Source organism: Jaculus jaculus, chromosome 1 (genome assembly GCF_020740685.1).
Source record: "Jaculus jaculus isolate mJacJac1 chromosome 1, mJacJac1.mat.Y.cur, whole genome shotgun sequence".
NCBI classification, from domain to species: Eukaryota; Metazoa; Chordata; class Mammalia; order Rodentia; family Dipodidae; genus Jaculus; species Jaculus jaculus.
The window spans coordinates 310985007-311273364 of record NC_059102.1 but is presented as its reverse complement, the minus strand read 5'-3'; the positions used below and the strand labels follow the sequence as shown (position 1 = coordinate 311273364).

General features: G+C 45.3%; 1 protein-coding gene across 1 annotated transcript; it reads right to left on the bottom strand.

Annotated features, from left to right (window-relative positions):
• Nucleotides 1-85708: 85708 nt before the first annotated feature.
• On the bottom strand, nt 85709-242883 carry Lmx1a (LIM homeobox transcription factor 1 alpha). Its single transcript, XM_045131549.1, has 9 exons — nt 242756-242883; nt 242327-242424; nt 240011-240197; nt 133227-133459; nt 96039-96211; nt 92199-92276; nt 90214-90283; nt 89512-89682; nt 85709-88057 (listed from the first exon to the last, which is right to left on the bottom strand). Exons 2-9 carry the CDS (start codon nt 242400-242402, stop codon nt 87897-87899), a joined length of 1149 nt encoding a protein of 382 aa, XP_044987484.1. The 5' UTR covers nt 242403-242424; nt 242756-242883; the 3' UTR covers nt 85709-87896.
• Nucleotides 242884-288358: the final 45475 nt, after the last annotated feature.

Below are 288358 nucleotides of genomic sequence, written 5' to 3'. Positions count from 1 at the left end.
TGTGCCCACCCACACCTCTTCTACTTTACCTCGCCAATCCCCCACGCTACTTGCTGGAACTAGATGGTCCCCCAAATTCTGTTTCCCAGACTCCCCAGGAGGTGGTCACGTGACAGCTCTAGTCAGTAAGGACTATTGAAGAGGCATGTGGAAACCTTCACTTTCTTTTTCTGAACCCAGGCCCTTGAGGGGTTTGTCTCTTTCCCCTTCACACTCCCTCGAGGGTAGACGCAAGACTAAATAGGAAACCAGCCTGACGCAGCAGCATCCGGGAAGAGCCGCAAGCTCAGCATGGTACAGCAGCGGGGGGCGAGGAGCCTGGCACACTGGGAGCCCATCCCGACCCTGGGCTGCCCGCTGCCCTCTTCCTATTGAAGTGAAAGGACATTTGACTAAGCCATTGTAGCTCGATTTCTCTGGAGAAAGCTGAACAGTGTCTCCAGGTGGACAGACCCTGGAATGCAGAGAGTTCTGTCTCTACGTCACATTGCATCTGGATGCCACTGTGAGAGGGCTGAGTTCTTACTACTGCCACTGTCCACTCACAGTAGGGAGTTCTATTTCCCAAAGGACTCAAGCTTTTCCTATCACTCTTGATTGTCATAAGCTGTGCGGCAAGACTGTGTCTTCATGATACGAGATGGCTGCATTCCACACAACACTACGTCCTCACATAACATTTCCACATTTAATAGGATGAGAGCCTGAGCTCCCTACTGATTAGGTTGAAAATTCTTTTCCAGAAGTTTCCCAGTAGACTTCCTCCCGAGCCCCATTTGGCATAGTTGGGTCATCTACAGCCCTCAATCACGTGTTTGCAAAGGAGTATGGGATTGCTTTGATCAGCTCAGGTCTAGCATGGTTCTATGGGCTGCAGTAGCAAGAGTGCACGTTGGACCCAAACTAAGGTAGGGTCTGTTAGTGAGGAATAAGGGTTTGGCTGTTTGGTAGACAAGCAGCAAAGTCTGTCTCAAGAGCTCAGCCTGAAAATGAAGACAAAAAAAGGTTTAAGAACCAGTGGGAAAGCATGTCACATTGCATTAAAAGTTGCTTATGGGCCAGGGAGTTTTCTAATGCCCTTCTCATTTCATTGCATTTCTTTTCCCTCTCTCTCACTCCTGTTTTTTGTTTTGTTTTGTTTGGTTTGGTTTGGTTTGGTTTGGTTTTTCAAGGTAGGGTCTCACTCTAGCCCAGGCTGACCTGGAATTCACTATGCAGTCTCAGGGTGGCCTTGAGCTCACGGCGATCCTCCTACCTCTGCCTCCCGAGTGCTGGGATTAAAGGCGTGTGCCACCACACCTGGCTTCTCCTGGTTTCCTATATGAGTAAGCTTTTTTTGCCTTAAAAAAATTATTAGAAACTTTGCTCAATAGATAAATCATGTTGGTCCCATTTCCCTCTTCTCTGGGCCCATTCCACTAAGGGCCCTCCTCAGTGGGGATACTAGTATTCACCATGGGCTTAAGGGCTTTGAGTTGTGAGAGAGAAAATAGTCATTGTGTGTGTGTGGGGGGGGGATGCCTCTGGTTACTCCTTAACACATGGCGGTTCTTATAACCTCTCTTCCACTTCTTCTGCAAGGACTTAACTCACCACGGTTCTATATGGTGCTTCTCTGGTTTTTCATCTCCTTACACCAGTCCATTTCTACTAAATTAAGCCCTGCTCAGGTTCTCAGAACATGGACAGGAAGCAACCAGCCTTTCATACGAGCTGCCTGTAGCCCATTCTAGATCAGGCTGTTTTTTTTTTCAGCCAAGCCTTTGCACTACCTTCAGCCTTTCCATCTTTCATACTCGTATACGATTCCATCAAGCTCTACTTGCAGCACTGCAAGGCGTCTAGCCCAAAGTTTCAAGTGCTTCTATGTTCCTTTCATAAATCAGTTCCAAGAGGCCCAAGCCACACAGTCAGGTTTCTAACAGCAGTGACCGCACTCCTGCAATGTTCTGTTGTGGTTTCCTTCAAATTGCTGGACCAAAACACCCAGTCAAAGGCAGCTGATAGGAGGAAAGGATTTACTTGATAGATTATAATAGAGTCTTGGCAGGGAGAAGCATGACATGAGCAGAAACTAGATATCATTCCTTGTCAGAGCAAATGAAAGACCACAGCAAGAGAGTGAGTTGAGTTCTGACAAAGGGGAGCTGATGATAACACTCCCAAGCCTGCCCCTAGAAGGTTAAAACATACTTCCTGCCCCCCAAATTCTGATATAAGAAGTAGCCACTACAATTAAGTCACAAAGCGTTGCAAGAGTGGTCTGCCATAGGTACCCCTGGGCAAGGAGAGACTCATGACTAAGGGAAGACCCTTACATTCATTCCCAAATTTACTAACTGTGACTATGCAGAGGCCCTTGAGGGACAGGCTGGAAGGTACTCCCACGTTGAGAAAGCCATTGGTTTCCTAGGAGTCCACCCAGTGGCCCTTTGGAACAGTCACTCTTAACTTGTCTCAGTATTGGCCTAATCCATAGATCTGAGGCTCTTCAACTGCCGTTCAGCCAGAACACCCTGGAACCAAGTTTGTGATGACCACAAGCCAAGTGCTCAGCCTAAGACTAATGTTAGAGAGCCCCCAAGGGAGGCATGGCCTGCCATCTTGTGCATCAGGGTCACTGAATGGTTTAAGTATAGCAGAGAGGAGAAGCTTCTCTAACCATAGTGTTCACCCCATCAGCAAAGTGAAGAACCACTTTGATGTCTTATTGAGAATGTAGCTACAGAAATGTAACCCAATTTGCTCCCATTAACCCCTGGTGGCTGTGACAATCAACCCTGGAGGATTTTCCACAGTATAGACCAACCTCAGGATCATGAGTAAGTAGGTCAGGTCTTGTTACAGGGTTCCTATGGGTGTACCATTAGGAAGCTCCTTAAAATCAGTTTCAATGGAGTTCAAGTTCAAGATACAATGCTGTGAGCAGGGTCACTCAACCTCAGCACTGTTGATATTCTGGGTCTGATAATTCTTTATTCTGTGCACTGTTCAGTGGATTTCTGGACCTCTGCCCAGGTACAACTTGAGTTTTAACAATAAACATCTCTAAATATTTCTGTGTCTCCCAAGATTACCCCCATTTGAAAATCAATGAGCTGTGGTGAGTGACAGAATGTTTATCATAAGAGCATCTGAAGCCAAGTCTGGAAGTCAGTAGCCAGCTACCCTGGAAGCACCACGATACTCAAAGCCTGAATTCCTTCCTTTCATCTATACGATGTGTGACTTCCTTCCCCTGGTCCAACACATGCCAGTGTCAACCACAGAGTGAAGCTCCTAGTCCCCTCATGCTCCACCTTTAAACACACTTCACAAAGTGACAGAGCAGGTATATCTACTGGGCCTTAATCGTTCACCAGGCCACATCTGGCTGCAGCCTGAGCTGAAAAATGAAGTTGGCATTCTATGTGGCCATGAACCAGGTGGAAGCTACCATAAAGAAAGTTTTTGCCAAATACTAGGACAATCAGTCATCTCTATTGCAGGGTGTTCAGCAAGCCATTCCTCATTTTCCCCTGATGCTCCTGTTGGGGACTATGGAAGTGAGTTTCTCTGAACTTCTGTAATGATGCAAGGAAAAGGCTCATCTGGAATCCGAATCCTAGAAAAGGCTCCAAGGTCCTTGTTTTGAAGCCCTTCTTCCCGCATCTGCATTTATCTGATTATTATATCTTTTCCGTTCTTTTTGCATGATGGAACTGCATGATGTAGTTATTTGTAAGCCTTTCCCTTTCATGCAACAATATAGTATAAGCATCTTTCCATGTCTATGTTTTCTTGAAAATAGCTTCGCCTACTGCTGAGAGCCTGATTTTTAGAGCCAGACAATCTGGGCTTGAAGAATCGAGTTAACTGCAGTGCATCCCGGCTGCTCACTTCTCAAGGACTTACCTTACTGTCCTCACGTGTGAGAACTAGTTTCCTTTCCTGGAGTTCTTATGGAGATAGCATGAACTTTAAACATGATCTTCAGGGCTGGAGAGATGGCTTAGTGGTTAAGGCGTTTGCATGCAAAGCCAAAGGATCCTGGTTCAACTCTAGAGGACCCACGTAAGCCAGACACACAAGGGGACGCATGTATCTGGAGTTCATTTGCAGTGGCTGGAAGCCCTGGCACACCCATTCTCTCTTTCTCTTTCTTTGCCTCTTTCTCTCTTTCAAGTAAATGAATAAATAAATAAAATTTATTTAAAAATTAAAAAAAAAAAGATCTTCTGTGGGCTGGAGAGATGGCTTAGTAGTTAATGCATTTGCCTGCAAATCCAAAGGACCCTGGTTCAATTCTTCAGGATCCATGCAAGCCAGATGCACAAGTTGGCGCATGCGTCTGGAGTTCATTTGCAGAGGTTGATGGCCTTGGCGTGCCCGTTCTCTCTCTCTTTCTCTCTCTCTCTCTCAAATAAATAAATAAATAAATAAATAATTTATTTATTTATTTAAAAAATATCTTCTGGGTAATCGTAGTGAAGTAGCTGCTAGGTACCATTAAGGCATCTCAACATGTTATCATTATTCTCTTCCCATAATGTCACTTCAAATGTGACTGTATTTTATTCTATTATATTCTGTGGAGAACAACACGCATTGTAGTTTTTTTCCTGGTGTGTTGCATGTGTTCATGTGATGTGTGTGCTTACATCTGTGAGTGTAGGCTCACACGCGTGAAGGTCAAACTTGTCAGGATCGCTCCGCGCCTTCCCCCGTGTCTGAGACAGGCTCTCGTTCTTGCTCGCTGTGCAGTGGTTGCTGGGACAATTTGCTTGTGAACTTCTGGACAATTCTCCTGTCTCCACCTCCCATCTTGTAAGTGATGTACTGGGATTACAGAGGCCGTCCACAGCTTCTGGCTTTTATAAGGGATCTGAGGATCCAAACTTAGGTACTCAGGCTTGCGTATCAAGTGCTGTATTAACTGATCCATTTTACTAGCCTTTGCATTCTAGTGTATACACCCCTGAGTTAGGTCTCAGATAGGCACCACGGCTCACCTGGTATCTTTGCGGCTCTCTAGGTTCTCAGTTTTCACGGCTACAAGAGAGGCTGCAAGTAGCTTCCCCATAAGCCCATAGAGGTAGCCCCAATAATGGCAGCAGCTCAACAGATGACGTGGCCTCAACAATCATAACCTGCTGTCGTTCATAAGTCCATGTTTCCTGACCTAGGCTGACGGGCTGGCCTGTGTGCACCTGCGCCCAGGACCACATCTGCAGTGGTGTGCCTGCTGGCAAACAGCTTTTATGAATTGAGGATTGACCACTCACGCTTTGCCCTGTTTTCAGCTAAACTCAACTCTCATCTTTTGGACATTATTACCCAGAAATCAGACACATGACATCTTCTAGTCTTGACTTCTTTTTCTCCTTTGCATAGTGGCCTTATTGCCCAAACAGGGAAAGAGATGCAGAATGAGTGGTGGATGTTTAGCTTGTTTTGGTGGTTGGGATGGTGGGGAAAAGGGGCCTTTGATGGGAGGAGGAGGTTTTCAAGGGAGGAAAGGCAGGGGCTGCAGAAAGGAGACACATTTCACAACTTCACGGACTCGAGTTTGCCACGAGGCCCTGTTAAGTTCTTGGCTTGCGTAGCATTTTGTTTTCAAATTGCATGAGGATGTTGCAATTTTACATTTATCCACAAGATGGAGACTTTGCCTTTTAAAAAGGAAAGTACACCTAGAGATGAGGGAAGTTACTAAAAGTCTAGGGAGAAAAGCTCTGGAAGGTTCCTTGGTTTTTGTAGACCACTAAAAGAGCTAAAGCGCTCCATGACCCTCTGCTGAGCAGCTGAAGCAGGTTGGTTTTAATTAGTTTCCCACTATTCATGCCTCTTGGGTTCTGTTTTCTGGATTTTTTAGTGCAGTTTTTTTTTTTTTCAGACCAATTCTACCTATAACTATATTGAAACCATTTCTTCAAACCTTATTTTATTCTATATTTAAAGTCTAAAGAGGAGGCATTTCTAGATACATGGAGAAAAAAGTTTTGCAAGAGCCCTTTTGGTCAGTTTTTGACTACAATTTCTTGCTCTTCAGAGCATAAGATTGACTTTAGAACTATCTAGTAAGACAGGCATCATGATGTCTTCAGAGAAACCTAAGAGCAGGCAACTTCATACATAAACACACTCACAGACATTCACCATTCTTTGTACACATAAACACAGATGCACATGGATGCTAATACATCCCATACTTGCTCTCCCCTATTCGATGCCACACGCATGTGCACACACAGTTACATATACAAACATCTTGTACATATAGTACAACATATAGTTTCACAATAGGAAACACATAGTTTCACAATCACCAACACACTTCCAACTCCTACTTACATATACAGCCTGAATTTGTTTTTTTAAAAAGAAAGTTTTGAACCTCCATTTATACCTACATTCATTCCATTCCTATCTACAGCATGCTGGACACCAAACAAGAGAGAAGAGACAAAAACAACAAAAACTTTGCATTGCCACCTTGCAGGAGGGTGCAGACGAGTGTCTGCATGTGTGTTAGTGTGTGCGTGGTGAACATTGAGTGTCTGCATGTGTGTTAGTGTGTGCGTGGTGAACATTGAGTGTCTGCATGTGTGTTAGTGTGTGCGTGGTGAACATTGAGTGTCTGCATGTGTGTTAGTGTGTGCGTGGTGAGCATTGAGTGTCTGCATGTGTGTTAGTGTGTGCGTGGTGAACATTGAGTGTCTGCATGTGTGTTAGTGTGTGCGTGGTGAGCATTGAGTGTCTGCATGTGTGTTAGTGTGTGCGTGGTGAGCATTGAGTGTCTGCATGTGTGTTAGTGTGTGCGTGGTGAGCATTGAGTGTCTGCATGTGTGTTAGTGTGTGCATGGTGAACATTGAGTGTCTGCATGTGTGTTAGTGTGTGCGTGGTGAACATTGAGTGTCTGCATGTGTGTTAGTGTGTGCGTGGTGAGGATTGAGTGTCTGCATGTGTGTTAGTGTGTGCGTGGTGAACATTGAGTGTCTGCATGTGTGTTAGTGTGTGCGTGGTGAACATTGAGTGTCTGCATGTGTGTTAGTGTGTGCGTGGTGAACATTGAGTGTCTGCATGTGTGTTAGTGTGTGCATGGTGAGCATTGAGTGTCTGCATGTGTGTTAGTGTGTGCAGCATGGTGAACATTGAATGTCTGCATGTGTGTTAGTGTGTACATGGTAAACATTGAGTCTGTAAAGGAGGATAGCTTAAAGTCATGCAAGTGAAAAAACAACAGTGGACCTAATTTCAACTCGTGCCCACACTGAGCATTTGGGGATTTGATCCAGTATGCCTGAGTAGGTGATAGCTCTCAACCTTAGAGCAAACTTATTTTTTTATTTGACAGAAAGAAAGAAAGAAAGAAAGAAAGAAAGAAAGAAAGAAAGAAAGAAAGAGAGAAGGAAAGAAAGAAAGAAGGAAAGAGGGAGGGAGGAAGGGAGGGAGAGAGGGAGGGAGGGAGGGAGGGAGAATGGGCCCGCCAGGGCCTCCAGCCACTGCAAACAAACTCCAGACACATGTGCCACCCTGTGCATCTTGCTAACATGGGTCCTGGGGAATGGAGCCTGGGTCCTTTGGCTTTGCAGACAAATACCTTAACTACTAAGCCATCTCTCCAGCCCCTTAGAGCGAACTTTTAATGATCTGTGTCCACATGGGTGCACATGCCTGGTTCCAATACTGTCTCATGTCATCCTAGGCAAGAGCCTTGCCTACATTTAGTGTGTGAGACGCTGGAGGAAGCTTTATCTGCAAGGAGAGAAGAGGTTTGGCCTACGAATAAGAGGTAGTGACTAACCTGACTGCTTTAGCTATGATTTTGAGCTTGAATAGAAACAAGTATAATTCCAAAATTCCCCCTCACCCCCCCCCCCCAAAAAAAAAGCCAAACAGCTGCGGGCCAAGGAGAGTCACTTGCTTGCTCTATACTTGAAGCCAAGGCTGCTGGTCCTCCTCTCTGCCCTCACCTCTCCCCCTGTGTCCTGCTGTATACCTCAGATAGGAAGGCTGCCGCGCAGTGAATGGCCTGGTCCGTGTCTACCTCCCACACAGGCCAGGAACATCTTGAATTTAAAGGACATGCCTTATGCATGCTTTAAATTTTTATGGTGTAAAGTTGATAATGTGCACTACGCTAGGACTGCGATGACTAAGTTGAGTCACACTCACAGGGTCCTTGTTCCCAGTATTTCAACAATTCCCACCCAGTGTTTGAGTGCCCTAATCGGGGTGGGGTCTACAGCGGTGCAGTAAGTTCACGGTGGACTTTGGGAGGTTGAGCAGGTTTCCTGGAGGCGGTGAAGTCTAAGTGAGCTCCAAGTGTGAGCCTTGAAAGAAGCGCGCGCTGGCGTTTAGACCAGCACGTGGCCATTGCCCACATGCCTGGTGAAGAGCGCTGGCAGAGAAACAGGTGGAAGGCAGGAGAGGGCGCGATCTGATTGAAGATCAGCTGGTCGAATGCTCCTTCCCACGCAAATGGCGAGCATCCCGCTGCCTGTCCACGCAGGCCAGCGTTAAGAGAGAGCAGCATCCTTGGTTCAGTCCTTAGGGTCCCCCTCCTCAGTGCCCAGCTCGCGAGCCCCACCAGCCTGTGCTGTGTGTAATTACTTCTGACTCTTTGCAAGAGTCTTCCTCGTTTCCAACCTTTCCTTTTAACGCCACAGTTTCAATGAGCTCTTGCCGAGACAGGCTGGAAGGCAAGGCTGAGAGAGGGGATGGCCAGCGCATCAGCGCACCTCGGCAGGCGCCCGGCCAGGCTCTGCGCGCGCCCCGCGCCTCGCAAAGCGCTGTCACGACTCGGGTGGCGGAGGTGATTAATTAGCGGCCGTGGCCGGGCTGGGGACGCGTGCTGGCCTGCACATCTGCCCCGTGACAGCGGGGGGCCAGGACGCGGTGTCACTCCTTTCTCTTTCGCTCCCTCCAAAGCCTAATTGGCTGTGACACTCGAGCCAGCTGTTGGGAGAGGTGGCGCTCGGCGGGGCATTTTCCAGGATGTAGGGCTGCGGGCACACTTTGATGCGCTGGAGGGAACTGGCCACTTCCAGCCCAAGTCCACGTCTTTGTTCCAACGTGGACACCACACCGGCTGCAGGTTGTGGGCATCAGCATCTTGTTCTTCCCCCCACCCCGCCCCACCACCACCTCGAGCAAGTTTTCCTGGACACAGCCAGAGATGACTGGAGAAACTGGGAAGGTTCTGGGATCGATTCCGGGAATAGTGAGGTGCTGCGATTCGATTCCCCAATAACCCCAGTAACTCACCCCACCCCCACATTTGTTTACCGAAGTCATTGTGCACCATGATTGCTTTTATCATGAAACAATCGCTTTCTGGTTTATTCCTGCCTAGGAAAATATGGGTGGAGGATGGGCCGCGATTCCAGGTTAGAAGAATCTGCTTGACTCCGGGAGAAAGACAAGGTCAAAGGACAGAGACAGGGCTGGAGAGATGGCTTAGCGGTTAAGCGCTTGCCTGTGAAGCCTAAGGACCCCGGTTCCAGGCTCGATTCCCCAGGACCCATGTTAGCTAGATGCACAAGGGGGCGCACACATCTGGCTGGAGTTCCTTTGCAGTGGCTGGAGGACCTGGCGTGCCCATTCTCTCTCTCTGTCACTCTCAAATAAATCAATAATAAACATTTTTTTATATAAAAAGGACAGACACAGCAGGCCTGGTGGTGGCAAGGTGCAAAAGACTTACTGTGTGTGCATGTGTTTTGCACAAATGTGCACACACACACACACACACACACACACTTGGAGAGAGGGATTCATGGGGGAGGAGGCAGGCCTAGAGACTCAGGAGGTGAGCAGGTTGAGCTCTCCTGCACAGGAGAGAGAGATGCCAGCTCCCCCCCAGGGCAACACAGACATTAAGGCTTGGGGTCCACTGCAGCAATCATTTTCCCTTTTCTTCTCAGTCAGGAACCCAGCAGAGAACAGAAGTGTCAGCTTGGCCATGTGGGCATTTGTCCTCTCTTACCATGTGGACCAGACCTTAAGACTGCCTCCTAGAAAACCTGAGGACGGCAGGGGCGGGACAAGTGGAGAGGCCTGCAGGTCCCATCAGCCAGCGGGGCAGGAATCACCTCATGAGGAGGTGGAGGCCTTGCAGGGGGGTGGGGGGGAGCCGCAGCCACTGCTGTCAGCAGCTTGAGGGGGCATAATTGCCTGTTTCACAGAAACTCCTGCCTCAGGCCTTACATCTCATTAGCCCCCTGCTGGGCTGCCACCCCAGCATATGATGACCTGCTGCTGGGAGCCCAACTCCACCTCCTGGTCCATCAGCAGGTGGCTCATGGCCCTCCCCTAGCCACCAAGACTGTCATTTAGTGCTCTCCGTCCCTCCCTCCCTCTCTTTTCCTCTCCTTCTCCATCTCCCTCTCCTCCTACCCTCCTCCAGTCTTTGAAGCAGGTAGCTATAGGTGACCAAAGGAAAAGTTGGCTTTTTCCTTAACTCCCTTGGGCGCAAACATCCCAACGTCCCTGTTGGATGCAAAAGAGCCTTTCGGCGCTGATCTCCATGCTCACGGCACAGTGGCAGGCATACCTTTCCTCTGGGTTAAGTGGCCACCATTGCTCACGTGGCTCAATTAACTACTGCAGGCCAAGGAAGCAAGATGGACTGGACACTGCACCTCACCTGGCCCGTAACTGGTCTCTTTGCTCGTCTCTCCTACTGTGCATGGTGGAGTTTGCACTGGGGCTCTTCTGAACGTCCTCAGGCTCTCTGTGAGGCCTCTCCAATTCCGTGTACCTATTCCAGTGGCTTCCCCTCATTTCCTTCTCCACAATCATGCAAAAAGTTTTCATTTAGCTGTGTTGTGTAATGGGGCACTCCTTTTAAAGTGAGCAGTCCACTTTATCTGAGAGTTCACATAGAAAGCCAGCTAGACTGAGGAGAAATGGCTCAGTGTTATAGGTTCTTGTTTGCAAAGCCTGTTGGTCCCGGTTCAGTTCCCCAGTACCTACTTAAAGCTAGATGTTCAAAATGGTGCATCCATTCGGTGATTGTTTGCAGTGGTCAGAGGCCCAGCACACCCAGTCCCTCTCTCCCTCTCCTGTTCAAATAAAGAGATATTTAAAAAAAGAGATCCGGGAAACTTGTGAAATGACAGGAAGAAATAACCAATTACTTGTTTGTTGTTTTCATGTTCTCTGTGTGTGTGTGTGAACATGTGCAGGTCAGGGAACAGTCTGGAGGCATCTGTGCTCCACTTTCTGTGAGACAGGGTCTCTCACCACCGCAAACCGAGCTGAAGACTTCAGATTCTCCTGGCAACATTCCTGTTATTGTAGTTCACTGGGATTGTGGACGCGTGTGCCATTTTGCCCCTGGCATTATGTGGGTCCTAGAGACTTGAACTCAAACTGGCAAGATTTGCAAGCAACTTTCTTTAGTCACCAAACTATTTCTCCAAGCTCTGATTATTTACTTTTAACCTTGTATTATCAAGAAATGGGTTCTGATTTCCAATTGTATCTCCCCCCACCCCACACTCTTAATTTTAACACTACCTCCTGGAGCAATCTCAGATTCTGACTTTAGATTGAGTTAAGCAATATCTTTAGCATCTGATTAGCATAGCTTTCTAAAGTCCTTGGGCCATAGTCACCAAGGGCAGAGCTTAGCATCCAGCAATTGTGCTGGGGAATTGACCTGCTTTCTCGGGTCCCTCAAGGTCACCCTGGGTAAGTGTGAGGACAGACCAGTGAAGCTGACTCAGGTGAAACTTGATGGCCGCGGCTCAGGCAGCGCCGGGATCTCCACCACTTGCTGGGCTCCTCCACCTACCAGCAACAGTGGACCGTCTCACATGTGTCCTTCCCTGCACTGGGGGCTGGCTTGGCTCTCTGGATCTAGTATTTGCATAGCTTTCATATTCCTCTACTGCAGAGCTTCCTGTGAAAATCTAGACCCTTGGGGTTCTTAATAACTTAATAGTAATCAATCACAAATGTTGGGAGGGTTCTAGTTCCATAGTGGTGCAATTTTTAGAGATGGCCTCTGCGGGCCTCTGTCTTGTGGGTCAGCTAGGTACATTGGCCTCTTCCAGGGTCTGAGAAGTCCTGCTCCGGCTCAGCTTCATTTTCTTTTCATGTGTGCTTGCCTGTTCATGTGTGTGCAGGTGCACCCGTGGGCAAGGGGTATATGTGCAGGTGTGTGTGTGCATTTTTGCACACGTAGAGGCCAGAGGACAACTTCAAACATCACCTCTCAGGCCCTGTGCGCTTTTCTCACTGTCATGGAGCTCGGAATGTAGGCTAGACAGGCAGGCCAGTGAGCCCCGGGGTCTTCCTGTGTCCACCTCTCTAGTGCTGAGGATGAAGCCACACATCACCACCATACATGGCTTTCTTTCTTAACATTTTATTTTTATTTATTTATTTGAGAGAGAGAATGAGAATTGACATGCCAGGGTCTCCAGCCACGGCAAACATACTCCAGACGCATGCACTACCTTGTGCATCTGGCTTACATGGGTCTTGGGGAATCAAGCCTGCGTTCTTTGGCTTGGCAGGCAAGCACCTTAACTGCTAAGCCATTTCTCCAGCCTTTTCTTTTAAACATAGGTTCTGAAGATCAAACTTGAGACCTCATGCTTTCAAGGCAAGCACTTTACTGCCTGAGCTGTCTCCCCAGCCCCAGCTTCATTCCTTGTACCTTTCAGACTTATTTCACAACAGAAACTCCACTTTTATGCTACACCTGTTAGCATCTCATGGAACTTGAGTTGTACAGAATGTACTTGGGACAAGCAAAGGATCAGCAGTGCTAGTTCAAAGCATACTGTTTTACCTGGGAACTCTGGACCATGCAAAGCCTCCTGAAACCAACAAGTAATTATTTGATCACAAGCAAGTGGTAGGAGGCAGATGGCAGCCACAACAGTAGAGCAGAAATCACATCACATGGATGAGCACCTACTGCATGCAGCCAGCTCGTCCATGGAGCTATGGTGGCTGCAGGATTAGGAAGACACAGTAAGCTCCTCCCGAGCCATTCAAGGCATGCTTCTTTGTGGCAGAACGATGAAGCCCATTCACTTACACACCATTACTCGTCTTACACAGTTTATCCACCAAAACAAAATATCCACATACATACAGGAAAAGACTTGAGGACCCCTTTCCTTTAATGCAAGTTGGTTCCATGCACATAACTGTTTAGCTAAAGAAAACACTCTGTGTGAACACAGAGCATTCATAAATAGCTCTTAAGTAAATTGGGCACTTTTTTCCATATCATGTCTGGAAAAAAAAAATGTGAGAGATCCAATAGTGGCATGAGATTTGGTCTCGTTCATTCTTTCACTCCACGAGAATTTGGTTAGTGCCTAAGTTTGTTCTAGAGACTCGTACCAAAAAGAAAACGTGAAAATTCAGGTGGATAAGGTATCAATATGACCCTAAAGTAAGCAGGTTTGTAGGAGAGGCAACATGTAGGCTCTGAAGGGATAATCACAGAATCATTGCGCTTCAACAGGAGGCCTCTTAGATGCTACATAATGCAAAGCTATTCCACTGACACATGAGGAAACTGAGTGAGGCTCAAGGCATGGCATGGTTAAGGCTCCTTTTTTTTTCAGTTATAAAGCTGAAGCAGAGAGTCCTCTAACCCCAGACTTCCATCAAGTCTCCTCTTCTTCTTCCACATTGAATGCAAACAGAGTTCTAAAGAATGTCAAGGAAAGGACTAAGGAGGTTCAGATCAGAGGCCCCTCAAAACACGAAGAGTGTAGAGAATGTCCTTAAACATGAATGTACGCGAGTTGAAGGCACCTTGAAGATAGAAGGACATTCTAGGAGAATCAAATAGAAAATGAAGGTTTAGAAATGAAAACAACTTACAGGATGGGTTTGGATTATAGGGAAAACAGTTCAGTCGTAGGTCAGATACCTAGAATTTTTGTAATGAAATTGCCCCTGGAAAGAAGGGCAAAGGCAAGATACCGTACAACTCAGAAGTCACCAAGGACTAGATCATCCCAGTGTGACATGGTCTGAGCCACATAGAACAGAAGTGAGGCCATGATGTTGCTCAGCCCAAAGCCGGCCACACAGAAGAAGGGTGGCACAGGGAGCAGGAGAGGCCCGAGGGCTTCAGGAGCTTAGGCAGAGGAGACCCTGCGAGGACGCCCAGAAGAAAGCCCACCTACGCGGTGAGTAGGACGGCAGTGCGAGTGGCGAAGGAAGTTTTCTCTGCTTCAAATATGTTAGTGGCAGCCTAAGTGTCACCTGTCCATCTTTGTAATGTGACTCTGGTCTTGTGGCTTGTGAAAACCACCTTCAAAAGGGCAAGTTACAAACTCTCACCACTCTTCTGACCTTTGGGATGATGGGAACGTTGGGCAGAGACTCAGCACACGCATGTGCGCATGCACACACACGTGAGCACATACACACCCACACCTATACGCCCAAGCCCGGAATTACCAGAGCACATCAAGGCGTGCTAAGGGCTGTCCTCACTTTGGCCACAGAGGCATCGCAATGATCATTTCAGATGACACATACTTTTCCCTTTACATCCAACAGGTTTCCATGTGTCTGCCTCGACGGCGTGCCTCACTAACGACTAGTCCAGTGCTCGAACCAGGTCTCGTCGACAGTTGTGTTTCCTAAAACTTTTCTTTTCTTGCTGTCTTTTCCAACATTGTGCTGCTTCCAGGTGTGGGTGTGTATAAATGGATGTTTCAAAGACTCTTTTAAAGTGCCAATATCTACCATCTTGTATTTAAATATAAACAAGCATCCCGAAGCAGATATCCTGGTGCTTCCAAATATTCAGACATTTGTGCCAGTGTGCTAACATACATGCATACACATACACCTACATACATATACATACACACACACACATATATATATGTATGTATATACATATACATACATATATATGTATGTGTATATATATATATATATATATATATATATATATATATATATATACACACACACACACACACACACATGGTGAATGATACAGATGGTGCTATAACTAACACAGACTCAGTACAGGGCCACAATTAAATTCCTCAGCTGAAAGAAACTGCGATCCATGTGCTTCCACCCAACTGCCAAGTTCATTCTTGCAATGCCTGCCATTCCCGAACAATGCTCTTCCATCCCAGCACATCCACACGCTCCCAGGGGGTCTTCATCGGAGTGGCAGCAGGGCTGTGAAAACACCTCCTTCCCTGTGACTACCGGCTCTCTGCTGCCGCTGAGAGAGGGAAGGAGAGCTGAAGGACCCAGCCTTATGTTCAAAGAACAGCATCAACAAGTCCTCGTTTCTCGTAAATCCAGCAGAAATGAAAGGAAGCAAAAGGGTAAAGATGGAGACAAGCTGAGCAGGGGTCAGCTCTCTCTGTGCCGACCGATGCTCCGCACAGTCCGAAGGACCCACATGGAAGCCCCGGCTGTTTGTGTGTATGAAGAAATCAGGTGTGTATCTCACAGTAGTAATTAAAACCTCTCCGTCAGATGCTATAGAGAGATTAGTTGTCACATTGTGTTAAAGGAATCCTTGCCTTATTCCCTAGAAGGGGACAGACTGCCTGCCGTCCTGTCATCTGTTCCTGCGCTACAGCGACCCTCAGCCAGAATGCCTCATGATAGATTGTACACAGAGAAGCCCGATGCAACTGGGAGGGCCGCCTGCTAAATCAGAGGAAGAGTAGACCATGACCACGCGCCCAGCCCTTCCCACCCTGGACTCTAACAATAACCCCAGTTTGCTTCAGCTAAGACGAAACGTGGCTTAGACATGCTTGCTCTTCAATCATGCTCTTCTCTAGGGCAAGCAGGAGACTTCCACGGGCAACCAGGAAGGGCAGGCAATAGGGTAATCATGGAATTGTACAGAGGACAAAAAAATGAATGCTGGTCTATAAGTCAGGGATGGAATTCCTGATCCTTAGCAAGTACCAGGCAGCAGAAAAGCTTCAGATAAACCCCTGAATTCCTCATCTATAAGCTGAGGGGATCTTTTGGTTCCAAGCCAACTATGACTCTACCATTTAAACCAAATAGAACAGGATATGTGCTGAGTAAGCTAAACGGGCAATTTTTTTCATTACAAATGTATTGATTCAAACATTCTGACAGCCTACTTAAAAAGAAAATCTAAGCAGATCAGTGTACTTCCTGCCTCCCTGCTGAACTTACTGCTATTTTGATTCATTTCATGGGCCAAATCATTGGTCCTTACCCAAAAGGATGCACACAGACTATGTGAGAAGCCCATAGGCCCCTGCTTTTCATTTGGGGTGAAATTTTTTAATTGTAATCAAATTCATCTTTGTATTTATATAATGCCTTTGCCTGGAAGCTACATGAAGGCAAGAGATTGTCTTTGAAAGGAGGGACAAGTGCCAGTATTGGGATAATGACTGTAATGTCACAGAACTATGAAGTAAATAGTTATAAATCATATATTTGAAAAGGGACTATATGCAGAATATAAGAATAATTGGAAAGATGTGTGTGGTGGCACATACCTTTAATCCCAGCACTTGGGAGGCAGAGGTAGGAGGATTGCCATGAGTTCAAGGCCACCCTGAAACTACATAGAAAGTTCTAGGTCAGCATGAACTAGAGTGAGACCCTACCTCCAATAAACAAAACAAACACAAAAACAGAATAATTGACCAATTTTAAAATAAGAGTCTACCACTGGGCATAGTGGCACACGCCTTTAATCCCAACACTTGGGAGGCAGAGGTAGGAGGATCTCTGTGAGTTCGAGGCCACCCTGAGACTACATAGTGAATTCCAGGTCGGCCTGAGCAAGTGAGACCCTACCTCGAAAAAACAAAAATAAATAAAGAAAGAAAGAAAGAAAAAAGAAAAAGAAAAAGAAAAAAAAGAATCTAAATGGAAATTTGATTTATGAATGGTCAACAATAAAGTGAAGAAATGGTCAATATCATTAGCTAACATGAAAAGTCAAAGCAAAACCAGTGAGACACCACCACACACATGCGCGTTAGAATGGCTGGAGTAAAAGGGAAACGTAGTAAGTAAAGCTTGCAGAGAAATTCAAACTTGTACACGTGGCTGGTGGGATTACACAAGGGCATGGCCGCTGTAATAAGCAATCTGACAGCTCTTCAGAGGGTTCAAAGTTGCCATATGACTCAGAAATTCTGTTACTACATATCCAAGAGAAATGAAAACATACACCCATGTAACAACTGGCATGGGAATGTTCACAGAGCATCATTCACAGTGACCCACAGTGACGACATCTCAGCTATCTATCAATCTATGAGCTGACAAAAAAGTAAGACAATCCCCACAAAGGAGCATCACGGTGCTAAGAAGGATGGAGCAATGAGAATACTGTGCCATGGGTGAGCCCTAAAAATGTGCTGAGTGAAAGAAATCTGTCGCCAAAGGTCACAGATTGGATGACTTGTATGACATTCAAAGTAAGCAAAGACATGGAGTCAGAAAGTAATATTTTCCAAGAGATAAGGGGACGGGAGTTGAGGGGACACTCTTAATAACATGAGGATTAGGTGGATAATGGAAATGTTCTGAAAATGGTGCACAACTCTGAGTATACTGATCAGTAGATTGTTACACTTTAGATAGAAAAACTATATGCTATTTATTGCACTCAGGTTCGCATTGCTGGTGGTAATCACCCAACCAAGAGCAGCTTGTGGGACATAGAGGTTTATTTTGGCTTACAGTCTTGAGGGGAAGCTCCACGGTGGCAGGGAAATGATGACATGAGCAGAGGAGGGTGGACATCACTCCCTGGCCACCAACATAAGGTAGCCAACAGGAACAGGAGAGTGTGCCCAACACTAGCAAGGGGAAACTGGCTATAACACCCATAAGCCCGCCCCCAATAATACACTCCCTCCAGGAGGTGTTAATTCCCAAATCTCCATCAGCTGGGAACCTGGCATTCAGAACACCTAAGTTAATTGGGGACATCTGAATCAAACACCACACTATATTAGTTATATCTCAATAAAGCTGCATTTGGGAAAAAAGGAAAGAGATTAAAGAGGGAAAAGATGAAGAGAATAAAGGCAGTAAGGAGGAAGGAAGGAAGGAAGGAAGAAAGGAAGGAAGGAAGGAAGGAAGGAAGGAAGGAAGGAAGGAAGGAAGGAAGGAAGGAAGGGGGGAGGAAGAGCTTCATCTGCTCTTTTCTTGGGACCTGCACCAGTTCCTTATTCACCAGAAAACATTATCAGATGCAAATTGATTTTATGATCATGATTTTTTTTTTACCTTGATGAAGATTTTTGTTCCTTTTAATTCAAACTTTTCTCTCAGGAAGCATTTAGATGTAAGTACACCGTGAGTGAAAAGTTGAATATTAAGTGGACTCATTGAAATATTAGGCCTGCAGGACACCAAAGTCAGTCACCTGCTCCAACATGAATACGGAGGGGAGCTTGGAATGACATGGGCACGTGTGGAACCCCCCCCCCACGGGGTGTTCGTCTCGTCATCGCTTTGTTAAAACCAATGGCTTCACTTGCCCTTCACCGTCCCACTGTTCACACTTATCCACATATTGGCTAGTTTCTCATATTCCAAGGTTTGTTCCCAAAACCTACATGTTCAAAAACAAGATCACCACCCCCATCATCCCCAGTTGATTAGACTCAATAGAAAAAAGTCCTGCAACAGACCTCTAGTTGATCCACAACACCTGTCCTTGTCTGCCAAAGAAATTAAGTTCCACCTGTGATCCAGCCATTGGTGTGGCCATGTGACAATATTCTGGCCAGTGGGATGTGAAAGGACTGATGTACGCTGCTTCTGGGGGCTGTCAAGAGGATCTAGTGTATGGTCCCTGGCTCTTTGTAAGACTCTTCCCATGAATGCCAGAGTTAAGCATTCCAGAAAACTTTGACTCATAAGGAAATAGCACCTTTTAAGAGGAAAAGCTGGAAACACAGTTCAAGGAGCAAAGTGCCTGCCATAAGTATGAGACCTGAATTTGGTCCCTAGATCCTACATAAAAATTATCAAGTCTGGTAGCATGCACCCACAATCCCATCCCTAGGGCGGCAGACACAGGAAGAGTCCCAGGGCTCAGTGGCCAGCTAGTATAGCCTCAGTGGTGAGCTCCAGGCCAATGAGAGACTGCCTCAGTAAGAGGCAGATGGCGTTCCTGAGGATGACACCCAGAAGGGTCTTCTTGCCTCCACATGCATGTTAACACATATGCAGGTGCACCCACACATGTGGCTGCTCACACACCAACATGCGTGCGCTCACATCATTGAGCTGTTCTGCCAACCCTGGGCCACATAACCACAATGGGACTATTACATGGAAAAAAAAAAAAGAATTTCTAATTTAAGGGAGTTCATTTTGAGATCTCTTTGTTATAGCAACTTAGACTAGACTTTAATATAATTAGGCTGAAATGTGTGCACAAGACTGATGTGTGAACTAAGTCCTAATTTTCATTCCCACCATCTACATTTCCCCAGTAGAAATATCTAGTTCATTCTACAGAGCATCCTCTTCCTATTGTATCCAGAACTTTGGGAAACAGATGATCTCTGATCAGATATTACAGTGTTGGTAGTTGGCTAAGAATAACTAAAAGGTGATGCAAGCAGACATCAAGAAATAAAACATTTTGGTATCTACAAGATGCTTCCCAGAAGTCTTCTGAAAAGAAAGGTGTAGGTGTTTCTTCCCACTGGTGCCTGATGGCAGTTATGGGGCCCACACTGGATCATGAGGATGGTGGGCACTTGACAGGACAGCAAAACAGAAGTGTGGAGGGTGTCACAGCCTGTGGAACTGCTCTACCCGATGCCAACCTCTGCTCCTTTGAAAACACTATGTACAAGTTCTATGGAAGGAATGGAGAGTGTTGATCAGTCCCTCACATTGATTAAAGGGACACCAATGAGTTGTGTCTACATCAGATTCTATGGGGAGTAGAGGTTTAGCACAAAGCAAAGGTGACAGCTTTCCTTCAAGTCCCAGAAAGGCTTACTGAGTGCCTCTGCCCACAGTAAAACACAGAATTCATGCAACCGTTGAATTTAATGTTTCATATTCCATTTGGTGGTACTGAGCATTGCTGGCTAATTGATTGTTTTTAATCCCCGATGGCCCAATGTATAATATAAAGGAAATTACCATAAAAATTGAATGACTTGTGACTCAATTGGTCTATTTAGATAATTTTCTAATGTGTTGGTGACCATGTTCACCTTGGCTTCTTTATCCAGTTCCTACAATTAGCTGAACTATACTTATTGCAACAAACTATACCACTTCCTATATTTGTTATGGACAATGCTAATGTGGAGTTTGGAGTTTGCCTAGTTTACTAAGGTCCAAGGCTGAAGGAATCTGACATTGACTTAAAAAAGCTGTATGTTACTTCCTAGGAAAAATTCTATGTAAACTATCCTGAACCATAGTATAGAATAATTTCTGGAGAGGTTCCAGGGAAGACAGCATAATGTATTAGAGAAAAATAGATTGATTTTGCCAAGGTTTAGGGTTATTTTGCTATGTCATTTAACCTTCCCTGACTAATACTAACAACATAGGATTGGGGGTTATACATTTCTCACTTACTACAGGTAACTGATACCATTATTAGTATAACCTTAGTCCACAGCTGTCTAAGTGTTAGAAAACATTGGGAGTTTGTGAAACCCTCTGGTGCTCTTACAATCCTTTATGCACAAACTCTCCAGAAACAATGAGAACGCCCTTCACATTAGTTGCATTTTGGCAAGTACTTCCTCCATACATTTGCAGGTTAAAGTCTCCTGTGGACAACTTCCTAGTTTACACTGTGGGATGTTGGAGAAGATAACAAATGAGACCCCCAAGGTGGAAAGACTTTTTTCTGTTTTTTTTGTTTTTTGTTTTTTAGGTTTTTTGTTTTTTTTTGTTTTTGTTTTACAGGAATAGTATTCAGTCTCTGGAAAATTTAGTATCTGTTATTTGGCTGTTCATTTCGTTCCTGTTACCCATTTAGTTCCTCTGAGGTCCCGAGATCTTCAGGTATGCCTGATCCATGAAAACTGATGCCACCAGGCCAGCTGTGACACAGTACAAGAACCTGATACATTGGATGCCCACCAATTCACAGATCGTGGCCTGGGACTGTAGAATGCACCACATGACCTGTCCATCTCATACAGGAACATCTCACCTGCTTCATCACATCTAGACTTACACACTAGAAGGTAAAAACGGCTCATGTAGACAACCAAAAGAAACATCTCACAACACACTGTTTATCAAGACGACATGAAACACAGCCAAGTGTTTTCTGTTCTATTTCATTTTTATGACATGTTGATTGAAAGCTGATAAATGGCTTTCACAACCCACTTTGGCATTGAAATTCAGCTCAAAACTGTCACATCTGCTTTCCCTTTTTGCTGTCTTCTTAAATAAAGCCAACACTTGAGAAGACATCTCTGTCATTCCCAGAACTCTAATTGTTACTCTCACAAGAAATATTTAAATTCCTATGTGTAGGGCTGAAAGAATTCTCAGATCTCTTTTTCCTTTAATAGATGAATGAGGAGAAGACCAGCTCAGGAAGGTCGAGTTCTTGGCACACTTGGCTGGAGAAGTGGGGATCAGAACCCAGGTTCATCACATTTCACATTTGATTTTTCACTGTTTTCTAAGTGAGTGGACTGTATCCTTGCATAATCTATTTCAAGATTGATGAGATGTGAAGAAAGTTTTCCAGAGGTAGAATATTGCTTACCTGGAAGATCCTCAAAGTGCATTGACTTATTGGTTTAATCATTGATTTAACTAGTGATTTTAATCATTGAATAAAAATAATTTAACTCTTTCATTCATTTCTCTATATGGATTTTCATTACTTTAAAACACATCCTAAAATTTGCCATCTTGGGCTGAGACAATGGCTCGGCAGTTAAAGGCTCACAAAGCCTTCTGGCCAGTTTCAACTCCCCAGTGCCCACATAAAGCCAGAGGTACAAAAAGTGGTGCATGCATCTGGAGTTCGGTTGCAGTGGCAAGAGGCCTTGGTTGTCCATATTCTCTCTCTCCTCACAAATAAATACATAAAAATATATTTTATAAGATTACTATTTAACCATTTTAAATGTATAGACTGTGGTATTAAACACATCGGTATTGGTGTGTATCCATCATCACGCCAGTCACAGAACCTTCTATCTTTCAAACCTGAAATTCTTTATTCATTAAAATGTAATTTCTTGGGCTGGAGAGATAGCTTAGTGGTTAAGGAACTTGCTTGCAAAGCTAAAGGACCCAGGTTCAATTTCCCAGGACCCACATAAGCCAGATGCACAAGGTGACACATGCATCTGGAGTTCATTGGCAGTGGCTGGTGGCCTTGGCACGCCCATTCTCTCCCTTCCTCCCTTCCCCCCCCCCAGCCCCTGTCTCTCACTTTTGCTCTCTCCTTTCCTTCTCTCAGATAAAAATTTAAAAAAATAAATAAAGTAACTTCTCAATAACCGCCCCCACCACCACAATGTCAAGAAGCCATCATTCTGTTGTCTATTTCAACTGAAACTCAAATTGTTTTGTTTGTTTGTTGTCTTACTGTAGCTTTTTGTACATGGGCCACCCTGGGCAGAGTTGATGTCTTAAAGTATTCAAATATCTGGCCCAAACTCAGCAGGTGGCGCTGTCTGACATAGGTGGTTTCAAATGCAGCTCACGGAATTAAGCAAGCTGGTCATCCCCAGAAGCCAGCTCCTGCTGGAAGATAGGAAAGGGCAGGGAGGAGGCAAACAGCGATGGGCAGCGCTGCACCCTGACCGCGGAGGCCGCATCTTTGCAGACTGGTAGAGGCATACACTGTGACTGACAGCAATAAAAACTGAGCAGCTGGTGCCCCATTAATAACCACAGGCTCCAGGGGATTTGTCACCCCCACTCCTTCCCACACAGATGAGGACAAAAGGTGCAATCTATGGGTCAGAGTGTGCTAGAAACATCCTCAGTTACCCAAGAGGCGTGACTTCATGCCCCTCACCTTTTCAACTCGTCTTTCAAGGTGCCTGTGACATTTATTTCCTGACCCCAAGGTGACATCTCATAAAGTCAAAATTATCACAACCCAGTACCTTTAAAGCTATCAGGCCTAACCCATGTAAATCATGATGGTAAATAACACCAGCCTTCATGGACAGAGCCAGCTGCAGAGGGACTTCAAGTGCTCATTTCATTATTTTTTAATCGTGCCTCCACACAGGATGCAGGTCTATTACACACTAATCCCTTTGGTACATGGTAGACTCACTTATGTAGATGACATGAACAGTTTACAAGTCATTGTACCAGCCAGAGAGAGCCATCACCAATTGGGAGTAGAGAGCGAGAGACCACAGAAATGGCCACAGGGAGAAAGACACGTCAAAGCGCTAATTATAAACCAAGTACACAGCCACCTGCAAAACCTACATGGAACATTCAAGGGGAAACTAGCAGGACTGGTCCTGAGTATGCCCTCCATGCTAAGGAAAGGTAAGTCCATCTAAGAAATAGTCTGCCTTTTCAAGGGGTTTGGGAGTACAAACGGCCAAAGAATGCACCAATTCACCTCAGAGGCACATATGAGAGAGCCTTGGGCTTGGGCTGGAAACTTTAATTTAAATTCAAGCTCTTCTTAGTCGCTGTGAAACTTGAATAAGGAACACACTGAACCTGTTATTCTCTTTTTGGTAAAATGGATATAATACCACTTACCCCTGCTTTCTTTTGGCTTTATGAAAGTGAGATTAAACAAAAAAGCCCCATATAATGATAAATAGTAACATATGGGCTGCATGGACAGATACTGACCTGTGTGCACGTAGTCACACGTGTTCCTACTCCTCCTATAGATACACACAGAGGCGAAGCGCTGCTGCTTACAGTGCCATTAGGAATTCTTCACAGTGCTTAGGGGACCTGCTGCTCCTGGGGGATAGTCCCCAAATTTACATGACGGAAGCTCAAGCTGCATTTTCTGCAGTGTCATTTGCATCCCCCTCAACACATCCCAAACAAAGGACCCACAAGGCGGTGGCTGGGCAGTCTGCGAAGTGGGTAGGCAATGAGCACACATGCCACAAACGAAACCCAGGTTTCTCTGACATGTGCAATGAGTGCTGTGAATCCCCAGAGTACTGTAAACATCTGGCCGCACATTCAGTAATGATCATGAAAAATATCCTGTTCTTGTGGGTGACACCAGTCCTGCCTGCCTAAGCGCCACCGGCTGTCGAGTCTCCTGTCTTCCTTGTGGGCCTCAACGTGCACAAAGTCCAGGAGCATTTTGGCAGCTGTCGTGTTTATTCACAATCACGTACCCCAGAAAAATCTTTAAACACAAAAAGTCCACCGGATTTACAGACTGCAGCCTGAAAGCCGACAATGATGCAGTTGCAACGTATCTGTGCGTGCATGGCATGGACCCAAGCACATGCCTGTGGTCACACACGCCATATGCACATGCATGTGTCTTCTCTGACACCCACTGTGTGTGACTTTTCCTGGGGAGGTATATACAAACATCCGTGCACCTCAGACAAGGCATGGAAGGCATTGTAAACGAATGGATGTGTTGGGGTTACTTACAGTAATCTGGGTGAGGAGTTACTTACAGGAGTAGGCGGGACTCAAAGGAGGTTGCATGACTATAGGTGACAAGTTAACAGAATGCTGCACCCATGGAGCTTCCTGAACACTTGCAGTCAGCACCACCAAAGATGGCCTCCTCTTCCCCCCAGTTGTTGACTCCTTGTCCAACCTTGGGCAGAGCCTCGCAAGTCATGTAACCTTCTGAGCTTCTTACCTCGTAACTTTCCTTAGCTTCTGGAGCCTACTTCCCTTCCTCAAGGAGGGAGTGTTTCACTTCTTTAGAAATGGCTACCAACCATTCACCTATCTGATAATCTGCCTAAATATTCTAATTCATGTGTTTGCTCTTATAGCACCTCCTACAACACTCTACCTATTTACTGATTTCCTGTTACAAGCCGAGTACCAAGAAGTCAGGACCACATCTTACCTATCATCATATTCCTAGTGGCTAGCAAGCTGCTGAGCTTAGTAAATATTAGTAAAATGAAAAAATAATGATCATAGATAGTCTCACCTCTCCTAAAACAGGATTTGTTAAATCTAAAAACTGAGCTGTTTGTTTTTATGAGAAAATTGAGTGAATTGAAGAGATAGTTGGAACATTTTCTTGTGGAGGTATGGTTGTGTTAAACTTTTTCTCCAAGGAGAAATAAACATGTCTACTAACCCTAGATAAGGCTTGGACAAAGTGACTTTATTGCAAAGTAACAATTGCATCAAAATCCGGTTTTGGTGAGCCAGTGAGTATATAGGGTTAGTTACAGAACCAAGGTGAGGGTCACTTACGGGAGTGGACGGAACTCAAAGGCAGCTGCATCCCCACCAGGTCCCACCCGTCTCAGATGGTGACCTCATGGAAACTGCATCATGGGGTGCCCTCACCCCTACCTCCCCATCCTTAATGTCAGTCGTTCACTTCTTATGTAATCTAGTACCTACCAAGATCCTGTGCAGCTGGGGTGACAGCAAGAGGTAACAATAGTGGGATTCCAGGAGGGTCTTGTGACCTTCCCTGCCTCCTTCTACTAGGGATAGGAATGAGGAGTACTGTAGCCCCGTTTTGTAGGCAGTTAATTCAGGATACAGGCCCAAAGGGAATAAACAAATAACCTGTTTGTCCTGACAGAGTTGATAAACATAGAGTCTTAAGAGAATTATTAATCTACAATTCAAAAATCCTGGCTAGGGCTGGAGAGATGGTTTAGCAGTTAAGCACTTGCCTGTGAAGCCTGAGGACCCCAGTTCGAGGCTCAATTCCTCAGGACCCATGTGAGCCAGATGTACAAGGGGGTGCACGTGTCTAGAGTTCGTTTGCAGTGGCTGGAAGCCCTGGCGCACCCATTCTCTCTGTTTACTTGCCTATTTCTGTATCTCTCTCTCTCTCCCAAATAAATAAATAAAACTGGAATATTTAAAAAAAAAAGATCCTGGCTAATATTGCCCAACTAAACAGCCAAAAGCACTAGCTCACCAGAAGGCTAGCTGGCCCATATGTAAAGTAACCAATCTTTGTGTAACCAAGAGCCTATCAGGAGTCTTTCACATACATTCAAAGTAACCAGTCCAATCCACTCTGACTTGATACTTACTTTACATCCCCAAGGGTATAACCCTACCTGCATCTAAGTCACTATGCGGCTACCCAGTTGGTACTCTGCTTTTTTGTTTTACTTTCACTTTTTTTTTCCATAATAAACCCCTATTCAACTTGTCCTTCTTCCATGTCTGCACGGTGCATTCTTGGTGGGTTACAAAACAATGAACTCGAGAGCCACTGGCTCGGAGAGCCTAGTGATTATTGAGTGTCTGGCATTTTAACCCCAAGCTAAGGCTGTCTAAAGCCAAGAAAGCCTCATTAACTTTCAAAATTCTAATGCAAGTCAGAGAGACAGCTCGGTGGTTAAGAGCTCCTCCTGTGCAAGCACAAGAGCTGGAAGAGGTCAGAGAGTGCTGAGTTCAATCCCCAGGACCCACGTAAACAGCTGGGCATGGCCACACACAGCTGTAATCTTAGGCTCATGAGGTGCAGAGAGTAAAGAATCACTAGAGCTTACAAAACATTCAGAAAGTTTTCAGACCTGTAAGAGACTCAGGCTCAAGCAAGAACAGGCAGAAAAGTGACAGGGTAGGATTCTCAAAAGTACTTCCCCTTTCACTGCAGGAGGCAAGCTCATGGGGCGCTGCATGGATGCACACACACACACACACACACATGCACACATGCATGTACGAGCAAAAATAATAATAAAAGAAATCCTGCAATACTAGGGTTTGTCAGTAGCTGCATTACCATTGTCACAGATGTGACTATCACTATATTCTCTTCCTCAGTTGACATGGCTTGTAGGGCTAAAGCTTCTATGCAGGACAGCATCATGTTATGCCCTGAGGAAATCACCACACAAAGAGGTACCTTAAAATAGGAAATGTACTGCAAATATAGATGCAATCTTATTAGAAGGAAGTCCACGGAGCATCTAAGTTATAATCAATGAGGCATTAGAAAGCATAGATTCCTAGACTCTATTCTGACAACTTTCTGTCTCTGGATATTTGGGATGTTGGCTCTGGAGATTATACTCACAAAAAGTCCCATAGGCAACTCTAGAGAATCTCCAGTTTTAGGACCTACCAGACAAAGGGATCTTACTCATCTTCATGTAGTCCTGAGTTGAAAATAAGTCCTTACCTGCATGAGCTCAGGTCAGAAAAGCCTACCTGGCTAAGCCTATGGTGAATAAGATGATGAGCAACTGGCTTGATTCCTCTGGTTTTAAACACCTGAGATTATAAGGAGGGCTTCAGACTCTGGAGGATCATGAGTTCATTTTCTCTCTGAGGCTCACAGATGTAAAAGCCCTGTGTAGGGCCCAGACCAGGTGCTGGATTGGAAGATAAGAGGATGGGATTCGAATTTAACATGAAAATAGTAAGGAGAAATAAAAGGCTTAGAGAAATTTGAGAACAGCAAGTAGCAGCATTTTCTTATAGCTATTTATAGGGAACCAATACAGAACTCACCTAACACTTAGATAGTCCATAGCCCAAGTTTGCCCTTCTGCATGCATTAAGGGAAAGAAAGTTACTCAAAGTGCCGCACAGGAAGAAGCCTGGGCTGGGAGGACGTGACTTCCTGTAAGGAAACAGGCACCTGTCTTCTTAGCTGCCCCCAAGCCACACCCAGCAGTGGAGGGACTATCCAAGTCCAGTTTGTGCACACTGCCCCTCTACTCACTGAACGATGCCATCAACATTCACTGGACAGGTACTCTGCAAAGCTCTCGGCTAGGCAGTCTGGAGATTTCAATGTGAATTAGCGTGATTCTCGACCCCTGTAATTCATACATTTATACCGCACACCACCAACAAGTTAAACTCTGGACATTACAAAGTCCTCTCCTCAGGTCTCTAATCCAGTGCACTGTTGAAATGGCCAGTTCTTTCCCCAGGTTCTTGTCTCTCCACATGAGGAATGGAGAAGACAAGTGGCAAAGGGTGAGCATGAGGATGTATTCATGTGGAAGGAGAGCAACTCTAACAGAAATTGCATTCTTGGTGACAACAGAGTGGCCAAGCAAGAGGGCGCAAGGGTGGAGATGACATTTCAGCCTCAAGGCAGCAGTGGAGAGGTCGTCAACCAAGAGGAAGCAAACGCAGAGGTTACAAGTCTGACTTTTAAAAAAAAATTTTTTTTAATGTTTTATTTATATATTTTATCTTAAATTATTTATTTATGTGTGTGTGTGAGAGAGAGAGAGAATGGGTGTGTCTCTAGACACTGCAAACAAACTCCAGACACATATATCACCTTGTGATCTGGCTTATGTGGGCTCTGGGGAGTTGAACCCAGGTTGTTAGACTTTGGAAGACAAGTGCCTTAACTACTAAGTCATCTCTTCAACCCCAAATCTGACTCTTGACAGGACAGTAGATGTCCTTCAAGAAAAGTCTTGTGGAAGCAGGAGCCAGAGTCAGCATTGGTAGGTCTACAACCTGCCCCTAAGGGAGGTGCAGAACCCTTCTTCCAGTACTGTGGGGTGAGGCTCTCCCAAGGACAGAGCAGGAGCTCATTCTCTGCTGACCTCCGAAGCACATCCTCCTTCCTCAGGCAGGTCTTCTTTCTTCACTTAGCCTGATGACTGAAGAGCTGAGCATTGGGTTTATATTGACCCTGGAGGGCACCAATTGGTTGGGCTCATAAAAATGAAGTGAAAATCCATGGGAATCAACCAGGAGAGCTGGCCAACCTGGAAAGGAAAACATGGACCCACCAGAAGATGACTCCTTCCAGTCCCCTTGTTACCATGGTGATCATCAGAGAAACCCAATTTTTGGATTTCAAAGAGCATGGCAAAAATATGAAAGAGAATGGCAACAGAACAGGCAAGGGTACCTGCCAGCCCCCCAATCACCACCTGGAGAAGGGACCTCTCACTCCCAGACAGTCATGACAATAAACACTTAGAAGTCAGTATTCAGCTGTCCTAGGGAGCACATGGGACTAGGGACTGTGGCTCTGGATTAGAGTGTTTGCCTAGCATGCTCAAGGCCTTGAGTTCAAATCCCAGGACTGCAAGAACAAAACAAAACAAAAGGGGTGAATCCTACAAGTTTCAGTCCAAATCTTACTGTTAAACGATGTCTGCCCAAGGGCTCCACTTGAGGTCTCCACCTGCAGTCCCTCCCACATACTGCTCTCCTCTTTGCTGCGCGTTATTTTTCCTGTAGCTCTTAAGTTCTTCCAGCCAGTCATGGAACTCGCACGTTTGTTATGTGTGCTGTCCATTGTTTTCTGCTCCCTAGTGGGATGCAAGCCCCTTGATGTCAGTACTGCAGGCACTTACAGCGGTGCTGACTCTAAACATGGGCTCCAAAGCCATCTCGGAAGGAGTGAACAGACTTCAATACACACTTGAACATTCCTGAAGGATCTGGGCTGTGGTGGTTTGACTCAGGTGTCCCCCATAAACTTACGTGTTCTGAATGTGAGGTGCCCAGCTGATGGAAGTTTTGGAATTAACACCTCCTGGAGGCAGTGTATTACTGGAGATGGGCTTATGGATATTATAGCCAGTTTCCCTGTGCCAGTGTTTGGCACACTCTCCCGTTGCTGTGCTCCACCTTATGTTGTCCAGGGGGTGATGTCCACCCTCTGATCATGCCATCGCTTTCCCATGCCATCGTGGAGCTTCCCTTCAAGTCTGTAAGCCAAAAAACACTTTTTCTCTAAAAGCTGCTCTTAGTCAGGTGATTTCTGCCAGCATTGTGAACCTGACTGCAGCAGTAATGTTGGTACAGAGGAGTGGTGTCATCTGACTATGTGGCTTTGTCCTTTTGGATCTGATTATCAGGAGGAATGGGGAAGGATTTGAAATTTGGCCTAAGAAATGCCTTCCAGTGCTGTAACTACAGCTTAATGGACTCTTGTGGTCAGAGTTGAAACACCTGAATGCAGTAAGAGCTATGGACTGTGAGGTTTGGCTTGTGAGGGTGAGAAAGAGCTTTGCCTGGACTCAGCAAGAAGCTATTTGTGTGAGAGACTTGTTGTTATACTCATGTCCTGAGAAGTTATGCAGTGTTGGTTTGCATAGAAATGGACTGATTTGAGCAGAGGGATATGATGCAGAAATGAAATCTTTGGGCTGAAACTTCTGCCTGTTCAGCTGCAATTATATGAGAGATTATAAACTTTGAGATTGGGCCAGCTGACCTGAATTGGAGCAACAGGAAGAATGTATACTCTTGAAGGAGCCAGAATGCTGACAGAGTGTCTTGTTCTTCAAAATCTGCTTTATTACCCCTGGATTAACAAGTTGGCACCCCACTTGGTATTATGGAGCATATGCAGGAAAGAGAGGGTCATTGAATTTACAACAGGGTCTTGTGTTTTGGAAATTGCCATGGGCAGTGTGGAGCAGGTTTGCTGGATGCCTGTATAGAGACCCAATGGAGCCATGAGGATGGACTGTGGGTTGCAATAGAGACCCAGAGGAGATGCTGGGGCTATAAGATGGCTGCTAAGGAGAGCTGTTGGCCCTGAATGAGGTTTTCCAGGACTGTAAGTAGCCTAGATGGAGGGGTGGAATTAGAACTCCAGAGATTTGTTTCTGGTTAAAATTATTGGATTTGGAGATTTGTTACTGAATAGAGTTGTTGGACTTGGAGCTACAGAGCTTGATGTTTTCCCTGATTGTTTTAAATCTTGTATGGGTTGAATATTTCTTTGCTATGCCCAATGTCATCTTTTGCAGTGTGTCTATTCTGTACCATTATGGGTTTTAGGGGGATTTTCTGGTATTATGGCTTAGTTAAAAGACCTTGGATTATGGGGATGTTTGAACATCATTAATATTTATGAAAACTATGGGGACTTTCAAAGTTGGACTGAGTGCATTGCGTTTTATATCATGGATAGTTATCAGTTTATGAGGGCCAGGGAAGGAATGTGGAGTTTGATTCAGGTGTCTCCCATAAACTTAGGTGTTCTGAATGCTAGAGCCTCCTGGAGGCAGTGTATTGTTGAGGTAGGCTTATGGGTATGATAGCTAGTTTCCCCTTGCCAGTGTTTGGCATACTCTCCTGTTGCTTTTATTCACCTTATGTTTGTCAGGGGGTGATGTCTACCCTCTGATCATGTCATCACTTTCTCCTGCCATCATGAAGTTTCCCCTCGAGTCTGTAAGCCAAAATAAGCCTTTTTTTTCCCAAAAGCTACTCTTGGGTGTTTTCTACCAGCAATGCGAACCTGACTGCAACATGAGCTATTTATCACACTGCCTCGACTGGGTTGACTTTGATAACAGGGCATGGTAACACCAAAAGACACCTAAAGGATCTCCTGCACTCTAGAAATACTCTTCCTTACCTCCATTATGAAGGAGCAGTCTAATTTTTCCCTAGTAGTCTGGATCAATCACCCCTGCTAACACTGTAATTCCTTTCTTAGCCTGTTGACTATAAGGTATCAGGAGCCCAAAGTGGCCAGGAGGAAGTCTTAGCTTCCAGTTCAATGGTGTTCTTTGTGCCTCCTGGTAAATGCACTCTCCCCTTGGGCACCAAGATCTTTAGGACAGCAGATCGTAAGGTTGTGGGAACAAGAAGCAAACATTTGGTTAATGGGTCACTTGGGGTGATGGTAAGTTGTACTCTTACCATGTAAAAGCCGAACTCAAGTAGCACATGAATCTGCCATTCCAATGAGTCTTCAGCAGGGTCTGGAGAATCTTGAAGCTCACAGGCCAGTGAGGGGTTGGCAGTGGCAAAATAACAAGAGAGACCTTGTCTCAAAACATAATAGAAAGCAAGAACCAATACCCAGAGGTTATCCTCTGACATCCATGGGGCACTGTGATGCTCATGCATCCATGCGTACACATAACTATGTCTGCACTTACACATGCGTGCACTACTAATCTTAATGCAAAGAAGTACTGAGGAGCTCTGCTTACTCTGTGGCCATTTCAGTATTGAGCTTTGGCAGAGGAATTACTCACCCTGTTGTGTTTTTGTGGGTGTATTTTTGCTTTCTTGCTCAAAACCTGAATTTTAAATATCCACTCTTTTGTTGCCTGACACCTTTTGCTGTAGTTGCAATGAGTTTACCCACCCTATCAGTACTTTTCCTCTCTTTTATCTGAACTTATCCTTGCCACAACTTTTAAAATTAGATTCTGGGGCTGGAGGGATGGTTTAGCACTTAAGGCACTTGCCTGCAAAGCCAAAGGATGCAGGCTTAATTTCCCAGGACCCATGTATGCCAGATGCACAAGGTGGTGCTTGTTTCTGGAGCTCATTTGCAGTGGCCAGAAGCCCTGATGTATCCATTCCCCCCCCCCATCTTTCTCTCTCTTTCAAATAAATAAAAATAAAATTAGATTCTGTTGTGGTTTGAATGAAACATGCCCCCAATAGGCTTGTGTGTTTGAACACCTGGTTTTCAGCTGGTGGTGCTATTTAGGAAGAATTGCAGTTAACCTTCTCATATTTAGGACAAACACCTAACCAGAAGCAGCTTGTGGGAAGGCTTAACGATTCCAGCGGAAGCTTCCTCCTGGTAGAAAAAGATGGCTCACTTCATCATACACTCAGGGCAGAGAGAGAACAAACATCTAGAGCTCCAGCTGGCTCTTGACACACAGCGAGCACCAGCAAGCAAGATCTGGCTCTGAACACACCTGAGGGCTGGACTCAAGTTCTGCCCCCAGTGACATACCTTCTCCAGCAGGACTCCGCCTGCTAGAGATTACATAGGAAGATTAATCAAAAAGTACCTGAGATGGGCTGGAGGGATGGCTTAGCCATCGTTTTCTCCTGCCATCATGGAGCTTCTCCTCAAGTCTATAAGCCAAAACAAACCCTTTTTATCTCACAAGCTGCTCTTAGATGTTTTCTGATGGCAATGCAAATCTGACTGCAACATCAGATTTTGGTCATAGCAACAAGAACTTAGCCAATACAGATCCGTAACATATTGTGCCTATATCCAGCCAACCCTCCAACAGAGATCACAAAAGGTAAGTGCTAATAAAACAGATCAGATAGAATTGAGTTTGTTCCCAGTTTTTTAAGCATAATATTGGATTATCACTGCCCCATCCTCTGTCACCTAATGTAGTGATATAATTTCTTTTTATCCTACTGGGTGAGATGGGCAAGTTGCCTCTAACTCAGAGGGAAGACAGACCCCGGGTTGTGGGACTGGGATTGAAAACCAAAAAGTAATGACTCATTACCTCTGTTGCAGATGTCTATCCTCTGATGCTCAGAGAAGTCATGATCAAAAAAAAACCAAAATAGTCCCCACTTTTCCCTTCTCTGCCATTCCCTTTCCTCCAAAGTTACCTGTAGGAGGGCCTTGGGAAGCAGTAAAACATTGACAAATGGACACGAAGCCTCTGAGCTTTTATTTTCTCATCTTTATAATGTGGTAATGACAAAGCTGGAGATAAGGTCATTAAACCTGAATTATTCTCTCTCTCTCATAAATAAGTAAATAAACTTTAAAGGTTTTTTAGGGGACTGGAGATATTGCTCAGTGGTGAAAAGTGCTTGTTTGCCAAGCCTGATGGCCCAGGTTCAATTCTCCAGTGCCCATGGAAGCCAGGTGCCCAATATGATACACACATCTGAAGTTCATTTGTGACTTCAAAAGGCCCTAGCATGTCCATTCTGCCCTCTCTCTCTCTCTCTCTTTCTCCTTCTGTCTCTCAAATAAATGAATAAATAAACAATTATTTTTTATAAACCTGGATGAGAATTAAATGAGTAAACACACATAAACCACTTAGTTTTGTGCTAGAATCTAACACATCATAATTGACTCACTAGAAGATGTCCAATTAAGACTCACTGGAAGTATGTCCTTCAAGGAAAAGACAGAGATGGTATCTGGCAATTCATCTTACCTGAAAGACTGATCAAAGGACTATAAGGTTCAGGCAACCCATGATGTAGCATCCAACCCATAAGGTGCCAACAGAATACAAAACAACAAGCCCAGAGTGGTGGCATCTGTCATCTACTTATACTTGTAAGTCTAAATGACATGAGGACCAGAGCTCAAGTTGGCTTTGTACATGGAACTGAGAGAAAAGCCACTAGCAAACCTCAGTGATCTAGTTATTTGACTCTAGGACCCAGTTGTGCCTGAGCAGAACATTGTAGATCCTGGGGGATATTTTTCAGTTAAGTCCATTAGCACAGAGAACAGGGGATCCTGAGAGATGTTTCTTTGTTGATCTTTTTTTTTTTTTTTTTTTTGTTAATCTCAACACAAGGATGGGTTTGAGAAAAAGAATATAATTGAGGACAACAGAAAACACAGCTTCCCTTTGTCCATCTGTCAGACCTGGCACCAGCTTTTGGCAACCTTTGGGGGACCTCTGCGCCTGGGCTAGGTTAACTTGGCCCAGTCCGTTTAAGAATATTTGATTTGATTGCAGAGCAAAATGCTTTTGAAAAGCTGGGCTATTATCCCTGAAATAGAAAAATTAAAAAAATGTGAAAAGCACCTTTGAAGTCAGCTATCCAAATGAAACCTGTGACATCAGAGAGATGGCAGATAAATGGGGGGACAGAACAAGGCAGCCATTGACCACCAGGCAGGCCAGGCTGATGCCACACTTTACACCCTACCAATATAAGTCGAAGATGAAAGATGCTCTGGGCAGCCCGCCTGACCTCTGTGCCTCCTTTATCTTCAACTGATTGCACAGTGTTTTGCTCCGAACAATCCCTCACTGTCTACCTAACACAGGTGAATCTCAGCAGAACAGGGGCTTGGATGGCTTGGCCAGGTTACGGGAATGCCATGCATAGCACAGGGGGCCAGGAGAGGGCTGGCTTGCATGAAGTGCTGTCCTTATTATTCCTCGTGTCCCTTGGATGCTGGGGAGGGACAGTGCAGCTAAGTGCAAACTGAGGGCAGCAGAGGAGCACAGGGCATGTGAGCTGACTGACAGGCAGCTCTCTCCCCTGTCGAAGGAACATCGGAGATCAGAGACTGAAGGTGAGTTCCCACTGCCACCCTGTCCGTGAGTATTTACATACAATGTATGGTTGCGCTGTTACAGTTACAGCAAAAAAGGATGGACAAGCCAGGATTGAGTTCTTACAGCCCTCCACATATAGGAACTGATTACTCCAAGAGTTCAACTGCTCAGCAAGTCCCGTTAGTAGTCCTCAAACCCTAGCAGGCATCAGAAACACCTAAGGCAGTTGTTAAAATATCTTTGGGTCCACTCTGTGTGCTTGATTCACCAATTCCTCTTTCCTCACAATCTTCCACATGGACTTGGTACTTCTAGCTCACCGTTGCCGGGCTCACACTAAAGGGTCTCCTAAGGGTAAAGGTCACCCCACCATCACAAGAGAGATTCAGCTGAGCTCAGTATATGCCAGTGGAAGTTAGGGGCTTCATGCTGGGAGCTGAGGGAGTGTCCAAAGATGAGTACCAGATTGCAGCCAAGTAGCTTGACATGATTTCAGCTCCATCTGGAACAAATGGGTCCGAATAAAGCCTGCTGCTCCCAAATAAACCCCTCCAATTGCATATTCATTAATAAACCAAGTTGATTTGTTAATTTTTAACGAGAAGAGGTGAAGATTCCTTCAGAGGTCATCAAGAACAGGTGAGATACACAATTTATAAAGAAAGTAGTTTACTTTGTTTAAAATTATTTTCAGGACAGAGCAGAACAGCAGCACTTCTAGAAGACTTCTAGAAATCCATGAAGATGAGGCCCAAGACGTGGCTGAAGATGAAGGTGCGGAGGAAAATCCACACACTGTCAACAAAGTGCCCCTGGGCCAGGCTCTGTTGCAGCCTGGCGTGGGCACCTGTGCATGGTGGGTCTTGGGGAGTCCCCAGGCCTTGCTCTTAGGCACTGTTTCACCTTACTTCACTTTGCCTAACATTTATCAGTGTGGCCTTGTGGCTCTCCTCAGGTATCTAGGGCAACTGAAGAGAAGAAGAAAAGCCACCCTCAAATTGCCAGTGGTTTGGCTGTTCACAGTCTGCTTTATCTGAACTGGCCTCTGTGCATTCATTCATCCATCCATCCATCCATGCATCCATCCATCCAATCATTCATACAGAAGACAGCATTGAGAACCTCCTATGTTCCCAGTAAGATGCTGATTGTAAGGAGGCTGTTTGTGACACCATCCTTAGCTTGCTTCATTTACAAGAGATAAGAAAGGCACTCTCAATAAATTGTTTATCACAAAGCAGGAAATTCAGGACCATTGTAAAAGATGATACAAGAGGTCCACAGAGGATGATAAGTCAAACTTGATGGCTTAGCCTGAGCCCACATGGACTGATCTGCCTACAACTGTGAGGTAACCACAAAAAGATGAGGACCACATTTCATAGACTTCATTTTGTTCTTCACACTGTATATACTGTTACATCTGTCTGGTTCTCTCTGTCCAGGGACAAATGTCCCCAGGTTTGGGGGCTCCCATGAGTCCTCATAACCAGCATCACTCATAGGTTCAAGAACAAGCAGGGCCACAGGAGAGAGGTGTAAACACCAACACAAAAGCAGTTGGTTACCCTTCCTCCATAGCATCCAGTCAGGCACTACATGGTAAAAGGGAAGGAGATGTGAGAAGCAAGTATCACAGGAAAAATGTGTCCCACTTTGAAAGCGCTGTTCTTGACCACTGTGTTAGTGGGAAGAACTAGGATCTTAGTGCCCAGCACTGTGTCTATTTGCATAGATTGTCTCTGTGAAGGGAATCTTTCAAGTTAATTAGATCAATTGCATTACAGAATGATTCCAGTTCAAAGTAGATTTCAACTTTCTTTCTTCATTGGTGTAATCCATTGTCCTTCCATCTCTTACCACTTGCTCTTCCTGCTCTAAGCATATGCTCAACCCGAGAAGATCTGCCATGGCTGGGACTCTAAGTGATGTTGCCTGAAGGGTGATGAGACCTAAGCATCTTCCACATGCAATCTTTTCTATCAGTCAGTTTCTTCTTATTACAAACGAGACCTCCAGTAGAGCTGCTCTTGTGGTTGGATTCCGGGTCATTGCTGTGCCCTGTGTAATTTAGGAACCTCTTTGATTCTACAGGTGAATAGCTTTGCTTGTTTCCCCAGCAGATGTTGGGTTGAAATCCCTTTCCTGTGATTATGACTTTATTTGGTCAAAAGGAAAGTAACCTGAGAAAGGTGGTCTAAGGATGGAGAACAGAGAGGCAGCCACAAGTTGAATTTTTGAACTTTCCAGACTGCATTTCTGGCTACACAGTCTCTGAACCAACCTTGTTATTAAGCATAATTATGAGCCCTGGGCACAAGCAGTAGGGCCCCAAGAGAGGATCTGAGCCGGCTAGTGCAGATGCCACCAAATTAAGTTAAAGTTTCTCACTTTGGCAATTTGGAGGATTATAAATGCCTGTGTGATCATTGGGCCAAGGTGATTCCAAATGCCAAAAGACTTTGATAACATCCTGAAGAATGCAAATTATTCCTCAGTAGAAACTTTAAAACAATGAAGATGTGTTAACGCAACATGTTCTTAGTCTAGTGTTGATTGTTAGAACATAATAAAAGCTTCCTCTCATCCACAAAGATGTGTGTTAGCCTCAGATAAGTTAACATAATGATGATCTTGGGATGCAAGAATGGGCACACGTTCTGCTGTTTCATATAAACTGTTGGCAATAGGTTGTTCTCATCTAATCATGAAAAACATGCAAATCTCTATACTACCAGACAGTGTCTCAGCAACACACTTGAACTTGTACCATCACAGCATGCCAAGAGCATAGAAGAGTAGGAACATGTGGATCGAGGGATAAGGAGAATGTAAGGGGCTAGAAAGCTGACTGAACAAATGAGACGCTCCCTTAAAGATTGTTTTATCTTAATCATTTGTGAAGATATTACACTCCAAGCCTGTGTTTTAAATAGTGGCTTCAAGTACCCCGAGAACTGTAGCTTCTTAGAGTCTTGCTATATGCATTCTGGAGATGCTCTTGTGTTTCTCAGAGGACAGATATCTCACACAGGACACAGGGTTTTGATGAAGGGGACAAGCTATCAGCCTCACTCAAAAAGAGATAAACCCAGGAAACTGTCCTAGTGAGAACTTACCTTAGATATTTGGAAACTCTGTCACTATCTACCTGGGTCAAACCATATACTCCACACTAACTGAAGGTCCAGATAAAAGGTAATGAACTTATTTCATTGACAATCACAGACTTACTGGTTCTGAAGGGTGCTGAGAAGTGTGTGTGTCACAAATATGAAACCAATCACTCACTGATGTACAATGTGGTAAGAAATCAGGTTACAGCCTGGAGGAACTATGACCTACTCATGACCAGAGCAGTGAAGAAATAAGACATGACTGGCTATATATATATATATATATATCACCATTTAGAGACCAGAGTAGATGATTCAGGCTGGGAGGCAAGTAGTAGGGAAAATGGCAGATAAGGTACCTGCCTCCAAAGCCAAAGGACCCAAATTCAATTCCCCAGCACCAATATGAGCCAGATGCAGAAGATGGCACATGCATCTGGGGTTCATCTGGATCCACTGAAGGCCCTGCTATGCCCATTCCCTTTCTCTACCTGCTTCTTTCTCTCTCTCTCAAATAAGCAAAATAAATTTTAAAACAGTTTTTCTAAAAAAAAAAAATTGAGTCTCCTGTGTCAGTCTAGTCCACAGTCCCACACGCTTTCCCACGCCTCCTGCGAGCCACTTTTGAGGCTCCACAAGCATATAGTGTGCAACCGCGCCACTCCCAGTACCAGTCTTCTTTATTAGTTACTTTTCTTGTCACTGTGACAACATAGAGAAACAACTTATAAAAGAAAGATTAATTTTGGCTTATGGTTTCAGGGGATATAAGCTCATCATGAGAATATATGGCAGTTGGGATGGCTCAGGTTATGACACCAGGAACTTGCAGCACAACTCTTTTACATCTGAGTGTATTAGGATGTAGAGAACACCAGCAGCTATGAGTCTAGTCTATAGCCTTCAAGACTCGCCTCTAAAAGGCAGTATCAGTCAGCCAAGCTCAACATCCCAAAGATTCTACAAGCGCCCAAGTAACATCACAGGCTGAGAACCAAGTGTTCACACAGTTGAGCTTGTGTGAGGCATTCCACATTCAAACCATAACGTCGACTTTTACTGGAGCAGAGCAGAGAAAGGAGAATGACAGAAGAGGTTCATATAATAGAGTACATTGGGGTAGGGTGTTGGCAGCTATAGCAATGATCTTAGATTTCATCTGTGATGAGACTAGATCAGTCTGCTGGGGAAGAGTCAGCAATGGTGGAAGCAGATGGAGCAGGGAATTGTGAAAAGAAAGATGATGATTTGGAGAGAAAGCTGTGGCACAATCTAGGCTCAGGCACAAGTGATAATGACAGAGATAGTTAACATTGGCTTGACGCAGCATATTATCTGAAGGAAAGGCCAACAGGATTTAGTTTAGGACATAATGAAGTCCACATTTAAACAGCGGAAGTGTAGAAGCAGCCCCAATCACTTTCTGGCCAGTGCAGCACACAGTGCATTTAACCTCAGGCAGCCCTTTTCTCTGTGTGTCCTCATGCTCTCTGCTGCCACCTAATGCCCATGAATGGCCCTAAAATTGTCCCTGCCCATGTCAAGAGATGTGCTTATGAAGTATTTATGAAGCAAACTTCACCCTCTTCTATTAGGTTTCCTCTAAACCCAATTTCAATATTCTGCAACCTATTCTTTATAACCTAGTAAAAGTTAAAGATTTTATATATATATATATATATATATATATATATATATATATATATATATGTGTGTGTGTGTGTGTGTGTGTGTGTGTGTGTGTGTGTGTATGTATATGTATATTTGAACAAGAGAGAGGGTGAGAAAATGGAGACATCAGGCCCTCTCTTTACAAACAAACTCCAGGTGCATCTGCCACTTTGTATCACTGGCTTTATGTGTGCACTGGAGAATGACACCCAGGCCTGCAGATTTTGCAAGCAAGTGTTCTTAACATCTGAACCATATCCCTAGCTCTGGATATCTATTTTTTTTTCTAGGACAATAAATTATTTAAAAGTAGCCTTAAAAGTTCTAAGCACTCTGATTTAGCGACCAGATAGAATCAAGGTACTTTTGAATCATCATGTTCAGTTGCAAAGTTGGCATTCTATGGTTAAATGGTGGAGGCTAAAAATTCAGTTTCTCAGAAAAAAGTTAAGTGATTCCTCATAATGTTAAACACAGTTGCTAGCAAGAACAGTTCAAGGTGAATAGCAAACATAATAGACAACAGGTGTTTGAACAAATCTATATATACAGATGTTCGTAGTAGCACTATAAGACCTAGCAATATCAGTTCACACTATGTAGTAAAGAAGATAGACAACAGATGCTTGAACAAATATATCTACACAGATGTGCATAGTAGCCAAAAGTGAGAACAATCCAAAACTCCATCAACAAATGAAAGACAGACAAAGTTTCTATAGCCACAGAATGAAATATTATGTAGCCACAAGAGAAATGAAGTCCTGATACTTGCCACCATGTAGATGGAGTGTGAAAGTGCTATGCTAAATAAAACAGGAATGTAAGGCACATACTGTATGATTCCATTGAGGTAGGTTGTCCAAAATAGACAACTCAGAGGCAGAACACAGATTGCCAGTTTCCAGAGATTAATAACAGGATGAATGTGAGAAGTGACTGTTTAATAGGTATAGGATTTTCTTTAGGAGTGGGGGTGATGAACACAGTTATGAAATTGATAAAGAATCCAGTTGCATAGCAATATGAATGCACTAAACACTACTTTTATATCATGTGAATTTCACTCCCATCACTTCCAAGTGCTTATAACCTAGTAGCTAACGTTTTGGGTGGCGTAGAGATAGACCGTTCCTGTCGTTGTAGAAAGCTCTACTGGACAGCACTGACTTACCAGAGTGGAGGCCAAACAGAACAGTGGAATCTGTTCATATGGACCCCTGCTCTTCACCTAGCCTCCATGTCTCCATGGGGCATTGCCATGTGTCCGGATCTCCATTAGGGATCCAGGAACATTTTCAGCTTTACTTTGCCGCAGATGTCCACAAGAGGGCACTCTACACCCCCTGAAAACGGGAAACTGGCGAGCAGTGAGAGGCTAGGGCTCCAGAGCTGGGCTGGTGCTCAGAGTTCACGGAAGGCCAGCATGAATATCAGACCTCCGCATGATGGGATCATCCTCATGCGTGAAATTGGTCAGACGTGGGGAAAAGTTTTCCCTTTAGCTATATGGAGTCTCCGGACCAATAGGAACTGTTGGGTGTGCCGAAAGTTTGAACTAAAGTAGCACAGTCTATTCCGTGCCCTTGAGAGAAGTGTTTTCACAGAGGGATGTGTGCATGGGCACAGACGCCCATGAAGCAGAGCCACGTGGATGTGGACGGAAACACACAGAAATGAGAGGGCAGAAGGTGAAAGCCCCGTGGCCTGGAGGTTTCTGTCTCTGTTAGAATCTTTTATCTAAAGCAGTTGTTGATGGCTGATGGGCTAGGTCACCATCAGATACCCAGGGCCAGCTCCAACTCTGCACATCATAAGCAGTTCCGAGTGGTCACGCTCACATGAAGTCAGCAAGCCCTTCCAAACAAATTGTCTGCTTCCGAGAGAGGAACTAATTCCAAAACACAATAAAAACATTTGAAAATCATCATCTTCTGGGACTTCAGCCAGTGTAAGCATGCACATCGTTTGAATTTTCAGAATCACTTCAAAAGGTTGTTGTAACCATAGAGATGACCAGGAGTACAGTTGGCTCCAGCATCACTGTCCTTTTGCAAATCTGAGTAGGAAAACACAATCTGTCAATTTACATCTGTAAGTGCCTTTGTACACCACAGAACTATTGCCTCTACCAAATATAGATGTTTTTCCTACACTCATGAATTTGGAAATGCTGTGGGCTAAAATTATGAGCTCACAGGGTCAGGCAGAGTGGCACAGGCCAGTCGTTCCAGCTACTCAGGAGGCCGAGGCCGGATGAACACAAGATCGAGGTCTGCCTATGCTGAACAGTAAGTTTAAGGCTAGCCTAGGCAACATAATGAGACCCTTTCTAAAGCTAGGAAGAAAAAAAAAAGAGGGCTAGGGATATAGCTCAATGGTAAAGCACTTTCCCAGCATGCATGTGGTTCAGTCCTCAGAACTAGAAAGAAGAAAGAAAGAAAGAAAGAAAGAAAGAAAGAAAGAAAGAAAGAAAGAAAGAAAGAAAGAGAAAGAAGGGAGGGAGGGAGGGAGGGAGGGAAGGAAGGAAGGAAGGAAGGAAGGAAGGGAGGAAAGAAAGAAAGGGAGGGAAGGGGAAGGAAGGAAGGAAAGAATATGAAGGAAGGAAGAAAGAAGGAAGGGAGGAAGGAGAGAAAGAAAGTTCACAGGGCTCAGATTGGGAGGAGTTATTCCTTCTGGCCCTCAGGACAGGAGCACAAATGCAGTTGTCCCAGGGATAGCCAATTGGTCTGTCCCGGGGACTTCAGTGGTGGGGTTCCCTCCTTCCTTCTCCATAGTCCTTCCCTTCCTTCATCTTCTTATTGCCTTTCCTGGAGTGATTCAGTACATCTGGAACATCCTTCCATCATTCTCAGTTCTCTGGAAAAAGCAGTCAGAGCTCAGCCCAAGCCTTAGGCGAATGACTGGATTTCAAGGAACGGCCTTTAGGAAGCGCTGACATGTAGAATTAGATTTGCCACACACAGCCTAGCTCCCATGCCACGCCTACAGTCCTCAAGACAGAGGTGTCAGGAGCATGACTTTGTACTGGTGTTAGCGTTGCTCACCACCGAGGTGTACCCTGAGTACATAGCTCAAGAAATTGTGATGGCAAATGCCCTAGATGTAGATTCAGAGCCAAGGGATCTTATTGACCATTGTGAAGTGAGAAGAGACTGGAGAGAGGCACCTGGTGATTAAGACATGACATTGGTAAACATGGGAGGCCCGAGTCAGTTTGGTGGGATGAACACAAGGTTGGCCACCTGGCAATTCCAGAAAAGATTTGCAGAAGAGTATTGGGTAATGATTTCTCCAAAGGAGCTCAAAGTTCATTCCCAGATGTGGTATAATCCATGTCCAAACATCCCTATGAAGCAGAGAGCATTTAAGAAGCTCTCTGTGATTTTTTTTTTAAGGTATGTCTGCCCAGTATCCAAACACTTGATCAATTCATGTAACTTAACAGTCAATTCTGATGTTTGTCACTATAGGGGAGAAAGATCCACGTCTTTGGAGGCTGGGCTGACAGGTGAAGAAAGTCAATCTGAATGTGAAAGTTGAGGCAGGAGACATGTCTTCCGTCCCACTTCTTAGCTGCCAAATTTCTCAAGTGCATACACTTCATGTATCATTCTTCAGAGAAGTCTAGTGGGATGGGATTATAGCTTAAAGATAGGATCAGGGAGATATAAAAGAGGAGGTCTCCTGGCTGCTATTCAGGTGGACACAGTGTCAACACTCTTACTTTTATCTAATGCCAAGCATTTGAACTCTGTGCTTCAGCAAGTAAGATGGTTTAACAAATGGAAACCTCCACAAAAACAAATGTTGGATTGCTAATAGTCCTGAGAGAATTGAGGACAAAGAATGATTGAAATTTTAGGTAAAACGGTATGTGTGTATACATGTCTGCAGTTTGTTCATGTCCTTAGAGGCTGGGAAGGCCTGCTGTGGGTCAGTGGAGAAGTTTATTCAAGAGGAGATCTCTCTGGGGCTAAGCACCAGCGGAGAGCTGTTTCGAGAGCCAATCAGGTACTTCAATTCCTGCTGAAGGCCAGTGTGATGGGTGTGTACAAAGCTGGAGCCACTCCAGATAGTTCAAAGTGTGAAGAGAATCACAATTTAGCAGCAAAAAAAAAAAAAAAGTAGGATTCAGATCAAGTAAAACACCATGGAAAGAACAATGCCACCAAAGTTCAGAAAGAAACACCAAAGCTCTCAAAGGGCCTGGGGGTAACTGAGGGGCACTGGGGTAATCCAGGGAGTTCCCAACTAGACTGTTCTCAGAAGAGGCCTCTGAAGAACCCTAGCCCTGACTTTTCTGAGAGGAGCAGCCTGAACAGCAGTGTGCACACTTCCAACATTGCAGCTCAGACCAGTCTGTCGACCTTGCCATCTCCTGTCCGTCCCATACCCTCCTGTTGCTTGTTCGTGACTCTCCCTTCATGGTTAAATTCCATTGCTGTCACATAACTGGGAAGAAAGGAGCTACAACAACTTAAGATGCTAAATGTATCTTAATGACCACATTACTGTTTTAAAATTCAATTCAATTAAGTGTCTTATAAAGAATATAAATTTATTTCCCACCATTCCAGAAGCTGGGAAACTAAAGATCAAGATGTGGTGTCTGGTGGGTGTCTCATTTCTTATGTCATAAGTGGTCCTTTCTCACTGTATCATTATGAGGCAGAGGGTGCAAGGCTGTTCTCTTAGACTCCCCTTTCAAAGGGTGCTAATTCCATCTAGTAGGCAGAGCCTTCATTACCTAATCACCTCTTAAACACCTGCTTCCTCATACCTTCAGCTTGGGAGTTAGGATTTCAACATACAAGTCAAGATAAGCAAATAGTTGCAGCATGTGTGAAGGGAAAGGGACCCAGATGTGCATGCACTGTTACTGGTAGGACAACCTTCCACGTGACAGTCATTAGTAGCCCAGCAGCAACATCTTTCTAGAAGTGTACATTACAAGAGAAAATAGGTATAAGCCAAGACAGGTGCAGTCATGCTGAAGCCATTAGACAATACCCTAACACCACCCAGTAGTCAGCGTCCTCAACCCCTGATGGGGAGGGAGCACACACTGAAGACATCAAAGGTATGACCTGATGCATTTGGAAAAGCCAGGTTTAAGTCCTGACCTCACCAATGTTTAGTTATGTATTTTTGATATAACTCTGAGGAAGGTACTTTAGGTGTCTAATCTTTTTTTTTTTCATTTTTATTTATTTATTTGAGAGTAACAGAGAGAGAGAGAGAAAGAGAAAGAGGCAGTTAGATAGAGAATGGGTGTGCCAGGGCTTCCAGCCACTGCAAACGAAGTCCAGACGCTTGCGCCCCCTTGTGCATCTGGCTAACGTGGGTCCTGGGGAACCGAGCCTCAAACCAGGGTCCTTAGTCTTCATAGGTAAGCTCTTAACCGCTAAGCCATCTCTCCAGCCCCAGGTGTCTAATCTTGAGCGTAATTTTTTTTATATAAAATTAGGTCAACGAGACACATTCTTTGCATATGTTAAAATGCTATGGCGAGGTTGGGGACATGGCTCCGTGTTAAAGCCACACAACTGTGAGTAGCTGAATTCAGACACCCAGACCCCATGCAAAGCTGGGTGTTTGAGTGCTGGATCTGTAGAGCTTTTAGAGTAAAAAGGGAGATGGAGATGGGAGAACTGACTGAAAGCTTGTGGGCAAGCCATCCTGGAAAATGCAGCAGTGAAGAATGTGAACAAGATGCCTCAGCAAAGGAGGAAGATGAGGATCAACACAAAAGTGATTCTCAGGCCTCTACATGCAGGCCTTGGTACACACACACCTGGACACACACACACACACACACACACACACACACACACACACATATGCAGCTATTATAAAGATCAAATAATGAATGTGAAAGCATGGAAGCATGTTACATGTTTTACAATAGAACAGAAATGGATGTTCCACCATAATTAATATTTATTTCTCCCCAAAACATTATAGGGTAAGGCAAGAGTAATCATCACAGCAGCGGTGTTTTCTGTCTTTTTATTTTTTGTATTTTTCAGTTTTTTGAGCTGAAAAAAATTTTAAGTGAATATCATGTCAAACTACAGAAAAGTTATAAGTACAAAGAAAATCAGTAAGCTCTTTAATGCATACCTTGATAATAATTTGCCCCTATATGCTTAATCATTCTCTCTCTCCCTCTCTCTCATCACGTTTCTCCAATAACATTCTTTTATAACATCCCAGGACAATGATCAAAAACAGCAAATTTCACATTCGATTTAAGCAGATTCTGTAACGTAACCAAATGTCTACAGTCAGATTTTACCAATGGTCCCAACCCCCACCTCCCACTCCAGAGTCCAATCCTGGACGGTAAGTCACGTCTGAGTGTGACTCAGTCTCCTTGAGTCTGATAGTGTTCTTCAGCCTTCCAGTGCCCTTCATGACCTGGGCATCTCTGAGGAGTACCAGCCAGTTATTCTATAGGAGGCTGTGGAGTCTGGATATCTTTCAGGGTGAAATTGAAGTTGAGGGGTTTGAAGGAAGTATCTCAGAGGTGCTAGATCCCTGTGCACTGGACCTGGCGTCACGCTCCGGATGTCTACACATGGGTATAGTTAACTCTTACTGTTTGGCTAAAGTGATGCCTGCCATATTGGGCCTAAGAAGTTGCAAAGTTTTTTTTTGTCCTTTAAAATTAATAAAATAGGGCTGGAGAGATGGCTTAGTGGTTAAGCGCTTGCCTGTGAAGCCTAAGGACCCCGGTTCGAGGCTCGATTCCCCAGGACCCACGTTAGCCAGATGCACAAGGGGGTGCACGCGTCTGGAGTTCATTTGCAGTGGCTGGAAGCCCTGGCATGCCCATTCTCTCTCTCTCTCTCTCTCTCTCTCTCTCTCTCTCTCTCTCTCTCTCTGCCTCTTTCTCTGTCTGTCCCTCTCCAATAAATAAATAAAAATAAACCAAAAAATTTTTTAAATTAATAAAATAACCATGGGAAGATACTTTAATATGATATAAGTACCCTATTCCTCACAAGACTAACAACCAGTAAATTATTGACTAAAGAAGTTATGATCTCATGATCACACATGGTGATTTGTTAACTCCATCTTTTTTCCCCTATCTTTTCTTCGTAATTCATCTTTTTCTCTTAGTCTAGAATGGTACTGTCCCTTATCACCACTGCCCCTTCTTTGTTTCACACACACATATGGTTTGTTTGTATGTTTATCTGTATCAGTTTGGGTTTAAGTATCATCATATGTAACATGTTCAACAGTCCATTCCATTGGTTACCTTGGTTTCCAGGTGTCTCAGTTTGGCCTGTGGTGCCATGTCAATCTGATGTCTGTCTCTGGGACTCAGTTCCCATTATTTAGAGATTTCTTTTCTGGTTTTTAGCACTCTCTTATTTCCTAGCACCACAGTCCAGGTTCTTTGTGCATCTTCTCTGGCCTTTAATGCTCTGTTTCTCTAAAGATCCTGGTCAAGACCTTTGAGTGTAAAATGGCCTGGAGGCCAAGTCTGGCTCGAGGTGTGCTCCCCGTGGGAGCTTCTGGGCTCTCCGGGAATAGTTGTCACCCTAAAAGGCTTTTTCATAACTGATGAACTCCTAAGACCTGCTCGTATGTATTTATGTAGAACCTAAGCTACCAGGTTGGATATACTGAGCGACAGACACTTAAGGAAAGCATGAGTTCGTGCTGGCACTTGCATCAAGCGAACGCCCCCAGCGCATTGCAGCCCTTCCCTCTGCTGAGCCTGTCCTCCCTTCTCTGGTAGGGCCAAACCTGCTTCTCATTCGCAAGGTATTGCTTATTAACTTGCCCAATCCTAGAACACTCATACAGTACTTTTAGGGTTATTCATCTTTGCCAAGGTGAAAAGCAAATGACTTATTGAGTTTAATATTTGTTTACAGTTCTCTGGTTTTTCAGACTTAAATATAGTATGAAAATAATGTGTTCAAAAGTGTCATCACCATCAGCATCTTTAAGATTTTCATATAAAATGCAAATAGATACAATTGTCTCTGTTTGCATTTCATTTCCTTTTTTCCCCCAGCATGATTGATGTGACTGGTTTTTTTTTTTGAAAAAAAAAAACATTACTAGGGTGTTGGGGAGATGGCTCAGCAGGTAAGAACACTTGCTGCCTAAGCAAGAGGGTCTGAGAGAACCTGGGTTCAATCCCCAGCACAGACATAAAAAACCAGCCATGGCCATGCGTGCCTGGAGCTTCTGTCTTTACGGGGGAGGCAGAGATAGGAGAATCGCTGGGGTTTGCTTCTTAGCCAGGCTGACCGGAAAAAAAGCTCCAGCTCTGTCTCAGGGAAACAAAAGCCCAAGAGCTATAGAGGAGGATACACTACTTTCTCTCCTGGCCTCTGCATGTGTGTACCTCAGGGGAGCATCTGCACACACATACACCCTGTACGTACACTATCCATGTACACACACCACACCATATCCACACATAGTACATCACATACAAAAAACAAAACAAAACAAAACAAAAACAGGTTTCCAAAAGTTAAGATTGTACCAAAAGGTATTTTTGAAGATGTGTCACTACCCCCTTCCACGATTCCTTATACTACATTCCCAACATATTTTACAGATATCTTTGGCTTATGTTTCCCAAGGTGTTTCTTTTACAAAAATGAGCAGATGCATAGATTTTCTTCTTAATAGTTATTATGGGATTTTTAGTGGCTTACAGAAAAGGCCCATTCTGTACACACCACATAGTCAAGGGGATCAGGTTGCATTTCCTAGTGACTCAGAGGAGCCTGTAGGGGTCAGCAGGGGACGCTGAGCCAGCTCTCCTGAGCAGAGTGGATATTACAAGTTCACTGCAGCCTGAACCCACATCCATCAACTGGCTGCTAATCCTTCTTGACAGACATCCCAGAAGCAACTTGATGTGTTAACTAGTTCCAGAGTGTAACGAGTGTGAAAGCCAAGGCTTGCATTTGGGAGGCTGGAAGTGAGGTGTTTTACTCTACCTTTGACTGACTGAGAACTCACCAAGGAGGCGGCCTGGCTCAATTGCCCCATTTTTTTTTTTCTTTAAAACCTAGAGGAAAAGCTCTCACTTTTTTTTTTCTTGCCTTTTCCATTCCTCACTCCTTTCCCATAAGTCTGTACTTAAGGGGAACCAAAAGCCTCAAGCCTGAAGCCCTTAAGAAGCATTTGATATGCCACCACCGCATGCAGGGCCACAATAGCAGGTCTGTCTGCCCACCTGTCACCAGGGCCTCTCAGCAGCACCGGTGAAGAGAAAGGAGGCGGCTCCACCTGAGTGCACCTGTGCTCACCTGAGCAGTCAGGAATGTGAACAATTCCATCATTCTCTGCCATGGCCAGAAGCCGTGTGCGCTTTTCCTCTTGCTATTTCTCCTTTGTGTCGGCTGCTCTCCTGACAGAAGCGCAGTGGATGGCAGGCACACGGGCTCAGTGGCAGCTTGGCTCAGCCGAGCAGGGCAGCAAAGGCGGCTGCTTCTGCTCTGCTATCCAGTCACAACCAGGCTGAGCCCCCCCCCCAACTCACCCAAATGCACAGGGAAACAGAGCCTTTCCCCGTCCCGGACACTCAATGTTGTCTCCTCCTGTATTTCCTTCACTACGCTCAGTTGAGACATGTAAAGAGATATCTACCCTTAGGCAGAGAAAAGATAAATTATCCCCCTTCCTGATCCCAAAATAAACCCTGTTTGGGTTGACAGCAGCCCCCCCACCCTTTGCACTATGAGGAGCAGAACTAGAGATAACATGTTGATGGATGGTAATATATATGCCAGTTCAATAATGTCCCAGTCCTGTGGCTCTGAGAATCTTGGGTTTGGAAGGGCGGCAGAGGTCACCAAAGTGGCTAGTCCTCTGCCTCCACACCAGTACTTCTGCAACACCTCTGACAGGTGGCCATTCAGTCTCTGTCTGAGCATTTCCAGTGATAAAGAACTCCACACTGCTGAACGGCAGACTCCTACCCGTCCTTCAAGACTGTGATCAAATGTCATCTGCTCTAGGAAGCTTCTCCCAATTCGCTCAGGCGGATCAGTTACTCTGGGCTTGGTGATCTCTCAGCACTTTCCTCTCTCTATCTCAGCTCATTGCCCTGGGATCTATCTTTCTACATCCACATCTGCCTCTCCTATTGGTCTCTGGGCATCTCTAAGCTGTATGTCATTCATCTTTATATCCACAACTGCCTAGTGCAGCGTCTGACACTTGGACAATGCTTCAATAACAGTTGTTAAGCATGCAGATGACAGTATCCTCCTGAGACAGCTCATCCTGGATTTAAACAAAGGTGCTTGTTAGAAAAGCCATGCTTCCTTTCTGTAGTTTCCACGCAGTTTTTATTCTGCCCTTGACGAAAGGGGCAAAAGGACACAAGTTCACTAAATGTCCAGTATTTACTACACACTGTGCTTGACAATTTTATGTAATGCCCATTTCTGGTTCCACTGACCACTCTTCTAGTAGTCACTATTCTCCCATAATCCTTTGCCAAGCAGGCTCACTCCCTCTAACCCCTGATGTGATTCCTCAGCTGGTGTGGCTCCTAAACCTTAACATTCCTGTTCTGGGTGAGTTCTGCTTAAGTTGCTAAGGAAACCCAGGACCCAATGTTTCATTCTACCCTTTGCCCTGGGAATGGCACCTTCTGTTTCAGATGAACACACACACAGGCTGAGGGGAAAGCTGGACACTCTCCCTCAGGGTCAGTTATATAGCAATCAGTTGGCTAACTTCTTTTATCCCTCCAAACCACTTGTAGGGAGCTTGCCCTCAGCATCCCAGCTAGGGAAACATGGTACCTGAGAGCAAAGAGCCGCATGCCCACTCTCAGAAGATTGCTGAGAGTAGTGATGGAACATCGAGTCAGGTTCTAATTTGTAAGTCAATTAGTAATATTCAACTCTCATCTTACTCAGACTTGTGTTCTAATATAAATCAACCTACTTTCAAGTAGAAAAAAAATTTATGCAAATTGCCATCAGTATATGAATAGATCCACACCTTCATATCACACATGTGTCTAAGCCACATTGTTAATTTCCACCACCCTCTGGATTTAGGGCAACTTGCCATTACACATTCATAAAACTTACCTTGGTAAATCAGTGGCAAATCATATAGTATATTTGACTCAGCATAGCAAATGAAAAAGCCTTTCTAGGAGGTAGGCATAACTACACAGGTATTATTCATTTGTGGCGTCACACACTTGGGGTGCAGAGGTACAAGGATCACTGCAAATTCAAGGACAGCCTGAGCTGTAGAGCAAGATGGGACCACAAGAAGAAAAAATAATCAAATATGAAAGGAAAAGAAAACACATCCTTAATGGTTGAACACTATCAGCCAGGACAAAAGCGAACGCACAAGCACAATCACACGATCCCAGAGATTCACTGTGACACGTGTACTTCTCATCCAGCGGACGCGGCAGGACTCAGCGTATGTGCAGCCACTCAGGAAAGTGACGATACTGTATCAACACAAATCAATCAGAACACCTCTAGGGTATTCTGGCAAGGAGAAAAGAATGTGGCAAGTCATGCATTAGTCCCACTGCTTTGACTGGGAGTGACCCATGTTCACATTTCATTAACTAAGTCAAATCTTATGACCACACCCAAACCAAAAGTGAAAGTATGATCCCACCACATGTCTCATTGGAACAGAGGGCCTGAGTATGAATGAATATAATAATGAGACTTCCAAACGCCCCTAGTATAAAATGGGAGCAAGGCAACACAGAACCAGGCACAAAGCAGATGCTCAGGAAATGTGTTTCAGATAAACAAAATGAGAAAACATGGTTCCTAAGCTGAGAATCCACTATGACACTTTTTCCGCCAGCAACGTTAGTATATTTTGCTTCAATGTGGTAAATGTGTGCTATATGTTACTGAATGGAAGAAACAGATTACAGAACATCTGTTTGGTATGGTTATGATCTCATTTACCCAAAATTATGGATGCATGCATATGCACAAAGAATGGTGATATGTTACACAAAGAAAAGTGAATGTCTACAAAACTGCTCCATTGAAAGTTATCAGTGAATTATTTCATTCCCGTAGGATTCTGTTAACTACTCCAATTCTCTTTCCCATTTTACTTGACATCTTCAGTAAGCATGGTAGTCAACAATAAATAAATAAATAATAAATTTAACTTCTGTTTCAAGGAAAAAAAGTACAGATCCCTATCACAAAAGAAAGATGCAGGGCTGGAGAGATGGCTTAGCAGTTAAGCGCTTGCCTGTGAAGCCTAAGGACCCCGGTTCGAGGCTCGGTTCCCCAGGTCCCACGTTAGCCAGATGCACAAGGGGGTGCACGCGTCTGGAGTTAGTTGGCAGAGGCTGGAAGCCCTGGCGCGCCCATTCTCTCTCTCTCTCTCTAACTGTCTTTCGCTCTGTGTCTGTCGCTCTCAAACAAATAAATAAATAAAATTTTTTTAAAAAAGAAAGAAAGATGCAGACAATGCTAATAAAAAAAATGTATGGGAGAAAACTAGAAGGTATTAGTACATATTCTGAACTAAGCAAATTTAGAAAGGTACTTAAATAGTAAGCTATTTGGCAAGGATATTCAGTGGAGACAGTGGAAAGTTTGAAATATGTATTAGAAAACAAGAACTCCAAAGCCCACGAGCAGCAGTGAAAAAGTACACAAGGGCTAGCTGCTTCTGGTGGCCACAGGTAGGACAACTTCCTGACTAAAGTTCCATGACTAAATTCATACTGGTGATAATGGGTTTTACTGAAGAATCAGAGAAGCTGTTACAGGTGTTTCATCCTCAACACTCACTAGAATCACCCGATAAGTTCTCACGGCTCTTGTTCCTTGGTTTAGCAGCATTCTCCGACCTTCCATCTACCCCATTAGGTCCTGCTCTCAGTCTTCATTACTGTTTCATCGTCCTTTCCTTAAACCATAATCGGCATCCCTGTGTCGTTATTCCACCTGTAGTCCCCTTCATTACTCACATGCTTTCCTGTCATGATTACATAAAGGTTACAACTATAAATAAATGATGCGTTGTGAAGTCTCAAATTATATCTACCACCTGAACATCTCACCTGTTCTATAGATTCATCAATAAAGTAGAGAACAGGTTAAAGACAGGATTTCATTTTTAACAGCATGGTCTAGCTAACCCTTAATGAGGAGTTGTGCAAAGATCTGGAGAAGGTGAGGAGACTTGAAGGAAGAGGAGAAGCTTGGAGACAGAGGAGACTTGCCAAAGGGAGACATTGAACATCTGCAGCTGTCTGCCTAGTGGATGTTTCATATTCAGTACCCCAAGTCTTTCCAAACACTTACTAAATCTGTTCCCATTTTAGTTGAAGTATCTCTTCCCCCTCCAGCCAAAACTCTGGAATCTTCCATAGCTTCTCTTTTTCTCTTACATTTTCCCATCCAAATCTACTAGAAATTTCTCTTGTCATTTTCTTCATTATTTCCACTGGCTGTTTTCTATGCTTGGGACACTCAGACAGCAACAGGTCTGCACCCCTTACCTCTGTCAGATCTTTTTAAAGAAGCTATCTTCTCAATTAGACCTAGCTGGACACTTCTATAAGGTGTAACCCCTTCTTTTTCCCACTCCACTCTTTTTGGATGGCACCCTCACCTCCTTTGGGACTATATTACTTGGTTTTCATTATGCTTGTTATTAATTAGCTTGCAAAGCACAGGGTGAACTCTACTCAAAGTGGGATCCTGTGCTTAGTTCCATCATAAGTACCATACAGTACAAAGTCAATAAAATCCATTTGCACTGACATTAGAAGTTTTCCAGCCTAAGATGCATATTGTGACGTAAGTGCACAATGTCACACATTTGCACAAGGGGGCACATGCATCTGGAGTCGGTCTGCAGTGGCTGTAGGCCCCGGTGTGTGCACACGCTCTCTCTTTCTCCTTCAAATAAGTAAAAATAAACAAATAAATGACTAAATAGTTATCCAGGCTATATTGCTCTATTAGTTAAGATTATCTGGAGAAGCAAGACCAATAGACTCTGTGTCTATACTCTTACCTGTGGGCATTGCCTCATATAAACACAGGGCCCCAGAGTTCTAACATAGCCCAGAAGCTTCAGGCTGAGGAAGGCTAATGACACAGCCCTGAGATGCCCCTTTGTACAAGTTCCAGAGTCCAAAAGCTAAAGATCTGTAGATCTCATTTCCAAGAACAGTGACAGGGGAAACATACCACTGGGAAAAGAGGCACCAACAAGAAGCTTTTTGTCCAAGTCCCAGATGACCAGACGGTGCCACTCCATTGAGGGTCGATCTTTTCCTCCTGCTTGCTGACTTGAGTGTCAGTATTCTCTGGAAACATCCTCGCACACAGACATACTCAGAAGTTTTCTGTATCCAGTAGGCATCTCTCAACATTTAAAACTAACAGTCATCATTCGCATGGGGGAAGCCAGTTACAAAATCATAAAAACAAAATGATGAGGATTAAGGGGGACAATCACAGGTATATAATAGGACACATAGAACATTCTAGAAGGACACACAACAAAATGTTTATAATGGATATTCTGGGTCAGACTCCCAAATAACTTCTATTTTCTTCTTTTGTCCTTTCAGCTTTTTATAAAACATCTATGTATGCACATGTTACTTTTGTGGCCAGAAATAAATGTCTTTATTGCTTCCCAATTTGTTAATAAAATTAAATTAAATATCAACTAGGAACCTGTGAAGGTTAACAAATCTAGTATCTAAGCATGACAAGTTCTTAGGGATAAAGGCTAGGGGCTGACACATGTGGTTATGAATTTGAGATCTGGATCCAGGTAGAGCTGTGCAAAGCTCTGATTCTTCCATTTGTCCTAACCATCAATTGTTTTCTCACCTACAAAATCTATAATTTACAAGCTAAAATGAGAGAGCATGAAGAGTTCAGCCTGATACAATAAGTACTACTGTTACTATTTAATCCTCCCCAAAAGCTTAGCAGAAAGGCACCATTATGTTCATCTTCCAGACAAGAAAGGCAAGTGTAGGGCTGGCAAGTTTCATGTCCCTAATAAGGAATAACTCCAGGATTCCTCCTGTGCTGCAAGCGGAAAGCCGATGCTCATGGCACTCCCCTCTGTACACATGTTGAGTGTACCATCACTTGTCCATGGGCACACTTGAAGAAGCCTCAATAGCAGAGCACCTCTTCTATGCTTTTATTTTTGAGGCAGACAAGGGAGATTAAAAGGATGTCTAGAGCTACAGAGAGAACAGTAGGTGTTTAGAAACCTTAAAAATAAGAGATCAAGGTGCCAAACACTTTATGACTTTGCTAAGGTTGCATGGCTGGAACTAGGCATTGGTATTTCTACCCCACTTACTGAATCCCAGCCTCAGTGCCCATATGCCCTGTCCACAGGTGGCCTTGTGGGATCACTTTCTCTCAGCTCTCCTGTCCTGGGGCAAAGAGCACCAGCTTTTCAATTTTCTTGTGAGGTGGGGTGCTCGTCCAAGTCTTTAGCCATTTCCAAACCTCTATCTCAACTTTATATTTCTGAAGTGCAACAAAGAAGTGGTTTCATGTAAAGCGTGATTATTGAATTAGGAAGTAATACACTCTTGTTCATGGGCAGCTTTGATGTGGTAAGAGGAACAAGAAGGATGACAGGAAGGTCATCTTGCCTGGTTGGAGTCAGTGGGCACAAGGGCATTAAGAGCCAGGAGTGGAAGAAAAATAAAAAAAGCTTTTTACAGATACTTGGGAATAAAGCTGCTTGAAAAAAAAAAAAAACATGGTCCATGTAAAGATAAAATGGGAAGGAGGGTTAAATACAACTACAAGCTTACTATGAAAAGGTGTGAACACTCTTTTCCTAGTTTCCTCCCAACACACATTGATGTGTTTGTTCTCCCCTCCCCCCATGTGTGTGTGCGTGTTTCTTTCTCCTTCCCCATCTCCTCTTTCTCACACACACATACAATCAGTGGTCACTATCATGATGCCAAATTATTTCCATTCAAGATACTTGCACATTCCTACCAGCACTGAGTTTACCTGGACCCTATTCTGTCTGAAGAACACTCCCATTGCATTTCTTCTCACTCCTTCAGCCTTCCTCATCTCATTATCTTATTTTCCTGTGGAAGCCATATAATAATGAAAGTGAGGAGTAGGATTAACTCAGGAGAAATTAATGGTACCATTCAGCAGTTAGAAGTGAGGTTCTAACCTGAAAACTCGTGAGATTCAAGCTTTCTTTCCTCACCTCCTAAACTGTTATGACTTCAAACTATTATCTCCCCATACTTCAGCCAGCCAAATCTCACCCGCCTGTGTCAAATAAGCATCATAATAAATCTTTGCCTACCTGAAGGCAGGTGTTTTGGTCAAAGAGATTGCTTTATGTACCCCTGTCAGTTCCACAATTCATTTATTTAGCCAAAAATATTTACAGGCTCTACTAGGTGCCAGGAATGATAAGACAGGTGAGTGAAAGATTCAGACAAAGCCCTGTGTTAAGGCAAGTGGTGAGTACTATAAGGAAATCTTGAGTCAGAAAAAGAGAATAAAGTGCAATGAGGGAATATTGTTGTCAACAGGTGGTCAGAGAAGGCCACCCTGCAACAAGGCTACTCTTGAGCTAGTCCAGTGCTTGGAGGAAAAGCATTCCAAAGGGTTGGAGAAACAAGTACATCTCTGAGTTTGTAGGGTCCATTCCACGAGCATGTCCAATGAGCCATGGGGTATCCTGGAAGCCTATTCCAAATAGAAGCCCTAGAAATGGGACGATACAGCTAGTTCTGTCCTGGAAAGGCCGTGCACTCAGAACTATTGAAAGAGACATTTCACTTTCTTACTAGTGGCAACAAAGCCATCTGGGGGCAGGGACCTCCCCAGATCTCAGCTCTCTTTGTTCCTATGACTTTCTTGTGCAGAGCCCCAGAAACGGGTGCATTATTGGCCCCTTTGGCTCTTTGAAGGCTAATACTTCTTCCAACAGAGCTCTGACAGCATCTCACATATCCTGACCCAGGAGTCACGCCTCTCATTTTCTTGACCTTATGACTGTCATCTGCTGGGTTACACAAGTAGTACGCTAGATGGGAGTGAAAGAAATAAATAAAAACAGTAAAATATGTCCAGGGCCATAACTCAGTGGCTCAAGTGTTTGCTGCACAAGTGTGAGTATCTGAGTTCAGATCCCAGTGACCGTGGAAAAGCTGAATGTCATGCTGGGCATTTGCAATCCCAGAGCCGCTGTAGTGAGGAGGGAGGCAAACAAGAGAGTCTACTGGAAGCTCGCAGGCCACCTATCCAGGCAAACAAAGTTGTGAACGCTGTCATCTGACCTCCACACGCTCATTGTGTCACTCACACAATCACACTCTCACACATGACCGCACACACTTGCACACCCCCAAAAGTAAGAGATCTTGCTTCATAGGTTTGCCCACAAGGGTGCCCCAAATTTCTACTATGTATTATGTTTTTTAATTGAATCAATTACGTTCTATTATTGAAAATCAAAATATGGGGTTGGGGAGACAGTTCAATAGCTAAAATGCTTTTCCCTCAACCATGGGAACCTTCGTTTGATCCCCAGAGCCTTTTTTATGTTAAAGCCAGGCATGGTAGCTGTAACCCCACTGAGGGAGAGGCAGAGGCAGAGGCAGGCAGATGCTACTTGGCCAGTTCCAGTCCAATGGGAGATCCCATCTCAAAGTAAACAATGGTGGATGCCACTTAGAAATGACACTTGAGGTTGTCCTATGGCCTCCATATTCACATGTTTGTGCACACACACACACACACACACACACACAGAAAAAGAATATAGAGTGCCATGTTGATGCTACATTAGAATCTCATCTACCCTTAACAACTGTAGAGGGTTGGCTTATAGCTCTCCAAAGATATGTCAGTGTCTAAATCCCTGAAATCTGGAAATGTGTGCAAATGCCTTTATAAGAAAGAAAAGAGTCCACCCTCACACACACTCAAGAAAGAAAGCGTGGAAAGATGGGCCCCTAGGTTGACGCTGCATCCCTGGCCCTCCATGCTCTGGGCCTGAGAACAGGGAACAGGGAAGGGAAGGAGCAGCAGGGAATGCTGGAAAAGGGCATTCAGGGTATCAGATGGGCTGTGCCAGAACATGCAGGCCACGGGAGAATGGAAACACCAAGGAAGTGTGGCTGTCAGAGACAAGCGCTGGAAGGTGTCCATTGGCTGCACCTTGCCTTGCGTTCTATCAGTTTTACACCACCGCAGTTTTCTCACCCGCGGCTCCAAGAATGGATTCCCTCCTAGAAAAGACTCCCACTTTCTCCAAAGGGACAACAAATCCAACTCTCTCCAAAACTGTCTCTGGGCTGAGAACAAAGATCAGTTAGGAGCTTTAGCAGGTCACGTTTCTCTGAAGTGCAAGCTTGAGGAACTCTCTGACTCCCAGGCGCCTTCACCGCTATTGGCCTCAGATGAAGAAGCTGTGGACGCCCTGGTTTAGAAGGCAGTCCGCCTGTGATTTTTCACACACAGAGAAAGCCCCAGGGACAAGGAAGCAGTGTTTGAACCGACCAACTGGCACATACCCAGCTGTGAGTAGGAACACACACATTGTAAGCAGAGGCCTGCCCAAACCCCTTTGCTGAATCCAAGGCAGTGATCAAGCACCCTCCTTAGGAAGTACCTTGAGGATATGGGGGAGAAGAAAGCTTCCTTGGGGGTTTCCAAAACATTCTCCTTTCATGCTTGTTTTTACTCAGTCACTGCCTCCCTCCTGGCCTCGGGCACCGAAGCCTGAATCCTGCCTGCCCCAGGTAACTGGAGCCCTGAATGTACACAAAGCACCACTATGCCTCGGTGATGTTATCAGGCAGGCAGTCCTGCTCCATGCGCTAAGACAGCAGCCGAGCCAGGGTGGCCAGACCTCGAGCTGAAACAGGACCCCCAGGCTGCCGACCACGGACAGAGTGGCCTTTGTGAGGGGCACATCACACTGAGGCTCATTCCTTATTAACACTGCAGTCATCGGGGCATTTTCTTTCTTGGCTTCCAGCTCCAAAGGCCTGTGCAGACTTCTGTAGGATGTGGCTCAGGCCTGGAGTTGACATTGGATGGGGAGGACTGTGAGGTGCTTCTTAGCTTCGGTCTTTGGGGCCCATCAAAACACTGGATGCACTATAATATCCAAAGAATGACAAATGTCACAGCCAAACCACAAAATCTGATTGGGAGATTGTTATCAGTCTCATAGAAGGAACTAGTGTCTTTTTCTTTTTGGCAAGAGAGAAACAGAAAATTTGGGAACATAAATAACCTTAGATATGTGTTTGCACCCTACCACAAACCACCTGTGTGGCTTTGGGCAAGTCTCGTGCCCTTTCTGAGCCTCAGTGTCTTCATCTGTGTAATTCAGATAATAGAACCGACCTACCAGAATTAGGATGACGTTTGAAGACAATACAAGTTCACAGCAGATGCTCAAAAATTCGCAGTCTTAATGGTAAATAGGCTGGGTACTTTCTCTGCCCCGCATCTGGACCTATTCAAGTAGATCTGCAGCCTGTTAAACAGATGGAATACACCTTCTGACTTTGAGAATGTATAGTATAGATTTTGGTACAAGGGGAGATAAGCAAATAAAAGTGCTGGTATTAAAAGCCACGTGTATGTGTGTGTGTGTGTGTGTGTGTGTGTGTTGCATGCTCACTCATGTGCAAGTGTGTGCACCCATGTGTTTGTGGCAGGGTCTTATGTAGCCTAGGCTGCCCTTGAACTCACAAGTAGCCAAAGATGACAATGAACTCCCTTGTCTTCCTGCCTCTGCCTCCCCGGAGCTTGGATGGCAGGCATGCACCACTACACCAAGTTAAAGGCCACAGTTTTTGTTCTATTGCATTTTTAATTATTCTGCACCACATCCATGTTTTACAAGCAGGGTCACTCCCAGGAGCAATGGTGCTATTTAAAGGCAAGAGAATCAGGTCTATGTGGTTTCTAGTCTCTCACCTGAAACTCACATGATGGTCACCTTATTGTGCATCTTCTGAGGCAAAGCCTAGTAGGCCTTACTGAAGAAGTAGCCATCAGGGGGCCTAACTCACCAAGGAGTGAAACTAAGGCAGGACGGCCAGCTGGGGAAGAACTCAGCCTAGGAAAGCCGGTGGCCTCCTGTCAATCTCGACTTTACCATGTTTACCTGCCATTTTGGACACTTCATGTTTCCTCTCTTCAACTCAAATTCCTTATCAATAAAATAACAAGAGCAAAACTACCTATCTCATGGGTTTTGTCCACTTGCAAAGGAAGCCATAGATTCCACCAGTATTTATTGAGTTGCTGACTTCTAGACATTTTAGGAATAGAAGAGAGGAGGAGATCATGGGGGCAAGAGGCAGTCTGTGACATCCTCTGGTCTCACTGGGTAATTCAGAGGAAGAGTGCTCCCCATAATCAACCTCTTGTCCACATAGGAAAATAAATCAAGGTCAGCTCAAAGGTCAAATAAGTAGTGAGAGCCCCATTGCTTTGGATAAGAGGAGACATTTACTTATTGCCTACTTGTTTCAGGCAAGTGCTGGGGCTTCAGCCAGACTATCATGTTTAATTTTCACAGCAACCCTGTTAGCCTATTAAATCCCTACTGAAGACAGGAAAAATGAGTTGCAGGAGTATTAAATAACACAATTATTCAACACATGTTGACTATTTTGAAAGCCTTATTTCCTTTAATGAGATAACGATCCAATAAGTTGGATATTTTTATTCCCATTTTAGAACACAATGTAGGCAAAAAAAATTTTTAAATAACCTGCCCTAGATTGAACAGCTGATAAGGAAAAGGATCAAGGGTGAAAGCCAGAGTCTTCTTACAGCATGCCTCTTGAGTCCTCTCTCACAGCATGCCGCCCACTAATGCATGCGCTCTCCATATCTGCTGCTCTTCACAGCAACTTGTTTGAGTGTTTTCGAAGCCTGGGTTTCTCAGACCCATCTAACACCTACTGAATCAGAAGCTCAGGGGCCTGAGCTGAGCTGGTGTGTTTTGTCCATGTTATGAAGGGCACTGGGCACAAGGCAAGGCTGGGAATCACATTACCTGCTACATGCTGTTTCCTCACTGATTCTAGTTTTCTACAATCTAACAGAACACACACACACTGCCAGGAAAGCAGACCCCACACCCACGCAAGTCTGTATCAAAGATGGAGGCCACTTTATAAGAGAGTGAGTTCAGGCTGAGCTCTGGGCATCCTAGCCAGTTTACAGTTCCATCCATAGCAGTAAATAGCAGGAGGGAGGAATCCAAAACCATTTTTGTCTGAGCTTTTATATCCTTACTGCATGCTCTACTCTGTTACATCGTCAAAATCCAATGGCAGATGACACCATATTCCACTTTATCACAGGCATGAGGATATCTTCATTTTCCTTGCTCTTTCATGAACTCTACAATTATTTTCATTTTTAGTAAAACCTTCTTCCTTGTGGAAGAGCTATAGTGAACTTGACACTTTACCGTTGACAACTTAAGGTGTTTCTTTTTCTAAAGTGGGCAATAGAGATTGGGTAACTAGCTACCCAAGCAATTTGCTTCCGTCCCTTCCTCCCCAGTCCCTCCTCCATCAGCACGTATTTGGTATCGATCGGTAGGTGCCCACAGTAGACATTGAGACAATATTAGAAAGAGCCGGGATAACCTTAAAGACATTCATTGTTTAGAGAAAACAAGGAAGTTTTAAAAGTGCTAAAATTAAAACATGACAGGTATGCAAATTGGTGAGGCAAGGATGGTTAGGCAAGACCACTGCTAACCGTTCTGCCCTGGGTATGAGGGAGCATGGAGAAGTGACAGCTCATAAAGAGGGGTCACGGAGCTGGGAACTAGAACAGTCTGTAGTCAGGGAGGGGGAGCCTGAGTGTGGTTAGGGTTGCACTTCATTTCAGAGGAATCTCTCCTGGTTTTTCTTATTTTTGAAACAAGGATTCACTCTGTAATCCAGACTGGCCTCTAACTCATGGCTGTCCTCCTGTCTCAAGCCTTAGGTGCAAAGCTTATAGGAGTGAAGTCCGACACCTGGCTGATGACTCCTCAAACCACCTTTCCCATGTGATTTATGACACAGGCCCCCACTGACAAACAGGCAGCCTCTCGGCTCCTCACTCTTTGTGAATGAAGCCTCTGCACTGCCATTCCTCACATGGCTGTGCTGACCCTTAGGATGTCTGCACCCCGGCTTGCTGACTCTACACAATATTCCTGTGGCCAAAGGTCACTGCACAATGCTGGCTGGGATGCCTGACAGAGAATTTCTTTGCTTAAACCAAAGTTGAAATCACACCTACTTAGTCAGACTTCCTTCAACCTCACCAGAGTACAACAGCCCAGGGTTCACAGAGTATATCTGGACAGGTTGGATCTGGGTTCTCGGGATTGTTTGTGAAATGTGCAGAAAGTAGAGAAAGTAATTTTTTTGATTAATGGTTTTCAGAACCTCTTTTTATTTTTTACATCAATTCTATAATTCTTTATTAAATTAAATTAATTTATTTGAAAGAGAGATACAGAAATAGGCAGGGAGAGACAAAGAGAGAATGGATACACCAGGGCCTCCAGCCACTGCAAACGAACTCCAGATGTGTACGCCCCCTTGTGCATCTGGTTTACTTGGGTCCTGAGGAATCAAACCTGGGTCCTTTGGCTTTGCAGGCAAGTGCCTTAATCACTAAGCTATCTATCCAACCCAAGAAGGTCAATTTTGAAAGCATAAAATTATAACAATTTTCATAAGACTATCAAGGGTTATTAAGGATTAAAATGTCCAGAGCTGGTGTACACAATAAACATTAAAAATCCACAAAAATGTTTTCATTAGTTAATATTCAATGCATTTGTGTATTTCCCCTACATTTTTAGTTATATGCTATTTTGCAAAAGTAATTAGGTAACATTCTTTCTGTGAAAGAATGAAAAGATAATTTGATCTTTGTTTTGCTTGGAAAGCTTAAGTATGCTACTATTGATAATTTGAACTATGGCACGTTTACTTTATTTTGGATTACAGATACAGTTTTGTATTATAAACACAGGAATCAGAAACTGGTAAATTATCTTTCACAAAACTCCCATTATATTCATCCCCTTCCACAAACACGAATTCTGCATATGACTATATGGTGAGTATATGTAGTTGTAATGCCTTTATTAAGAAGGTTCATAGCCTAAGAAACTCTCCATGTTGGTTAGTCACAGACAAGAGCCAAATTCTCCACTTACAATTTGAAATTTCAAAGAATCCATAGAAAATTCTGACTTCGTGTAGTCCAAATATTTTGTCTCTCTTATGACCTACATGGTTCTAGCACCAAGCATGATACAACCTCTGGATTTGCCTCTGTGTTACATGACTAAGGTGGAATTCAGGTGGCATTTGGAAGCCAGTCCTGTCACAACTTGGCTAATAATAATAGTTTCATTCTACATAGAAATGAGAAAAATACTAATCCTAAAATAAGTGTGATCCCAACTTAACTCACCTAAGTCTCAGAATTGCTAATAGATCTTTCCAGCATTACTCAACATCGGGGAAATAGGTTAGAGGGAGAATTAACATGTAAATGGAGGGCTTTAGTGGGTTACCATTTGTATCTTACCCAAATTTCACAAAACCCCAGGACACGTGAACATATTGGTAGGGTGTCCCTTTCCAAAATGCTTTAAAGTGACTTGAGATTAGGTCTTCATTAACTTTGCAATAAACACATTTCTCTTTCTTTCTTTCTTTCTTCCTCTCTTTGATGGAGTAAGAGGGAAAGATAGAGAGAAAATAAATGGGCATGCCAGGGCCTCCAGCCACTGTAAACGAACTCCAGACATGTGTGCTCCCTTGTGCATCTGGCAAATTGGGTCCTGGGGAATCAAACCTGGGTACTTTGGCTTTGCGGGCAAATGCCTTAACTGCTAAGCCATCCCTCCAGCCCTCTATATTCTCTTTTTGGATTCACCTTTTGTATTATGTCTTTTTGAGATATATATATATATATATATATATGTTTTTATTCTTGCCATCCATGTGATTTAATCAAGTCTATTAACCTTGCTGATTTGTAGTTTGAAAATCTGTAAGGTGGGGAAAGCTATAGAACATCCCACTTTTTTCTTGGGCTATTGGGAGAATGGCATGCTGCAATGGAAAGTTGTACACAGTTCCAATGCCTGGGGTGGGTTTGGTGCTGAGGTGTCCTTCATAAATGCTTTGGAGTTGTCATAGGGATAAGGTGAGGACTTGAAGTGACTTTGGATTGCCCACAGGGTAGAAACCAATTGTTGCTCTGTGTGTGTGCCGAATAGCATGTTGTGATATAGGTGATGTGTGCAGCTGTGTGAGTGCAGCAGTCAGAGGGCTTCTTCAGGTGTCCTGCTCTATCCCTTCTCCCATACTTCCTTGAGACAAGGTCTCTCCCTCACCTTGAAGCTGTTTTTATTTTGGTCAGTGAATCACAGTGATTCTATGGTCTCCACTCACCTCATTCCCTATTGGGGTTACAGATATGTGTGATCCTTCCAAGCATGGGTTTTAGGAAGAGCAAACTTGAGCTGGCTCAGGCCTTCCCTGGCCTTCATGCTTAGGTGATTTTAACCCCTAAGCCATCTCCCTAGCCTAGTAGCCAAAATATTTAACAAGGCATATGAATGACCCCCTTGTCTCATGATATTCCACTCTCCAGCAACCTTGCACCCCACCCATTCATGTTGCCAAGCCCTAGGGCCTTGTTTATTTCTATAACTGGCACCTGTACCTGCTTACATTCTAACTTGTTTGTCTAGAATACTTTAATCCCATGCTATCTGTCTTTGCTTAGCTACCTTCGATAGAACAAAGCTTAGCTACCATTTCTTTTCCCAAGAGGCAGCTGCCTCTCGGGCCTCACCTGGGTAAAGTGAGCCGGCCCCCTCCACACCCTGTCAGATGTCTCAGTAGCACCCTATCCCTCCTCTCCTGTGTATTCTATGCTTTGGGTTGTAATCACCTGCTCACTCACCTGCCTCTCCCAATAGTCGATGAGATTTTGAGAACCACAGTACTCAGCATAGTGACTGGCAAACACCAGTGCCCAATAACCATTTGTTAAAGAATGCACACGTGCAAACAGGAGAAAGAGCCTGCACTCTGTTGGAAGAGACTGCCAAATCATGTGAATCCTTTGGGACTGGTCTCTGAGCCGTGGTCTAGCTCAAAAGCAAAGCACACTTTCTCCTATCAGATTACAGAGGGCAAAACACTCCCAGAGGGCACTCTTCAAGGAGCATGGACACCATTCGGTGGAGGCGTTGACCCCAGACCTCGAAGGTTCGCCGAGGTTGTCGCACTAACTGAAGGGAACTTGTACAGGTCAGTATGTTTTCCTGATAACACAGGTCTCTGGCCTGTGGGGTGACCAGCCACATGAAAGATTTGCAGGTGTCTGGGAGAGGTGTAGTGTTCACTCTGTGGTCAGCCCTGGGGCTATGAACAGGAAGAAGGACTGTGCCATGGCAGGAGCACAGGAACAGAAGCGGAGGGAAGACAGGGGTCATTAATCAGAAGATAGTGGCCTGAGGTCAGCCTGCTTTCAACTTCACAGAGCATCCCTAAAGTACAGGATGTAGCTCACAGATCAGTGTGTCCCCTGGAAAGGTGTCTCACCTGGGCTGGGTGACACTTCTCTGCAGGAAGCTAAAACAGAGCAAGAAGCCTCTGAGACCCTGGAACATTTGTCTTTCCATGAGGAGGGCATTTTGCCCAGTCCTGATTGTCCCCAGGAGCCCCAAATTCCACAAGGGCACATGCCTTCCTTGTTGAGGACATTCGCCCCTATGAGAACACACACATTCCAGCTCCCTGCGCCTTGAAGGGAATCTGTGATTTATACTTTATATTACTTGATAAAATACATTCCTAACCTCAGGATTTGTACCCGAGGTGGAGCACTCTGAAAAAGAAATTCCTTTTATTACTATTTTTCTTACTTGTGGAAAAAGGATTGTTGCATTATGATACTTTCCAAACAAGTGTTGTTTCCTTCCGCCTCTTCCCTCCCCCCCAAAGCTCCCTTCTGCTTTCCCGCTACCCTTCCTTTCGTTCTCCCCTCTCCCCAACCCCTGTGCCTTTTTCATCACACTTGTTCTCTTCTGTTCATGGCCTTCTGCCTACCTTCATAGCCTAAAACCAAGTGATATCCTCCCATTTACACAAACATTAAACATTATCATTCACATTTTAGAAAGAGCATGTGATTTTTGTCTTTCTGGGCCTGGGTTATGTTACTCAGTATAATATTTTCAAGTTCTATCCATTTTCCTGAAAATTTCATAACCTCATTTTTCTTAACAGCTGAATAAAATTTCATTGTTTTTATTATTCAGTCTTCAATTTATGAACATCTAGGTTTATTTTATTGCCTAGCTACTGTGAGTCAAGCAGCAATAAACATAGATGTACAAGAATCTCTGTCATATAGAGTCCTTTGGGTATATACTCAGGAATAGTAAAGCTGGATCATATGTTAGTTTGGGTTTTAGCTTTTTGAGAGAACTTCACAATGATTTTCATAATGGCTGCACCAGTTTACCCCCACAGTTAATAAGGGCTCTCCTTTCCTCACAACCTCACCAGCATTTGTTGCCATTAGTTTATTTATTTATTTTCTTGATGGTAGCTATGCTTATTGGGGTGAGATGAAATCCAAAAATGTTTTTTCTTAATATTTTTATTTGTTTAATTTATTAATTTATTTATGAGAGGAAGCAAGAGAGAATGGGTGAGCCAAGGCCTCTAGCCAGTGCAAAGAAACTCCAAACACATATGCCACTTTGTGCATTTGGCTTATCAAACCTGGGTCCTTAGGCTTCACAGGCAAATGCCTTAATTACTAAGCCATCTCTCCAGCCCTCAAAATGGTGTTTAACTTGTCTTTTCATGATGACTAAAGATGTTGAACATGCTTATAAGATCTGTTCACCATTTGCATTTCTCTTTTGAGAATTGAATTGAAAAGAATTTCAGTTCTAAAAATCAAAATCATCATTTTCTTAATCTTCTATGTGCTATTGACATGGGAGAGAGAGAGAGAGAGAGAAAGAGAGAGAGAGAGAGAGAGAGAGAGAGAGAGAGAGAGAGAGAGAGAGAGAGAGAGAGAAAGAAAGAAAGAATGGGCATACCAGCCACTGCAAATTAACTACAGATACATGGGACACCTGTGCATCTGGTTTATGTGGGTCCTGGGGAATTGAAATGGGCTCTTTGACTTTGTAGGCAAGTGACTTAACCACTAAGCCATCTCTCCAGCCCTTCACTACTTTTTAAAATTTAACTTCTTCTGCTTCTCTTTCCACTCCATCAAACTCAATTCTGCAGGAGCATCCATATGTAAGTTCATGGGAATTCCTTAATGCAAAACCACCTGGTATGTGATAGAAAAAAGAAAGGCTTGCCTAGCTTTTCAGCAGAGAAGGCAGAGGGAAGTGAAGCTGGATGTATCCAGTGCCAGCTCTCCCCCTAGTTTCTCTCCATCCTTAGCTCCAAGTAGCCACCCTCACCTGGCAGAGCTCCTACAAATATCCCAAAATATTTAGGCAAAAGAAAGATGTGAGAGAGAGAGAGAATATGTCAGACAGAGAAAGAAACACAGCAGTCAGAGAGATCTCTTTCTTTCCTTCCTGAGTTCATTACAATTTCTTTTATATTCAAGTTTATTATCAAGCTTAGTTGCCTGTTATGGCCTCTTTAACTTCCTGAAAATACAACTCCAAGTGAATGTAATCATAATTAAATTCCATTAGAGTTAAGGAGTTTAGATGACCAATGTCATCATTTGCCGGATACTGAGACTTGATCTGTACATGTACTGAGGTATCTCCTGTGTGTCCTTAGGGTGGGGAGCTGTTCTGCAGACTTTCCTGTTTCTACTTGATAAAAGATCCTTGGACCCAGGCAATCGTTTAAAACATTACCTATCATCTGATAGAGAAATGAGTTTAATGATGCCTCGGGAAGAGGGTTTGAAAGAGCCGTGGTCTGAATGTCAGCTGATGTGACGTTTCTGTCCAAAGAATGAGCTTTGGAACATGGACAGGCTGCTTGTTCTCCTTGGGCCTCAGCTCCTTCTTTGGGGTAATAAAGAAATTGGAGACCTTCTCAAACTTCACTGCAGACTCCTCGACACGCTGCCACTCACTCTTGTACAAGAGTATGGAGATCGTGAGGCCTCCTAGAAATTGGAAAATGTTGACACAAACCACATTTTTGTCTCTTTAATGGGATGTTGACTGATATGGCACTGGGATTAAAGCTTCCTCAGATATAGAATAAGTGGAGAGGGCTGGAGAGATGGCTTAGCGGTTAAGCGCCTGCCTGTGAAACCTGAGAATCCCGGTTCGAGGCTTGATTCCCCAGGATCCCTGTTAGCCAGATGCACAAGGGGGCGCACGCGTTTGTTTGCAGTGGCTGGAGGCTCTGGCGCGCCCATTCTTCCTCTCTCTGTCTGCCTCTTTCTCTCTGTCTCTCCTCTCAAATAAATAAAAATAAAGAACAACAGAAAAAGACATTTAAAAAAAAAGAATAAGTGGAGACACTATACATGGAGCATTGCTGGGAGTCAGAGAAGGAAGGACAGTTGAGTGATGGGCCAGCGCAGAGCAGTGTCATGAAACTAAGAGCCTGCAGCTGGTTCACGAAGTCCAAGAACAAGCGTGGGAGGGCATTTCAGATGGGCTGCAGAGAGGCCCAGGGGTGAAGAGGAATGCCATGCATGTGAACACCTGAGCAGAGGGTCATGCTGGGCACATCATTCTCCATCATGAGAAGCTGGCACCGCACTGTGGCATGAGAGTAGAGGGCACTCCGGGTGGGAGGGGTTTGGATGGATCCCAGCAATGTACCAGATGGGGCAGGAGGCTGTGAAGCTCACAGCTGTCCATCAAGTGACCCCCAGAGGCACAGGGCATTGGTACACTGGAATGGGAAGGTGGGGATCAGGCCTTCAAAAAACGCAGAGAGCTAATATGATCTCAGCAGGAAACCGAACAAATCAGCTGGTGTTGGACTCCGTGTAGCCTATTAATGCAGTCGATGTTTCAACTGGACAATGGAGACAAGAACCGCCTTAAGGAGTTTGGTTTTGTTTTAGTGCTACACCTATTAATGGGGAAAAAAAATAGATAGACCTTGGTGACTTTTGGTTTCTCACAGACTCACCATGCAGTGTAAAACTGCTGGTTGAAAGACATACATTTCACCTTATCCGTGTTTGTTGCAGGTAGGCACAACGAAAACTTCCACTGGCGGCATTTCCTAACGTCCGCTGTTGGACACTCCTTTTGCATCTCCTTAGGACCTCTTGGTTTATCTGCTGCATTGGGCTTTGCCTAGGAATGGCTGACAGCTAATTCTCTTAGAGCGTCAGCACTCATGCCCCACCATTAGCCTTCTCTGAGGGCATTCAGCACGGACACAACCCGGAGAACAAAGGAGTTGACGTCCGGTAGGGCCAGGCTGACCAGTAGTAGAGAGAAGCCAGTGGGGTAATGCTTCCTGCTTTACCACCCCCCACTACGAATGATCTTGGGAAACATATCATGGGGCATCTCAGACTGTCTGGTGGGATCGATAAATCATTTGTGAATGTAATGCCAGCCCTCTGGGGCTGAGGCCAAGCAACTGAGCATTTGAGGCTACGTTTCGCCACGATGAGTAGGAGGGACCGTTGCGATGGGCCTTGGTGCCTAGGGCGCGGCTGGGTGGAGCGGCTGCAGGTGCAGATCCTTGGTGGCAGTAGCAAATATGCAAACAAACACTTTGAAGGCCGAAGTGGAGAAGGGTTCCATGTGGGGCAGACAGATTCGGAGGGGAGCGGGCACGGACTTCTGCCACGCAAGACCCCACGGAGCCATGAGGATGAAGCGTGGATTGCGGTGGAGACCCAGTGGAGATGGAGGAACCACAAGATAGCTGCTAAGGAAAGCTGCCGCCCTATGAAGTTTTCCAGGACTGTGAGTAGCCTAGCTGGAGGGGCGGAATTGGAACTCCAGAGACTTGCTGCTGGTTAGAATTATTGGACTTGGAGATTTGTCACAGGCTAGAGTTGTTGGATTTGGAGCTACAGAGTTTGGTATTTGCCCTGTTTGAATCACGTATTGCTTGGGTTTTTCTTTACTATGCCCAATGCCATCTTTTGCAGTATGAATGTTTTTCTGTGTCATTACAGGTTTTTTGAGGTTATTTTTTGGAATATGGCTCAGTTAAAAGATTTTGGACTATGAGGGTGTATGAAAATCATTGGAATTGATAATAACTATGGGGACTGTTAAAGTTAAATGAATGCATTGCATTTTACATCATGGGTGGTTATCAGTTTATGGGGGACAGGGGTGGAATGTGGTGCTTTGATTCAGGTGTCTCCCCCATAAACTTAGGTGTTCTGAATGCTAGTCTACCCAGCTGATGGCAATTGGAAGTTAAAGTCTCCAGGAAGCAGTGCATTGTTGGGGGCCGGCTTATGGGTGTTATAGCCAGTTTCCCCATGCCAGTGTTTGGCACACTCTCCTGTTGCCGTGGTCCACCTTCTGTTGGCCAGGGGGTGATGTCCACCCTCTGTTCATGTCATCGTTTTCCCCTGCCATCGTGGAGCTTCCCCTCGAGCCTATAAGCCAAAATAAACCTCTTTTTCTCACAAGCTGCTCTTAGTTGGGTGCTCTCTACCAGCAATGTGAACCTGACTACAACAATGGATCTAGGATTTAGAACCAGCTGTGCAGACTCCAAAGACTGTAATCCAGTTAACACACTATCCCATGGATGTCCTGTCATGTTCAGGTAGAAAAATCAGATTGTTCAGTGGGTTAGGAATGCAGTAAGTTATTCAAGAACAAATAAGGTAAATTCTACCTGATTAATACCTGAAAGTGAGGAAAAATATCAAAGATTAAAACATGTTTGGTACCTGTTTTATGGCTTTTCTGCAGCTGAGTGGGGATCATTTTGGTTTCATCTTGTTTCTTATTGATTGGACTATTGGAGCTGTATTAATACCAGTCAATTCATTAAAAAATACAATTACTGATATGATATGTTCATATATTAGTGTCCTTAGACATCCTTTTGGCATATTAACCAACTATTTGTCCTGAGTAGAATGGAGGCATATATCCATTACTGTGTATAATTTATCTCAGTTTCCTGTCTAAATTGCTTTAAAATTATTACCTAATGATACAAGCTACCTAGAACTGATCAAAAGATCCAGCCTTCATCATCTGATGCCTAAATGACATTAATCTTAGCTAGTAGCTTACTTTGGGAAACTAATTTTATTTCTTCTTTGTGAAACATCAGCCCTTCAAAATAGGTCATAGGCAAATCTGTTCTACTTTTTCAACTGAACTTTAGTCACCAAGGAGCAGGTGAAAAGGCCAAAATTGGGTCTTCATGGAAAGTCACTCTGTTCCATTTGTAAAAGTAGGAGAACTAAGAATACTGTACTCTTTTTCTTAGTCTTCCAACAGAGTTGCGAACCTGTTGTTTTCCCTTTGTTCTGGGAACCAGTGGCATTGGAGTACTAGCTCTGTCATATCGTGGCTACGATGGGGTTGGGTTCTCTGGCAGTGTATTTTCTGTTCACTATAGTATAGGGTCATGGGCTCCAAACTCAGCTACAAGATTCCCAACTTAGTTGCATCACAATGAGCAAACCATATCACCTTCTCAACATCACTCTTCCTCCTGTACAAAGTGAAATGACCACATGTGGTGAAGCACACCTTTAATCCCAGCACTGGGGAGGCAGAGGTAAGAGGATTGCCATGAGTTTGAGGCCACCCTGAGACTATGTATTGAATTCCAGGTTAGCCGGGGCTACAGTGAGACCCTACCTCAAAAAAAAAGTGAAACACGGCCATCAAGGAGAGGGAAAAAAGTGATATATGATAACACTGTGCAAGGAGAAATCTCCCCAAAACAGGATAAAACAACGCATTGAGGTAAGATTCATGACACCCAAAGGCAACCATGCCCTGTACCTGGAGTTTTGTGAATGCCCGTAAATATAAGCAAAGGGACTTGATTACTGTGTGGTTACAAAAGTGGCTTTAATTACTCATGTGCTTTGAGTACTTGGTTTCCACCTGGTGGCAATTTGGGAAAGTTGTGGGGCATTTGCCAAGTGGAGCCTTGCAGGAGGAGGCGTGTTCACTTGGGATAATATAGCCCAGCTCCAAGCTCAGTACATAGACTACTACCTGACTGCTGATGTGGAGATGTGACCCAGCTCCCTGCTCATGTCCTCATGCTTTTCCCACCATGAAGAAACTTCCCTCTTGCAACTGTAAGCTGAAAGAAGCCATCAGCTGCTTCTGGCCTAGGGCTGTGTTCCAGCAGTGAGAAGGTGACTGCTATGGTGTGGATCTGGGGGTAAAATTACCCTGGGTTATTCAGATGGGTCCTACACGATCACTACTGTACTGGTAAGAGTGAGCAAAGGAACATTTTATTGCAGAAGGGTAGGATGTGACATCAGATACAAGGGACGGGGTGAGGTGGTGAACAAAGGAATACGGGTACCCATAGGAAGGTGGAATGAAATAAGGAACGACACTCCCTGTAGCCTTCCAGAAGGAACCATCCCTGCCAACACATTCAGGTTAGCCTTAGGAAACTCCTCTCTGAATTCTGACATCCAAGGCTATAAGATCTCAGACTTGTGTTATTTTGCACCTCTGTTGGGTAGTTATTGCAGCATCAGGAAACTAATACAGAGTGTTGGTGATCAGGTTTGCTGTTTCTGCTGATACTTTCCCTCTGTCTAGTACATGGAGCACACTGCTCTAAGGCTCTAAGATTCAAAGGAAACCTCTCTGTATTGTTTTTCTAGATAAAGTTATTACTTAACACTAAAAGTACTTACAAGAATTGAGTCCAGGGTCTCCTGGTCAAAGGAAATTCATAACACAAATAAAGGGTGAAGATAGCTGAAAAAAAAAAAAAAAAGAACTAAAACATTGCCTATAACACAGGTTGGGCCAAAAATACAACTGTTCATATACTTGGTGAACGTGATTGAGGAGTTTTTATGTGCATAACTATCACTGTAAACCTGTAAGGAGTACACAGCTTTTCTGAGAAAGTGTTATATTGAGTTAAGAGTGACAATATAATGAAAAGGCTGATCTCTGATTTATGTGACTTTACATAAGTCACAGCCTGTCTTAGATCCCTTTTCTCTTAAACATAGAAGTTACACTTGGAGAAGACATTTGTACTTTTTGAAGTGCTTGCCATGCTAATACCCACACTAATGCTACAAGTATTGTTATTTCCATTTTACAACTGAGGAGCCATGCCCCAAGTTCACCATCCCTGCTAAAGTCAGCTTTGATCGGACTATAGACTCTAAGCATTTCCTAATACTCAGTAGACAGATTACCTCCCAACTTACCATTCTGTAACTCTCTCTGCATTTACCCAGTCATTGTTTTCCTTCTTCCTAGAACATCCTTCCTTAACCTTTGCTAGTCTATGAATATTACTTTAGACCTAGAAAAAAATACCTTAATGCCCACTCTATGACATCCCATAAATCTTGCTTGATTCATTTTTTTTTTATTAGTTTTCTATTCAGCAAATACAGGCAATTTGGTACCATTATTAGGCTCATCTGTGACCTACCCCCTCCCCACTGGCCCCTTCTTGTTGAGGTATATGGGTCATGCATTGTGGAGTTAGCACACAGTTATTGGTACAATAAATGTCTTTGTATATCCTGACCCAACATGTGGCTCTGACATTCTTTCCACCCCCTCTTCCGCAAAATTTCCCTGAGCCATGATGGGTTTTTTGGTCTGCTTCAGTGATGAGGTGTTGGGGGCCTCTGAGGCTCTGGCTCTCTGATTTGGTAGGAGTTGATTTTTCTCTGTGTTGATCTCCTTCTCCCTTGTGCTGTTATCTGGTTCACCAGGAAAACATCACCCTTGCTTGTTTCACCAATTTTTCTTAGTTTCAGCTGGGGCTCTTTTGAGGTATGATGGGGTGGCTCTCTCCTTAGGATCTATATCTCTCTGAAAAAGAGAAGCAGATTCTCCAATGGAGAGTAAGTTAGCACCAGGGAAATGAGATAACCCTTACTTTTTTATAGGGAATTTCATAGGTGTAGGCCCCCTTGTAGCCCATGATTGCTGGTAGCTAGATATTGGAGAGAGGGCTTATGTTTGGATATGGTTCTGACTTGTTTCCCAGCTCCAGCTATGGGTCCTGTATCACTGAGGGGATCAGTTAGCCAAATCAAGAGCAGTTGGTTCCCCACCATGGCTTTGTGCCACTATTGCACTTGTGTGGGCATCACAACTGGTTATTTGTTACTAAGTAGGTTAGACAATGAGTTGCTTGGACAGATATTGGTCATTTCCCCCAGTCACCCATGTAGCACCTTCTGGCACTAGATGTACTGACTGTCTGGGGACTGACTCTCTCCTGGCTTCCAGCCATGCTATTCCATTTTATGTGTCAGCTGCATATGGTGTCTTTAGCAATAGAGTCTTACCACTAACCTTAAATGGTGGGTCATCAAGTACTCTGACACAAATCTTTTTTGTGGAAAAATATTTTGTATGTGTTAAACTTCCCCCAGTCATTCTGTAAGATAAGAGGGCGATTCTCTCAGCACTGAGTACAGTAGCTCCCACATATTTCATCTTATGTGCCTCAGAGCCTATGATAGTGCCTAGCATCGAGATCGCCATGTTGCGTCACTTACACTGGTGCTTTGCTGTTCAGTGTCTTCATATTCTTATGGACTTTGCCAATCCTTTTCTTGACTGGAAGGTGCACATGGCATTAACAGAGAGGGGGGAGGTTCACATGTCCATGAAATGAGTACCTCATGATAAGATAATGAAGTAGCAAGCACATAGCAAATAATCCACCCCACACTTAAGGAATGCAGGAGACTATCAGAGTGCTATTCCTCCAAAATTCCAATTATGAAACTAAGCATTGGATATTGGCTTTATTTTCTCTTAATAAGTGGTCAGTACAGAAGGACTATGGATTCACTGAGAATCTGTAAAATAAGAGCAAGCTTTACAACTTATGACCCCTGTGGTCACAATACCACACACAATGACAGTGAGAGAGTCAGGGAGAGAAGTGTGTCTTCTTTCAGTAGTCCGAGGATTCCAAGAAATGTGAGCATTTCTTCCAGGCTGATCTAGAAGAAAATCATTAAGATTGGGTCTATGTGTTGCTACTTAAACTTCCCTATCTTATAGAGATCATGAACTTCCCCCTGACCTTTCATATGGGCAGGCCACAGTAGCTTCTGACAACATGGTGTGTGCTATGCAACTTGGACAACTTTCTCAGTGAAAATAGCCAGTATATGGTAGGCATTGTGGTGTACTGCATAAGTACTTGTGTGTTATGTATGATGCATGTCTGTGTTCATATATGCATGTACACACATGTAGAGGCCAGAGGACAACCTTGACTGATATCCTCAGGAACACCACACACCAGTTTTTGAGACAGAATCTCCCACTGGCCTGGAAATCACCAATTAGATGAGATTGGATGAGCACTCAGATTCAGTGATTCACTTGTCTCTGCCTTCCCAGCTCTGGAATTACCAGTGTGTACCACCCTGCTTAGCATTTTACATGGTTACTGGGATCAATTTCAGATCATCATACTTGCAAGGCTAGTGCTTTACCCATTGAACCATCTCCACAAGCTAGGCATTTTTAAACTATTTATTTATTTATTTATTTATTTATGAGAGAGCTAAAAGAGGCAGGGAGAGAGAGAGAGACAGAGACAGAGAGAGAGAGAGAGAGAGAGAGAGAGAGAGAGAGAGGGAGAGAGAGAGAGAGAGAGGGAGAGAATATGGGTGTGCCAGGACCTCCAGCCACTGCAAATGAACTCCAGACGCATATGCCACCTTGTGCATCTGGCTTATATGAGTACTGGGGAATTGAACCTGTGTCTTAGGCTTCACAGGCAAATGCCTTAATCACTAATCAATCTCTCAAGCCCTGAGCATTATTTTATAATACATTTTAAGAATGTACAAAAACACAAGGATGCTTCAGAAGTCAAACCGGAGGACAGGCGAACACAGCATGGAGGTTGTTGTTCTTCCTGACAGCATTTGCCTTACCTGGGAAACCACAATTTAGATTTCATCCTCACAGGGCAGACAGAATAGGATGTAGAAGTAAGGGGCACGAATACTGAAGAAATGTCCTGCTTTATTAAATTTTCAGATTTGGCAGACCACCTGGCACTATGGAGTATAAAAATTGCAGGAGGGAAAAGGTCATTGGATTTGCAATGTGGTCTTAGTGGAGATGGCCAGTGGGCAACGTGAGGTGAAGACTGCATGGAGGCCCAATGGAACCATAAGGATGAACTTTAGGTTGCAGTGGAGAGCATAGGAATTTAGATATACCAGAACTACGGGACATCTGTGGAGGAGAGCTGCCAGTCTGGGATAAAGTTTTCCCCAGGCTATGGACAGCAGCTGGGGTAGGCAAAATTGAAATCCCAGAGACTTTGTAACTACCCCCCTGTAGGACTTAGAGCCTTTGTTTAAGATCTTGCATTGGTTCAATCTTTTCTTGCAATGCCATCTTTTCAGCGTGAAAGTTTACTTTGTGTCATTGTGTACTTTTGATTTTATAGGCTCACAGACTATAGGGATATTTGAACAGTGTTGGGATTAATAAAAACTACAGGAACTTTTAAAGTTGAACTAAATGCCTTGCACTTACATCACAGATGGCCGGTCATCAGTGTATGGAGGCCAGGAGTAAAAATGCAGTGGTTTTAATCAGATGCCCCCCATAAACTCATGTGTTCTGAGTGCTTGGTCCCCAGCTGCTGATAATTTAGGAGGTAGAGCCTTGCTGGAGGAGGTGTATTGTTGGGGACAGGCTTAGGGGCGTTGTAGCCAGCTTCCCCTTGCCAGATTTCAGCTCACTCTCCTGCTGTTGTTGTCCACCTGCTGGGACAATGAGGTGATGGCCATCCTCTGCTCATGCCATGCTTTCCCCTGCCATCACACAAATTCCCCTCAAGACTGTCATCCAAAATGAAAACTCTCCTTCCATCAGCTGCTTTTAGTCCAGTGCTTTGTCCCAACAATGAGAAGGTAACTACAACAGCCTACAAGGGAGTGATTAAATGGAAAAAGTCTGTGTACAAATTTGTAGATTCCTAAGGCACTAATATCCCCAAAGTAGCTGACTGTGGGGTTTCCTCAACATGGGGAGTTGAGGCATGGCAAACTCCAAGAGAAGGGTGATCTTCTTTATTTCTTCATCCTCAGGACCCGCAAAGCTGGCATGTACAGACGTTTCTCAATTTACAGCAAAAATCTGCCTTGATGGGGCTGGAGAGATGGCTTAGCAGTTAAGCACTTGCCTATGAAGCCTAAGGACCCCAGTTCAAGGCTCGATTCCCCAGGACCCACGTTAGCCAGATGCACAAGGGGGCACACGCATCTGGAGTTCGTTTGCAGTGGCTGGAGGCTCTGGTATGCCCATTCACTTTCTTTCTCTCTCTCTCTCTCTCTCTCTCTCTCTCTCTCTCTCTCTCTGTCTCTTTCTCTCTGTGTGTCTGTCGCTCTCAAATAAATAAACCAAAAAAAATTTAAAAAAATTTTTTTTTATTATTTATTTGAGAGCGACAGACACAGACAGAAAGACAGATAGAGGGAGAGAGAGAGAATGGGCACGCCAGGGCCTCCAGCCTCTGCAAACGAACTCCAGATGCGTGCGCCCCCTTGTGCATCTGGCTAACGTGGGACCTGGGGAACCGAGCCTCGAACCGGGGTCCTTAGGTTTCACAGGCAAGTGCTTAACAGCTAAGCCGTCTCTCCAGACCCCCCAAAAAATTTTTAAAAACTGCCTTGATGGATCCATGCTACTTGAAAATGTTTTAATTCGATTGAAAACATTTTGGGTAGAGCTGGGAAGATGGATAATTACAATGCTTGCCACACAAGCATGAAGAACTGAGTTTGGATCCCCAGTGCCTACATTAAAAAAAAAAAAAGGCAGGTGAGGCAGCAAATGTCTGTAACCCCAATGCTGAGGAGGCAGAGATAGGAGGGGAAGGATCCCTGGGGCTTGCTGGCCAGCTAGCCTTGCCAAATCAGTGAGCCCCAGGCTCAGGGAGAGACCCTGTCCCAGAGAATAAGGTGGAGAGCAATTGAGAAAGATAACCAACATCAACCTCTGGCCCCCACGTTCAAGTAAACACATGTGCAGTGTATATGTGCACATGCATGATTGTGTACATCTATTCAACTTCATTGACTACATAGAACCTACTGAATCTCATGGCTTTGCAACAGAGTGCACTGTCACGTGGCCGATGGTGCCCTGCAGCACAGTGCGGTGAGAGCGGCTGCCTGCCTCGCCCAGCACAACCCCGTAGGATCAAATTGTGCATCATCAGCACCAGACTGATCAAATTCCCAAGCAGAACTTCTCCTGGAAACCTGTCACCTTGGCATCATTTTAAAGTCCAAAGATGTTAAGTCAAACCTTTAAAACTGGTGACCTTCATTACTTTATTAAACACAACAAGGAAAGAAGTAACGGGGAAGGCATGAAGAAGGAAGAGTGAAAACACAGACGGTACATTTGGGGCCTTTCCATCCACATTCTGAAGTGAGTCAGATAGTGCTGGGACTGTACAGAATCTGAACTTTATAGAACCTCTTCTAGGTCAATGGGATGCTTGGAATCTTACATCTTGCTTCAAGGAGAGGCAGGCCCTGTGAAGTTATGTGGTGACGATCAAGTACAATGCTTGGAAAGTGTCTGGGCTCCCATTAAGCTTAAGCAAATGTTAGTTGTTCCTCGAATGCTTTGGCTTGAGGTCTGAGACCTCCCTGTAAACAAGTTTCTGGATCACTGGTCTCTAGAGGCCCCCAGGACTAGAAACTCCCCCCCCCTCCTCCTGCAGCCGCTGCCTGAACCCCCTTGAATGGCAAGGTCTTTCTTCTGCAGTCGGAGATAAGGATACAGAAGGGTGTTGACAATAAGCTTCACCTGCCTTATGGGATCAGTGCGGGTCCCAGGCTGCTGAATGAGTGTGAATGAAGTCTGTGAAGGGGTGAAGATTACCTGCTTACTTCAGGGGGCAGAGCCGGGTCAGGACTGGCTAGGGTCAAGAAACTGAGAGGGCCCTGGGGGCTGAAGGTCACCTGGAATTCAAACCCATTCTTCACCTCAGGAGAAAGCCTTACCTGTGCCTCTCATTCACTCAGATTTTCCTCCACCACACCTTCCCCTGTCTAAAAGGAGATTTAGGAATGTCATCCAACCTGAGCCCAGCTGCAGACTCAGGCAGGTGGGTCTTGAGACAGTGATAGAAAGTGTACTCTGTGCGTACGTGTGTGTGTGCATGTGCACGCGCATGCACATGCAGAGCCAGAGGACAACTTTCGGTGAGAGTTCTCGGGTACTATCCCGTTTTTCTTTTCTTTTCATTTTTTTTAGTTTGGGGTTTTTCACTAGCCTGGTACACAGTAGGTACTTTAGATTCCTAACCAATTAGTCCCAAGGGTCGGCCTGCCTCTCTCTTCCCTACGATTGCAAGCATGCACCACTATGCTCAGCATTTGTTGCATGGGATCTGGGGATTGAACTCAGGTCTTCATGCTTACAAGGCAAGCACTGTACCTACTGAGCCATCTCCCTGATCTCTAGATGAATTGTCGTATGATTCAGGAGTGTCCATCCATCTACCAGAAGAATTGGGGCAGCCCTCTCTATGACCTTCCTGTAGGAAAAGCTCACATGCCCCTGGAGAGTGTCTGATGCCAGCTCCTGGGATGCAGCTGTGTCAAGTCTCCAAGTCGGGATCGGCTCCACATGAGCTTCTGCCCAAAGGACATGGGCTGGGACACCACTAAGAGACTTCTCGGGCGGATGGGACTCAGGATAAGGTCAGCAGAAACAGTAACAACTTTGGCAGCCCAACATTCCCAGGAATACGGGAAGTGGACCACTGAAAGGTGGAGGGACAAAGAGAACAGAGATGAGAGGTAATAGTAGCAGTAATACCCATCTACTTAGTAAACACCACATTTACTTACATGAGAATTTTCCAGGCCATTTTTGGGTGTAATATCCTTCACTCTTTTTTATTTTTATTTTTTAACTTATGAAAGAGAGAGAATGGATGTACCAGGGCCTCCAGCCACTGCAAACAAACTCCAGATGCGTGTGCCACCTTGTGCATATGGCTTACGTGGATCCTGGAATAGAACCTGGGTCCTTTGGATGTCAGGCAAGTGCCTTAACAGCTAAGCCAGCCCTCCTTCCACTCTTGTAATCATTGTAGGTGTATGTTTTTGTGTTATCTCCATTCACAGGGTCACATGGAATCTCTACCGGTCTCTCTGCTCTTTTGCCCATTGAAAACAGCAGTCTGTTTCTGTGGCTTGTGTTCTGACCTTGAACCTTACAGTGTCAGACCTTGAGCTCTTATGAATTCAAGGGCAAGGCAGGTGCCAAAACAGACAGGCCTTTCTGTCTCTTATACTGGTAGATGGCAGAAATGCCTGGCACCAGAGAGCTGGGCAGACAAACATGAACAAGGATACAAGTCCATCCTCCAAAAGCCCATGGTACACTGCATGGGTGCTCTCAGAACCTCTAAGAAGCGCAGAAGCCCAGGCATGAGCAGGGGGTGTCACACCTACAGGAAGCCATATGAAATCTGACGGTGAAGGATTGGTAAGTCATGCCGGGGCACTAGAAACACCAGAGTCCGGGATAGTCCGTACAAAGGACAGGAACAGGAAGAAGAGTGGGTGGCAGGCTAGGGGCATGAGGGGGGTGGCCTGGGTTTGGAACACCTTCTGCAAAGGGAAGTGGGGAAATGGATAAGGATAAAGGCCGAGTGTTTGTAGTGACATGACCACACTCTTGAAGTAAAGGTTTCTGTGGCTTCAGGGTACACATGAAGAAAGAGTCACCTTACCATCCTTGTGGTGGGCAAGGGGAGAAACAACGCTGTTATCAGGAATATAGGAGCAGGGCTTCAAAGGAAGCCCAGAGAAGGGTCTAGGGAAGTAAGCAGAGCCAGCTGCTCCTGCACCAATGGACTCAGCAATGCTCGAAGCTTGTTGTTCCAAAGATGACTAGGCATTTTATTGCTGGTTGCATGGAGCATGTTGCAGTCAACTTCACACTGCCAGGATAAAACACACAACCCAAAGCAGCTGATGGGAGGAAAGTTGTTTATTTTGGCTTACAGGCTCAAGGGGAAGCTCCGTGATGGCAGAGGAAAGGAGGGCATGAGCAGAGGCTGGCATCACCACTGCCACAACAGGTGGAAACGACAGCAAGAGAAAGAGCCAAGTATTGGCAAGCTGGCTCTAACAGTCATAAGCCCACTTCTAACAACACCCCTCCTCCAGAAAGACTTCAATTCCAAAAGTGCCCACTAGCTGGGGACCTAGCATTTAGAACACGTGAGTTCATGTGGGTATCTTATTCAAACCACCACAGGACAAAGACTCACTACTTATCTTGTGATCAGGGAACCACTTTGTAAAGATAACCACAGTGACATACAGGCAGGTACCACCATTGGGCTGGCAGCGGAAGCCTGGAGCAGGAAACAGCAGAGCACCTGTGAGTCATTGGTGCTCATAGCATCTTCTGAGGACCATAATAACCACCCCTCAGCTTCCTGCCACTCACGCGCCACCTTGTGCATTTGGCTTACATGGGTACTGAGGAATTGAACCTGGGTTCTTAGGCTTCGCAGGCAAGTGCCTTAAGAGCTAAGCCATCTCTCCAGCCCCCAATCTTCTTTAAAGCAATGACTAGCAAACTCACAGAGCCTCATCAGGGTGATGAGAGCAAACTGTGTTGGCAGCCCTTGGATTCCTCAGTCTCCTATTAAAAATAATTACCTAGGGCTGGAGAGATGGCTTAGCAGTTAAGCACTTGCCTGTGAAGCCTAAGGACCCCGGTTCAAGGCTTGATTCCCCAGGACCCACATTAGCCAGACGCACAAGGGGGTACTCGCGTCTGGAGTTCGTTTACAGTAGATGGAGGCCCTATGTACCCATTCTCTCTCTCTCTCTCTCTCTCTCTCTCTCTCTCTCCCTCTTTCTCTCTCCTTGTCTGTTGCTCTCAAATAAATAAATAAAAATAAACAAAAAATTAAAAAAATAATTACCTAGTTAATATTACAAAAAATGTAGACAGCCACTGTAGGTAACGAAATGGAGACAATATTTACTGTGGGCTGTGATCAGTTATGCCCCTGATTCCACAAGTATTCGTCGGGATTCCCCTTGAATAATGGTGTACATACTTGGTCAAACCAGCTTTCTCTTTCTTTTAGCACTTCCTTGCTGGCAAGCATTGGAATAAAAGGAGGTGGCGAAAGGACTGAAAAGGACAGCATGCAAGGAAAGTTGGAGAATTCGGTGTAGACAGTGCTCAGCTGGCAGAGCCAGGCAGATGCCAGCATATGTGAGCTGCCGTGGAGCGCCGTGTTGACACACTTCAAGCAGAAACTGCAAAGTCGTTGTTACCACTGATCCAATATTCGAAAAAAAAAAAAAATCAATGACTCAGGCTGAGCAAGAAAGGCTCCTGGAGGGCAGGGCAGAGTAGACTGCTCACAGAACTCAGGCACCTGTAGTCCGGTCTTGGCAACAGATGGAGGCAGGCCAGCCCCAGGACGTGTAGGCAGCACGAACCCTTTGTCCTTCCTCTCAGGCATCTCTGCAGAAAGGAACTAGCCCCCGCTGGGTGTCTACTTTTGTGCCAACTTCATCAAGGTCTGGAGAGAGTGGTTAACCAAGCATCAATTATGTGACACCTGCTGGTTAATGACTGCGGACCAGTTCACCTTGACTTTAAAGACTGCACACAACCAGGGAAGGTCAAGTCCCTTAGGGGTATCAGAGTGATGTTATCAGAAGTAAGGACAATGCACGCCGCGTGACCAGAAGGCAGCAAATGTCCACTTCAGGGCTTAATAAACATGTGTTGATTGACAGTGGCCCATTCCTTTGATTCCAATGCAGTTTGAACTACAATAGTACAAGCTGTTTTGTGAGACCTGAGCAGAGATCCCCTTAGAGGGCATCAGAACATCAAATTCTTTCTCCTCACAGAAGTTAAACCTGACAGGAAGCCAAGTCTCTTTCTTTGTGGCTCTTAATACAGTGCAATTTCGACTCGTTAGTTCTTTTAATTAATTTCCTCATAAGTTCCAATCTCTAATTGGGCACAAAAAGTGTTTTCTCTGCTCACCTCTGTATTTTTCTTGCCCACACCACAACTTAGCACAGTCCAGATCATTAGTACTTATTTAATGAAAGAAGTGAATAAAGGAATAAGGTACTAAAAGGGCCATATAAATTGGTCAGCTGTGCAGCTATATTGGATAAGTCCTTCCCACCACAGATTAGAGCAGGCTACACCACGCCCTTCTCTTCTTAAGGTCATGGATAGGACCAAAAGATGTGATGCACTAATCAGTAGGGTTACTCCTATTCTATAATCCTGCCCTGGAAGGTCCATCAGGCAGTGGCCACAGTGACCCACAGCCACTGGTAGAGGAGAGAAATGACTCCTTGCTGAGGCCACCAGTCCCTAATGAAAGCTTAGGAGCAGTCACCGTAGTCTTCACCACACACAGGAGAGGAGCCGTGAGTGCTGATCCCATGCTTCTCGAGGGTCTGACCTGTGTGTGCTCTGTGAGCGAAGCAAAGCACTGAGAGCCCTTCACTCTGTACAACAGGGCAAAATCGATAACGCTCCCTCTGCTTGATTCTTTGGTTCTGACCAACAGGCAGGTATCATTAGCCACTTGTTTGTATATGAATAAATAAAAGCTGAGATCCTTGCTTAAAGTCACACCAAGGGGACTTCATATGTGACACAAAGGTCTCTAGACATTGTTCATGTGTAAAGAGGCTTGTATTTTTAGCATACAAATATCTGAAGCAGGAGAGGTGACTCAGTTGGTAAAATGCTTATCTCACAGATATGAGAACCAGCATTCTACCTCCAGAATCCGCACAAAAATTCCAGGTGTGGGGGCATGCACCACTGGGAAGGCAGAAACAGAAGGATCCCTGGATCCCACTGTAGGCCAATCTAGCCTAATTCAAAAGCTCCAGGCCAACGAACTGTTTCAGAAGGTGGACAGCGCCTGAGAGAAAGGACCACCAGGGTGTTCTCTGGCCTCTACATATACAATAACATGGACACACACCTACACATATATGCATGTGTGCACAAAAAGAAAGAAACCTCAAGGCCTTCTTTAGAGCCCTAAAAATAACTCTCTCCTTCAATCTTGAACATAAGGTTAGGCTATTGTAAGTAAAGGGTTTCAAGGAAATGATGTCAATTTGGTTCTGATTCAGTTGTGATTCTTGGTCATGCAGTTTTACTATAGTTAATTTATATTAGTGTTCATCCCAATGTGTATTGACTAAAAGAGAGAGAAAGAATAAAAGAGAGAGAGACAGATTTCATAGGAAGTTTAAACTTTTATTTTGTCATTTGATTTTGAACAGACAGATTTGATTTTATTTTCTTTCCCCTTTGATTTGTGTTACGTCAACTCAAATTTCCTGCAAGGCATTAAGGTCTCAGCCTTTGGCTCCAGGCTCTCCAATCCGATCCCAATGGCCACTCTTCTGATGCAGCTCCCTGGTGATGGCCGGACAAATATCTTATGTTCTGAGAACTTCTTCTAGGGGTTCTTAATATATCTTCATAATTTGGATTTTCTGCATTCCTTAAACAAACAACACAAGCCTCTCTCACATGATTGGCTCAGACTGTTTGAGATTTCTTTTGATTTAACAAGAAAATGCATAGAGAAGAGAGGAGGAACCTCCTCAGCTCAAATGAACCACTGTCTTCATTTTATCCAAAGATGGTCTGAGACTTCTGACATCCAAGTCCTGAGAGTAGACCCTCAGGAGGTATGTACTACATGAGGGATCCGCTCGGCAGATTGAAGCAGCTTGCCAAAGGCCACACAATCCATAAGTAGAGTAGCTGGGATTTAGACATAAATAGTCCTTTCAGAGTCGGAAAGGGGGAAGGAACAGAGACAGCCAGTCCCCAGAGAAAGCTTAGAAGCCATGAGCAGAGCCTTCTCAGAGCACAGAAGAGAAATTCCTTTTAACCCAAACTCCTCAAGTCTTCTATGTCAGTGAAACTCCGGAATTTCTACTGGGCTTCAGTAATATGAAATGTGGGATCTATTTGAGATAGTGAGCAGCATCAGCCCATGCCTTGTACAAGCACCTGACCAGTTTGGCATGCTTCTTAAGAAGGCCAAACATGGACTTAGAAGGATGAGCCAACAGGAGGGGAAAGGTCTCACTCCTGGGCTCTCTGGAAGCTGGAGCTACAAGCCAAGGAGATACAGTTGGAGACACAGGCATCATCTGTGGGCTCCTTCTACTAGACAGGCCTTACATTTATATCTCTTACCCTCCAACAAGCTTCCAGGGTGGGCTTGGTAAGCCTGAGGCGGGGGTATAAGGGTTTAGACCATGACAGGAGGATGAGAAAGTACACAAACAACGAGGCTGCTCGTGGAACATGGCTCCACGCTGCTTCATCCAGTCTCCTCCCGGTCTTCATACATGCCCATCCCTCTATCACATACAGAGTTGCTGCAAATTCTGGAAGACTATGTCAGTGAACCTCCATCTGTTGCTCTGCTCTCCCATGCTGACCAGGCATTTGCCTTTTAGCCCTGCATGAGAAATCTTTCTGATGGCACCATGACTAATGGGCTAATGTCACAGTACACATCACAGACTGCTCTGCCATCAGTGAGGTGTGTGGTGACAACAGAATGTTCCCAGTACCTCCCTCTGTAGGGAGGGATGGTAAAAATTGGGGTCCTTTTCCACTTTGCCATGAGGCTGAAAACTCTCCTCCCACCCTTTAGGTCTGACATAATCATTCTTCCCCTTTATTCAACATATCACCATAAACACATCCCCATGCCCTGTGGATAAAATCCCCAGATGCCCCTGGTCCCCTGCCCACCATCCTGCCCGGAATAAACAACAGGTCATTTGTAAGAGGTTTTTAATTTCATCTTGGTATGCCATTGAAGAGTGGAGTTAAGGATCTCTATTCATTTCCCCTCACATGTAACATGTGCCACATATTCTCCAGCTGATTTGTACCAAAACCACCTGTGGTGCCACACAAAACGTGTATCACTCTCACCCATCAGACTGGTGTTGGGGTCATGGTGGTGTTCAGAAGTCATAAACGAGAGCACGGAAAACACACAACATTGACTATACCATAAGGGGGCGTGCTCCCTCTGGCCCTGCGGAGAGTGAAGGAGACATGTGGATGAGTTCAATGCTCCAATGATGTCCCTAGACATAAGGCCAAGACTGTCACAACCCCTCTCAGTGGAGTCCCAGTTGCCCTTCTGTCTTCCCTGTGACCCACTCTGACTGCCCAGGAGGATCCTAGCACAGAAAGATCCCACCCTAGCACCATAATTAGAGACGAGAGTACGGAACTGTCTCTGTATGTAATGGCTGCTGGGTTTTCGATGCTCGAGGCTTATAAAATGAGTTGGAAGGCGGAGCCTTGGGTTTCTACCTGGGTGCTTTCTGTTTCTTTGAGTTCCGTAAGGCTGTGTACCAACAGACCCTCTAGAACAGGGGCCCTCCACATGAAGAGTCAAGGAGAGATCACAAGGTAGTCAGGCTTTCTGGGTCCTATACAGTCTTATCACTTGTGAGTTGTTTTCTGTTTGTTTGATTTTTTTTTACATGACCCTTTCAAAAAATGGATATATAGGTCATAGTTTATGAGACCTCATTCTAGACCACTACCATCTCTCCTCCACCTTCTTGGTGGAAGCATTTTTGTCATGGAAAGATTCTGTCACCCCTTGAAGCTAAGTCTCTGCCATGTGGGTTCTGCAAAGGGACAGAGCTTGAGGTTTGGGAGCTGTGCAGTCACAGGCATCTCTCTCGTCAAGCGCCTGGTCTGGTTGTGTTTTAAGTAGTATAAGACTTCACTCTCAGGTCTGATCATGTCCTGGAGTGGAGCCTTAGTGTCCCCAGGGAGGTAGGTATGGCTATCCACCTTATCCACCCTCACAGATGCTGAGGCTAGAGAGCAGACTCATGAGCTAACACTGCTCAACAGCCATGTCAGAATTAAAACATAAGTCCAAGAGTTGTGGGGTTTTCTAAGTGGAAAATATGACGAGGGATCATTCTGTCCTACCCAAGGCCCATGATTCTACCCCAGAGGAAACAGGAGTCCACTACAGCATGCCACCAGCCGTGCAGAGTTGCACAGTTGCTTTCTAGACCTCAACAATACTCTGAAAACAGAATAAACTCAAGCACTCAAAGCCACGGGGCCAGGTGGAGCAGCCCTCTCTGCCCTGCCGACAAGTCTCTTCAAACTAAAAATAAAGTTTATAAAAGTAAATTATCTCATTTTATAACTTAAGTGCATCAAGCATTTCCTTAAATATAGTTCACACTGAAAATAAAGTTACTTCTGCTGTACAGTTGGTGTCTGTTATAATTAGGAATAAACTTTGATGATAAAGTATGAAAGGTTACACACTCACACACACATCTATCTGTCTGTCTGTCTGTCTATGGGTGTATAGATTGAATAGACATATGCACCTCTTGTCAAGCACTTCCCCACAATGGTGGGAAGTTGTTAGGAGTCCCTAGGTACCTAATTTGCATGAGAATATCTATATTAAAAGTCCCTGTCCTTAATGATAAACACATCTTCATATCTAATGCTAAGACTCTTATTAGAAACATTAAACTATGCAATCCATAATGTATTCAGTCTTTGGAAATGCTGAGCTACACCTTATCATTATACAACAGCATCCCCGTCAAAACTCCCTCCCCAACCCACTTCTCTGGCCTCCCATCCTAAAGCCAGCAACCCCTCAGACACTATGGTTGTTCCATATGGGAGCCTAGCCACGCAATGCTAGAGGACGACTCAAGAGGTGAAGTAGGAATTCTGCATGGAGTAGAGATGGTCGATGGGGTTTCCCACTCTGGACTGCAGGGGTCCGGCTTCTGAGGTTGCTAGAAAGCAGTCACCCAGGTTACTGAGGGATGTGTCATCACTATCCAGGTCATGGAAGAGGGGCTCAGCACCTGAAATGGAGAGGAAACGAGGAAGAAGCACAGCTGTCCCCAGGACAGTTGCCTGAGGACAGTCTTGGGAAGAGACTTCCTACTGGGTATGGATGGGGTGAAAGCTACATACAGAAGTAGGAGGGGCATAATCCTGGGGTCTATACTCCCTTTAGGGCCTTCCCACATAAAGTACAGGTGAAGGCCCCACTAAACTATGAGAGAGTGCTAAACTGAGTGCGGCAGGAACAGGCATCACCACGTGTAGATGGTGAGGGTCCTGAAGACGGGACTTGCCACCAGAGTTTGGCAAGGGCAGGAGTCCTGTGGGACTTGGGCCTCAAAAATGGTTCTTGAAAGATAGATGCTAAGAAAACAAACACAGGTTCTTCAAGTGAGCTCCTGGCCTTCCTGTGGTAACAGTTGTCCCTTCAAGCAGCAAGAATACACACAGTCCCTCTGTCGCTTCAGATTTTGTACATCATAGGAAAAGACAGCTGGTGGCTAGCTTCAATCAGTTTAGCCCTGGACAGACATGACAGTGGGGCGCCCTGTGCAGAGCCGCTGCTGCAACTTGTGACCTGGAGGCTGGACAGGGTGCATCTGAACTCAAAGTCCACGAGAGAGTTGGAAACTGAGGTGTCTAAAACTTGTTTAACTTACTAAAGGACGGGGAGGCCTTTACAAAACAAGACCTCCAGACCTTTAAGATATAAGAACTTAAAAAAAAAAAACAACTCATTTTTCCTGTTTTCCTATTGTATTGGAGTCAGTAATTTCAAGATGTGACATGTGTTTTCCAAAGAAGCAGGAAGGGTGGACATCGCTGGGACACGTATACTCAAATCTAGAAAGTACATGTGACTGAGGCTGGCCCTGTAAAGACTGTAACTCCATTAGTGTTTACTGAATGTGTGATGTAGGAAAGTGGAGAGGGTTTTGGCAATAAAATACTTTTTTAACTAAGGGGGAAAAAAGCTGACAAAAATCTGTCTTATATCTGACATTAATATTTTATAGGATTGTTCAATAACATTTTATTTTATAAATATCAGGGTAATTTATCACCTAGTACATCATATGTCAGATCATGTATTAATCACATATGTTACTGACTTTCTTTGCATAAAGGCATAGTGATGAAACTGAGTTGAAACTGGAAGTGGAACCTCTTGCTCCAGAGCCCATCCAACCCCAGTAGTCCCCAGGCCTCACATGAACTTAAGTGCAAAAGTGGGCAAGTAAGAGAGCCTCAGCGAAGGAGCTTCGGGACTGAGAGTAAGTGGAGACATCACGGAAGACTGCATGGAGTCTTGTAAAGCAACTGGGCAGGGGATGCTAGCTGTACGTTGTAGGACACTTCTGCTTGGAGCTGCAACAAGTACCTGAGAGCTACATGGATATGTCTAAAAGAGAATTAGAAGCCCAAACAAACAAGTGGTAAGAAAGCCTCTAAGGGCCTGCGTCCCTCTTACCATAGGGATGCATGTGATCTCCAGGCATCTGGGGTGGGGTGAGACCCTGTCGGAAGGGGTCGGAGTTGTAGACACTCTGCTCAATGGCCAGAAGCTGCTGTGGTGTGGGTAGAGCCGTGTAGGGGTTCATGATCCCATCCATCCCGGCACTCCCACCACCATTTGTCTGAGCTGTGGGACAAAGAAGAAGGCAGGTCATTCTCAATTTGCAGCCCAGCGCTCGACACCACGCTGTGCACCCCTCACCATCAGGTACCCGCTGTTGCTGCCTCACGTGGACCTCTTTTTAGTTCGCATGGCATGGTAGCCTGCTCTGCCTCCAGATCCAGGCACCCATGACAGCCTAGAGCAGATACCATCATGTCTCTGTGGACCAGACCTAGGAGGTCACACTCTTGCTTACACCTAGTCAGCGCAGGAGGTGACGAGGAAAGAACACAAACAGGTGTCTTCTATTAAGTGGGTTTGCCTGGAAGGAGGAGGACTGGATGTCTCTGCACGTGCGGCTGACCCTGGTGGGGCTCTGCCGTTGCAGTCAGCAGCTCCACATGTGCAGCTCACGTGCCCTTGACACCCTTATAAGCCACTCGCAGCTCAGTCCTCTGAGTGCCAATATGTCACTCAGCAAGCTGCAGCTGGAGGCCTGTGGTAGAAGGGGCCTGGACGACAGCGGGAACGGGCTGGGAAGAGCCGGCAGCTTACCGGAACTTAGCCTCTGGGTGTTCTGCTGGTCTTGCTGCTGCTGCTGCTGCCGCCGGGCCAGCTTCTTCATCTGATCAGGAGAGAGCGAGAGCACAGGGCTAGAAGTCAGAGGCTGGGGTAGGTGCACGGGCTCAAGGGAAACAGGAGGGGTAGGACTTACATCCCCCAGTGGGAGGACTATTCCTGAAACAGACAGAGTGCTCCCCATCTCCAGCTTTGACTCAACCCAGGCACATCTGCACCCAAGGCGCATCACCATACTAAGCCGGGTGCATGGTGGCCAGGGCTCCTTCACTCTGTAGCGATGGGAACACAGCTGGCAGAGAAGCAACGTGCAGCCTGTCTTCTCAAAAACAGGGAATTCTTCCCAGAAAGGGGCACCTGCTGCTCTTGCTGGAACTGATCCATGTGAGACAGTAAGTGTATGGATGCGAGATTCACAGCCCAGGCCAGATGTAGTCCTATGGATGCCAATGAGGTGGGACTTGGGTTAAGCAAGAGACTGTCCCCCTTCCATCCCATCTGTTGTCCTTGTGTCTGGGACACCTACTGGAAGATCCATATCTCTGGGTCAGAAGCTTGTCTGCAAAATCATTGTTTTAACCGTGTACTCTGGGGAACATTAGCATTTCATAAGATCTTAACATGTCCTGATACAAAGGAGAAAGACAAAGAGAGATAGAGAGAAACTAAAAGAGAGACTAGATTTTAAAATGAATTTCTTTGCCTCAAGATGTACCAGAGATTTCAGTGTGCTCATCCTTTATGAATCCACAGGCTCCCAAGCATCATAGAGTCTTTTTCCCAATGGAACAACTCATCAATAGCCTTTTTTATTATAGGAATTCAGTTACAGAAAGGCTACCTTAGTTATGTGTGATCAAATAAAAAAATAGAAATGTATCAGCCACTGAAGAGCAGGATTGTGGTGAGACAGACCAGGATGTATGCATTTCATTTTTAAAGTCAGGAGAAAAGGAGAAAGAGCTGTGACGCTGAGGCCGGACCTCAATGTGCTTCAGTGGCATGAGAAGCTTCTGCCTGTGGGAGTGAGGTCGTGTACCACAAGGGAAAAATAAAGCCATTCAGTCCACCTGACAGAATGCTGGCTTCATCTTTTATTTTGTTTTGTTTCTTGAGTATGGTCTCACTCACTATAAAGCCCAGATCAGTCTCAGGCTCATGATCTCCTGCCTCAGCCTTCCAAGTGCTGGGTTTGCACATGTCCCGCAACATCTGGCTCATAATGTTATCACAGTCTTGTCATGTGTGTCTTTGAAATTGTCAAGGAACTAGTATACCTGGAGCAAATAGATAGCAAATAGATAGTTTATGGGCGGGGACATATCTCATTGGGTAAAAACGCGTGACACTCAGGCACAAGGACGCAAATTCAGATCCTCGGTGTCTGGTAAAAGACGAGCGAGACAATGTACACCAGGCGGCGTGACCCCAGTGCTGAGAGGGGAGAGGTTGGAGGGTCCCTATGCTGCGTTGGGTGGGTACTCTAGCCCATTTTGGGCACTTTAGGTTAAGCAAGAGATCTTGTCTCAAAAGACTGAAGTGGAGAACAACTGAAAAGGACACCTGATGTCAACCTCTTGCTATCATACTTAAGTGCACACACATGCATGAGCACCCCCCCACATGGAAACACACATACACATGCAAACCATACACATACACATGCACATGCGAAACAATGCTTTAGATTCAGTTTTCCTAAAATACAGAGGAAGGCATTTATTCATATTGGAAACTGGTAAGATTCATATCCATGACTACCAGGAAACAAAAGCCATTTCACCAAACAATGCTGCTTTCTACAAGGCTGGATGATTGCAATAATCACTGGTAACAATTTTTTTTTTGATCAAGAGAACCACTGTGCCCAATGAGTTGGGTTACTCTGCAGCAATGTTTGTGTTCCTATTGTTGGACAGAGCAAGAAATTCAGAGGCATATAAAGGTTAGCAGCAGGTTACCTTGGCTCTCTGGTTCTGGAACCACACCTGAACAACACGGACGCTCAGTCCTGTCTCCGCAGCCAGAGTCTCCCGTACCTTGAAGAAATTGAACATCATTAACAAAAATTCTGGCACCTTGGGGTACGAGGCAGAGAACTTCCTGGGCAGTGCAGAAAGCCTACAGGCCCTCTTACGTGGCAGCTAGCCTATGGTCGCTGTTTGTTTCACCTGAACATATCCCTCCTACAGGGAGAGAAAGAAATGTTCAGTGATTCAAATACATGTTCCCAGGATATGTTTCTGAGTTCTTCCTACTCTAAAATTAGCCCTCTGTGTGATCCTTAGACATGACTGAAATTTGATGCACTTTAGCTGTAGGCTGTGTTCCTGCAATAACCTACTTAAAGAAATCTAAAGTGAAAATCACTTTGCAAAAAAAAAAAAAAAAAAAGGATTCTTTTTTGCTCTATCTTGCCTAAGCTCATTGATCTAAATTGTTAGTTTTGCCTTTCTAGCTCTACGTGACTTTGGGTGTTTCACAAATATCTGTGTTCACTATTGCCCTGGGTGTGCCTTTTCTAGGGAGAATTAGGCACAGGATGACAGCCTTTTGGAATCTGACAGAGCCAGGTGGGGCAACTCTGGTGCATATGGACGTACTGTGGCCATGTGGAAACATGGACAATGGGGATCCAGATAATGAAAGACGGCTAAACTTCTGCTGGCTATCTAGACACACGGTGAGGGGACAGCAAGATGGTGGGAGTGGAAGTGACAAGGAAACGCAGATTTCAAAAGTGGGACTCAGAGACACTGTTCATTCTTTTTTCTTTTCTTTTCTTTTTTCTTTTCTTTTCTTTTTTTTTTTTTTTTTTTTTTTTTTTTTTTTTTTTTTTTTTTTTTTTTTCGAGGTAGGGTCTCACTCTGGTCCAGGCTGACCTGGAATTAACTCTGTCATCTCAGGGTGGCCTTGAACTCATGGCGATCCTCCTACCTCTGCCTCCCGAGTGCTGGGATTAAAGGCATGCGCCACCATGCCCGGCTCACTGTTCATTCTTGACAGAGTCCAGAGGAGATGGGCTGAAAGCGACCAAGGACACAAACAAAGAAATGGAGGCCTGGGGAAGCACTTCACCCTGACCATGACTGTGGGCCCAAGGAGGATTAGTGCACCCAGCTTCTAAGGCACATCCTTCTACTAAGCCACCTGCAGTAGGAGTGCACACAGGGCCTCTTGCACCTGCTGAAACCCTATCCACACCTCAGAGGCCCAGCTCAGCAGCCACCTGCTCCACAAAGCCTTACAGATCCCTATCACATGACCTTTCCCTTTCCGGGAGCTCCCAGCAGCCCCTCTGCTACCCTGTCAGAGCCTTCTCCCTGGCTCTACAGTTGTGCTTACACACATTCTCCTCACTATGACAGGTCCCTGCAAGAGCCTGTCTGGGAGTATTCCAGTTCGATCAGGACTTCCCTTGGAGTCTAGGGAGCTTAAAGGGCAAGGAAAGGAAAAGTTATGTAGTTGAGCTGGTCTCAAGGTCAAAGTTGTGTCACAGTATATTACTGTCCGATACATACGCAATCCTCCCTTTTCTGTTCTGTGGACAGGTGTGTGCCTCACAATAGTCCATGTTGGGTTAAGCCCCATGACTTGCTCAGGCCCATGGAACCTGAATGCATGTAATGTGTGTGACACCCAACAAAAAGATTTCCATGACTTCCTGCTTTCATGTGGCCTCTTGCTTTCTACCAACCCAAGAGAGCATGTCCTAAGAACGGCTCCTTCAGCCTACGAATGAGAGGCAGGCAGGGCAGGCTTAGATCTGAGCCTCGCTGGGCCATAGACAATGCACAGCTCAAGAACAGGACACGAATGTCTGTTAAGAGCCTTTGTGCCTTTGGCTTGTTTGTTCCTCACAGTAAAAGCTTACTAATACAGATAAGGATGCAGAAAAAACAATCCTGCAGCTAGAGAGATGGCTGTGAGGCTAAGGCACTTGTCTTCAAGGCCTGGTAACATGAGTTTGATTCCCAAGCACCCACATGCATCTAGAGCTTGTTTGCAGTGGCTGGAGGCCCTGGCCCACCATTTTCTCTTTCTTTCTCTCTCTCTGTATCTCTCTCTCTGTTTTCAAATAATAAATACAAATATTTAAAAAAAAAAACAAAAAGATGAGAAGACAATACTAATTTCTTTGGAGTGTTTGTCTATGATGTGTTTGTGTTCACGTGTGAGTGTGAGTGTGAGTGTAAGTGTGAGTGCACATATGTCATGCTGTGCACATGGAGGTCAAAGGAGAACTTTGGCTGCTGGCCCTCATATTCCACCTTATCTGAGGCAGAGGCTTTTGTTGTTCACCACTGTTTGTCAGATCAGTTGGCCTATAAGCTTCTGGATGGTTCTTCTATCTCTATCACCCTCCTCACCATAGGTGAGCTGGGATTACAGATGCCACTATTTTGTCCAGTTTCATGCAGATTTTGGGGATCCAAACTTAGGTACTTGTGCTTGCATGGCAAGTGCCTTGCCTACTAAGTCATCTCTCCAGACTGCTAATTTTCTTAAACACTGTATTTCCCATATGAATTTCTAAAAAAAGAATTTTTTTTTTCTATTTAGCAATGGCCAATGAAAAGTAAGTAACTGCCAATAAGTGGGTACAGCCACTGAGGGACCAGAAACTGCCTTCAATACTTTTCATCTCCTCTTTCTTTTTTTTTTTTAAATTTTTTGTTCATTTTTTATTTATTTATTTGAGAGTGACAGACACAGAGAGAAAGACAGATAGAGGGAGAGAGAGAGAATGGGCGCGCCAGGGCTTCCAGCCTCTGCAAACGAACTCCAGACGCATGCGCCCCCTTGTGCATCTGGCTAACGTGGGACCTGGGGAACCGAGCCTCGAACCGGGGTCCTTAGGCTTCACAGGCAAGCGCTTAACCGCTAAGCCATCTCTCCAGCCCTTCATCTCCTCTTTCTTATCAGTACGTGAATCCCTAAGTTTTTGCAGGGCACATGTTCACCTTGGTGGACTCATATTCCCACTTCTCACTTCTCAAACAGGAAGTATGGCCAAATGATTACAATTTGGCCAACATATATAAGTGGAAATAATATGAGAAAATGCTAGACATATCCTCACAAAGACAGATGCTTGTCCTCCGTTTCTTCTTTCTATACTTTGTAACTGGGAAAATGACAAGTGGTCCAGTTCTGAGGACAGGTGATGGGTAACAAAGCTGTCCCACAAGTCATGGCTGGCTCTCCTTTGGATGGTGACATAACAGAAAAACAAAATCCTATATCATTAATCCAATGAATTATACAAATGTTAACAAAAACTCTATTTGCAGCAGCTCCAAACTGAATACACCCCATCAGTAGGTGAGGGAATGAAGAGACCACAGCCCATCCATTTAACAACAGGAAGGAATGAACTACTACATGAAGGAGTCCCCAAATCACCACTCCAAGAACAAGCCATCCCCTCCTTCAAAAGATTACAAACTAAGGCCACCTTATTTTCATATTCTTTGTTAAGTCATAGCAAAAAGCTTATGTCTATGCCACAGCTGGTACCTATTATTCATATTGTTATTATCCTTTTAAGTATTCTCTCTCTTTTCCATGACTTGAAAGGTATGAGCCAGAGTTCCTTGGAGTTGGTGTGCACACAGAAAACCCTGGGGAGGGTGTATTGCTTCTCAGACATATTTTAGGTCCCTGGAGCCTCCTCTAGTAGAGCTCATGTCCACCCACATGACCTAAGACTCCCAACTGCCCTCTGGCATCTGGAGTACCCCAGGGCACACAGAAGAGTAGGGCCCTGCTCCCTTCTTCTGCCTTCTTCCCTCCTGTACCTTTCTGCAGGGCTTGGAGGATACTTCAAATGACGCTTTGAATGCTCTCCTTTGCTGGGTTGTCAAGATGGTTCTGGGACGTTTGGGACGTTTATGGTCCTTGCCATCCTCAGGAGCTCCTTTCCCTGCTCCATGTGCTGACTTGCAAAGACTTTCTTCATCATCACTTTTGCCTAAAAGAAGCAAAGATGATGCCATAAGTCCAGGAAAAGCTCCTCCTGGAACTGAAATACTGGTCTACAGCAGGGCTTGGGAAGGTCACATTTCCAGGATGGCTTCACATGCAAGTGCAATAATCTCTATAATGATGATCAAAAAGCTTTCAGAAAGAAGCTAAGAAAACACATATCTTAAGCTCAGAAGTAGGAACCAGAAAGTCCAACATTACACCCCAGGGTCTTATCAAAGTGTGATGACCCGGATCCACGTTTGCCAGCTGGTTTACCTTGAACAAGCTAATAAACTGTATGACTCAATGTCTTCATGGAGGAAAGCCTAACCTAAGATAACCTTAGTCAGCGGGATTATTGTGAAGAATGCTCAGCATCACAAATGCTGAGTGAGTGTTGATTTTTAATGTGATTTTTTTTTCTGGGTGTCATTTTCCAATGCTAGACATAGAGGAATCATGTATAACTTCCCAGAACCATGCCAGAAACTTGGGCCACTGTCAGAAGATAGACAATATTACTGTTTAAAAGCCATTGAGAGCCAGCACTATAATACCTACCAGGACAAGAGAAATGGCGTGGAAAAGCAAGCCAACAACTCATCAAAACTGCTTGTATATAAAATAAGAGTCCCTATCCAAGTAACCACAAAACTCTATGACTTGCTTCAACCCTATCCTCAGTGAGCAATACAGGGTTAACTTTGAAAGAGAATAAAGTCCTTGGCATCTGTGGTGGTTTGAATATAAAATGTCCCCCATAGTCTCATGTGTTTGTAATTAAGCTTCTTACTCAATCCCCAACTGGTGGAGCCTTGCTGGAGGAGGTGTGTCACTGGAGGGGGGGACCTTGGACTTTATTATTCAGGCTTTACTGGGTGATCATTAGTTCACTCTCTTTTGACTTCTCTGATGATATGAAGGTGTTATATTAGCTGTCCTCTGTGCCACGCTTTCCCCACCATGAAGCTATAAGCCAGAGGGGGAAAAAAACTTTCCTTCCATAAACTGCTTCTACCAGGTGTTTTGTCAGGCAAGAAGAAGTTTACTGCTAAAGCATCTGTCTTATTCTTTCCTGGACTACCTCTTATATCCACAGGCTTTACACTTCTGAGGAAAAGGAGTTACCAGGGTCTGAGACATGTTCATATGACAGAGTGATTTTTTTTTTCTTCTATGGCCAGTAAGGGCAAGTGTATGTTCAAACGATCTTAAGAGGACATCCCATAGCTTCTGCATTCCACAGAGCCCACTTGTCGTCCTTCCTCCAGTAAAACCTTTGCCCTAAGAGCGTGACCTACTGTAGTCCCTCAGAAAGGCCCCTCAGAAGAGATCTACCAGTGCATGCAACATGCAGTGTTTTTTCATTTACTCCATATAGGAGGTGCATTTGCACATGCTGATTTAGTTTGGATAGTACTTGAGTTCTAATTTGGGGCCCCGTGAGTGCCAAAAGACTTGTGTGAAAGGGCAGGGGCTTCTGTCTATGGGCAGTTAAACACACCCTTGAACATAACAGGGACACTCATCATGAGCCCCTTGAACTGAAAGGACCTGAGTCTTTCAATGTTACTGAGAAGAGATGGAAGTAGGTAGGCGCTTCTTCTCCTTGTTGTAATTATGGTCCTTTGCCGGTTATGTCACGGCCCCTGTATACTTCCTCCTCTGCATACCGATCACAATAACAGCTGCCTGGTGGGCATCCCGGAGCAGTGCTACTCTGTGTAAAGCAGCTGTCGCAGCCCTAGCTCACAGGGAGCCCTTGATCGAAGCTATAGAAACTTTATTTCCCTTCTATGCCACATCCCTTACCAGGAGTTCAAATAACAGACTCCGAGAGATTAAACAGAATGGGTGCCGGAGGCCTCCTGACGTGGGCAATGGCCCCCAGCACCTTCAGCGTGAGGCCACTGTTCTCAGGGCCTGGCCGGTGCAGCAGCTGATCTCCATCATACTTGTGTGAAGAGGTTTGAAAGATCTTGGCAGGAGCTTTGCAGGATAGCAAGGAGAAAACAGACACTGAAGAACTAAAAGCCTTGGGGCAATCAGATGACCCCTCACCTTACCAAGAAGCCAAAGATAGAGAAAGGGAACCATGCCTGCTTCCATTCACTTTTGCAGGGCGCCATGCATCCCGCTGCTCGGAGACTCCCTCCAAAGTCCACTCAGTGAGGCCAGTGAAGCTCTCTGGCTGAGTGAAGAGGATGCCTGTTTGGTGCTACGGATCCCTTAGTGGCATTCCCTAGGCAAAAGAGCTCACATCCCAGCCCAAGTGGCATGCGGATCCTGAAATCGCCTGCAATACTACAAAGAGGCTGAATCTGTAGGCCAGCCTGCAAATGAGAACCAAGACATCCTCAGTCTACAGTGTGCCTTGAGATGAAACTGTAACAACCTCAGAAACCTCATGTCTTATACCAGTATTGTCAATAAAATGCTGTTTGCAAATGTCTCACGGGATGACACTGATCTTTATAGTCATTTCCCATACAGTTTGATGCTAATGCATGTTCGAAAGGGTGGATAATACAACTATGAAAATGTAAAATCTAAACTGATGATAGCCATCCATGCTGACACTACCCAGAAAGGTCACATGGTGTCTACATGTATGGCTTTGGGCTCAGATAGCTATGTTTCAATTCTGGCTTTACCAGCTATGATGTGTGATCTTAACACATTCTCAAGACCCAATAAGGACAACAGGGAAAGTAACACCGCTGTGAAAATTAGAGAAGAAGGCACGAGTGAAAGGTTCAGCCCTTTATAATATAATAGGGTCTCATCAGTGATAATTAGAGTTATTATTACAACACAGCATATGCCTGGTCAGCAACATGTGTTCTCAATCAGTAGACATATGATTGGAGGACAGAATTAAAGTGTATCACTGCCAACCTTCCTCTCTTTTCTCCTCCCTCCTTCCCCCTCATCTTCCCTCTCTCTCTCTCCATCTCCATGATTATGACTGCATAAAGAGATAGCTGGCTTTGAAGAATGCCAGTATATGAGTGAGGGAGAAACTGAGGGAGTCGGGCTGGTTCTAGAGGAAGGTGCAATTTGATTTTTGCAGTTTGTTCACAGGCAGGATGCTGAGGGCCTCCGGGCTCCTGCTATTCTTGTGCCAGCCTTGCCCAAGACACTGCACACTTCCCAAGAGTGGCTGCCCCATTGCGACAGCTGTCTCCGAGGCTGTCCTCGGTGCTCATTTTTAGAGGATATAGAGAGTCCCACAGTGGTTGCTCTTTAATTCTCTCCACACCCTTGCGAGATAGACTCGAAAACATACTTGTGTCTAGACAGAGGAAGAGGAGGGGCGGGACGAGGGGAAGGAGAAGGAAGTAGCAGTTGATCTCTGGAGTGCTCTGTTTGTGTGGTGTGTTTTCTCCACTTCTTCCTTTTCCTCAGGTCCCTCGTTTGGCCTTCCCAGGAGTCTCCAGACGTTCTCTATAAAGTGCCACAAAAGATCAGTCTTTTGTTTTGTCAGTCCACTGGTCTCAGTTGTGCAACTTGCACCCCAGCACTGCCATCACAGCCCAAGGGCAACTACAGGCGGCAAGGAAGGGAATAGCCTAGAACTTTCCCAATCTCCTGTTCCCTGACAAAATGTACATGTCCTATACCTCATCTGACTGGGGCGAGGGACAGCGAGCATGCTCACTTGTGAAGGTGGCAGCCAGTGGGATCTGATGTACTCCCTTCCGTGGTCAAAAGCGCACACACATTTAGCAGGAGGTGTCTCTATCTGAACAGTCACCTATGTAGATTTTCAGTGCCCTGGTAGGTCTAAGAGAGACAGATCCTAAAGATGGAGAGATTGGGGGGACACTTTGGCACCTCCCAAAGTGCAGGGAGAAGCCACAACCCAGAGGGCAACAGAAGCTGACCACCACTGAGCCACCCCCGACCTTCAGCTACCGTATGTAAATATTAGGGAGCCAGTGCTGCCACTCCTGGATTGTTCACTGAGGTTCCCATCATCCTTCTTCAGCAGGGCAGACTTGATTACTCCATGAGAACGTTCAGTGCCTGAAATACATGTGTGTCAAATTGTCCAAGGAACAGAAAAATGTCAAAGGAACCAGGAGGTTTCACCCATAGCTAACAGGAGTACCGGAGAACAGAAGATGATAGTGTGGCCGAGCACAGGGCGGAGCCGGCCCTCCATCGCCCGAGACTCCCGCACCCACACGCAGGCTGGAGCCGTCCCTCATAATTTAAGCTGACACCCCTCAGTGGAGATGAAAGGAACGCCACTCGCCGCTCTCCAACAACAAATGTCAGCACCCCCGGAGACCGTTTAGACACAAGCACAGCATAAATCTGACTCGTAGCGGGGAAGCCCAGAGATTAAGTCTCCACACACACAACCTACTAGAATGAAATGAATTATCTTGGCACAAAGTATGAACATGTTTCTCAAGGCCTTTCTTTCCCCTTTCTTGTAAAAAATAAATAGAAAGTCTGGAATGGTTCAGAACTGTTGCTCCCCCATTGCCTTTCCTCCCACTCATTTATGACATGAGCCATTTCAGATGAAAGAGCCAGCCCTGCTCCACAGCCAGGAGACGGAGCCACGCTACCTGTGGGGCCTTGTAGATTCATTTCAGATTGTTGGAAAACTCCCAACAGCCCATAAACAGGGCATGAGCTATCTGAGCCTGGCCCAGGAGGCGAGAGGGAGGGAGGAGGATAAGAGACCTTCATGTGAAAGGAGGGAGAGGGAGAGAACTACGCTCAGGGCTGCTCCAGTGATGAGTCTTATAAATGTCTTTCAGGCTGAGGGAGTAGAGGAAGGGTCTGGGAGTTGTTGTGGGTGGAGGGAGGAATTTATGAAGACAGGATATATAGAAAGCTATTTCAGTCACCGCCCTGCAGTACAGGATTGAAATTCCATTCTTCTTGAGAACAGCAGTGGTCACCTCTGGACTGGAGAAACTCAGAATGGTGCTTAACGTCCAAGAAGCCAGAACACGGGTCTTTAGGAAGAAAGAGTCCATGCAGCTACTGTTTCGAAATTTCTCTGACACACAGTTCTCAAGGAGGGCTCGACTCATACTAGCTGCACGTTCCAGCGAAGGGCTTCACTGGGAACTAGGTTATTAAATCACGACTTTGAGAGGCAATCATTGTGGGTTCACATGTGAGAAGCTGCACGAGAACCAGCTGGGGCACAGTGCTATGTCACAATTCAGCCTCTGCTCAGAGAGAAAGACCCAGAATGATGCCACGAGGGGCAGGAGTCCAGGGGAGGCTGCACGGGCTGCAGGGAATTAGTGCCACAAACAAATGATGAACAGAGATTGTTTGGAGGAAAAGGAGGAAAGAGACTTGATGCCAGCCCAGCAGATTGCTTAGTGGCCTGGAAGTGACACGTTCATGAGGGAATGAAGGCTCCTTATGTAAACCATCCTTGCATGCTATTGCACCCTCCATGCCATTCTATGAACTGGGGGATGGAATAAAAAAGGTAAGGACAGGGCTGGAGAGATGGCTTAGCGGTTAAGCGCTTGCCTGTGAAGCCTAAGGACCCCGGTTCCAGGCTCGGTTCCCCAGGTCCCACGTTAGCCAGATGCACAAGGGGGTGCACGCGTCTGGAGTTCGTTTGCAGAGGCTGGAAGCCCTGGCGCGCCCGTTCTCTCTCTCTCTCCCTCTACCTGTCTTTCTCTCTGTGTCTGTCGCTCTCAAATAAATAAATAAATAAAAATTTTAAAAAAAAAAAAAAGGTAAGGACAGGGCTGGAGGGATGGCATAGTGGCTAAGGCACTTGCCTGCAAAGCCAAACGATCCCTGTTCGATTCCCCAGGACCCACGTAAGCCAGATGCACAAGGGGGCATATGCATCTGGAGTTCGTTTGCAGTGGCTGGAGGCCCTGGTGAGCCCATTCTCTCTCTCTTTCTCTCTCTCTCTTTCTCTGTCAAGTAAATAAATAAAATATTATTTCTTTTAAAAAAAGGGTAAGGACAACTCTTCAATATTAGGAGTGGAAGATGAGTGAGGGAAGTTAGCAAGAAGAACAAAAAAAGAATATAAAATATGGCTGGAGAGATGGCTTGGCAGTTAAGACACTTGCCAGAAAAGCCAAAAGACCCTGGCTCAATTCCCAGGACCCACGTGAGCCAGATGCACAAGGCGGCATATCCATCTGGAGGTCATTTGCAGTGGCTAGAGGTCCTGGCGTGCCCACTCTCTCCCTCTCTATCTACCTTTCTCTCTCTCTCTCTCTTTCTCAAATGAATGAATAAATAAAAATGTTTATAAGACAAAATTTATAAGCAATATAAAAAATAAAAATGGGGGCCGGAAATGAAGAGTTCAGTTGGTAGCGTTCCATCCTTAGCACCACATAAGGTCTGTTAGCCCAGCACCCTGGAGTTGGAGGCTGGAGGATGAGAAGCTCAAAGTCACATCCTCTGCTGCACAGTGATTTGAGACCAGCCTAGGCTGCATGTCTGAGACCCTATCATAAGCCCTAGGGATCCTCCTATCCTTGCCTCTCTAGTGCTGGAATTCTAGACATTTTAATTTACCTGGCTTTTATGTGAATGTGGGGAATCTAAACATGGGTCCTTATGCTTGTGGGGCAAGCACTTTACTGCCTTATCCAGCCCTCTGGCTCTAGTGAGTTAACCATGAATAGCACACGCCTCGTGAGAACTGGACCACTGTGGCTAAGAAAAGAAAATGCTGAGCCATCTCCCCCACCCCTTCACCATGACCTATTTTATGGTAAAATAAATATGTTGAAGCATTTTTTGGTGTGTCTGGCCCCCTGTCTAGAGGACACATTTCACCTTATCATTATAACACATCATGGAACTCTCTTCCAAAGTACAAAATAGGAGCAGCCTCAGAGAAGTTCAGGAGCCTGCTTCACCACTCACAGGGTCCAGGTGGCAAGGCCTGAGGTAGCTGCAAGCCCATGCCCATGCTTCAGGGAGAAAGGAAATAAAGCGATTCATCAGTAAGTCTGGAAATGAGCAACTGAACCACTTGGGCATGCCCTGGGCCAAGTGCGGGGAAAATCCCAGTGCTTTGTCTCCATAGACTTGAAAGTGGGTCATTGATGTCTCAGAATGCAGGTGGAGGGGGAACAATTACTCTGACAATGAAAGGGGAGATGGAACTTCTGCTCCTGAATTTGCTACTTAGTCGCACCCTGGGTGCTGGGGAGATGGTTCTGTGGGTAAGGTGCTTGCTGCACAAGCCTGAGTTCCAGGGTTCAGGTCTCCAGACCCCGTGTGAAGCTGAGCACTGCAGTAAGCATTGGCAATCCCCGAGGCCCTCGGCGAGGTGCAGGGCGGCAATGGGAGAATGCCGCGGAAGCTCACTGGCCGCCGGCCCGGGGGACACTGCAGTGAACATGGTGGCAGGTGAGGACTGACCTTCAAAGCTGTCCTTTGACCTCCACATGTGCACGTGCGTACCCGCACTCATGCATATAAACACATACGCACACACATGCAATGCCAGAAACACATCATTTTACAATATATTATTTCACATTTTCTGCTATAGCTATACAAGGCAGAAAATACATTGCTATGCCCCCCCTTTTTAATAGATTACAATAATGAGGCTGAGGAGCACGTGGGGAGCGATCTCCAGCCCAAGAGCACACAGCTGGGGACTCTCTTCTATCTACTCCATCGTGCCTGCTTGTCAGGAGTCTCCAGAGATCTATAAGGACCCAGGATACCTGGTGCTTGTAAAGTGCCAGGTGCTGAGCAAGTGCAGGCTGGGTTGCTCTTATTAATGAGTGAGGAAAGAAATGGCTTGATGGGGAGACGTCCAGGGCATGGATAACCACTGTGTCCCTCCTGGAGAAGCTATTCTTTTCAGCCCACTAGGGGCAGAAGTAATTTAAATCCTCATTACGCTTTGCTCCCCAGTCCAGCCCTGCCACACTACCCAGAAGCTACAGTAAGCCCCACTGGACTGGCCCTAGATGCTCTGCACTCACAGGGCTCTATTCAAAGGCTTCAGGAGCCCAGCACACAAGGGGAAAGATGCACTCCTGAGTTAGGCCACATGCAGAGTGTTCCAAGAAAGACACCTTTGTTCAGAGATGTCCACTGCAGATGGTGGTTCTGTGCCAGGCAGAGGGAGGGGCCAGGTGGGTCAGAGACAGGGCATTCCCGTTCAGGAATTCAAGCAGGCCCCCAAGGGGAGCTGTGTCTCCACTCTTGACTGCTGGCTGCCAGCCATAGCTGGATGCTTCTCCTGCTGCCTTCCTCAGCAGGGCTGATGCTCATGAAGGGAGACCTTGTGCTTGGGAGGTACAGAGAGACTCAAGGCAGTATTGGCCCTGAATGGTGGAATTACTGTTGATCTGCATCCATTTTGGCCCTTTACACATTGGAATAAGTCTTATGACAACACATACCCTGCTCTTCTCTCTTTGCCCTCTACAAACTCAGAGACTTACAACACACACACACACACACACACACACACACACACACACCCTGCATCTCTTCCCTCTGAATGTTTCTATCTCTCTCCTTCCCATCTGATAAAAACATGACCCCATGCATTCCAAACTGATGAGCACAGGTGTACATGCTGACTGTACCTATGCAGATTTTGTCACACCCTAGAAGCACCAGGTCCTCCATATCAGAAGATTCCTCTACACTAATAACATGGCACTCAAATGAAACATGGATAAAGACACTATGTGAAACCCATAGCTTGTCTGTTTTGGTCTGGCCCGCCTCCAGGAGGGAGACTGTGGAGCTCATAACAAGTTAATTCAGTTGTTTGGAGCTCACAGCTCAGTCTAGATAAAAGCTCATTAGTCCAGCTGCCCAGTGGTCACTGGGCACAGGCTGTGATATGCATGACATCCTATTAGGCATGTATTAATACGATTTGAGTGTGTTTGCTCTGATTTAGAAAGTGACTTCGGTAGGGTGAGCACTATCTCTTTTGGGAGTAGTCCAACATGGCTGCATTAATTAGTAGTCTTCAGGGTGATAAATTATCTGTGTAAATTAAATGGCTTTTAGGTAAGATTGGAAGACAAAGGGTTAATTATCCCTCCAAGGTAAAAAAACAACAAGCCAACAAACACTCTTCTAGGTGGCTGGGGAGTTGGCTAATAATGTTCTCACTGCAGAAATAAGCCCCTCTACGGCTGAGCACATTGTGGATAGACAGGCTGCCAGGATGCCCACAACTGAACTGCCCACCCGAAGCCTGGGCCAAGATGGTCTCATTCTGATCAGGCCCTCTGCTGCTTCTGCAAAGGTGAGCAGAGGCCAACACTCAGCCAAGCCTGCCTTTAGACTCCAGCCCACTCCACAGGCCACCGGCTGGCCATCCGAAAAGAGCAGGGATTCACTAGTTACCTCCGTAGCCAGAGCTCCGCGGGGATGACACGTCACGGCACCTGCAGCCTCAATGTCTCTTTCACATTGATATTAATCTCAACCATGGTCTTCTGTTCTGTACCTATCCAGCTGTGCTGCCAGAAGGACAGGAGAGACTCGCAAAAAAGAAAAGTCCAGAATTATTGTAATGAAGGATGGAGAGAAGAAGGAGGGAGATAAAAAAAAGAAAGTGGAAGCAAGAAAGAAGGAGCACAGCCCTTGACCAGGAGTGACAGTGCAGAGTCGGCTCCGGTGGGACTGGACCAGACATTCTCCAGGAGCAGCTTTCAGGAAGGAGAGGAGCACTTGGCTTAGCCAAGAGACCCTCAATCCTGACTGGCCGGGCGGCCCTTCAAAACCGAGAGGTTTCAACAGATATGGTCCTTCGTGGGTAAGGATGAAAGTTTAGGTGAGGGCAACATAGATGCTTTTATAGGAGAACTTTCCCTAAATGAGGAATAAATCAGGTATGACCATATGCAACAAACTCCACTGCTACCCTTTAGAAAATATCTATGGAGTGAAATTGGGTTGCCCAAGATGGTCTTGATTTGAGGACAGAATTGCTGACAGCTGATTGTTGTTCAAGTTGCTGACTTGAGTTTCATTAAAAAAAATAATAATTAAATGAATTTTATTTTGGGATTAGTATAGAATCTCTAACTATTTCTTAAATGACCCTAAACATACTTGGTACTATGTATTCATGGAACGTGGCATTCTCAGAATGGATGGTTATAAAATCAAATTACCAACTCTGAAAAGTGATGATGATCCTTACTTTCATGCAGCTGAAACCTTCATCCCATTTCAACCATTTAACCCACATCTTCAGTGATTGCTGCTAGTTTTGACAATTTGGGAAAAATAAAACTATGTTTTAAAAACAAGTCCTGAATTTTTCCCTTTAAAAATAACAGTATGACTGTAGGAAAAGGTCAGGGCACCATAGTACTGGGACCTGACAAGGCTGGTCTTGCGTGAGACCCCTTGAAGCGCACTGCCACTTACAGAGAGCGCCCCCTCTTCTTTGTCAACGTGACAGCAGAGCCCTTACTCTGCCCACACTGACAGGAGAGCAGCAAGCCTCCAACGGGCCTCGGCATCGCAGTCATCTCTCCTTGACCCTCATGCTTGAGTGACAGTCTCCTACTTCTCTCCCACCTCTCTTCATTATCACCTCTTCCTGGGCTGAGGAAAGTGCTGAGCAGCCCTTCTGTTTGCAGGGCCCAGATGACCTCAGTGTGTCCCACAATACACGCATGTCAACAAATGCATCTGTTTACTGTCCTAAATCAAGCCTTTAAATGAGTTTTCCCTCAGGGTCTACTGTTTGCTCTCTGCCGATGCTAGTGAAAGCTGCCCAGGGTGAAGTGACTTGATATTGTAGGTACAGTTAACATCGAGGAAATGTAGGTAGCTGGTGGACTATAACAGCAGTGGCAGCTTAACTCTGCTATGAGATTCTAAGTAAATATCACTTCTCTTTCTATCACATGCTTACTCATTGCAATGGATGTGTACCTGAGAAGTGTGTGAACCACACTTCCCTCAAGCTGGATTATATTTTCCCATTGAAGGAGTTTTAGTTTTATAGAAATTTTACCCTTGGGGACAAATAAATATGTTTCAATAGGCAGAGAGTCCTCATACTTCCATCATTCGTGAATTCATCTAAAGTATTTATTTTTAAGACTGGTTAGTATGTACCCATGGACAAGACAGAGTCCCTTCCTCCAAATGATTTACAGTGTAGTGGAGGAGATGAAAGATTAGCAAACCCTTACAAAACTGAACATAAAGGATTTCCATAAAGTATACGTTTCTTAGGAATGCAACGAAGAGATGTCTAACGTAGCCATGAGGATCAGGGCATAATTCCAGTAGAAAGCTTAGGATAGTTATAACAAAAATAAATCCAAAATAAAGGAGAGCGGTGTACAGTTATTCTAGCATAAGGAGCAAATGGGAATGTGGATGGTGAAGGAGGGTAAGCAGGGCTTCCAGGAAGGAGATTGACTTCCCATTTTCTGAAACACAAAGCAAGCAGCATGGAACTGTTGGGAGCAGGGGAAGGGCCTTAGAATCAGAGACCTAGGTTCAATGCTGGTTCTTTTGGGAATGATTTATTTCAGTTCTCCAAATCTCAATTTCTTGTACTGAGCACACAGTAAGCTTTCAAGAAATTCAACCCATTGATATTGTTAGTCACAACTACAGAATCATGAAGTGATATCATGTGTCCTATGAAGAATAGTTTGTTAATGTGATAAAGTAAGGTGTGGTGATACACACCTATAATCTCAGTAGAAGGAAGGCTGCGGCAGGAACCTCATGTTTCCCAGGCCAGCCTGCAGTGAAACCCTATCTTTAAAATTTTACACATGTGGGTGGCTTGATTCAAGTGTCCCCCATAAAATTAGATGTTCTGGATGCTAGGTTCCCAGCTGATGGAGATTTTGGAATTAACACCCCCAGAAGGAGTATGTCGTTGGGGGTGGGCTTAAAGGTGTTCTAGCCAGCTTCCCCACCTTATCTGAGCCAGGGGTTGATGTTCACCCTCTGCTCATGCCATCGTTTTCCTCTGCCTTTGTGGAGCTTTCCCTCAAGCCTATAAATCAAAATAAACCACTTTTTCCCACAAGTTGCTCTTGGTTGGGTGATTTACACCAGCAATGTGAACCTGGCTGTAATAGCAAAGTGGTACCAAGGAGTGGGATTCTGCTAGACACCTGACTGTGTGGCTTTGGCCTTTTGGAGCTGATTTTCAAGAGGAATGTGGAAGGATTTGAAACCTTGGCCCAAGAGATGTTTTACAGTGCTATAAGTACAGCTTGATGGACTATTCTGGTAGAAGTTGAAAGACCTGAATGCAGTAAGAACTATGGATTGTGAAGTTCGGCTTATGAGGGTGAGAAAGAGCTTTGCTTGGACTGGGCTAGTAGTTTGTGTGAAAAGCTTGCTGTTATGCCCATGTCCAGAAATCGTGGAGGGTTGCTTTGTATAGAAATTAAGTGGTGTGAGCATAGGGATATGTGACAAAAAGAAAAAATCTTTGGGTGAACTACTGGCCATTCAGCTGCAATTTAGACATTACAACCTATGAGATTGGCCAGCTGGTCTGTACTGGGGCAACAGGAAGAATGTAGACTCTTTTGAAGGGGCCTGAGTACTCAAGTCCTGTTCTTCAAAGTCTGCTTTATTCCCCCCCTGGATTAACAAACTGGCACCCTACCTGGTATAGAATATAAAAACTACAGGAAAGAGAGGGTCATTGAGATTGTAATGCAGTCTTGTGTTTTGGAAATGGCTATGGCAGTGTGAAGAAGGTTTGCTGGATGGCTGCATGGAGACCCCATGGGGCCATAAGGATGATCCGTGAGTTAAAGTGGAGAACCAGCGGAGATTATGGGACCACAAGATGGCTGCCAGCCCTGGATGAGTTTTCCAGGACTGTGAGTAGTGACAGAATTAGAACTCCAGACACTTATTAGAATTATTGGACCTTGAGACTTATTATTGACTAGAGTGTTGGGCTTAGAGCTACAGAGTTTGATGTTTGCCCTGTTTAAATCTTGTATTGGTTGAATATTTCTTTGCTATGCCCAATGCCATCTTTTGCAGTGTGAATGTTTATTCTGTGCCATTATGGGTTTTTTAGGGGGGATTTTTTTGGCATTGTGGCTCAATAAATATCTTGGCCATGCTGATGTATGAACATCATTGGAATTGTTAAAAACTATGGAGACTTTTAAAGTTTGATGAATACATTGCATTTTATATCAGGTATGGATAACAGTTTATGGGGGCCAAGGGCAGAAGGTGGTATTTTGATTTAAGTGTCCTCCATAAACTTAGATGTTCTGAATGCTAGGCTCCCAGCTGATGGAGATTTGGGAATTAACACCTCCAGGAGGCAGTGTATTGTTGGGGGCAGGATTATGGGTGTTAGAGCCACTTTCCCCTTGACAGTATTTGACACTCTCCTGGTCCTGTTGCTCACCTGATGTTGGCCAGGGGTTGATGTCCGCCCTCTGCTTATCCCATCATTTTCCCCTGCCTTTGTAGAGCTCCCCCTCAAGCCTGTAAGTCAAAATAAACCTCTTTTTCCCACCGGCTGCTCTTGTTTGGGTGATTTCTACCAGCAATGTGAACCTGACTGCAGCAACACACATACACATAAAATGTTTAATTATTTCAAAAGGAAAATGAAAAACACAAGTTGAGTGACAAAGAGGAAGAGAGTCATACAAGCAGAAAATCTGAACATCCTTTTTTTATTTTTTGGTTTTCTGAAGTATGGTCTCACTGTATCCCAGGCTGACCTGGAATTCACTCTGTAGTCTCAGGGTAGCCTCAAACTCATAGCAATCCTCCTACCTCTGCCTCCCGAGTGCTGGGATTAAAGGTGTGTGCCACCACGCCCGGCCTAAATCTGAACATCCTTTAAAGGGATTCTTATGTTGATGCCTGTAACAAACACATACTGACCACACACAAATGCTATAGTCAGTGTTTTGTATGGTCCGAAAGCACAACATTAATGCAATAGATGAGCCTGAGGCTTTTGAGATGGCTCAGCAGGTAAGAGTGCCTGCCATTGAAATATGAGAGCCTGCTATTCCCTAAGTTAGATTCCCCCAGGGTTCACATAACATCTAGGTATGGCCACACATGCCTGTGAGCCATTCACATGGGGGGGACAGAGATAGAAGAATCACTGGTCAGCCAGCTTGAATGATAAGAGACTTCAACAAATGTGATGACTGTCTCTGTGTCAGGTAAGCATTCGGACACAGGCCATCTTACCAGCCAGGCTGAGAACCAAGTTAACTCAAATCATTTGTTAGCCTCATTGGAGCCAGCTTTGTACAATCAGGCTTATATAAGGGAAGCAAGAATATAATGAGGCAACATGTGCCCCACAACTACACTTCAGGGCCAAGAATTTACTGGGAGTTAGGACTCAAATTCTGTGAATGCTCAGCACCATGGCCAGATCCAAGAAACGAAAGTCAGAAAACCGGACACCCTTAAGAACTTCACAGAACTTCTGATTCCAGAGACTGATTAAAGCCAGTGGATAGCATCACTTTGCCTTGTAAAGTTTCTGATCAGTTTGCCCAATATCTATAGTGGGCTGTTATTTACAGACCAAATAGTTGAAAGCTCACACTTGGCTATATCTTGCATCAACTTGGGGAGAAGTTAACATTAAGATGGTCTCTGAAATCTGTCCTTGAAGTGTGCTATGATAGTTCATCATGTATAAGCTATTTTTCATTGTAACATGTCATTGTTTTATGAACTACCAAGATGGAAAAACATGCCCATTAAACTTGGATACAATATTTCCTGATCACATTAACTGTGTCCTATTTCAACCTTGTATATGTGGAAATGGAACCAGTAAAAGCATCCTATAATGGGAGCATGGCATCAGCTCTTCTTTAAGAATTCAGTTCTTCTTAAACCAGATAAATTACTTAAAATACTGGCCATTCTATGAAACTCAAGGGCTCAGGATCTTGGTAAGGGAGGGAAGCCATCCACTAGTAGCAGTTAAAGATGGTCCTTCACTACTAGTCATAACTCCTTCATTATTCCCCAAACACCCCTTTGACTATGTTTATCAGACAGCAAGGGAAAAGACACAGGGGCTGTGAAGTGGGTAGGAGAAAGCTGATATCTGTGCCCTCCACCTCCAGTAGCTACAATGTGGACTTGGATAAGGCACTTAACTTCAGTTTCCTCCACTAGAAAATGAGAGAATTGTGAGATGACAGATGATTTCATAGAGTCCATTCAACTTGATCTTCTATGATCAAACTTCCATATTTGAAAGAGGGAGGTATTAATAAACCTGCTATCTGCTTATGATCACTAAATTCAATGCTGGTTTTCAGTTAAGAATATTCAGTCTTCTGGGATATTTGTGAATCTACAAGGGCTCCTTTTCTAAAAGTTGCTAGTGGAATGGGAGCCTAGATGAAAACTATCAAACTGTCTTACCAAAAATGCCAAAGTACTTCCATTGAGAAATACTGCCTGAGATCATTGTGGGGTGAATGTTATGTTCCCTAAAACTCATATTTTGACATCCTAAATGCTAACAGGAGGTAGTACCATTTGAAGGTAATTGGATTGTGAGAGTAGAGCCCCTGTAAGTGGGATTAGTGCTCTTATAAAAAAGGACCTCGGAGAGCTCTCTCACTTCTTTACCTCTCATGAGAGCCCAATGAGAAGTTGGCCATCTGCGCCTCCGAAAAAGACTCATATCAGAATCTGATCATTCTAGGCCCTGATTTTGGATTTCTGGCCTCCAGGGTTAAGAGATATAAAGTTTTTGTTATTTTTTAAGGCACACAGTCTAAAATATTTTGTTCTAGCAGCCTAAACAAATTAAGACAATAATCTTTTATGCAGGTGTTTATGAAATGAACTTAAAATCACTGAGCTTATACTGTTTCCATGGTGTTTATTTTCTAGTTTATTAGATGACAGTGTGCATACCTAAAGGGACTGTCACTCAGACAATGCTTAAGTAAATCCCTACAATCTGAGTCAATATTCTGTCATGATCTTCTCACAGTCCACTTTTACTAATGGCAGTAACTATCTATTGGGCAAAGGTAAGTGGGATTGACAAATTTCCCATCACTCTGTCACACTGCTCAAAGTCATCATATGCATATAGTTATGACTTACCCTCTGACTGCCCACTGATGGAGCATGCTGAGAAACTGCCCAGCATCAGAGAAAAAAAAAAAACAAACTTGGAGAACATCTAGATTCACTTCATCTTCATTCAGATTCTTACAAATGAGGAAACAGTCCCAGGGAGGTAAAGGAGCCTATTCAAGTTTACATACATGCTTAGTAGCCCCTATTCTTGGTTTTGAGCTTCTTGTCTTGGATACAATGCCATTTTTCTATACCAAGGTCTGCTACAAATAGCAACAGCAGAATTCCTGGGCAGTTCAGAACCAGGCTCCCTTTGAGCATGCTGGCAAGCACTTGTTTACAGCCACAGGATGGCTACTCTCAGAAACTTCATGTGTGCAATTCAGAAGGCTAGGTAAAAACATTTTTAACCTTTGTTGACAAAAGGTTTTCTAAAATAAATTAGCTTGTCTTCCTTGTTTACTATCTGGAGTTTGTAGACATAATTAGTTTGGAATTTTTTAATGGTTTTTGATTTTTTTTGAATCCTGAAGATCTCTGTCTTAAACATAAGAAACTGCTGTATTATAACTGCTCAGGGTGTCCTCAAGGGAGGGTGTCTCAGGTACAGGAGCAAAGCTGTCTCTGCTATCCCACTGTTCTTTGGGTGAGTTCAAAGTCAAGGAGAATGACCAGGAGTTAGGAAGTGGCCTCTGTGGAACCAGCCTACAAGGTCCACGTGAGTAGAAAAGCCAGGACTGCCTCATGATGGAACAGATGAGGGTAAATAGACTCATGAGACATTTCCACTTTGGAAAAGATCTGCAACCCTACCATGAGCTCTTCCCAGGGGGAATTCCAGAGACCAGGCTCACAAAGCCAGGATGCAGTGAAAGAAGTGAAGCATTTTTTAGTCTCTTCTTCAACCATCAGAAAAGTGGGATAAGATGCCATTTTATGGTTCCTCCTGTGTCTTGGGAGAAGGCAAGCTCTCGATAGCAAACTGGTAGGCTCTTGGGGAGCCATAAAAGCCTAGCACAGAAAGCAATGAACACTCCCCAGGCTTTTTTTTCTAGAAGAGAAGACTTTGCCCTCACTTCCTGCTCTGTTCTTATGGAGGCACATTCTCTGCAAAGATAGGGTCTCCAACTTCTTAGAAATTGGACTGCCTTCTTAAATTAGTCACTTCAGATAAAAAAAAACAATTCAAAATAAGCTGATGCCCCCCACACACAGATCTGAACCAATTCTTAGGGGAAATGCAGCACAATGCCACCCTTCCCTTTGGCATGCTCTGCTTTGCAGAGACTGTGTGTTTGCTGTCCTTTGTCCCTCCTTCAAGAACCCCAAATCCCTCTGGTCACACCTCAGCTGTTAGATTAGGTAATGCAAGCTGTGGCTTCTTGTGTCATTGTCAAACAACCTAACATGTCACTTCCCAACCAACCATATGAAAAAGGACACTTTGATGAGTCAGAAAGATGTCCTTGGATGTTACCACTCTTGGATTTCCACACTATCTTCGCTAGTGCACAAGCAGGATGTCAAGAGGACCAGTAAAGTCCCTACTTCATGTAACTAATAATGAAGTCTCTTTGTTGAGCACTTAGTTGATGCCAGCCACCACAATATACATCATCTGATGCAAATCTCACCCCAGTCCTCGTCACACATGATGTAAAGGAAGCTCAAAATACAAGGCATCATCTGGAAGAATGGGAAGTTAAATCAAGGCATTTGTAACCCTCAAAGCCATTAATTTACAGCAACATGTCATCTGATTCATTGCCTGCTCCTGCCCACACCAAGTTCTCTCTTTTGCAAATCATTTAAATATGTACCCATCAAATTACTGCCAGTTTAGTCAGTGAATTCTTACTATGCATTGTGTCAAAATCCATCTGGACTACAGAGAAAGTGTCATCTATTCACATGCTTCATAGGGGACTAGTCACAGAGGAGAGACTGAAATGTTGCTTGAATAACACTGTAGATGATGTTATTAAGGAGGGATCTGTGGAATGTGTATGTGTATGTATCTGTGAGCATGCACTTCTTATACCATACTCTTGGAGGTAAGAAGGATTGCAGATGCTGTTTTGTACAACTCCTTTCTAATGCCTAGGTTGTCTTACACCCACTCACTCACTTTATGGCAGGGATACAACAAAAATATGGACTGGCTGGGCATGGTGCTATACGCCTTTAATCCCAGCACTTGGGAGGTGTTGCAGTCAGGTTTGCATTGCTGGTAGAAATCACCCAACAAAGAGCAGCTTCTGGGAAAAAGAGGTTCATTTTTGGCTTACAGGCTCAAGGGAAAGCTCTACAATGGCAGGGGAAAACGATGGCAGGAATAGAGGGTGGACATCACCCCCTGGCCCACACAAGGTGGACAATAGGAACAGGACTATGCCAAACACTGGCATGGGAAAATTGGCTATAACACTGATAAGCCTGCCTCCAACAATACACTCACTCCAGGAGGGGTTATTTCCCAAATCTCCATCAGCTGGGAACCTAGCATTCAGAACACCTAGCTTTATGGGGGACAACTGAATCAAACCACCACAAGAGGCAGATAGGAGGATTGCTGTGAGTTTGAGGACACCCTGAGACTACATAGTGAATTCCAGGTCAGCCTGGGTTAGAACAAGACACTAACCCCCCCCAAAATATATATATTCATACATATATTAATATATATAGAGAAAGAATTGAATCAGTCATATGCTGAGGTGTGTCTGAAAGAAAGAAAATCTCACCATGCCATGGAATTATTATAGAAAACCACAGAATTTCAAACAACTGTCCTAACACTTCCAGGCTTACTTAACATTTGGCTCCACATGTTCCCCAGTAGAACTGAAATAATCTACAACTCCCCAGGGATGGGATTTAGACAGCTGAGACACTGCAGACAATGTCACTTTGCAGTGCTTGCTACCATCCTCATGCTTGGTCTACAGGCTTTATGCCAGATAGTGGTGGGTACTTCAGAACTTAAATTCACCAGGACAACAAACTTCCAGTTCCATCCCAACAATGGTGAACACAATAGGTCTAGGGTGAGACCTAAGATTCTGACATCAAACAAGCTACTAGGAGATGTTGACCTTTTAGAGCCAGGATATATTTTGAGAACCACTGCTCAATGGCTATTTCTTGGTGTGTGTGTGTGTGTGTGTGTGTGTGTGTGAGAGAGAGAGAGAGAGAGAGAGAGAGAGAGAGAGAGAGAGAGAAAGAGAGAGAGAGAGGGAGGGAGAGATCTTACTTAGATAGTGTTATCAGTAAAGACACTAGTGAAAAACTACTTGGTTTTAAACTCTCACCTTTTATTCCTAAATCCACCACACATTCCTAAATCCATATGTTCAACTGCCTACCAGATGTCCACATTTATCTGGTTCATGACACCCAGAAAACTCAGCATGCCCCACCTGAATTCATTGTATAGATTTTACTTTATTTCCTATACTTTCTTTGTCATGTTGTCCCATCATAATTTGTACAATTTGGAAATATTAAAGTCATCCTCAACTTCAGCCTCCCTTCCTTCACTGAATAGTCATCTAAATTCTACATGAATCCTTGGCCCATTTTGTTCACCTTGTACCCCACAATGCTTGGAATGATGCCTAGCATTAGGGGATTGAACAAATAAACATTGAATAAATATGCAAGTGAATGCATGCTTTGAAATGTCTAATCTGTGCTTTACTTCAAACTTCCATCTCTCACCACAGTAGCTGTCTTCCCACCTTCCCTGTGTGCAGTGTATCACCTCATATAATCCAACCTTCCTATTTCTTATTGGAAAGAATTGAGTGCTATCACCCAGTTACAAATGTCAGATGAGATGTCTTATAACTATCAAAACATATACAAATAAGATACAAAAGAACTTCCTGTTTGGGCATGTTTTATCACCGATCAACACTTGGAGACTAGTCCCCTAAAAGAATCTGATCATCTTTCCTCCAGGACTGGGGTACAGTCCTACTTCTGCAGTTCCGGACAGGCTATGCCATACCTTCCTTTAACAACATGCTCATACTCCCTTTACCACCTGTCAATTACCCACTCTGTTGAGTGTAAGTTAAACGTTCATAACCCTATTCATTATGAAACATTTTCTAAAGAATTCCTTGTGTTTTGGCTTGCTTCTTTGTTCATTTTCAAAAAGATTCCATGCAGCCAGGCTGACCTTAAATATATATATAAAAGCAGTGATGACCTTGAACTCTTGATTTTCCTGCCTTACAGTCCCAAGGGCTGAGTTAAGGCTTGTACTTCCACACCAGGCATAATTCCCTGAGTCTTTTGCACTTTACACACATATGCCAAGGAGATTCTTGCTCCCATCAGCACAGTATTTCTACTACAATTGGTGTCAATTTTACTGTAGTTACTTTCTTATTTACTGAAGAGCCCAAGACTTGGAACACGGAGGTAGTTTCCTGCCTCTCTTAAAATTGCTAGTAGCTAACACAGCATCTGACAGATAGGTCCTCAAAGTGTTTGCTGAACTGGCCTCAATTTAATTTAGTTAGCATCAATCGGAGAGTAAGGAATACACAAACAGTCATGGACTTAGTGAGACTAATTCTCTGAGGTCTTCACCGCCAAGGCCAAACTAAAAACTAAAGTAATTACTTGGGTAGATAATTCATGAAAGAAGGAGACTTATTTGCATTTGAATGATCTAGTAAGGATTTTCTCCTTGTTGATGTTTCTGGGATTTTTTTCAGATAATGGCTTTAATTCTTTGATTCTTTCATCGTGTAGAGAGTAGGCCGGAAAGTTAATCTATCCATCACTCTCACATCTGAAACCAGGCAACTTTCAACCAGTTCTGCTACACAGAAGAGAAAGAAAAGAAAGAAGAGAGAGAGAGAGAGAGAGAGGGAGAGAGAGAGAAACAGAAAAAGAAAAAGAGAAAGAGAAAGAAAGAAAAAGAAAAAGAAAAACACGTTTCCAGCATGAAGTCCATCCTGCCGAGGCTGGGCCCGCGTGTTCAGGTTCAGCTCTCTTAAAGAGCTCCTGGAGAGATCCTGAGGTCCCATATGGCTTTCCTGATGTTTCAATAACCTCACATCTGGCCCCCATTCATTCATGCCCTTATGTAACTTCTCAAGGTCAGGGAGAGAGGGGTCGAGGAGTGGGCTGGGGGAAAGGCTCAGAGAGCAGGATCTATGGTACAGTGCGCAGGAGACCCGGGAACCAAAACCAAACCAGAACTCAAGATACTGAAGTTCAAAGAGGAGTGTGAGTGTGTGTCTGAGAGCAAGGGGTGGAGGCGTGAGAATGACGGAAAAGCGAGGCCCATCTCCAAAAGAAATGTGATGAGCCTTTTTCTCAGGAGCCTGCATACACCACCACCCCCCCCCCCACACACACACACACACGGCACCTGCTTTGGAAGCCACCCCCCCATCCCCCCGCAGGCTGGCCCGAAGGCGCGGCTCCGCCAGCCCAGAGCCGGCGGATTTACCGTGGCATTACTTTTAATTAAGTCTGCGGCGCGGCGCGGGAGCGCAGGGTGCGCCCTAATCCCGGGCCCGCCTGACGTCACCTGGGAACGCGCGGGGGCGCGGGGCGGCGCGGATGGGGACGACCTCCCCGCGACCCGGCCGCGCCTCCACCCGCGCGGGGCTTTGCCCGGCGGGAATTAAGGGAGGGAGAAATGTTAGTACACTTTTAATTGGAAACCCAGTTCTTCTTTCAGAGCGGCTTGTTTACTCAGGATTGGGCATTAGAACTCGGGGGAGGCTCTAATTGAAGTGACGGCTTTGGAGATTATGGGGAACATATGGCCCTACCGCCGGGCTCTTTATCTGCATTTTCTCATAAAACTGCCGTCCGTGTGTGTTTCTGTGCCTGGCCTCTTCCATTTCCAAAGCGCCTTTGAAGGGAGGGCGAATGCGCGCGCGGAATGCGGAGCCAGCCGGGCCCTGGGCTGGGCTGCGGCACCGCGGCCGCGGGGAGAGGCCGCCCCGCAGCGGGCCCGCGCGCCTCGAAGCCGCCTCCGCACGGCAGACCCGCACAGAAGCCGCCTCCCGCCAAGGCCTTGCTAGCAAGCAAAGAAAGCGACTGGTGACTGCCTGGCAGGGGAGTAATTCTAACTGTTGTGAGCAACCGCGGGAGGGTGTTGCCAAGGCAACGGGATTCCCTCTCTGGGCCCAGGAGAGGGAGCTTCCTGCAAGCCATGGGCAAGGGAAATGGGAACAAGGGTGTCTTGGGACAGAATTACTGTGTGATCACCTTGTCACGAACGGGTTAATCACTCAACTGTTATCCGCAGTCCCTTGCGGGCGACAGCGTCAGCTGCTACCCTATTGGTACCTCTCCCTCACGTCTATCAAGTTCTATATTCAGAGCTGCCGGATAAAAATCCAGGACAGGACACTGCTAAGCTTGAAATTCTGATTTAAACTATTCTTTCTTACATGACGTTGGGCATGTATATTAAAAATAGTATTCGTCATAGATGCAAAAATTCTCAACAAAATATTGGCAAACAGAATACAAGAGTATATCAAAAAGATCATTCACCCTGACCAAGTAGGCTTTATCCCAGAGATGCAGGGATGGTTCAACATACGCAAATCTATAAATGTAATACATTACATACACGGGTTGAAGGACAAAAATCACATGATCATCTCATTAGACACAGAGAAAGCATTTGACAAAATCCAACATCCCTTCATGATAAAAGTCCTACAGAGACTGGGAATAGAAGGAACATATCTCAATATAATAAAGGCTATTTATGACAAGCCTACAGCCAACATATTACTAAATGGGGAAAAACTGGAAGCTTTTCCACTAAAATCAGGAACAAGACAAGGGTGTCCACTGTCCCCACTTCTATTTAATATAGTTTTGGAAGTCTTAGCCATAGCAATAAGGCAAGAGACACACATAAAAGGGACACAAATTGGAAAGGAAGAAATCAAGTTATCATTATTTGCAGATGACATGATTCTATACATAAAGGACCCTAAAGACTCTACTAGCAAGCTGTTAGAGCTGATCAAAACCTACAGCAATGTAGCAGGATGCAAAATAAATACACAGAAATCAGTAGCCTTCATATATGCTAACAACAAACACACAGAGGATGAAATCAGAGAATCACTCCCATTCACAATTGCATCAAAAAAAATAAAATACCTTGGAATAAACCTAACCAAGGAAGTAAAGAATCTATACAATGAGAACTTTAAAACACTCAAGCGAGAAATTGCAGAAGACACTAGAAAGTGGAGAAACATCCCTTGTTCCTGGATTGGAAGAATCAATATCGTGAAAATGGCAATCTTACCTAAAGCAATCGACACATTTAATGCAATCCCTATCAAAATTCCAAAGGCTTTCTTCATGGAAATAGAAAAAACAATCCAAAACTTCATTTGGAATCACAAAAAACCTCGAATATCTAAAATAATACTGAGCAACAAAAAAGAGGCTGGTGGTATCACCATACCTGATTTTAACCTATACTACAGAGCCATAGTAACAAAAACAGCATGGTACTGGCACAAAAACAGACATGTAGATCAGTGGAACAGAATAGAGGACCCAGATGTAAGCCCAAGTAGCTATAGCCACCTGATATTCGATAAAAATGCCAAAAATACTTATTGGAGAAGAGACAGCCTCTTCAGCAAATGGTGTTTTGAAAACTGGATAAATATCTGCAGAAGGATGAAAATAGATTCTTCTCTCTCGCCATGCACAAGAATTAAGTCCAAATGGATTAAAGACCTTAACATCAGACCGGAAACTTTGAAACTGCTAGAGGAAAAAGTAGGGGAAACCCTTCAACATATTGGTCTTGGCAAAGACTTTCTGAATACAACCCCAATTGCTCAGGCAATAAAACCACAGATTAACCACTGGGACCTAATGAAATTACAAAGATTTTGCACCGCAAAGGATACAGTGAAAAAAGCAAAGAGGCAACCTACAGAATGGGAAAAAATCTTCGCCAGCTATATATCTGATAGAGGATTAATATCTAGGATATACAAAGAACTCAAAAAGTTAAATAATAAGGAAGCAAACAAGCCAATCAAAAAATGGGCTATGGAGCTAAATAGAGAGTTCTCAAAGAAAGAAATACGAATGGCATATAAGCATCTAAAAAAATGTTCTACGTCACTAGTCATCAGGGAAATGCAGATTAAAACTACATTGAGATTCCATCTCACTCCTGTCAGATTGGCTACCATCATGAAAACAAATGATCATAAATGTTGGCGGGGATGTGGAAAAAAAGGAACCCTTCTGCACTGCTGGTGGGAATGCAATCTGGTCCAGCCATTGTGGAAAACAGTGTGGAGGTTCCTAAAGCAGCTAGAGATTGATCTACCATATGACCCAGCTATAGCGCTCCTAGGCATATACCCAAAGGACTCATCTCATTTCCTTAGAAGTACATGCTCAACCATGTTTATTGCTGCTCAATTTATAATAGCTGGGAAATGGAACCAGCCTAGATGTCCCTCAACAGATGAGTGGATAATGAAGATGTGGTACATTTATACAATGGAGTTCTACTCAGCGGTAAAGAAAAATGAAGTTATGAAATTTGCAGAAAAATGGATGGACCTGGAAAGTATTATACTAAGTGAGGTAACCCAGGCCCAGAAAGCCAAGCACCACATGTTCTCTCTCATATGTGGATCCTAGCTACAGATGACTGGGCTTCTGCGTGAGAATGAAAATACTTAGTAGCAGAGGCCAGTAAGTTGAAAAGCAGACATAAAGGGTGGAGAAAGGAAGGGAGGAGGATACTTAATAGGTTGATATTGTATATATGTAATTACAATGATTGTAATGGGGAGGTAATATGATGGAGAATGGAATTTCAAACGGGAAAGTGTGGGGGTGGGGAAGGAGGGAATTACCATGGGATATATTTTATAATCATGGAAAATGTTAATAAAAATTTTAAAAAAATAGTATTCGTGGGCTGGAGAGATGGCCTAATGGTTAAGGCGTTTGCCTGCAAAGCCAACGGACCTCGGTTTGATTCCCCAGGACCCACACAAACCAGATGCACAAGGGGGGGCATGCGTCTGGAGTTCATCTGCAGTGGCTGGAGGCCCTGGCGCGCCCGTTCTCTCTCTTTGTGTCTGCCTCTTTCTCTCCCTATCAAGAAAATAAAATAACCATTCACTGTTTTACCCAAAATGCAAATGTCACCTGGCTCCCTACACTTTTGTTTGCATCCATACACAACCTGCTCACTCTGGGGGAGATGCTGCCTTCTGTCTTAACCTCCACAATTCCCTGACCTAGCAACAAACCACCGCAACTGGGAAGAAAAGACTGAGGTACCCCAATGCCATGCCTTGGACCCCTACCACCTTTAGGAGCAGTGGACCTCAACCTTACTTCCCTGACCATTCTGCTCACTTGGGGAGCTTGGCAAAACCCTACATCCCAGACTAATTAAATCTATAATGTCCATTCCACAGAATTCCAACATTAAAAAAAACACACACATTAGAAGAATAAGTCTTGGGCTGTGGAGGGGGACTGACTACCTTGAAGGGAAACCCATGATCTTATTTGCTTGGTTAATGATGGTCTCCACTTACTTAAAAGCAAGATTATAGCAATCAGGGCTATCATTCCAGCACCTTCAGTAGGCCTGTTAATAGCCTATGCTCAAACACATTCTCCACTGGGCTGGAGTGGTGGCTCAGTGGTTAAAGGTGCTTGCTGGCAAAGCCTGACAGCCTGGGTTTAATTCCCCAGTATGCGCAGATGCACAGAGTGGTGCATATGGAGTTTGTTTGCAGAGGCAGGAGACCCTGAGATACCCATTCCCATCCTCCCTGATCAGACATCAGGTGCTTCTGTACCCCCACATCTCACACCCAGTCCTTGCCTGAGGCAAGTGCTCAGCACACTCCTGGATGGGACAGATGCTGAGTTGATCCAGTCTCTGGTTTTCTACCCTCACAGAATCCCAGGAAGGAATACTTACTTGGGCACTCTCACCTGAATGCCACCTGGATGCACTGTCCTGCCCAGAGCACATACTCGGTCATAATAACAAAAGCAAAGAGCCAAGAATGACTTCTACCGTGCAAGCTTGGATTTGGCCACTATGAATCCAAGTGCAGCATGAATTACCCTGGTCGCCATAAGATTTCACAGCATCAATTACCACAGTGTTCAGAAGAAGCCAGAAAACTAGCTTGCCACCGGTTCCTGGTAAACTCTGGGGGTTTTCTCCAGTCACAGACACCAAGGCCCAAAGGAATGCTGGGCGTGGTTGTTCCATTTGCTCAGTGGTCTATGAAAAGCCTCTTCAGGTCATCCTGAAATCACTTGGCTGGGAAACAAAATGTTGGTGGGCATGGTTCAGGGCAAGAAAGCCAGCCCTCCCTGCACCTCCTTCCTGAGCTTTAGGTACCACAGTCATGAAAGAGCGAGTCCCGGAGCGTTTAGCACAGGTAAGGGAGGGGTCGCGTTCATAAGTTGCTTTGTCTGTGCAGAGAGTGTGGTCCTACACTAACCAGTGCTACTGCAAGGTCCTTCAAAAAGGTCTCAGTGTGAAGATGGTTAGATATGCCACCTCTGCCAAAAGAAAAAACAAATATGTTCTCAGTTCTCCTGAAAGGAAGATTCGAGGAATATTACAGGTCAGCTTATAGAAGTTGGTCACAAGTTTTGGGGGGGCTTTAAAATATTTTTATTTATTTATTTGCAAGGGGGACGAGAGAAAAGATATGAATGAGCAAGCCAGGGCCTCTAACCACTGCAGACAAACTCTAGACGCAAGTACCACTTTGAGCACCCAGCTTTACATGGGTACTGGGGAATCAAACCCAAGTTGCTGGGCTTTGCAGGCAGTGTCTTAACCTGTGATCCATCTCTCCAGCCTAGTAACAAGATTTATACATACACACACACACATACATACACACACACACACACACACATATGCGCCAATTTACCATGCTGCTGGACTTTCATTCGGTTAATTAATGAAGGTCAGGGCTTCCATTGCTGTTATTTCTCCTCTGCAAGGGGGGTAGGGAACATGAATTTCTAAGTTGCTTACATGTTCCCACACCGTGTGTGTTTGGTATCCTTCCAAGCCCCCTATTGCCTTGCAGAAGTTCATATATAGTGATTAATGCCAGAGGAGGAACTAGAGGTTGAAACAGAAAGGAGACATGCAGCTGATGTTAAAAGGAATATTCCTATCACCTCGTTTACATTGCTGCAATTAGATGGGAAAGGTTCTTTGGTTAGGCTCTCTCAAGTAGGCAGGCCTACTGAGTACCTGGAGCACCATGGTGGCCATCCAGGGAGAAGGCGAGGTGGGGAATTCTTCAATACATGGGCAGGTTTCTGATAACTAGACTGTATGGCATTGGTCAACGATGCAGGGTCTGGAAGTAGACTGCCTGGGCTTGTGCTGTGACTCATTCAGTCCCTATCTGTAGTGTCTTATGCATGGCATTAGTTAGTGATATATTCATCTTTCTTATCAGTAGAATGGGAAGAACCACAAGATCACCTTTGTCACCAGCAGGATAGGGATATTGAGCTCATGAATTCCTGTAATGCTCTGAGGATCGTGGTTTCTCCAGAGGAAGGGTTAAGTATCCACATCACTGTCATCATCATCATTACACAAATATCACAATGATGAATTGCCCGTGTAGCCATTTTTTTGTCTTACAGAGGCTGTGCAGAGGAAATGAATGTGCATAAACACTACTGCAGATTAAATATGATATGAAGCAAGTTTTCTCATTTTAACTCATAGTATTTGTTACTCATTTTGATAAAAAAATTATTGTGTGAACACACTTCTAAAATTAAGTTACAGTCAGTGGAAAAAAGATCATGTATTGTCTTGAATCTGAACATTGCCTGTGACTTTTTAAGCACCAAAGATAAACTCTACCCAACTCATAATTACAGCAAGGGCCGAAGCTCTCTGTTTCAGTATCAAGTGTCCTGACTTGGTAATTGGTAGAATTAAGTTCTTATTATGGCTTATCCCTGACTCAAGTATCCTGTGTCTTTGCTTCTCCATCCGTATTATGAAGACAAAACAAACACCCTGGAAGAGAAAGGCTCAGTACAGAAAAAAAGTTTTAAGCTTTAGACCAAGGACAACACATATTTCTGCTAGTAAAATTTATGGCTGTGATTCTGCAAGAGATAAAACTGTTGGTTTTGAAAGCAACCTTAAAGGCTTAGCAATTACAAAGGCCTCTTGAATACCATTCAGAATTGCCAGGTTCATAAATCAGAAGGCATCTGGGAAGATCTTTGTGCTAGTCATCATACAAATGTGTTCTCATCATGTCTCCTTGATAATAATAGCAACAATTAAAAGGGGTAATAGATAGCATGCTTACTGGAGGCCATGCACCTTATGGAAATATCCATGACCAAGTATCCTTTCTTTTGTCTTTTCCTTAGCACCTGAGAGAGTGCATATATCTAAAATAGGTTTATTGTCTTGAAATTTTAGAAATTCATATCAATTCCAAAACAAATATGTCTGTATATAATTACATTTTGACACAGTATTTCTCTTAGTTCATGTCATAATTCATCAGTACCTGATGAAGTTAGTGAAATGTGCAAATATTAGAATAAAAACACAGAAGATATAAGCATATAGGGCCAGGGAGTCCTCTACATATTAAGATACATGTCAATATATACACTAGGTCATGGGATAAAGGTTTTGTTTTTTTAAACCAAGCTATAGTTAACATTTTATGGGAAGTGCTACAATAGAGGAATTTTAAAACATATTTTATTTTTCTTTATGTATTTGAGAGGGAAAGAGAAAGAAAGAGAGAATGGGCATATTAGGGCCTCCAGTTGCTACACCAAATGCATGTGCCCTCTTGTGCATCTGGCTTACATGGGTCCTGGGGAATTGGCTTTGCAGGCAAGTGCCTTAAACACTAAGCCATTTCTCCATCCCTATAGAGGAGTTTAAAAAAAACCAGAAAATATTATATGAATGATTGCACCAATATATTTGCCAAAATACACTAACTACCTAAAGAATTTAATGACTCACTCCTTTGCTTATAAAAGGGAAGAATGGCAAGACTGACCTCTAAGCTAGCTCCTTCCCAGCTCTTAGTCCCTCCATATCACAAAATTATTCCATTGTTCTGATTTGAAATATTTTCCTCAGTTGCATATCTCAGTCTTCAATATATCTTTGGCCTTTCCTTTTCTGTATCTGATGAATACAGATAAGAATGGAGCCTGACAGAGTGTAGGTGTTAATAGGAAATGTGTTCAGTTGCAGGTTGGTAAAGTAGTTTACCTAGAAGGACATCAATAGAGTATAATGTGTATAAGAGCAATGCTAGGAGGCCCACTGAAGAATAGAAAAAGTAACTTTGGCCCCAAATTAACAGTACATTCACTAAAAGGTAATTGTCCAGTTCAAAGTTCTTGTCAGAGCAAAGTCTAATCTACTCCAAAAGGAGTTCGTGGAAATCCATGGAGATACAACACTCCATCAAACCAAGAGTATCAGAGAGACAGAACACAGAGTAACCATATGATGTAAGGTGATACTTGGGCTGGAGAGATGGCTCAGCAGTTAAGGTGGTTGCCTGTGAAACCTAAGGACCCAGGTTCAGTTCTCCACAGGACCCATATAAGCCAGATGCACAGGGTGGCATACACATCTGAAGTTTGTTTGCAGTCGCTGGAGGCCTTGGCATGCCTATTCTCTCTCTCTCATAAGAAAAAGAAAAGTTGGGGGAGGTATAAAGGCGATATTTGGTGATAGGGGAGAACTAGGGCATTCAAAAGTCATAACACTGTAAGTCTCAGTTTCCTAATCTATAGCAAAACAACAGCCCAAATTACTATATCCTTCCAATTTTTACTTGGAATCCAACTAAGTTCCAAGTAAGGCTGTTTTCTCTTGATCTTCATTGACTCTCTCCAGGGTGTGACACCAGCTAGAATGTTCAAAATCTAAAGCATGTCTCTGATACACATAGGCCTGTGGTATGAATCAACCCACTTTCAATTCATGTGCCCTAGCCTCCCAAAATGGCAAGGCCTCTGCATCATCCTGAGATGCCACCTACCAGCTGTCCCAAGACATGTGAAATAGAAATCAAAGGGAGAAGATGTTTGTGAAATTGTGCATCCTGCTAAAATGAGCATTGAAGCCATGAGTTACCCAGACATCCATTAGCCCTTCCTGAGGATTTAACAGTAGGAACGGCCCTTTTTATTGGGCACCAATCAAGCTCAGACCCTGAGTTACGTTATTTCTTTTCATCCTACAGCACTCACAGCAGGAGGCATTGGGACCCTCTTCTTGGTGATTAGGAAATATAGTCACAGACAAGTGAGGATGACCTGCCCAACATCATGTTGCTTCTGAGTGTGAGGCAAAATTCTAACCATAGGTCCAGAGTCTTATGCGCTATAATGCAGAGGAGACGTCCCCCTCTCTCCTGATGACTTTTTCTTTCATGTCTTACACTGTGAAATCCACGACAGTGAACTGATAAAGGGACAGTTGGCATTTTCTAGAACTTGTGAGATAACCACTGTTTCTTCAGTTCGATTTATTGAAGAGCAAGATGAACTCTAAGATAGTTTGAAAGAATTATGTTTGTAATGAAAAATAATAATGTCAATTCCAGGGTTACCCAAAGCAACTAAGAGAAGAGTCTTGCTACCACAGCTGTATGTGTGATTGAGAGGAGAAGAAACGAGGCTACACAGGAGCATGGAGAGAGGCATCTGGGTTTCTGGAACCAGCGACACCCCATATTCCAAGGAAAATCAGAAGAAAGAAAGATTGCAAACTCTAATTTATGGGAGGAAACTTCTTCCCAACTCCAGTGGGAATAAAGTGAAGTATATCTGTGCTTCTTTGCCCTAGAGGCTAATAGGAGCAAGAGAAAGTTAATTTGTTCAAATAAGATTCATGAGTGCCTATGGCAGGCCAGGCCAGGCTGGGCAGGTAGACGCTGAATACAGGGAGAGGAGCATTTCACTGCAGACCAGATTCCCCACGGAGAAGACCAGGGAGCTGCTATGCCCATTCAAAACATAAACCAAACCACTCCTTCACAGGAAGGGGCCCTCAGACTATAGACTTCACAAGCCAAGCTGCTTCAGAGGAAATCCCTCTGTATTGAAACTCCTGAAAGTGCCCTGCCTTGGCCAAAAAAATGAACCCCAGGTATAATCTAAAATGCATGCTGACCTTCAGAAAAACAAACAAGCCCCCAAATAAACAAACAAAAGTACAGTTTGATCCCACAGTAAGAGACACACAAGGAAATAAAATTTTAAAAAATCATACTGTTGGAAGGAGGGGGGAAAATATGAAATTCTAACTAGGCATTCTCCAGTAGTCCAAAAATAAAGCTAGAAAGAAGCAATTTAACTTTGAAATAATCTAAAACTAAATATAGCATGGTGTCCTAGATTGGACTCTGGAATGAATAAAGACATTAATAAAAGCTCTCATGAAATCAAATACGGTCTATAGCTAACAGTGCTATAACAATGTTACTGGCTTAGTTTTGAGAAATGCCTTAAAGTTATATACATTATTAGCATCAGAAGAAACCAATGAAGTGTACATGGGAGCTTCGGTCTTACTTGAAATTATTACTTTTTAATTATTTATTTATTTATGACAGAGAGAAGGAGTGAGAGAGGGGGAGAATGGGTGTGCCAGGGCCTCTAGATACTGCAAACAAACTCCAGATGCATGTACCACCATGTGAATCTGGCTTACATGGGACCTGGAGAATTGAACCTGGGTCCTTAGATTGTGCAGGCATGCCCCTTAACCACTAAGCCATCTCTCTAGCCCTGAAACTCTTCTTTAGTTTTAGATTATTTTCAAAACTTAAACTTAAAAAAAAATACTGCACAGGACACTCAAATAAACTCACATTAAAAACCAGGTAGAGAGCTGGAGAGATGACTTGGTGGTTAAGGCACTTGCCTGAGAAGCCCAAGGACCCATGTTCAAGTGTTCAGATCCCACACAGCCACAATGTGATGCAAGTGCGCAAGGTCACACATGGGCACACAATGGCACACATGTGGAGTTCATTTACAGTGGCTGGAGGCTCTGGTGCACCAATCCCTACTCCCCCACCCCTTCTCTATCTTTTGCTCTCCCACATTAAAAAAAAAAAACAGGTATATAAGAAGGGGAGATAGTCAAAAAATGTAGCATGGACCAGCTGGGAGCCATAATTGCCCAACAGTCAGACCCTTGAAACCAGGAGCGTTTGTGTCTTCTCCCAGTTCAAAAGAGCTAAGGAAAATTATGGGCTACATCAATAGAATGAGATACTCATGACAAGTACTAGTTCATAAACTCTTCTACAAAGACCGCACATGGAAAATTGTAGCCCTTCTTGCTGGTACATTTTAAAGAGACTGCAGTATGTTCACAGATAGAGCAAAATGTCTCTTATGTGAGCTATCAATAATATTGAGGAAAAACTAGAAAAGAAGACTTAAAGCATTGGGTAGATTCTAGGGCAGATTTCTATCAACATGTGTAAATGAGCAGTCTGAGTTATTTGGTGAGTTCCTAAAAGTGGAGGCAAGATGAAGGCTGGAAGACATACATGGACTGAGATGGGCTTTCAGTACAACAACCTGGCAGCCTGTTCAGCGGAAGGTCAAGGGTCCCCATGATGCTGTGAAATAAATACACATGTTCTCTCTGTTTGGTTTGCTGCCAAAGAGCTCCTTTTGGAGTCTCTGGGTAGTAAGAGTGACTTCTGCATACTAATGATATAGCTGGTTATCTGGGACCCCTACCTAGATAGCTGAAGGACAGTTGCTGAAAAGACAGAGATAAGATTGGATGGTTGGTACTTTCAGCCATACTCCCAATCCCATGCTTGTCCAATGATGCAATTACAGAAGGGCACAGGAGCTCCAAGCCCCTTCCCATACACTTTGCCCTGTGTGTCTCTCCACCCAGTCATTCATTCAACCCTCTGAAATTCCTTTGCAACATATGGCTAAACCTAAATAGAATGTTCTCCTGAGTTGTATAAGCTCCTTAAACAAGTGATCTGAACCTTACAGGACAAGCCTGGGAACCCCAACATGTAGCCAGTCTTCGTCCAACTGCAATTAAAACATTAAGGAATAAGCAAGCTCACAGTTCATAAAAGCAGTCCAGTTCTGCAGTCATGTTGGACATAGCTCTACACTATGTTAAACCAAAACCATCATTTCACCATCAATAGTACAACTATGACAGAGGCTAAGACTCTCCTATCTCCTTTAGCCTTATTATTTGTGTGTATTTGTGTGTGTGTGTGCACGTGCATGTGTGTGGGTGTTGCATACATGTATCTGTGTTCACATATGTAGAAACCAGTGCACACGCACATATGTGTGCATGCTCTTGGCGGCCAGAAGATGACATTGAGGTGTCTTTCTTGATACTTATTTACAGAGGCAGGATCTTTCACTGAACCCAGAGCTCACGAATTTGCCAAGTCTAGCTAGGCAGCTTGCCCTGGGGATTCCCTTGCCTTTACCTTCTGAATTCTGGAAATACTGGTAAGGCCACCACATCCACCCAGGTTTATGTGAGAGCGGGAAATCCCGATGCTGCTCCTCCTGTGTGTGCATCAAGCGCTTTCCCCACTGAGCCATCGCCCCAGCCACACCCCCTCCTACACAGCCTTATTTTTGCAAAGCTAAATTTAATAGACATCTTCAGTTGTTTATCATTTAAAACATTAATTCCTCTTGAGGCTCCATCTGGTTGGTCAGTGATCTCCTAAAATAGAGCACTTAAAATTTGCCCAAATATTCTGTCTTCTGACCAAAACCAAAAAATGACACTATAATCCCATGTTGGAGACACATATCTCGGTTGGTGCAGCTGTCTTTTGATCCTACTGAGTTAATCCTCACACAACCCCGTATGAAACATCATCTAGCAGGCCCCATCTCCTACAACCGCAGTTGAGTTTTGGAACATGACAGATTTTACCTGCCCATGTTGTGCCATTCTATAACACAAACCTCGCCTCACCAGTGCGAGTCTTGGCCGCCACGCAGGATGCCCTGTCTGGCTTGTGTCATCTGACTTCTGTGCCTTCATCGAAGTCATTGATAGAAGCATTAAGAGATGGCAGGACAGTCAATCATTCACTCAACAGGTATTTATCATGTGCCTACAATGTGTAACCCACTCAGGACAGAAACCAGAAGAGAAATTACATTTGTACTATGATGATACCAAAATTGTTTGCTTTTCATAAAGCCCTAATATGAGATGGACGGCTTTTCCTTAATGATTCCATCCCACTCATTGATGCTGATTGATCGCTCACTCATCTCTTGACACCATTCTAAGCTTTGTTAAGGGGACAAAGGAATTAAAAGCCACAATCTTGTCCCTTAGAAGTGGGTCTTCTCATTAGTGAGGCAAGTTTTGGCACACAAAACCTTTTATGAAGCAAGACATATAGCACTTATGTAATTGGAAAAAATAATACATGCCATTTATTTGATTCTGGTTGAGATTCAGCCACTTCATTTACAAACCATCATGGATTCTTAGTGCTCAGAGCAAAAACAGGGGTCTCTTAAAACCATCCTCCCTCCCATCCATTCTTACTAGTATCAATATGTGAAGGTCTGTTTCTTAAGTAATTTTACTGTTAAATGGATCTAAAATTTTTGTGATTTTTTGGTTTTTTGAGGTAGGGTCTTGCTCTAGCTCAGGCTGACCTGGAATTCACTATGTTTTCAGGGTGGCCTCAAACTCAAAGCAATCCTCCTGCTTCTGCCTCCAGAGAGCTGGGATTAAAGGCGTGCACCACCACACCTGGTTTTGGATCTAATATTTAGAATAACATTCCAACAGTCTCTGTATTGGGTCAAAAATTGTTTCCTTGCTGGGGGATAAAATATATCGACAGTCCTATGCAGTTGTGGATGCTGTGCATTCTACAACCCATCTTCCAGGCAAGATATGCCCAGCAGTGCAATAGTGTCATGAGTTTAGGAGAGTAACCAACCACTTTCTGATTGGGTGTGAGGCTCACTCCACAAGAGGAAATTCATGCCTGGTACTCTTAACATGCTCAAAAGCCTATAGCTGCCACACAAGACCCTCATAGGAGTAAAAGATGATGACATCAAATTAAAAGAGAGAGGAATGGAGAGAGGGAGGGGATATGACTGAGAGCAGAGCTATGAAGAAGAAAGTGAGGGAGGGGAGGGGAGGGGAGCGAAATACCATGGTTTGTTGTCTGTAAGTATAGTAGTTGTCAATAATATATATACACACATACATACATACATACATACACATACATACACACACACACACACATGCATACGTACGTATGTACACACACACACACACACACACACACACACACACACACACACATATATATATATATATATATATATATATATATGGAGAGAGAGAGAGAGAGAGCGCCTATAGCTGGAAATATAGTCCTTAGAGGGGAAAGTACAACTGTGGTTATGATAAATAGATAGCATGCCGAACTGCCTTCTAAATATCTATATTTGTTACCATAGCTTAGTACTGCTTGAAGCCTCAGTGACAGAAGTTTCTTACTACAATAATCACTGGTTAATGAAGAGATCCACAGCTAGCAAAATTGCCAAAACAGGACACGTAAAACACCCCTCAAAGGCTCAGGCAATCTCACAGAACAGGGTACAGAGAGAATGTAAGAGCAGAATGGAGAGGAGGGCTTCAAGACACTGTCTTCTGGATATGGCATGGCCATTACACTCATGATTTCACAGCAGCTGTGATTCCCACCACAAGACTGAGCTGTCAACACTTCACCATTGAAGGGGGAAGGATAAGTAAAACCCACACCTCTCATAGCAGCTAATGATGGCTAATGGTTGCTGAAAGAGAGTCAGGTTCTTCATTGGTGCAGCCACTGGCAAGATTGCCATTCCACACTACACACCCATCCATACGTAATCATGTAAGCAACTAAAATTTAGCTAAATGGTTTCTAAAAAGGCATGAAAGGAAGATGGGGAAGAGGAGTATTCATGGGAAGGGAAGGGTAAAAGCGAGCAATTAAGGGAAATAAAGCCAAAACATACTATGTACATGTATGAAAATGTCAAAAGTAAAGAAACAATTTTGATCTTACCTCTAAAACGTTGCTTCCCTGTGCATTCTATGTCATAGTGCAAGGGCTCCACTACTGCTGAGTAACTTAGTGAATGAGTTCGAATTCTGTCTGAGATTAGGGAACAGAATGGTCCTACTGGAGCATCTGGAGGCAATAATTGGATCCTCATTTCATCTTAAGTCTCCAGCCTACATTTCTCAAATTTCTTCATGACACATGTGAGACACTATAAACCATTCCTCATATTCTGGCCCCACGTCTGGCAATATACACGCACTCCAGAGCCGCGGCCCCACAGAGGACCCACGCGTGACTGAACTGGAAATGACCAGGTTGTGAATAGCAGAGCCGCGCGTGCTTTGAACGACCTCGCCCTTCCCTAGCTCTGAGCAAAATCGCTCTATGGATGCTGCTTAGAACCAGCGTATCCGTGTTGTCACCCGAATAGAGCAACAAAGACCTCATTTTGAGCATGATTAAAACCTGCAAACTTTTAAAACAGAGCCAAACGGGTGACTCAGTGATCAAGTCCCACACAGTTGTACAACTAACACTCACGTTTACTGCATGTGAGAAGGGATGGAGAGGCCCTCTGAGCATGCATGCCTTTCTAAGGTCATGCTGGTGATGTGACAGTGTAAGGTTGGGTGCCAGGCAATTTAAGCACAACTTGTTACACAGTGTTCCCGTGGTAATACCTGACCACGGCAGATGACTTCGAGCTTAAAAGGAAAGGTTCTGAGATGCACAGAGCCACCTTGCCGCAGAGCTGGGGGGCAGTCATGTGGCACTCACCTGAGTCTGAGGCTGCTGGGCTCACGAGGCTGAGCAGCTCCCGTTCCTTCTCATAGTCCCCTTTGCAGAGCAGCTGTCCCTCCTTCAGGACAAACTCGTCACCCTTCTGAAGCTGGCGCTCGCACACACAGCAGCAGAAGCAGCTCAGGTGGTACACGCTCTTCTGGGCACGCATGACAAACTCATTGGGTGCGATGGCCTCGAAGCAGCCTCCACACTTGACGGCGAACAGCCTGAAAGTGGGGGAGAGCGCAGGCAAGGTGAGTGTGGCTGGGACGGGGCCTGGGACTGCCCCGGGGTCAACAGCCAAAGGACCTCTCGATACTGGTGCAGACTTAGACTAGGGAGTGAAGTATCTTCCGGGTGAACCTGCATCCTACATCCAGAATAATTCAGGGTAGCCTACTCATGTCACAACATTTTAAATCTGTTTTGTTCTTCTTCTCTATAAATTGCCTTGTGGCTGGGCATGGTGGTGCACACTTTTAATCCCAGCACCTGGGAGGCAGAGGTAGGAGAATCACCATGAGTTCGAGGCCACCCTGAGACTACATAGTGAATTCCAGATCAGCCTGGGCTAGAGTGAGACCCTACCTCAAAAAAACAAACAAACAAACAAAAAAAAAAAAACGAAAGAAAGAAAGAAAAGATACTGCTTAAATTGTCTTGTGATACCATAATCAAATTTGTAAAAGCTTTGGCGTGAACACTAAGATAACATCTCCTAAAAATATCTCTGGATGTTACTCATGATAGCACTCGGTTTACGATTTTCAAAATTAAAAGTTGTTTTCTTTTTCTTTTTTTCTTTTAAGTAATAGCACATGGTGTGGAGGGGGTGGAGAACTCTTTCAAAAACACACTGTTTGTCCTCACATACCAGAGGAGTTAATAGATGTGCAAAGGTCAGATGGTGTAAAGGAGAGAATGGCAAGGAGGGGAGGAATGGCCAGAGCGAGAGCATAAAACTGCACAGCCCTCCCTTCCTCACAGAGACAGACAGGAGCTGATGCAAGAGATCTTGAGGGAGCTGATGCCAGTTTGTTCTGCTATTCAGCCCCACCTTGGCTGGAGTGGTAAAAACATGAATAACCGAACAGCATTTTCCTATAAACAGGCCGACTAACCACACTGGCCTATGTGTAGACTATCCTATCTCAAAAGCTCATTCACATATTCAGTCATATATTCTCCTTTTTTCATTCATTCTTTTATTTATTCAGAAGCATCTACTGTGAACCCTATAGTACATTATCTATTCAGAGTCTTCACACAGAAGGGAGAAAAGAAAGCGGCCACCCATCAGCATTCATGTGCCAAGTCAAGTGCATATTGTGTGTCTGTTATCTGTCAGGCATTGTTGAAGGCACAAAAAGATACAAGACAAATCCTTCACTCATAGAGCTCATATGCCCATGGAGATAGCAGTAAACAAAAGAATAAATAAATAAGTTTTAGGAAACAGAATATAGGAATGATGCAAAGCAATGTCCCATGAATACAAAAATCTAACAATATACAGTTATATCATATGTGTAGAAATACAATACTTAATCACTTCCCTACATGAAAATTATACCAATTTGGTTATAAGTCAAGACTTGTGCACAGTACATTTATCTTGGAAGCTTCATGGGAGAAGAAAAGAGTTTTGGGGTGGAGTGTGGAGTGAGGTGGAAGCTAGGAAGAGTTACCAAGGAGGCATGACACACGGATTGGCATGGGAAAGAGGGAGAGCATTTGAAATTTCTGAGCCAAGGAAGGAAGCCAATGTTTGAAAAAAGGAATGAAGTCACCTGCTGTGAATCCACAAGCCACCCACAAACAGCCTCCCAGGAGAGAGGCCACTCTACAGGATCAAAAGCACATTAATCTGACCTTCAACACAAGCTCTGAGTTACTACACCCATCTCTTGGCCATGAGGACCTCAGAGACGCCTATCTTGATATGCTTCTCAACCTCATAAATGGAGCAAAGCTGGGGGACCATCCAAAGGATTTATATGACATTAACAAACTAGGCAAGTACCTCAAACCCAGAACTCCAAGTACCAGAAGCCCTTCTCCTACCCTTGCCCTTCCTCTAGCTGCTCAGTGTAGTTTCACTGCTTATTGTTGAACCTCTGGGCATATTTTCCCCGCATTGGATGCTGTGCATTGTGCTGAAAATCTGGCCAGTTTAGCCCTGAGCCCCAAGTCCCCAATCTGTTTGTCAACCTGAGAAAACTAATCAATGTTTTTACCAGGAGTCAGTCAAAGGCTCTTTGTCCCCAAGCCTAGCTTTTTGTCCCTATCCCTGGAATGGACTGTTAAACAGACTCAAGGCAAATGCTCCCAGGGAATCAGCAAGCACTTGAGAATCTGCGGCAGCAGGTGGTAGCATCTGTGCTTGTCTAACTTCTACTCTGGAGATCTCCTCCTCCTTTTTCCCCCTTTAATTCCAGCCCCCACTCCATAAATCCCCACCCCAAGTTGGGTAAGGGAGGGTTGGAGTGAGCTCAACAAAGAAAGCCCACCATGTTGACTCAGGAGCACGAGAGCAAGTGGCAGGAGTTGTCTGGGCTCAAATCCCAAAGTGGTCATATCCACTGGTGAGCGGCAGGCAGGAAGAAGGGGGCCAAGCCTGTTTCTCTCCATCCTCCCTCTCTGGTTCCAAACAGGTAGCCTCACTATGCTACTTTATCTCCTACTACCCCAGAGCAATTCAAGGAGGAGAGGAGCGCACAGTCTACCACCTGGGTGCCAGATGTGCTCACAGCTGTATGGGTACCACTGTGGGCCCAGCTGCAGACTGCACACGTCCCACAAGTTGTTTCCTCTAAGGATCAGGCAAGCAGAGGAAAGAATTGTTCAAAAGTCCAGGTCATAATTAAAACACAGCCTGTCTCTTCCTAATGCTCAGGATGCGTCCCCCATGGTTACTTCCCCCTCTGAATGCAAATGAGAACAAGACTGCTCTCTGGCTTCAGAGCCTGGCAGACTGTGAGCTCAGGGAAAGGAGTCCAGAATCATCCATTCACCTTGGCAGACGTAACAGTGCCCAACACTTCTCACGGTCATAAATTCTCCTACATCTGCAAAATGAGAATTATGACATCTTCCTCATGGAAATGCATCCAGGGCAGTATGGTGCCAAGTACCAGAAACCAAGCCCATGGTGCTGTGCTTTCCTTCCTCTACTGATGCCCCCTGTGGGCATGGAACCAGGGATTCCATGACAAATAACACCACCCTTATCCTTAGAGAGTTACACTGAGCAGCAGGTTCTAAATGAGCAGCCACAGTAGGATGTTACTGGGACACGTGCAGAGACGTAGCAGGGAAAGGCACAAAGGAGACCAGCCACTTGGTTTAGGCCACTGGTTGTGGATCTTCTGCCTCCTCCCCTCCCTTCTACTCTGTCCACTACACTTGTTGAGTTTCCCACATAACTTTGTCAAGCAAAGAAGTTGAGGCTGGCTGAAATTCTACTCCGTGCCCTGCTTGCCCCTTTCTTGTACAGCCAGAAGTTATGAGAGACACAACTATGAGTTTTGGTGAGACTGGTGAGCTTCCCAGGAGCTCTACCACATCCAAATACTATGACTTTGAACTCATCTCTCATCTCTTGCAGCCTCTCTTGGTGCAGATGGGAAATAGTAGTGCCTACCTTCCTAGATGAGTAAGGATCCTATGAGTATATGTACATGGGATACTTTGCCACCTATAAGGTACAGATCATGTTTAGACATTTTTATCAGCCCTGCCTCTGTCTTAAAAAATGAAATGTGTAGATTTTTCTTTTTTGCCCCAAAACTAATTCTCCATATTTAAAGGTTTCCCAGTCTCATCTTAAGAGAACATTTTCTTCTCCCAGTGTGAGCCCTTCCACTGATTTCTAGTTTTGACATAGACATCACTTCATCTTCAAAACATAGCAACCTGGAAAATGGGCCCAATAGAGCCCTGCTCGTGAAATTGCTGGGCGGAACACTACCTTAGGCTCAGCTGTGGGCCTTGTATCCTCTCCTCATCATGGGTCACGTTTATCCAAGTAGACAAGTATTTCTTATAACTGATCTCCCCATTGTACCATCTGCTAGGTGTCACAGGGGAAAACAAACAGAAAAAGGAAATGAATCTTGATTTTGGGAAAGAGCCAGGTAAACCTGAGCTCAAGGGTTTTCCTGGGAAGGGCCTTGGATTTCTTGTCTTCCATTTCTTAATGGAAAATACTGCCCTGTACCATCATTATGCCAAGAACTTAGAAGATGGAAAGGAGTGAGTCTCTATTTCAACAAGCGAAGCCCAAGCTGCCTGCACCTGAATCCTGGTCTCTAGACAGTGTCTCAGCAGGACACTGTTTATTGTAACTCTTCATACAAAGTCTTCCTCACCATCATATGATTCATGCATACATAAACACAAAACAGGGCCTAGAGTGATCACACACACAATACACACACCCACATTGTGTCCTCCAGATAAGAAAATTACTATATATATAAGCATATATATGTGTGTGTGTGTGTGTGTGTGTGTGTGTTTCTAAAGAAGATACCTTCTGAAAGATAGTATTGACCAGAGTGAGACCATACCTCAAAAAACCAAAAAAAAAAAAAAAATAGTATTTTGCTCCTAAGACATGTTTGAGACCCAGTAAGCTAGAAAATTTCTCAATTTATTTCCACTTACGTTGCCTTGGGAGGTCCTGTAACTATGGAGACAAGGACATCTCAAATACAGACACAAAGGCTGGACACCTGAGCACTACTAGGGAACAGGTTGGTGGCCGCCAACAAAGAGACAAAAATCCTTGGAAGCAATGGCACACCCAGCGTGGCAGAAGCAGTGACAGGGTGGTGGCATGCAGCAATGCCAGATGGCACCTGGACATCACTGCCTGCTGTGTCATCTTGGAAGAATCATTCTATTGCTCTGAATAGGTGGTCCTCATTCTCAGAACATAAATCAGTCTCCAAAACTGAATTACCACAAAAGAAAATATGGAGGGAAGTAAAAATAGAAATCATTTTACCAAATATTCACTTGGGGTCAGAAACCATGCTGTTTCTTCTGTGGGTTATTTTACTATATTGGTGGAGAAGGAGTAGAAGTAAGAACTATTTTATGAACTCAAGGACCTTGTAACATTCCAGCTGAGCTTGGCTCATGCTGTCTCGCTTTCAAAGGGATGGACCCTTTTCCCACTCCTTATCTATAAGCTCTTAAGGCAGCAACAAGGTAGAATCAGATAAGCATAAGCCCAAGTCCCTACCCCACCCCTTATTAGCTCTGTGACCTTGATATGACTACAGAAACCTTATTTTACTCATCTAAAGGATGGGAATAATAAAAGGACGTATCTCAGTGAGAAATCTATGAATCAATGGATCAAGACTGCTTAGCATAGTTCTTGACACATGATAAATCCCCAATGAAATGGACTTTCCATGGTGATAATGATCTAATGATGTGAATGATGGAGAAGGGGTGCTGGAAATGAAATATGAGAGACAAATCAGCTTTAAAAGAAAAGGTGGCAGAGCATAGTGACAAGACCTGGGAGAATGAGGAAAGAGCAGCATGGGAGGCGGAGAGCTATAGCTGGTGGCTCCAGAGCGAGGCTAGAGCAATGCACGTTGTCAGAAGTCAGCTTTCTGGTGATGCTGGAGCGAGACTAACAGGCCAGGCCTTAGGAGTTTGTGATCTCACCTGTTGTGATGTGCTCAAGGTTGAGACCGCATGCAGCCTATCACACAGGCTTCATCTGGATTTACACGACTAAGACGCTTAGCTTCAGGTGTCAATGTGACTCAACAAAAGGATCCCCAGGCAGCTGGCAGAGTGTTATTTCTGGGTATCTCTGGGAGAGTAGCCCCAGAAGAGAAGGCAATGTAAACTAATGGACTGAATAAGGACAAAGTCAGCCTCCTCTAAGATGAGTACCATCACTCTGTTCTCAGCATTCAGGCTCCAGAACTTGTACAAGCAGCCCGCTGGATCCTCAACACTTTGGCTTTAAGTTGAGAGGTATCAGGCTGCCTGATTTTCTGGGTCACAGATAGCACATCCTGGTGGCCCCTTGGACTCCAGAATCACAAATCAATTCTCCCAGGCAACCCCTGTTCCACATGTCTATCCATCCTACATGTCTATTCCTCCACAGAACCCTATCCAGCACATCTAAACAGCAGCTCCACCAAGACTGACTAAAACGCCTTTCTGTTTAGCAAGAACCAGCAAGTAAATGGATTAATTTTCTTCTCAGTATCAATGTGTGACTTCCCCTGGTGCTCTTAAACCTCTGCCATCCTTTCTTGCCACACTGCCCATACCCAGAAATGCCGCAGATCCCAGCAGCCTTGAGCAAGCTCACAGCTACCCCAGGGAAGTGGAATTCCAGATCCACGTGGTTTGCACAGTAGTATAAAGTGACCTCCCATTACAATACACTTGACAATGCCTGCCCAGGAGTATGTTTTCAAAGATCAGAATATTCATTAACCTTGACTCAGAGTTCTTAAAATCAAAGCCTCTAGGCAGACAAGTACAATGATGAGGACCAAATACACACATGAAATACCTCAGTTCCAATTAAGATCACTGTGTGGATTTTGCTCCACAAAAAAAAAAAAACAACTTTAGCCTTAGATAGTAGACTAAGACAGGCCATACTGCCTTTCTACAAATGTCATGGAAACTAATGTATCCTTTGCTTTAGGAAGTCCCAGAGGGTCTTGGGCAGCTCTTTAACAAGGCAGGAATCTGTGCTCACTTTCCAACCTCTCCACCTCTCCACCAGGGGGCAGCACAGTAGCATTCATTAAGTACCATGTTGACTTGGTAACTGAGGTCATCCAGGCAGAGACAAGAATTGGACATAAGCCAAAACTGTCTGCTGGAAAATCTGCTGCTGGGAGCCTGGGAGACCATGTGGCTAAACTGAAGGAGAGATGGTGAAAGGAGAGTATTCAAAAGTATTGGGAACCAAAAGCATGGCTTGTGGCCTTAGAAGAAGTGACACAAGCAACCTTGTCAGCTGGCTCAAGGTCTCTGTCCTTGAGGCTGAGCCAACACCACCACAATAAGCAACTGAGCACGTGGTCCTGAGGCGGTGGGAAAGTCTGCAGGGACAATAGAAGTGGCAGGATCTTCTATAGGAGACAGTCTTAAGACTCTGCAGTGATGAAAAAAATGGAAAACAATAAGTGGCTGGCAGAGCCAATCAGAGTCTCTGTCTCCCTGCGGCTCCTGGGGCACTGCGCAGAGCAAAACACAATGGGATGCACCAGTGGGAGAGGGCTGCAAAGTGTGGTGTCTGCCTGACCCACAGACTCCATGAGGCTGGCCTCACCATGAAGAGCAGGGCACCTGGCTCTCCCCCCACCCACACACGCCCCGCCACAAAGGCTGCTGGCACTAGGTGGATTTATCATGAAGTACTGATCTCTGGACTTTTCTTGTTCCTAGGAAGCTTCTAGTCCAGCCAGTAAGCCATAGTAGGGAAAGGACGTCTATATCTCTCACAAGACTCAGGTGCACTCTTGAGCCCACTGAGTTTACAAAGTGGAGCAGTTGCAGACTCTCAGAGCCTCCCTTCATTACCTATCAAAATGAGAGCACGGACTGGAGAAATGGCCCAGCTGGCAAAGTGCTTGCTGTACAAGCATAAGGACCCGAGTTTGGAGCTCCAGTGGCCATGTAAAACCCTGGGCAAGGTGGGGCACACCTAAACTTTGAGTACTGAGAAGGTGGAGACTGGAGGATCCCCAGGGCTCTCTGGATGGCTGCCATAGCCAAGTTCTAGATTCAGTGAGACCCTGTCTCTAGAAATGAGGTGGAGAGTGATTGAGGAAGACACTTTTGAGTCAAACACATCTACATCCACCGACACCCACATGTGTGCCCATATGCATAAGAACCATGCATACACACATGCACACATACACATCAAAACATGAGATCATAACTATCTTATGGGCCATTTCAAATATCAAATAAGACACTGTGTGTTTGAAGTATCTGACACACACTGGCTGCTCTCCATAAGCAGCAGCTACTAACTCCTTTATTAAAATTAATCTAAGCTATCTACCCACATAAATATTTGTATAAGATAGCATATTTTGAGATAGCTATTGAACCAGAAGTAGAACTTCATATGTTATCTCAAGGCTCTATCCTGCATTACAGCAATATATTAAACTTTGATAAGCCTCTCATGTTACTAGAGAAGAGACCAACAAACAAATATGAAAGGCCCAACTTTAGAGAGGAAACACAAGGTACGTTTCATTCAGGCAACTATGGCTATGGTCTGCTCAGGCCAACAGCAAATATTGATACTAGCCACCCATTGTTGAGTAACGCCCACACCCATTGCCTAACAGCCAGCATATGTCCAGGAAGTGAGCAGCTCCATAGTTAGCCCACCAGAGCCAACAGTTGCTATTTGGCTAATGCTGACCTTATCTGGCAAATATTTGGAACAGATCTTTGCGCCGTGTCATTTCAGTTCTCAGCTGCCTGCTCCTTGCTGTCCCAAGACCTGTCCTGAGACACCCAGGTTCCAGCTTTGCTATCCTCCATAGCCAACTCCTGCTCCCCCCGACCCCCAATCTTCTGTCAAGAAATCAGTCAGCCTCTTCTCTCATCTTGCAATCAGAAAGAATCCAAGATCAAGGAAGGAGCAGTGAGCTTGACCACAAAGAAAACGAAGCTTGTTTAATGGACCAACCAGAGAATGTGGCTCTGTCAGTGACTAGAAAACAAAAGGCGTTATCACATAGTCCAGCGAGGATGAAACCTTTCTCTTGGGCCCCTAAATGAGCACTGTCTGAGAGGCTGAGTGAACTCACAGAGGGTAGCATAGTGAATCTTTCCTTCTGGGAAGATTTCCTTTTTTTTTTTTTTTTTTTTTCCTTTTCTTTTTCTCTTTTGCCAAAATCTGGAAAGCTATGAATCAGGCTGTAGAATGAAGGACTGTGGTGAAAGTATGGGTTCCAGGCCAAGGTGGCAGCACTTATGTTATAGACTTTCCATATTGTCACACAAGCACGCAAAAACAGCATGAGACATAAAGCAGGCATACGGAAAATATATGTTTTCCTTTTAGGGAACTGAAGGTTTGGTTTCCTTTTAAAATGCCAGTTTTCCTTTCCCTTTATCCTCATTAGCGTCCTGGGCCGCTCTTAAACATACCCAACAAACAACGGAGTGGGGAGAGGAGGTATTTTTAGCTGATATTCTGGGCACAGATTGCTATTGTTCCACAAGTCTTGGCTTAGCTACATGGAGTGTGGCCAATGCAATATATATTCTTATAAAGAATGTGTATTTCCTGGGCTGTGTGTGTGCGCGCTCGCTCATGTGTGTGTGTGTGTGTGTGTGTGTGTGCGCGCGCACGCATGCGTGCGTGCTTTGTGAGAGAATAGGAAGCACAGAGGATTATTGATGATGTTTGGATGGGAAAGACTCCGGGATCCCAGCAGGGGGCAACACCAAGCGCTCCTATTTGCTTTGATGACCATCACTCTTCAATCATAATTTCCATTGTGCTGTACAACAAAAAGCGAATAATAATATTGTCACGACGCAAGAGCTCCTTACAGGATCAGCTGATACTAACAGCACCATAACAGGAGCTAGATGTGTAAGGCAGACAGATGAGTGTGTTCCTAAGCCTCGAGCGCATTGCCTAGAACCAGAGTATCCAAATCCTTGACAACTGTTACTATTTGCACATAATGCCCATATGCAAGTATTGCCCAATCTTCTAGAAGAGACAAGAAATACACCATTGTGAATCTCGTTAAAAGTTTCCTGCCACGGCACAAAAGCCCATAAGCTTGGAGTATCTGAGTTTCTAGAAAGCTTTTGGTCAAGGACCTCAAAACAGAAGCAATGTTACATACCAGCTCAGCTTGGGACAAGGGATGTAGGTAGGGGAACAGTGCTTGCTAGCACGCACAAGGCCCTGGGGTTCAGTCTTCGGCGATGCAAAACAAAACAAAATGAAACATAAACTCGTATCTCTGCTCCAGAAAGAGTGACGAGGGGTTAGACTTTGTTATCTGCTTCTGTTATTATCATCCGAAGGGTAAACTGATGCCTGACCCTTACACCTCCTTCGGTGAGAGAGTGTATAACCTTCCTTTCCATGTCGATCTGAAGCATCTCAAGAGCTCTTTAAGGAAAAGTCTGAGCCTAAATAAATAAATAAATAAATAAATTTAAAAAAAAAGAAATAAAAAGAAAAAAGAAAAAGAGGAAGCCCTGGCGCGCCCATTCTCTCTCTCTCCCTCTATCTGTCTTTCTCTCTGTGTCTGTCGCTCTCAAATAAATAAATAAATAAATAAATAAATAAATAAATAAATAAATTTTAAAAAAAAAGAAATAAAAAGGAAAAGTCTGAGCCAGTTCGAAGTACAAAGCGACTACAAATGACACCACCTTCTCTTTTCTTTTTATGATTTTGATTTTACCCATTTTATTTTTGCCCTTCTTACTGTCCTACCCACCTATGTGCCATCTCATTGCTGCCACTGCAGGCCAGGTGCCTTCGCGTCTTCCCTGGGTGACCTCAACCTCCTCCTCAGCGGGCCCCCTGCTTCCCCTCGCCACTGACCAAGTTGATTTTCAATACTCCATCGCGAATGATCCTACTACTGACTCAATCATATATGTCACTCATCTGCTCAAAACTCATTCTCACTTCACAAATGAGTACACAGAGATCTATAAGGGTGCCAGGACTCAACTCAAGTCTGCCATTATCCCTGCCCACCTCAGCTCTGAGAATTGAGACAGTCAAACGGTGGGGTGGTACTGCGCACACCGAAAGCTCTATGAGACCTCAAAGTCACATTACCACCACTGTTAACACTCCTGCTATGCCGTGCTGAGTGAATGAGACTGTCAGCCACGCAGAAATATTTGACCCAGAGGGAGAGGGAGAGGAGGCCTTCTACTTCTTGAGAAAGAGCCCAGACTCTGAGATCAATGACCCAGGTTGGGTCCATCCCAGAAGAACCATCAACCGTATAACTGAAGCTGAAACAAGCAAGTGGGAAGTGGGGAGGATAGAAAAACCGGGAGACACGATGGCAAGTGTGCAACACCAGCCCTCACACTCCCCCAGTCCCAACCCCAACACCCATGTGCAAGTCTGCAGCACAATTTCCATCTTGGATGCCTTTCATATGGCTCTACTCCCCATACCAGATCCATTCAGAGGATTAGAGATGGGAACAGCATGAGGAGCTAAGAACCACAAGAATCCCTATGAAACAGGATCCTGGCTTGGAATCACAGTGACAAGTTATGTGCACAGCCTTGAGTACAGGCTTGCACACACACACACACACACACTCCCTTGGATTTGGGATAAGTGTGGTTTCATAGTGTGTTACAGCCAGAAGTTTCAGGGAAAAAAAAATTATAACATCCTTTCCCAATCATGGGAAAAAAAAAATAATGCCAAGCTGGGGTGTTATAAACCAGAGGAAGTATTGAGGGGAGCTGGAGCTTTTAGGGACATCTGTGTTCTGCGAGGGCACAGAGCTCTCACAATCCATCAGGTAGGACCAAGAGAATGTGTTGTGGAGGGAATGGAGGCCCCAGGACTACCTTTATTTCCCTTTTCTCTAGATTCTGTGCTACAGCTCTACAAAAACTAGAAAGTCTTGGCCTGCCAAGTGAAAATGAAGACGGCAGAGGCTCCCTGACAGGTTCCAGAACTGCGGCTGCTGCATTGCTCGGCGTCTCGCGGATCAGGTACACCCAGAACAGAGGCCGCGCCGCTCCCCTCCAGGTAAGCAGAGGAAGAGGAGCTGTTTGGTGAAGGCCTGTAGACACTGCTCCCATCAGCCTGCAAGAGGAGACTTCTCCGGAACTCAACCCCAGCATGCCTTCGCTTCCTCTGCGAGGCAGAAGCTGTACGCACGACATTACCTCTACCTCAGCTGTGCCAAGAGCCATGGCAGGAGCTTTAGTCAGTGGTATTATTGCTGCTGTCACTTGCTCTGCACACTGTGGGAATGGCCGAAGCCCATGGCAGGCCATTGCGTTCCCTCACTGAAGAAAAATGTTCCTTCCTCAAACCACAGCCGCGAGCAGGACCAAGAGCAAAGAGAAGCAAAGGCTCTCATCGTCACTGTCCAGAGAACAGTCTGCGTGTCACAGACAATTGATTTGTGGACACATTTGGAGAATATTGGGACTTTTGTGACATCCCTCACACAGAGGCATAAGGAGCCTCAAAAGAAGCAAATATTGAAAAGGAAATTGGGAGTTGAGGCTATAGCTCAATGGTAGAATGCTTGCTTGGCCTGTGAAAGTCTGAGTTCAATATTCAGCACCATGAAAAAGAGAAAGATGGAAAAATTTAAACTCTAGATCAGTGAATTAAAGGGTTTTACAAATATTTCCTCACTGAGCATTATCTGTCATACTGAGGCACGAGTCCATGTTCTGGGAATGTAACTGCAACAGCGGGTAACCGTCTTGCCGTCGGAGTTTATATGTGATTGAAAGCAAATGGGCAGCAAATGAAATGTTAAGCGGAGGCACTGGGTGCATGCAGGAGTAAAGCCAGATGGGACATACCAAGGGTCAAAGGGCTCCGCGTTGTGAAGGACGAGCTGTGTGAGTGAAGATCTGGAGGGGCCAATAAAGGGCAAGTCTTACCAACACCACACCTGTATCCAATTCCAAATCATTTCCATGGTTCCAAAATAAAGCCCAGTATGCATAGGTTCTCCCCGTCCAGTTCCCCTGTTCTCTAATGCAGGAAGCCATCAATCTGTGTTCCGTCCTAACATGTCTATTGTGTAGATGTCATAGATACAATCAGAAGCGTGTATGTTGCTTCTTTTTCATCCATGTGTGTGGTGTGCACATGTGTTTGTATGTACATAGGTTCACATGTATAGATGTGCATATATGTGCACTCATGTGTGTGTGAAAGCCAAAGGACAAACTGGGTGTCATCCTCAGAAAGGCCACCTACCACTTTTTGAGACAGGCTTTCTCACTGGCTTTCCATTCACTAGTTGACTAGTCTGTCTTCCAAGCAAGTTCTTTGGATCCTCTTGTCTGAAGCAGGTGGTTCTGGGGTGAGCCGAGTGACTCAACAAACTGAACTCCATATTTCTAACAAAGGGCAGAGTATTAAAACCTTGGAATGGTATTGGAAGATGCTATTTGGCAGGATCATGAGGAAACCTACCCAAATGCAACTCGAATATGTGCCCACAGGAAGCAAGGTGCAAGATACGTTTGTACTGTTTCTGTAGTGTCGCGTAAGAGTCCATTCTGGCATAGTGGAATTTGTACCAAAAATTTGGGGCTCTGTGACCTTCATCAAGCTAATGAACCTTTCTGAGTCTGACTTAGGTTCAGCTATGAAATACTAACAGCCAGTTCGGCAATGTCTCTAAAGACAGTTGGTGACATAGTTCATGGTTAACCAGGTTTTACCTGTCGCCGTGTACTTTGTAATTTTGTGAAAATTTCTAAAGGCTGAAAAAAAAAAAAAAAGACAGGTGACACAAGAACTTTGAGGAAGAGACTGGGGAGTTGGTTGCGCTAACATGAGGACTTCAGTTCGGTTCCCTAGCACCCACGTAAAGAATGCTGAGCGTGGTAGTGTTTGCTATAATCCTAGCTCAGTGGTGGCAGAAACAGGAGACTCTCCCGGACTTGCTTGCTAGGTAGTCTGGCTGAATCGCTGAGCTCTGGGTTCTGGAAAACAAGGTGGAGACCAACTGAGGAAGATACCTGATATCAATCGCCGGGCCTCTGCACGTGTGCATACTCATACACACCCGCACCCATGCAAAAACATGGCCACATACATACACACATATGAACATACACACACAAGTGCACACCACACATATTCATATAAAAAACATCCCCAGGGGAGAGGAACTGAAGGACAGAGGGAAACCCCTCAATAGCTCAGGCATATGGTTTTGAGAATCTAGACTAACCAGCCTAGACCTCATCCATCGCTTTGCAGCTGAAGACTTGTCAAGTGCTGCCCACAGAGGGATGGCCTGCCTTGTCCCTTGTTCCTGTCCCATCTCTGCAGCACTAGAGGCGAGATAAGAAGTCTAAATGGGTTGGCAAATGCCTCCAGGTGGCGCCATACATCCCAGTGCCGCGGGCAGGGCTCCCTGCTGCATCCTGCTGAGGACCAGTCTCCCTATTGCCTTTTATCTGCATGTCCATCCGCACAATAGCCATCCCCAAGCTAGAGCAGAGCAAACTCTTCAAGTAACTGTGGGACTGTCCCTGCATCAAAGAACGTCTGGGTTTCTTCCCTACTAGATGAATTCCCGAAGGCCTGCTAGATCTTTCTGCAATAACGGAAATGTCTGTGTTGTCCTATATGATAGCCAGAAGCCAAACTGATGTGCTCCAGGGGAAAGAGGACTGAGACGCTAGGAGGGAAGTAGAAGTCTGGAAGTAAAAACGTAGGCATTCTTGCAGACAGTCCATCCCATCCTGCCCTGATAGCAGGCATGAGACTCTCCTCTTCATCAATCTACATCTTCCTTTGCCTTCAAGGGACAGCTCTAGCCCCTTGCCTCCCTGCACCAGCTCAGCTCTCACCTGGCTCACAAGGGTACTCCAACAGCCAGGGCTTTTGAAATTCTCAGGAGGCTGGGGGACTTCCTGTTGCAACTGTAAAGGAAGTGTTCTTCAAGGAAATGATGGCATAAAGGAGAGCCTTGAATAGAAAGCACCCTTTCCTCACAAGGTTGAGTGGCAGGTTGCACATGCCAAAGGGACACTCTGGAATGAGCAGAGGTGAAGAGGGGACAAGCCCAAGGAGTTCTCAGCAGAGAGGAGACTGGCCAACCCCACAGATACCTGTTCCCCACAGGGGAGCCCCAGGAGCTGAAACAGGAAATCTGTGCTTCCTGCCAGACGTGAGGCTGTTTCCAGTAAGACGGAGGAGGGCCTTGAATTGCTAAGCTGATTTCAGCCTCTATTTTATAGGAAATGAGGAATCTTGACACACTTTTCAATTTCTTTTTATTTGAGAGAAAGGGAGAGAGAGAGAGAATGGGCATGCTGGGGCCTCTAGCCACTGTAAACAAACTCCAGATGCCTGCACCACCTTGTGCATCTGGCTTACATGGGACCTGGAGAATTAAACCTGTGTCCTTAGTCTTCCCAGGCAAGTGCCTTAACTGCTAAGCCATCTCTCCAGCCCTTGACACACTTTTGAGGAGAGGGATAAAGTGAGGAAAGAGTACTGTGAGGAGGATGTTGTGAGGGTCAGCACCCAGGAGAAATGTGAGAGAAGCCTGGGGAAGGCCTATGGGCCATCATAGCCTCATGCCAACCCAGGCGCGACTTCTCTCCCAGCAGCTTCAAGTTGCATTCCGGTTAGGGTAGCATCACACTGGCCATTTCCCAGTGACCACGCCTCCCTTACTGTGAACCTGCCTGTGTTCTTGCTCCTCTTTGCTATGAATCCCAGAAATATGGCCCCTCCCTGAGATGAGCCAGGAAGACCTCACTCCCCTTTGCCAGAGACTAGCCCTGAGTCCCAAGCACATGGTCTTGTGACAAGTGAAGGAATATAAGGGGAAGTCTTCTGGGACATTGAGGTAGATTGTTCTCTGTTAGTGAGACTCGAGGAAAGAAGCTACAGTCCTAGCCTCTGCCTTCTCACTTTGAGCCCTGTCATCGGAGGAGTAGGGGACATCCTGCAGGCACTAGGGACAAGCTGGATGATGTCAACGCCCTAAGGCCAAGAGCACAGAAACTGAAAGGCAGGCTGGATCCCTGATGACACTGTTAATTTTCCCAGTTAACACTGTCATGTGTACCTGTAGACTGCAGGCTCACTAATAATTCTATGTATTTAATCCCCTGTTCATTCAGATCTGTGCATTACTTACTAACTCACCCAGTTCATAAGAGATTTGATCCGAGTTGACCTGTGACTTTTAGTCACAGAAGTGTGGCCTATCAAAAGTCACATGGGTCCCACAAAACAGCCCTGTGTCACCAACAGCAAGAAGTCCAGGCTATGGATAGCCATTAGTGAGAAGCAGGAATCACTAAGGCTGGAGGCTGCTGGCCACCATCATAAAAGCCAGAGAGCCACAGTTTGCCCTTGCTTCAGGGCAGGTAGAAATATTTGGCATGAAGAGGCTGTTCTGAGCCTGCAAGAGGGCTTGGACCCCGGCTGAGTCATCTATAACCATTTAGCTCACCAAGAGTCTCTGGGCTCCTATCTGAATGGAAAGATCCCTCCCACCAGCTAGGCCGGAGGCGTGACAAGCAGGGTACATTCCTTGCCAGATCCTCACTGCCTATCATGCTTTATGGACACAAAAACAAATTCCACCATATGTTAAAGTTAATTGCAAACAGTTGTTGCTGAAGAGCGCTCCATTTTTCAAGAGCCCGCAGAGATCTGGTTACACCGGTGGCTGCCGCATCAACCACCCTCATTCACTCATTGAAAGCAGCAGGGCCAAGGCAAGGGTGCAACCAAGCTGTGGAAGGGACCCTCACCCATCGCTCCTTCCTTTCCCCACCCTCCCCTCTCATGCCTCGCTACTTCTGTTGGGTTCAAGCAAGTGCACACTCCAGGTGAAACCCCTTTCTCAACACAGATGGGGCAGGGAGAGGCTCACCATGGAGAAGTTGGGTGGACAGGGGGTGCTGACAGTGACAAGAGGGGATAGGAGGAGGAGCAGCTGGCTTACTTCCATTGTCCAGTAAAGACTGAAACAAGAGGTAACAGAAAAGCAGCCCCAGGGGACCCAGAGCAGACAGCTGGTTTGCCAAAGGTCTACAACTGGTCCATGAGTCATCATTAATGATAGTGTGGGACTGGAGAGTTGACTTGGCAGTTAAGATACTTGCCTGCGAAGCCTAAGGACCCAGGTTCAACTCCCTAGATCACACATAAGCCAGATGTGCATGCATCGGGAGTTCGTTTGTAGTGGAGCACCCATTCTCTCTTAAATAAATAAATGAATAAATAAATAAAATTCTTTAGAAAACAATGATGGTATGGCTTAGGAAGAGGTCAGTGAGGGAAAACTTGGGGCTGACAAGGTCCTCAGCTTAGAATGTAGCTAGCAGGATGCCCTGAAGATCATGGGCAGCTGGACAGGAGGCAGGAGTTAGGCTTGCTGTGAGCCTTCTGTGGTTCATGGGCAGGAAGCACAAAAGGGGAAACGGGGTTTCTCCACAGCTCAGCCACATGCCCACCTGCCCCAGGGAAAAGCATTTTTTGGGGGGTTTGAATTTGCACTAACCCAGCTCGAGACACAGAAGGGTCGGCTCAGGAAAGGGAGATCACTGAGGATGTGTCCAGAACAACTCCCTGCACTAGCTAGTTAGACAAGTCCAAATGTTGTGTTTGGCTGACAGAGTACTCTCTGGACCAGTGCCTGGGGGAAGGGTGTATAAAAAGCAAGTCAGTGTAGCCACTGAATGGCCCAACATGGAAACAGACTCACTCCTCAGGCCTCCCCAAGGGAGAAATGTGTGTGTTTAGAGAGGAGCTTGCTTGGCCAGTGTCATTGGACCCCCAACACAACCGGATGAGTAACTCCAAACAGCATACCTCACCCAGTCTGCGGTGACCCATTCACTTAGACAATTGAGAATATGCGATCAACTAGAAAAGGGAAGACACCTGCCAAGAAAGTCAAATTAGACTCCAGAGACAGATGGCTCCAGGGCTAAAGGGATGGATGGACAAGCATGAGGACCTGAGTTTGGATGCCTGGCACCATGTAAATTACCAGGTGTGGTGACATGGTTCTGTAATCCCAGGGCTGGGAGGTGGCAACAGGGAACCCGTGGAGCTCTCTGGCTACTGCAGCAGGATAGATGAGTTCAAGGCTTAGCAAGAGACCCTGCTTCAAAGAATAAGGTAGAGAACTGAGAAAACCCAGAGTGTTGACTTCCAGTCTCCACACACGCACATGTGCCCAAGTGCACATGTACCCACACACATACAAACATATATACACATAAATAAAGTCGTATCAACTAGTGGGGGGTGCTGCCTGTCCACTGGGTCTGATCTCACCTTCTCCTTTGACCTCCTCTACATTCAGCACTGACTATCTTAGTTCTCTTTTGTTTCTCTTTTTATATGAATATTATCCACGCATTAAACGCATTCCACTCTTAACTTCTTCCTCATTCATAGTAAACAAATATGGATGATGTACCCACTGTATTGTCACCTCAGCTATATCACAAGAACATATACTGTCCCTCTACCAAGAGGACTCTAACTTCTAGCTAGAGATCGGAGCATACCTACACAAAAACTGAAGCGTTCATCTAAGAGTTCAAGACGAGAGCACAGAGACATTTCGTGGAATGTCACCCACAGGTCAGATACGCCTGTGGGCGGGCATGCGAGATCAGCAGGAGGCATCATGAGGTAGTAGCACACGCTGCTAAGAGAAAATAAACACTGGCTATTGTCACACTTACTGTGTGGCCAAGATGTCCCTCGAGGCACTACATTAAGTCCTTACTCCTCCTAACCACACTGTGAGTCAGACACAATGATCCCCATGTTACAGACAAGGAAAGTGGGTACAAAGGAAGGGACCATATGATCTCAGCCTGGCCTGATGTGATACATCTGCCCTGAGGCCAAGGCAGTGCACACCTGCCTGGAGTCCTGGGCTGGTTTCTTCTCTCTTCTCTGCCTTTGGGGTCCAATTATGGCCTTGCTGGTCATCCCCCCATTCCTGCTCTCAGCACCTCTATAGACAGAGGTATTCATACCATCATCTCTGCCTTCTAGGAGTACTTCACATACTCACGTTTATGCCGCCGATTTACAAATGCTGGTTTGTTTTCGACAGCTTCATGATATTCCATCACTAAACCGATAGTCATCCTTTTGGTAGACCCAGAACAGTACCTCACATACAGTAGGTACTTAGTAAATGTTGGTTAGATTGAATGAAATCCAGCTGAACTCATCTGGGGTCAAGGGTTGTGGTCAGAGAAGCCAGGGCCTCCTGTGGATTCTCTCTGAGGATTTAGGATTGACAAATCTGCCCTGGGCTAACCCACCTTCCCAGTGCTGGCCTCCAGCGGTGCGTATTTACTGCAGAAATCAGAAGTGGCAGCAGGACTGATGGATGGTCACCACCCCCATAAAGACCTGTGGGATGCAGTCTCCAGCCCCAGCCTTGGGGCTGCTGGGTCCCTTGCAACTTTATGGCATCGTTACCATGGCAGTCACGGGTGTAAGGCCATGGAGGCAAAAAGTGAAATTCCCCTAAAGGTGAAACAGTGGCAGGAGTCCATTCACAAACAACAGCAGGTTACTTGACCTCTATGAGCCTCAGTTTCCCCTCCTGTAAAATGGAGATAGCAGCCCTAATTAAATGGCAGTTGGATCAAAAATAATTATATATAAAGCCAGGTGTGGTGGCACACGCCTTTAATCCCAGAACTCTTGGGAGGCAGAGGTAGGAAGATTGCCATGAGCTCAAGGACACTCAGAGAATACAGAGTGAATTTCATGTCAGCCTGGGTTAGAGTGACACCCAATCTCAAAAAAACTTCTACATAATATTGATCATGTATATGTAAAACACAGTGGTTAGCACACAGTAGGTGATCAGTAATTGGGAGTGATTCTTGTGCAGGGGAGGGAGGCTGGGAAGATGGCTGAGCAGCTAAAGGCTCTTGCTTGCAAAGCCTGTCAGCTCAGGTTCAATTCTCAAGCCACCCACATAATCCAAGTGCCAAAAGTAGTGCAAGCATCTAGTGTTCATCTGCAACAGCAAGAGGCCCTGGCAAGCCATCCCCCACCACTACACACACACACACACACACACACACACACACACACACACACACAAACAAATTACTTTTTTAAATGAAAGAAAGAGATTCCCATCTTATTACCTGTGAGGGGGGGAAATATGAATTCTAACAAGATTTTGTTCTGCCAGAGTGAGGCTTGTCTGGTCGTGCTTTGGTTTTAATTTAAATATAGCATTGGTAGGAACTCTGGGGTTAATGATTGAAGAAGCCATTTGGTTTCCAATAAATGAAGCTTCCCGCTGATGAAATACCGCCAGACTGACATCTAGAATTGCTGCTGATGAGCTCTGGGCTTAGTTCTTCCCAGCTTCCCAGCACCCAGCAGCCTGGAGTCTTGCTTCTCTCTGGTAAGGAATTTACTCCAGCCACTTGTTTGACTTTGCTGATTAATACACTAATAGCAGTTACTCATTAGCAAGTGTGAGTAACCCACACCCCATAAGCAGCCCTCTGGGCTTTGCAAGAGAATCCAGTGTAACTGCTTGTTAGCAAGTGTGACCAACACCCCAATAAAAATGCCAAAGAATGTCACATGCTAAATCTGGGGGTGACAGGTTTATTCATTTACAGGTAACTTCCTGCACCTTCCTTGCCTAAAACTCCCTACTCGGTCCTTTCAACCATACTCTATCGCCCTCAGCCCCATCACGTACATCTCGAACACACCTCCTTTAACGTATGTAACAAACTCAGGCATCAAACATCAAGTCATGAAGGGATAGCTACCCCACAGCGTAGATGCTTTTGGGATGGGAGAGCAGTGCCCGGGAGCTGGTAGGTGGGAAGGGAGAGTAAAATGATGGAATGAAAACGTGTCGGATCCAGGATGTTTGTTCTCCCATGCCTTGGGCTGTGGACATGTAACAGTGACGGTGTGTGCTTATGTGTGTGAGTGTACATGTGCACGTTTGCATGTGTCTGGAGGCGTTGCATACCAACTAACTCTCAGAGGAAGAGCAGTCTGGGGCTAGGTGATAGGACAACCAAAATTGTTTGGGAGCCATTGCTGAGTTTTGACAAAAGGAAGTCAGAGTTTCAGTGATGGAAGATGCACACACCAGAGAGGATGAAGGAAGGTGGAAGAGGGAGAGAGGCTTGGAGATCACCAGGCAGGAAAGAAATAAAATCAGAAGGACAGGCCTTCTTAGCCAGCCATCTCTACCACAGTCCTGACCACACACCTCCTGATTCTCCCAGCCAAACTTACCGCTGCCCCCCAGGTCACAGCATCTTTTAGAAAACCCCCTTTGCCTTTTCCTGCCAATTGACCAATGGATCGATCAGTTAATTGAGAGGTCTTGAGTGCCGTGACAAGCTCCTCACTTTCTGATGCCAGGATCCTGCTGAGATTTTTAGAAGAGACTCTTAAGGTGAAAAGGTCTTTAAACATGAGAGGAGTACAGCCATGCAGCCCTGCCCAAGGGACAGCAGCCCCTCCACCTTTGCCCTTTCTGTCTTTTGCAAAGCCCACACACAAGTATGTAACTGTGATCCCAAGAAAGACCAGTTTACAACCCCAATAGTTCACAGCAGTGTCCACTGCTCAGTCTTAAGGGAGTGAACTCTTATGTTCTAACCAAGGGTGAAGTAATACAGGCCTTAAAACCTGAAGTTTTAATGATCCTGTTGAATGTCCTGACGTGGCCACTAAAATCACCTCGGACAATGTTATATTACATCATGCAGCAAACAAGTGTGAATGGTGTGATTCTTCTTGACTCAAATATGTCTGTCGGGTCTTAAGAGAAGGGCTGGGCAAACAGTGAACATCTATGAAATTAAGAAAGTGGATAAAGGGGTTGTGGTGAGATGGCTCAAGGGTAGAGTGCTTGCTGTGCAAGTATAAGAACCTAAGTTCAAATCCCCAGCACTCACATACAAGCTGAGCACAGCAGTGCACACCTGTGATCCCAGCACTGAAGGGTTGACACAGGGAGATTCCTAGGGCTTGCTGGCTAACTAGTGACCTGTAGGTTAAGTGCGAGACCTTGTCTCAAAAAAATAAGGTGGAGAGCAACTGAAGAAGACATCTGATGTTGACCTTTGGCTTCTACATGTACATACACCCATGTACATGTGAATGCACATGCACAGTATACATACTTACTTTCACATGCAAAAGGGGGAAATTAAAAGGTGAATAAAGCCAGGCATGGCAGACAATATCAGCAAGCAGGAGGCTGAAGGAGAAGGAATATAAATTCAAGGCCAACCTCAGCTATACAGTGTGGCCCTATCTCAAAATAAGGAGGGGCTGACGAGGTGACTTTGTGCACAAAGCACTTGCCACGCAAGCCCGAGTACCTGAGTTCAGGTTCCCAGAACGTACACAAAGCCAGCTGTGGTAGCACGAGCATCTGCAATCTCAGCGGGCCTAAGGCAAGAAGAGAGACCTGGATGGAAGGATCGACTGACAACTCGCGGGGCATCTAGCCAGGAGAGCACAGCACAGCGGTGAACAAGGAGAGACCCTGCCTCAAACAAGCTGGGAGGTGAGGACTGACTCCTGAAGGTCTCCTCTGACTTCCACATTCAGGCCTACTCTCACACATGCATGAACACACATGCGCGCACACGTGTGCACACACAAAACAAGGAGCATCCCCATAGCTCCTTACAGCACCTAAAATGTTCCAGTTAGAATAACACAGAAGGAAAGGTAGGATTCTCATGAGGATGCAACCCCTTCCATTCTGCTGGGAAACGAATGTGAACACACTTTAAGGTGCACAGGTTCTCCATAGATATGATGTGACATGGTTATTGTTGACAACACCAATCTAGAGAAGATGCTGGGCTTTGAAGAGGAGAGAGATAATGAGACAAAAGGGCGGACAAGGTGAATCCGATATTATGGCTCTAAAATCTGTGATCAGACAAACAGAAGAAATGTCACAGCCATGTCCCCAATTATTAGCAATTTTCCCAGTGCATACAAATGAGTGTTACAAGTCGCATTCAAGATGCAATATGATAATAGCCCCAGAGACTTGTCCTGGGCCATCTTCAGCATGCTAAGTGCCCATGGAGGGGACTGTCTGAAATGAGTGGTGGCAAGGAGGGAAGGTCTGAAAAGTTGGCTGGGGTTGGAGGAATGGTAAATGCAAGATAAGCCAAAGTGGGATGGCACTGGCAATGGGAGACAAGGGCCTGCAAGGCTTTGTGGGTGGCAGAGCCATGCAATGAAGTTATTTTGGGCATCTGCCCACCTCCTCTTATCTGCCAGCACTTACTAGTAGGAGTGCCAGCTTTGACGAGGCATCTCTGCCAAGTCACCCCCTGAAGAAGGGACATTCCAGGGCTGAGCAAGCATCGGGAAGATAGTTGGGGAGCACAGAATGTGACTGGGCCAGTCTTTGGGTCTTCCCTACTGTAACAGCCTCTCTCACCATGGGCAGATGTAGGTTAGGGTCAGACAGATATATCCGGGCTGTTATATCTCTGTGTGAACCCAGCAAAACACCCAGCTGCCAGTGAAACCCATGTGAACCTGTGATCCTCCAGCTTCTTCAGGCTCCAGGTCCCTGGAATCCTGTGGTCCGTTATCAGAGCACAGGTGGAATCATTCTGTTGGGTGTAGCAGCCTCCACTGCCATAGTACCTTAGGGTACATGAGATGTTTCCTGCTGGAATAGCAGTAGCTAGAAAGTGAGGATTAAGGATCTTGATATCTTTTTCTCCCCCACCCCAACTCTGCCTTCTTGAAATGCTTACCTTTCACATTTTCCCAATTCTTCTTGGCACCTATGTGACCCCAAGTCCTTAAGCGCTGGATTTCCTACCACAGATACTTTCCACTCTGCCTGACCGCTGCCTTCTCTCCCCTCGCTGTTTTCTCCAGCCTGCCTTCTGCACTTGCAGTTTCTGCAAGTCTCGCTTGCTCCATAAACCCAGGGGCGGCCCGCAGCACCTGCTGTAACACTGCCTCCCGGTTTGAATGGCAGTCCATCACTGGGAGGAAGCAGCTATGAAAAACACTTTCTCAGCCTGAGACATTCACAGGAGAGCCAGCTGCTGAAGGGCACAAGGGTGCCATCAAAGCATTCACCCCACATCTAGTGCTAAGGTCCAGCAGCCAGGGACAGAGGGCTGAACCTGGGGATTCCCAACCCTCTGAGGGAGCCCTAGCTGGACACAGGGCACCAGGTAAGAACCACACAGCATCGAAGGCGGCAGGCTCCTCGGTAAGGGTCTTTCCTGGAATTCTGGCTAAATTTCCACCCCCAGCTGTACATCCTGTGGGCGTTTGGTACGTTATCATGCGTCAGACAGTTCCTGAACAGAACTGGGAGTCTTCCAGCCTCGAGTCCGTTAGATGCTGACATCGGTAGCTCTCGGACATGGGCTCTGCGGTTTGTGAGCAACAGGCAGGAAGTGCTCCCCAGAAACCCTGGGATAGCCTGGGTTTGCTTCCTGCTCCAGCTGCTCTCTGGAGAGCGCCCTAGTGCCCATCCCAGTCTCCTTTTCATAATAACAGTCACGGCCAAGCATTTCCAGAGCTCGTCTGCACATTCCTTCCCTTTGCCACAGGCGTTTTGACCACAAGGAGACTCAAGAGAGAGACTGGCACCGACCATCTTCCCTTGAGAGAGAACCCACACTTGGCTCATCCGTCTTCTCACAGCCAGAGGTTCTTGTGCCTCAGTTTCTCCTTTCAGTTAAAGAGTTCAGTGCTGCCTGACAAGAACAATGTTATTCAAGTGAGTACATATCTAACACCCTACCGGAAAGGACAAGCGCTACTTTTAGCATCTCGGTGATAATAAAAAATAATTTGTAATTAGTTCCGTCCCATGACAGCGTTTTGGGTCTGCACAGCAGTGCCTCTCCACATCAGTAAACATATCAATTGCCCCAAAGATCCTGAGTGGGGACTTGGGGGAAGGGCTCCAGAGAGTGGTTTACATGATCCTTTCCATCCCGAAGTCCCTCTTCCCCTGGGGCAGGCAAGTGCTCGTTTTACTGCCTGGCAACCACAGTGGGACTAAGCTTGCTAAAATATGAGTGTTTTTTTGGCTGAAGTACCAGAGAGCCTGCAGCCCTATGGAGAGAGAAAAATTGAACACACCAGGCCGTGGCTCCAGAAAGGGGAAGAATTAGGCTTCACACCGAGCAGGCTGAACCATGGCATTCTTTAGATAATGCTTAACAAACCCCCAAACAAAGGCGGCCAACTTAGCTGCATGTTCGTAAAATGTATTCTCAGCAGATTCGAGCTTATTGAAGTGCCGAGATACTCTGCAGCCAGGATCCCCATCCTAAGCTTCCCGTTTTTCCGTACTGTTCCCCTTGTCTGAATTCCTGCAGATTCTGCCAATCAGAATTCCTCACCTCGGACTCAGGGGGGCTTAGCAACCAAGGTAAATGGTGGCGCTTTTAAAGCTGATCCTTACCCTTAAAAACAACTGCTCCCCACTCCAATCACCCACCCTGGTGAGCCAGCATCTGAGGGCAGCCCTCTCCCGTGGGTTGAGGACTGACTTCTGAGAGATGAAAAGGGGCTTAGCCCCACGGCTCACTCTTCGCTTCCAAGCTCGCCTCTCGTATGCAGTCCGTGCGGCATTCGGCTACATATTACGTGTAGTCCTGAAAGCTCAACTTGAGGTGTCTCGTTTTGCCGTAGTTTATTTGTATTTGCCACTGTCTGCCATTTTTTAAAACATGGCTAACACTATTTTCATTAGTTTTCGTATTCCCACAGAGAAAGCCAGCTAGAGAAACTAGAAGGCACACTTCTGTGGTTTAGTCTGATTATCTGTTGAGGAATTTATAGAAGTAGGTAGAAATGGTGAAGGGAGTTCAATCAGGCTTCTATACTGGGGGCCAAACAAATATGCATGAGTTTTATTATAACTAAAAATACACATTTCCACTCTTTTTGGACTCTCTGTGATTGGCTGCCTGTCACAAGTCTCTCGGCCCACCATGCCAAATGGGCTGTCTGTGACAGTTAGTTCTCCAACACCCTTTCTGACACTAACTCTGTAACCTCAAACAGGGTTCTCTGTCAGGGATCTCCTTGCCTATAAACAAACACAACAATTCCTACCCTTTCCCAAGCTCTCATCCCTGAGCAGATGGGAATAAGTACCACTCTCTGAGAAAGAAGATATAGTAAGTTTTCTGAAAAGTTTCAAAGAGCCTCGAATGCCTGAAGATTCCTGTGCATAGTCACCCTGAACCCTTGTCTAACCTGAAAGTGTCAGACAAGAAAGAACACTGACGGCTGGAAGCACAGCCCAGGGTTTCCAGCAGGACACCCAGCTGACATCTGCCAGGACTCATGACCTAAATGTTCCTCAATCTAAGGCTGTCGTTTTAAGCAGTGGCCAGTGAAAACACGGGCCAGAAGACATGGCAAACACATAGTCTGGAACAAAGTCCACCTCCATTCCTGGGAGAACAGACTCCAGGATCACTGGAGGTGAAAAACAAGAGACTGGCATCAAAGGTTTCGGGTTGACCAGAGGCTGAGAAGAAAGCGGGCTACACAGAGATGGCTGCAACTGTATGTGGGAAATCAATGTGGGCATTTAGAGGTAAACACTGACTGTTTGCTGAGGACCACCCCCTCAGCCACATGTGCACAGGCGTGTGAAGCTGTGTGAACTATCCTTCACAAATGACGCTATATCACTTACCAGGCTGCCTAGTCAATGTCCAGTAGGTTACCTGGTGACCAATCCGCAATTCTGCTGACTTTTAGATTACCATATGATTTCAGGGGTCCCTCTCCACCACAGCAATGGGTCTGCCTGACTTTCACTGATGTGGATGGGCTGCTCAGTGTCAGGAGCATGGATCCCGAAGGTAGGGAATGAAAGGAAGCACGCTGGAGTGTTTGGTCCCAGGCCACACTCTCATTATTCCTGCTTCCTGCAGGAGCGGAACTTGGGCACACACCTCTGCTGCTTGACTCTCTCCCAGTGCCCACGTGGTCCAGCCACCTCCACAGCGTCCCTCGTTGTCTGCGGTCTCAGACCCCCATGTCTAGTGATACCAAACTCCTGACGCATGCTCACTGGATATGCCTTCCTCGTGTGGACACAGAACACATATGCCACATGTGCATGGCCTCATCCTCTTGGTATGTTTTCTACCCAAATTTCTCACAAGCCAGTTAGTGAGTAACATCTTTATCTTCCCGGAGTCCTCAGGTCTAACCCTCACCACCCTTCCTGCAGTGCCTCCTGCACCAGGACTTCGGAATTCAGTGGGGCCCCAGCTCCTGTCTGTTCCTCCACTTCTTATCATCCCCGCTGCAACCTCCTTCTCCCATCTTCCGACGTGTGCACCTAGCAGGTGGTGAGCTTCCTGAAAGGTAGATCATATCTTACTCTCCTGGGGGAAGCTTTCCAGTGGTTTCTCAATGAATTTGGAATAAAAGCTAGAATTCCCCAGGTACAGTGATGCACACTGGGGAGGCCCAGATAGGAAGAATTTCAGGGCCAGCTTGGGTGGGGCTACATGGTGACAACTTATCTCAAATAAACAAATTAATCTAATTTAATCCAGACCCATGGCATCACTACTCTAATTTAGAAAATAAAAAAAAAAGCAATAGAGAGTCATATTGCCTCCACCACCCCCCATGTAATGCCCTTACCTCTCCCATAGTCCATCAGTCCTACATCTCATTTTTTTCTACATATCAAATATGGCAAGTCTGTTTAAATATATGGTTTTTCTCTGGCTGTATTTCCTGTCTGGAACAACCTCACTCCTTCTTACCCATTTACTCCTCTTTTCAGCTCTTAGCACAGGGACCACAGGTGTTCCTTACCTCCCCCAACATAAAGCAGCCATTGCACCCTTCCCCTCTTACCCCACCTGGCCCTGCTATTCTGAGCTTGGTTATTCCTGTCTTGTTTCCTCAAACTCCAACATAAATCCATGATCAGAGAACCCACCAGAGTGATGAGTTCAGAAGAATCAACTGGCAAGTTCTCAAAGCTGTATGGCTCTTCTTTTTAAAAATTATTGTTATTTTTGGGCTGGAAAGATGGATTAGTGGTTAATGCATTAGCCTACAAAGCCAAAGAACCCAGGTTCGATTCCCCAGGACTCATGTAATCAAGATGCACAAGGGAGCGCACGTATCTAGAGTTTGTTTGCAGTTGCTGGAGGCCCTGGCACACCCATTCTCTCTCTGTCTTTCTCTCTTCTCCCTATCTCTCTCTCTCTCTCTCTCTCTCTCTCTCTCTCTCTGCTTGCAAATAAACAAATAAAATTTTAAAAAATATATTGTTACTTTTGTGTGTATGCATGTGTACATGCAGAAGGGAACACACACATCCCCCACATGTGTGTAGAGATCACAGGACAACATCAGGGTGTTGTTTTTCCTCACCCATCATTTTTTAGACAAAAAACAAATGCTTCTGGAAAGGTCAGTCCAATTGGCCCCACAAACTTCAGGATTCTTGGCTCAGCATCCCATTGTCACAGGAGCCTGGGATTACAGATCCATGCACGACTTTGCATCTGTCCCCATGTCCACTTGTAGGTGGGTGTTGGGGGTTTGAACTCCTGGTAGCAAGCTTGTGGAGCAATCACCTCTAACCACCATGTCATCTCCCCAGCCCCATGGCTCTTCAGACAATAAAACCCACTTGTCCTCAAGTCACCAATGTGAGGTTTTCACCCTACTAGTGATCCCCATTGTCTCAATCCTTCATGCACCCAAGATATCAGCTACTCTATATCTAATACCCCTTTGTTGCTAGGAATAGAGGAGAGAAACAGCTGCATGATTACCCCCTCAATTTACGGAAAGTGAAGAAAAGGTACAAATTCCTTCTCTTCATCTCAACCATCATAGTTACAGGGTATCTGGATGGCCATTCGGATGTGAGTATTTAAGAAACAGTTCTGAGATACAGAGACTTATGTGGGCTCCCTCCGCTACTTAATACACAGAACATATCAAATAAGCCATACCCCCCCTTGGTGAGATTGTTTTTTTTTATTTCTTTTTGTCTCGTGTTAGATGAATAAAGTATCCGTCTGCCTACATGACAGGGTTGTGATGAGAAACAGAGATTTGAAAGCATTTTTCACATTTGCGTTTTGCACAGCAGAGAGCAGCAAACATGATTATTAGCAATATGGATGGAGATAAGTAGCTTTTCAACAATGGCAAAAATCTACCCGATTATTGACTTCATTTGACACCATCTGACTACCTTGGCTTCGTATGTGTTTGGGATTGGAGCAAGAGACAAGAGGAGTGCTCAGGATGAATTCTGAAGAATGCATTCTAACAACAAACAGTGAAGGCTCATTCAAGGAGTGAAAGCTAATATTAAGAGCCAGAGAGCAAGAGGCTGCAGAGGTCACAGTTAATTACAGCCAGCGGCGCTGTACATGGTGCCTACTCAGGCCCGCTCTGCTGGGAATAGCCACATTCTAATTCTAAGCTGGCTGATATTACTGAGCAGTGATTAGAATATGCCCACAGGGCCTTTTAAACTTTCCTCCTCTAGTTAAAGCATTCGATTTCAGGAAGATTTATAGGCATGTCCGCTACACTCCAGCAGGGTTTCCAACACGGAAGCCCTTCCAGTTACAAAGCCTTGGCCACCGAGCACCCTCGTGCGGGCACCCTCATGGGAAAAAGGCAGGCTCCATGCCGGTGTCCTATGGAGATACGGCAGGATGTCTGCAGTTCTCTATCCTGCCTGCAATAGACACCAGAGCCAACAGCGACAGCCAGTGCGAACTGTTCATGACTGTTGCCTCTAGGAGACCCAGAGTGCTTCAGGCTCTGCGTCCAAGAAAGGGACTGCCCTTGTCAGGGTCTGATGAATGGTAACTATTAGGATTTTGAGGGATATTATTTGTATCTCAGCCATACATCTACCATGCTGTTAAGAGAGCTTTCATAACTAAATCTGATTTAATTAAACATTAGTTGAGAATAGCATTAAGATCTCCCAGCCTGGATGCAAACACCCACTGAAGAAAATGGAAAAAAGAAAAAAAAAAAAACTCTCACTTCTGCTTCACAGCTATGGCCCTGCCCCAGGAACTCTAGACCCCACTTACCCCTTATGCTGGGTTAGCCTGGGTAATGAAATAGGGGTTTGGATCACACTGTATGCCTCAACCCTTCTAATTCTAAATGCTACAATTCTGTCATTCTTCTGAGCCCTTCCTATGACACCCACAAAATCAGGGACCATTCTGCAAAGAAATTAGTGACAGTTCTGAGATGCTACAGGCTTTGTCTAGTCTAAGAGCTGTTCCATGTCTCAGGGACCCTAGGATATGATCCAAGTTGAACACATGCATATGGCTTCCTTGAGAAAGACAATTACAGGGCCTGTGAGGACCAGCTGTTTGTCATCTCCACCAGGATCAAGTGGAAAGAGATGGGCTTAGGCTAGAATGTGGGAAAGCATTCCCAGCCAGGATGGGTTGTTAAACACAAACCCAGGTTACCAGGAGAAGTCCATGGGCTTCTTTTCAAGTGCCTTTATCTACCTGCCTGATGGATCCTTGTCTGGCTGGGGTGGCTCGGTTGTTGTGTATAAAATGGGAAGGGTGAAGGTCGAAAAACATCCCCATCTCTGACAACCAGAGGATTTGGTCAGAATATAGACCAGCTACTTAAGAAAAGTATAGACCAGTAGAGAGGCACAGCCCCAGGCCATCAGCCTCAAGTGCTGAAATCCAAGGGAAGGCAAGACCCCTGGTAAGTGCAGGACCCCTGTGCAGGCAGAAGAAGAGCTGGCATGAAGCCCCTCCCTAGAGTCCAGGAAAGTAGGCTGCCTTCTACTTCCATTGCTTTCTCAACGTCCTTAAAACCCCAGACCTTAATTTCCTTATTCTAAAAACAGACTCAACTCCAACTTGGAGACTTCTTGCATGAAATAAAAGTACTTATAATGAATTCAGTTTCCTTCTTTCTTTCCTGTGTAGCCCTGGATCTGAAGACAGGAGTCATGGATGAGCCAGGGTGGGTCTGACATGCCACTTTCTCTACCTACCTGCAAGATGCAACCCTTCACTGATCTAAGTGGTCTGACATCTGCATGTCTGACTGGTGAAAGAAAGGGGACCTCACACTTGACTTTGCTTTGGACTGATTACCTCAGCTATCGGTCCTTCCCTTCTTCCTGATTCAGTAAAGTTGGAGTAAGAGTACCTGGCACAGAAGGGAATCAGCTCTCAGTGTGCCAGACACTGACTTAGCATTTTCCACACTTCTCACTTAATCCACACGAGTCCTTCAAGGTTGTTACTATGGAGTCATAGAAGAGGAAACTGAGGCTCAGAAACATATATGACCTGAGTCTGCATGCATCTGGTTGGAATACAGAATTCAGATGCAGATTGCTCAACTCTGAAGACAGGTTTCTTTTACGTCTTTAAATACCTCACAGAGGTATCCCAAAAACAATGCCTAGAAATACTTAAGATCACAATCCTGCCCCACTATCAAGGATGCTTGATGGTGGAAGAGAACCAATGATTCTTAAGTACCACAGACTCAAAGTAAATCTAACTTAGGTGTCTCTGCCCTCTTCCATTACCCAAATAGGTTAAAATCCAGGAAGTAAATAACAGTGGGAATATGTTCTGAAAATAGGAAGCACAAGAGCTTTAAAAATGCTAAGTATCAGGCTAGGTGATGGCTCGGTTGGTAAAGGAATTGGCTGGCAAGCATAGGGACCCGAATTCAATCCTCAGTACCTATGTAAAGTGCCAGGCATGGTAATGCATGCCCATAATGCCAGTGCTGGTAAGGCAGAGACAAGAGGATCCCTGGGGTTTGCTGGCCAGCCTGTCTAGCCTAAGAGATGAGCTCCAGGCCAATGAGACACTGTCTCAAAAAAAAATTAAGTTCCTGAGATTTTCCTGTGACTCTCTTCTTCCACCACCACCACCCACACCTCCCCTTGCAAAGTACCACCTCTCTGAACTACCTTCTTTGTCCTAGCTAGTCTCAAGGAGGCCAAGGTCAGCTTCCTACCACAAAAATCCTGAAGACGGCTCTACAGGCAGAATGTGACCCCTGAGGAAAAACCCTCCTCATACCTGAGATAGTCCCTTTCTCAAAGGGAGTGAAAGAATTCAACTCTAAGGCTAGAGAGATGGCTTAGATAATAAGGCACTTGCCTGCAGAGTCTAAGGACTCATGTTAAAGTCCCCAGATCCTACATAAGCCAGATGCACAGGTGCACAGGGGTTGCACAAGTGTCTGGAGTTCAATTGCAGTGTCTGGAGGCCCTGACGTGCCAATTCTCTCTTTCTATCTCTCTCCTTCCTTCCCTCCCTTCTCTCTTTCTCTCTCATAAGGACATGTGCCAACATACCCAGCAAAAATAAAAATACCAAACAGAAGAAGTGAACTCTCTCCCTCCACTCCTGGAAGGGAAGCTGGAGCATGGAGTGCACCTCTCCTCCAAGACAAAGGCTCAGATTCAGAAAGTGACTGGCCGGAAGGGAAGTGGTAGCAGGTCCTACTACCTAGAATCGTATCCTCCTGGTGCACAACAGCTGTGAAGTCTTTTGTTCCTTTGTGGTGTAGGGCACTGGCACACTCCTGTTGCCCATCTAGGAAGGGTGAAGATATGCCCTTGTGACCAGCACTGCCTTCCCAAACATCCCAGGATCTGGTAGTCTTGCTCCATTCAATTCCAAGAAACACTTCCTACGAGGGCCACCAAGCCATCCCTGGGATTAAGACTGGGTCTTCATGAAAAATACCCTCTCCAAACAATCTATGAAAAGTCACCTAGTGGGAAATTACTCTTATAACAAGTCTTGGCTTTGCTTAAGAAGAAGCAAAGAGCCACACAACAAGACAACTGACTATTCCTCTAGGGACTCTTTGATTTAAACATGTGATTTGCAGACAATCTTCCAGGGATGCCACGATTGTGTAAGTAGAGGTACGCTGGTCCTGAGGCTGGGCCTCCCTGCCACGGTCCCTTGTTTGGTTGGAGAGTTGAAGAGCCAGATTGAGTTATTCATTAACTTCCTGTATAAAAACCAAATAGTAAAACTGAAGTGTGTTAAACAAATCCAGATGAGGGGGCTTAAATCACCTCCAAATCACCAGGCTTAAAATCGCTGTCATTTCCCCCGAAAACAAACACGCTGTCCCTCACTGAGGCACCACATTACTAAATAGAGATAGCAATATTTATACCCATCCCAGGGGTCACCAGGATGAACAGTTCTCCCAGGCACGATCCAGCTTTGGATGAAAAAATGGTCAGCGGTGGGGAAGATGGGGAGGTATCCCCCTGAGCCCACTTCCAGATCTGTGGTTCCAAAACATGCCCAGAGATTAGGGGCAGAAAGACAGCTGAGGATGAGAAAGTGTGGTCTGTAAGAGCCAGAGATGCTGCTGTGACTGGCCGTGGGAGTCAACCCCGTCGTCCCTTGGTAACAACCACTTAGCTCTTATTTCTCCCCGGGGATTTATGTGTGAGCGAACAGCAGGCAGCTGTCTCCTCTGTCGTGGCTGCCACTGGGAACTGCGAGACAACGTGAAGTCTTGAAGCCGGAGCTGGAAAACCCCTCCTGGGTCAGTCCTGTGAGCAGCCAAGATGTAGTTAAAGATTCCAATTCTGCTGGGATCCCATGTCTCCTAGGTTACAGCTGAAGACTGTGTTTTCCTTTATTACAACAGAAAATGTGTATTCCCTGGGGACTGTTCAAACATCTGTATGAGGCGCACCGTGTGTGTGTGTGTGTGTGTGTGTGTGTGTGTGTATGTGTGTGTGTGTGTGTGTAAGTGAGTGTGAATGTTGTGCCTCTCAGGCAGCAGTGGCTGTGACCCTTGTCTTCCAGTAAACCCTCTCTAGATATTTAAAATGCACAGTGCCTTATTACTGTTCCAGCAGCCAGTCTCCTACAGATGTGCAGGAGTACTGTTGTATTCGAGGCAAACAGTCTCAGAACTCTAATTAAAATAAAGGAAGTGGTTGTCTCTTCAAATTTCCTTTAGCTTCAGCTCCATAAAAAAAAATCGCTAGGTGATATCCAACTGGCAGCGTGAGTCACTGCTCTAGCAGCTGCACACAGCGGACAGAGCAAACAGACCTCAGGCGGGAGCAGGGACGGGTGTCTTCATAAAACAGCCACAGCAGAGCCTCTGGGCTCGTTGCCCTATGCCTTTGCCAGATCTTTTGTGGCCCTATCTCTGCAGCTATGGATCTGTGTACTGCCGACTGGCCTTCGGAACCAGTGACCCAAGCCACTGAAAGGTGTGCTCAACCGGTTTGGTCTGATTGCTGCTCAAAAATGGGATGCAGCTGCCCCAATATGCACACAGGCCAAATGGTACTGCTAAGCTAATCCTTTGCTGGCTGACAGCATGCGCACTCAAACATGCTGAGGGCTGTCTGTGACAAGCCTAGCCTAACAGACCCTAGGAATAGGTTTGGGGACGAACCCAGAGCTGCCTTTGAAGACGTGTGGGACGTGGCATCCAGTCTCGGCTCTTACCTTGTTCTTTCTCCATAAGAGATTTAAGGAATCCACCTTAGAAAATTCTCATGTTTCCAGTTCCAAACTCTCAGGACTGACAGTGGGTCCATGTGAATAGTCACTAGTGGAGGGTTGAGGAGACCAAGCCCTGGCACACAGGAAGACCTGGGTATGCAGTCAGAGTCTGGCATGCTACAAGTCAACTGAGGTTCAATGGACTCATCTGGAAAAAGTAGACAGCCACCCTGCCTACCCCATGCGAGAGCCAGATTAAGCCCTCTCACATGAGCAATCTCAGTGGTCACCACAAGGACCACTCAGCTTCTAGAAGGAGTTTTACCCTAGCTGAGGGACTCCTTAAGCAACCAATAAATCCCAGCCCCACCCTTGCACAAGCCAATTCAATTACCCTGAAAGGTAGTGAAGGTGAAAACCCACTTGATTAGTAGAGGGGATAATCAAAGCAGAAGACATTCCCGGGCCTCAAGTGATAAGCGTACAGGGTATATTTGAATTAGATGTACCCACCCCTTTGCTTCTACATCAGGTAAACAGGTATCATAGCACCTGCTTCTGGTTGCTCCATGACTTAAAACACTAGAAATGTTTTCTTTCATATTCTGGAGGCCAAATCAGTTTTCCAAGGCAAGAATGAAGGAAGGGGACTGGAGAGATGGCTTAGAGGTTAAGTGCTTGCCTGTGAAGCCTAAGGACCCTGGTTCAAGGCTCGATTCTCCAGGACCCACGTTAGCCAGATGCACAAGGGGGCACATGCGCCTGGAATTCATTTGCAGCAGCTGGAGGCCCTGGCGCGCCCATTCTCTCTCTCTCTCTCTATCTATCTATCTATCTGCCTCTTTCTCTTTCTGTCACTCTTAAATAAATAAATAAATAAATAAATAAATAAATAAATAAATAAAAATGAAGGAAGGAATCAGTAGAGCCAGGCTGCTTCAGTGGCTCTTGGGAGGGATGGGGGGTTGGAGGAGTGGGGGAGAAGCTCCTCCCTGGGTCTTTAGCCTCTGGTGGCTATCAATGCCAGCATTCCTTGGCTCATGGCCATACCACTCCAATATCTGCCTCTGCTTTGCCTTCACACTGTCTGCATGCACACTGTATGTGTGTGTTTCCTTCTGTCTCTTATGAAGTCACCTGTAAGACCATCAGAGCCTGAACACATTATCCGCTATTATGTCTATCTCAAAACCTCTCATTCAAATCACATCTGCATAGATGCTTTTTCCAAGTAGGAGAATACAGTTGCAGGAGACGTTATCAGACTCGTCTGGGTCAGATGCTGTGCTAAGTGACTAAGAAAACTGCTGGCCAAGAAGCCTTACGCTTAAGGGGAATTAAGAATGATGACCAGTTGTGACAATACACACCTATGATCCCAGCACTTGGGAGGCTGACTCAAAAAGACAGTGAATTCAAGGTCAGCCTGAGATATCTAGCAAGTTCCAGGTCAACCTGGGTTACATAGCAAGATCTTGCCTAAAGAAAACCAGAAAAGAAAACAGATTATTTAACTTGGAAATACATCAGAACAGTCCTTCTCACACTGTGGTGTGGTCCCTGGACCATTAGCATCAATCACATAGAAACATGTTAAAAAGATAAATTCCTGACCCCCGCCAGCCAGACACTCTGCCCTGGAACCCAGCCATCTGTTTTAGTGAGCCTTTGAGATGATTCTGATGTGTATCAGTGCTTGAGACAAGTGACGGTGAGGCTCTTTTATTGTACTGCTCTGTCCCCACCATCTCTACTAAATTTATGTCTAGCTTCTCCTTAAACACCTCCACTTTATAGCCTGCCCATTCCCCTGCTCATGGTTACATTGGTAAGCAAAGGCTTAACTTTACTAATGTAAGACCCAAGAAATGCCGTAAGCAGTTACCCTACAAATACAGGGCATCACAAGTAACCCCCTCAGCAGCATCCATCGGCTCCAGCCAATAATAGCCCATGCTTCAGTAACTGAGCAGCTATTGATGGCGCACCAACCTGTGGTCTGGGGCACTGTTCTGGGCCCTGGAAGGGATGTGAAGGAGTACGACATGGGCAGCTTCAAGTCCAAGCTCTACTGCTGTAAGACTGAGTTTTATTTCTCGTATTTCAAGAGACTGGAAAAATGCATGGCCTAGACAGATTGTCTGGTAAAAATTCCTCTTTCTGGTTCATGTAAAGTATCTTCTTGCTGTGTCTGTACAGAATAGAGGGATGAGAGCTCTCCTCTCACTACAAAAACCGAGCTGTCATTAGCTTACCACCTCCTCACACCATCACATTGAGGTTAGGATTTCAACATCTAACGTTCCAGCCATGGCACACACTATTCTGGACACAAGCTAAATGTTGCACAAGGATTTTTTTCCAATGGTCTTTACTACAGCCATGTGAAGGAGATGAGCACTGTATTATTAGATTGCTATTTTGCTAACGAGGGGCTAAAAGCACAAAGAGCTTATACACCTGTGCAAGGTAACACCACCAGTAGGTAGGGATATGGAAGTACCACCAGGTCTGAACCTAGCAATTGCATTCTTAACCACATACCATCTGGTAGCCCAGAAGGAGAGAGGCCATGCTAACCAGAGGATACAAACACCTGCCTCCAATAACATACCCAGGTTCTCACAGATGAACCCCAAACCCCTACAGTGCTTTCAGAGGCTGTGACTCCAATTGTAGTACTGCCAGGCTTGAAGGAAATTACACGGAAAGACAGTACAGCCAGTAATGGCTTCATGGTAAATTTCAAAAGAAGAAATGCCCAGAGTTGGCCATGGCGAGACAGTTGTCTAGGAGGCAAGGAAACATGCACCTTTAGTGACTACAGGTAGTTATGTAAATTGTTCTGGATCCCCTAGAAATCAAGCTGGCAATAGTATCAAGCCCCTCAGAAGTGTACAGATTATTTCAAGCCAGTAATGTCTCTTCTAGGAATTTAAATAAGCAAATTTCTTCCCCATTTCCTCCCTTTAACAGTTAAGCCTTTGATAAAAGCTATGCTGTGTCTCTTAATAAGAGCCAAATGCACATGGATATTTACATGCAATTACAAAGATCTCTGGATGTCACTCTGACACTCACCTAGGAGTTTCAGCTATACATCCCTAAAGAATGAAAGAGCATTGATGTTATACCTAGATAATGTAACATATCAATTCAAATTAATGGTATGAAGCCATTTAAATTGATGCTGGGAACCATAAAAGGCCCTCCAATGACATGGGAAAGTGTTCTTAATTAATTTTTAATGAAGAAAAGGATTATAAAGCAAAATGTATAATATAGTCCCCAAAAATATTTAGGGTGAAGAAAAGGAAAAGAAATGAGAACATGGGAGGCTAGGTACCATAATTGTCATGGTAATTGTTTCTATATAGAGACATGACAGATGACTTTTGTTTCTTCTTTTTTTTGCCATATGTTCCAAATTTGTTATAATAAAGGAGAAGTCCTTTTGTAATCAGATACCATTATTTTTAAAGAGAAATAACCTAAGTACATTGCCTTGACAAGTTTAAAGTTCATTTTTCTTCCCAATTCCCAAATCGAGCCCCAAAGCTTCCAAAAGAAAGGGGCATTGGTGTCAAAGCCATGTAATAAAAATCACAGTGCATAATCAGCATGTGATGAGTTTTAAGTACTTGTATAGGAAAGTAGAGACATCTATACATCAAGAGACATGGTCAAACTGTGGTCATCAGATCCCAAAGGGAAAGATGTCCCTGCTCTTTAAGCAGAAGATCCTGAATGTCAGAGCTCTGTCACATACTCAGGAAAAGCCTCTACTCCTAGTAGCAACCAGGAGACTGGGATAAACCTAAAGTTCACGTCGCTGTTAGAAACAGATGGGTTGGTCTCTGTGAGCCAGGTCTGGGGCAGCATCCTGAACCACAGAGAGAACATGCCACATTTATTCTTCTTGGCTCTAAGTGTTTCTCTCAGCCAGGAAAGATTTGCTGGAAACAGTTGTCACCTTTAGAAAACTGATGAAATATTGGCTTTACCACTCCTGTGATACATGGAACTTTCTAGGTCATTTCCTAACCTCCTCTTCCCTCTGCTACATGTTGTTCCTCCCTAGACACTATTCTCTTCAAAGGATAAGTAGAAACAGTGAGTCCAAAACATAGAAGAGGTGGTTCTCCAAGTTCAAGTCTCTGCTACAGCAAGAGAAGGGGTCTTCCCCAAGCCTCCGTGAGGAAAAGGAGTTGATCTGGTCTGAAGGGAAAGTGGGAAGGGAGCCACATGGAAGAGCACATTCAAGACATGTTCACAGCATAGCATGGCTTGAAGCAGGGCAGGGACTGGCCGGGGAGCCTGGAGAGCAGGGGAAGGACGGGAAGGAATGGAAGCCCAGCGCGTGTGCTAGAGCCTGCTGCTCCCAAGAAGTACCAGCATACATGGCAAAGGGCTCCGAAGAGCTACAGTGGGGGGTGGGGGCAGGGGGCTCAGCAGAGAAAGGTTTAATTATTAGAAAGCCAGTTTCAAATGCTACCTCAGCCGTGAGGCCTCCTCCAGTCGCATTCAGAATTTACTGCTTCTTCCTTGCTCCGCCTCAGCATACTCTCAGTGGCTCTGGTCATAGAGGAGCAAGCAATGTCTGGGGGAGGGCGGGGAGAGAACTCTAGTATGCTCCCCCTCTCACCTATACTGTTTTGTATGTGAATGAGTTTTTTTCAAAGAGCAGTGTTGCCTGAACTGACCAGCATTCAAGCAACGCATCTGTGTGTTTTTGCTGTTATTCTAAAGAACATCCACTTCCTGCCCAGGGTCACGTGCATCTAAAGGAAAGCTGTAAGGCTATGTAGAGTCTGCAGTGGCTGTAGGGGACACAGAGGCCAGCAAGCCACAGACAGGTGCTCTGGGCAGAGCTCACCTGCGGCTGTTCTGCGTCAGTCCTCTTATCAGACTGTTGCAATGGTTGACCAGACCACCTGAGAACTCAGTATCCAGCACGCTGCTAGATCCTGAGCGAATGAACCTGTGAAACTCCATCTCTACCTCTGTTCACCCCGGTCCTCTCTACTTCTGCTCCTGTGATGGAAATCTCCTCCAGAGACTAAAGGTTCTCCACCCCAGCTCTTAGTATCAAGGAGGGTACCTTCATCTCAGCAGGAATGCACCAGGCTCCAAGCATTCCTGGAAATCTAGATTCCCAACAAGGCTAAAATAGCTGAGACCAAGATTCTGGATGCTCCCCAGTTTGCACTGAAGGAGCAGAATACCTGATGCTGAAGGCAAGATGGCAGGGAAAGCTCTTGCAGGATCACTGGGTGGGGCTGGCTAGTTGGTAACAGAAACAAAACCAAAAGGGAGTTCCTAAGAGACTCCCAGATCCAAATTGGGGCTCTTATTCTAACCTGCAAGGAGTCCAAATGAGTCTTTCTGAGGCCCATCCCCAGTCTCAGGGGCAGCCCACGAAGCTGGAGGAAGATTCACTCTGGTTTGCACTTGGCAGAACTGAGACCTCAACTGTATGCCTATGAGAATGCAGCCAATTCATTCACAGCCTGCTGCTTCCTGTCAAACAGGGATACCAGAACCAAGCCCACTGCTCTGAGTATGAGAGAGCTGCAGTGTGACTCTGCAAGGGTCGACCTCATTGAAAGCTGGCTGCCACATCCGAAGCCAGGTAAGAGGAGATGCAAAGGGCACCTTATAGCTGAGTTAAATTCAAGATAAGAGTTGAAACCTGCAATGTTCCTGAAAGGTTCTCCTTGGACTCTGGTACCAAAGCCCACTGCTGAGTGTCCCAATCATCTGAGAGCGATATGACGCTGCTGCACATCTGCATGTCAACAACCATGTCCTTTCTCTAGAAAAACTGGTCTTTATTCAACCTAGTGGAGGAATAAGAGCTGACTTATTACCAGTGGGGACCTCTGTTACCTAAGGGCTCTGGATACTCAAGTGCAACTTTCAACCACTTGTGGCCCAATAAGGGAGGAAGGGCAGCCTGAGGCTAACGCAGCCACAGTAGAAGGAGGTGAGTGTAAGTGGGTCAGAAGGCCCCCACCTGCTTCACCTTATGCAAGATTCACAGGGTACCTGTGGGCCCAGAGACACTGCAGTGGGACTTAGCACCCTAAGAATAAGACCTCCACGGTGCAGCAGGCCTGATCGTAGGCTTCCAGGAGGACAGGGTACATGAACACATGATTGTCATGGGGGCTTAAGGGCTAGGAATGACATTGTTTTAAATATTTATTTATTTGAGAGAGAGAAATAGAATGGGTATATCAGGGCCTCCTGCCATTGCATACAAAATCCAGGCACATATGCCATTTTGTGCATCTGGCTTTATGTGGGTGCTGGGAAATTGAACCCAAGCCAGTAGGCTTTGCAAGAAAGTGTATTTAATCACTGAACCACCTCCCTAGCCCTGTGAATGACATTTTATGTGCCCTCCTGTAGTTTGGTGACTGGCTCAATGGAAATGTTGCTGTATCACCCGAGATTCTTTCAGAAGAAATCAAGGTGGCACTTTCTGTTATCAATCTACATAAGATCTAAATTCCCTTGGTACAGGGTCTCTACTACAGAAAGTAATGTAGCTTTTGGAAATAATCAAAATAGCCAAAATTTATGAATTTGGTAAATCACCATCCTAAAATTGGGCAGTCAATAACAATGATTAAAGGAGAAGCTGCAGGATCAAGGAAGATGCATATTTCATGGGGCTAATACATTAAAGTTATATGGACAATATGATTTCATCTGTATGACTATATGGGAAGGGAAGACATGTTGAACACCTATTCTTTACAAAAATAATATTTGAAATCTTATAACAATGCCAAGAGGAATTTTATTTATTTATTTATTTTTGTATAACAGAAAATTGAAATACAAGAGGCTAAATGACTTGTCCAGGCATAGACAGTTTCAGGTACATGAGGAAGCAGCTGTCCTTCATGCATATCTGGCAAATTTTAGCTCCAAATGCCCCATTCACCTTCTTGCTTTGGTGCCTGATCTCTGGCAAGAATGTGATGAAGACCATTTACGTATCTGTATGAATTAAGCCGCTACTTCTCTCCGGGTGTGTAAGGACACAATGAAAAGGCAAGTTCCCCTACTAATGGGTTTGTGTTTTGGATGAGCTGCTCAGGGAAGCCTTTACTAACACAGAACAGCATCCGCTCCACTCTGCTTCCCAGCCCCTGCTGACAGTCCTCTGATTTCCAGCCTAGATGCTGGCCATGCAGCCACGCTCCCTATCACAGAAAGCCCTTAATGCCACAGGTCGGAAGGTATTTTCTGCCTGAAAGATATCATTATTGAAAAAAAAGGGGGAGGGAAAACGGAAAAAGGGCATCAAAGCCTAAACAAATAACATCAGCATGAAATCTTTAATGAATGGCTCATCCAAAGCGATCTACTCAAATCCAGAAGGTTTAGTAAAAGATTCCTTAAACCCAGTTTATACTGCAAATCAGCCATGAAGAAAAGTCAACACCAAGTTAATCCCCATTTAATAATTCAGTTTCAGGATGTTAAAACATATTTCCCTCTCAGAACTACTGCACATATAACTGATAGCACAGCAACAAGGAGACACTCAGAGCATTACTTTATAAACTTTACTGTTGGCAACGTCCAAGAGGAGGCCACTGGCTCCCACAAAGCTGTGACGTCATCTTCCAAATCCCTGCTTTCCCCTCTGACCTTCTCTCTACCACCCCACAGGGAAATTTTAAAAATTGGCCCAGCAACACTGTCAGGTCACATACCTACATGTGGCTACCAAAGAATCTCCTGTCGGGGTAGGACCACTGGATCCTCCCTGAGAACCTTCTGGAAGATTCAGCCTCATAGCTGCCATGGCTGCAGTGCCTGTACTCTATACTCTCACCAACTCACTTTGGAGAGCGAGAGAGAGAATGGACACGCCAGGGCTTCCAGCCAGTGCAAACAAACTCCAGACACATGCGCCACCTTGTGCATCTGGGGAATTAAACCTGGGTCCTTAGGATTTGCAGGCAAGTGCCTTAGCCATTAACCTTTCTCTGCAGCCCAACCTGTCTTCTTGACCTTCTGTAATGTTCGGTTGGAACGGGACAGCTTCCAAGGCCTTCCTGAACAGACCCACAAGCAGTGCCTAACTCACTCTTCTTCCCCATAACAAACCTCCTGCTGACCTAAGTTCAGCATTCTCCTCCTGTCTTCAATGCCATCCTCATTCTTAAGTGCACATAAGTCTCCAGTGTGAATGAGGACCTCGCCAGCTCCTCTCAGGCACAGAGCAAGCAGAAAGACGCAATGGCTCAACCCATAATGGGCCAGAGAAAAGCCTCAGTCTCTGCCTGAGGCTCCCCACCTCCCCACTCCTCACGACAGCTCCCTAGATGTCTTGGCAGCTCTTGCAACTGCACAGAAGAGAAATTAAAAGCAAATTTGCATCACCTTTGCTCAGTGCTGAAGCGCTCAGTTTTTAATTTGCATTTTATTTGCAGAGCACTTGCATATAATATTGTAGAAATGCCCAGAATTCTCCCTTCTCTTCTCACCCCACCTGCTTCACCTTATGCAAGATTCACAGGGTAACTGTGGGCCCAGAGACACTGCAGTGGGACTTAGCACCCTAAGGAGCTTGGTGGCGCCTAAGGGCTAGGGAACCCAAGGAGTAGTCTGACATGATGTGTTTAATCTCCAATGAAACAAAGTCTATTTTTTTCCTTTTATGATATCAGAGAAAAATTCTCCTGGTTGCCCATTGTGCAAATACTCATGATGCTGATTCAAAACCACCAGCTCTCAGTATCAGCTTAGCACGATCCCAAACTGGGTGAGAAGCCATGGGGCAGTTTCATCATGCCATCTGTGGGAGCCCCTGATGGTCCTTTTTAATATTCCTTCCCCTTTGGCAAGTGAACTTTGCCCAGCTCCGGAACTTCTGGGTGGTACACTCTGCCTGTGGTCCTTCCTGGTGCAGGTATGGCTGAAGAACGAACTTCACACCTCCCACAACATTTGGCTCACCCCAGATCTAGCTAGACTCTGAGAAAACATGCCCCCGACATAGCGCCTCTTCTGCCCAGCACAATACTTTAACACACAATGATTTCTCTAAAAGCTCAGGTTTGCTTAAAGCACACACATATAGGGGCTGGGGAGATGGCTCCTTTGCTAAGTGCTTGCTGGTCAAGCATGAGCACCTGAACTCAGATCCCCAGCACCCACATAAAAGCCCAACCCTGGGGCCTATGCCTCTCACCTCTGCACCAGGAAGGAGAGGCACGAAAATTACTGGGGCTTGCTGACTAGCTAGTCCGGCCAAATCAATAAGCCCCTGGTTCAATGAAAGACTGTCTAAAACAATAAAGGAGAGGGGCTGGGAAAATGGCTTAGTCCATGTACTTGCTACACATGCACAAGGATCTGAGATCAATCGCCAGCACCCTTGTAAACTGTGGGGTGAGATTGGCGGACGAGGCAGAGAGCAAGGATCTTCGGAGCAAGCTGGATGGCTAGACTAGTCAGTGAGTGAGCCTTGGGTTCAAGCGAGAGACCCTTTCTCAATAAATGAAGTGCAGAGCCATTTGAGAAAAACGTCTGATGTCACCTCTGGCTTCCACACATGCGTGCACATCCCATACATGCAAATGCACTCATGCACACACACCAAACATAGAGACACATTGAACGCTGATAAGGTAAAGAGCAACTGCAGAAGACACTAACACGGACCTCTGGCCTCCTTATGCATGTGCACACTTATGCTCACACAACCACACACACTGCACGTGTGTCCCATGAACATGAGATACACAAGCACGCACACCGCACATACACAGAGAGAGAGACTAAGAAGAGGTGGTGCTTCATAGTAGGCGAATGGTCCCTGGCACTCCTCGCCCTTTCTCAGAAGTGCCCTCCTCCCTGTTTACACACACAAGTAGCTTCCAACCTGAGGGAATGTGGCTTTTCAAAAAAAAAAAAAAAAAAATGAGAGCACTTTGCTAAATACACTTCACCAGTGTCAAAATTGGCAGCCAGGCTCCAAGACACACTTAAAGAAGAGAACAAAGCAACAGGAGCTTGAACAGAAGGGAAACCCAGAAACGGAGCGCTGACTAGATGGCTTCTTTGCTTTTTCCTTTATTTTCAACTATTGCCAAGTTATGTCTCCCTGGAAAGCACTGACTGTTCCAAGGTGAACTACTTCTTTGAGAGATGAGCTACTTTACTGTTCCATTTATGCTTATGGCTTTTGGTTAAGGGGGAAACATCCAGCCACAGGCTGCTGGAGTAACAAGGGCCCCTCATCTCACTTCGCACAGACGGAAACTGCAAGGCATGCATTTTTCTCAAGCACAGATCAGTGACCTTCCCAAGGTTAGGCAGACAGACACACGAACAGCAAAAAAATTACAAAACTGCATCCTCCACCTCCCCTCTCTGCTTTCCCATTCTCTGTGCTACAAGAAAAGAGAATGTCCTGAGAGGTCACTGGTGATGCTAAAGTCCCCACGCTTCAGACCTGTCCTGCTCACCCACTGCCTACCCTTGACAATGGCCATGCACACCGTCGTCCTCAGTGCTCCCTTATGTTCCCCAAATTGTCTAAACCCAGCCAGTCACTTTGCACATCACCAGGGCCTCAGGAAGATGAATGGTATAGCAGTATCACCAAATGGTTACAAGGTCATTTTCCAAGGTCACTGTCCACTGACCCTGGGCTAATCATCACTGAGCCTTCGTCCTGGTGAAAAGTCAGGGGGAAGGTTTCTCTTTCTCCAGGCATGGCGGGGAAGGGAGGGAATGCTATCAGGTACTAGGAACTGTGCTCCTTTAAATCAACATGGCCGTTTTCTCACTGGCTTCTAGGAAGCTCTGAACCATCTGTTCAACTGCAATGATCCATTACCCCAAGTTGCTTTTTTTGCCATAACTCTTCTTGCTCCACACCATCACTTGGCTCTCATTATTTTATTCTTATTCTATCATTTTATTATATCTTTGTTCATATGCATTGCCTTAACTCTTCTCTGAAAGGGTATAGCATAGAGTCATAATGACCCCCTCAAGACTTCTCAAGCTTTGAGGGGAAAGATAATATTTAATTTCCATGCCAGGAATGTTGAGCTAGTGAGAACACTCCTTGTGTGGTAAAATTATGACACAAATCAGAGAACGCCAAGAGGATCCCAGGCATGAAGGTGAACAAGCTCCCACATCCTCCACCTTGCCCAGCTGGGACAGCTGTATTCACAAGTGCTATCCAGTCCTTTATGACTCCTAAGTGGCATCCGACTTATTCCCAACATGCTGTAGGCAAAGAATGCTTTGTGGCTGGATGACCTTGCACCCACTCTGGAGCTCTGGGCTGTTCGTAGATCCTCGTCAAAATTTATAAAAGTGCAAGACAGATGAGAAGAGGGAAGCACATTCCTCAGCTGGAAGAGTGGCCAAGAAACCACAAACTGCTGGCCCTCCTGGGATCAGACTGGTCACGGACTTGGCTTTGGCAGCCCAATGACTTGTTCCTCCAGACATCTCCTTCGCCTTCAGGCAGCTATTCTTCACTCAGACCATCCACTGACAGAGTCCCCAGGAGGCATAGTATGTTGGGAAGTAGACACATGCTGGATAAGAGGCTAAGAAACAAAGGTAGCCTCAAGAAGGATGTCCTTCACACACTTTCTGTCCTTTGCAGGATATAAAGACCTCTCTGCTCAAAGAATTACCTTCTTCAATAACCTGGTTCCAAGTGACAGGGCCTGGGATGGATTTCAAGGCAGTAGCAACAGAACATAAATCTTTCATTATCTTCTACTGATGATGTTAGGTCTGATAGATGGATGGGATTATCCCAGACCATGGGTTGTTTTCTTAAAATGCAAGGCATAGCACACCCTCCACCCAAAGTGTGCACACTCTGAACCTGGAGGGAGGAGGGGGCCATAGGTGGTCACTCATAGTGGATGGAAGCTAAATTCCAGAGATAGCCAGAGGGAGTGCAGAAGCCAATTTCCTTTCTTTACTACTTGTACCCCCTGGAAAACCTTACTTAATCTCTTCATACCTCAGTGTCTTCATCTGTAAAGTGAGAACAACATCAGAGCCTATCTCAGGGGATCAGGAGGGTCACAGTACATGGTGTGCTCAGGGAAAATGTCATAAACTTGAGCTTCTTTCTGCAAGAAATATCTTGTCCTCTAAGATTATGGTCCAGCCTTAGAAAGTACTCAGTAACCATGAGAGTTAGTCCCGCCTCCTCTCAGTTAGTTTCAATACATCTGTTTGGGAACTATCTCACCCAGTATATGCCTCTTCTGACATCAGCAGCAGCAGCATACAGGGATGGCTTAAAAGTCATTGTTTGTGGGCTGGAGAGATGACTTAGCAGTTAAGGCATTTGCCTGCAAAGCCAAAGGACACAGGCTCGATTCTCCAGGACCCACATAAGCCAGATACACAAGGTGACGCACACATCTGGAGTTCGTTTGCAATGGATAGAGGCTCTGGAGTGCCCATTCTCTCTCTCTTTCTCTCTCTCGCTCTCTTAAATAACTTTTTAAAAAAATCATTGTTTGTTGGGGTCAGGAAGATGGCTCAGTTAGTAAAGTGCTTGCCCCACAAGCACGAGGACTTGAGTCTGATCTGCAGTGTCCGTGAACGTGCCGGGCATGATGGTGTGCCCCTGTACTCCCAGTGCTGGAGGCAGAGGGAGGTGGATCCCTGGAGATCACTGACTAGCTATTCTAGCTTATTTGGTGAGCTCCAGGTCAATGAGAAATCTTGTCTCAAAATGAGGTGGATGGCGTACCTAAGGGTAACAGTTTAAGGAGATCCTCTGGCTTCCACATGTACCCCACTTGCACACATGTGCATGCACACCCATACACACCTGTGTGCCCATACACATGAACATGAATGCACACATGCCACACACTTTCAGTCCTTTGTAATATTTTAAGACCCCACTGCCCAGCTCTCCTCTGAACACGAACTGACTGGTACATGGCACCGGGTGAGTTGCTGCTCCCACAGGAGCTACACAATATTGAGTCCATCAACATTTCGACAAAGAGGGTGGAGGAGGACAAAATTAATGAGACATCTAAACAGAAGAAGGACTTCTTGGGGAGAGGAGATGGCTTGGTAGAATAGGGGAGGGGACGAGAAGACAAAAGAGAGTAATAGGAGGAAAATATGATCAAAGTACAGTATGTTCATAAATTAAAAGTTTCAATGTTAAAAATCCATTTGCTGAAGAGTTATCTTTTGAAATAACCCTTCTTCAAGTTATGAGGCCCAGGATGTATCCACATCTTATTTCAATACAATCAGTTCAGTGAATAAAAATTAGCTCAATGGGGTCTGTACTCTTCTCTGAATACAATACATATCTTACTTTGTCACTCTCCTGTTTCAAACCATTCAAAGACCCTCCATCGAGGCTCCATACATGAGGCCCAAGGATCTCTACGCTCTGGCCCAGCCAACCTTCCCTGCCTCCACCTCTGCAATGCTGCACTGCTCAACTGTTCCTTTCTCCCCTGTGCAGAGCCTCCCTCCTCCTCACCTGGGGGTCCTTTCTCACACTGTCCCACCAGCTGGGAAGCCCCTCCCCTCCCTGTCTGCCAGCTCTCTGGCCTCTCCTCCCTCTTCTGGACACCATGCACCGCCCTCTGCCACCCTGCCTGCACATCGCTCCATCATTACACATGTGAGGCATCTTGTATTACAGTGAGCTCTACCACTACCCCTTATCTCTTGGGCCTTCAGAAGTGTGGGCTCCCTGAGGCTGAGAGTGGGGTTGTCATTTGTGTATGTGGACACACATATGCATACATGGAGCAGATATCTACCACCTGGTTACATGTTTTTTGAAGGAGAGAGAGAGAAAAATATGGTTGATCTACAGGAAGGTAACTTCTCACTCTTACAGAGGTGGATGAACTCTGTGATACATTGCAACTCAGCAGTGAGGGCTCTGAAGCAAGGGCCCCTCCTCTAGAAAATCATGACTGAACCATGGACTGAGGAGGAAAGAAAACAGGGGGAAACCTTATGTCATATGACACTATGAGGGACAGAATGTTCCAGATGTCTAGAATGAGGGAGGAAAGATACTAGAAGGAAGCTTGAGACTGAGAAGACTTAGTAGACAAAAAAAAAAATCTTTTTAAAAATATGTTTATTGACTTGTTTGAAAGAGAGGGAGATAAAGAGGCAGAGAGAGAGAGAGAATGGAAGCACCAGAGCCTCCAGCCATTGCACACAAACTCCAGATGTGCACCTCAACTTGTGCATCTGGCTTACGTGGGTCCCATAGTGTTGAACCTGGATCCTTTGGCTTTTTAGCCTTAACCACTAAGCCATCTCTCCAGCCCAAAATACCATATCTTAAAATAAGCCTCTGGATTCGAGCCAAGGTAAGAACAGGGGCTATGTAACATTGGGAAGCAGAACACTTCCAACACTCAAGACCCTTCCTGACATGGTTCTTTGGTGGGACTTGCCCAAGTACACTTTCCACAACAGAAGGTTTTCTATCTGCTCAGAAGAAACAGAAAGACACAGAAACATGGCCCATGTACTGGCAGCATTGAAATTGAAGCTGACCACCTCTATCCTTCTCACTGTCTCTGACAGCAGCAAGCCAACGTTCTTTGTTCCTGGATACTCCAACAAGGTAACAAGACTCCAGAGTTAGGGCCTGAGACAAGGAGTAAGCCAAAGATGGTCACCAAGCACCATGGTGAAGGAAGGCTAGCACAGCCCTCTCACCCAGGAATGCTCCCAGAGAAAGCAGCCTTTCTCACTAGATAGCCCCTGTGGGCACCTAGGTCCCTTCCAGGCCCTGATAAACTTTCATCCATCAATAAGACATCTTTCACTCCTTCAAACCTCTCTCACCTGCTCTTTTAGCCACAGAGCTTGGGCTCCACGGAAGCTGTTTGGACAGCAGAATGTGAGCCCATGTGAGTGCATGAAGCGGCTTCTGGCACCCTCCATGAAAACATGGCTAACACACTGCTGATCCAAACACAGTAGGGTCTAGACCTGAACCCTGCTAAAGCCTGGAGCTTTTCCCTGATGACCCGGGGACCACGAGGAGGAAGAAAGTAAATCGCTGATGTTCCTAGGCTCCTGAGTTTCTGAATGCTTTGTTATTTGGCATTCCTATGGCAAAAGCTAACCCAGGGCTGGAGGGATGGCTTAGAAGTTAAGGCACTTGTCTGTGAAACCTGAACACCCATGTTTGATTCCCCAATAACCAAGTGAGCCAGATGCACAAGGTGGTGCGTGCATCTGGAGTTCATTTGCAGTGGCTGGAGGCCCTGGCATGCCCATTTTCTGTCTCTATCTGCCTCTTCCTCTTCTCTCGCTCTCTGTCAAGTAAATAAATATTTTAAAAAGTTAACCCATACCCTCCCATAAAATCTTCTTTCTCTCTTTATCTGTATCCCATGGTGGTGGGCTCCTCCCAAATGTAGTAGCATGGCTAGGTCTATAACTCTCATCCATAGCCTGCAGGTGGCTCTCATACCAACATGCATCCACAGTGTGCAGTCTAATTCCTCCCGGAGATGAATTGGCTGGTAATCTGGCTGTCTCTGTCTGACTTCCCGCCACCAGCAGGATTTCCACTCCAGCTCTCTTTGGAAGCTGGGCCAGCCATATGAGCCTCCTCTTTCTTCTCCCCAGCCTGGGCAGCATCCAGCATGAGGTGGTCAGCAGGAGAGAAGGCTCAGCCCTGAGCTGCTGGCAGCTACTTCTCCAAGTCCTCTTGGGCAGGAGACAGATGCTGTGCCTGTGCATATGGACGGTGGTAATGAGTTGCCCGCGGCTCCACACAAACCAGTCAGGCAGTCCAGGCCAAGCAGGCCAAACTTCCCTTCTTGTTCCAGAAATGACAGTGAAACAAATGGCAGGAACTTCATTCTGCTGACCAACACAGGAAGGATTGCCAGGGCATTGCTCTGGAGGTCAGGAGGCAGTGAGAGGAAAGATACCAGGGAGCATGAGACGAAGAAAGAGAGGAATTCTAACTTTTGTGTGCAATGAATCTATATTACATCAATGGCCTTCATAAATCAGTCCATCCAAACTTTTACTAAATCCAGTTCCAAAAAGGATTAAGTCTTATAAATAAATGCTATCCAGAAATGTTGGCTGACATCCCATATGAATTCTGGATAGCCAAGGTGCCAGATGAAAGGGGAGGGGCTGGTTGCTTTGAGTAAGCCCAAGGTTGTAGTAAAAACTTGAATTATTAGCTGCAAATGGGCCTGTGCCACAGCCATAATGAAAAAGGGTGTCAGAACCACCTCCCCAAGATCACACACAGAGGAATGCTGGGTCATAAGCACTGTGTACCTATTACACACACGCTACTGAGGTGCCAACTAACTCCACGACAGCCCGCAGACCTCAGTACCCGTACGCCAGGTCCATCTGAGTTTCCAACAAGGGGCTCACCCAAGTCAGCGGGCTCAGGCTCTCTGCACACACCTCCAGGTGTTCACCGGCACCTAACCCACAGGAGGAAAGACTGAGAGGTACCATGAGTTACACCAACCTCATTCAAACATCTGTGCTTGAAGTGGCTTTGGCCTCTGGGTTTCAATGACAACGGGCTGTGAACAGTGGTATGTTATTTTGTGCACATACATAGACTATGCGGTGAGGAGGGAGTGGGGTATGCATGTGGCGTGTGCTGGATGCAGTGCCCAGGTGTCCACCTTCAGGGGCCACAGGAGCATATCAGCTGTCTTCCTCCGTTGCTCACCTGCCTGTTTTTCCTTGCGAAGTGATTTCTTACTGATTCCAGAGCTTGTCGTTTGCAAGCCCCAACACTTCTCCACTCTTTGCCTCCACGGGACGGGGGTCACACTCAGCTGCTTACAAGGATTCTAGGCATTTGAACTCAGGTGGTATGTGCCCCCCGCTTAGGATGCACTTTACCACTGAGCCATCTCTCTAGCCCACATTTTAAAAGTTAACTTCTCATAGAAAGGCTGCAAAGCCCACTGACCGCGGTTACAAGCGCTTCTCTCTCCGTATGCTGCCCTTGGTTCCACAAGGGCACTGCAGCAGGTTACGGGGTCAGAGAAAGGGATTCTGCAGTCTGCTCACAAAGGTAAGAGCAAAAAAAGGGAGAGGAATCACACAAGGAAGAAGTAGTTTTAAGGTGAAAAGATCCATTTTTGTAAGATTTTGTGAGTGCAAGGCAAACAGAGATGCATGGATGCTATCATACTCCATGCATCCACAAGAGAGGAATCTGGGCCATAGCCCACATGCAAACACTTCTGAGAATTCCAGAGTCAACCTTTAGAAAACTGGGTGCTAGTGAGGAAAGCAAGAGACCCTGGAAGGAGCTGAACACCCTACATTTGAGACATAGCCAAGTGTCCCTGCTTCACTAGACTCGGGTCCTTTAACCACAAGTGGAAGCAGTGAGAGTTACTAGAGGAGGCAAATGAAATAGTTCTGAATTCAACACAGCACTATATGAATTTTAGAGATGGTGTTTGTATGTGATTCTGCAAAAGGTCTAGTGAGAGCAAAACCCCCTCAAGAACACTAAGGTAATATGATGAGTCAGATACTGGAGCTCTTTAGTGCATTTTTAAAAACCATACTGAGCACCAACTTGGTGATTCATATGTAGGTAAAGCTATATAATTTAGACCTTATAACTAGTTTATAAAATAGACATTATACCTATTTCACAGGTAATATAGTTGAGGCTTAGAAAAATTAAGTATTTTGATTAAAATCATTTAGCTAGTAAGAGGTAATGTGGGGTTGGTCTCTGAATTTGTGAGTTTTTATTCCCATGCACTACATGTAAGGAGCAATATTTGTGGGAGAGGGAACTGGATCTTGCTATATAGCACAGGCTGGCCTCCAACTCTTGAATGAAGTGATTTGTACTGTGCCAACCTACCCATTTTAAAAGTAAATCTCAGCCAGGCATGCTGGCACTTGCCTTTAATCCCAGCACTCGGGAGACAGAGGTAGGAGGATTGCTGGGAATTTGAGGCCACCCTGAGACTCCATAGTGAATTCCAGGTCAGCCTGGGCTAGAGTGAGACTCTCCCTTGAAAAAGAAAAGTAAGTAGAATCCAAGCTCAAGTCAGAACCCTTACAGTCCCCACCTCAGAAGACACTGAGACGGCCTGTGTCATTTCGAGGGGTGAGCTGTTCTTCCTGAAAGCACCTCCAGGGCCAGCTGATGGGACCTGACAGTGCCCTGGAGTATGGCCCCCTGCCCGTCTGTTTTGTTGACATGAATGTTGTTATAGATGATGCTGAGAGACTCATGGGCATCTCATATTCTATCGCTTGGACCCTTGGAAAGGGGAGATGGTTATGAAAAAAAAAAAACCTCGTTTTCTGCCTTGAGTCAACATTCCTTGGGTGATTGGAGGGGAGCCCCCTCCCCACCCACCACCATTTGGAAGTGATTATCACTGCGATGCCCTGACAGAGTGAATGATGCTGAGGGCTCGCTTCTGGGTGCTGAGTGGAGAGCTGGCGGCACACGCCCCACCCCCAGCCCTTGGCACGCGCTTCTGTGGAGCTAGCCTGGAATCCCACTTGGATGCAGATTTCCAAGGCTTGCTTTCCACTTTCTGATACGTGGGATCAACTTTAATAACAAAAACCTGGCAGGGAAGGCACTTCTGCCTAGCGAGAGCTCCCAGTGGCAAAGCTGAGGAAATCCTGGAGATGGTGGGGGGGAGCAGTTTGGAGGGCACAATGTCAGCTCATTTGTTACCTCCTGCCTGATGTAAGGGCCCCCATAACCTCCTGCAGGCCTTCTGCCTCAGATACAGCCACGGCAGTCACTGTCTGGGCGACGACTGCTGCTTCTTGTCCTCGGAGAAGCTTTCTCTGACCTCCAAACACGTTTTGCCAAACTGCTCCTACAGGCTTACGTGGGCTGCTGCTGCCCGGGGCTGTAACCTGCACATGGCTCTGAGCAGCTTCTCCAGTCGAGCACGTAGGAGCCGCTGGGCCTCCGGCAGTGCCAGCCAGTCAACACGACCAGTGACTCAAGAGAGCCATCGTCTCCCGTGTTTGTGTTAGGAGCCTGTTGGTAGACACACTGTGACCAGCCAAATCACAGTACTGCAGTTTTTACCCACTGCTTTGTAAGTTCCCAGGGGGAAGGCATGGGGCATGCCCACTGCAAATGCACACCGCCCAGCTCTCCTCTCACCTGTGTGCCCTCATGCCCTTGCACTGAGAGGGGACGTGGAAGAAGGCAGCAGCAGTTAACCCACCCTGAGCAGGCATTTCCTAAATTCTGTTTCACCAAATGGACTATGACTTAGAACAATCTTGGGTAGACATGATCAACCACAGTAAAGTTAAAAAACTTTTTGGCCGGGCGTGGTGGCGCACGCCTTTAATCCCAGCACTCGGGAGGCAGAGGTAGGAGGATTGCCATGAGTTCAAGGCCACCCTGAGATGACAGAGTTAATTCCAGGTCAGCCTGGACCAGAGTGAGACCCTACCTCAAAAAACTAAAAAAAAAAAAAAAAAACTTTTTGGACTCAAGCTACCACGATGGTGTTTACTGCAGTATTCCCCAGATCAAGGCATCTGTTTCGACTCCAACCTTCCTACTTCATTTATCTCTAATGTCCAAGACTTTAAGGCTTATGTTGTGTCTCATCTGCAGAGGTAAACCTTTCAATCAACAGAAGTTACTATTTTTTTTTTCTTTCCCCAGGGCCCCTTACTCTTCTCTAGGAATGCCTAACTGGGTTCAGAGTAGTGAGAGTAAACTGCATCTATTCATGGAAGTATTTCAAAATTACAGCAAACAGGCCTGAAGAGATAGTTTGCTAGAAGTTCATAATTACATGAGAAATGAGTTTCTACGTGCCAAGAGACTCCCAGGCCCAGCCATCCTTGCACCACATTCCCAGCTTCATATATGTTTGTGTGGCAACAGCCTCCAGGCACTTGGGCTCCAAGGCCATCAGAAGATCCCAAGTCCATTCTACTTCCACTAAGAGATGCCAAGGCTAAAGGACCCAGCCCACAGAAACCCAGATGTGGAGACACTCTGACTGACTCTGAGCCGACTCATGCGCTCGCTAGAAGCTATGCCCAGACATTCCTGATGACAGAAGTGTGACAACAACGGGCCACACACTCCAAACTTTAAGGATAATCAATGTCTTTTCCAGAACTGTCACCAGCAGAATACCAGATCAAGCATGTAGACAGCCAGCTCTCCTCTCACCCGTGAGTGCTCATGCACTTTCCCTCCACAGAAGACACTGTGGACGTGGCCTTGGGAAGGTGCGCTTCATTGGATTGTGAATCTGCCACCCTGGTCAGGAAAGTGTAGTCTGCAGATCCTGCGCTGAGGAAAATGGGAAAGCGTGTTGTCCCGGTGGCTTCTCTGCACAAGGCAGTGGAGATCATTGAAAGAGAAGGCTGGCCACTGTTGCTATAAGGCGCAATCCCACTGGAGCTGCTCAGGGCACTGGTGGGTAAGACTCCCTTCATGACTGCTGGGAGTACCTCAGGAGTTTCCAACATTAATTCTCAGCTTCAAAGTGACCAAGAAGAGAAGGACATCCCTGCAGCTGGTCCTTAACTTCCTTCTTTGCCCCTGGAGACCACATATTCTGCTTTTAATGGTTTACATGGTTTTCTTTTCTTTCTTTTTTTTTTTCTGGAGACCTAGTCTGCATTTCAGCAATTTGGGGGAAAAAAAACCACACTGTAATACTTCCCTTATTACTATTCTTTTGTCCTTTCAGGTGGCAATCTGAGTCATGAGGACATAGAAGCATTATTGCTAATTATTAGATAAACAGGAGTGGGTTCTGCTAGCCAGAGATAACCAGAAGTATCCCAGGACCTGACTACCTGGACCCATGCTTGCTGAAGCTTGGAGAAAGATTTCATTGCATTATCACCTTAGTTTTAACATATAGAACAGATGTGCTTATTATGGTGGACTGAAGATAATCTGGTCATAAATTGTTTGACTCTTCCAATTAAGGGTTAGGACTATGTCCCCTGGTTGAGTATCTGGATGGACTCTAGAACAGCACAAGGGACATTGTGCTAGTTTCCGACAACAGGATTGAAAATCACTGGCAGCTTTCACTTCCTGTATCATTCCCACTTGGAATCCAGCCTCCATGCTGCCTAGAAGCCCAAGCAAGCCTCAGGTGTACAGGCTCACATGGAAAGGAAACTAGAGCTTCCAGCCACCAGCCTTAGCTCAGGTTCCAGACAGGAGCCAGGACCACCTTACCAGCCACATGCATGCACTGTCTTCGCAGCACCTCTACAAAGCCACCGCAGTTTCCCCTGCACTAAGTAGCAACAAGCCATCCTTGCTGAGCCCTGCCTAAACTGTGGATTCATTAACAAAGTAATTGTGGTTATGGTTGTTACAAGCTGCTAACTTTGGGGCTGATTTGCTGGGGAGGCAGTAAACAATAGGAATTCACATTTATATTTTTGGAGTATGGGTGGGGGTGGAGGAAAGAGAACTGATTAAACACAGAGGAACTACTGTTTTCAGCCACATGCTCTCATCCACATACACAAGAGAAAACAAGAAGGAATCCCCTGGAGAAGCAGCCTTCCAGTCTAACATCTTCCCCATCACTGGTAAAGTCAGACACTCTCAACTTGTGTCAGCTGGAAGCAATGCATGTCCATAGACCAGTCTGAACCAGTAGAATCTGCCCAAAATTACAAACACGGAACCCAGTGACAAAGTAAAAATGCAAGGCTCCTTATTCAAACCTTAAAAAATTAAAACTTTAGGGCTGGAGGGACAGTTCAGTCTGTCAAATGCTTGTCTTGCAAGAATGAGGACTTGAATTCAATCACAAGGACCCCCCACTGAAACGAAGAGGCAGCTGTAGTGGTCTGCACTTCAAACCCCAGTGCTCAGAAGCTAGAGACAAATGAATGCTCAAGACTCACTGGAAAACCAATGAAGTCTACTTAGTGTGCTCCATCCCAGTGAGAGATTCTGTCTTCACAAAGGTGAACACGGCCTGAGGAAGGTGTCTTCTTAATGCATGCACACCTACTCATACATATATGCACATGCATATACACACATACATATGTGAACAAGTGAAAAATTAAAACTTTTACATTTACAATACTAAGAATTTTCAGTAAGAAGTATAAAGAATTAAACAAAAGGGACTGGAGAGATGGCTTAGCGGTTAAGCGCTTGCCTGTGAAGCCTAAGGACCCTGGTTCGAGGCTTGGTTCCCCAGGTCCCATGTTAGCCAGATGCACAAGGGGGCGCACGCATCTGGAGTTCGTTTGCAGAGGCTGGAAGCCCTGGCGCACCCATTCTCTCTCTCTCCCTCTATCTGTCTTTCTCTCTGTGTCTGTCACTCTCAAATAAATAAATAAAAATTTAAAAAAGAATTAAACAAAAAAGCTAGCCATGTATCTTAGTTTTGTGACCCACCGGATTCACATCACCAGCATGCATAGCCTAAATCCTAGAGGCTTGTCCTCCACAGCATACCTCAGCCCACTTTGATAGTTTCATTTAGAACAAGCCAATGTCATGAGTCATACTTAGCAATCAACCACAAGCTTCATACTTAGTCACATGCATGTAACTACTACCAGCTCCATATTTATTCACATGCATTGAGCTTCTCTCTCTTTTTTTTTTTCTTGTGGTTACTATTGGATAAGAGAGAAAATCTTTTAAAAGGTGTGGACAGAGTTTGAGGAAAACAACGTAGGATGGTATGGTATCCTAGTATGGAAAATCTGAAGGTGCTGCTAGCATCCCTAGGACCAAAAAGACAAGGTTTGACAGCCGTCACCAAGAAGCAGAGAGAGTGCAAGGTGGAGGCACAGACAAAGGACAGCCCTGTGGCTTCCAGTACAAGGACAGAATCAAAAGGTACAGGGACGATGAATAAAATCCACCCTCATTCTCCTTCCCTTTAGCACCACAGCCTATGCCTCTTACTAACCAATCCAAGAGAAGCCAGAGGGCAAGGGGACACTGGGTCAGGGTCTGCAAGCTGAGCACACACATCATGACTATGTCCTTTGTGTAAATATTGTCAAATGCCTCTTTAGAAAAATCTCCACATCTGTCTGTGGGTCTGTGAGGATAAAAATGTAGCATTGCTCTGGCTGCCATCTCTATACTGTCTTCAGAAATCTTGGCTAAGCTGGCCAGAGAAAGGGATGTAAGAGGGAGTGGTCATGCTGCAGGTGCCAGGCCCAGCTCTCGCATCATAGCCATGTGAAGGAGTATTAGCAGCAAACAGAGAGAGGCCAGCAAGCCAGCTCCCAGGAGAACCAGCAAATATCTCCACAAGCTAACGCCTTCTTGAGAAATAACTACCATCTCAGATGTATGAGTGGAGGATGCCTTTGCAGGAATAGGGACAGTCACCACAGGGGAGATTGCTGAGACTTCTCTGGGGTTCTGGGGAAGGAAGAATGGGAGAGTTATCTGTGATCTATGAACCTAATCTCCCAGGATGTTTTGCAATGGCTCCAGCCACTTACTTGTGATCTTGCATTGTCAGTAAAGAGTGTTTTCCTAAGTCACCCTTCTGGAGACCTGACAGAAGACAAGATGACCTTAAAACAAACTGACCCTTTTCCACCTGGTCCTACCTTGTTGACATTTTTTTTCTTCATTAAATCTTGGCTTCTTTTTTCTTTTTCTTATTTTATTTCTTCAAACTTTTACTTTTGAAAATATTTTTGCCAATATCTTTTTTTCCCTTTTTATATCTCATTCAGCAGATTTTTTTACTTTCTTTTTCTTAAATATCTATGTCCAAACTGAGATAGAGAGAAAGAAACCAGAAATGTTCATGATTTCCAGACACCTGAGTCATCAAGGGTCCAGCATCTTCTCCCTTTAAGCAAAACTGGAAATCTTTCTTTTCTGTAGTAACCTAACATATGCCTTTACTTATAAAAATACTGTGTAATTGCTAGAAGTAAGGGCACAGCTAGCAGATAATAATCAATGGCATCTACTCTGCAGTTGTTTAGGAACATAGAAACCACAGGCAGTCCCAGCTCAGGCCAGCTAGAAGTCCTGGACATCAGCACACTGACTGCTAGGAGATTGGCTACATGGTTCCTTCCTCTGTGGCCCACCCCTTAGGTTAAGTAACTGAACAGCCCAGGGACACTCTGGATCTCTATCTTTGTCCCTCTTGATGTGTCCAGCAGGTCATATCTTACCAATTAATTCTGCTCTCCCCAGGCCTGCTCGCCTTTTCTTGTTTTTCCTTTCCATTCTAGTTTCTTTCTCTTCTCTTCTCTCTCTTTCTCTCTCTCTCCTGCAAAACACACTAGTAAATCATAGCTTTTTGTTCATAAAAATATATCATCAGAGATCACACTACAAACTCCCACACCCTTCTCTGGGCTGTCCCCCACATCTTCCCTAAACTTCCCTCTCCAGACACCCTTACTCACCAACGGTTCTGGGGACAAGTGCTGCTTCCTTTCTTTCCTACACACTCCAGCCTTGGTTGAAAGCCCCAAGGGATCTCAGCTTGGGAACTACAGAAATCATGAGCATAGTTTTGTACTCTGAACACTGGCTTTAAAGTATGTGATAACAGCTGTAATTGGCATTATGGAAGGAGGTTAGAAGAAATTACTTGTAGCTAAGGAGCCAGCAATATGAAAATTATCCAAGTCATGTTGTATTTGGCCCTTAATCCAACACTGTAAAAGTAAATCCTTGTCACCCTGACTCCTTGTTAGTCTGCAGCGCCATGCAGCCTTTCACAGTACTGCATGTCAGTGGGCCACCTTGAGGTCTGGCCCCTCTGGCCAGTAAGGGATACCCCAAATCCATTAAAGAGGCACAAGGAGGCTTTGGGGAGGCCCAGCCACTCCTGACACTGGATACCCGACCAAATCCCTGTGTTCCCATCTAGAACCTTGACTCTCCAGTGGCTGACAGTTGGCCTTCACCAGTGTTGTCCTCAGAAGGGTTGTACTGATGTCAGGGGTGGGTAAGAGAACAGTAGAGCATGGTATTTCTGCTGCAGGGTCAGGGAACAGAGCACAGCACCAACTCCATGGGAAGGCAACCGAGTGTCACCTTGGTGACCAGTAGTTCTTAGTGTCCAGGCATCAAACCATCCCTTTATTAGTGGACTCATGGTGGGAGAGGTTGGCAGAAAAATCCATGACTCTCCCCAGAATACTGCAGAGAGGAGCTGAGTGAGAGATGCTACTCAGCACATGGGTTTTAAGCCAATGGTTTCAAACTCAAACGTCCATGGCTTCTTCCCTAGACTAGAATGTTGGATAATGATAAGAAAGGCAGATGGGTACTTCTCAGGCCTACTGTGGGCCTCTTTAAAGTGCCAGAGACAAAACTAGCTCTTAGTGAGCTGACATTCCTCCTGCCCACATCTGTGTGACATGATAGGCATAGGTCCCTTCATTGTATGACAGGAGAAAGGCTTTTCTTCTCTAACTATGGGATGTAGCTGGCAACATTTTCTGTGTGTACAAGCAAGTGCATGTCTGCAGAAGACAAAGCACACATATCTGAAAGAGACAGGTGGACAATGGACGATGGACGATGGAGGGGTCACACTGCATGCCTCCTTCCGAGCACCACCCATGAACTCATGCTGAGAGCTGATGATGGGGAGATGGGCGAGGGCGCTGTGAGAGGAGAGGAGAGGAGAGGCCAGAGCTCTGCATTGCTGCTGCAGGGCCCAGAGACGGGGCTCAACACCAGCTTCACGTGAAGTCAGCAGTGGAGCCCCTTGAGGACAAGTAGTCCCGGGTACCCAGCATCAAGTCACTCCTTGGGCCCCATGCTAGTGGCCTCATGATGAAAGGGGAGCCTAAGACCCTCCCCAGCTGCTTCATAAGAGGAGAAGACTGCAGGGAGGAGCCAGGCCGGAGAGGGGCCTGGGAGTCCACTCGCATACCACGCCCCAGCAGAGGCGCATACGGAAGCCCCATGGGGACATGCAAGGGTGCAGCTAGAGGAGCCCTTACTGTAAGTAGGCCTCTATGTGTATGCTTACACAGGCAGGGTGCCTTGGGCCCCTGGGACTCCCAAAGTTACACACAGGGATCAGCTGTGGAGCCAGAGGTACTAAGACTTTCACGGCACACAGAAGATGGAATGTCTGAAGGAAGCCCAGCACCTGTCACTCTGTCACATCACCCCTTCCCCTCCTGGTCCCAGAGTGCACATAGGCCTGCGTAAGGTCTTTCATCTCTGTGCAATTGAGATTTCCCTTCTGGGGTGTGTGTTGTGTGTGTGTGTGTGTGTTGTATAGTACAGTACTAATCAGAAATGAGAATGAGTTTAGTAAAACTAAGTGATACAAAAGTTCCCCAAAACAACTACTTATTGAACCAATGCTTGTAAATGGCTCGAGTAGAGTACACATCATGAACACTAGTTTTCAACTGTGGTAACTGTTTTGTTCATCTGAAGGTGTTATGGATTTGGAACCCAGACAGACTAAAGAGAGAACAGAAAAGAAACCTCACATTGCTCCAATTCTAGTTTGATTTGGGGAATACACATGTGTGTGTGTACAGCATAAGTAGTGTGTGAGATGTCATCGGTGTAATGAGTGCACATGTGTGTGCAAATACATGCACCTCGTGTGAATAATACATGTGGAGGCCAGAGGAGAACGTGGGAACTATCTTGTCTCTCATCCCACCCATTTCCTTGAGACAACGTCTGTCACTCACTCATCCCAGAGCTGCTGTTGTCAAAGTCTTTTTCTTTCTTTTTAATATATTTAATTTATTTGCAAGCAGAGAGAAAGAGAGATAGAAGACAGAGAAAGAATGGGTGTGCCAGGGCCTCCAGCCAGTGCAAACAAACTCCAGATGCATGTGCCACTTTGTGCATCTGGCTTTACGTGGTTAATGGGGAAACAAACTTGGGTTGCTAGGCTTTGCAGACAAGCGCCTTAACTGCGGAGCCATCTCTACAGCTCCAAGTTGTTGTTGATCAGCAACCCCCAGCAATTCTCCAGTCTCCTTCTCCCCCAGCACAGGATTGGAGCTACAGATGTGCATGGCCACATCCAGCTGTTTACAGGGGTCCTGCGGCATCAAGTTCTATAGTCTCAGGCCTTCTCAGGCACTCATGCTTGTACTGCAAGCAGTCTTGACCACGAATCCACCTCCTCAGCCCCAATTCTAGCTCTTTGTAAAGGTCCAGGCCATGCAATTATCCAGAAACACAATTAACACTCCCAACCATCCCAACTATGGGATGCACGGGCAATGACACCCTGAATATTTCTAGAGGAAAAAGTGGCAAAGAATGCAATAACATGGACCATTTTTGTTCTGATTTATTCACCTCTTACATCAGCTAGAATCTTCATCCACTGCATAAGATGAAATCAGAATCTACTCATTAATATAAAATGCTAAAGAATAGAGGCCCAGAGCATGACTACCAATCAGGGTATTTCAGAGGTGTCAGCAGGGGCTTTGACCATTCTAAAGCCATGCTGGGTACCATTGCAACACAGGTTTTGTTCTGAAATATGATAATAAATATAAGAGGATAAAATCCTTCTGAGTAGGGCTCCTGGCCCAGAAGATTTCTGCAAACTATTATCTAATTTGATTCCCCTCATTGCATTACAGAGGGATTTAAAACACATCACCTCCAGCTGAAATGGGTTCTGGTAAATTTCTTGAGAGCTCTCTCGGATCTCACGTCATCCTCTGGGTTCAGGGTCAAGGCTACATTAATGACCCACCATTTATCCACTGGGTAATTCACTCCCTGGCAACCTATTTTATTTATGCTATATGAATTCAGGAAGCAATTAATAGTTGCCACAAAAGCAACATGTTTTTCCTTAAAGCAAGGCATTTCTCTTTCCCTAAGACAGAGAAGGAAGCAAAACACAGGAGAAAAGTACTAAATCACTTTGTTACACACTTTATCTTCCTTTCTTTTTCCCTTGGCTGGAGAAAAGTGGGGATGGATTTCTGGCTTTTTCTCTTAGCACCATAGTGGAAGCTCTTTTTTCAAAGGAAGCATCCCTGTTGCTAAGAGCTATCCATGCTACCTTTCTTTGTTTATTTTTTTTTATTTTTTATTTCTGGACATCCTGTTCACCTTAGGATTCTGTTCAGGCAAAAGTAATTTAATAATAACACCATAAAAATCAGAAGGAAAGAACAGTTTACTCATTAACCAAAAACAAATTATACAACTACAGGGGGGTTGGGGAAAGGAATGAAAATAGGATTACCTTCAAGATTTCATTTCCTTGTACTTCATGAGCACCCACCAGGTAGTCAAAACAGATTTCACCCTTTGAACAGACAGCTGCCTTGCCCATGCTGGCCCAGGTCAAAAAGAAGTCCAAAGGCAAACAGACTATCACTCTGGCTCCAGGTTCAGAGCATTGCTAAAGCATCATCCTGATCATCCAGGCTTTCCAAATGTGGTAGTTTGTATATACGTCCCCCATAGACTCAGATGTCTTTATTAAAATTGAGTTCCCAGCTTCAGCCACTAGCCAGCAGACTCCTGTGAGAGGGGGATGTGTCACTGGGGGTGTATCTAGTCTAGAGGTCTGCAGAGAAGCTCTGAGCTGTGTCTGCGCTTGCTTGTGGTGCTGGATGTTTGGGTGGTATCTCTCTGCTTAGATTTATGAGTGGAAGCCAGCCTATTTCAACATTTGATGGAACTGCACCTAGCTCTGTAAGCTTGAAATAAGTCTCTTCCTCGCATAAACTGTGTCTAGTTCGGATGTCCATCCCAAATGTGGAAGTGACAACACCAAGCTATCTTCTTACACACTGTAAAAGATGCTGTTGGTTGACCCACACATTCTCCAGTCTTTCTCCTACACCGGGTCTACTGTCAGGATGTGCTGCTTTCATCCATTGAAGCAGTCCCTGGTGCCTTCAAGGAGAGTTTTTTAAAAGAAACAAAATTCAAATGGTGTGATTCTTGGACCTTTTACCCTGCACCTTTGCCATAGTCCCTTCTTCCTTCCTGGAGTGATATGAAACTGGATCCAGTCTTCCTGCGTCAATGAGGAGAAGACAAGACTTTGAAGAAGAAGTTTAGAAAGAATGTGGACGGCTGATGGCACAGATGGCCCACCTGCTATCTATTGCCTGACCCCAGGTCTCTTATGGTGGAAGAAAACAAACCTGCCTTCTAGCTAAACATTGGTGAACTGGGTTCCTGCTATTTGGAGCTACAGTATTTCAGCTGAGATTCTTGCCTTTGTACCTACTCCTTCTACCCACCATCTGTCATCACTTTCTCCTCTCTCTTGTTTAGCTGTTTCTGTTCCTACCCTTCTTACATATGTATGCCTGAGCTGGGCATACAGATATGTCTTGACATGATAAACAGTGTCAACTTGGAGCTAGGGAGATGATTCAGTGGGAAAAACACTAGCTGTGAAAGCATGCTGAGTGGAGTTTGGATCCTCAGGACCCAGATAAAACCAAAGGCAGCAGTGAGCATCTGTGATGCCATCTCTCCTATAATGAGATAGGAGGTAAAGACAAGAAACTCCTGGACGCTCAGGAGCCAGCCTGCCTGGTGTTCACAGCAGTGAGAGTCAAAGACCCTGTCTTGAAGCAAGAGGAAGGTCAGGACCAACACTCAGGTTGTCTTCTGACCTCTGCGTGGACACGCATTTGTACTCACCCACACACCCACACATCATATACACAAGGATATATATATTTTTTTAAGTCTACCTTGAGCCTATAACCAACAGCCAACACCATTAAAAAGTCAAAAGGAGGCTAGGGAAATGGCTTAGTGGTTAAGGTGTTTGCCTGCAAAGCCTAAGGACCCTGGTTCGATTCCCCAGGACCCACAAAAGCCATATGTACAAGGAGGTACATGTGTTTGGAGTTCATTTACAGTGGCTGGAGGCCCTGGCGGGCCCATTCTTTCTTACTCTCTGCCTCTTCCTCTGTCTCTCTCTCAAATAAATAAATCAATAAAATATTTTTTTTAAGTCAAAAGGCATTTATCCCCCCAAAGTACGAGAAAAGATAGGAATGCTCTTCATAAATTCTGCTAATTAAATAATTTATAAGGATATCTATCAATTGATCTACCTATATATATATATGTACCCCTATATATGTGTGTGTATATGGGGGGGAGAGAGAGAGAGATCTATACTGGACAAATAGATCAATGGCTAAGAGCACTTTCTGTATAGACTTGAGAGTCTGAAGGGGCCTGAGACTGCCTGAGTTCAATTTCCTATCACCCACATAAACAACTGGGCATGACCACACACATCTGTAACCCCAGTCCTGTGAAGAACAGAGACCATAGAATCACTGTGGCTCACTAAAATAGAAAACTACAGAACTACTAAGAGATTTAATCTCAAGGAAATACCTAATCTAGTGAAAAAAGAATACCTACCATTCTCTTCTGGCCTCTGCACACACACATGCAATACACCACATTACACATATCACACACATGTATATGCATGCACACAAATATATATTTGGTAATTGTTTGCAGATGAATAAAACCAAAAGAATAAAAGATAAAATTAATAGATTCATAAAAGCATAAAAACAGACAATATGTAAAAGTTAATAACTTTTTATGTTGCAAGTATCAAAGCTTATAACAAGAGACTTCATTTACAGGGGCAACAAAGCAGACAATATTTGGGGATAGCTCTTACAAGTTACATGTGGGACCATCACTATGAAAACCTCATCAGGAGATATAAAAGCAGATTCAATTAAATGGAGACATATGTTCCTGAAGAGAATATTAGCTTACCAAAACAATCCTTTCCCAAAGCTTAAGTTAATTCCAGGAAAAATTCCAATCGTATTGTCTCCCTGACTTGACAAAGTGAATAAAAAGTACAACATGAAAAAGTAATTGAGAGTAGAAAAAAACACTCATTTGAAAAAAATCTGTTATCAAACTCTTATGCAAATATAATTAAGTAAAATATAAATTATAAACAGGTAAAGGTTACAATAGTATATACCTAGCTACCCTTGAATTAACAGCCACATACATGCAAAAATATTAAGTAGCCCTGAAATCTCCGAAGACAAGAGAGTTCAGCATCTAAGAAAGGCAGTAGAGCCAGAGATAAGCTAGGCTGCGAAAGATGTCATGGAAATTTTATATTAAGGAAAACAAAGTTGTTTCCTCACTTGACAATATGTAGTCTTAATTCCAAATGAGTGGAAAAATTAAATATTTTTAAAAGGCTGTTAAGAATAAACTGCAGGACTGGTGGGATTGCTTAGTGGTTAAGGTATTTGCCTATAAAGCCAAAGGACTCAAGTTTAATTCTTCAGGGCCCAAATAAGCTAGATGCACAAGGTGGTGCATGCATCTGGAGTTCATCTGCAGTGGCTGAAGGCCCTGGCACACCCATTCTCTCTATCTGCCTCTCTCTCTCTCATAAATAAAATAGAAGTTATTTGTTAAAAAATAATAAACTGTACAAGATTTCAGGAAGTCGAAGTCTCACTGAAGACAGGACCACGTCTACCTCTCACTAGTGTTCCTCCAGTGTGAAGGAGCTTCGTTACAGGATCTTCATGTGTGTGTCATTGTGGCTTGTTCTCATTTGCTTCTCTTCCCACACTGATGCCTCTGTTCCTTTCTAACCAGTTCCCTTCCTTCCACCAGACTGGCCCCACTTTTGCTTGCATGTCACATGCACTCCATTGTCCTCTCTCATCCCTCTCCATTAAGATCTCTTTCCCTACTCACATCACTCCTACATGACCTACACATCCCTATTCATGACCACACACACACACCTTTACTGAATAATTGTCATGGTAGTCATGAAAAGTCAGGGGAGAAAAGAAAAAGGACATCAAACTATAAGATAAAATGCATGTTTATGATAAAAAAAAGTATAAAACAAATTTTAAAACTGAGAAAATATACCCAATAAGAAGAAAAGATTAATTCATAAACACTAGTCAGGAGAATAAAAATGTATGCCATAAAAGAAGACAAAATATAGAGCAGAAAAGTACATCAGGCCAAGAAACATTTGAAAAATTAAATTCATCTGCCCAACTGAACCAGCCAAGACAAGCTGAAAGTGCACCAGGGAGGGAAGGAACTGTCTTCACCAGTCAGCATAGGTAAGATAGAAAAGCACACAAAAGACATTTAGGCTGATCTCCCCTGGACAATATATACAACAGATATGGTTTGATAGATCTGAACTAGAAATACTAATGGTGCCAACCACATAGAGGCAGGTTGCTCAAGGAAACATCACAGGGAGGGAAAGATTGATTGTTTATCTTGTAGAGCCTGTAGTGGTTTGATTGGACAATGTCCTCAGTAGACTCATGTGTCTGAATACTTAACCCCCCAGTTGGTGGCACTGTTTGGGAAGGTTGTAAAACCTTTAGGAGTAGAGCCTTGCTAGAAGCAAGTGTGTCCCTGAGGGTAGATCTTAAGGTGTTACATCCTAGCCACCCTAGTTCTCACTGCTTCCTTCCTGATGATGTAAAGATACAACTCTGGCTGTCTGTCCCAGCCATGCTTTTTCCCCACCATGATGGACACTTCTCAAAACTGTGAGCTATAAATTAACTCTTTCACATGATGCTTCTGTTCCGGTATTCTGTCCTAGCAATGGGGAAATAGTTGATACAGAACCTCTGTGTCTATTTTTTTTTTATCTTCACTCTTGCACACATGAGTTTTTATATATACTGTTGTTGTTTATATATATCTAAGCTAGATTTTAGGTTTATTATGTATTTTTCTCCACCCAGCCTATTGGGATCTCTCAAACTTTGTCCATGAACAACTCATGGAACCTCTCTTTCCAACCTCTTCTTCACATACTCTCTTCCTTATCCCCTCTTCTTTATGCTCTATCACTACAACTTTCCATAACCTTAACAACCTCTAAAATCTGTGGGACTTAGTAGTATTCCAACTTGCCTCTCCCAGACACTTTTTCCATCTCCATCATTATCAAAGTTAATACTAGCCCCATCCTATCCTACCCTACATTTCTCCCGCTTCTAAGTAACCAAAACTCCAGTATACTCCATACCATTCTTGCTAATTTATCCACCAACTGTTATTGAAGTCAAAGGGATGATGGCTGACAATTTGCTACTATGACATTCATATAGCAAGCATGTCCATCATCTTTGGTCACTTCTGCTGTAAGTATTTGACTCTGGGAATAATATAGATACCACACCAGGTACCTTGAGTCCATAGACTGAGAAAGTAACTTCCAAAAAATTCAAATTCAGTGGGGTTATAGGATTCACTGTGGGGTCATAAAGGCCTCAGTCAGTCACAATGAGTAGTTGGGGACCATGCCTCAGGGTATTCCCACTCATTCTTTGTCTCTTATATTAATGCTACTCTCACTTTTGATTAGAGAAGCTTCTCTTTTCAGATGGCTGTGACCTTGGGATGACTCAAAAGGCATCATGGCACTTAGAAAAAGTGATGGAGGAGTGCTCAGCACTGAAATATCTCTATCACACCTTACAAAGCTCAGGGTCCATCGCATAAGAGGTGGCAAAAAGAATGTAAGAGCTAAAAGAAGGGTAGGACTCCTTCCAATGTGCTCTTCCAGACACAAAATGGCCTGGATATCCATGACCTCACAGTGCCTGACACTACCTACACAAGACCATCATAATAGGATGAAAAGATCATGCCATCAAAATAAAGAGAGACTGATTGAGAGGTGGAAGGGATATGATAGAGAGTGGACTTTCAAAAGGGAAAGTGGGGGGGGAGGGTATTACCATGGGATATTTTTTACAACTATGGAAGTTGTCAATTAAAAAGAACTAAACCTTGGGACTAAGGACCCAGGTTCAATTTTCCAGGTCCCACATTAGCCAGATGCACAAGGTGACCCATGCATCTGGAGTTCATTTGCAGTGGCTAGAGGCCCTAGTGTGCCCATTTTCTTTCTCTCTCTCTCTCTCTCTCTCTCTCTCTCATAAATAATTAAATAGATAAATAAGAAAATGTAAAAAAGAGAGAGAAAGAAAGAAACCCAAAACCAAATTCTGGAAAAGGCAAATCATTGTGACCAGGGGTTCGTGGAAGTGGTGGAATGAAGAGGCGGAACACAGAGGACTCTTAGAGCAATGCAACAGCTCACGGACACTGGAATGGTGGGCACTTGTCACTGTAAGCATGTCCCAATGCCTACACTATACAACACGAAGAGTCAACCCTTATGTGCACTGAGTCCCCTGGGAGATAACATGCTAATGTGGCTTTACCAACTGTAACAACTGTGCCACTCTAGAGGGAGATGCTGATAATGGGGAATGCTACACACATGTAACTAATTTCTGTGGATCTAAAACTGCTCTAAGAAAGAACGGTTAAAGAGAGAAAGATGGAAAGAGTTTCGAACCTTTTACTTTGTTGGTGGGTGTATAAGCTGTTAGAAATTTTCTGGAAAGTGACTTAGAGAAACAGGTATAACTCTTTAAAACACTAATCAGAGAATGGGGGAATTGTTCAGTGATTAAAAGTTATGGCTTGCAAAGCCTGTAGGGCTGGATTCAATTCCCTGGCACCTATATAAAGCCAGATTCAAAAAGTGTCATATGTACCTGGTGCTAATTTGCAATATCAAGAGATCCTGGTGGATGTACACATACACATAATAAATAGATTAAAAGTATTTTAAAGATTTATTTTATTTATTTATTTGAGAGAAAGAGAGATAAAAAGGCAGAGAGAGAGAGAGAGAGAGAGAGAGAGAGAGAGAGAGAGAGAATGGGTGTGCCAGGGTCTTTAGCCACTGCAAACAAACTCCAAACGCATGTACCACTTTGTACATCTAACTTACTTGAGTACTGGGGAAGTAAACTTGGGTTCTTGGTCTTCATAGGCAATCGCCCTAACCACTAAGCAATCTCTCTAGCCCCAAAAAGTATTTAAAAAAACACTAATGTGCATGTCATAAACCTCCCTCTAGTATACCACAGAAATAATACAATATATAATGAAATAGGTACTTTAAAATGTTTCAAATATTATTGATGAGTATATGAAATTGTAAGCCACTTTATAAGACAATTGGACAGCTTCTTACAAAACTAAGCATTCTCTTATTCTACAATCCAGCAATCATGCCCCTGGCTATTCACCCAAAAGCAGTGGAAACTAGCCTGCACAGCACATAGTGTTAAGAACACCTTAAGGCCAGCTGTTAGCTATAGTAACACAGAGAGTTAAACAAATTGTACTATGGCTGTTTCATAACCATTAGGCCCATACTTTCAAAGAATAATGGCATGTTAACAGCGTAATTCTAACTGAAAGCAGATGGTTATAAGAATGTACACACACTATGAAAAAAGACAGATAAAAAACATGCAAATAAACACATAAACATATAGGAAGGGGGAAAAAAGACTGGAAGTACACCGAAATAGTGAAAGTAATCTGAAAAACAGGATCATATGTGACTTTCATTTTATTTGTATTTTTAATATTTTCCAATATTCTCCAGTAGGAATTGTATCATTCAATGACATGGCTCTCCAGCTTTATCTGGGTTGTAGCTCTACATAACAGCCTCCAACAGAGCATGCATAGTCTTTGTCTACACCTGGATTTCTCTCCCTTTGGGGATTAAGTGTCAAAGAGTGTGTATGTTTTCTCCTTGTTACACATTTCAGCTATTTTTTCAAAAACACTGAAAAGCTCAAGAAAATGTAGTTTTCCATATGCTTATTATGTTATAAGATAGTTGTAGATAACTCTGACCCTGAACTACCCAACTCAAATGATACTGAGTGCAGAGGGGAGAGGATTGTCCATCTACCCTGCTCCAACCAAGTGAATGTCTTGAGCATATGAGGTCCTGAGCACAACCAACATCACCATCGGCTAAGTCACTGAGCACAAAGTCCGTATAGCTACTGCAATTTGTTTTGTTTTCCTCCAAAATCAAGAGTCAGTATGTTAGCTGACCTGTGTGACTGTATGTGCATGAGGACTTCTGTGTTTATGGATAGTGACTGCTAATAAATGTGTGACTTCTTTTAGGGGGTGAGGATCATGTTCTGAAATTAAAATCAGAGTGGTGATTAAGCAAGTCTGAATACACTCAAAACCACTGAACGGTATAATTTAATAAAAGAACAAATCTTGGTGGAGTGAGAAACCTAGTCTCAAAACACAAGGCTGAGAGTGACTGAGGAAGACCCCAGACACCAACCTCTGGCCTCCACATGTGTGAGCACACATGTGCACGTGCACCTGCACACACACATTCTCCCACACCACATACATGCATGCCTGTATATATGCAAGACTGTGAGCTGTATCTTACTAAAACCGGAATAAATAAGTTATATGTTTTGATTTTTCCCTCCTGTACAGTAGTGAGTTTTCCTCCCAGATTTTCCATTCCATGCTAGAGCTAACTACTAGAATAAAAATATTCTGAATACTGATATAAGTCACTTGAATGGCCCAATGCCCACCATGTCTTACCTCCCACCATTCACAGTGAACTCACATAAAACCAAAGATATAAAATACATACAAGAAAATAGAGAAATAAATTTCTTGACATTGGCAAGGGTTTTTTGAATATGATGCCAACACACACACACAGGACAAATGTATACAATCAACAAAGTGAAAAGACAATCCACAGAATGAAATAAAATATTTGTAAATCACAGAACATGTAAGGAATTACTATCCAAAAGTATAACCAATTATTGCAATTCAACTACAAAAGGCAAAAAAAAAAAAAATTAACACTTAGGCAGGGCTGGCCTTTAGTTGGAGGATCTGTTCTCTTTTACAGATGGAGAAGAATACTGGAAAGAACAAGGATACATCAATACACCAAAAAGAGAGAGCTGCCTGTCTACCATGAGATGTGTCACTTCCACCTCATCTGCCCTGGCCTAGAAGTCATTACGGGGGAGGCAGGGACATGAACAATGCCCTCATGGATACCCTGAAAACCTGTCCCAAAGAGACAGTGACCAATGTGGTAGTCACTCAAACCTCACCAAAACAGAGATCCAGCATCTATAGGGAAAGTAACCCTAAATCACGTACCTATCTTGCCTACCATGGCTCAGGGAACATTAGGGAAGAGGGGGAAGAAATATCGTGAGTCTCAGGGTGGATAATAGCCTGAGGCACTGTGCTTCCTCCACACCCCTACAGTTACTGACCCCTTGGTCAGTTACAGTGACTGACTCTTTGGTCCCTACAATGAATACCAATATATTGAAGACCCTCAACAGAATTGGGGCAGGAGAGATAGGGTATAAGTACACAAACATTTTGTTAAAAAGCAGTAAATAATTTAAAAACTTGAGCAGGGGCTAGAGAAATGGCTCAGTGATTAAAGATGATTGCATGCAAAGCCTGATGGTCCAAATTCAATTCCCCAGTACCCACGTAAAGCAAGATACACAAATTGGTGCATGTGTCTGGAGTTCATTTGCAAGCACATTTAAAAAGTAGGCAAAGGGGCTGGAGAGATGGCTTAGCGGTTAAGCGCTTGCCTGTGAAGCCTAAGGACCCCGGTTCGAGGCTCGGTTCCCCAGGTCCCACGTTAGCCAGATGCACAAGGGGGCGCACGCGTCTGGAGTTCGTTTGCAGAGGCTGGAAGCCCTGGCGCGCCCATTCTCTCTCTCTCTCTCTCGCTCCCTCTATCTGTCTTTCTCTCTGTGTCTGTCACTCTCAAATAAATAAATAAAAATAAAAAATTTTTTTAAAAAAGTAGGCAAAGGACTTAAATAGACATATCTTCAGAGGTGACAAATAAATGGCTAACAGGCACATTTAAAGTTTCCCAACATTAGTAGTCCTTACAAAAATGCTGACCAAAGCCACAGTGGGTACCACTTTATACATGCTAGAATGGCAATATCACTGCAGAGGGAACATAAGCGCCAATGGGGATGTGGAGAAACCAGAGCTCTAGCGCACTGTTGGCAGAATAAAAATAGGGTATCGTTGAAGAAAATGATTTGTTCATTTCCCAAAGAGTTAAACTTGAATCAACAGATAATCATTCATCCTCATACCTAGGCACATATATATATACTCAACAGGACTGAAAACAAGTATTCAAGCAAAACTAGTATATGAGTGTTCTCAGCAGCACTCTCCATACTAGTTACAAGAAGAAACTGATGAATGATAAAACATGGTGTAAGGGCTGGAGAGATGGCTTAGCGGGTAAGCGCTTGCCTGTGAAGCCTAAGGACCCTGGTTCGAGGCTCGGTTCCCCAGGACCCATGTTAGCCAGATGCACAAGGGGGCGCACGCATCTGGAGTTCGTTTGCAGTCGCTGGAAGCCCTGGCGTGCCCATTCTCTCTCTCTCTCTTTCTCTGTCACTTTCAAATAAATAAATAATAAAACAAAAAAAAATAAAATAAACATGGCATAAGGGGCTGGAGTGATGGCTTAGTGGTTAAGGCACTTGTCTGTGAAGCCTAAGACTCAGGTTCGACTCCTCAGTACCCATGTAATCTGAGTTAGTTTGCAGTGACTGGAAGTCCTGGCATGCCCATTCTCTCTCTCTCCCCTCTTCTTTTCTGCCTGTCTCTCTTCCCTCTTTCTCTCTCTCTCTCATAAATAAACAAAAATAATTTAAAAAAAAAAACATGAGATTGCAGTGGCTGGAGGCCCTAGTGAGCCAATTCTCTCTCACACTCTCACTTTCATTCTTGCATAAAAAAATAAAAGTTGGCTGGGGAGACAGAGGTAGGATGATCACCGTGAGTTCAAGACCACCCTGAGACTACATAGGTGAGTTCCAGGTCAGCCTGAACTAGAGTGAAACCCTACCTCAAAAAAACAAAAAACAACAAAACAAAAAAGACAGTCTGTTGGGCTTGCCTCAAAAACAAATGGCATGTACATGCAGAAGAATATTATTCAGCTAGAAAAGAACCACAATACTAATATGTGCTATAGCAAGAAGGAACCTTGAAAATATTATGCCAAATGAAAGAATCCAGGCTTTAAAAGGCAACTTGTCATGATTTGATTTATAGAACCTCTCCAGAGCAGACAGATTTCTAACAACAGGGTGTTTAATGGGTATTTCTTTCAGAGATGATTTAACATGCAGAAAGTAGATAACAGTGGGCTAGAGGGATGGCTTAGCGGTTAAAACATTTTCCTGCAAAGTCAATGGACCCAGGTTCAATTCCCCAAGACCCATGTTAGCCAGATGCACAAGGGGGCGCACGTGTCTGAAGTTCATTTGCAGTGACTGGAGGCCCTGGCATGCCCATTCTCTCTCTCTCTCTCTTTCTCTCTCTCTATGTCAAAATAAATAAATTAAAATTTAAAGACATAAGAAATTAGATAACAGAAATAGTGACACAAAAGCATGAGTGTACTAAAAGCCAGCGAATTGTACACTCTAAAATGGAGCTAGAGAAATGGTTTAGCAGTTAAAGGCACTTGCTTACAAAGCCTGCTGGTCTGTGGTTCAATTCCCCAATACCCACTTAAGGCCAGGTGGACAAAGTACGCATGTATCTGGAGTTCATTTGTAGCAAGAGGCCCTAGCATGCCCATATGCATTCACTCTCTCTCCTTCCTTACAAATAATTTTTCTTAATTTCAAAAAATAAAATAGAAGGGGCTGGAGAGATGGCTTGCCTGCAAAACCTAACAACCCTGGTTTTATTCCCCAGTATTCACATAAATCCAGACAAACAAAGTGGCACATGCATCTTGAGTTTGTTTGCAATGGCTAGAAACCCTGGCATGCCCATATAGTCTCTATCTCTCTTCTTGGAGAGAAAGAGAGAGAGAGATGATAGATGATGGGCGACAGGAAAATAAAAATGGTACAACAGAGTTCTCACTATGTAGCCCTGGCTGGCCTGGAAATCACTATGCCAATTAGATTGGCCTTGAACTTGTTGCAACCCACTTGGCTCTGCTTCCCTAGTGCAGGGATTACTCGTGTGTGAAATCACAGCTGAGTTCACATTCTATGATTTTATCTCAGTAATTTAAAAATAAACAATCCACTATGATGCATCACCATTGAGATTTTGGAAACCCTTCTTCCCACCCTCATCTTCTCTGATTTTTCAGCTCATTTTTAATCCTGTCCTAATAATCCAATATACTCTTATCTCCTTAGGTTCAAACCTGCTTTGTTAACCACAAATCCTATTCTTTCAAGAGTATTTCCCATCACCTCGAATACTCCCCTTGTCCTTCTGTCATGGAATAGTTGTTACAGTATTGAAAGGTCCAGCCCCAGTCCAAAGCCAGACCACCACTTACTAATGATCCTGTCTTGAATAAGCCAACTCTTTCAGGGTTCAATGAAATGAAAACTTAATGAATGTACATATTAAAACTCTAGTCTGTGGGCTGGGGAGAAGCTCAATGATTAAACACACTTGCTTGTAAAACCTGTTCACTTGGGTTCGATTCCCATACCCATGTAAAAACAGTTGCCCAAAGTGGCATATGTACCTGGAATTTGCTTGCAGAGGCAAGGGGCCCTAGCCTGCCCATTCTACCTACCTTACTCTCTGCTTGCAAATAAATAAATAAAAATATTTTTAAAACCTGTCTGTGGTAGGAGGAATAATGCCTGCCAGTCTACTGCATAGGGTGGTTCTGAGGATACAACATAAAGTATGTGAAAGTGCTGTGTAAACTACAAAGTACCAAAATGAGGTAAGACAGTGTCATCTGTGGCAGTGTTCCTACGCACCAGGAGTTCTGCCAGCACATACCTGCCATGTGTCGGGTGTCTGATGCCCATACAACTACAATCTACTATTTATAATCAACCCACATAGTTCACTTACAGAGTCTTACTTTTAAATGAGAAACATTACAAAGCTACTGTGATCTTCTTGGTCTGGTCTTCTAAATTTTCTGTCCATGCTGAAAACATAGATATACAGAGGAGTGACAAGATCAAATGGGCACCTCGAGCATGGGGCGCCCTGCAGCACACAGGAAAACAATGGACCTGCCAACTTCTTCCTGGGGGCCCGAGTGCAGCTGATTTGCTGCGGAAACTCTCTCTGGCTCTACTTTCTAGCACACTATAGACCTCTTTGCTCCTGCACGTTCAGCCCTGGAAAATTTAATTCACACCCCATCACATCTGTGTGTAGTGATACCTCTGTCCGCAATGCTCTCACATCTGTGCCTTCAACTCCTATGTGGAACACAAAGTGCCTTGTTTTGGTTTTTTATTCCCTCCCATAGGCCCAACTGCAGTGCAGAAAACACTTGCTGAATGGATAAAAGTCTGAATGAATTTTTTTTTTAATGCCTGTTAAATGCTTTCAGCCATCCATTTGTCTCTTCTAAAAATGGAGCAAGGGCTGGAGACATGGCCTAGCAGTTAAGGTGCTTGCCCACGAAGGCTAAGGGCCCAGGTTCGACTCCCCAGAACCCATATAAGCCAGATGCACAAAGTGGCACATGCGTCTGGAGTTTGTTTGCAGTGGCCAAGACCCTAGTGAACCAATTTTCTCTCTCTCTTTCTCTCATAAATAAAAAATTGGAGCAAAATTCACCCACATCATTTTCTAACCTATGTCAATAACAACAGTGTAATAGGGACCAATCAGCAGGAATGACAGTGTGTTACCATAAGACCACTGGCTGGTACACAGCAGATATCCAGTAGATGTGGTGAACTGGATGCTCAAGAAGAGGGATGATGACTTAGCAGACCCAGCCTTTTTGGACAGACCACCTGTAGAAAGGAATGAACAGAGCCCAGTCTGTGTGAGAAGACTAATGCTTGCCTAAAGATGAACATCTGAGCTTTATGATGGGCTGGACCGCACATCCTCAACCGGGAGCTCTGGTCAACGACTCCTTCCACCGGCTCAGGAGCAGCTCCATGCTGAGGAAGGGCTCAGTCCTCAATGTGATACTCTCCTAATTAGAAGTAAATCCCTGTAATACCAGAGAGTCTTTGCGTGTCCACAGTACATGTTGGCCATGAGCTTCAAAGCACTGACAAAAGAAGCTGCAAGTGAAATTACTGATTGAATACGTCCAGACACAGAGCAATCCCTGTGTCAATGTTGACAGAGCAGCTCTTTGCCGTCCAGCTCCGGGAGGGCGGCCGTAAAACGGCACAACCGCCAGAAAGGCGGGCAGAAAAGGGGTGTCGTGGCTTCAGAAACGCCAGGTCTCGTAGTAAAATCACAATAGGCATTAACATTTGCTGCTAGCCCTAAAGGTGCATAACTCCTAAGACTCTTTAAGCAGTTACCCAAATTTCATCATCCCATACCATCTTTTATCCTTCGATAATTTGCTGCTTTTTCACAAACAAAGAGACTGAATTTCAAAAGATGTCTCAAACCCACATTTTCTGATGCCAAGTCCAGTGTACTTCTGATCTCAGTGTCACAGAGTTAAGCCAGTGTTCTTCCTTACTAAAATAGAGTGGGTAGCAAGCAAATGTTTAATGTCAGAGGAATTATTGATACCAGTAGCATAACAAAGGACTCACTCCAAACTGAAAGGCAGTGTTGCCAAGTCTACGCTCCATGAGCTGAGCATTTTCCCCACACAGCCCCTAACCATGGCTTAACCCCAGGAGACCATCACATCCTCATCTCCAAAGGCCACTGTACAAAACAAACCAGAGGAAGCACAGCCTCCTAGATTCTTAACCCCAATTCCATGATATCAGTTTCAGAAATATTGACATCTGCCCCCAAGATTCCACTCTTCACCATAATTCTAAATAAACAAAAGCTCTCTATCTGACCTCTCAGACATGTATAATCAAGTCCCCTTCCCTCCCAGCCTTTAGCAAGTCTTAGATGACAGTAACTTTAGAGACTGGAGTGAGAATTTATAACTAAACCATCCTATCCTTTTTTTATTTTTGCCCTTTTATTCTGTATTTTGTTGCAACAGTAAGTCAACATTGATATTAGATCTCTAGAAGATGCATACATTCTTTCCAACACTGCCTGTTCACAAGCTACCCAGTACCCCCAAGATGAGGATTATCTGTGACAACCCCATGGTCCTTGGATGAGGGAGAACAGAGCATCCTCGCCTCAGTTAATTACCATTTCTTGCCTGTGCATTTGATTTCAATAAAGTCTCTCTAATTACTTCAAATATCACCATGCCTCCCCTCTCTCCTGTGCCCCTCTTTCTCTTGGAGAGCCTGAGACTGATGAACTCAAACACACCAGCAAGCCTCAGGCATATGCTGCAATGAACAAGATCTCTCTCTTTCTCTCTCTCTCTCTCTCTCTCTCTCTCTCTATGTCTCTCTCTCTCTCTTTCTCTAAGATAATAAGCCAGGAGAGTTAATAAACAAGAAGACTTCCCAAAGTTAATAAACCTGGAAAACACAATTATTGCTATTTTACTATTATTAAAAGATTGTCATTATTATTGTTGTTATTCTCATTCTCGTCTGCAGCTATCCTAAGACCCTCCCCCGTGCCTGCCTGCCTCCCCCTCCTCTCCCACCCTTACTGATGGCAGTAATATTGTGTGAGTAATCCCAGAGGGACTCCCCAGCACTGCCCTGTTGTAGGAAGCAATATTGGAGCTCGTGCAGCCCCTGGTCCCTTCAGGCTCAGCTCTGCCCTTTTATATTACACACTGTTCAGTCAAATCCATCACCAGCCTCCAAGCTCTTTCCAATAGGCTACAGGAGGCTGGGTAGAAATGATGATTAAAGGATCCAAGGGGAGGGAGGAGGGAGGCAGGTGGATGATAGGGGAGGGAAGATATTTGGGGCTTGGACATGCCAGCGCTGTCCGTGAGTCTGATTTCCATAGGACAGCTTCTGAGGCTTGGAATTTTTCTGCACCCTCCAGGCAAGGCGGGGTTCTCTAAGGACCAGCAGGTAATATCTGCAAATCATAACCTTCCCAGACTCCCCACGAGCTAGCTTCTCTCTAACAGGCTTTCTTTCCCTCTGCAGGCCTGACAGCTCAAACTTGGAGAGTGGAAGAGCTCTCTGGCTGAGAGAAGGAAGCCCTCCAAGCAGAAGAGATCCCAACGTAGCCAACCTCAGGGCAGCCCTACCCCTGCCCATAAGCCAGGGCCAGCCGTGGCCTCCGCAGCGTGTTTCGAGGGGCTTCTGTTGTAGATACAACACTCACAGTAAGCCCAGATCACCCTGGTCCCCTCAGAGGACCGCAAGTGCATGGCCATGTTGGTCCTGGATATGCAGAACCATCAGGAGGCAAGAGCTGGGTTGCTAATGTGGAGCCCTGAAGCTGAGATCGAACCCCAATTCTAACTCAGAACCTGCTCAATAAAAGACCAGCAGGAAGGGCGGCCACTGCTCTGTCACTCGGAATGCTTAACGCTGGGGACTCAGCTAGGCACTGACAGTGCTGAAGCTAAACTGCAGGAACCGCTCAGGGACGGACAAGCCGCCCAGCTGTGAGGGGAACGCCCCACGCAAGCGCAGTCCAAATCCCTTCTCTTTTCAACAAGGTAGCTACTGCCTGCAGTCCAAATCCCTTCTCTTTTCAACAAGGTAGCTACTGCCGGCAGGCTTCCCAAGGAGTCAAGAGTAATTAAAGGCTGTGAAAGCACCATTGTCTCAGGCAAGGCCTTCCCTGGGGAATTCTCAGAGCCGGGGAGAGGCCAGGGCTGCCCCAGCCACCACCTCTTCTTAGAGTCCAGCAAACATTAACAGAGAAAAGCATTTCCATCTAAGGTGGAAACCCAGAAGCTGCAGGGCTTCATTCTGCCTCTAGGGCTAAGATGAGATTGGGGAGGAGGAAGTGATGAGAGGGAAAGGAAACAGAAGAAAGGAAGCTTAAGACACAATGGCACTAACAGGCAGAAAGAAAGTCGCCTGCCTCTTTCTCACTCTTCCCACGGACACCTCTCTGCATGAACCGTTGCTCGCAGGCCAAGAATCTGTTCTGTGCTTAAGCATGGGGACCATGTCCACTCACTTCAGTTTTAGCCCTGGCTGCAGCAACAGTCTGTCAGCGTGTGGCTGAGACAGGTCTCAGAGATACCCACAATTCTCATCCCACCCCTGGAGGCAGAGGCTGTCCCCCGTCCTGCATCCTAATGGAGAAGGTGGACAAGGGGGTACCAGTGTGCTCAGCACAAGCTCCAGGATCTTGTAAGAAAGCTCCAGTGACACTGAGCACCCCCCCCACCCCGTTCTCCCTCCTACCTGAGAGTCTATCTTGGCACCCGGCCAGAAATCCAGCAAAGCTTCAACGAAGCTGCCTTCACATTTTGTGATGGCTGGCATCCTGCTGGAGGCCCAGCAGTACAGAAGAGACACGCGGAAGTACAGCAAGAGATTTGGCCCCACCAGATACCATGACACAGAGATTCAGCATGAGACCGACCAATCTCAATCTTTCAGTGAACTCCAGCTTTCTTTCGGAGCAACAAAGGGTGAGACGCACATCCTATCTCCTTGCTATTTCGGTTCTTGCCTTGCCTTAGGATCCTGTGACATGTGCCAAAAACATGGTTTCTAGAAATGATGGGAGTTCACAAGGCAAGTCTCAGGGAAAAAACGAAGCAGTTCAACTCTTTGGAGTAGAAATCTCCCAATATAAAATGATACCCATGACTGTACCAGTATGCACTGAGAAGTACACTGTCTGACAGTGAGGGATCTCAGAGCTGGGTGCTACAAGGGCCTCTCACCCAGAAGATTTGGGACCTCTGCTATGGTTCAGATCTGGTTTGTCCCCTAAAGAGTTTGTGTGTCAAAAGCTCAACACACCATGCGGTGGGATGAAAAAAGAAATGGTGAGCAGGGCTAGAGAGATTGCTCGATGGTTACCGGCACTTACTCCACAAGCTGAAGCATGAGTGGTGGGTCCTCAGCACCCGTGTAAAGCCAGATACAAGTCATGCACACATATGCAATCCCAACGTGCCTAGGGTGATGGAGGCAGAGTCAGGAGAATCCCAAATCTTATAGGCCAGCTGGTCTGTCCTTCCCACTGGCAAAAAAGGCAAATCTTGTCTCAAAGCAAAGTAGAAGGTGAGGACCAAAATACTGAGGTTGTCCTCTGACCTTCACATGTGTGCTGTGACACACACACACACACATACAAACACATACATACACACACACACATACATACACACAAACACACACACACATACACACACAAGAAAATAAAAACCAAAACAATCAAAAGTGATACAACCTTTAAGAGATAGGACTTTGTGAAAGGCAATTAGATCACTGGAGGCAACAACCTTTAGAAGGCTGAACCTGAATTAATTCCCACAAGAGTAGATTCCCTAGTATCCTGAATCCTTCTGGCTTCCCGTCTCACCATGTGATCATTCTCGCATGCCTACTGTGGCCATAATGATCCCATCTGCCATTAGACCCTCACCAGAGCTAGGCAGAAGCTGTCACCATGTTGTGGAACCTGTAGAGCCATAAGCTAAGTTAAACTCTTCTTTATGAGTTTTGTTACAGCAACAGGAAATGGAGTACTGCCACCTGTAACCAAGGCAGGACCCCTGTACCAAAGCAATGGACTACTGCCCTCTGTAACCAAGGTGGGACCCCTGTACCAGAGCAATGGACTACTGCCCTCTGTAACCAAGGTGGGACCCCTGTACCGGAACAACGGACTACTGCCCTCTGTGCCCAAGGAGCACACCAACACCCCCAAAGGCCATTTGGTAGAAGACAAGTAGCAGAGCCTGGGCCGAGAAAGACTTCACACCTGGGGCAATAGGACTGAATGTGAATATTCTCCTCAATGGGAAAAGAAAGTCGAAGACTGGGGTTAATGCAGAAGTGCCCATGAGGAAAGAATGCCACCCAGTAAGGCAGATGACAGGAAACAAACAAAAGAAATCATGGAGCTTGACAAAAAAGGTTGATTTTTTAAAAATTTTTTGTTTATTTTAATTTATTTATTTGAGAGTGACAGAGAGAGAGAGAGAAAGAGGGGGGGGGAGAGAGAGAGAGAGAGAGAGAGAGAGAGAGAGAGAGGGAGAGAATGGGTGCGCCAGGACCTCCAGCCACTGCAAATGAGCTCCAGATGTGTGTGCCACTTGTGCATCTGGCAAACATGATGGGTCCTGGGGAATGGAACCTTGAGCCCCAGTCCTTAGGCTTCACAGGCAAGTGCTTAACCACTAAGCCATCTCTCCAGCCCCCCCAAAGGGTTGATTTTTAAGATTTATTCATTTATTTGTAAGCAGAGTGCAATAGAAGAGAGACAGATATAAAGAATGGGTGCAGCCGGGGGCTCCAGCTGCAGCAAATGAGCTCCAGATGCGTGCGCCAGTTTGTGCATCTGGCTTTACATGGGTACTAGGGAACTGAACCCAGGTCATTAGGCTTTGTAGGCAAGTGCCTTAACCATTGGGCAATTTCTCCAGCCCCAGAAAAGCCCGCCTTTAACAAAACCAATTCAACTGCCCTCTTATCCACTGCTCAAGAAATCAAAAACCATGAAAATATAAAATAATTTACATTTATAACACATAAGACAAATCAAAATGTTATTAGTAGGGTTGTGGTTATTTCTGACAGGGTCATATTTTCTGAATGTATGCATGGAGTGTCTTTGTGACCCAACTAGGGACCAGGTTCCAATAACATCTACAGATGAACAATGAAAAGACTGAACTGACAGTAATATTTTTTTAAAGCTAACACAAAACATTTCATTCTTTCATGCCATAAACAACTCTTGAGTTCTTAATATGTTTATATTTGCTTCATCTTCCTGACCATCTCGTAAGGTTTAATGTCCATTCTTTGTGTGAGAAACTAAGGTATAGGTCGTTAGTAACACAGCCATGCAAGAAGTTGCTAAGTCAAAGCTGATAATTCAGTTCCTCTTTCAGTAATGGCTAAGTAGCTCTTGTGGTAGCAACCTCCTTCAGGTAATAATAACCTCGGCGTAATATAACAGCTATGTGAAGAGAGTGGACAGCGGCCCAAAGGAAGGAAGACATGGAAGGGCAGTCACCACATGGAGAAGAGACTCAAACCTGTTTTGACAACTTACAGTCAGAGTGTGGTGGTCTGAAGGCAAATGTCCCCATAGCCACAAGTGTTCATGTTTGAGCTTTCTGCTTAATCCCCACCTGGTGGAGTCTTTGGGGGGTGGAGCACTGATGGAAGAAGTGTGTCACCAAAGGTGGACCTTGGGATGGAGTCTAGCCCTCTGTGTTCAAAGCCAGCTGGCACTGTTGTGTTCCCTCTCTCTCTCTCTCTCTCTCTCTCTCTCTCTCTCTCTCTCTCTCTCTGTCTCTCTCTCTCTCTCCCCTATGGATGTATAATAAAATGAGCCAGCTTCCTCCACCATGATGAAGCTTCCTCACAAAGCAGTAAGACCGAAATAAACCATTTTCTCTCATAAGCTGCTTTGGGTCAGGTGTCTATTGCCAGCAACAAGAAGGTAACCACAACATGATGGTACTGGGGAATTGAACCAAGGTCTTCTCAGGCACTCATGCTTGCACAGCAAGCAGTCTTAACCTCTGAGTCATCTCCCTATCCCTGTAGGGGAGTTTTTAGAAGACTTTTCACTCTATCTTAAAAGTGTAAATGTACAATGTGTGCATTAGTCAATGTTACAGATACATTTAAAAACTGAGGTGCACAGCAATTCATTAAAGTACTACTTATCAAAGGAGTTAGTTAAGCCCACTCTACAACCTAACTTATGAAAGATAATCAGTAACTTAGTAAGTCTTGTCAATTTCTGTGCCTTTGAAGAGCATATGGGTCTCCATTAAGGATACTAAGCCTAGAAAGCTCACATCTGTGAAATTCAAGTCCATCATTCCGAGTCAATACATATCAGTTAATCCTTTGTTATTAATAAGTGCTCACAATTAACAACAAATGGAAAATATGTCTCCTTAGCAAGTCTGCTAATTCCCTTTCATTTTAGGATTAATGTAATAGACAAATACTGTGTGAGTGACATTGCCATTTACAAAATGCACACAAATCAGCATGATGAATAGATTTCATCCGTCTTAAAGTTCCTGGTCCTTGGGCTGGAGAGATGGCTTAGTGGTTAAGCGCTTGCCTGTGAAGCCTAAGGACCCCGGTTCGAGGCTCGGTTCCCCAGGTCCCACGTTAGCCAGATGCACAAGGGGGCGCACGCGTCTGGAGTTCGTTTGCAGAGGCTGGAAGCCCTGGCACGCCCATTCTCTCTCGCTCCCTCTATCTGTCTTTCTCTCTGTGTCTGTCGCTCTCAAATAAATAAATAAATTAAATTAAATATTTAAAGTTCCTGGTTCTCAAATCAAGTATCTCTTGCTCTACATTTTTCTTTCTTAAGTCAGATTGCGTGTTTTTACTTTACACAGCAATCCATCTTCTTCTATAACCTTTTAAAATATTAGGTATATCCACTGAGAATTCTTAGGAAAGTAGTGCTCAGGTTTAAAGGTGATGAAAGAAACAAACCACTGGTAGAAGGATAAAACTGCTTATACAGGAATTATCTACAATTGGCTTCCCTGTTACACATTAGTGAGCAAATCATCAACATAATTAGCTACTATTTGTTGATTGTGCTTGTCAGATGATTAATAAACACACATAATATTTAATTCCTACAATATCCATAAACATTGTGGTTCTGTTGTTCAACAATAAGGGGGCATTCCCCTTTGGTCAACACAACTGAGACCTGAAGGCACATCAAAGTGGATAGAAGCTGAAACTATGCCTTCCTCACAACATCATATTATAATCCCCCTATGAGAATGTGTCTAATACTTATACTTCCCTTTCTTCTAGATCACTAACTCACTTATTATTTTTATTAGCATACAAAGAAATAGGTTGCATGGTGTTTAAAAAAAATTTTTTTTTGTTTTCTTCCCTCCTCTTTCCTCCTTTCCTCTCCCCTCTTACGCCTTTCATCCCAACATAGCCTCCTTTCTGCTTCATATGACATGTTTCTTTTGTCCTTTCTTTCTTCATCTTCATCTCACCTTACCCTCTCATGGTCTCCTATCTGGAATCATAGCCCACACTTAGTCTCACATTCCCTTATTTACATGCATACAATCATTACTAAAACAATTTCCCCAATGAACATAGATGTAAAAATTGCCAGTGAAATTCGAGACAAGTACATTCTTATGCCAGTAATGCAAGGTTGGTGCAACATACACAAAGTAATATACCTAACTCACCATATATATAAAGTGAAGTAAAGAAATCATGTGATCATCTCTATAGATGCAGAGAAAGCATTTGACAAAGTTTAACACGCCTTCATGATGAAAGTTCTGGAAAAATCTGGAGTAGAAGGAACATAACCTATATTAATAAAGGCTATATATGTTCTCTCTCATGTGTAGACACAACTATTTTAATATGTTTACTTATTTATTTATTAGAGAGAGAATGAGAAGAGCAGGGCGGGGCCTCCAGCTGTTGTAAATGAACTCCAGATGCATGTATCACTATGTACATTTGGCTTTACATGGGTACTGGGGAATCAGACCCATGTTTCTAGGCTTTGCAAGTAAGCACCTTAACTACTAAGCAATGTCTCCAGCCCCTAACTAATTTTTAATTAGTTGTTTTAGTTGGTATAGTAAAACCAGGTCCCCTTATGGCATTTCCATACATAAATATCATTTTACTTTGCTTATATTTGTCACCCAGCTACTCTCCTCCATCCCTCCTCTCCTCCATCCCTCCTCTCCTCCATCCCTCTTCTCCTCCATCCCTCCTCTCCTTCATCCCTCCTCTCCTCCATCCCTCCTCTGCCACCGTACTGGCCCCTCTTGCTCCACCCCATAGCCAACTTTTGCTCCAAAGGTGTGTGTGTCTATATATATACATATACATATACATATACATATACATATACATATACATATACGTATACATATACATATACATATACATACATACATACATACACACATATATATATATCTCCACATATGAGAGACAGGCAATATTTTGTCTCTCTTACACCTTCCATTACCCATTACCCTCTCCTGTTCCTCCTTCCTGCTAAGGAACCTTTCTTTCCTTACAGTCCTTGTTCTACTTTCATAGTAGACAGATGATAGACAGATAGATAGATAGATAGATAGATAGATAGATAGATAGATAGATAGATAGATACATGATTGAGAGAGAAGATAGACAGATATGCCAGGCATCGTGGCACATGCTTTTAATCCCAGCACTAGGAAGGCTGAAGTAGAAGGATTGTTGTTAGTTCAAGGCCAGCCTAGGTGAAGTTGAGACCCTATCTCAAAAAAAAAAAAAAAGACAGATAGACTGATAAAGACATATGGGTAGGCTGGGCGTGGTAGTACACACCTTTAATCCCAGCACTCGGGAGGCAGGAGGTAGGAGGATTGCCATGAGTTTGAGGCCACCCTGAGACTCCATAGTGAATTCCAGGTCAGCCTGGGCTGCAGCAAGACCTTACCTCAAAAAAAAAAAAAAAAAAGATTTATGGGTAAACAGAAAGAAAGTGGTAGATAGATGACAGATTTTAGATAGATGATACATGATAGATAAATGGATAAACAAATGATAGATAGATAATAGATGATGATTGATAGATGGTACATTTACTTAATATGTGATAAAAAACACATGGCATTTGTCTTTCCAAGTCTGACATATTTTGCCTGACATGATGATCTACAGTTCCACTCAGTTTCCTACAAATGACATCTTCATTCTTCCCTCCCTCCTTTCCTTTCCTTCTTTCCTTCCTTTCTTTCTCCAGGTCTCATTCGTAGTGCAGGCTGACCTGAAACCCACTCTATATCCCAGGTTATCCTGGAACTCATGGCAGTACTCTCACTTATATTTTCTCCCTCACTTACCGACACCAAGCCTTCCAAGTATCACTGGGTGCCTGCCATGCTCCAGGAATCTCACCAGTGACTAAAGCAATGAACCTGTGCTCATGGGGCTTGTAACCTGCTGGGGTCATGTATGCTGGAAGGCTATAGCAAAAGAGACATCAGATTACGGGGTAAAAAGAGTACAGGAGTGGGATGCAATACTAAATAGAAGTCAGAGTATAAAAAGACAATCCCACATTTCAGTGAACACATGACCAGGAATTTTACTTGTGAATATATGGGGAAGACAGCTTTTATTCTAATTATTTTCTTTATTATTCCTCTTCCCCTCTAGTGTATCAGCCCCATAAAGTCAGGGATTCTCTTTCTGTTGTGAGTCACTGTTGTTTTCCAAATGGCTAAGAAAAATGCCTGGCACATACTAAGTGCTCAATACATTTTAGTTGAATTGTTAAAAACAGAATGTCAAATTTTATTGTCCGTATTGGTCAAAAGCAAGGGATAAGGCCATACTTCTAACCCTTTCTCTGAATATAAAAATCCCTTTAGTTAAATGTTAACTTCACAACACTGAGAGGGAGAACTGAGTCAAAATGTCTTCTCCTTCTAGAAGGAAAGATGGAAAATGATAATAATCTGAACTCCGACATTAGAACAACCATAAAAGAGATGGGCTTTACAAATCAATAAGCAAAGGTAGATCCTAACCAAGATGTGTCTTATGTTGAGAAATAATCCTTAAAACCTCAGATTTCTAACCAAGGAAGACAGTGGCGGGGCCATTATCCTGCCTGGGGGACACTGTCATCTATCTAGAAAAGGGCCAGCCACCGCACCACAGCTCTCTTGCCGCACTCCCCAGTGCAGACCTGATTTTGCAAACCATTCAGTGTGCTCCCGTGTCCTTGGACTTAAGCTTGCTTGTGACTGACTGGCTCATTTACTCAGTTTTTTGATTACTGATCTCATGTAGTCATACCCTCAGTCACACCAGGGCACAGATGTGCCCATGTCTGCAATTGCAAGTGCAATGAAAGGGCAACCCAAAATACATGCCTTCTCCTCAATGAAGACATAAGTGACTGAGTATGAACTAATGCACTGATGTAGAGTTACAACAGCAAACCACAACCGTGAACAAGCCATTTTCCATCATTGTCTTCTGAAAACACTATTCTACTCTAAGAAAGGCTAGGAATACGATGATTTTACACTGGCTAGGAGGCCACAGGCAGAATACATTGCTCCCCCATCACCACCACCATCTTATCCCCAGAACTTAGTACAATCTGGAAAAGGTCAAGGGTGTATGAGCTCTTTGGATTTCGCAGCACGTGACTTGACTGACAGTGAGTCTTACTATATTACAAGTAACGTGAGCTTCAAAACCCTCTTCCCTCCCTGATTGTCCAGCAATGTCAGGGTGAAGCTGAAATCACTTCACTGAAACAGTTCGACTTCTGCAATACTGAGCATCATTAAATTTTTAAGGGAGTTCACTGGGGAAGTCCTTTAATCCTTTAATAATTGAGGTGGGGAAGGGAACCAGTGGTGAGGCATTTACCTGCATTGATATTAACTAGGTTACTAATGGCTTTCCAACAATCCCACTGTGTCCACGCTGCCATTTAAAAGAGTGCATTCCATTTAGCCCCTGCTCTTTAACTGTCAGTGGGGAAACTGAAAAATAACACATCATTAAGCATTGCAATTTGTATTAGAGTTCTCTGCTCAAGTCACCCTTCTAGCACTACTGAGTCCAGTCTAAACTAAGCCCTAACAACCAGTTGACAAGTAGAAAAATTCATTCCATGAATCAGCTGGATGTCTGTGATATCAAATAACCCATCACTAATATATTTTCCACTGAATTTACTGGCCACAGAGGCAGAACCACTGGAAAATACTCAGCTTCCTTGGCAACACAAAGTCCGGTTTAATTCCCTCCTAAGCTAAGAGGTCTGGTCCTTTCTGACCTTGTGTCCTTTTCTTTCCTGGGTGTTGGAAGGCTAAGTTCCTATGCATTGAAAGCAGTAAACAACTATTATCAGCTTTTATCAAAAACACCTGGGACAATGAGCGACGGCACAGGGAGGGTCATCAGATTCCCACCTGAGATGTCAGGTGCCCCCTATGACAGCTGTATGCAATAACCCACCAGGTCTCCTGGCCTCGGGGAGATATCGTATACAGAGGGCAAAAGATGAAGGGACAATAAGCTCCATCCAGGTGGCGTTTTTGGAGTTGCTGTGCTCTATAAGTAAGCTCTCACCCTGAGACTGGGGAAGAGTATCCGTGGGGGTAATCCCAACATAGAGAACTCCACTGAAGAGGCTTCTTTGGAATCTCCATGTTCTATAAGGAAGCTCTCACCCCAAGGCTGAGGGAGGAGCACCCACAGGGGGGACCCCAGTATAGTGAGCCCCACAGAAGTGCTGCTCTGTGGTCTTACACTCCCAGACAAGGACAAGGAGTGTCTAGAAGTGGTCACAGGGAAGTTGCTGTTCAGGGTGGGATGAGAATTCTCCGCACTGGGGCCGCTCTGGGGTCCTGGTGCTCTGTAAGTAAGCCCTCATCCTGTGGCTGAGGGAGGAGCATCCAAGGAGTAAGTAATCTTGACACAGGAAGCCCCATCAAAATGGCTGCTTTGGGGGCTCCATGTTCCTATAAATAACCCCTCTCCATGCTCTGTAAACAACCCCAATAAACACTTTGGTTCACTGAACTGGTATTGTCAAAATATTTTGGTCTGCTATCTGAGCCCTATCTGTGTTGAAGACATGTGTTATAAGGTTTTGACTGCCCTAGAACTGAGCAAGGATGTTCATCCAACTAGATACTGCTTGCTCAACCCCTACCTAAACAAAGAGCACCATGTCTACCACTGTACACATCTTACAGTCCTTCTCCACACCTCAGAGAGCTCAAGGTAAAACACTGGGTAGATGGGACCATCTCCCAGGGGTTACAGGATTTGTCCATGACATCCAGGCAAAGGGGAGGCAAAGACAGGATTATATAGCTCATGGATTCTGAGAATCCATCATTCTCTATTAGGTCACTATAGCCTCTAGTCTGGGGACCCAGGCATATGAAGCAACTGGGAGGGTTTGTACATGGTTTGAATGTATTCCCCAAAGGTTCATGTCCTGGAAGTTTGGCCCTCCTTATGGTGATGTAGAGATTAGGTAAGTATGTTGCTGGGGGCAGGCTCTTGGAAATGATTAATGTGGTTTTGGAGGTACCCCAGTTCCCACAAGAGAAGCTGGAATAATGAGAGCAAGCTAGCCCCTAAATCCTTCTTTTTTCCTCTCTTTCTATGTAAAAACTTTTTTGCCCATATGCGCACCATCATGATGCATCCAAACACATGGAGCCACCTGATCTTGGATTTTGGCCTCTAAACTATGAAAAAAGTCTTCTTTTCTTTATAAAGTCTCTAGACTCAGGTATTTTATTATAACAACAGTGGACAGACTACCACAACAAGCAAGTGGACAAGGCTTTAAAAGTCATATGTAGGTAATGAAACCAAGCCACCACGCATTTGTCAGCAAGGTAGATGGTTCCACATCCTCATCTTCCCTCTCTTGAATCTCCATATTCCTAGAAAGTAAGAGCTCTTCAAATGATACAAGCATATAGATAGTCTCTGTCAATCACAGCTAACTAGTTCCTGGCCTGGGGAGGCTTACTTGTCCCAGGGAATTTACCACAGTAATGTACTATGTATTACATTGCAATAAAAGATAACACTTCAGTGCTAGAGAGATGACTTAGTGGTTAAGGCATTCGACTTCAAAGCCTAGTGACCCAGTTCTATTCCCCAGCACCCACATGAAGCCAGATGCACAAAGTGGTACATGCATCTGGAGTTCGTTTACAATGGCTAGAGACCCTGGCATGCTCATCCTCCTTTTCTCTATCTCTCTTTTCTCTCTATCTCTGACTCTCTCTGCCTGCAAATAAATAAATAATAAGTTTTTTCTCAATTTTTATTAACATTTTCCGTCATTATAAAAAATAACCCATGGTAATACCCTCCCTCCTCCCTCCACTTTTTCCTTTGAAATTCTATTCTCCATCATATCCCCTCCCCATCTCAATCAGTCTCTTTTATTTTGATGTCATGATCTTTTCCTCCTCTTATGATGGTCTTGTGTAGGTAGTGTCAGGCACTGTGAGGTCATGGATATCCAAGCCATTAAAAAAAAAAAAAAAAAAAAACAGCACTTCATGGATTAGGAGCAGAAGCTGATAGAAGATAGACAAACAGATTCAATACTAAATGAGATTAAGTGGAACCTGAAGAAAAAGGAAATAGTCTGACTGTCACTCCCAGGCCCATGAAAGGGGGAGGGGCAGAAGCCTAGGGAAAACATCTATGAGAAGCTGCAGTGGTCCCTAGGGAGAGGCCCTGAGCAGTATAGGAAGCAGGTCCACTCTGCAGATGTCTGGGCAGTGGCATTCAGTTTGAGCTAATGAACTGGGAAATGTACCAAAGAGCAAATGGACTGAATGGTTGGGTGGTCCCTGACTCTTTCCTCATTGATGCCCAGGTTCCTCTTCTCCTCTCTTTCTTGGCTATATTCAGCTTTGCCATCAAGTGAGCTCAAATGACTCCACATTGAAACGTCTCTCCATTCTCTCTCTGCCCCAAGGATGAACTATTCTTCTCCCATCTTTCACTATCTGTCATCTCAAAGGACTTGGTCACATTTCCCCGTCAACTAACTGTACTACTAAATGTTGCCCTGTCCCCACTCCACACCCCTGGGTGCTGTACTATTCTTTGTAACATTACTACAGGCTAACTGCCAATTGCAAAGGCAATAAGGCAGCTCTACTTTTTGGAAATTCCCCACCCATGCCATTTGAAGAACACTCTCCTGTGTCCTCTCCTGCTTCTGTCATTCTATTGGGGTTTCTTCCTGAGCTTTCTGAATACTAATGCTTCCCAAAACTCCATCCTCATCCATCCTAGGGGACTATGCAGTATTCCTTTGGACAGCTGTCTCTTCCCATATTGATGGATAAAGTATCCTAATGATTTGTGCCCAGGCTAGTTGAACTGCTGCCTCCTGCACATGTCCACTTGAAAACCTCTGGAAACCCAGCATACTCATACTTACTGCTCCCCACCCCCCAGCCTGCCCCACACTTCTGTTCCACTCCCTGAATTCTTCTATCACCTCAGCCCTTTCTTGATCATCACCAAACTTTCCTTCTCTGCCTTCCTTTTTCCCAGGTCATTAAGTTGCATTCATGCCATATCAGGAATGTTTTCTTGATCATGTTTATTCTCTCCAGTTTTAATGTCTCCTCCACAATTCATACCCTTCTTTTATTTTACATAATTAATTAATTACTTTGGTTTTTTGAGGTAGGGTCTTACTCTAGCCCAGGCTGACCTGGAATTTACTATGTAGTCTCGGGATGGCCTTGAACTCATGGTGATCCTCCTACCTCTGTCTCCCAAGTACTGGGATTAAAGGCATTTTCCACCACGCCCAGTTCAATTCATATTCTTATATCTCTCATACTCTATAGCAGCAACTGCCCAACTGGTCTCTCTGCCTAGTCTCTACTGAAGCTCCTGTTAGTATCCCAGCCTGCCACCAGAACCATTTTTCTGGAAAATAATGGACATACTCTTCACTGCTGTGAAATCTCTGCTGCTTTCCTACAATGATGGTTTGAATGTGAATGCATGCCCCCCACAGCAGGGGGTACTTTTTAGTTAAGCTTGCAACTTAAATCTCTGCTGGAGGATGCGTCATGGAGGGGGGGCAGAATTTGGTAGTTTAGCCCTACTAGGTGTGTCAAAAGAAGCAGTTGGAGCTCTGGCTTTTAATGGTTACTGGCTGTTGGCAGGGTCTCTCTGCTATGGATCTATGGAAGTAAGCCAGCTTCTTCTGCCCTGATAGAACTTCCCCTGAATCTGTAATCCTGAAGTCAACCCTTTCCTCCCATAAGCTGCTTCTGGTCAAATGTTTGTGCCAACCATGAACCATGAAAAAATCACTGCAACAATAAAACTGGTAGTGAGAAGTGGGGTCCTTGCTACAATAATCTGACCATGTGGGTCTTTTGGAACTTGTTTATAGGAGAAATGTGGAAGGATTTGGTACCTTGACCTGGAGAGGCCTTGCAATGCTGTAAGCAGCACTTGATGGGCCACGTGGGTGAGAGTTTGAAAATTCTAAATGCAGAGAGAATTGTGGATTGTGAAGGCATGGCTCATGAACTTATAAAGGGGAAAGAGATCCCTTTGTTGGAACTGAGCTACTGGTGGAAATGCTAACTGCATTCTTCTGTCAATGCCCTAACAGTTTTATCAAGGTTAAATTTAAAAGTAGTAGTGTAAAAAGTTTGCTGAGCAGCAGGTTTAGAACAGAAAGATATGAACAATGTATGGTTTATCTCAACCCTCAGCCTTGTTATGTTTCTTTTATTTGCAATGAAAATGCTTGCTTTGTGTCGTTATGCATTTGAAGTACATAACTTGTGTTTTGATTTTACAGGACTCACAATTTTAAGACAGTGTTGAACCTCAGGTGAGACTTTGGACTTCTGTCCAGTACTGAAGTTTATAAAGGCTATAGGGCCAGGGACAGAATGTGGCTATTTGAATGTGAATGTATGGCCCCCATAGCCTGAGGGGTTTTTTTGTTTTGTTTTGTTTTTTTTTTTTTTTTTTTGTTGTTTTGATTAAGCTTGCAACTTAAGTCTCCAGCAGTCTGCTTGAGGAGATGTCACTGGGGGTGGATCTAGTAATGAGGTCCTACTAGGTGTGGGACTAGAACCATTTAGCTCTGGGTGTTCATGTTTGCTGGCTGTTGGTAGTGTCTCTCTGCGATGGATCTGTGGAAGACAGCCAGATTCTCTTGCCTGGTAGAATTTCCCCTGAATCAATAAGTCTGAAATAATAAACCCTTTCCTCCCATAAGCTGCTTCTGTTCAGGTGTTTGTCCCAACAAAGAGGAAGTAATTATAATACCTACTGACCACAGGATGAAGGTGAAAGTCCTTCATGAGTTACATGGGGCTCCTGACTGTGTGACACTATTTTGCAGCCACAGCTATCTTTGGGTACCTGACCCTGCAGCCTCTGCCATTCCCATAGTCAGTGGCCACCAGGACCAACATGCTTCCTCACAACCTTCCCTCCACTCAAGATGCCTCTTTGTCTGCTTGGAATTGTATAGCCTCTGCCCTTTCCCCATATCCCTATCCTTCCCCCAAGAGCCAATTAATTGGTCACCTCTTCCATGAAGCATTTTCAGTAATTCTGAGCAGGTCACATATTGCTTAATTACCTATTTATTTGTGTCTTTGTTTAATATCTCTGATGTCAAGAACTGTGTAAGACACTGGAGATAAAGGATTTAGAAATTAACAAATCAGGAGAGATTGCTCAGTGGCTAAGGTACTTGTGTTCAAAACCTAACACCTTGGGTTCCATTCCTCAGTACCCACATAAAGCCAGATGCACAAAGCGACACATACATCTGGAGTTTGTTTGCAGTGTTGGAGGCCCTGACATGCTCATTCTCTCTGTCTGTATCTCTTCTCTCTCTCTGCTTGCAAATAAATTAAATTATTTTTAATTAACAAAACTGAGGCTGGAGAGATGGCTTAGCAGTTAAAGCACTTGCCTAAAAAGCCTAAGGACCCAGGTTTTATTCTCCAGTACCCATGTAAGCCAGACACACATGTATCTGGAGTTCATGTGCAGTGGCTAGAGGCCCTGGCATGCCCATTCTCTCTCTTTCTTCCCCTAATTCAAATAAATAAATAAACAAAATATTTTTTTTAATTAACAAAAGAGGGCTGGGAGATGGTTCAGCAGTTAAAAGCACTTGCTTGCAAAGACTGATGGCCCAGGTTTTATTCCCTAGTGCCCATGTAAAACCAACTGTACAAAGTGGCACATGTATCTGGAGTTTGTTTGCAGTGACAGAAGGCTCTGACTGTCATTCTCTCTGTCTCCATCCCCCTTTCTCTCTCCCTCTCTCTCCCTCTCTCTCTCTCTCTCTCTCTCTCTCTCTCTCTCTCTCAACTAAATAAATATTTTTATGAAGATCGGAAAACAGAAAAGTCCCCTTTCTCATAAGCTTGTGATCTACTAACAGATGATAAAACTACATATATTGAAAAAAAGGAGCCAAGTGTGGTGGCACACACCTTTAATCCCAGTTCTCGGGAGGCAGAGGTTGGAGGTTCACTGTGAGTTCAAGGCCACCATGAGACTACACAGTGAATGCCAGGTTACCCTGAGCTAGAGTGAAACCCTACCTTGAAAAAAAAATTCTTTTTACAAAAAAGGTTTTGAACCACGACAAACACTACGAAGGTAATGAACAGCACAGGGTAATGCAGAACACTGGGGTTAAGATGAGCTGGCTCTCTATCTGGCCGCATTGCTCTTCAAACGAAGCATCTGCACAATTTGCACTTCTCCATAGTCTGTGCTAGGTCATGAATACATCAGAGTTTTTGTTTCACTCAGTTATACTTACCTGGCAGACACAAGAATTTAATATTTAGTTGATTAAATAAATGAGTGATTTAACTAATAAACCAATTGTTTGAGTCCATTTAATATTAAATTGGAAAAATCTACTACAACTAAGCAAAGTACATTCCAAATGTTCATGTATTGCCTGGATTCTTGTTTGATTAAACAGCAGTTTACAAAGATCAAATTCAGATATATACTTCATCTCTCTAAAGTTGATTGAAACTAGTTTAAAAGAGCAAAGTGTTGAAGCTGGAGAGATGGATTGGTAGAAAAGAGCACTTGTTGTGCAAGCAAGAAGACCTGAGCTCGGTCCTCAATGTCCATGTAAAAAGTGAGGCACACACCTATAATCCCAGTCTGGTGGAGAGAGCAGTGGATACAAGAGAATCACTGGAGTTTTCCCTTCAGTCATTCTGACCAAAAATGGCAGCTCCAGCTTCAGTGCAAAACTCTGTCTTAAGTAGACAAAGCAAAAGAACAAGACAGGAGAATACTCAATATTCTCTGGCCTTGGTTTGCCAGTGCATAGAATGTGCAATCTGCACATACACATATATACACTATTCATATCTCATCAGACACACACACACACGCACACACGAAGAAGTGGTGGTGAGGGAGGTGACACAATACATAAATACATGGTTTCCTTTAAAAAAAAAAAAGATTCCACTATTACTTTTCAATCTAGCCATGCCAACTGGCATCCCACAAACAGGAGAGATGCCAATGGTTCTGGAAATCAGCCTCGTGTGGGCCACCATGGCATCTTTTCCAGCTGAGGCTGGGACTTGTCTGAATGCAGCACAGTTCAGGAGGAAACTTGGAAAGGGGTTATCTAAGGAACGGATGGACAGCTGCTGGTTGGTCCCAATGGAAGCTATGTCTGGAAGGCTCTGCATCTGATATTTAACAGTTCTGCTGCCAAATGTGCAGACAGGCTCCCACAAAAGTCACCAATGGCAAGCTCTGGGATCTGGAGAGAAGGCAAATGCATGCTGGCTGCCTCTTTGTTATTCTTCCTACTTCCAGTGGGGAGGAATAACTGTGCAGAATGGACGGCAGAGACTCACACAGCAGACATGAGATAGGAAAGGAGAGCTGGGATGGTTTTGTGCACACAGGGTGGTTTGATAAGCAGTAGTGATATCTCAATGCTTTCACACATACACAAATGCTCAGGCAATCCCCAAATCCTAAAACATTTTCTTTAAAAGGAGTAAACACTGCAAGCAGCTGCCCCTCAGAGGGCTGCCTGCAAGCACAAGAATCTAGCAGGTGGGGACTTGTTTTCCAAGAGCTGCTTCAACAGGACTAACTGAGAATTGTGATCTCACCAGGGTGTGAACACCAGAATTCAAACAGCAGATGGTGTGATTTAGTGGAAAGGCCATTGGACCAGGGGTCAACAGCTGGGGATAGCATCCCAGCTTTTCTCTTTACCAATAACATGATTTGGGCAAGTTCTCCAACTCTCTGAGCCTCAGTTTACTTCTCAACTATTAATGCAAAGGGAGAATAAAGCTTATCTGGCTAAATTTTAAAACTGCTGTGAGAAATCATTTCCTAATACATGTGAATGTTCTTTGAAATCAAAAGCAAAAGATAGATTTTTTTTTTTTAACCAACACAACCTTCTATGGCCTTTCCTATGAGCCAAACATTGATCTACCTGCTTTACCAATATTAACCCAAAATGGCCCAAGAGAGTAGGGATTATGATGTTCTCGTTTTAGGAAAAAGAAACACCAAGAGCAAGTGAGCCCATTACCCAAGAAAACACAGCTAATGGGGAACACAGCAAGGATTTGATCCAGACACACTGGCTCCTGCGTAATGTTAGGTTATATACACAGACCCACAGAATGTATTTAAGCTTTTCGTTATAGCAAGACAACCATAATAATCATAACCATATATAGCACTCTATGATTTACCAAGAGGCATTTTCAGTGTTATATCTTGATTCTTACAATCACCCTATGAGGACATTACTGCTCTCCTTTGTATAGATGAGGCCATTGTGGCTTGGACATCTCTTAACAATAAGACACATGTCTGGGGTTGGGTTTTTGGTGTTGGCGAGAACAGTGCTGTGTCCAAACCATTCACACCCACCTGTCTACTCATGTCCATTTATTGACATGGACTTTTGAAATGGAAGATCCCAAATAAGAATAAACACAAAGGAAGTAAAACCAAAAGAAAAAGGAGGAGGCTGGAGAGATTGCTTAATAGTTAAAGGCACTTGCTTGCAAAGCCTGATGGCACAGGTTCAAGTCACCAGGACCCATGTAAAGCTAGATGCACAAAGCTGCTTGTATATCTGGAGTTTGTTTGCAGTGCCAAGAAGCCCTATCATGCCTCTCTCTCTCTCTCTCTCTCTCTCTCTCTCTCTCTCTCTCTCTCTCTCTGTCCCTCTCTCTGTCTGTGTGTGTGTGTGTCTGTCTGTCTGTCTGTCTGTTTCTCTCTTCCCTTGAAAATAAATAAATACAATTTTTTAAATGCAGTAAGAAACATAATCATAACCAGTGTTACATACAGAAGACATACAAGGAAGTGTCCTATGAAGTCGTATTTACCTTCTGCCCAAAATTATCTCCACTGTGGCTGGTCCATCCTAAGATTTATAGGATGTTCGTGCGTGTGTGTGTGTGTGTGTGTGTGTGTGTGTTCATATGTGTGAGGAGGGTATGCATATGCATGTGGGCACATGCATGTGGAGGCAATCACTCTCCACCTTATATTTTCAGACAAGGTCTCTCATGGTGAACCCAGAGATCACAGATTCAGCTGTATAAACTAGAGCAAGTCCCAGGGATTCTCTTGTCTCTACTTCCCCAGAACTAGGATTACAGGCACAAATCACCATGCTTAACTTTCATGTGTGGGGATCCAAACTCAGGATTGTGCGGCAAACACTTTACCAACTGAGCCATCTCCCCAGTCCCAAGGATGTTCCCCCACCCCTTTAGCTAAAACCTTTCCAGCTCAAAAATATTTTCAGAAGAAGAGCCCATTGGCATTTACATCCCAATGAGAATGATGTCATAACACCCCCCCACACACACAATCTAACAGCTAGGAAAGGGGGCGGGCTATAGACTGAGCATAACATAATTTGAAATGTGAAATTTGCCACATGAGTTCAGAAGACAAGCAAAAAGGCAAAGCTGACCTGGAATCCTAAAAGTGGTGCTAGAAAATAGTGTTGTGGTTGAATCCAGGCATTTGGGAGATACAGAAAGAGAAGAAGGATTTCAAGATCCCAGCAAAACTCTGGGCAAGCAGGCAGTGGTTTTCTTGGGACATTCTCCCCTCTGGATTTTCAGTCTACCTCTTGGCGCTTAAGAGCTGTCAGTTCACATCCCTGTGAAGATGGTGGCTGTCACTATCTGGAAAATGTGCACAAAGGGAATCCCTGCTACAGTGTGAAGAGCAGCTCGAGGAGAAAGGGTGACAGGGAGCCAACAGCAGGGGTAAACTCTAGGTGGTTATGTTCAAAAGGATTTGTTCCACTGTCAAGAGGAGAAAATTCTCTTCCTGTGAGCCAGCTTTAGGGAAGGAAGGCTGGAATGAGCCAGAGAAGTTAGATGCCGTGGAGAAGACACTCTGGACAGTAGGGAGGGAGAGGTAGGCAAAGCAGGTTCAGACATTAAAACCTGCCTCTGGGCTGTAGTAGGAATGCATACAGGCTTTAGTATTGCAAGAGGGCTTTCAAAACCACCCTGACTAAGAACAAGGACCACTCTTAAATCCTGGCTATCAAAGCACTTGCTAATTCTTAGTTCTGTCCAGTGACTGACTGACCCAATGACTACTGAGCTCCTGAGCACCACAAGAGCCTACCTGCTCCTCTCAGTGGGTCCTTTTCGGAGCCCCATGCTGAGGAAAGACATCAACTTCTTCTCCACCCTACAGCTGGCAGCCCAGGGCATGCTGGCATCACTCCTCCTCAAGCTCCAGCAGTCCTGGTGCTCAAACAAAGACATATTGGGACCCTCCTGCTGAGACAGGGGGACTGTTTCTGGGCCCAGAGGGAGCTGGCCTTAATCTGCTGCACAGTGAATGACAACAATGTTAAGAATGAAAATATGGTTTGGGGGGAGTAGACCCCAGGAGCCCAACATTTTAGTATTTAAAGGAACTTTAATGAGCTTAAGAGGCTAATCTCCAGTTCAGGAGGGGGTGTTTTGTTTTGTTTTGTTTTGAAAAAATCCTTTTAAAGACTCCTAAGGCCTGATAGGGAGGAGGTGAGTCAAGGAGTGGCTGCCCTTAACTGACAGGGCAGGACTGAGTGAGGACAGGAAGCTGCTCCAAAGATCTCTTCTCATGAGAACCTGGAGCTACAGGAGGGGACTTTCCAGGATGGAGCAACGCCACATCCAGCTGGCCATGATACTCAGTGATACAGTGCTTGCTTAGCAGGCATGAAGCCCTAAGTACAGTCCTCAATGTAGTAGAAAAAATGAGGGAGAAAAAGAAAAAAAAAAGGAAGGGAAGGAAGGAGAGACAAAGACAGGAAAGAAAGAAGGAAGGAAAGGAGGGAGGGAGAGAGGGAGGGAGGAAAGGAGGGAGGGAAGGAAGAAAGGAAGGAAGTAAGGAAGGAAGGAAGGAAGAAAGGAAGAAAGGGAGGGATCAATAAATACTGGAGATTGTTCTCTGGCCTACACACACACACACAAGCATGTAATACACACATGCACACACAAATTCATGTGATTGCACTTGTGCATGTATATACACACACACACACAAAGGAAGCAGCAGAGTTGAAAGTGAAGGACACATTGATATCCTGTTGTAATACTGACCAAACTTCTTGACAATGAACACATTCTCCCACCTTACAGGTGACAACCCCAGAAGCAGATACTTTTCAAACTCACCAAACTTCACTCTCCTGAAGAGGTAGGACAGAACCCAATGTCCACTAGAGTATCAGCATAGTGAGCAAGATGTTCAGCGGCTCCTACAGGGTCACCCAAACAGGAATGGTCACAGAACCATGCAAAGCTGGCATGGACACCATTGCCAACTGCTTAGCTGAACCTCATTCAGTGACTGGGTGGCCACATGGTGGGACGACAAGTTTGTTTGGCTAAAAGTCTAGTTAGGTTCCCCCAAGAGAGACATGGTGAGATGGGGCAGCTGATGGTAGAGCTGAAGTAATACTTAAGTCTTGCAAGAGTCAAGTTAATAGAATTCCACAGGGCACAGGGGAGTGAGGGAAAGGCAGAATGGGACAGGCCAGATGTGAAGTCTAGATACAACATGTGGTCCATTCCCAGCAAGACTGGGCACTTGTGATATTTTTTATATGGACAGAGTTTATTGGACAAGTCAGACAACATAGTCCAATCCACAGCGGCCAAGTATCTCTCAGGGCTCATCTGTTATATGACAATGAAAAACCGCAAATCAGATGGTGTGGAGAGACGCTGGAGGCTCAGAGAGTCAGAAAAGCCAGACATAGTTGCTGTTATCCAAAAATAGGATCCGCAAACTGGAATTCTGAAAGGCTGGAGACCAAACGCTTTCATGTGACTTCAGTTTACAGGACTAGGAAAAGCATGGTCTATTTTGTATTTTTAGTTGTCATGACATGGTGAAATGATGGGAATCAGGCAAGGGTTTCATTAAGTTCTGGCCAGTACATACATGCAAGCCAGGTGACACTTTCTACAGATCACTTAGTGGCCTTGTTCACCACTGAGAAGAACAGCACAAGGGTAGATTTTCAAATCCTTTCTAACCGTGTAGACGGGGCTATTTGGGACAGAACCAAGTATACCCATATGGTAGAAAAGGACGTGGCTTTTGTTTTATTTCTTACATAATATTTTCACTAATACTTCGGTGTTTCTGCCACATTCCAACTGCATCTGCTATCTAGTGCCAAAAGTAACTTAATCCCTATCCTAAATCTCATTTTATTTATTTTCAGTAGTGTGAAAACAAACATGTAGCAAGATTACAGTGTTTATGCCTCCTTTTTAGCTCATGCAGCTCTAATCCTTCTGTTAATTAATGCCAGAGCCATAGCAAACTTATTAATTTCATCTTGGTTAAAAATATAGAGACGGCTCCTTGTGCTTTACTGGAATAACAATTTGACATTTGGAAGGTGTTCGTCGGGCAGGTTTCATTTAAGATATGGCAAAGAGACACAAAGCAGCAGTCAACACCAGGCAGTGATAACATGGCCAGTTCTAAATGTAATAATAAATTGACTAAACTGTCCATATAATGCTAGTCAAAGAGACTAAGGAGAACATGTAAGTCCCAAATAGAACGCGGAGAGATGCTCTCCCCATGCTGGAAAGCGGGCCGTTCAAAGGGGCACAGAGAGCAAAGCGGATCTGTTCTCTGTCCCCGGTGATATTTGTTTCAGAACATTTTCTTCACTGTGTTCTGAAAATCACCAAATTCCCCTGATCACAACACTGGTGTAGGTTTCCAGGAGCCTTCCCAGAGAACATGCTGCATGTTCCCAAGGGGTGGTCTGAAGCCTGTTGGGAACGAGACTGAGAAACCTTTCTACCTCTGTGCCCCCTGCCCACAAAGCCTCAATCCCTCTTTATTTCACCTATTTACAGCTCTAAGAAGCCGTTCCTGGCAATGGGAAAGCACATTGAAAATCCCATGTTTGAAAGAGATGTTTTAATAGTGAAACAGTGAAAGAAAGCAAAGATTTCCTACTTAGGGCAACTATTATTAAAACCCTCTGTTTACTAAAGAGACGTGGCAAATGTTGAATCTTCTTACTGTGGAAGTGGTGGCATCACCCCCTATAATTTATTCCCAACACTGTACAACTGGACTTAATAATTGAGTTGTTTTCATAATTTGAATAATTTGAATTTGATAAATTGAATAATTGAGATGTTTTCATAAATTTTTGGCCATGGGAATGAATATTTCAAAGTCATTATATCTCACTTATAAATATTATTTACTTGCCAAATAACTTTATTCACAAGACAAAATGGTGATTTAATATAAAATTGTTCTTATTTAAAAAAAAAATAGTACCTGGGGCTAGGGAAATGGCTGAGTGGTTAAGGTGTTTGCCTGTAAAGCCTAGGGACCCTAGTTCAATTCCTCAGGATCCATGTAAGCCAGAAGCAAAAGGGGCACAATCATCTGGAGTTCATCTGCAGTGGCTAGAGGCCCTGGTGTGCCCATTCTCTCTTTCTCTCTATCTACCTCTCCCTCCCTTCCTCCCTCCCTTTCTCTCTCTCTCTCTGTCTCTCTCTCACATGCGTGCGCACATGCACACACACACACGTAAATAAAATATTTTTTAAAAAATAATACCTAATTATTATCTCTAATGGTTTTTCAGAATTAGAAAGAACAAAAACATTGAAAAGCTCCCTCTGAAATTAGTAGCAGCCTTTTGGTTAATATAAAAGTTATAAATAAAAATGAAACTAAAAAGCAAGATGAATAATGAATGATCAGGAAAGTGCTTGTCACTGAAACCAAAATCCCAAAGCTATGTCCTAGCCAGGAAGAAGACAAAAGCTCCAAGAGTTGACAATATGAAAAAGAAATAACTTTTTCAAATGTGCTCCACTGAAGTAGCAATCAAGAGCTCCATCTCCTACTCTAAAAGCAAGACTCATCTCTCCTGTTCTAGTTCCCAGAATACCACTAATATCTCTACCCACTACCTAAGTTTACTTGAAAAATTTAAGTCTTTGATTCCAAGAAAGTTTAACCCAGGGACCTAGACAAATAAAAAGAGAAAACACTTCTAAGCAGGGAGTGTTTTCAATCACCCTCTAAAATTAAACCACAAAAGAAAGAAATAAGTCTGCCTGCATAAACACAGCCACGACCGTGGACGGTGTTCATTCTCAGCTAAGCCCCCTGCAATTTAACACAACCTTCAGTTTATTACCTAGCTGTGCATGACTTGTATATTCCTTAAATTTTATTGTAGCAGGAGCCAGGCCAACAGAAGACAAAATAGAGCAAAAAGCTAACAATTGCCTCTGTGATTTCATCTGTGGATTCCTTTTATGAGTCACTGTATGCCCAATTTTGATGGTCAACTAATGTCACAGTAATAAGACCACACTGGTTCCTCCTTATATACCTCCCATACTACCTTGATAAAGTGCAGAATGAGTTCATTACAGATCCTAATAGAAAGTATTATTACAGTCTTTTCACCAGGGCTGCCAATCTGCAGGTCAAAAGAAAGGCAAAAGAAAGCTCCAAGTGTATTGATCTCCACTTTCTCACAATTCAGTCCCTTTCATTGGAAAGTTGGTCTACTCCAAACAGAAAAGGAGAAAACATCAGCCGGCCCTTTGAGGAAAGGCTTCCCAAGACTGCGATCTGCTGACATGTGGGGAGTGATGATGGTGTGAGAACAGCTCTGATGACAGCAATACGACCCCACTCTGTTCCTAGGATGTCCAGAACAATCCAAGGAATAATGATAAACTTCATATGTGAAGGGAGAGGGCCCAGCCTGACCCACCAGCCGCCGGCACATGAAAGAAACAATATAAATGTGATTTAAATGTGGGAAGCCTTCCAGAAGGCTTAATTATCTATTGTATCGCCACATTTCCGTTATTCAGCAGTCTCTTCTGTCTCAGACTAAAGTCCAACTATAGCGTTTGTTTGGAACAACTTCAGGGAAAACTCCAAACTAACCAGATCACAGAGGACTCACTGAAATAAGGAACAACAGTTACATAAATATAAGTCTCTTATGCTGGAAAATATTTAGGTTGTCTGCTAACTTTCAGAAACATTGAAGACACTGGATCCAGACTTTTTAAACATCCTCACCTAGGGTATCCTAATGTTTTCTATCACATAGTACAACTTCACAGTGTTGTCCTCCCATTAACTACGTGTTTTTCTTTGAAGACATCATAAGCATCAAAGGTCACCTCCAGTTCTTAACTTCTGAGTGTTCATGAATCAGCGTTCTGCACTCGGGCTTTAAGTGCTTATTTGTTTGGGGTAATTGAAAGATAAAGTATTCCTAAGGGTGTCATAGTAGATGAGATAAATACTTAGTAAAACATGTTGAGGTTTCAAATGAACACTTGTGTCCAAGATGCCACTATCAATCAAACCTGACAGCATGAAGTGAAACAACTAGTTGACAGGATGGAATTTTCACTTTTTAAGTGAAGGCTTGGCACCACGGATACACAGCTAATAATTCAAACTCAAAGCTCAGGCCCCACTGCCAGAAAAGAGTAAGAATGGTCAAAATACATGGGACATACCTGCTTCCCTAAAATAACGTTTAGGATGGTCAACGAAGACTGCACATTAGCTACATATTCTTTCCTTTGAAATAATACATAAACATCATGAATTTTGGGAGGTGAAAGAATAATAATATTCTTTGTTTATTAAGTGCTCTGTAATTTACCAACATCATAGTCTTTCCACTTACCTTATATTCCCTTTCCATTTACTTTGTCTGGGCCTCAAGTTGTAAGAAACACACACACACACACACACACACACACACACACACAGAGCAAGAAAAGCTAATTTTACTAATGTCATAAAAAGACAAAGTGTTGGCTGTGACTGTTGCCCAAAATTGAGTTGTATTCTCTGAGGGATAAATATCTGGTTGTTCATGACAGCTTGTGGATGATATCTAGTCTGGTGTGCTAAGTGGAGGAGGCTTTCAGGAACCCCTTGATGGTTAGAATTAAACAGAAGGAAAAAGCTAAAAGCCTCCTGCAGGCAGGCTCTGAAATTTTTCTGATTATTCTCTTCTTGCCTCAACCAGTGTCTTGCATATGGAAGTTCTATAAAGGCTTGTTGAATAAAGGAATTTTCCTGAGCCCACTTAAAAAAAAAATAACACTGTTTCATTCTCTCTACAGCAAGTACCCTGCAGACTAATACCATTAAGAGTATCAAGTATATTAAAATCCTGCTTTGTTGAAAAAAGAATGGGATTGGGAGAGGGGATAGAGGAGGGGAAAAGGAATTTAAGAATGGAATAAATGAATTTAAAAAACAATTGATAGACTGCATGCAGACAAGTACTGATAATGTTCCAGAAGCCAAAGAGCCCAAACAAACTGATTTTGGACATCATGTTTCAGAAAATAGTTTTAAATTGGGATGAAAACCTTTCACTGGAGCACCAGCCCCTCTCTGAACACTGGAGCTCACACCCCTCCATGAAATCTTGGTTCTGGCCAACAGCTGGCAAGTCAGTCGATCCCTGCAATTTTCTCTTTGCAGAAATAGCTTTGTGAGGGGAGAACTGACCCTCTTGGGCTAATAAGCCCAAACTGCGCCAAACCTGGATGGCTGAAATGGAAGGGACATTGTTGTGTTAAGTGCTTCACAACAACTGTTTCTTCTCCTCTTGACACAGCCTGACTTCCTTAAAGGAGATTTGACTGGCCAGACAGCTGTGTTGACCCTTAAGCCTTCTTTGATTCCTGATTTTTTTTAACAAACAGAATAGAAATTCACAACCTAAATCCTTTCCTAAGCTCCAATACTTTTGAATTTGCTAGTGTTGGGCCTGAAGGATGTGGACATTTCAGTAATCCATAAGCAGAAAGATAAAGATTGAGCTCACACAATACCCAAACCTTCCCATGAAAAGCAAGAAAGAAAAAGCGAGCAATCAACCAGACACTTTATCCATAGGTAATTCTTGAAATGGGGTAGGCCAAATCTGCTTAATTACCTAAAAATCACACCTTGGCCACAAAGAGACAACCCAGAACAAGGCAGGCATACTTTCTTTGCAAATATATTAACCAGAATGATTGCTTCTGGGAATGGTCCTAAAGACATTTTTTTTTTTGGCATATTTCCGTATTGTCCAATTCATGTAAAATCAAGCATGTTTTTTTTTTAAGTTCTGGAAAAATATAATGCTATATTTCCAAAACAACAAAAATGTCTTGTGTCTCTCGACATGGTAGTAAAATTCAAGCATTTTATGTATGGAAAAGAAGCGCTGACTAGAGTGGGGTGGGGGGAGTTACTAGGTCTAATCACTTGGTCCGGGTTTAGAAAGCCTGAAAGCCCAACAATATGAAAACAAAAACTCTCTGTTCTTCCTTAGTGTGCTTGTTGTTGTTACAGAGAAACCTCTCCACCACATCCCTTGTCTTTGTGTGTTTTTAATAACGTTATAGGAACTACTTTCCTCACACACCCTCCTTTGATTAGCTCTACATAGCGCCTGCCCCCAATGCACGAGTGACACATGCAGAATTCTTCTCCGCACGCACGCGTGGTCGACATATCCAGTTCTGGTGTACAAAATCGGAGACCTGTATTTCAGCCACTTTTCTTTCCTCCAAAAGTTCCATGCCCCCTAAAGCCAAGGTCCCTTTGAATTAGCCATTTACAAAATATAAAGCCAAAGGCTCCTTTGGTCCCTCACTGAGAGAATAAGGAAATCTTTAACCCACACACCCTGACGCATTTCAGAAATCTAGGTTCCAAATGACCCACTCTGGGCCTCCGGGTTCTCTGCAGAACACACCACAACACTGATGCCGACAGGAAGGAATCAAACCTGCTGCGGAGTAGCTAGGAATGAAGTTAGGGGCAGGAGACGGGTCCAACCTCTGACCTAGCAACTGCACCCAAGGGCTTTTGAGACAACCTGAGGATGCAGCGAGCAGATAAGCAAAGCGGCCCGACTAAGCAGCAGCCTCGTTCCCGTGCCCACTGCGTCCACTCCAGAGGACAAACCCGAGCAGGTAATGCGCCTTGGGCCGGAAACCATCGAATCCACAGCACCTCACCACCAGGCACAAACCCAAGGGTAGCGCGGATACTTGGTAAGATGGAGGGCAAAGCAGCTCGGAGACGTGGGTCATTGGTAGCCCGCAGGGCACCCCGGTGAAACCAGGCCTAAGCTTGAAGGTGTCACGGGCCCACAGAAAACGGGCTCTAGGAACGGCTGGTTTGGGAGGAGGAAGGGACTACAAACTAAGCGATCCACCAAGAAAGGAGGTAACAGCGCGCTCTTCTGCGTGCCTGGGGCCAAGGTGGTGCGCCCTGGCAGGAAAACCCCGTCCCTGAGGCGTGTACCGGACTCGGGGGAACGCTTGCTTTGCAGAAGAGGAGGAGGGTGAGGGAGGACAGTCTCCAGTGCGCACCGGCGCCAGGGCTTTGGGGACACTGGCGGCGCAGCCACTTACTTCTCATAGTCGTACTTGCAGTACAGCTTCTTGTCCCGGTAGAAGCAGGTGGTCTCCAGGGGCTCTTTGCAGGAGGCGCACTGCACGCACTGCTCGTGCCAGAAGCTGTCGTTGAGCCGCAGCAGAAACCTGTCCGAGATGACCCGCTGACAGCCCTCGCAGACAGACTTGGGGCTCACCGCTCTGCCTGCAGCCGCAACAGACGGTCGCCGGTGAGCCGCGCATCCCTGCCCGCTCGCGAGGGCTCCACACGCACGGAGCTCCCCCGGGCCCGCCACCCCCCCCCCCCCAGGAAGCCCGCGAGCAGCAGTCAAGCCGAGACTTGGAAAAAATCAAACCAAGTTGCGTTCCTATGGCACGGACTAAGTGGCAAGGTTTAAATTCTAGCAGGGGAGGGGACGGAAACCGATAGGTGTCCTCTAATTAATCTGTCTGACCCAGGTATGGGCACTAGCATTTGTGAATCCAGTAAAATTAGATTACAAATAAATGTTGCCCCCCAGGGCTATCACGTCATTAATTACTGTGTTTATGCCTTTTGACTATTTTTAAATCAGTAAAAATTATTTGCTTGCTATTGTATTCTCTCTTTTTTTTTTTTGTAGAGAAACTTCATCCCCCCCCCCCTTTTCTTCCAAAATAGTCCTGTGGGTACAGAAAATACAGTCTCGCCTCAGACAAATCCAGTACTGTTCAAGTCAATGAGCCCTAAAGTGCTATACGTTGTCTAGCGTGCAAATTGCAAATGGGGTTTTCACAATTAAGAAGACGTGTCAAGATAAACGGAAGGGAACAAAAATAGCCGGAGCGAGCGAGCGAGCGAGCGCCCTGCGACGCTGCAAAGTCACGGCAGTGGTAGGAGATGTCTGTCCCGCGCTCTGCATGTGTGAGTGGAGCGACAAACCCTCTCAGCGCACTCGGGGAGCCCTCTCAGCTCTACCCCTCCAGCTTTTTAAATGTTTGTGTCCCTGTCGTTTGCTAGTGAGGGGGTGCTGCTTTTGGGGGGTGGAGAAGGAGGGCTCAGCCGTCTTTGTTGCACATTTCACAACGATTTAAAGCCCTTTTCCAATTATAAGAACATTCTTGCATGCGTGTCCCAAAGGGCTGACCCTCCTCCATTTCCAACGTACGCTCCTCTGGCAGAACAGGTTGTATTATTACGGGGCAAGAGACAGGTAACGAGAAAGGCTAGAAAAAGCATCCTTTGTTGTCAGTTTTTTAAATTTTTATTTTCTTTGTGCTGAGTCTCAGCATCCCAGGCCACAACTCCGGCATCAGAGGCAACGTGGGTCAGGGCGGGCCACGCCACGCGCAGAACGAAAAGTGACGCCAACCATGGTCTTAAGCCTGCGCTCTTGCAAGGCTGGACAGAGACCTGACGTTTTCAAAAGCGAGACTGACCGATGAAAGGCCAGAGGAGGTGATTTTGCTTTATCTGGAGTGTGTAATTTCTCTCTGCTTCTCCAGTCAAAAAGTCTCATCCTCTTTGCCTTCAACGTACTCTAGAGGTTCCCAGTGAGGGAAAGGGACAAGAGTTTTAAATGACGAAACGAAAAATCTCTCCAGCAGAAAGAAGGAAAAGAAAAGAAAGAAGAAAAGATCCTTTCCCACAACTTGGAAAGCACCAAGGGTAGACCCCAAACAACAACTCCTGGCCTGACTTCTGGAAGACTTAAGTGTGTTATTTTTCCAAGTCCCTTGACTGCCGGCTCCTAGGCGGTTGGGAAAGGTTGAACGGGGTGGGGGTGGGAGGGAGAAGGTTCTTGCCGACCTGGGATCCGGCTTCAGTTAATTAAAGCCCAGCCTAGGACCCCGCCGAGCAAGCTAATCCCTGCGCAGCGCTGCCCACCCGCCCGGAAAAGCCTCTCGGCCATGCCCGAGACTAAATTGGGGCTGGAGTTGGTGGGGGGCGAGAAGCCGCCTCGAACTTGGTCGCTCAGGGCTTCAGCCCGCTGATGGCCACCGAGAAACGGATGGCACTTAGGAGCCGTCGATCAGTTCCATGATTAAAAATCCAGCCCTGGGTATTTTTAATCACTTGCCACTCAAATGCCATTGAACACGCTCACCCGCCCCTCGAGGCTTTGGGGAATTTGATGCTAGGTTAGTGAGGCCTGAGGAGGCTATGGTAAAGATGGCTCACCAGGGCGGACAGACAGACCGGGGGCTGGGGGGGGGGGGGGGTTTACTGCTTCCACGAAGAATAGCAATAGCTCCCCATCTCCATCTCTGGTCGGGTACCAGAAAGTTGGTCACCTGGGCTCTGGGCCTGACAGCAGAAGGGTGCGCCCAAGGCGCACAGGCACGAACACTTACCCAACAGCGAAGAGAAGGAAGCCGAGGTTTCAATCGCGCTTTGAAAGTTCTCTTCCATCTTGAGGCCATCCAACATATTCGGGCCGAGCCAGAAGGACCTGTGGGAGGGAGAAAAGGATGCTTTTTGCTTCCCTTCCCCTGGGGTCTCCCAGGCTCTCAGCTGCTGCACTCCTGGGAAAGGACGACAGGACTGCCCTGGGCGACAGGAATGAGCCCAGCCCAGAGGACCGAGTCCAGCCACGAGAGAAGTGCGGTGGGAGGAGAGAGTCAAGTCACCGCGCACAGCTCGAGCTGAGCTGATTTCACTCGAAGTCAACGCGTTATGTACTTAGGCCTCCGCCCCCCAACTGGGACTCTCCTTCTCCTATCCCCCACCCCCACCTCTGTCCCCAGGTTTCCCATCCCAAGACCGACTCCGCCCCAACTTACACTAATGTGGGCCCTAGGGGCGTCTTGGCAGGATTTCGGCTAGTGGGTAAAATACAGATAAAAAGCAAGGGTGCCCTTCCTCTCTGGCCAGGCCCAAACAAGCACTAGGGACGAGTGGGTCTGCAACCCCATGCCCCTGCCACGCCGTTTCGGGCCCTCACCTGCCCGGGGCTGGAGCGAAGCAGAATGAGGAACTCGGAGATGGTCCCGCCTGCTTCCGTACTCCTGGCGCTGCGCTCGGCTGGGGGGCGCTCGGGAGTGGGCGTGCGGGGCGCGCGGGGAGGTCCTCCCGCCGGTCGGCCAGTGCCGGGAATGTGTGCAGGAGCAAAGGAGTCGCCTCGGGGAGGAGCCGCGGCTGGCCCGGCTCCCTCTTGGATGCATTTCAAATCAACTTTCAGAAACGCGCCCGCGCGAGCGGGCGCCTAGGAAAGGGCAGCCTTCCTTACCTGATGGGCGAACCCGCCGCCGGGGTCTGGAGCCGAGAGAAGATGCGGAGTACCGCGAGAAGCTTCGGCTGAGGACGGCGTCGAGGTCCCGGAGAGGCTGCAGCCGGAGCAGCCGCCCCGGCTCTGGCGCGCCCCGGGAGAGAGCCGGAGCGAACGCCGGCCCCTGGCTCTGCTCCGGGTCGGGACGTGGCCACGAGCGGCCGGCCTTCCCGAGACGTCCCGCTAGCCCGTGTCGTCGCTATCGTTGGGGACCAGCGGGGGTCGGATGCTTCTCCGAGACCGCGAGAGCGAGCGGAGGTCCAGGGTCCCGGGTGCAAGTGGGCTCTGCCTCTCGGAGGACGATCCCGCGGCTGCTGACAGTGGCCGCTGGCTGCGTGCGCGGCCCAGGCAAGGGGGTGGGGTGCGCAGGGCGGGGGACTGGGAGCGCGTCCCGTGGCTGGGCCGCCGCGCTCGGCTTCCCAGCTTGGCGGCTCGGCCCACCTCGAGGCTGCAGCCCCTCTGCTGCCGTGAACTCGGGGACACGCGGTATTTCCTCCCCTCTGCCCGCCCGTCAGGGTTACTTGGGGGGCTGCGCCCTAGCAGAGATCTCCGTTCCGCCCAGAGCTCGCGGGCGGGCTGGCTGCCCCGTCGTCCTTCGGTCACTGCTAGTGACCACTGCCCGGCAGTCCTCACCTGGAGGTCCGGGGAAGAGCTTGCCGGGAGCTATCTTCTGCCCTAGAAGCTCCGAGCTCTTCGGACCGGCATCCCACCTAACTCCCGCAAGTGCCTAACTTCCTGCGGGCTCCAAACCCGCTCACCGTTTCCCGTGGACACTGGCTCTTTGCTGAGATGCGTAGACAGGTGCCTTAGGACCCACCAGCAAACCTCGGAGGCAGGTTCCCGGTAGGTAAGGCTCCGACTGCCTCACGGAAAACTTACCACGGCACGGGGTAGGGGTACATTCTTAGGGAACGAAGTTGGGGGGGTTGTGAATTGTAACTTTCTCACAGTGACAGCTCTCTTGGAACAGCAAGATTCTTCTTACTCCACGCCAAGAAGCGCGTCCAGAGCCTAGTGGCTCCATCAACAGATCACAGCGTTGGCTAAGGTTTCTCAGACATCTGTACCACACTTGGCTACGTAGTGAACTCAACTCATTTAATCTTTACAACTTAAGGTGGAGACAATTATGACCTCTATGTTCTAGGTAAAGGAAATGGGACACCTTGGTCCGTGAAATCCCTACCCTGTCACGTGAATACCAGAGGAAGGTCCAGCCCAATGGCTCCCTCAGTTCCTAAAGTGAGCGGAACCGAGTTAGAATTATCAGGCACTCTGGCAAGGAGAGCCCAGGCAGAGAGGCCACATGGCAAAGGTTTTCATCTTCCTCTCCAAGGGCGGGACCGCTGTCTATGTTTAAAGCAAATGGAAAGGCAGCAAGCTCTCCACTGTGAGCAGTGCCATCCGCCCCCTCCCCCCCCCCCCCGCACCCCTTCATTCTAAGAGCTTTCTATCAACCGGCAGGAGCCGAACTCTAACTGCGGACGGCACAGGAAAGGGCCCGGAGTGAAATACCTTGTATTTGCGTTCTGTTTTATTCTCGCCAGGGCTCACTCACATACATGATTTTGCTTGATCTTTACGACAAACCTGTGAGGTCAGCAGAATAAACAGTTTTATCCATTGTTCCAGAAAAGTCTTTGGGGCTTACTGTAGACTGGAGATTTTTCTCTGCTGTTGCGCAGGTGGCAAGTGACCTGTCTTCTGACACCTGACCTTTGTCCTTTGCTCCATCCTAGATAGAGCAGGGCATGAAAGATATAGATAAATTATACATGTTCTTGGGATACCAGGTAGAATAGAAATTTGGAAAGACAAAAAGAGCAGACCAAATAATATAAGGAATATTTTTAAGTGCCTGGCTGAGTTTTGGTTTAACTAAAGGTCTTGAATTTATGAAACATGTTTAACTAGTGGGAAGAATATCCATTTGAGCGACTATCCTGAAAGTGGAGAGCTTATCCTCTGACCTGAGAGCCCAGTTTTTTTCAGAGGAGGTCTTTGCATCTGGAGGTAGCTTAATTCATATAGATTACCTAAGTTTGTAGTGGGACTGACTTTCCCCAACTGGCTTGGGCACTTTGGATAGGGGTCTATGTGTCATAGCCCCATTATAATTCTACTGTTCTTAGCACAGAGCCAGGCACATACATGTGATTAAATAGTGTGTATTTGGCTGAGAGATGAGTGAACCTCTTGCTTTAATCTGAAGCCCTTAAGGGAAGGGTAAATAACAAAAGGCCCCAGTTCTACTGCTAGCTCTGGCCCTGAGATGGGGCCATCAGTTCACCTTTCTGGACACCAACAACTCCTCTTCAGAACAGTAGTCCTGTACTGTATGATCTGTAAGACCCTCAGGCTGAGGTTGGTGAAAATGGACTGACTTTGACTTGGGGAAATAGAATTGCTCCTTGGAGTATACTGTGAGGTGTCTGTCTAGGTGCAGCTTAGTTGATGAGTATTAACCACTAGAGATACAACATCTGGGCCAAGCATGGGTGATGCACATCTATGACGCCAGCACTTGGGAAGCTGAGACAAGAGGACTGTAAGTAAGTTCAAGGCCAGCCTGTGCTACATAGTAAGATCCTGTCTGTGGGGGGGGGGGGGAAGCCAACATGTTTTTTTAGTTGGCATAATGTCTTTTATGATTCATTTGACTTCTCCCAGTGAGCTGGGAGCCAGGCATGGCTCCCATACTCCCAGGACTGACACTCTGTGATTTTACCTTTTCCTCCTTTTTTTTTTTTTTTTTTTTTTTTCCGAGATAGGGTTTCACTCTAGCCCAGACTGACCTGGAATTCACTATGTAGTCTCAGACTGGCCTCAAACTCACAGTGATCCTCATACTTCGGCCTCCCAAGTGCTAAGATTAAGGGTTTAGACCACCACACCTGGATTGACTTTAACTTTTAAAAATATTTTTATTTATTTATTCATTTGAGAGAGAAAGAGGCAAAGAGAGGGGGAACGGATGTGCCAGGGCCTCCAGATGCATGCACCACCTTGTGCATTTGGCTTACGTGAGTTGTGAGGAATCAAACCTGGGTCTTTGGCTTTGCAGGCAAGCATCTTCTCTCCAGCCTGATTTTGCCTTTTTAATGAAAGAAAGGGCTGCAGAACCATAACCCAGAAGCTCTTGTGGAAGCATAAGGCATATTCTCACTCTTCAAAAAGGTATTATTTTATCCTGAAAATCCGTGGACTCAAGGCAAGTAGACTTCAGAAAGGACCCCAGAATAATTCTTTTTGGAGTCATAAGTGAGCTTCAAGCTCATGGGTCAAACCATGTAGTCTGTAATAGGTGGAAACTTGCTTCTGTAGAGCGGTCATCCACTGGGGGTCCTTGGTTGTCTTGGACTGGCCATTTGAAAACTCAAGTCCAGAGCCACAATGATAGCTCAGTCAGTCAGGCGCTTGCCTCACAACATGAGAACTAGAGCTTGATCCACTGAGCCTACATGAAATGCCAGGTATGGTGGCATATGACTCTAATCCCAGTGCTGGAAAAGCAGAGACAGAAGGAATCCCTGAGGTTCACTGGCCTAATTGATGAATTCCAAGTCAGTGAGAGAGAACTTGTATCAAAGGATGTGGATGGCATTCCTGAGGGTGACAGCCATGACTGTCTTCTGACCACCACACACCTGTACACATGAACAAACACAATGAAAGAGAGAGACACAGGAAGAGGGAAGGAGGGGGAAGGGAGGAATCCTTCCTGCTTCCAAAGGGAAGGCTGTCCTCTGCGTCCTATGTAATCTTCTCTGATCCTGGTCCACATTTTCCATGTCTCTCAACAACTATGATGCCCAGACCTGTGGCACCTTTCTGATGATGTTATCTTCATGGCTTCTTCATGTGCCCTCCTGAAAGATTGAAACACCCACTAACATGGCTTGAGTTTGTATCCATATTGGGAAGGACTGAGGTTGGCTTGCAAAGTGCACATAGTTAACAAATCTCGTCAGTCCTTTCTTCGACAAACCGCTGGCAGCATATAAGCCTGCTACATGCCAATTTGTATAGTTGACGTTTCCATACAATCAGCGTCTGGACCCATGTGTGGATGCCTGTACTCTTTTCTGTCAAGATCTTCCTGTGAAGAGACAAGCAGCATTTCACACCCCAGAACCTTGCAACTCAGGGTCCAACAGATCTAGGGACTGTGTCTCAGCCTAGTACTCGTTCTTAACAGGAAATAGAGGGTCTGTGTTAGTAAGCTGTGATTATTTTGTTGTTGCTGCTGTAACAAAATTCCTGGTTAACAGAAGCTTAAGGAAAGATTTATTTTCGCCCATGGTTACAGAAGTTTCAGTCCATTCTAACTGCCCAGGGATGGGACAGAGTCATGCTATTAACCTCGTGGTGGCCAGGAGAAAGGACAGATGAGTATGGAAAAAGGAGAGGGACAGAGGGGAGGGGAGGGGAGGGGAGGAGAGGGGAGGGGAGGGGAGGGGAGGAGAAGGGAGGGGAGGGGGAGGGGAGGGGAGGGGAGGGGAGAGGAGAGGAGAGGAGAGGAGAGGAGAGGAGAGGAGAGGAGAGGAGAGGAGAGGAGAGGAGAGGAGAGGAGAGGAGAGGAGAGGAGAAGAGAAGAGAAGAAAAAGAAAAGAAAAGAAAAGAAAAGAAAAGAAAAGAAAAGAAAAGAAAAGAAAAGAAAAGAAAAGAAAAGAAAAGAAAAGAAAAGAAAAGAAAAGAGAAGAAAAGAGTTTAGGCACAAAATATAACCTTCAGAGTCAAGTAATGTCCTCAATAACCTACTTCCTCCAGGTACTTCCTCCTGCCTCTGAATATCTCAATAAGTTGAGATCCTTAGCTTAATGGCCCATTAATCTATCAATGTGGTCAGAGCCTCATGATCTGGTCACCTTGTCACCTCTCAGGGATCCGGGAACATCCTTCTCTGAACATTGCTGCCCTAGGTAGCAGACTTTGAACACCTGAGCCTCCTGGATGGCATGGAAGATCTAAATCATACCAGGGCTCTTGCCAGGTTAGTTTGGAAGCTGCCCTCCCTGGGGGAAGGCAGGCAAGGGTGGGTAAGTAGAAATTACCCACCATGCTCTATACAGGGACCATGTAGCCCAAGAGGACTTCTATACATGGGAGGGTACCCTGATCTTGTTCTGGTCCTTCCTGTGATCTGTCTTTAGTCAAGCAGCAATTTGTAGATGGGGTGAGGCATGTAGAGCAGCTGTGGAGTCACCTGTTCTACCGCAGGAAACAGAGAAGCAAAAATATCAGACTCGTGAAACTTTGTGGCCAAGCTTTGGAGAGAGGAGCAATGATAGAGGAATCAGAGACCAGTGTTTGGTGGGGGGGGAGAAGAGAGTGAGGGAGCCAGATATTCTGCAACAGAGTGGAGATGACAGCAACATTTTTTTTTTTTTTACTTTCCTTTTCTTGCTCTCGTTTCTGTGTTTTATTAAGGAAAACACAAAGGAAAAATTGTGTTATTTGTTAAAAGATGTCAAAGTGTGTTTCAAGCAAGTGGAAATGAAGCAGAATCAGTGTTGCCTAGACAGAGACAGCAATGTGGTGATGGGGGCAGCCAGAGACTGCATGCTGGGGGAGGGGCGGACACACATGGACTACACACTCCCCTGACCTCTGCATCCTTTTCCCATCAATCCCCCTGACCCAAAGAGCTAACATTTGGTCACTTCATGGAGCAGGAAGTCCAGGTGCCCCAACTCTATCTGAAGCAAAAGGAGACCTCCCAAAGCAACTGCTGCAGCAGGAAAGATGCCAGGTGATGTCAGTGTGGGATGCTCCCTTAACTCCAGCAGCATTCCACTATCCAGCTAGGCCAGCAAACCCCAGGCCAAGAGGAAGTTCGTGCAGGGTCACAGAGGTCATTTGCTGAGTCATGGTCTTTGGACCTCACAGCAGCATCATCTGTGTGGCCTCTTCTGTCCCTGTGCACTGTGAGCTCCTTCAGAAAAGCACCCAGTGTGCCTGCTGGATCCCCCTGTGCTCACTGCATCTTTGTCGCCTGTGTGCAGAAGGTCCCGAAGATGCGGTCTACGGCACATTACCGAAGAGATCATGGACGGGCTCGGCAAAGACGCCCCTCACTGAGCTTCAGTCCAGCTCTGACGTTTCTGAGCTGTTTGACCTTACATTATTTAACCTCTTCAGGTTTCAGTCCTCTCCCAGGGAGTAAGACACTCAGGGACAGCCATGGCAACAATTAACAGAGAGGACGCATGTGGAACATCCAGTAATCTGTCGGGTCAACTCCACATTTACTCATCTTTCATGCCTCTCCCTAACCTCTCCATGAACGCAAACGCGGAGCTTTTGAAGGAAAAGCACCTTGCCTGTGCTCCGTTCTCAGGCACAAGAGAAGCAATTATCACTGGGTTTCTGAAGCATTTCTGTGGCGGGTATAGGCTTATACTATAGCTGCCAGTGTGACCACATTGCAGGGCAGTTAAGAGGATAAACCCCTGAGGGAAGGATTATTGACTCTTATGATGGCCTTAGGTAAGTTCTTTTCATCTCTCAGAACCTCTGTTGTGGGAATTACTGGAGTATTTTTCATGCCCTGTGTCAATGGAATAAAGTGTATAGAAGACCTAATACAGAGATAGGACACAGTAAGGATCAAGTGAACTTTAGCTGCTGTCATTATAACCACCCTGCTAAAGCCCTCGTGCCCGGCAGTTGTGCATAGGAGTGCAGAGCCTGTGCTTTCAAAGCCATGCAGTGCACAGCTCTTGGTTCCACATAAAACCTGAGATGGCTATCCCCCCTTCAGCTCACATGCTCCTCCTAACATGCCCTCAGAGTACACAATACCTGGGTGAGCCCTCCACACACCCCACCTTTGACCCCCACATGTGATACTTGACATAACACACCAGAGATCTGGAAATAATAGCAAAAGGGACCGGAGCAACTGCTCAGGCCTCAGCCTGGAGGCCTGTAGGAAGAGGCAAGGTCCATTAACACCCGGTCCTGAGTCATCAGCCAGCACACCTTAGCTGCTATGCAGTGAACGTGTTGGCAAATGAGGTAAGACATAGCAGAGCTGTTGAGCTGTTAGGAACAGGGCAGAAGAACTTTGCATCACTGTGCTGTATAGCGTTGGGGTACAGAAGTTAGGGGAGATGAAGCTGTATTGTCCATCAAAAGCTCAAGGTCCTGTTCTGTCGTATTATTGGGAAGGGAAGTCTTCAATTCATTGGGAGTGGGTGTGTCCTTAAAGGGAATCGTGGGACTTCAATGGATTCCTCTTTCTTCCTTTCTTTTCTTAAAATTTATATTCATTTATTTGAGAGAGAGAGAGAAAGAGAAAGAGAGAGAGAGAGAGAATGGGCATAGGCACACCAGGGCCTCTAGCCACTGCAAGAAAACTCCAGATGCATGTGCCACCTTGTAAGTCGTGGGGAACTGAACCTGGGTCCTTTGGCTTTGCAAGCAAGTGGCTTTACCCCCAAACCATCCCTCCAGCCCTCTCTCTTGCTTTTCTTTCATTTCTCAGCCAGGAATCAAGTGGCTTTACTCTGCCATAAGATCTCATATCACAGAGCTAAAAGCAATCTTTTGATGGCCATGTGCTGATATTCAATTGTCACTTCATGTGTTTAATATTTCCTAATGAGTTTTCAAATGGGACTTGAGATGCTAATACAAACATTATCAATATTGAAATAGATTTAAAAAAAAAACAAATTATATACAGAAAAGCAAATCACTACCCCCCAAATCAGAACCTGGGCTGATGTTTAAATAGTGATAGTATGTTAAATGTCACTCTGTATGACAAGATGAAACAGGATATAGTACAGAAAGACCTGAAAAATTGTTATGATTTCATCAAATGGTGTATCAGGTTATATGCATTGATCAAGATGACTTTAGGAGACAGTTCATAATAAAAGAACAAAAACTCATGGCTTAACAATGGAGATCAAAACTTTGGCCACATTAACAGTGTTGGAATGTTCTTCCTTTTGTTTTGTTTTGTTTTGTTTTGTTGAGGTAGGATCTCACTGTAACCTGGGCTGACCTGGAACTCACTCTGTAGTCCCAGGGTTGCCTCAAACCCACAGCTATCCTCCTACCTCTGCCTCCCCTCGGGAGTACTGAGATTAAAGGTGTGTGCCACCACACCAGACTGAATGTTCTTACTTTAATATATTGATTATATCTCATCTCTTCTGAAACAAAAACTTTCAGCAAACATAAAACTAATAGCATATGCTACCAATCAATGAAATAGAACTACAAAACCAAGGCTAGAGAAAATACATACTACAGATATATGAGTTAATGGTTGGCTTTTTGATAACAGGACACAATTTTACCTCTCATTATTCTGAGTACATACTTGGCACCTGTTAAGTGTGAACATTAGTATGAATAAATGAATCTTGTGATTGAAAGTCAAATTTCCCTCAGCTTTCTGGCACCCAGGACAAAAAGGGAAAAATAGTCAATTTATAGATACTTGTATGCCCCTATGAGAGTTGTGATTGTGGACTTGTCTGAGTAACCAGAATTAAAGAGTTTCCCTGTTTCTTCGCAGCTCTAGATATCTTGGCCCAAGTGGGTAAACAATGAATCCCAGTGAACTTTCCACCCCAATCCTCAGTAGAATACCTTGCACAAAATACATATTTGTTGCATGAACATATTAATAACATATTTAAAAGGAGAGTCCTTGCTACATCTAAAATATGATTCCATTTCCTCCTTTCTTATCCCATCAATAATTTATCCACAAGCCTTTTGAACCTTGAATTTCAAAGGAGGAAAAAGTTGTCAGGAGGGTCACAAAGGGGAAGGCATTCCGGGCAGATGCTGTGGTTGAGCTAAGACACAAAGGATGAGAAAGACAAGGTGAGCTGCTGCACTGCTGAGGAATGGGAGGAGCAGGGCAACCAGGCTTTAGAACTGATCCTTGTATGGGCCGTGGAAAGCCTTGGGGAGGTTAGGACTGGATTAGTAAGATGATCAGGAGTAAGGTCCAAGATGACTTCGTCTGGTGTCTCATATGACTTCAAAGGAAGAAGAAAAGAGAGGTGGAACAGATCAACTTGGTTCCTCTAGTAAAAATAAGAAATTGATGGTCTAGACCAGAGCAGGGGCAACAGAAATGAAATTAAAGGGACTAGAATGTAGGAGCCCTTAGAAACTCAGCCACAGTGGGCTCAGCTGCGAGGTGGGAAGAGCGGAGCGGGAAGGGGGAAGGGGGGGGGTGACAGAAGAAGGAGATGCAGGAGGAAGAACGTGGGGTTGGGGCTACAATAAGAAGCTCAGCTCGGTGACTTTTCCAAATGTTTGTACATCTATTATCTCATTGATTTCGCATGCAAGCAGAGTGAGATCCACCCTGAATGTCAGCTGGAAACTGCTCTGCCCCTGTGCCAAATTCCAGTGACCAAGCCTTTGTCCCATTCGATCCTACAGCTCCAGCACACCCAACTGCAGGTGTCCTTGCCTCTCCAGCAAGCCCCAGGCCTCCCCAGGGACAGCTACCCTGCCCTGCACCAGCACAGCTAAAGGCAGCATCATGCAAAGACTTTGGCCTGCCATACTGGCCAGGGACAGGGATGGGTGTGGCCTGGAGTTGGGCTAGAATCTCGCACATCTGGGCAGGGTGGTGAGAGCCTGGCCATTGGAGGAGTTTCTTCAGCATGTCATCTTTCTTCCCACTGACTCATTCCCAGGCACAGGCTCTGGCCTCACCCCAAGCTGAACCTGCTCCCCTGAGTAACAGGGAGGATGCTATTTCTCACCTCCCTCCACTGCGGAGTGCTCACGAAAGGCTGAGCCTGTCTTGGATAAGATCGCATAGATGAAGACTGCAAAGAGAAGACCCAGTCCCAGAAAGATGGCTTGAGTGGCTTGAGCCACAGACACTGGACTACCGAGACTGGACTCCCAACTGTGATGGAGCTCTGTGCCCAAGGCAAGATGAAATTTCACTGCTCAAACTGACAGTGGCCAGCACCTCTACCTTTATATTCCTTTTTCTGTTTTCCCCACTCAAGTCCAGGCACTCAGCACTCTGCAGTTAGGGTGGCAGTCCCCGGTCTGTGTCTGAACACAATCCAGAACTAGGGGACAGGTGGGGGGTCCCTTCATCTACAGTCTCTCTCTCTGTGTGAGACCCACCGCGTCCTTACCTCAGACAGGTCATCCATCACTTTCTCTGTCCCGTCTGCACAGGCTCAGACCACTGCCGTTTTCTTGATCTGCTTGCGTCCTTCACCAGAACTGTGACATAGGGTCGTTGCATCCTTGAAACCTATGGATGCAGGGATAGACTGGAGAGGAAGAAGAGAGAGGCAAACAGTGATGGGGTTCAATACTAGGGAGTAAAAATGGGTGCAGTTTAGCTAGCCATAGAAGTAAATGGAAAGCACACGTTTAGTGCAAATCACAGCACAGATGTGGCTTGCTTTTCTAAACGATTAAGTCACGTACAACTCCCATTTTCATTAACTCAGTCCTATGTTCAGCACACTGAGGTAGCATGCTGTTCAAACATAGCAGGACTGATTCTTCTTCTCAAAGAGGAAGTTACATGCATGTATGTGTCTGTATTGCATGTGTATGTGCATGTGCATATTCATGGTTGAATGCACATAGGCGGACATGCAGGAACATTTGTGTTCATGTGTGGAGACCAAAGGTTGCCTTCCAGTGGGTGCCTTCTTCAATCTTAATTCACCTTATTTTTCAAGACAGAGTCTCTTTCTGAGCTTGGCAATAACCAATTCAGGTACACTAGCTAGCCAGCAAATCCTAAGAATCCTCCTGCCCCCCTGTCCCCCCGCCAGCGCTGGGAGTACAGCTGTGCTGTGCACCCCCACAAGCAGCTGTTTCATGGGCGCTGGGAATCAAATCTCAAGGTCTCATGCTTATGGCAAGTGCTTTACCCATATCCCCAGCCTCATAAAGCCACGTGTGCAGTGATGCTCTCCGCACTATTGATTCGGCTCAGGTCTCATGGCCCCTCACCCTCTTAGAACCCAGCAACACAAGTTTAAGTGAAAACAAAGTTCTCTGTCCTGTGGGGAAGGAAGTGGAACTCAAAGTGGAATTTGTCCCACAGAAAGATCCAAACCAAAGCCAGGCGTGGTGGCATATGCCTTTAATCCCAGCACTTGGGAAGCAGAGGTAGGAGGACTGCCACAAGTTCGAGGCCACCCTGAGACTACATAGTGGATTCCAGATCAGCCTGGGCTAGAGTAAGACCCTACCTCGAAAAACCAAAGTGAGGAGAAAAAGAAAGCCCCAAACCAGCCAGCCAGAAATGGGTGACCAGGATGAGCCTACACTGAGGGTCTGCAAAGCCAGATCTGGTGGACGTGCAGACAACTTCCTGGGACTCAGCAAGGTAGGAGGGAGAAGGTTGCAGCTCATGGAAGCAGTGCCTAATGACTGACCTGTGAACGGGTGTCCATGGACTATGGCCCTGGGACAAACCCAGCCCCTGGCCTCTCGCTGCAAGCTATTTTCAAATGATTCTTAAAAGCAAAAAGAAAGTTAATCATATTTTAAATAAGAGAATTACCTAAAATTTAAAGTTCAGCATCCACAATAGAATTTTATTGCAACACACACAGTCATAATCTTTCACTTAGTATCAATGTCTGCTCATCTTGAGGTGCATCAGTAAACACCTAAAATATCTATACTCCAGCCCTTTGCTGGAAAAAAAAAATGCCAACCTTTGTTCTAAAGGAGAGTCCAGAATAAGGAGTGGATGTATCTCTTCAGCTGCATGTGTCTGTAGTTGTGGGAAGTTCTCAGTGGTGAGACTTTCATTACTTTTGATGGAAGGTTCGTAGCTTCTCTGCATCACGAGCCATGGAGGAGAGCTCCTTCACCCGCCGCAGAGGTTCACACGGACCTTTCTCAGCTGTCATTCCCAGAGATCAGGGGAAGAGGTGAAGTCAGTCCACCCACCTGTCTACAGCGCAGCTTTACCGTCCTGCAGACCCACAGGTGTCCACAAGAGGGCAGCCGCTTCCCGCTTGCACCTCTGATGGCCTTCCCAGTTTGGGAGGGCTGCCTGCGGGCCCTAATGCTTTTTAGCTTCCATGGAACCTTCTCTAGATGAATAGGAGAGTATCCAGCCGCCCTGCAGCAGTGCACATAGCCTTTTGGCCCCAAGCAGCTAGTCACATCTTGGTCTATCATCAGATTTGTTATTCAATGTCTGCGCACACCAATTGCACACGCTAACATTGATGGGATCTCTCTCACTTCTTGCTGGCTCCTGAACCCACTTCTGCAATTCCAAGTCAAACACACTGTGCTGGTCTTTAAGCTGTCATTCCTCACCTCTCAACCTATTCTCAGTCTGCCTTGCAGTGGTGGAATTCTGAAAACCGCAGCTCTGCTTTGTCAGGTGGCTCCGGGGTGGGTTCTGGGAGGTCAGCATTGAAAGGAACAGAATTTGCTCCTTGCAGAAGGGCACTTCCTGGAGCCCCATTACTTTTGCCTATTGGTCAGAGAAACAAACGGCAGTGCGTCTTCAATCTGAAAGTAGCAGTCCTTCCCCAGCTCCTGGCCTCAGCTAAAATCTGCACCTTTCTTGCCACTTGCAGAATGAAGCTTCATAGCCCATCAGGAAGAAATATCAGTTCTAGAAAGGCCCATGGCGCCTCTAGGTTTGGAGTTCACAAACGGCCACCATCCGAGGCCTCAGGTCTCATATTCTTAAAATTCTCGGACCTCCTTGCTTGACTCTACCTGACTGTCAAGACAGCCTCACAGTGTGGTGACCAATGAAAGTCAGCTGGCTCTCTCTCTCTCTCTTTCTGACACATGTTTCTCCTTGTTTCTCTCTCTCTCCCTATCTCATTACCCACAAAAAGGAATCCAGAAAAGTGTTTAGTTCCCCACAATGGCCTGTTGAGTGGCCTCTGAGTCACAGTCTTTTAGAAACTGTCTGGTCTGGCAGAGAGCCCTAACTCTCAGATGCGGATCTTTCTAGGTCTCACCACAACTGGGGAAAAGGAGCCCAGAGCTGACTCCTCCTCCAGCAGCTGAACCTCTTGGGATAGGAAGAATGGAAAGAGAAGGCTGTCAGGGCCGGAGAGGGAGGCGGGAGGAAAGAGGTGCAGCGTCAGGCCAAGCTGGGGTTTGCAGTCCAGCAGCTCCAGGCTGTGCAAGGCCTCTCTTTCCAAGGAGCCATTGAAGTGGCCACTAGTGCTGTTCACCGCATTCAGAACACCGGATTCCTCGGCTGTTGTCACTGGGCAGCGCAATTCCAAGTTACCTGACTGGAATTCTTTATTGATAAAGTCTATGTCCTTCTTCTCCCAGAATACCTCGGACCAAGGTTCCCTCCATACTGGAGCAGTGCTGCAGGTTCGAGCGCACCCTGCTGGCAAACGACAGCAAAGGCACGAGGGCGCTTTTCCCACCTCCTCGCCTACCAGCTCGAACCACAGCTCTGAACTTCAGCGTTACTTTGCTCACGTGTGGTTATTCTCTGTCCGCACGCCTATAGGGTTATGCCAATGGCAGCATCTTTGTCTCTCTCTTCTTCCTGACGTCGCTACTCATCTTGTCTGATTACGGCCTTTACTTTGGGCCACCACCCACTTTCTGTTTTAAAGGTTATCTTAGCCCAACCAAGCTTTGGCCCCTCAGACTATCAGGTAGCTCTTGGGTTGTTCATGGAAGTAATTGTATTTATTCGAGGGTAGGCGGCAGAGGATGGATTTTCTCCCAATTCTGAGACCGGCATTAGAGAAAGAGGACCAACCTTAACGATGCAGCACTGAGATCATTGAGGAAACCATTCTGGGACGACTCTGCCAGCCAGCCTCAGAAATAGCCAACTGGTCAACTCTCCGTCTTCCTGGAAGCTATGGGCTATGAAGAGGTGTTCACAGAAACTACTCCGTGCAACTTAGATTCCATTTCAAGAATCCACTTCATTTCTTAAGGAACAGTAACGCTTCTGATTATTTTTTAGAAATATTAGAAAAATATTTAGAAGCAAGTATGTAAAATAAAATATTTAAAATTAAAAATAATTAGAAATTATTTTTTGAAGCCAGGTGTGGTAGCACACATCTTTAATCCCAGCACTTGGGAGGCAGAGGTAGGAGGATCACTTTGAGTTCGAGGCCACCCTGAGACTACATAGTGAATTCCAGGACAGCCTGGACTAGGGTGATACTCTCTAACCTCGATAAAATATATATACATATATATATATATATATATATATATATATATGGAGAGAGAGAGAGAGAAAGAGAATGAAACGCTTCTACCCACATCTGTTTAGCTGTAAAAGCTCCAGGTGTGTGAGGAGGCCAGATCAAGGTGGGAGGAACAGTCAGAGCTAAAGAAGGGTTGTAGGATATTGCCTCCCCCCCACACACACACTCTCATTCTTGCTCCAGGGTCTGTTGCTGAGAGGACTCTTGAAAATCTAGAGATAAAACAAATGGTTCCTCTTCTCATGAGACCCTGTCCTCCAAGCCCCCGCCATGGCTGCACCCTCCTCCTTCCGGTGCCCTCTCTATTCCTCTGCCTCCTCCTCTCGGCACCTCGCCCTCCTGCCCGTCCTTGCCCCACCCCGCAGAGGCACTTCCGATTCCTGTCACACAGTGAATTTTAAACAGATCCAACTTTAAATCAGTTACTTCTGACAAAGAAGATAAAACCTTCTTCCTGGCCCTGGACTGTTTAAAGGTAAGATCTTCAAAACAAATAAGACTTACTGCCATCTGGAACATTCACTATTCAAAACCTGAACTCAGAATTAGCTTACCTACGACCTTGTCACTATCACAAGTGCCCCTCCCTTAAAGCTCAATATGCTCTTGAACAGGGTTCTCCTTCGGGCTTCTGTCCTTATTGCCCCTCAGTCTCTCCCTCCCCTCCCTCCCCTCTAATGCTCTCACTTTCTCTCCTTCCACACCCTCATGCTAATGCTTATTTGGATCTTCTTCAATTACTGCTTTATCAGAAAGGTTATTCCTGCCCCCCCCCCCGAGGTGAATTCACATTTGTACCCCATCTTCATTTTGGGTCTTCTTGCCCACTGTGTTCTTCATTGAAGCAATCATCATCAAGGTTGTCACTTGGTGCGGGGAGTGGTGGTGCACACCTTTAATCCCAGCACTTGGGAGGCAGGGGTAGGTGGATCGCCATGAGTTCGAGGCTGCCCTGAGATTAACATAGTGAATTCCAGGTCAGCCTGGGCTAGAATGAGATCCTACCTCGAAAAAAAGTTTGTCACTTGGCTCTTTAAGAGTTGATTCTTTCTTTCTCTGTCATATTCTTATAGGTTTAAACAAATGGTGGAACTTTTGTCTCCTCTTCTTCTTCAGTGTATGGGCCCCGCTCAGTGTGATCCCACACCAGTTAAAAGACAAGCGACTATTTTACTTGTTGTGACTGTGATGCCCATATTAGCCCATCCGTAAATGCATGCTTAGTGAGTGAATGAATGAATGGAAGAATAAACAAATGAAAAACTTTGCAAAGGGGAAGGCTTTTGCATCACTATGCCATATCACCACTGTCTACATGGTATTACCTGTAGCGCAAGGAAGGTGACAACATGAGCCGTGTGACATCACCTTTCACCCTGAGCAAAGTTCGTAAATATTGGTATTTCTTTTTTACTAACCTGAACCAATATGTAAAATGTGTACAAACATCCAAAACGTCCACCCTCAACAAGTATAAAATCCCCCATTGACTCATTGGAAATAAAGCAAAAATGAATAGTTCAAACAATTAAAGTTTTAATGGATTATACTTTCATCACTTTCAAATTCAGCACTCCCTACTCAGCACCCAGACACTCAAGATCACAGTTCAATTTACTTCAACTCAACTGCCAAGGAATGACACAAACCGAGAAGTATTTAAAGCCATGAATTGAGATATCAAAAATAAAGCTAAAGGGGCCAGAGAGATGGCTTAGTGAGTAAGGCACTTGCCTGCAAAGCCTAAGGAAGGACCCATAAGCCAGACCAACAAGGTGGTCTGGAGTTCATTTGCAGTGGCTGGTGGTCCCTGCATGCCTAGGCTACCTGTTTCTCTTTCTCTTTCTCTTCCTCTCTCTCTCTCTCTCTCTCTATCTATCTATCTCTCTCTCTCTCAAATAAATAAAACTAAAAGCAGCATATTTTCTAAGATCCAGTTATTTTACTAAACAACAATTTCTATAGTAGACAGTTTTATGTTGCTGGGATGAACTTTCAAACAGACATACTTTGTGGGAGGAAGGGATTTATTTTGGCTTACAGATCCAAGGGGAAGTTCCATCAATGATGGAAAAAGCTACTTACTTCCATAAATCCAGGCAGAGAGAAAAACTGCAGCAAGCAAAACACCACTGCCAGCACATCCACGAACCTTCCAGAGCAAAGACTTGCTGTCTCACACCTTCGGGCTTGAATTCAGATTCACTCCCAGTGACAACTCAGGGCTGGACTCCAGCATCTACCCCCAGTAATACCTCCTCCAGCCAGGCAGCTGGAGATCCAACTTACAAGTTTAATGTTAACACCTGTGTCAATAGGGGACATGCATTCAAGCTATCACAACTACTATTCTCAGAAGTATCAGTACCTGTACAAATGAAACTCTGGGGCTGGAAAGATGGCTGAGTAATTAAGCGTGCTTCCTGTGCAAGCATGAGGGCCTGAGGGGACCTGAGGCTGCCAGAGGTGGAATCTTCACATTGCACATAAACAGCTGGGCATGGCCACATGTGCTCCCGTTGTCCCAATCCTGCAGGGGAGCAGAGAACCAAGAATCTCATCAGAGCCTCACAAAGCTCTGCAGTCAGCAAAGAGACTCTGGCTGAAAACAAGACCACGTAGAAGAGTGATGAAGGAGGACACATCCAATGTCCCACTCTGGCTACCATAGGTGAGTAACCCCTCCCACCCCAGGCAACTTACAGGGACACACACACACACACAAAAAAAGAAATTCTTCCAGCGTGAAAAAACAGGAGGAAGCACATAGTATATGAACAGTCATGGCACTGACAACTAATATTTACTGAGCACTTAGAGGCAAGCCTTTTTTCGATCCCTTTCCATGTTTCACTTACACAGCAACCCACATCAGAACACTGAGACACTGGGAAAACCATTACACAAGTGAAGGGACGGAGAGAACTAGGCAAAAATAGCAGCCAGCTATGGCCACAGCTGCAGACATGACAGCTGTAATGAGAAATACATTGTCAATCAAAAAAGACAGCAGTGGGGCTGGAGAGTTGGCGTAGCAGTTAAGGCATTCTCTGCCAAGCCGAAGGACCTCGGTTCGATTCCCCGGCACCCACCTAAGCCAGGTGCACTCTAGATGCATCTAGAGTTCATTTGCAGTGGCTGGAGGCCCCGGTGCTTGCTTGCTCTCTTCCCTTCCCCCTTTCTCTCAAATAAATAAATGAAAATAAGACTATAAAAACGTTTTAAAACAAGACAACAGTGGATAATAGAGGTAGTCAACAGGAAACTATAGCAAGCCCAGTGCAAGGCATTCAGCGTGGTGACCCCTCTGATGGTGTCACTGATCTGTTGCATGTGTCATAACTGGGGGCACATCTAAGTCATCGCCCTTCATGAAGCCTCCATTGATTAACGTGGCTAGAGCATGCGCCACTAGTTTGAATTTTCATCAGTCAGTCACCCTGGATAATACTTGGCCAGCGTTACTGGTCTAGATGTGTTAAGAACTTTAGCTCTTGCATCAGGCCTTTTACATTTCTGAGTTATCACTGGCACATTCACTTTATGCCAAGCATACTTTTGAAAATGTCTACATCCTCTGGTAATGTAATCCATCTTTTCATAACTTTATTCTATTCACCTGCATTTGTTTTATTTTTTTCTCAATTGGGCGGTGGATTCAAGTCCAAACATTCCTCTATGATCACCAATCCTGAACGTAGAAGACCCTGAGTATGTATATGTGTACACTTGTCCTTCAAATCTGGGATTCTCTAATCCTGGAAATAGCTGATATTCCATCTACAAGTAGGAGCCACACTCCAAATGCAGCTCCCAATTCCCTGAGCAGGGAAGGCTTGGTGATTTGGAGCATTGGGACACAAATGGACCTTTCCCTTCCATAAAACCTCAGCTCAGGATTTGAGCCAGACAAGCAAATCCATGGTCACCGTGGCTCTTTCCAAGTGGTTCACATGAGAGATGCACAGGCTACAATTGCTGAAAAGTGTTCAAGCAACCCCTAAATGAAAAAAATATGTATCTTAGACCTCATGCCTGGTCTGGTCTGTAACATGCATTCTTGCCCAAGAATGTTTTTTATTTTTGTTTTTGTTTGTGTTTTTGGTCTATAACTTGGAGAAACTTGTAAGGCTGCATTCCAGAATTAGTTCCATACTCAAACTGGTATCTATTGATCCTGTCCATTGATAGTGTGGCCCCAGAGCACCCACACGTCACTAGTCTCAGCAACACTTCAACCTATAGGCAGATCCAGACTTAAAATGTATCAACTTGATATTGCAGGACACATGTCTCTGGTAAGAATATAGATCTGGAGCTTGCCTGAGCCCAGCCTGGATCAGCTATTTCACAAGGCGCTGGAGGAAGTCACCTTTGCAGGACTTCCAAAGAACTCTGTCACCGCTGGAGCGTAAGTGAGTCAGATGCACAGCCTGGCTCATGTACACCTAAATGTGGGACCAAATATTTCCCAGAGCTTTGTATTCCTCTTCTCAAATGCCAGCTTCCCTGAAGGAGCAGGACTTGGAGCATCATCTCCCTTCCATGACTCCCTTGAAGGAGCAGGACTTGGAGCATCATCTCCCTTCCATGACTCCCTTGAAGGAGCAGGACTTGGAGCATCATCTCCCTTCCATGACTCCCTTGAAGGAGAAGGACTTGGAGCATCATCTCCCTTCCATGACTCCCTTGAAGGAGCAGGACTTGGAGCATCATCTCCCTTCCATGACTCCCTTGAAGGAGAAGGACTTGGAGCATCATCTCCCTTCCATGACTCCCTTGAAGGAGAAGGACTTGGAGCATCATCTCCCTTCCATGACTCCCTTGAAAGAGCAGGACTTGGAGCATCATCTCCCTTCCATGACTCCCTTGAAGGAGCAGGACTTGGAGCATCATCACCCTTCATGAGTCCCTTGAAGGAGCAGAACTGACAGCATCATTAGACATCCATGACAAATGGTCTCTGCCAGCAAACCTGCTTCTCCTTTGCTGGTGGCTGAACGTAGGCCAGAGAGAGCCTCTAGTTTGCTCCCCAGAGTGCTGTTGATGCCACCATGAATATCCACATTATTCCATCCTCCAAAGGCTGAGCCAAATGAGAAATAATGTTTATACCTCATGCACAGATCATGTTCACGTGTTTGTGTATCTTTCTAACACTTACATTTGGTATAGGTCACAGAGTTAATGGATAAGCTTTTGCTAGTAGGTCTTTTAGTAGGGAGGTGAATTTTTCCCTTTCATTTACTTTTCTGTGAACATAAAAATTTAATATATAATACATATTATTGTCAGAAAAAATTATTTGATAATAATAAATACAGATTTGAGGCTTGACAGGAACTGATTCCCTCTGTGTTTTAAAGTTTAAATATTTTAATAGTTTATTCCAAGTTTATGTTATTTAAAATTGGTGTGTATACTTAGCAAATTGGCTGCCTCCCTCTAAACTTCTATAGGTCATCTCTCTGTGTGTCTCTCCTCAGATTTATCCATCTGAGAGGGAGAGATGAAACTACCTTTCCTGGTCTTGGCTGGTTGTCAGTCAAAGGTATAAGCACACAGACCTCAGACCTCAGACCTCAGACCTAGCTCCATGAAGTGCCCTGTGGGAAATTTTTATAAATTCCTACTGCCCTCACCCAGAGAGATGCACAAAGGCCCTGACACAGCACTTCTGGTTCTGCAGGTGAGAAGCTTTGGCTGCTGGGAGTTAAATCCCAGTGGATTTCCCAGTTACATGAAATCCTGACAGCGAATTTTATGTTCTGTCTCTTAAGATTGATCCCTTGGGCTGTAATCATCTGATAGATTTCTCAAACTCCCTTCAGAGCTGACATGGGTGACTTCCAAGGGCCCCACAGGAAAGGAATTGAAAACATATTTTGCAATTCTCACACGTTAATCAACTTCCAAAATGGAGTCGCCCTAACCCTTCACAAGAGAAGAACTTGCACTGAGCCAATCACATGAGCAAAATCCTCACCTTTGTGGGACTGAACTGACATTACTGGGGCTTTGAAGTTCTCCCCAAGGTTGGAGAAAACCAAGAAGGGTCAAGGAGGGATTGTCTTGATTAGGTTAACTGAGGTGGGAAAACCAACCCACACTGTGGGCCTCACCATCTCCTTTCCATGGGCTGGGATCCTGCACTGCATAAAAAAGGAGAGGCCCACTAAGCACTGGCATGGATTGATCTCCCTCTCTCTCTCTCTCTCTCTCTCTCTCTCTCTCTCTCTCTCTCTCTCTCTCTCTCTTTCTGCCTCCTTACTGTATGGACTGAATGTGACCAGCTACCTCAAGCAGCCACCCCACTTCCCTTGCATAATGGACTCTAACCTGGACTGTTAACTGAAACTAACTCTTCCTCCATTAAACTTAACCCCCCCCCCCGTAATTTGTCCCAGCAATGAGAAAGGTAACTAACACAAGAAGTACCAACCAGTTTCAGGGCAGTGTGATGGAAGTTTGCACTCAAATCCAGGTATGATCCAGGTATGATCTCAGTGCAATGCCTAGAAGACCTAATTGGGTGCACTTCCTGCGATGGTTAAATTCTGCTGTCTCAGATTAGGAATCCACAGGCATTTCTCTCGGGTGGGTCTCTGAGGTCGCTTCCAGAAAGTATTGACTGAAGGAGGAAGTCCTTCCCCCAGAGCAGGTGGCGCTCTGGTGGTGGACTATATGTAAGCAAGCCTTTCAGAGTGTACTGAGGATCAGCAGCTCTCCAGGAGGCCTTGAGGTCTTTGGTACTGGATTGGGACTTCTGAGGACTGAGCAGCTGTGGGGTTCCTTGACTCTGAAGTCTGCAGACAGCTATTGTTGGACTGCCATAAACGAATTCAGTAAGTACTATGCAAGAACGAATAAGAAGACAACCCCCACTTGTGTTCCTTCAGCTGGAGGATTACTTAGGGGTTAAGACGCTTGCCTGAAAAGCCTAAGAACTCAGGTTCGATTCCCCAGTACCTATGTACTCCCGTAAACTGCTGTTTGCACAAAGTGGCACATGCAGTTTGCGGTCTGAAGTTCTAAGAGGCCCTGACGCTCCCGTTCTCCCTCTCCTCCCCCCCCCACCCTCTCTCAAATAAATAATAAACAAACGAATAAAATATTTAAAAGTAGTTGTTAGGACTTGAGCAGTCTACTAGATTATAATTTATAGTAAACATAACCACTTGCTTAATGAACAGTAAATGCTGTGCCTAATAGACTTGCAGTAAGCCCTTCTGGCATTGAGAGTGACAATGAACTAGGAAGTAGAATGGAGTCTGTCTGTCAGGCACAATTTTTGGCCACGAGCCCATCCTTCTTTGGGGTCCCCAGGCCCCGCCCGGGTGCCCTCGGTGGGCGGGGCGCATCAGCCCAGCCCAGGTCCACGAGGGGTCCCCGCCCAGATCCCCGGGGCGCTGTGGTCCCCGGTCCACCGCCTTAGATAATCTCAGGCACGCCGAGCCTCGCTCTCTGCCAAACCACAGGCAGGGACGGCCCCGGGAAGGGAGGGGGTCCTGAGAACTGTTTGTTGTTGCTTTTTTGTATTATTTCTGAATTAAAAGAAATCGGGGACTAGAGCAAGGGAGAGGGCAAAGCTCGCGGGAGAATCTGGCAAGTCACCTTGGCAGACCCCTGGGCCTCCGCCAGAGCTGGCTCTCTCTTGGAGAGGGAAAGGCTGCCAAGTGTGTGTGTCCGTGTGATGAGTGCCTGGTGAGGATTCACTGTGGATGATGGATGACTGGCCTGGAATCCTTCCACACCACAAATTTGTTCCTCCGTACACCCAGGCAACCAAGAAGTCAAAAGAGCTTCAGGACTGGGGCAGGGGAGTTTGAGGTCCCCTCCACTGCCCAGCACCAGGAGCCTGCTCAGCCCTCCCCCAGCCCATTGTCTCTGACTTCCCGGCCTCCTCTGCCTCTCTTGGCTCCACTGCACCCTAGGAGCAGAGCTCCAAGGTACCCTTTCCTTCGTCCAAGCCCTGCCTCCCCAGGCGGGGATTATTAATGCAAGAGTTCTGGCTGGAACTTGGCTGAGCCGGTCTCCCTGCCTCTCAGCCCGCAGCGCCTTCCCTCCGCCGAGCCCCTGACCCCGGCATCCTCCCGCTCAGCCGCCAGAATCTCGTTTCCGTTCCACGGTTTTGATCATGTAACATCCCCCCTTGGAAGACCGAAGTGAGTCCCAGTGGCCTCATATGTCAAATCTCAATTTCTAACCCTAAGTACGAAGGTCCTCCCTCAAGGCCCCCCATCTCGCCTGCCCAGATAGGTGGCATTTTTATCCAACGTCTCCCAGTGGAAAACCAAAGCATGTAAAACTTTATAGGCTCTTCCCCTCACCCCACTACTTAATTCAGCAAGTATTTATTGAGCCTCTGTAACGTGCCAGGCATTAACTGTGGACAGCAAACACAGTAACAAGCAAGAAAAATATCACCCTGCCCTTACAGTTTTCAAGTCAAATGAGACAGGCAGTGAAACAAGAAATGGAATTTTCTTGTTATTTGCCACTGAAACAACATGGTCCACGTGTCAACTTGAGCACACCCTTGTAGAATTAACTAATGACCAGGTACGGCTGTGAAAGACACCAGAGGAGTTATCCTGGAGCAGCTGAGGAACGGAATTAGGAGAACAATTTTTCTTCTACTTTAAAGGTACTTCCCCAAATTTCTGACGAGGTATCAATGCTTATGATAAAAATAAAATTTCCAAGTTTTGCCAAACATGAAAAAGAAGCAGCTCTCATCAACTTGGAGACATTTTGTTTGAGGTATTTTCTAAGAGATTGATTCAGTTAGATTAGATGCAGCATTAGAATTTATTTAAAGTCTAAAGAGAGAAGAAATTAAAGCTAAAGAATGCATTTGTAAGAAAAATATCCCACAGCCCCACTATTACCATATAACAATACCAACAATTTATTGTATTAATACTCAAGTACTGCCACACTTTTCCATTCAGTTGGGTTCTCATTGTACATAACTTATTTTTACATAACATAATATGCTGTGAATAATTTTCCATGACACTGAGGTGTCCTATAACAGTTTTTTTCAAATCTCCATAATATTTGACATGAATGAACCACTATTGTTTTACTTAGTGCTTACAAATAAATTGTTTTGCATGCCCCTAAAGAGGAAGAAAACTGTGGAGGTTGGGAATAGGCTGTAGGATTCCTTAGATTTAAATGCTGGTATACCACTTGTAGGGTATAACTTTAGGTAAAATCAGTACATTTTTCTACGTCTCACTGTCCTCCTTTGTAGATGAGGTGATGACTAAATCAACATTTTAGGGTCATTGTGAGGAAAAATATAAAATAACATAATAAATGTCTTTGGTCATGCCTGGAGCATAGACATCTATCAATAGCCATGGTTGGCCCTGATTACTTCCTGAATGCACATTTCTGAAGTGCTTAGGGGTAGAGAGCTTTGACCACTTGGAAGATTTTTGAGACCTGCTGCTAAGTCATCCATTAAAGAATGTACAGGTTCCATTCACAAGAAGGAGGCATCAAGAAGTCGAAGTGAAGCTTCTGCAGTCTATGGCCTTCCGTCTAGCTTTCTCTCTCCTTTCAAGGGAGTTATATCTTTTAATTATAAAGGAAGAAGTAACTTTCTATAGTATGAATTCATGTAATCTTTAGTTTTGTGAATTCCCCCTCCCTTGCTCCCTTACTCCTACACAGCTGGATCCTAGAGAGAAACTAACACAGTTCTTTGGATAAATGGAGAGGTGATGTCCATTAAAAAGTCTTTTAGGGAAGCCGGGTGTGGTGGCCCATGCCTTTAATCCCAGCACTCGGGAGGCAGAGGTAGAAGAATCACCATGAGTTCGAGGCTACCCTGAGACTCCATAGTGAATTCCAGGTCAGCCTGTGCTAGAGTGAAATCCTACCTCAGTAACAAACAAACAAAAAAAGTCTTCTAGGGATGGGAGATTTCTCAGTGGTTAAAGTCTTGCTTGTAAAGCCTGACAACCTGGGTTTGATTCCCCACTATCCATAAAAAGCCAGATGCACAAAGTGGTGTGTGCATCATTTATTTGCAGTGGCAAGAGGCCCTGGCATGCCCATCTTGTGTCTGTGTCTTTCGCTGCTCTCAAATAAATAATATAAAAAAGACTTTTAAAAGTATTATATATATGTATGTATATATATGTGTGTGTGTGTGTATGTGTATGTGTGTGTGTGTGTATATGTGTATATATATATATATATATATATACAATTTATCCCTTTGATCCATACTGCTCTCACTCTTGGTTAGAGAACCTGCATTTTACAGATGGCTGTGAATACCAGGGAGACCCAAGACCCATCAGAATGACAAGGAGAGAAAGCCAGAGACAGTCATCTCTATAACACCCACCAGACCTAGGAAACAGGACTGAGGAAGAAAGCTGCTTCCAGGGCTAGCCAGAGCACCTTCTCCAGAGAGGTGGCTGTATTCACTGAGGAGACACAAAACTCAACAAGGCAGAAAAAAAGAGGGCGGCTGAGAGATCAACACCAACGTGGGCTTCTGGCAGGGCTTCTCCAAGGCTAAGGGAACATTGTGGAAGAGGGAACAGAAAGAATATAGGAGCTTCAGGGGGAAAGGTGCCCTGGCAGGCACTGTCCTCCCCACAGGAACAGCCTGGTGTGTCCATGACCACACAGGAATATGAATACCTCACTGAAGGCGTCCCTTGAAGGAATGGGGTGGGGGAGAGGGGACAGACATAAGGAAAAGATTTCCGATAGGAATATGAGCAATTTTTAATATGTTCATATGTTAAAAAGTTATCAATTAAAAATATTTTAAAACGTAAGCTGGTTTTGAGCCCCATGTGTCCAGGTGATATATAACAGGCTTGGTTGGGAAGATACTATCTTCATCAGTCAACCAAAAATTAAAATTTGCCTGCTCACCAGCCTTCTTGTGATAATCTATCAGCTCCCAAGTGCAGAGCCTCCCCCTGCTGAGAATTTCCTCCTCTGGGGAGTCTTTCCAGGTGGAGGCTCTGTGGCTTATTGCAGGGAGCCTCCCTCAGAGAGGTTCTGAAGGAGCTGTGCCTTCGCATAGCGTCTGCCACGTGCGCACACGGACTCTCCGGCAGACTGTAAACTTCTGAAGTCCAAGGGCTAAGGCCAACTTACAAGAAATGAAATTGCCTTTTTTAGTTAACCATTTTCTCCTTGGGAATACAATAAATTGTCACCAGGTCAGAATTATCCAGGAAGTCTTGAGACAGAAATGCCACACACCCTTAAGAGATGCCACTCAACAGGAAAGAGAGTCTGGGGTTCAGAAGATGTCCTTCCCAAAGGCATGCATCTAGCAGCAGGGTGTTCGCTCCAGCCCCTCCTTCCTCCTGTCACGTCAGATCTCCTCCACGAGGCTGCATGCTTTATTGCTCCGTCTGAGCCCCGCGTTATCTGCCACACTATCTCAACTTGAAAAATCTTGCCCTTGACTCCTGCTTTCGTGCAGCCCGCTGCCCTGCTATCACTTCAGATCATTTGTGTGTTTGAACCCCGCACTCCCACCCCATCCTTCCAGGAACTGGGGGAGGTACGGAGTCTGTGCCCACCCAGCATTCCAGTGTATACAGGACATGAAAGCGGTCATGAACATGCGGAATCCTCCCCGATTTATTTCTTTTTACCTTCCATCCCTTCCACTTTGATGTCAGTAGACTATTTGAAAGGAAAAAAAAAAATCAAATGTGACCCTACTACCCTGGAATGCCAAGAAAAACAATTACCAGGGCAATGGAGCGCAGTGAGCAGATGCGGTTGAGGGCGAGCTGGGTTTGTTTTCTGAACTCCTGTTCCTCCCCATGGTGCACCAGCAAGTCTCCCTTCTGGAAGCCGCTCAGAGCACCCCACTTGTTGAATCTCCATGTTCCACAACTTATTCATAAAAGCAGAGGATCATCCCTAACCCTTCTCTCGGGCTCTTAGCAGAGCTCTGTAGAAGAGCCCCAGAAACTTCCCAGACTTAGTCAGCATCAGAACCACGCTTGTAAAGCTGGATGGCGGCCGTGGACAGACGTCAGAAGGATGGGAAGTGGACTCTCCCGCCAGCCGCAGAACCTCAGGGAAGGGCTCGGCTCTGCGCTGCCCATCTCCTCCACCTGCTGCTCCCCAGCATCTCCTCTCACAACTGCCCCTTTGTCCAGTGGAATGTACTGTGGGTTGATGAGACTCAAAGTGGACTACGAACATGTCTAAGATGTGTCACAACACAATTTCACCCTTTCGGTGGTCCTCCAGGGTAGTCTTGCAATATCTTTTCATCTCCTTCTCTCCTCAAGCTCCCCAGGAACTGGCCCCTCTCACCTTCTTGCTAATCCACAAGACCAGCCTCAGCAGGGAAGGCGAGGGGAAGCAAGAGTTCAGAAAATAGACATGGTGATGGCTGTTACCTTTTGTGAACAGCATACTGAACTAGACTGTGCCCATCAACCTGCCCCACTGTGGGCATTGCTTCAAGCTTTACACACGCATACACACACACACAGAGCCTCTGAATGGATCCATCATATCCTCTGTATCGTAGCATATCTCATCTCTTCATTCACACATCTCTGATTAGTGAATTCCTCTTCAGAAATTTCTTCTGACCAGTCTACCTAAATAGCATCCCTAGGGCCGGGGAGATGGCTCAATGGCAAAGAGCACTTGCCTGGAGAGCATGAAGGCCTGAGAGGGCCGGACGCTTCCCCAGCTCACTTCTCCAGCACCTTTGTGAACGGTAGGGCATGGGCACACATGCATGCAACCCCGGTCTTCTGCGGAGTAGAGACGGGAGAATTGCTGGGGCTCAAGAAAATGGCAGCTCCTCCTGAAAGGAACTATGTGGAAGACCCCTAACATCCTGCTCTGGTCTCTGCACATGGGCTGCAGATGCATCTGTACACACACACAGGCATATACCATATCCACAAACAGCACGCTGCACATCCTACACATGAACGTGAAAAATTCATTCAGTCATTCATTTAATCTTAAAATAGCAGCCCTTTCTCTGGCCCAAGGAATCTCCTCCTGCCTTGCATTACTTTCCACATCATGTACCCTACCCAGAGTAGAATTCTCTCTCTATGGGTTTCCTTGTTCTTTGCTGCCTTCCCTAGACCGTCCATGAGAGCGGGACAAAGCCGGGAACTACGTGGCGCAGGAGGAGCTGAATGTAGAGCGCAGGCGCCGTCAGCCACTCAACAAGCTTTGATGTGGTTTTCATTCGTGAGGAAGAATTTGGTGTAAGCTAGTAGGGTCTCTCCCCTCTTCCCACCACACTTTTTGGTTTCATCACACTGGATAAACATATCAGTGACCTTTCTATCTCAGCAGCTTCCGGGACACCCGCACAAGCCAAGGCTTGCCCGGTGAGATGGTGAATATGCTTCAGGAGGAGATGGGCTCAAAGAGGAACTCGCTGCAAATGACTACCCAGGGACCCAGGAGGTAAGCCTGCACCCCCAAGTCCAAAGCATGCGTTGAAGAGCAGTATATCTCTTGTAAGTCACATCTGAGATTCCACTGCTTATGGAGGAAGTGCTATTGCTGACAAGAATAAGCCACTTAGAAATATGACAGCAGTTAGGAACTTGGAAAAAGAACTGGAAGATTTGACAGTGGAATCTCATTGTATTTGCTCAGACATTAAAAAAAAAAAAAACTATTTAAAATGGTTCTTTTTGGCAATTGTCTAGAAAGAGGCAAATGAGTCGGCAGGAAGGATAACCCATACACTAGAAACCTATCCCTTGGCATCCTATATGCAGGAAATGAGAGTTGGGGTTCCAGTTTTAGCATGTTGGTGTCTCTTGCTGGATGATAAGCCCTTGTATACAATGTCATTTCTGGGTCTCTTCTTCCTCTGAGCACATGTCCTCGAGTTATATATTTGCCTGTGATTCATTCTGACCAATAAAATGTGAATAAAATGATGTATGTTATTTCAGGGGAGAACATGTTTGTGAACTGCTGCATGACTCTCCCTGCTTGCTTTCCTGTCCTTGTGAACTAGAGCCCAATATTGAGCTAGTGTCAGAGGCTCTGCAGTTGAGTCTCTCTCTGAATGTCTACTATCAGCAAATTCCTCTATCCATCCTGGCATATATACCATGAGGGAGAAATACAACCTAGTACGATGGATTGAGATTTGGGGGATTGTGTGTTAGTGCAGCAAACCCATCCTATCCTGACTATCTGGCACATACTTCCCATTCATTCACCCCTCTGATCACCATCTAAGCTTGTTGAGCCCAAGTTTGCAAATGAAGAAACATACTCATTGAGGCTGGAGGTCAAAGCTCAGCTGGGAGACTGATTCCAAAGCTGACTTGATTCCCTTTCCACAGTGCTGCCTTCCACTTTGAAACAGACTCAGCTTCTGTGATTCTCCAGGTCCTATGTGGCCCACAGTGCTTGTTCTGGAATTGTGGTTGGATCTGTGGTGGTCTATAGCATCACAGGCATGATGGGTTCATGAGAATCTCAGAGATAGAAGCATCTTTTTCCCACCAAAAAGCAAGCCAGGCAACAGGCATTCCATGGAGTTGTGAGAAGAGTGGGGCATACATGACTAAGGAAGATCCAGAGGGTCCCTGGAGCTGGAGCGGGGCGGGGGCAGAAACCCCATGCAGGGAAACCTGGTAGACATAGAGATAAGATTGTTAAGACTGAACTGGCTCTTGCAAAACCTGGGTTCCAGGCTGGCTAGGCCAGCCTGGGTGAGTCACCTTTCTGGGCCCACATCCCAGATAGAAAGTAAGCATTTTAGAGTTCTATGCGGCCTGTGCATTAGTATCACCTGGGGAGCTGTAAAAAGACCAGGATCCACCCAACTGAGCGGTGCTGATTCAGTGGGCCGGGCACATCACACCGCTTATGAAGGGAACCGCTGCATGGGTAGACTTGGGTGTCACTGGGGTGAGGTCATTACAGGACACCCTTCTCATACCTCAGTGGCAGGACCACTCCTTCCTAGAATCCATCTCCAACCACTGGAGAAACATACCTGAGGCTTCTGCCAGGATTGCACAGCCACTCAAGACAGAGTTCTGGGAAAGTAGAAGTCTGATAAGGAGCCACTCCCACCTCTCCAGTGATGCCATGTGCACTAGAACCCCGCCCTGAGATGGAGAGCTGGAGGGGCTGCAAGGTTAGAAAGAGAAGGCTTCCTGAGACGGCTTGGCAGGTGACACTTGTAGGCCAGAGGTTCCCTCAACAGAGTTGTCACACTCTGGTATTCCCACTCTTGATGCTACCCTTTGGACAATACGTTCCTAGCCCACCTGATTGGTCAGCTCACTGCCAAGGTCTCTTCTGTTCTGTCTCTCCATAGACCTTCGCTCCACAATCTCCTAGCCCTTTGGCTCCATCATGATGGGAGAAGAAAATGCAGCCATGCCAGGGAACCAGCAAAAAGACCTCCAGCTTTCCAGCAGCCTCTTGGCAGAGCTCAAGGTGGCCTCTCAATTGGTGTGCTGTGGCCAGGCTGCTGGGTCCTTGCCCAGCCCTTGTGCCAGACTCCACAGCAGAGGACAAGGCATGTGGCTGCTTTGGTTGGCGTGCACATTCCAGATCCTAGGAGTCTAATGGAAACATGCTGCTAATTAGTCACCCAATTAAGGAACTCACAAGTGAAACCCACTTTGTCATTACTACTGGGCTGCTGAATATGAGAGTGAATGGGCTCACCTGGCTCCCATACCTCTCTGGGGACCTGGAGCCACACAGGAACATGCAGGGTAGTGGCAGTAAGGTGCTCTGCTACTGTGGGACCCCGAGGTACTGAGCAAATTCCCAGGCTACCATTGCTCCTCTCAATTGTATGGTTGAAGCCTCAACCTTCCATTTAGGTGTGTGCAATGCTGGTACAAGCCACACTTGGACTGTTGTGAACACTGTCACATTGCTGGGATGAACATCCAAACCAGACACAGTTCAGGAGAGAAAGGGATTTATTTCAGTCAGCTTACAGATTAAGGGGAAGTTCCATCAATAGCTGAAGGAGTTGCTTACTTCCATAGATCCAAGCAGAGAGAAAAATTACCAGCAGTCAGCAAACACACACACACACACACACAAAAAAAAAAAAATAGCAACAAGCACAAAAATCAGAGCTCAGACTGCTCTGCACGCTTTTGGGCTGGAATCAGATCTGCCCCCAAACACACCTTTGGGCTAGATCCCAGGATCTGATCCCAGTGACACCTCCTCCAGCTAGGCAGCTGGAGACCCTGGTTACAAGCTTAATGAAGTATCTTAGTCTATGGGGGACATACATTCACATTCAACCCACCACACATACCGTGACCTCAACCCCGACCTCAGTGCTGTGACTTGAGAAGCACTGAAGAAGCTGCTTCCCAGCCCTTTCATCGTCTGCCCATCATGGAACCAAAGTTGGCCTTTATTATCCTCCTAATTGAGTTTCTTCATTATATCAGCTTCAAAATTTTGTTTTGAAAAATCTTGAGATAAATGAAACTATCCTGTATCAAACCATCAAGAGACGGAAGTTAGGCCAAGAGGTAGTTTGTGTTGTTCTTGTGTGAGGTAGGGTCTCATTCTAGAACAGACTAAACTGGAGCTCACTCTGTGGTCCCAGGCTGGCCTCGAAATCACAGTGATCCTCCTCCTTCTGCCTCCTGAGTGCTGGGATTAAAGGCGTGCACCATCACACCCAGCACGAGGTAGGTTTTGAAGATACTAAGGACAGAGTGAGGAATAGAGGAGTGGTTATAAAGAATATATATTTATGTATATATGTGTACATGTGTATACATGCATACACATATACATATGAACTATATGTATAGTTTCTGTAATCTAGCACAAAAAAAAAATCAGCCTTGAGTATTTTGGTGGCCATCAAAGAAACAGAAACTGGGATGTATTACAGAGCCCTCACTTGTATATAAGCAAAAACATTTCCTACCTGTATCAATCGCTTTTCTCATTGCTGTGACAAATCCCTGACAAAAGCAGCTTAAGGAAGGGAAGGTTCCTTTGGCTCACAGTTTGAGGGGACAGTCCCTCGTGGTGGGGAAGGCAGAGCACAGGAGTGGGAGGCAGCTGATCACATTGCATCACAGTCAGAAAGCAGAAGGAGATGAATGCCTGGGCTCAGCTCACTGCCTCCTTTTTATTCAGCCTCTGGCTCCAGGCCCATAGAATGGTGCCACTCACAGCTAGGGTGGCTCTTCCCTCCTCAGCTAACCTAATCTAGAAAACATCCCGCAGACAAGCCTAGAGGGTTTTTTTTTTCCCCATGGTGATTCTAAATTCCACGAATTGACAAAGTAGACAACCTCTGAAAGGATGAGAGTATCTTCACACGTTTCGTGTAAATATCACTCAAAACAAAACAGACACTATCTCAAAACTAGCTTGATTAAAATGGCTTTATCTGTAAGTTTAGATTAGCTTTTGGGGAGATATTTCTATGGAAAGTTAGGATAATAATAGGTTTTGGAATTATGGTGTGTAATGATTAGGCTGGACATTTATTATAATGGGTAAATATTTATGCCTCATCTGGGGGTCTGAAATGGCTTCTATGGGGTCAAAGCAAACCTGGTGACCTAGGTTTCAATTTGCATGCCCACCCTTCCCAGAGTGTGTGGAGTGCAGAAGAACAGTGCTGATAAAAGATCCAAACTTAGGGTCCCAGGGATTCCATTCCAACCAGAGACTTTGCACTATTGCACCTGTGGGAAAGCTGCCAGCACACAGCCCATGGGGTGAGCACACACTCTGCCTGGTGCTGAGTGCAGGTCCTGGCATGCACCCACCTCCCTCTTTGGGCTTCCGTGGGTAGATGCCCTCTCCTTTGCTTCCTTCTCTGAGCAACGCTCAAATGCGAACATTCCTCGAAACCCTTACTCTCATCATGGATGTGCCTTTCAATGCAGTGACCCCTCTTCTCCCATCCTCTCTCCTTGCTTCTCATCATCTCACCCTCTCTCTCCTCTCAGTCTTTCCCCACATACCCACAGGGTCAAAACTAACTGTGCCTGTGGCCCCGGGCTGGGGACCTCAGTTTCCTCACTAACTCTGTCCAACTATCTGCCCCCCTCTCCAATTCTGCCTCTTCCTCTCTCAATCAACACCCTATTCCTGGTTCTTCCATCTGCCTGATGTGACAGGAACCCCAATCACCTTTTTGCCTCTGTTCAGTCATCCTCCAATTTATACTTTAGGGCTCTGCAAGGTTGTTCTCCTGAAGTCACAGCTCGCATCCTGCACCCCTGAGTTAAATAACAAAGTGAAATCCTTAAATCACCCTATCTGTAAGTGGTGTTTCCTAGAGTCAGAATTTGAGCAGAAGCTCCAGCCCAACTATACTAGAGAGTTCTCTTGGGAGAAGCACAGCAACGGGCCAAAGAGAGCAGCTCTCTGCAGTAACTAAGGCCACTGTCAATTCCGTGGTGAGTCCTGGAGCTGGCATGGAGACGTATGAGTTTGTAATTGAGGCAAAGGTCTAGAGATGAGCCAGGCATTGGGCACAAGTCACCCTGGAGAATGGAGCACAACCCTAGGCAAGCCAGCTCCCTGGAGCAAAAGCAATGCCTGGGGAGGAACACAGCTTCGAGGCAGCGGTTGAGCTCCCCAGCAGCCAGAAGATGGTCTTGTCCACGCTGAGAAGAGCTCGAGAAACCTCACTATTAACTCAGTTTCCTCAGCTTGACACTCACTGACACTTCCCATCCTCCCGAAGAGCTCACCACTCTCTTCTTTTTGCTTTATTGTAACAATATATACGCATATGTGTAATCTAACCTAAGCCTGCTATTGTGGCTATTTCTGCATGTCTAATTCAGTCATACAAACTACATTTACAGTGTTGTGCAACCATCACCACTATCCAGTTCATCATACCAAACAGAAACTCTAATCCTTGAGCAACAACTTCCCATTCTCCACTGCCCTCAGCCCTAGTAACTTCTCATCTATTTTCTATATCAATAACATTTCTTATTGTAGGTATTTTGATATCTATATTGTACAACATTTGTCCTTTTATACTGGGCTTCCTTCACTTAGCATATCATCTTTGAGGCTCATCTAATGCTGTAGGATGTGTCCGAACCTCAATCACTTTTACAGCTGAGTAGTGTTCCGTGGTATGGGCATACCACCTTTTGTTTCATTTTCTACTCACTTGCTAAGGACCCCCGAGTCCTTCCCATGTTTAGGTTGTTGTGAATGGTGCTGTAACATACATTAGCTATCTAACTCTTTGTTTACAATCCGTTGACCATGCACCAGTAACATCAAGATTGTAATTGCTCCTTTCTCTTTCTTAAACTTTACTTATTTTATTTATTTGAGAAAGGTGGGGCGGAGAGAGAATGGGTGTGCCAGGGCCTTTAGCCACTGCAAATGAGCTCCAGATGCATACACCACCTTGTGCATCTGGTTTACGTGGGTCCTGGACAATTGAGTCTGGGTCCTTTAGTTTTGCAGGTAAGCGCCTTAACCACTACACCATCTCTCCAGCCCTCCTTTCTCTTTTTAAACACCTACCTTTCTGTTGTGGACATTCACTTGAGCGGAACTCATGACTTACTTTGCCAGGGGGCAGCCTATGCTGCCTTGTTCTCTTCTCCACATCTAGGTCCTCTCCAGCTGCGTAAGGCAGAGAACAATGTCCTTGTAATGAGTATTCAGTTCCCAATCCTAGGAACCGGGGGCCGTTACCAACACAGCACAATATGTGATGAGTTAAGGAGCAGAGAAGAGGTAATCCTGGATTATCCCTGAGGATCACGATGCCATCTCTGGTCTCCTGGTGAAAGAGAGATCAGAAGGACACACTGAAGAGGAGCCAGACGAGGTTGCAGGCTGAGACTGGAGTGATGCTTTCGCAGCACCAGTGAGTACCAGCAGCCACCAGAAGCTACAGAAGCAAGGAATGGATTTACCCTGGAGCTCGTAGCTGGAACATAGCCCCGGGGACTTGTGCCTAGAACTGTGAGAGAACACACTTCTGCTGTCAAGGCTGTGTTGATTTGTTTATGGCCAGCCCAGGAAATCCATGCATCCTCCTTCAAAGACCGACTCAGGTCCCACCTTTTCCATGAAGCTGGCCCTGATCATCTCTCTTGGAAACTGTAGCTCCTCCTCCTGAGTCCCTTGCCTCTCTACTGGCGTCTCCTTATGACAACTTCCATAATCAGTGGTATAATACGATTTTCAATGTGGATGTCTAGATTGTAAAATCTGTAAGAGCAGACATCAAGCCTTATACACTGATGTGTCTCACTTAAGTTCATGCACTAAATATGTCTGTCTGTCTCAGAGACCAAAGATTTCTGGAGTACATATATCTTTGTAATTTTTTTTTCAAGGTAGGGTCTTGCTCTATCCCAGACTGATCTGAAATTCATTATGTAGTTTCAGGCTGGCCTCAAGCTTACAGTGATCCTCCCACCTCTGCCTCCCACGTGATAGATTAAAAGCACGTGCCACCATGCCCAGCCTGTAATTTCTTTTCTTCTATGAATAATTCATCCATTTAATCAAATATTTATTAAACACTCTATGTCAGACACTCTTTTAGGGTCTGGGAACAAAAGGGTGAAGAAAGCAGGTGTTCTGAGTACTTGATATCTTCCAAACAGTTGAGTCCTCATGAGGAATGTGAAAAAACCAACATGTATATTTACAGTCATGAGCTGCCTGCAGACGCCTCAGTGAACAATGGACTATATATACCACAGGCACAACGATGGCCTCAGAAGAGTACAACGGAATGCTCACTGGGCAAAGTGCTTGCCACACAAACATGAGGACCTGAGCTCAGATCTCCCAGGAGAGCGGCTATAATCCAAGCACTGGGGAGAGGGAGACAAGGAATCCCCGGGGGTGACTAGCTAGCTTGTCTAGCCCAAAATGTGAGATTGAGGATCAGTAAAAAGCCGTGTCTCAAAGAACAGGGTGGACGAAGAGTGGCTGAGAAAAATACCCAACACCACCACTCTCCCCCCCCCGACACACACACACACACACACGCACACACACACACACACACACACACACACGCGCGCGCACGCGCACACACACAGAGGTGATGATGGAGCTGAGAAGTTCCTCTAGCCTCCAGCCAGGTGATGCTGAGGCACCATGCGCTCTTCATAGCGTGCTGGTGCTCCTGTAAACAAACCCTGTGCAGAGCCAGCTGTATAATAGTGCCAGGCATACACTGATGTGCAGGGCAGAACACCTGAGACTAAATGATTGTGGTGCTTCCTTACGTGTTTACTACAGGATGCTTACTTCCTGATACTGTGGCATAGGCCTTTACTTACCAGCACAACTGTCCTGGAGCACACATGTGCTCCTGGCAGTGCCTCACACAACCTGTGTGTGTTCTGTGTCTTCCCTGTATCATTTCCCCCTGCACTTGATTTAATCGAGGTTGCCCTATTCATAACTGTCCTAAGAACAACAGGCTGGACTACACCCCAGATAGTCTGCCTGCGTGGTAACCTGTACTACTGGGCTTGTGTAACTTCAGTCGAGAAGGTTCGTACAACAACCAGATCATCTATGGGCACATTTCTCATAATATGCTCTGCTATTGTGACATATGCATGCATGCATACATACATAAATACATGGAGATAAGAAATGACAGATGTTAAAAAGAATGTATTATTTCAGAGGTAATATGTAAAGGGGCTGACGAGACGGCTTAATTGATAATGTGCTTGCCTTGAAAGCATGAGGACCTGAGTTTGATTTCTATCATCTACAATTAAGTGCTAGGCATGGTGGCATCCATCAGCAATTCCATCACTATGGAGGCAGAAACAAGAGGATCCTTAGGGCTTATTGACTTCCAGTCAAACCTAACTGGTGAGCTCTAAGCCAATGAAAGACCCTGTCTTTATTTTTTTTTTCTGTATTTTCAGTATTTATTCCCTCCCAACCTGTATGTCTGCACATCATCTGCCATTGTGCTGTCAGGAAATGGGAAACAGTTACTTTTGGATTGCATTCAGGGATAAAAAGCTAATCTGGGGCTGGAGAGATGGCTTAGTGGTTAAGGCACTTGCCTGTGAAGCCTAAGGACCCAGGTTCTATTTCCCAGGACACACATAAGCCAGATGCACAAGGTGGCACATGCATCTAGAGTTCATTTGCAGTGGCTAGAGGCCCTGGTGTACCCATTCTCTCTCGCTCTCCCTGCCTCTTTCCCTCTCTTTCTCAAATAAATAAATAAAAATATTTTTTAAAAAGCTAATCTATTTAACTCCTGATTTGTTTATATCTTTAAAAAATATTTTATTAATACTTCACTGTATGGTCAGATTGAGTGTTGGTCCCATACCCTCCTCTTACATCTCCTCTTCCCCGCCCTGATTCCCCTGAGTCTCTCCTCGGCGGGGTTACTGGCATTCACCATGGGGTGATGAACACAGCAGCCTAGAGAGACCCTGTCTTCAAAGAGGCAGATGTCATTCCTCAGCATGACACCCAAGATTTGTTTTAGTCTCCATACACACATGTGCCCGCCCTCATCCTGCATATGAAATGCCCAAGCCTATAGACATAAAAAGAAAACATATATGAATACATATGCAGTGGGAAAAGACAGAAGATAACTTAACAAGGACACGTCAGCACCACCTTCACTTTCACCACGTTCGTCATTAACAATACCCATGCTTGCTTGTTTCCTATGCATTTCTAGGCACCATGAGAAACAGCTACACCACTATTTGTTGCAGAAACAGAATCATGCCTGTGCTTTCATTGCCCTGTAACCTGGCATGGAATTGCAAAGTAAACGTCTTTGGCACTGCTGAGTTTCCAGAACTTCTCCAGATGCCCACCCCATGCTGAGCCCTTGGGCCAGGAGTTAGATCAAGAGCCGATCCTTTAGCTTCCCAAGTTAATGGCCAGGCACTTTGCTGAGCTCCACAGCTGAGAGAAGGTGTGAGTAAGGCACTGTTTGCCAGGCATGTGGTGATGTGGGTGTAGCCTTCCCTATGGCACGGAGGGTTCAAAGTATGGCAGTCTTTTCCTCCCCCCACCCAACATTCCATCATTCTATTCCTCCTCAGAGACACAGGCTTCTTATACTCAAAGCTTGTATTCCAGAGTAGACAGAGTTCCAGGTACCATTGCTTAATATTGGCCTGACTTTTTGTCTTTGGGGTGTGTGTGTGTGTGTGATGTGTGTATATGTGTGTACCCATGTGAATGTGCATGAGTTCATGCCTTGCCGTATGTATGGAGGTGAGAAGACAATCTCCAATGTCAGTGCTCACCTCTCGCCTGGTTTGAGGCAGGGACCCGAGCTCCCCGCTGCATTCACCAGGCTAGCTGGCCAGCAAGGTTCTCAGAGAGTCTCCTGACCCCACCTCCCTCCTCACTGGAGCCCTGCTGGGATTATAGATGCCCACCACAGTGTCTGGAGTCCTAGGGATCCAGATTCAGGGCACACTTGCTTGACAAGAACTTTATCCTCTGAGCCATCTCTCTAACCTTGGGCCTGAGTTTTAGTCTCTCTTTGGGCATTTACAGACTAGACTCCCATGCCAATGTTCCACATGCCAGCCACTTCCGCCTCCAGACTGCTTCCCAGGATGGAGCTAATGGGCATATGAAGTCCAGGAGTCTGGATCCCACCCCTACCCACACTTCATCTTCCCTGGACAGACCCTTGTCCTGGGTGGAGGGGGCTGATGTCTGCACTCAAGTGACTAGAACCTTGCCCCAGCTCCGAGTCCAGCCCTTTTCCATGCTGCGGGAAATTTTCTCATTTCCACCTATGCCTTCTTTTCCTCTTCTGCCATGTACACCAAGTAGCCTTGCTGCCCACACAACTCCCTTCTCTGTGCATGTGGCTGTGTGTGTGGACATGGACATGTCACCATAACACCCAGTGTAAGAGGGAAGACAAAAGCACTCTGAGAAGTGGAGTAGAAAGAGACACCCCAAAAGCCAGTGATCTCTGTCTCAGAAAGCCTGTGTCTCAGGCCTGGACAAGAGCTGGGTGTTTTCCAGCCTCTAAATCTTTTCGAGGAAATTGGAAAAGGACAGACCTCCTCCTGGACTAGGTTTCAAAATAAAATTTTGCAGACAAATTAACTTCCTAGTCGCGTCACCTGACTCACTCCTAAACCGCACCGTCTCCTGCCATGGACCACACGCCCCCAAACAACGGACTTGGCCTCCTCATCAGCGTGTCTTCCAGCCCATCCCTCACACAGGAGTTAGTAATGAGACACTGACAATGCAATGTTCAAAGGAGAACCACAAATCACTTTCAAAACAAATAGGACATGTTTTGTTCAACCTTTATTTTCGCATATTTTCAGCATTCCCCTCCCCCACTGCCCCCCCTTTTTTGCATGAAGAGGTGCTCTGCAGTCCAAGTGACGGCTCCTGAGTCAGCCGAGCTGTTTCTAATTATGAAACATCTAGAAGCAGTTCCAGACAACTGCTCAGCGTTATATTCCCACCACCAAAACCTGAGAGACAGAATTCTTGGTTACAAACTGCTAAAGTTAAGGGTTGAAAGACAACTTCCATTATAACCTCCTGTTTTCACTCACTTATAATTGTTCAAAAATTGTCCTTTTGCTCCAAATCATTCCATGCTCTGTTTCCACCCCAGTATGAAATTGCTTGGAAAGTTTGAACAAAAGTGGTCAGGCCAGTTTAGAATCAGGCAACTTGAGGGAGAATATCCTTTTCCAGCTGAAAAACAATGTGCATCTGAGAGGACAACCCCAAAATAGCCGTCCCCTTGTTATGCCGGTTCCCTTGTGTGGGTGGTCAGCCTCGTCTAAGGGAGGAAGCATCTGTCTGTGAATGGGGCAGAGGTCCAAAATTTCAAAAAGAAATCTGAAACAGTGGTAGCATGGGTTTGTCCTATGATGGGAGATGGGGGTGGGAGAGGGACGTACGTGTAATATCTATAGAACAAAGGCAATTTTCTCTTCCTGGGCTAGTGGTCTTACTTGTAATAAAAGTATGCGGATTAAAACATTCCTGAGTTTGACTTTGGGTTGTGCTCACAGCTATCTATCTGACTCTGAGATAAATTAAATAGCTAATTAAGTTAAATAACTTTTCTGACCTTTGATGTCCCTACCATAAAAATAGGGATGGGGGTAGACCCCCACCTCCAGAAGTGCCCAGGGGATGAAATGAGGAGATCTGCATGAAATGTTTGGCCTGTGTCAGGCTGTCATGCATTTGCAGTTCACGTCATCACAGAGAAGCCCACATGCGCAGCTGGGCCTGGACGTGCCCATAGCTTGCTCATCTTGGCTTGTCACCTTCCATACCCATTCTGGCCCATTCCAGTGACCACATCTCAGGCCTCCTTTCAAGAAACTATTCCTGAGCTGCGGAAATGGCTTAGTGGTTAAGGCATTTGCCTACAAAGCCTCAGGACCTTAGTTTGATTCTCCAGGATCCATGCTAGCCAGGTGCCCAAGGGGTCACATACATCTGGAATTCATCTGCAATGGCTGGGGGCCCTGGTGGGCCCATTCTCTCCCTCTCTCTCTCCCTTTCTCTCTCTCTCTCTCTGCTTCTTTTTCTCACTTTCTGAAATAAATAAATAAAAATATTATTAAAAAAAATAAACTATTCCTGACAAGTTTCAGCAAATTTCATTGCTGCTGTCCCCATAGGTGTAGCTGGGGCCCAATGCCAGCCAATTAAAGCTTATGGGACTTAGGAAGTTAGCTCAGTGGGTAAGTTGCTTGCCACACCAACATGAGAACCTGAGTTCAAAGCCCAAGTAAGGCTGGAGAGATGGTGTGGTGATTCAGACACTTGCCTGTGAGGCCTAAGCACTCAAGTGCTATTCTCCAGTATCCATGTAAGGCAGACACGCAAGGGTGACGCATGCGTCTGGAGTTCATTTGCAGTGGTTGGAATCCCTGGTGCTTCCATTCTCTTTCTATCTGCTTTCTCTCTCTCTCTCTCTCCCTCCCTCTCTCCCTCTCTCTCTCTCTCTCTCTCTCTCTCTCTCTCTCTCTCTCTCTCTCTCTATCTTTCTCAAATAAGTAAAGTAAATTTAAATTTAAAAATATTTTCTTAAAAAGACCCACGTAGAAGCTGGGTGTGACACATGCCTGGAACCCCAGTGCTGGGGAGATAGGAGTACTGGGAGACAGCACTTGCCTTCTTTCTCCACCTACTTTCTTGGTCCTCCTCATGGATTAGAAATGAAGGGTGTGACTTGCTGAGATGGGGAGAGGGACCACTCACCCCCAGGGCAGGTTTGAGTGAATGTAGGGCTTGCTGTATGGACCTGAGTGTGCTGACATACAATGAGCTGGAGCTCCCCATGAGATGAACCCCCACTGACCACACCACCCCAGAAGGGCCCCTTCTTCAGGGATACCTGGCCATTCAAAGCAACCTAAACTGGACCTTGGACATGTCTAACTTAGGAGGAAAAGAGGGGGAGGCCTAGCACGTCCCCCAGCCCCAGGCCTACTTGGATCCTCCAGTCTGTTGTTTGGTGAATGAGAAATTGAGTGTGGGGCACTGGGACAAAGGAGATTTCCCCAAAGTGAGAAATGGACTGATGGAGCCAAATCAAAAGAAAAGATTCCACTTGAGTTAATAGATGGTATTAGACTAGGAAAAACTACTTGTAAAACCTGTAAGTTTGGGAGGAATAATACATAAAATATTCAAGGAACTCCTGCCAATCAGTAAGAAAAAGCCAAAATCACAAGAAAAAAAAAGGGGGGAAGTGTTAGTGTCCCACAGAGAACAGGACTGGGCTGCTTAGAACCTGGATCGCTGACTCACATCTCAATGGGTCCTCCCATGGCCAAGAGTCTGAGGAATCTCTCTGGAGTCTCTTCTAAGGGCATGAATCCCATTAACAAAGGCAGAGGCTTTCTCAGACTCCACTCACCTGAAGAGCCCTGCGTTCCAAACCAGCACCTTGGGAGTTAGGAATTCAACAGAGACCCTTGTGTCGGGGAGGAGTGAGAACACGCTTTGCATATATGTTGGCTACTTACTGTGTGGTTTAAATGCATAGCCTCATAGACTTGGACTTGAATCTCGAATCTCCAGTGAGCAAAGCCCTCTTGGGGAAGAGACATTTCACTGGGGACAGGTCTTTAAGTGCAGCCCCAAGATATGTGGAGAGCACTTGGAGCTGTTTGTGCTTGTGGGTGTTTGCTGGCTGTTTGGTGCTATCTCTCTGCTTGGACCTACGGAAATGAACCAGCTTGTTCCTCCCTTGGTGGTGCTCCCCTGGAATCTGCAAGCGTGAAATAAACCCTTTCCTCCCATAAACTGTTTCTACTCAGGTGTTTGTCACAGCAAAGTGGAGCTGACTACAACACTTCCCAATAAACGAGCATGATGCCCCACTTGAATCCAAGCCCAAGTTCTTAGTTCTCTTAATATGAGCAACCAAGCAGAAACAGGACATCTGAATGACTAGTAAGGACACAAAAGAGAGCTCTAATTTTCTAATAATTACAGAAAGGCAAATCAGAGAGCGATATCATATTATATGCAACACACTAACAAAATTAGATGTTTGAACTCTACCAAATACTAAGAAGGATGTATGGAAATTGAACCTTGAGTTTGTGGTATATTATGTCTGTACAAACGTTTGGAGGGCAGTGTGGAGATGGTAGTGAGATTGAAATGTAATTATGGGGGCTGGAGAGATGGCTTAGCAGTTAAGGTGCTTGCCTGTGAAGCCTAAGGACCCAGGTTTGATTCCCCAGTACCTACATAAGCCAGATGCATGAGGTGGCACATGCATTTTGTTTGCAGTGGCTGGAGGCCCTGATGTGCCCATTGTCTCTTTCTATCTTCTTTCTCTCCCTTTCTCTCTCTCTCTCTCCCCCCCCCACACACACACTCAAATAAATAAATAAAGTATGGAATGTGATTATGTGAGAGTTGACCAGTTCTCATCTTGGGTATGTGCCCCGGAGGAACTCCCACACAGGAAAACAAGGAGACTGGCAAAAATGGCTGTAAGGTAAAGAATTATAGATCACTTGTGGGGATTTGAGTGTGAAATGTCCCCCATAGCTTCATTTGTTTGTGATCAATCCATCTAAACCAAAAGAAAAATGCTACAGATAACTATAGCTCATTGTTTAGAGATTCATGACATTTTAAAAATGCACAACCTAGGACTGGAGGGATGGCTTAGCGGTTAAGGCATTTGCCTGCAAAGCCAAAGGACGCAAGTTCAATTCCCCAGGATCCACATAAGCCAGACGCACAAAGCAGCACAGGCATCTGGAGTTTGTTTGCAGTGGCTAGAGGCCTTGGTGTGCCCATTCCTCCCCCCCTTTCTCTCTCTCCCTCCCTCCCTCTTTCTCTGTCAAATTAATAATAAAATATATTTTTAAAAAAAAACACACAACTTTTGTTTCCGTGGATGCCATATGTAGAATATACAGAGAGCACCTTTTCAGAGGCAAACACAAGAAATGTGTACCTTTAGGGGGATATAAATATGAAATTGCAAATGAGTAAGAGGAAAGGAGAGGTAGCTTGAATATTCTGTTTGGCATCGACTGAGTAGAATGGTCACAAGTCTTCCCTCTTGGGGTTAGATGACATCTCTATAAATAAGTCGTGTAACACCATTAATTAAACCCATGGCACATACTCAACGAATAATCATGTTTCGTCTGTGATTTGTCTTTCAGAGTCTGAGCTTTCTAAGAAAGAAACTCTTTCTCCTTTCTCTAAGCCAGTGTCCAAAGCCTGGCACGATCCCCTGCCTCTATATGAGGTTCGAAGTAGACTAAGACCTCCTCGTCTCACTGGGGGAGAAGGGGTCTTAGAGATGAAGTAGGTCAATTATATGTCAGAGGACTCGAAGCTCTGTGAGCTCCAGGACCTGCCCAAGGTCAGGCCTCCAGCTACCTCTTAAGCACAAGGTGAATCCCTGGCCCTGACTGCTCTTCCCGCCAGGGCCCCGGACCTGAGATCTACCTCTAAGGGCGCGGCGCTGGCGTCAGCTGGCTTGGAATGTCTGCGTCTGGCTCCTGGGATGTGGGAGGCGCTGACCTGGCATTTTTATACTCTGCGCTACAACCCACTCTGGCTTTTGCAGGGAAAGGGTGGGACAAAAGAAAATTCCCCTGAAACCAATTCCCATTGAAAAAAAAAATAGCATTCAGCCACTTCCTAGTCCCAGATCTACCCAAATTCTGGAAATAGGTCTGAGCGAGGTTCATTGTCGTGGTGGGAACATTGCTGTCGGGGTGTGGGATTCAGGCTCTAGCACTGGGCAGGCGCAGCCTGTGTCTGCCCAGCTGGAAGGGGGTTGGAGGGGCTCAGGCTCTCCCATCCCGGGCCCGCGTTCCTGTGCATCCTCCGCGAGATGCACACTTTCCCCAGCTGCGCTCCTCCTTGGAGTCGGTCTCCCCAGAGCCTGAGACAAACACTCCAATAATACACGTTTCAGGACCGAGTTTCCGGCCAGGCTCTGGAAGATGCTTTCCCAGGGAGGCGGGAGGGATGCTCGGAGCTGGCAGCAGAGGGCGCGCGCACCGAGCGCTCTTCCCAGCAGCTGCGCGTCCCGCGGAGCCGCCCTCGGGGAGTCTGGGCCCGAGGCCAGTTCCTCTGTGGTCTGTGGTCAGAGATGGCTGGGTGCTCCGAAGCTGTCACGGGAGACATTTCCATGGAGTTTTCCAGTGAGGAGGGTGAAAGCGGCTCTCCTCTGGCTGGGAGAGAGAGTTCCGGGCTCCAGTTCTCCCCACATGCTGGCAGGGGCCCCGGCCCCAGATCAGGCCAGGCCTCCGCGCAGAGGGAAGGCTTTGAGCTTTCCTTCCCGCTCCACACTTAGCTCCTCCCAGAGACGCCCCGCATTAATCCCATCTTGAGGCCTATTCTTCCTCCAAGTGGGAAGGTGGCTGCTTTACTGCATGAGGCCTGGAGACCATCTGCAGGGAGGACCCTCCAGAACCGGAACCGGAGCCAGTAGCATCACAGAGGCGGTGGCAAGTTACCACTCATAGAGGGGGAGATCTGACTTCTAGAAACAGTCAGGCCCCGTCCAGCTCCGCGCCTACTAAATAAAGTAAGAAAGAAAAAAGGGAAAATCAAAGTCCCGGCTGTAGGTCTGGTCTACTGGAGACTGGGAAGATGGAGGTGCTGCATGGATCTGTGTCACGTGGAGTTACTGGCATTGTTGTGGTTTAATGAGTTTTTAATACAGAATCATTGTTGCAGTCAGGTTCCCATTGCTGGTAGAAATCACCCAACCAAGAGCAACTTCTGGGAGAAAAAAAAAAAAAAAAAGAGGTTTATTTTGGCTTACAGGCTGGAGGGGAAGTTCCACGACGGCAGGGGAAACGATGGCATGAGCAGAGGGTGGCCATCACCCCCTGGCCAACATAAGGTGGACAATAGTCACAGGACACATTGGCATGGGGAAACTGGCTATAACACTCATAAGCCAGCCTCCAACAATGCACTGCCTCCTGGAGGCGTTAATTCCCAAATCTCTGGGGAACCTAGCATTCGGAACACCTACGCTTATGGGGGACACCTGAATCAAACCACCACAATCATGACATCATTTTTGTTAGGTGGCTCCTAAACAAGTATTGAAGACACAAATCTAAAAGAAAACTAACCAAAGAAAATATCCTTGGGCCCAAAGTCCCGAAGGAGATGCGAGCTAGCTGTTGGTTTGTTGTGTTATCCATTTTTCACATTTCTTTGAAAAGCACCCTTCTTTGTTGCATGGCATTTGTTCCTGCGCCTTCCAGTGCAGCAGCGTGCAGGAGAGAAGAGCTTAGAGCTCCGTGGACTTCCCTGCCACTGCCCCAAGAACAGCCGTGCTCGTCCCACTGACCACCACACATGTCCCAGGGCCAGCACTGACCTCACAAGTCTGGCTCCTTCGTCTCTTGAATGGAGATCTCATAAGC

Bases quoted from the DNA above. Each gene is read 5' to 3' on its own strand.
- Lmx1a (XM_045131549.1), bottom strand. From the start codon at position 242,402: ATGTTGGATGGCCTCAAGATGGAAGAGAACTTTCAAAGCGCGATTGAA. The intron at 133,460-240,010 runs GTAAGTGGCTGC...CCCCACTTTCAG, and splicing joins TGCAAGTACGACTATGAGAA to GCTGTTCGCCGTCAAGTGTG. The intron at 90,284-92,198 runs GTAACCTGCTGC...TCTCCTGATCAG, and splicing joins TCCAGAACCAGAGAGCCAAG to ATGAAGAAGCTGGCCCGGCG.